Here is a 240000-nt window from a genome sequence, read left to right as displayed (position 1 = left end):
CCCCCACCACCCAGACCATGCTCTCTTCTCACTGCTGCCATCAGGAAGGAGATTCAGGAGCCTCAGGAGTCACATCACCAGGTTCAGGAATAGTTATTACCCCTCAACACATCAGGCTCCTGAACCAGTGTGGATAACTTCACTCACCCCAACACTGAACTGATTCCACACATCAGGCTCCTGAACCAGTGTGGATAACTTCACTCACCCCAACTCTGAACTGATTCCACACATCAGGCTCCTGAACCAGTGTGGATAACTTCACTCACCTCAACTCTGAACTGATTCCACACATCAGGCTCCTGAACCAGTGTGGATAACTTCACTCACCTCAACTCTGAACTGATTCCACACATCAGGCTCCTGAACCAGTGTGGATAACTTCACTCACCCCGACACTGAACTGATTCCACACATCAGACTCCTGAACCAGTGAGGATAACTTCACTCACCCCAACACTGAACCGATTCTACACATCAGGCTCCTGAACCAGTGTGGATAACTTCACTCACCTCAACACTGAACTGATTCCACACATCAGGCTCCTGAACCAGTGTGGATAACTTCACTCACCCCAACTCTGAACTGATTCCACACATCAGGCTCCTGAACCAGTGTGGGTAACTTCACTCATCCCAACACTGAACTGATTCCACAACCTATGGACTCACTTTCAAGGACTCTACAACTCATGTTCTCAGAATTATTTCATACTTATTTTAATTTATTATTTGTACAATTTGTCTTTTGCACATTGGCTGGTTGTCAGACTATTATTTATAGTTTTTCATACGTTCTGTGACTTGAAGTGACTTTATTTCTTACATCCTTCACATACATGAGGAGTAAAAATCTTTACGTTTCATCTCCGTCTAAATGTGAAATCATAGTAATTTATAATAAATAGAACAGTCAATGTAATATGGAGTACACTCAAGTCAGTGTGAGTTCATCAGTCTGGTGGCCTGGTGGAAGAAGCCTGTTTATCCTGGCTTTTATGCTGCAGTACCGTTTCCCAGATGGTAGCAGCTGGAATAGATTGTGGCTTGGATGGCTCGGATCCCCAATGATCCTGTGGGCCTTTTTTACACACTTGTCCTTGTAAATGTCCTGAATCATGGGAAGTTCACATCTACAGATGCGCTGGGCTGTCCGCACCACTCTGTGCAGAGTCCTGCGATTGAGGGAGGTACGGTTCCCATACCAGGCAGTGATGCAGCCAGTCCCTGTAGAAAGGGAGCAATTGTGCCCCTGTAGAAAGTTCTTAGGATTTTTGGGGGGGGGGGGGGTAGGGGTATACCAAACTTCCTCAACTGTCTGAGGTGAAAGTGGTGCTGTTGTGCCTTTTTCACCCCACAGCCGGTGTGTACAGACCACGTGAGGTCCTCGGTGATGTGGATGCTGAGGAACTTGAAGCTGTTCACCCTCTCAACCCCAGATCCATTGATGTCAATAGCGGTTAGCCCGTCTCCATTCCTCCTCCACAACCAGCTCCTTTGTTTTTGCGACATTGAGGGAGAGGTTGTTTTCTTGACACCACTGGGTCAGAGAGATGACTTCTTCCCTGTAGGCCACCTCGTTATTGTTTGAGATAAGGCCTATCGTGTGTGTACTTTGATAATAACTTTGCTTTACAGTTTAAACCTTGCACTCTCCCGCCTGACTCCCTCCTTGACAATCACCTCCCTGGAGTGTAATCCCCGGCAAACCAGCCCAGACCACACTCACACCAGGTTAGTCAGCAAGCTTTCTGCGATGGCTCCACCGGGATTCCCCCCTCGTCCTGCTGCTGGGATTTCTCCGGCAGGGTGCTTACGGAATTCAGAGACCTGCTGACCAGGAAGTTCCGGCAACTTCCCTGCGGTGCTCAACAAGTGAAGGCCACAGTCCTGCGGAGATGTGTCGGGATCTCCCACTATTTACGTGGGTGTCCGCCTCGGATCTTGCTCCCATTCGGTCGGAAGTACAGAATAAATAAAGGCAACTGCAATTTTATAACTATTTACGTTTGCTCCAATTAATTGTTTAGTGTAAGCCTTAATGTCTTAAATAGTTTATTTGATTGTTAATAGTTTTTAAATAATTTTGAAAAGCAGAGATATCGTTGATCCTTTACAGCTTTGACAGACTGACAAGCTGAGGAAGAGGTGGCTCTTGGTCCACGAGACCATAAGATATAGGAGCAGAATTAGGCCATTCTGCCCATCGAGTCTGTTCCACCATTTCATCATGGCTGATCCATTTCCCCCTGCCTTTTCTCCTTAACCCTTCACAGCCTGACTAAAAAAGAACCTATCAACCCCCCACCTTGAATATACCCCATGTCTTGGCCCCCACAGTCGTCTGCAGCAATGAATCCAACAGAATCACCACCCTCTGGTTAAAGAAGTTCCTCTCACCTCCGTTCCAAAAGGGCACCCCTCTATTCTGCGGCTGTGCCCCTGCCAGGGAGTACAGGCCCAGAGCCACCTAGCCAATGCACAAATCCAATCTCCAAATTGCCCCCTCAGTTCAGGGGCGACTCTGGGCAAACACAGAGACCAGCATTGCCATTGACGTCTACTTGCTCTGTGTCAAACTGGTCGATGCACTCTTCCCCGTCTCGCATCAGCCGTTCGAGACGTTATGCCCCCGAGGATCGTGAAAGATGCAGTGGTGGATCACAGGTGATGCGTGTCTCTGGAGGGTCCATGGCCTCGTTAGGAGCCAGCTAAGGGAGGGTCGATGAAAATACAAGTCCGGCTTTAACATGCAAGGAACTATTAAAATGTTTCCTTCCCTGGGTTCACTGTGGAGGATCTGGGAAAGGAGCCAATTGTTCTGGCAATAATCCACTCAGCGATTCTGATGATTATTGCTCCTGAGAACCATCGACAGCTATTTATATCTGATGTTTATACTGTAAGTTCCTCTGCTGGTTCATCTGGCTCAGTGGCGTCTCCTGCTGGCACGATGCATCCGAAAAGGATGGCCAGCCCGAGCCCGACTTCCGCCCATTTTGAGTCCTGGGTCAGGATGGTAAGGAGCCCAGAGCTAAAGTATTCGAGGCCAGAATCGAGACGCGACTTCGAGACTGAGGTGAGAACGGGGTTCTTGACTAGATGCTGGACGAGAACCTGACGAGACTAGATGAGGATCCAAACGAGTCAGAAACCCTAAACGCAATCGCAGACAGAACCAAAGTTGGTCCGACAATTGAGCCCCGAACCTGAGTTCAGGTGCTCTTGGTTTCAATAACCAAACCTTGGTGACAAAACGGGGCCGCCAATTAGCGGAGTGGCCGAAATCGCGGCAGCTTTCCATCCTCCAGAGAATCGGAGCATCTAAACCCCAGAGGCTGGCATGGTCGGGTGTGTACTGTAACACACACAAAGTGCCGGAGGAACTCAGCAGGCCAGGCAGCATCTACGGAGAAGAGTCCAGTTGACGTTTCAGGCCGAGACCCTTCATCAGGACTATGTAACATATTAACGGAGATTATCCCAACCGTAGTGAGGGTGTATCCCAAATTATAAACAGCATCTGCGTACACATTCCATACATTACAGCAGAGGCTTTATTGTATGTGACTAGATATACAGTCGTAAGCACATATACGTAACTCGGGTGCGTAAGTCTTTTGCACAGGACTGTTGTCAACGTGGAGCGGAGAGCGGGTTTGTAAATCTGGTGGGAGCAAAGGGTGTTGGGAACGGTGAGGTTGGAGCACTGTGGGAGGGGTGTGGGACAGGTGGCAGAGGAGGAGTGTCAGGGAGGGTGCAGACACACCCAGCCCTGAGACACCAGGCAAGGTCACTTGATTCCAAACAATCGGTTTATTGATCGTTACAGAATGTCTCTCTGGTGCTTCCCGCTCCCTCCCCTCTCCCTTCCCCTTTCCCCCAACCATGATTCCCCTCTCCCTGCCTCCTTCCCACTCTCAGTCCACAACAGAGACCCAGATCAGAATCAGGTTTATCATCACTCACATCTGTCATGAAATTTGTTATTTTTGTGGCAGCAGTACAGTGCAATACATAAAATTACTACAGTACCGTGCAAAATGTCAGACACTATGGCTATATGCACGTGCCTAAAAATTTTGCACAGGACTGTGTGTTGAAGGTGAGAGGGAAGCGATTGGCTAGGGAGCGTAGGAGAATGACAGGGTGACGCTACCGATGGGTTCCTTCTTTTCAAGGGTGGCAGGGTTAGCGTAGCACCTCACAGTGCCAGCGACCCGGGCCGGATTCCCACCTGTCTGTCCGGGGTTTGCACGTTCTCCCCGTGACCGCGTGGGTTTCCTCCCACAGCCCAGAGACGTAGCGGGTAGTAAGTTAATGGGGCGGTGGGCCCAAAGGGCCTGTAACCTGCAGGACCTCTCCATAAGTACATATCACAAACTAGTGGGTATAGGGTGACGGTGAGAGGAGAGGCTCCTGGAGGAACCTGAGGGTGGTCAGTATAGTTGGTGCCAGAGATTTAGACAGGTAGATCAACATCGTTCAAAAGGCTACCTGGAGAAGACGGGTTTACAGGGATAAAGGCCAAACCTGTCAAATGGGAGCGGCGTAGATAAGACCGTGTGACTAAAAGACGTAGAGCAGAATTAGGCCATTTGGCCCATCAAGTCTCCTCTGCTATTCCATCACAGCTGATTTATTTTCCCTCTCAACCCCGTTCTCCTGTCGTCTCCCTGTAACCTTCGACACCCTGACTCATCAGGAAGCTATCAGCCTCCGCTTTAATGACTTGGGTCTGGAATCCCACCGCTTCACCCCACCCCTGGCTGAAGAAGTTCCTCCTCATTGCTGCTCTAAAGGAACGTCCTCCTAAAATGCTATCGACGCGGAGCTGCTGGGCCGAATGGCCTGTTTCCATGCACCGTGCCTCTGTGACTCAGGAACAGATATTGACCTGGGTTTAAAATTTGCAATCGAGCATTTCATACTCTCAAAGACCATCCAGGGTGGGGTGGAGATACGTCTCTACCAAAGGAGGTATGTGTCACTCCTTCCCTCCGCTAGCCTGCAGGTCACCCTTGGGCAAGGTGTAGCACCTGCTCAGCCCCCGATCAGGGTCATGTGAAGCCATGGGAGCAGGTGGTGGATGGTCGTATGAGCAGCCGGTGCCGATCACAAGTCCTGGTTATGTGACCGCTGACGCCAGACAGACAATCTCTGAAGAGTATTGATAATGGCTGGGGGTCACTCGTCTTGTAAAGACACTGCCCAGAAGACAATGGCAAACCACTTGTGTAGAAAAAATTTGCCAAGAACAATCATGGTCATGAGATGGTGATTGAAAGCTATGCAAGGTCTCGTCTTGCCGAAGACTCCCTAGACGAGGAGTTGAATCCACGGGGTGAGAGTGAGACTCAGTTTATTATCACTAGCATGTGTCGTGAAGCTTGTTGACTTTGGGGCAGTAGTACAATGCAATACATGATAATAGAGAAAAATCATAAATTACAGTAAGTATGTGTGTATTAAATCATTAATTTAAATAAGTAGTGCACAAATAGACACTAAAAATGCAGTGAGACAGTGTTCATGGGTTCATCGGATAGCAGAGGGGAAGAAGCTGTTCCTGAATCGCTGAGTGTGTGTCTTCAGGCTCCTGTACCTCCTCCCTGACGGTAGCAACGAGAAGAGGGCATGTGCTGGGTGATGGGGTCCTTAATGATGGATGCCGCCTTTTTGAGGCATCGCTCCTTGAAGATGTCTTGGATGCTGGGCAGGCTGGAGCCGACTGAGTTTACAACTTTCTACAACCTACTTTGATCCTATGCATTAGCCCCACCCCACCCCATCCCGACGGTGATGCAGCCAGCTGGAACGCTCTCCACGGTACATCTGTAGAAATTTGCGCGTGTCTTTGCTGACAAACCAAATCTCCCCAAACTCAAATGAGACGTAGCCGCTGTCACACCTTCTTTGTAGCTGCATCAGTGAAGCTCGTCTAGTCAGAGTCACGCTTACATCAGTCTATGAAAAACTGGCTTCAGTGGCAGCACAGATGGCAGCAGATAAGCAGCGTGCACAAGAAAGTCATTAATTAAATGTAAACTACGCCCAATCCCTTTGCAAGGAAGTACATAAATACAGAGTCCATTTTAGTGCAGAGTGATCAAAGTGATCATGGTGTTGCTGTTAGGGCGGCTCGGTCGCGTAGTGGTTAGCACGACGCTCTACAGTACCAGCGACCCGGGTTCAATTCCCGCCGCTGCCTGTAAGGAGTTTGTACGTGGGTTTCCTCCGGGTGCTCCGGTTTCCTCCCACAGACCATAGACGCACTGGTTGGTAGGTTAATTGGTCGTTGTAAATTGTCTGTGATTAGGCTTGGATTAAATCAGGAGTTGCAGGGCCCATTCCAAATATCGGAATAGATGAACGAGCCCTAGTGATCAGGGTTTGTGCTGGTTGGTTCAGGAACCGTGTGGTCGAAGGGAAGTTCCTGAACCTGTTCCTGTGGGGCTTCAGCGCGGAGGAGGTGGCATGGCCGCGGTGGTGAGGCTATTGAAATACGGATGAGGGTGCTACCAGTGGTGGGGAGGGTTGTGCCCATGATATACTGAGTCGGCTGCTGTCTCGAGCTTCCTGTGTTCCTGCACAATCCCGCACAGACAGCGCCAGACTGGGCCTACGGAGCTGTAAAATCAGGGCAGCTTCACCAGTAGATCCCCAGCTCCAGGTCCTTCACCTTTCTGCCTGCAAACCCGACCAGCTCCTTGAATGGACAGCCAGTAAGATCCATCGCTCCAGGCTGGGGGTGGGAGGGGGGGCGGGGGGTATCTGAGAGTGTGAATTAGAGGGCAGATTTGCCAAGCTCAGAGGGTGTACATCATCTCTTGTTGCTTGGCAACAGGACAGTAAAGTGGATTCACACTGCAGGATAGAGTTGCTCAGTCCCGGTCAATCCTTCGGCAGAAAACTGCTGTTCAAATGTCTGCAGTAACTGGGTAATAAAATGTCAATTACAATTATATTTCCATCTGCACGGTAGACTCTCCCAGATTGACAAAATCCTTTTCAGCAAGTTAGCATCAGCAAGCCTGAGGGAGATTTAGTTTAGACCATTAGGGTATGGGAGCAGAATTAGGCCATTTGGCCCATCAATCTGCTCCCCAATCCATCACGGCTGATTTATTATCCCTCCCAACCCCACTCTCCTGCCTTCTCCCCCTGACCTTTGATGTCCTGACTAATCAAGAACCTATCAACCTCTGCTTTGAATAGAGTCACAGAGAAGTACAGCACAGAAACAGGCCATTCAGCCCATCTAGTCCATGTCGAACCCATTTACACCTACACCGGGAGTCCTCCATACCACTCCCACCCATGTACCTATCCAAACTTCCCTTAAACATTGAAATTGAGCTCACATGCACTGCTTGTACTGGCAGCTCGTTCCACACTCTCACAACTCTCAAGAAGTTTCCCCTTTAACATCTCACATTTCACCCTTAACCCATGACCTCTGTTTGTGGTCCCAGCCCAATCTCAGTGGAAAAAAATAACTTGGCCTTAACAGCCATCTGGAGAAATTAATTCCACAGATTTACCACCATCCGGCTAAAGGAATCCCTCATCTCTTTTCTGTGAAGTGACGTCCTTCTAGTCCCAGACTCTCCTACTAATAAAAACATCCTCTTTACATCCACTCTGTCTAGGTCTTTCAATATTCATCACATTTTAATGAGATCCCCCCCCCCTCCTCGTTCTTCTAAACTCCAGCCAGTACAGGCCCTGAGCCATCGAATGCTCCTCACACGTTAACCCTTTCATTCCTGGAATCATTCTGGACCCTCTCCAATGCCAGACATCCGTCCTTAGATACGGGGCCCAAAACTGCTCGCAGTCCTCCCAAGAGCGGCCTGCCCAGTGCCTTATCAGCATTCCATCCTCGCTAGTCCCCTCGAACTGAATGCTAACCTTGCATCTGCCGTTCCCAAAAGCTTCTGAAAGCACTTGATGAGTTGAACAGAAGTTTCTCCGCCGCCACAGTAGGTGCAGAGTTCAGCCCTTCCAGTCAAGGCTGGGACCGATCCAGCTCGCAGAAGATGCTGCTGGCTACAGGAGCCTCTTCTTCCTGTCAGTGCAGAGATTCTTCGTGAGCTGAATACGCAAGCAGTTCCTCCTGGCAAATGGCTACTGATAGAGTTTTAATTGTGTGTCAGTGTCGTTGGCATCTGTTTGCAAGTGGGCATTTGCTCTGGAAGGCAGGCAGGCTCATTCACACACTCTCTCACACACACACACTCATGCACACACTCACTCACATTCACACTCAGACACTCACTCTCACACTCAGACACAAACTCTCACACACACACACACTCAGATACACACACTCACACACACACTCAGATACACACACTCACACTCACACTCTCACACACACACTCACACACACACTCACACTCAGACACTCACTCTCACACTCACACTCAGACACACACACATACACACTCACTCACACTCAGACACACACTCACACTCAGATACACACTCACACTCAGACACACACACACTCACACTCACTTACACACATTCACACTAACACACACTCACACTCACTCACACACACTCACACTCACTCTCTCACACACTCAGCAGCAAAGCAACGACCCTTCCCCTCCCCACTTAGTTCAGCAAAGTAAAGTGCTGGAGATGTCCAGCCATCTCTCTGTCGATCTATCTCTTCTCCCTTCTCTCTCACTCTCTTCTTTTCTCTTTCCCTCTGTCTTCTCCCCTCCCTTTCTCTCTCGCTCTCCTCTCTCTCTCTATTTCTTCTTTCCCACTCTCACTCTCTCCTCTTCTCTCTCTTCATTTTCCTGTCTCTGCCCTCCTGACTGTCTGACTGTCTCGGGTTGTATCAAAAGGCCTCCCTCCCTCCCTCACCCACCCCCCACTTCCCCACTCCTGCAGCTTCCCCATCCAGAGATGTGGACGAGTGTATCTGCTGGATCTGCCTCTGCAGCCAAAGTCACAGGCCACCAACAACAACAACATCATACTCGTTTCCTTCCCCTCCCTCTCCACCACTCTTTCATTTACCTCACTGCCTGCCTCCTTGACTACTCCTCGCTCATTTCCCTACCCCCACGTCATGTACCCTCCCCATGCATCATCTGCCTCTGTTGCTCACCCCCTCAGCTACCCCATGCCCCTTTCCCCTCCCCACCCTGGTTACCAAATCCCCCGGTTATTAAAGTCATGTCTAATTGGATTCTAACCCTCTTCCCATTTTACCCCCCCGGATTGGGAACCTGGAGCTGTGGGGGTTTCAGAACCATTGCAGGGTAAGGGTCGCATCTCCAGGCCAGGAAGAGGAGGTTTATCTGGGATGAGACAGATCGATTGGGCAGAAGAGTCTCTTTTATGATTCTACGTTCGTTGATCAAGGGCCGGAGATGTCCAGCCATCGAGCGTTCTGACTGGTCGCAGAGTCATCTGGTCTGGAGGCTCTGATATACGGGATCAGAAAAACCTGCAGAGGGTTTCAAACCTCAGCCAGCTCCAGCACAGGCAAACACCCTCCCCCCCCACCACCATCAAGGACGTCTACCAAAAGTGATACCTCAGGTAGACAGCATCCGTCATTAAGGACCCCCATCACCCAGGGCATGTTCTCTTCTCATTACTACCAGCAGGGAGGAGGTACAGAAACCCAAAGACCCACACTCAACATCTCAGGAACAATTTTTTCCCTCCTGGGGGCAGAGTAATGACACATCTCTACCAAAGGAGGTGTAAGGTACTCCTTTCCCCCACTAGCCTGCGGGTCACCCTTGGGCAAGGTGTAGCACCTACTTAGCCCCCGATCAGGGTCACATGAAGCCATGGGAGCAGGTGGTGGATGGTCGAATGAGCAGCCGGTGCAGATCACAAGTCCTGGTTATGTGACCACTGACGCCAGGCAGACAATCTCTGAAGAGTATTGATAATGGCTGGAGTCACCCATCTTGTAAAGACACTGCCCAGAAGAAGGCAATGGCAAACCACTTCTGTTGAAAACTTGGCCAAGGACAGTCACGGTCATGGATACCATGATCACCCACATCAAACGTGCAGCATGGCACATCAGAAACGAATGAACTACAGGGAAGCTTTATTTGCCTTTGAATACGTATGTTGTGGATTCACTAAATTAGTTCTTGGAATGAGGAAGCTGAACAGAACATTGCTAGAATTTAAAGGTAACTCACACAAAATGCTGGAGGAACTCAGCTGGCCAGGCAGTGTCTATGGAAAAGTGTCAACAGTCAACTTTTCAGGTTGAGACCCTCCATCAGGACAAAACCTACACAGCCCAGGATGATGTTTTCCAACAAACTATAAAAATATAAAGTTCCGATGAAGGGTCTTGGCTCGAAACATCGACTGTTTACTCTTCTCCATAGATGCTGAGTTCCTATTATTTTTGTGTGTGTTTGCTCGAATTTCCAGCTTCTGGTGATTCTATCCTGTTTATAATTTTAAGGTAATGGAGGAACATCAGAGATAGTTTTTTTTACACAGACTAGTGGTGTGTGAACACGCTGCCAACTGATACATTAGAGACATCTAACAGACGCATAACAAGGTATGGTGGCGGCACTCTCGGGCTCAGTGGCTCAACCAGACGTGATACTGTCTTTTATAAATATAGTTTTTACGATCACAAGATCCAGCAGGCCATTAGGGACTGCGGTTCTACCCCATTAGCAAAGTTGCACTTTGGCAGACAATCTGAAGGAGCTGGACTTGGTGTGGAGCGCGTAGCTGCCTGCGACGGAGGGACACGGGTACACGAAAGCGGTGTGCACCCTAGCTGCAAGCGATCGTCCAAGCCGCTTTTCTTGTGATCGCAAGACCCTGTTAAGGGGCATCCGTCATTAAGGATGCTGAGCACCAGGGTCAGGCCCTCTTCTCGTTGCTACCGTCGGCAACCTGAAGGCACACACTCAACAATTTCTGTGTCGTGTCAAACACGGTCTATCCGTGACCTTAACTGTTCTTGGCAAATTTTTCTACAGAAGATCAAGGGGCTAAGCAGGTGCTACACCTTGTCCAAGGGTGACCTGCAGGCTAGCGGAGGGAAGAGGCATTAATCCACCTCACCACCTGACAGTGCTAATGATTCTGATTCTAAAAATCAGAGGCGACTCAAGGAATGTTAGATTTTTGGATTGATCTTCTGGGCCAACAGAGAACGTTGAAATCACTCGGGAGGTCAGGCAGCATCTGAGGAGAGAGAAACGGAGTTAATGTTGCACAGTGAAGTCACTGCAGCCTGAGGAAGGGTCTGGGGCCTGAAACATTAGATCTGTTTCTCCCTCCACGGATGCCGACTGTTTCCAACCTTCTCTACTTTTATTTTCAACTTCCGGTTTTTCTCTGAGGGATCTGGGAAATAGAAAAGGCAACGGGAGAAGCCACTATCTTGCAGAGTGAGCCACCCAATGAGGAGTTACCAGGCGGGGGCAGTAACATCACTTAAGAGGGGGTATCTAGACACGGACTTGATTGAGCAAGGCAGGTGGATTAATGCGGGCAGGTGGGATTAGTATAACGGTCAGCGTAGATAAGATGGGCCAAAGAGGCTGCTTTTGTGCTGTGCCATTGGGGCTGTGAACACGAGGACAAGTTCCAGGTTGAAAGCAAATTTTATTATCTACGTATGTCTATGTCACCATATGCAATCCTGAGATTCATTGTCTTGTGGGCATACTCAACAATCCTACAGAATAATAACCATGAAAGACCACTCCAACTGGAGCGTTCAACCAGAGTGCTGGAGACCACAAACTGTGCAAAGACAAAAAGAAAAAAATAATAAATAAATAAGCAAGAAACATCGAGAACCTGAGATGAAGATTCCTGAAAGTGAATCCATTGATTGTGGGAACATTTCAATGATGGGGCGAGTGAAGTTGAGTGAGTTAACCCCTCTGGTTCAAGAGCCTGATGGTTGAGGGGTAGTAACTGTTCCTGAAGCTGGTGGTGGGGGTCCGGAGGCTCTTTTACCTTGGTAGCAGCAGGAAGAGAGCACGGCCTGGGTGGTGGGGGCCCCTGATGATGGACGCTGCTTTCCTCCGACAGCGTTTCATATAGACGTGCTCAGTGGTGGGGAGGGCTTTACCCGAGATGTACTGGACTGAATTCCATTACCTTTCGGGGGATTCTCCGCTCAAGGTCGTCGGTGTTTCCGCACCAGGCTGTGGTACAAGTGAGGAGACGGGGCGAAATGTCAGCTCTTAATATCGTTTTTATTCTTTTCTTGGCGAATTATATAATTGTTGGTTTGTTGTGAGATACAAACCATCAAACCTGTGCTGCAGTCATCATCAAATATCCAAATATGGGCCCAAAGTGGAAACATACTGAATATTCCTTCTGGATGACTTCAGAGTGTTATTCCCAACTAGTTTTAAGCTGACACTGACCCAATTAAACCCAACAGACCCTCCCGTCTTCCCAGCACAACACAGCAGGGACAAGAGGCAGAAAGTGGACCCTGGAAGACCGATGCCCGTTAAAGGCAGTGGTCGTGTGTCAAAGAGGAACAGGGGTCAGGAACAGGAAGTGTCGCGGGTTTGACCTGTAGGAGTTCTCTCTCGTGAACGGGTAATGTGACGGTTCCCACTTTGAAGGGAGCCAGTTGACATGTTTGTCATTTCAGACGCACCTTTAATGAAAGAGTAACAGAGACAGAAAGAGAGAGAGATGGTGAGAGAGGGAATGAGAGTGAGAGAGAGGGAGAGAAAGAGAGAGTGAGAAACAGACAGAGGGATGTGGGGTGTATCAGACTGTTATATTCAAGGGTGTGAGATGTATCAGTGCTATATTGATGAGCATGGGGTATATCAGACTATTCTGCTGATGAGTGCAGGGTGTGTCAGACTGTTGTGATGATGAGTGTGGGTTGTGTCTGACTGTTGTATTGATGAGTGTGTGGTGAGTCAGACTGTTGTATTGATGAGTGTGGGGTGTGTCTGACTGTTGTATTGATGAGTGTGGGGTGTGTCAGACTGTTGTATTGATGAGTGTGGGGTGTGTCTGACTGTTGTATTGATGAGTGTGTGGTGAGTCAGACTGTTGTATTGATGAGTGTGGGGTGTGTCTGACTGTTGTATTGATGAGTGTGGGGTGTGTCAGACTGTTGTATTGATGAGTGTGGGGTGTGTCTGGCTGTTGTATTGATGAGTGTGGGGTGAGTCAGACTGTTGTATTGATGTGTGTGGGGTGTATCACACTGTTGTATTGATGAGTGTGAGGTGAGTCAGACTGTTGTATTGATGAGTGTGGGGTGTGTCTGACTGTTGTATTGATGAGTGTGTGGTGAGTCAGACTGTTGTATTGATGTGTGTGGGGTGTATCACACTGTTGTATTGATGAGTGTGGGGTGTGTCAGACTGTTGTATTGATGAGTGTGGGGTGTGTCTGACTGTTGTATTGATGAGTGTGTGGTGAGTCAGACTGTGGTATTGATGAGTGTGTGGTGTGTCAGACTGTTGTATTGATGTGTGTGGGGTGTATCACACTGTTGTATTGATGAGTGTGGGGTGTGTCAGACTGTTGTATTGATGAGTGTGGGGTGTGTCTGACTGTTGTATTGATGAGTGTGTGGTGAGTCAGACTGTTGTATTGATGAGTGTGCAGTGAGTCAGACTGTTGTAGTGATGAGTGTGGAGTGTGTCTGACTGTTGTATTGATGAGTGTGTGGTGAGTCAGACTGTTGTATTGATGAGTGTGGGGTGTGTCAGACTGTTGTATTGATGAGTGTGGGGTGTGTCTGACTGTTGTATTGATGAGTGTGGGGTGTGTCTGACTGTTGTATTGATGAGTGTGCAGTGAGTCAGACTGTTGTAGTGATGAGTGTGGAGTATATCAAACTATTGTACTAAAGGGTTTGGGATGTATCAGAGTGTGTAATTCCTGTGAACTGAACATTCCCTCAGTTTACGTTTCCTGTTGCCTCTCTGTCGTGATGGTATTGATCTTTCCTGTCTGTAGCCTGGGCCTGTCCCCCAGGATCCATCCAATTAACTTGTGGCCGTACAAATGGACGTGGCTTGTTTGATCTAATGCATTTTCTGACAAATTAATATTATTGATCTTAACAGTTGTTAGCAACTGGCTCCTGCATCTGCGGCAGACCTTGGACACGACTCGCTGTTGTCGCTGTTTCCGTCCTATCCCCCACAGCGAGCTCCACCAGACACGATGCAGCAGATTTACTTGGATTCAGCACAGATAAAGCCCTCCCCGCCATTGAGCACATCTACACAGAGTACTGCCACTGGAAAGTTGTGCTCATCGTCGGGGAGCCCCTCCACCCAAGCTTACTCTCTTCTCGCTGCTGCCATCAGGACGGAGGTACGGGAGCCTCAGGACCCCCACCGCCCAGGCCGTGCAGGAAAGAGCTACGTGAGCCTTTGATCTCATATCACCAGGTTCAGGAACAGTTATCACCCCTCAACCCGCAGGCTCCTGAACCAGTGTGCAGAACTTCACTCAACTCTGAACTGATCCCACAAACTACAGACACACTTTCAAGGACTCTGCAGCTCCTGCTTTCAATAGTATATATCTCTTATTTATATATAATTATTATTGACTTTTCTTTTTGTGTTTTCACAATTTCTTGTCTATTGCATGTTGGTTATTTGTCCCTTTGTACGTAGTTTTTCAGTGTTTCTATTGTTTTTTGTTCTACGCGAGGAGTGACTCTCGGGGTGGTAGATGGTGACTTTGATAATAATTTACATTGAACTAAAACCTTAAGACAAGGGGGCAGAACTAGGCCATTTGGCCCATCGAGAGCACTCTACAGTTTGATCATGGCTGATTTATTTTCCCTCTCTCCTGCTTTCCTCCCATAACCTTTAACACTCTTGCAGTGCGTCGGGATCGGAGGTGAGAGCAGATTTCGCTCACTCTCCATTATGGTCACTTCTCTCTCCATGCTACTGAGGCTAAGAAGTCGGCCCTGGCGGCTGTGCTCCACGCTTGCCAATATGATGAACTGATGAGTGAGGCTTTGGGCCTGCTCCGGGCTGCTCCAGGGATCAGCTCTGGGGAGTCCGTTTTGGTGCACGGTGCTGTTATTCGTTTCAACTGTTGGAAACAATTGTTGGGTGTTGGTCTTTTATTGTTATTTTTATTCTTTTTTTTCTTTAACTGGCTTCTCTCGGGTTCCTTGCTTTGTGGCTACCTGTCATCAAGCAAATCTCAAGGTTGTATAATTTACAGATACTTTGATAATAAATCAATCTTGAGGGTTGAATCTTGAATCTTAATCAAGAATCCACCTGTCCATTTCTGTTTTAAATGTCCCCAGTGACTTGCCCTTATGTACGTACAGTGGACATGTGAAGTTAATGAGGTTACAGGAGCTCGATCGTCTGTACGGGTGCCCGTAAGCAGGGCATTTGTAAACGCCATTGTTAAATCTTTCTCGTGTAACACCGGGAAACCCACAGGGTGGGGGGGGGGGGGGTGGCATGAGAGAGTGTGAGAAGGAGAGAAAGAGAGAGAGGGAGAGAGAGGAGGAGGGAGGGGGGAAGAGAGAGAGAGAGGACGGAGTTATAGTTTCAGATCTTTTGTCACAAGTTGGAATTGGGAAAAATATCAAGGGATATATCCTAGTAAATTTGATCTGGAATCAGCTATGTTAGCTGCTTGTGGATCTTGGAGACAGGCAGACATGTTACCTGTCTGTGGTTCTTGGAGACAGGCAGACAAGTTACCAGTCTGTGGTTCTTGGAGACAGGCAGACAAGTTACCTGTCTGTGGGTTTGGAGACGGGCAGACAAGTTACCTGTCTGTGGCTCTTGGAGACAGGCAGACAAGTTACCTGTCTGTGGTTCTTGGAGACAGGCAGACAAGTTACCTGTCCGTGGGTTTGGAGACAGGCAGACAAGTTTCCTGTCTGTGGGTTTGGAGACAGGCAGACAAGTTACCTGTCTGTGGGTTTGGAGACAGGCAGACAAGTTACCTGTCCATGGGTTTGGAGACAGGCAGACAAGTTACCTGTCTGTGGCTCTTGGAGACAGGCAGACAAGTTTCCTGTCTGTGTGTTTGGAGACAGGCAGACAAGTTACCTGTCCGTGGGTTTGGAGACAGGCAGACAAGTTACCTGTCTGTGGTTCTTGGAGACAGGCAGACAAATTACCTGTCTGTGGGTTTGGAGGCAGGCAGACAAGTTTCCTGTCTGTGTGTTTGGAGACAGGCAGACAAGTTACCTGTCCGTGGGTTTGGAGACAGGCAGACAAGTTACCTGTCTGTGGGTTTGGAGACAGGCAGACAAGTTACCTGTCCGTGGGTTTGGAGACAGGCAGACAAGTTTCCTGTCTGTGGGTTTGGAGACAGGCAGACAAGTTACCTGTCCGTGGGTTTGGAGACAGGCAGACAAGTTTCCTGTCTGTGTGTTTGGAGACAGGCAGACAAGTTACCTGTCTGTGGGTTTGGAGACAGGCAGACAAGTTACCTGTCCGTGGGTTTGGAGACAGGCAGACAAGTTTCCTGTCTGTGTGTTTGGAGACAGGCAGACAAGTTACCTGTCTGTGGGTTTGGAGACAGGCAGACAGGTTTCCTGTCTGTGGGCTTGGAGACAGGCAGACAAGTTTCCTGTCTGTAGTTCACAGTGGCAATCCTCTGCCACTCACCAGCTCCCACACAGGAGGGATTCACACACCGTACAAGCAGGGTTATCGATAAAATCCATCTGGATGCCCTGCAAGATGGGTGTCCTGGTGTCTCTCTGCGCTCTGCCTCAATATCAGACACAGCAGGGACAGGCTCCACCTGGGCTGGCCGCATGGCAATTTTCCGGGGCTATGTCCATGCCCGAATAGCCCTGATAATGGGGCGTCGCTGGTATGTGTGGAGGTGTTCCAGGAGTGTGGGACACCACAGGGAACAAATGGCTTCCTACGATGATGGGAATATTTTAATTCATTTCATGTTAATTATTGTCATGGTTGGCGTCTTTATTCTGACTGTAGTCATGGAATAAACAGTTGTAAGTAGATGTTAGTGATTAGTTTTCTCATTTCAGATTCTGTTGAGGGGTTATCACCATAAACTCTGCTGCCTGACCACCCTGAAGTTACAGAGTCGGACAACGGGCCCTTCGGCCCACTGATTCCGTGCCAGCCATCAGCCCACTCCCACTTTACTCTCCCTGTGTTCCCACCTGCCACTCACTGATGCTCCGGAGACCACTTACAGCAGAGTGTTCCTGACCTGAACGTGTTTGGGACCTGGGAAAAACCTGGAGCAACCGGAGGAGAAGAACACATCGCAGGGAGAGCATGCAAACTCCGCACAGACAGTATCGGAGGCCACACTTGAGCCTGGATCTCTGGGACGATGAGGTGGCAGCTCTACCAGCTGAGCCTCTCTTATCCTATCTCTTGGATATCTGCAGAATATTCTGTTTATATTCCAGACATAATCTACTTCTATTTTGTAGGGTGCCCCGGTAGCGTAGCGCTTGGCACGACGCTGTTGCGTCTTGGGACGTTCCAGGGTTCAGAGTTCAATCGCAGCACTGACTGTGAGGAGTTTGGACGTTCTCCCCGTAAACGTATGGGTGTCCCCCCACAGTCCAAAGCCGTACTGGTTAGTAAGTTAATTGGTCACTGTGAATCATCCTGTGATCTGGTTCGTGTTGAAGAGACGGGCCGCTGGGTAACGTGACTCGTCGGGCCAGAAGGGCCCATCCCACTCTGCATCCCTAAACAGAGAATACATTATTCCAGTATCTAATGTTTTTTAGCTTTCAAGTTTTCTTCTCAAGTTGTCATTCTGCCGAGATATGATTAACGGTGGGGCGTCGCTATCTGTGTGATCGTTGTGTAACATCACAGAACCTCAGTCCTTTGGCCGCTGTCCACAATACAACTCTGATGGGAATCTGAGACAAATGGTGTATTACAGAGAGCCGGCCATGTAGAAAGGTCATCTGCTCAGGAACTGATCGGACGGGCTGGGCAGGTTTTAGTGTCCCTCTGTTTTCTTCTGTGGGTGTTTGCGTCAGTGGTATTGGACATCCTCTCTATTCCCCTGAGAAGGGGCTGCTGGGTCAGGAGTCCACAGCCTAAGCCATCGACTCAGAGACAATGAGAGGGATCGGAAACAGGGTAGTAGAGTGGTGTGGAGGGCAGAGCCATTCCCTCAGTGTGACAGAGATCTGAAATCAAACCTGACCTTCGGCTTACAGTCACTGATAAAAATCAGGCGTAACAACTTTGTATGTAATTTCAACAAAGAGTATAAATAGTCCAAGACAGGATCTATGAGGTTGTGTTCAAGAGTTCACGGTCTGTCCAGAAATCTGACGACAGCGGGGAAGAACATAAACACAGGCGATTCTCCAGACGCTGGAAATCCAGAGTAACACACACACACACACAAAATACTCAAAATACTGGAGGAACTCAGCAGGTCAGTTAGTATCTATGAAAAATGAATAAAGACAAGAGATTCTGCAGATGCTGGAAATCTCACACACACACACACACACACACACACACACACACACACACACACACACACACACACACACACACACACACACACACACACACACACACACACACACACACACACACACACACACCATTTACAAAACAGTCAATGTTTTGGGCTGACACCCTTCATCAGGATGACGAGTCTCAACTTGAAATGTCGATTGTTTATTCCTCTCCATAGATGCTGCCTGACCTGTTGAGTTCCTCCAGCATTTTGTGTGCAAGTTGAAAAGAGTGTGGGTCTTCAGGCTCCTGTACCCCCTCCCTGATGGTAGTCATGAGAAGAGGGGTCTTCAGGCTCCTGTACCCCCTCCCTGATGGTAGTAATGAGAAGAGGGGTCTTCAGGCTCCTGTACCCCCTCCCTGATGGTAGTCATGAGAAGAGGGGTCTTCAGGCTCCTGTACCCCCTCCCTGATGGTAGTAATGAGAAGAGGGGTCTTCAGGCTCCTGTACCCCCTCCCTGATGGTAGTAATGAGAAGAGGGGTCTTCAGGCTCCTGCAGCTCCTCCCTGATGGTAGTCATGAGAAGACAGGTCTTCATGTTCGTGTACCTTGTCCCTGATGGTAGCAATGAGAAGAGGGCATGTCCTGGGTAATGGGGGTTCCTAATGATGGGTGTTGCCTTCTCTGAGGGATCGCTCCTTGAAGATGTCCTGGATGCTGGGGAGGCTGGTGCCCTTGATGGAGCTGGTTGTTTACAAGTTTCCGCAGCTTATTTTGCTCCTGTGCAGTACCCCCCATACCAGACAGTGATGCAGCCTATCAGAACACTCGACATCTGTACATATTTACAAGTGTTGTTGGTGACGTACTAAATTTCCTCAAATTCCTAATGAAATATAGCTGTCGGTGTGCCTTTGTTGTAGCTGAATCGATAATGTGGGTCCAGGTTAGACCCTCAGAGGATTAATGTAAATAGATTCTGTTGTTTCCTCTGACGCCCCGAGGGGTGTCGGTCAGCAGGTAAAGAGATCTCCTGTACAGTGAGTGCTAGAATCGGCGAGTGTGGGGGAGTCGCGATGGCGTAGTGGTCAACACAATGCTTTATAATATGGGTTCAATCCCCACTGCTGCCTGTGAGGAGTTTGTACGTTCTCCCCTTGACCGCCTGGGTTTCCTCCCACAGTCCAGCAACGTCCCGGCTGGCGGGTTAGGTGGTCATTGTAAATTGTGCTGTGATTAGGCGAGGGTTAAATCGGGGAATCGCTGTAAGGGCTGGAAAGGCCCATTCCGCATGGCATCTCAATAAATAAAGAAATATGAGGGGGGAGGTGAGGATCATGTGGAGGGAATATTGTTGTAGCATGAAGAAGGTTCCCAGAGAGACCCTGAAGCTAGTGGACATGAAATACTTTATTCTAGCAAAATGTGTGAACAGGAATCATATCGAGACACTCTTGGAACCACAGGCCTGCTTGACTCAATATACTGACGTAGCTCCCTGGTAGGCCTCAGGCTCACTCAGCTTGCTTCCGTCTAGGGTGAGCAGCCTTTGGCCTCGCCAAACTGGGTAATCAGCTTGTGTAGACGCTGTGTGATGTCCCCACCCCGCCAAATAACAGACAGTACACCATATGCGATTAAATGATTACACTTTATAGAGATTACTAAAACTAAGTGATTAATAACTATCCAGTATATATGAAGGAAAAGAAAATAAAGAACAGGCGCCAAACTTATCAAAGTCCAAACCACTTCACGCACAACCGTTGGAGCTCAATTAACCAAGTCTTCTGGCCACCATTCGATCCCGTCCGTCCTCCTCGACTCGCAGCTCAGGACCACCCGAAGTGATCAACCAAGCACCCGCGGCACGTCCGTCTTCGTCTCCTCTCCTCGCCGAAAATCCTGGCCTCGGACCCCCGCTCGGGGTCCGTTCCGTCGCCCAGCTTACAGCATCGCGTCCTCTCTCTCTCTCACCCCCTTGCGCCGACTCCCCAAATGCCCGCCAACAATAGCTTACAGACCCAGAAGAAAGAGAATAACATTAATCCCAATTGGATAACAAATGAATACAATCCTCGTTATCAGCAACTCTAAACCCAAACAAACTGCGAGAGAAAGCGCTTATCACAACAAAGAAGCATTCCTACTTTTAACAAAACAAAGAAACCATTTTTGATTAACATATGCAGTAACAAAGAAAAAGAAGAAACCCCCTTTACACCAATAAGAAACCCCCTGACATACATGATATTTTTATTTGCTAAAGATCAATGATAACAGTTGGACAATTCCACAGTTACAATGCACCTACGGTGCTTCCTTTGAATTACATACAGTTTTCAAAGGCCAGACACTCCAGACACCCAAAGTGAACGTTAATCCCCACTGACTCTAGGCTGCATTCATGCAAAGGCAGGCATCTGGGATCTCAGTGGAGGGTTTCTTTGTTTGCAATTGACCCCACCCTGCAGCTCCAGGAAGGCCATTGTTCTGAGCAGCGTTTTAAATTCCTTCTGCAATCCGCATTCAAATCTGAAGAACGGCTGCTGGTGAATAAAATATTTGCCATATACCCTAACTCCAGATTGTGCCTTCACAAATATATTGGCATTACTGCAGGATTGGTGTAAATGGGTTTTGGCAGTCAGCATGCGCTCGATGGGCCGAATGGCCTTTTCCACGCTGTATCTCTCCGTGATTCCAGGAGGAAGGTGGGAGTTGGAGAGAGTCAGGAGTGGACAGACAGAAGATAGAAGGGGGAGAGAGAGGGGGTGGAAGAGGAGAGAGATGGAAGAGAGAAAGCGGTGAGTGAGGCTGGGAGAGAGGAGGGCAGAGGTGGGGATTGGTGAGGGGTGAGGAGAGGAAGAAAAGTGGGGTTGGTGGAGAGGGGAGGGATCAGACGTCAGAGGGACAGGGGAGAATGAGGGCATGGGAGGGTAGGGGAGGAGGAGGCAGTGTGATGAGGAGAGGTGAACTGAGGCACCATGAAGAAATGGGGGGCAAAGCCATAAGACCATAAGGCATAGGAGAAGAATTAGGCCATTTGACCCATCGAGACTGTTCCACCATTATCCCTCTCAACCCCATTCTCTTGCCTTCTCCCCATAATGTTTGACATCCTAATCCAGAATATATCAACCTCCGCTTTAAATATACCCAATGACTTGGCCTTCACAGCCGTCTCTGGCAACGAATTCCACAGATTCACCAACCTACTGGTTCAAGAAATTCCTCCTTACTCTGTTCTCGTTCGACGTCTCTCCACACTCTGAGGTTGTGCCCTCTGGTCATACTCTTCCCCACTATAGGAAACATCTTCTCCATGTCCACTCTGTCTAGGTCTTTTGGCAGGCAGGAGACAGGAGAGACCTGTCTGGGGAGACATGGGAGCTTTGCCCAAACATTTGGTCCTCTCAGTGAGGAGAGTGGCACTACAAGCATCTTCAGGGAGCTAGCAGAGCTCCGATGGACAGAAAGGCCTGTGAGAAGAGAAAATGTAAATGACACTCAATAGTTTTTGTATTAAGCACAGCTTGCTTGCAGAAAGAAAGAATAAAGGGAAAGAGATGAAAGTGAGACACTTTGGAAAGTACGCTGTGTTACCTGCATACCCAAGGTATCTGAGTCACAGCATTTCCAGGTGAGGTCTGAGGCCTCGGCGTTCATTGGCTGCCACATCACAAGCCCTTCCTCACCGTCTCCTTGCTCCGTTACCTCGGCTGGTTCAAGAGCAAAGAGCAGGGGAGGGGGGAGGAGGGGGAAGGAGGAAGAGTTGAGGAGAAGAAGGAGGAAGAGTTGAGGAGGGGAAGGAGGAAGAGTTGAGGAGAGGAAGGAGGAAGTGTTGAAGAGAGGAAGGAGGAAGTGTTGAGGAGAGGAAGGAGGAAGTGTTGAGGAGGGGAAGGAGGAAAAGTTGAGGAGGGAAAGGAGGAAGTTGAGGAGAGGAAGGAGGAAGAGTTGAGGAGAGGAAGGAGGAAGTGTTGAGGAAAGGAAGGAGGACAGTGTTGAGAGGAAGGAGGAAGAATTGAAGAGAAGAAGGAGGAAGTGTTGAGGAAAGGCATTGGACTTGGCATCTTCTTCTCTCATTTTCCCACATCTCTTAGAGTAAGGAGCATAACACTTCAGCCATCCCCTCCTCTGTCTTCCCGCCCCTTCGTTTCCCTACCTTTACTCTCTCTCTCTTTCCTATTCTCTGACCCTCCCATATTCTGTCTTCACTTATTTATATTGCTGACAATGTTACACTCCTATTCTCAGTCTCTCTTCCTCTTGTCCTATCTAGCTACTCCTTGCTTAATATCTCACTCCCATTCCACCCCTTCTCTCTCAATCCCATTCTCTCTCTCTCTCTTCCTTTCTCTCTCCTCTCTCTCTCTCTCTTTTGCTTTCTCTGTCTCTCTTCCTTTCTCTCTCTCTTTCTGTGTGTGGGTCTCTCTCTCTCCATCTACCTCTCTCAGTCCATCTCATCTAATCTCTATCCAGCTTTCTCTCTGTCCCTCATATCTCTCCTTTTCTCTTGCTCCCTCTCCTACCCTCTCATTCTCTCTCAATCCCACTCTCTCTCCCTGTCTCTCTTCTCCCTTCTTTCTGTCTCTCTTCCTTTCTCTTTCTCTCTCTCCATCTACCTTGCTCACTCTATCTCTCTCTGTCTCTCTCTCCCTGTCTCCTCCCTTTTTTCTGTCTCTCTTCCTTTCTCTCTCTCTCTCCATCTACCTCGCTCACTCTATCTCTCTGTCTGTCTCTCTCTCTGTCTTTCTTCTCCCTTCTTTCTGTCTCTCTCTCTCTATCTACCTCACTCACTCTATCTCTCTCTCTGTCTCTCCATCTACCTCCCTCACTATCTCATCCATTCTCCATCTATCTATGGTGAAGTGACTGTGCAAAAGGTTGGCAAATGATGTGGGAAAATGTGCCATTGTTCAACTTGGAAGGAGGAATAAGTGAACAGAGTGTTATTGAAATGGGGAATAATTGCCAAGTATAGAGAGACCTTGGGCATTGGGATTTAGGGAATAGAGAAAGCCAGGCCAACAATAGAACAGGTAATAGGCAAGGATAATGGAGTGTTGGCTCTTACTTCGAGAAGTATAAAAGTACGGAAGTCGTACTGCAATTCTCCAAGGCCCAGTTTTATTAGAAATACAACAAGAAGCAGTCTTTTTCGTGCAGTGGCCACTTTATTAGGTACACCAGTGCTCCTGCTTATCATTGCAAATATCTAATCAGCCAATCAGGTGGCAGCAACTCAATGCATAAAAGCATGCAGACATGGTCAAGAGGTTCAGTTGTTATTCTGAGCAGACATCAGAATGGGGAAGAAACGTGATCTGAGTGACTTTGACTGTGGAATGATTGTTGGTGCCAGATGGGGTGGTCTGAGTATCTCAGAAACTGCTGATCTCCTGGCACAACAGTCTCTAGAGTTTATAGAGAATGGTGCAAAAAAAATAGCCAGTGTGTGGCAGTTCTGGTGAAACTCCTTGTTAATGAGAGAGGTCAGAGGAGAACGGCCAGACTGGCTCAAGCTGACAGGAAGGTGACAGTAACTCAAATAACCACACGTTTGCAGAAAAGCATCTCTGAACGCACAACATATCGAACTTTGAAGTGACAGGCAGAAGAAGACCATGGACGTACACCCAATGGCTGCTTTATTAGACACAGGAGGTACTGTAAAGTGGCTACTGAGTGTAACATCACAGTTATAGAGCATCTGCCGTGTAAGTAGACCAATGAAATGCAAGGTTGCTCGAGAGATCAGAGTTCAAGTATCTCATTCCATCTCACCGAACTCCATCTACCTCTCTCCCTCTCCCACCCTCTCATTCTCTCTCATTCCCTCTCTCTCTCTCTCCCACTCTCTCTCTCTCTCTCTCTCATTCCCTCTCTCTCTCTCTCTCCCACTCTCTCTCTCTCTCTCTCTCTCTCTCTCTCTCTCTCTCCTCTCTCTCTCTCTCTCTCTCCTCTCTCTCTCTCTCTCTCTCTCTCTCTCTCTTTCCATCTACCTCCCTCACCCATTCGCCATCTATATATGGTCTCACACCATCAGGTTCAGGAATAGTTGTTGCTCTACAACCATCAGGCCCCTGAACCAGAGAGGACAAAAATGATCTAGTGCTTTCCTGGCATATATGATGAATAAACTCTTCCAACGGGTACAGGTATCAATTTTAACTGACGTTTCAATGGCAAATTCTGCCATCTTCATCTGGACATGCCTAATCTGGTGGTATTTATACCCCCGTCGTCCATCCCTCCTGATTGGTTAGTCCTCATCCAATCAGGTTTCTGCTGTCCCACCTTGTTTACAATCGAATTCCAGTTCTTACTTAGAGTGAGACCTTCGTCTTTATTAAAATTCTTTTCCTCCTGGCTTAGTTAAATGGCTTCCTTCACCAGGCGGTGCAGAACATTAGTTTTGTGCTGTTAAAGTCAATCTATGGCTATTGCGAGTGCAGTGTTCTCCGGGTAACCCAAACGACACACCTCCTGTGCTCCTTGATGCGGGTTTCCACCGTCAGGCCAATGTACGCTGCTCTGCATTCACAGGGAATCCTTTAAACACCAGCCCTTCGAGTCCCAGGTCATCTTTGACCCACACAAGCTGTGATTTGAGCTCCTTACGGGTTTGCGGATGGTGTTAATCTGGTATTTCTTCAGGATCTTGGTGATCCTTCCAGAAACCATGGAAATGTAGGGAAAACAGGCAGTAGCCTCCTCGTTGTTAGGCTTCCTGGTTTTTCCGTCGGCCCTTGTAAGGGCCCAATTGATTTCCTTCACCTTGCAGTAATTTATAGGAATGTCGTGTGTGATTGTCTTATTCCTCAGGGGGACTCTCTGGGTCCAAAATAGTTCTCACACGATCAATCAAAGTAGAACGAACCGCTCTGCATTGGGAGGCATAATGGTGGCTGTTATTGTTGAGGTACAAGTCCATGTGAGTGAGTTCCAGTAGACGCCATGTCCGAGGCTACCGTCAGGTTTCCATCGTATTAGAATGTCCAGGAACAGGCGGAAACCATTCTCTCTCTCCTTTGATGCTGTTGGACGATGGTGCTGGAGTTCTGGGTCTTGTGCATTCAACTCACAAGGGAGATGGAGAAGAATTATAAATCCTCCTCTCTGGAGGACCTGCGTTATAAGGAAAGATTGAATAGGTTAGGACTTTATGCCTTGGAACATAGAAGATTGAGAGGAGATCTGATAGGGGTATACACAATTATGAGGGGTATAGATAGGGCTCTTTCCACTAAGGTTGGGTGAGACTACAACCAGAGGTCATGGGTTAAGGGTGAAAGGTGAAAAGTTGAAGGGGAAATGTGACCTGAGTGACTTTGTCTGTGGAATGATTGTTGGTGCCAGATGGGGTGGTTTGAGTATCTCAGAAACTGCAGATCTCCTGGGATTTTCACGCACAGCAGTCTCTACAGTTGACATCGAACGGTATATAAAAAAAAACTTCCAGTGAGTGTCAGTTCTGTGGCGAAAATGCTTGTTAATGAGAGAGATCAGAGGAGAATGGCCAGACTGGTTCTCTAACACCCAAGTTACCACACGTTACAACAGTGGTATGCAGGGAGCATCTCTGAATGCACAACACATCGACCCTTGAATTGGACGATCTATAGCAGCAGAAGACCAGGAGCATACACTCCATGACCACTTCGTTAGGTGTACCTAATAAAGTGGCCACAGGGTACCTAGGAGGCAAAAATGATCGCGGATCGAGATCCCTCATTGTGAGCACTCACGAGGCCTCTCCACGCCGCACATTTCTGCCAAACATAATTTCTCAACACACGTCTGTGCCGGCTGCTGACATGCAGATTATCGGGAACAGTGCGGACAGATTACACAAGAAGAAACTGGGTGTTGTCACTGACTGGCCAATGAATGGAGGATGGGGAAGTACGAGATACAAAGAGAATGAGAAGGGAGAAGAGAAGCTGTGATCTTCAGAATGAGGATGTTATTCAGGTTTATTATCACTGATATATGCCAAGAAGTTTGCTGCATATTTGCATATGTGCACTTTTCTTATTGTAATTTATGATTTCTTGTGTGTTACGCTGTACTGTTACTGCAAAGCAACAAGCAGTTGTTACAGTCCTGTGAAAAAGTCTCAGCCACGTACATATAGCCAGGGTGCCTAAAACTGTTTGCACAGTCCTGTAGTAATTTTATGTATTGCACTGTACTGCTGCCACAAAAATAAACAAATTTCATGACAGATGTGAGTGATGATAAACCTGATTCTGATCTGGGTCTCTGTTGTGGACCGAGAGTGGGAAGGGGGCAGGGAGAGGGGAATCATGGTTGGGAAGAGGGGAAGGGAGAGGAAAGCACCAGAGAGACATTCTGTAATGATCAGTAAACCAATTGTTTGGAATCAAATGACCTTGCCTGGCGTCTCAGGGTTGGCTGCGTCTGCACCTGTGCCACCAACTGCCCCTGACACTCCTTCTCTGCCACCTGTCCCACATCCCTCCCGCGGCGCTCCACCCTCGCCATTCCCAACATCCTTTGCTCCCGCCAGGTTTACAAACTCACTCTCTGCTCCACATTGGCAAATACAGTACTGTCGAAAAGTCTTAGACACCCTAGATGTGTAAGTGCCTAAGACTTTAGCACAGGCCTGTGTGTGTGTGTGTGTGTGTGTGTGTGTGTGTGTGTGTGTGTGTGTGTGTGTGTGTGTGTGTGTGTGTGTGTGTGTGTGTGTGGTGTGTGTGTGTGTGTGTGTGTGTGTGTGTGTGTGTGTGTGTGTGTGTGTGTGTGTATATGTATATTTGGGTGTTTATGTATACATATATATGTATATCTATATATGTGTGTTTACTGGCTGTTCTCCGTCACAGTGGGAAGTCGTGGAACAGCAGCCTCCATTAACTGAGACGATTTCCGCAGCCAAGAGTTCCCACCGTGCCAGAGGAGAAGTGGAGAGGCACTTTGCTCTTAGCCGGCACTTTCCAGCTCTCGAGCTGTTCAATCTTCTCATCTGCCTGGCAGGAGTGTGCTTTGACAAGAATCAGAGGCAGAAGATGACCACAGACTTCAAGATCAGATGATAATGCAGTAAACTGGATCAGCAGATTTGTAGGTGACACCAAGATCGGGGTTGCAACGCACTGCGAGGAAGACTATCTGATGCACCATCAATAACTCACTCTGAGATGTAAGTATCCAGACAGGTATATGTAGTTCACCACACTATCAGAGCTCGCAGCTGGGTGTACACCAGCTGGAAAACAGCATCTAAAGCAGACAAGTAGCAGATGGAATTTAATGCAGGCAAGAGTGAGGTGGGACTTACACAGTAAATGACAGGGCTCCGAAGCCTGCAGTGGAACAGAGGGATCTGGGAATACAGGTACATCATTCCTTAAAAGTGCCATCACGCGTAGATAGGGCGGTAAAGAGAGCTTTTGGCCTTCATGAATCAGGGTTTTGAGTACAGGAGATGGGATGTTAGAAGACATTGGTGAGGCCTAATTTGGAGCATTGTGCGAAGTTCTGGTCACCTACCTGCAGGAAAGATGTGAATAAAGTTGAAAGAGTGCAGAGAAAATTGACAAGGACGTTGCCAGATCTTGGGGAGCTGAATTATAGGGAAAGGTTGAATTGGTTACTATTCTGTTCCCTGGAGCGCAGGAGAATGAGGAAAGGTTTGATAGAAGTACACAATATTATGAGGGGTATAGATTGCTCCCACTACCTATTAAATTCTCCCAACGGCATGAGTGTCAAACAGTCTCTGACAACCAAATCCAGCTCCTGGCCTTCACGTGTGGCCTAGCTACTAAGCCCGGCAGAACCATCTCTACTGACAAGAGAAGAGGCAAAGTTGGGCCACTGGCACCTTAAAACCAGTGGCTTTGGCAGATGGGGCTCATCAGCCGTGGCTGGCAGCTCATCTAGGAGAAGGAGTACTCTGATCTCACACCCCCGCTGCCTTGTGGCTACACCCACTCATGGAGGAAGGCTCGGGAGTGAACCCCGAGGGGGAAAATCCGGAGCTGGAGTCCCTGAGGCAGTCCCACGTTGAGTTCCACACTGACTGGCAACTCAGCGGCACCGCTGACACCAAACTGTATCGGTCTCTGCCGTTCCTTTGGGTTCTTCAGCTGCGTGGAGAGGTGGAGCTCGCTACACAGGTATACTGCCCGGGCTTGTGTATCTAGACAGCTGGGACGCAACATCCACTGCCAACTCTGACCGATGGAGGCCCCAGATGGGGCAAATGCAAGCGGGCTTTTTCCGCTGAGGTGGGGTGAGAATAGATCTAGAGATCATAGGGTAAGGGTGAAAAGTGGAATATTTATGAGGGGGAGTTTCTTCACTCAGAGTGCAGAACCAGCTGCCAGTGCAAGTGCTGGATGTGGGTTCAATTGTAACACTTAGGGGAAGTTTGGCGGGGTACCTGAACGGGAGGGGTATGGAGGGTGTCGAGGGCTGTGGTGCATGGAACCAGACAGTTCTGCATGGACTAGATGGGCTGAAGGGCCTATTTCTGTGCTGTAATGCTCTATAACTCTGAACTTCAAGTTGTTACCCAAGCAAAACCAAGCCAGAGGAGCAGAATGCTCCAATGTTTCACTAAGCATGGACCATAGAAACCTACAGCACATCACAGGCCCTTCGGCCCACAATATTGTGCCGACCATGTAACCTTCTCTAGAAACTGCCTAGAATTTCCCTACCACATAACCCTCCATTTTTCTAAGCTCCATCTACCTATAAAAGAGTCTCTTAAAAGACCCTATTGTATCTGCCTCCACCACCTTCACTGGCAGTGCATTTCATACACCCACCACTCCCTGTGTGAAAAACTTACCCCTGACATCCCCTCGGTATCTATTTCCAAGCACTTTAAAACTGTGCCCCCTCATGTTAGCCATTTCAGCCCTGGGAAAAAGCCTCTGGCTATCCACACGATCATCTCATCATCTTACACACCTCTATCGCTCACCTCTCATCCCCCGTCTCTCCAAGGAGAAAAGGCCAAGTTCACTCAACCTATCCTCATAAGGCATGCTCCCCAATCCAGGCAGAATCCTTGTAAATCTCCTCTGCACTCTCTCTACAGTATTCACATCCTTCCTGTAGTGAGGTGACCAGAACTGAACACAGTACTCCAAGTGAGGTCTGGCCAAGATCTTGTATATCTGTAACATTACCTCACGGCTCTTGAACTCAATCCCACGGCTGATGGATGCCAACACACCATATGCCTTCTTAACAACACCGTCAACCTGCGCAGCAACTTTGAGTGTCCTATGGACACGGACCTCAAGATCTCTCAGATCCCCCACACTGTCAAGAGTCTAGCCATTTATATTTTAAAGCTAATATATATCTATTTTTAAATTAGATTTCTATTCTGAACAGTTCTCTGCCATTAAGAATCACACGGTTTCACAGTCTAGGAATCTCCATAATAAATGCCACCTTGTCCAAGATTGAATGCAAGGCGTTCTTCAAACTTTTCCAGACACCTTCAATGGATACAATAGGGTCTGTTAAGAGACTCTTAGATTGGTACGTGGAGCTTAGAAAACTAGAGGGCTATATGGTAGGGAAATTCTAGTCAGTTTCTAGAGTAGGTTACATGGTCAGCACAACATTGTGGGCCGAAGGGCCTGTGATGTGCTGTAGATTTCTATGTTCTATGTTCATTCTTCTAAACTCAAGCGAGTGTTGGCCCGGTTGAACAGCTTATTGATTTAGTTATCTGCACAGTTTGTCTTCTTCTGCACATTAGCCATTTGTGTGTAGACTTCCATTAATTCTGTTGTCTTTCATTGTCCTACTGTGAATGCCCGCAAGGAAATGGATCTCAGGTTGGTATATGGTGACATTCACTCATTGGCCACTTTATTAGGATAAATCAAATATCTAACCAGCCAATCACATGGCAGCAACTCGATGCATAAAAGCATGCAGACATGGTCAAGAGGTTCAGTTGTTTCTCAGACCTTAGTGTTGATCTAAGTGACTTTGACTGTGGAATGATTGTTGGTGCCAGACGGGGTGGTTCCGATACCTCAGAAACTGCTGATCTCCTGGGATTTTCACACACACAACAATCTCTAGAGTTTACAGAGAATGGTGTGAAAAACAAACAAAAAAAAATCCAATGAGTGGCAATTCTGTGGGCAATAACACCTTGTTTACGAGAGAGGTCGGAGGAGAATGGCCAGACTGGTTCAAGCTGACAGGAAGACGACAGTAACTCAGATGACCACGCGTTACAACAGTGGCGTGCAGGAGAGCATCTCTGAACGCACAACACGTCGAACCTTGAAGTGACAAACAGGAGAAACTCTGCAGCTGCGGGAAATCCGAGCAGCACACACAAAATGCTGGAGGAACTCAGCAGGCCAGGCAGGCATCTGTGGGGAAAAAAAAGCGCAGTCGACGTTTCCGGCCGAGACTTTTCGGCAACCTTGAAGTGGATGTGCTACAGGCCGCAGAAAACCACAAAGGTACATTCAGTGGCCACTTTATTAGGTACAGGAGGTACCGGTTTTTTCTGGGGGCTTGGCACTACTTATTTCAACGTCACTAATTATGTTTAATGGACATATAGATACTTACTGTAGTTCAGTTTTTTCCTCTAAATTTATTTAATATGTATTTCATCAGGCTGCTGCTAATGAATTTCACCACATATGCCTGATTCTAATAAAGTTGCCGCGGTGTAAATTCCTTTCTCACTAAGCTGTGGGGGTGAGAGATCCGCGCCACCGTTTCAGCTGATGATTCACTCCAGATTGCTTCTTAATGAAGAGCGAGCCCGGTATTTCCAGCCCTGCGCTCCCTGAGTCAACACGGTGAGAGATAAGGAGCAATTTCCGCAGCTCTCGCTGTCGAGCCGTGCCCAGTGGTGTGTGCCAGTGTCGGCGAGCAAGGGCGCAGGGACTTGGCATCTCACCATCCCGACTGCCCTCTCCTCCCCGTCACCGTCTGCTCTCCTCCCGCTGTCAAGAGCGGCTGCCAGCGCTCTGGGACCATGCCTGGGCAGTCGAGATTAGCTTCAAATGAGCTACACTGAGGCATGTGTGTACTGTGAACTGCCTCTGACCTGTCCAATTTATCACTTTGGGAAAAACAGGCGAACGTTTAACTAAGACAAGGGCAGCAAGTTACATGGTAAAAATTCCAGGAATACATCCAGTGGAAGAGGGGGGACCTGTAGCCAGCTGGCTCCCACTCCCAAAGCACACAGATCTGTTAGGAGAGAAACTACACACAACAAGCTCTTCATCTCACTCTCAGTGCTGAGCATCCACCGCCCACTTACTCTAACCCAACTTCAGTCCCATATTTTTTATCAAAATTCCCACCCAGTTCTGTCATTTTTGGTGGCTAATTAGCATTCTAAATGGGACTGGCTTTGATGGCCTGAAGGGCTCAACTGACCTTGTGACACGTCTTTGGGAGACGTGAAGAAACCTGAGCACTGAACGTGCAAACTCCACACAGAGAGCAGCCAAGGCCAGGGTCCAACCAGGGTCTCTGGGGCAGAGGAGGTGCTTCCTCGAGCTATCCCACTACGGGATCCAGTGTTTCGTACCGAAACCCTGAACTGTTTTCCACTTGTCTGGACTAATCTTACACAAATCCCATCTCTGCACACTCCCAACAGCACCGCCCCACCAGGTCCCACCCCTCACCTACGCGCGAGAGGCGATTCACGGCGGCGAGTTTACCCTCCAATCCGCAAGAGTTCACGGTGCGGGAGGGAAACCAGGTGCCCAGAAGATACCCACGCGGTGGCAGAGGGAGCGCGCTAACTCCACACAGGCAGCGTGGACTGTAGAGGCTGTGAGATGGCAGCCTCCCCTGTCCTGCAGGCAGCAGTCACCAAGTCCGGATGAGGAGGGGCAGAGTAAGGCGGATTTGGGAGGGGCACGGAGGGGGTGGTGGGAGGGGAGCATCCTTACAATATCTCCCTCGCTGACGATCAACACTGGCGCACCTCAGGGGTGTGTGCTTAGCCCACTCCTCTACTCTCTGTATACCCATGACTGTGTGGCTAGGCAAAGCTCAAATACCATCTACAAATATGCTGACGATACAGCCATTGTTGGTAGAATCTCAGACGATGACGAGAGGGTGTACAGAAGTGAGATATGCCAACTAGTGGAGTGGTGCCACAGCAATAACCTGGCACTCAACATCAGCAAGACAAAAGAGCTGACTGTGGACTTCAGGAAGAGTAAGATGAAGGAACACATACCAGTCCTCATAGTGGGGTCAGAAATGGAGAGAGTGAGCAGTTTCAAGTTCCTGGGTGTCAAGATCTCTAAGGATCTAACCTGGTCCCAACATCTCGATGCAGTTATAAAGAAGGCAAGACAGCGGCTATACTTCATTAGGAGTTTGAAAAAATTTGGCATGACAACAAATACACTCAAAACTTCTATAGAAGAACCGTGGAGAGCATTCTGACAGGCTGCATCACTGTCTGGTGTGGAGGGGCTACTGCATAGGACCGAAAGAAGCTGCAGAAGGTTGTAATTCTAGTCAGCTCCATCTTGGGTACTAGCCTACAAAGTTCCCAGGACACCTTCAGGGAGTGGTGTCTCAGAAAGGCAGCATCCATTATTAAGGACCTCCAGCACCCAGGGCGTGCCCTTTTCTCACTGTTACCATCAGGGAGGAGGTACAGAAGCCTGAAGGCACACACTCAGCGATTCAGGAACAGCTTCTTCCCCTCTGCCATCCAATTCCTAAATGGACAGTGAATCTTTGGACACTTCCTCACTTTTTAATATGCAGTATTTCTGTTTTTTGCATGTTTTTTAATCTATTCGATACACGTTTACTGTAATTCGTTTACTTATTTATTATTATTTTAATTTTATTTATTTTTCCCTTCTATGTTATGTATTGCATTGAACTGCTGCTGCTAAGTTAACAAATTTCATGTCACATGACAGTGATAATAAACCTGATTCTGATTACAATTACAGTACTGTACAAAAGTCTTACATATATATATATATACAGAGAGAGAGAGAGAGAGAGAGAGAGAGAGAGAGAGAGAGAGAGAGAGAGAGAGAGAGAGAGAAGGTGCCTAAGACTTTTGTACAGTACTGTAGTAATTTTATGTATTGCACTGTATTGCTGACACAAAAAAAAAACAAATTTCATGACATGTGTGAGTGATGATAAGCCTGATTCTGATCTGGGTCTCTATTGTGGACTGAGAGTGGGAAAGGGGCAGGGAGAGGGGAATCATGGTTGGGAAAAGGGGAAGGAAGAGGGGAAGGAGCAGGAGCAGGAAGCATCAGAGAGACTTTCGGTAATGATTAATAAACCAATTGTTTGGAATCAAATGACCTTGCCTGGTGCCTCAGAGATGGGTATGTCTGCAGCTGCATCATCCCCACCCTGGCATTCCTTCTCTGCCCCCTGTCCCACACCCCTCACCATTCCCAACATCCTTTGCTCCCGCCAGAATTATAAACTTGCTCTCCGCTGCACATTGACAAACACAAAACTGTGTCAAACTCGTAGACACCCTAACTATGGTGCCTTCAAACAGCATTCACTCCCTTGGGAGTTTTCATGTTTTATTGTTTTACAACATTGAATCACAGTGGATTTAATTTGGTTTTTTTGACACCGATCAACAGAAAAGAACTCTTTCATGTCAGAGTGAAAACAGATCTCCAAAGTGATCTAAATTAATTGCATCCTACTTAATTGCATCTACTAAGTACTGACTTGAAGGGGAGAGTACTTATGCAATCAATTATTTTGCGTTTTATATGTGTAATTAATTTAGATCACTTTGTAGAGATGTGTTTTCACTTTGAGGTTTTTCTGTTGATCGGTGTCAAAAAAAGCCAAATTAAATCCACTGTGATTCAATGTTGTAGAACAATAAAACATGAAAACGTCCAAGGGAGGGGATGGATACTTTTTATAGGCGCTGTATATACACATACCTAAGACTTTTGCCAGTAATTTAAGTCCAGCTACCTCAGGGAACTGGTGGGATGGCAGTATCCTGACAGTCAAGTCCAGTTACCTGGCAGCCAATAAAACATGTTATCACACGCAGGACGTTTAGAGCATCTGAAAATCTCTTCCCCAAAGTCATAGAGCGTAGTTCAAGTTCAATTATCATTCAACGTGTACAGCTAAATGAAACAGCATTTCTCTGGGGCCAAGGTGCAAAGCACACTACATAGAGTCACACACAGTTACACATTGTGAAGCCACGTTTCTGCAACCGCAAGCACGCAGCGCTGGTGCAGCTGCAGGCTGTCGCAATCCAGCTTGACTTCCACCGAGCGAACTCTGGAGGGCAGCACCGGTGGGAGGAGACAGCCCCCGACCCAGCACTCCGCTCTCCCCCCCGGGTGGCTGCAACAATGGATGCCGCAGCATGAAGGCCTGGTCCGTGCGTCAACCGAGGCCACGCATCTTCCTCGCCGTCAGTCTCACCACCCAACCAAAGAACAGGACTTGAAGTATTCTACATTACCAGTATCCAATAGGGTCTCACGATCTTAAAAAAAAATCCAAGACAATCATTTGCACAACTTGTTGGACCGCGCACCACCTCCGATACTTTCTCCGCAGTCTGGCTGCAGCGGACAACGACACGGTCAGCAACAAGTCCATGCTGCGCAGTTCCACCACGATCAGAAATTTGCTGACAGGGTAGACCTGCGGTACTTGAGATTCTTAATGTCTTGCGGTCATCAGAAAGGCGTAAAGGATGAATAATTAGATCACTAGTTGGACCCAAAATGGCTGCCACCAAGAATGCCGCCATCTTACCTCCTACATCTAATAGAGCGGCCACTGAGTGGATCCACCCACTTCAAAGTTCAGAGCACTGTGTGTTCAGAGATGCTCTTCTGCACACCACTGATGTAGCCCGTGGTTATTTGAGTTTCTGCCACCTTCCTGTCAGCTTGAAACAGTCTGGCCATTCTCCTCCGACCTCTCTCATTAGCAAGGTGTTGTCACCCACAGAAATGCCACTCACTGGATGTTTATTGCTTTTTTTCACCATTCTCTGTAAACTCGAGAGACTGTTGTGGGTGAGAATCCCAAGAGACGAGCAATTTCTGAGATACTCAGACCACCCCATCTGGCACCAACCATCATTCCACAGTCAAAGTCACTCAGATCACGTTTCTTCCCCATTCTGATGTTTGGTTTGAATGACAACTGAACCTCTTGACCACGTCGGCATGCTTTTACGCATTGAGTTGTTGCCACGTGATTGGCTCATTTGATATTTGCATTAACGAGCAGGTGTACAGGTGTACCATTGAGTATAGATAGAAATAATCATTCAATTTTTTTGTCTGCCAGCCATTTCCAAATGTCTGCTGGTAATTTCCTTCACTTTAATGCAAAGGACGTTTTCCAACGTCATAGTGTGACTGTTCTGAGAAACCAGGCATGAATTTAAATCCAACCACAGGGGAATTTAAATTCAGCTAATTAAATAAATGAAAATAATTAATAGTTACAGTGCCTATAAAAATGCTCACCTCCCCAGAAGTTTTCATGTTTTATTGTTTTACAAAACTGAATCGCAGTGAATTTAATTTGGCTTTTTTGACATTGACCAACAGAAAAATACTCCTTCGTGTCAAAGTGAAAACAGATCTCTACAAAGTGATCTAACTTAATTACAAATATAAAACAAAAAATAATTTGTTTGCAAAAGTATTCACCCCCTTTAATATGACACACCAAATCATTACCTCTGCAGCCAGTTGGTTTTAAAAGTCATGTAATTAGTTGAAATGGAGATCACCTGTGTGCTGTCAAGGAGTTTCAATTGATTCTAGGAAAGATACACCTGTATCTGGAAGGTCCAACTGCTGGTGAGTCAGTATCCTTGTATAATGCTCTGGTTAAGATTTTTACCGCTATGCTCCAGGTATTTCATTTCAGCGGGTTTGTAAAAGCAGTCCGCTCTGCTTTCATTGTGTTTGGGTTTGAGCAAAGGATAGGGGGTTGTGATGTTCCTGCTTAGGAATGTAGTGTCATCCAATCAGGATGGTGGAATTGGCCAAAGGTTCTAGAGAAGCCTGGGCGGAGAGGTTTTGTGATGGACACTGGCGTAGATCGAGGTGTTTTTTTTTGGGAGCGGGAAGAAGGCAGGAGGTAAGATGACTGGTATGCCACCTCTATTGCCCAAGGTGCTTTGAGCAGGAGAATGGCTTCAAGGGGGAAGGACCAATACTTCCATAGGGGAGCCCATTGTTCGATATGGATTTCAAGCGAGAATCGGAAGGCGGTGTGTGCTTTCACGCAGACTGTGGGTCCATCGCACGAGTTAAAGACAACTTCAAGCTGAACTCCAACGTATGTGCACATTTGGACTGTGTTAACTATAACGGACCCTTTCTATTTTTTTTCTTTATCTTTTCCTACTGTTTGATAAAGCTGGCATTTGTAAATATACTTTCTTTATAATTGTATGCAGTGTATGATCTGTTATTTCACGCCAACGTGGGCAGCATTTACACAGTATTCACTCAGATTGGGGTGTGAGTGGTCGAAATATCCCAGCTCTCCTGGTCTGGTGGGACCCAAGTCATAGCAACCCTAGACGTATAGAGTTTGAGAAAAGTGGTGAGTCCATCAGCTTGTTAGCCAGGGGCCAAGTAGTCGTGGTCCTAAAATGCCCGGTGAAAAAGGTTATTGAAAACCATGTCAGGAGAGGGATACAAGAAAATTTCCAGGTCATTGAATATCCCTCGGAGTACAGTTAAGTCAATCGTCGAGAAATGGAAAGAATATGGCACAGCTGTAAATCTGCCTCGAGCAGGCCGTCCTCAAAAACTGAGTGACCGTGCAAGAAGGGGAGTAGTGAGGGAGGCCACCAAGAGACCTGTGACAACTCTGGAGGAGTTACAAGCTTTGGTGGCTGAGATGGGAGAGACTGTGCATACAACAACTGTTGCCCGGGGGCTTCACCAGTCACAGCTTTACGAGAGCGAGGCAAAGAGAAAGCCACTGTTGAAAAATGCTCTCTGAAATCTCAGCTAGAGTTTGCCAGAAGGCAACGTGGGAGATTCTGAAGTCAGCTGGGAGAAGGTTCTATGGTCTGATGAAACCAAAATTAAGCTTTTTTGGCCATCAGCCTAAATGCTATGTTTGGCACAAGCCAAATACCGCACATCATCAAAAGCACACCATCCCTACCGTGAAGCATGGTGGTGTCTGCATCATGCTGTGGGGATGCTTCACTGGAGCAGGCCCTGGAAGGCTTGTGCTGATAGAGGGTAAAATTAATGCAGCAAAATACAGGGAAATCCTGGAGGAAAACCTGATGCAGTCTGCAAGAGAACTGTGGCTTGGGAGAAGAATTTTTTTCCAGAAAGACAATTACCCTCCCCCCCCAAGCGTAAAGCCAAAACCACACAGGAATGGCTTAAAAACAATAAAGTTAATGTCCTGGAGCGGCCAAGTCAGAGTCCAGACCGCAATCCAATTGAGAATTTGTGGCTGGACTTGAAAAGGGCTGTTCACTCACGATCCCAGGATTTCTTTCGCCAAACCATCAAACTAATTAATCCATGCCGAAACAATTGTATTTCTATGTTATTGTCCCGTTGTACATACTATTTATTACAAATTACTATAAATTGCACATTGCACATTTGGACGGAGACATAACGTAAAGATTTTTACTCTTCATGTAGATGAAGGATGTAAGAATTAAAGTCAATTCAATTCAGTATACTTAACTGTTTACTTCAAAGTCATGTGCCTACCTGAATCCCTCAAATGCCAATGTTGCATCTGCTTCCACCCTTCACAGTGCATTCCAGGCACCTAGGACCCTCTTTGTTTTATAAAACAAAAACTTGCCCCAAACATCTCCCTTAAACTTTCCCCCCTCTCCTTAAAGCTATGCCCAGTGGCCTCCCATTTCAATCCAACTCTCCATTCGCATCCTGACATGTTGGTCCACGGCCTCCTCTACTTCCAGACTCCGGTTATATAACCATATAACCATATAACAATCACAGCACAGAAACAGGCCATCTCGGCCCTCCTAGTCCGTGCCGAACTCTTAATCTCACCTAGTCCCACCTACCCGCACTCAGCCCATAACCCTCCACTCCTTTCCTGTCCATATACCTATCCAATTTTACCTTAAATGACACAACTGAACTGGCCTCTACTACTTCTACAGGAAGCTCATTCCACACAGCTATCACTCTCTGAGTAAAGAAATACCCCCTCGTGTTTCCCTTAAACTTTTGCCCCCTAACTCTCAAATCATGTCCTCTCGTTTGAATCTCCCCTACTCTCAATGGAAACAGCCTATTCACGTCAATTCTATCTATCCCTCTCAAAATTTTAAATACCTCGATCAAATCCCCCCTCAACCTTCTACGCTCCAATGAATAGAGACCTAACTTGTTCAACCTTTCTCTGTAACTTAAGTGCTGAAACCCAGGTAACATCCTAGTAAATCGTCTCTGCACTCTCTCTAATTTATTGATATCTTTCCTATAATTTGGTGACCAGAACTGTACACAATATTCCAAATTTGGCCTTACCAATGCCTTGTACAATTTTAACATTACATCTCAACTTCTGTACTCAATGCTCTGATTTATAAAGGCCAGCGTTCCAAAAGCCTTGTTCACCACCCTATCCACATGAGACTCCACCTTCAGGGAACTATGCACTGTTATTCCTAGATCTCTCTGTTCCACTGCATTCCTCAATGCCCTACCATTTACCCTGTATGTTCTATTTGGATTATTCCTGCCAAAATGTAGAACCTCACACTTCTCAGCATTAAACTCCATCTGCCAACGTTCAGCCCATTCTTCTAACCGGCATAAATCTCCCTGCAAGCTTTGAAAACCCACCTCATTATCCACAACACCTCCTACCTTAGTATCATCGGCATATGTACTAATCCAATTTACCACCCCATCATCCAGATCATTTATGTATATTACAAACAACATTGGGCCCAAAACAGATCCTTGAGGCACCCCGCTAGTCACCGGCCTCCATCCCGATAAACAATTATCCACCACTACTCTCTGGCATCTCCCATCTAGCCACTGTTGAATCCATTTTATTACTCCAGCATTAATACCTAACGACTGAACCTTCTTAACTAACCTTCCATGTGGAACTTCCGGTTGGAGGAGCATCACCTTGTATTCAGTTCGGGTAGCCTCCAACCGGATGGCATGAGCATCGATTTCTCTTCTTCCATTCCCCATTTTGGTTACGCTCTCATGCTTCCTTTTCTCCTCACCTGCCCAGTTGCCTCCCCCGGGTCGACTCTTTGTTTCCTTTCCCCAATGGTCCTCTCTCCTTTCCTGTCAGATTCCTGATGCTTCGGCCCTTTACCTCTCCCACCTGTCACCGCCCAGCTTCTCACTTCATCCCACCTTCCCCCTTAGCTGCCAGCTTGCCCTCCTTCCCCTCCCCACCTTATTCTGACTTCTTCCTTCTTCCTTTCCAGTCCTGATGAAGGGTCTCGGCCCAAAACATCGACTGTTTATTCCTGTCCGGCTGAGTTCCTCCAGCATTGTCTGTGTCTGTGTCTCTGGCCGCTAGTGTTTGACGTTCCTACCTTGGGGAAGAAAGAATCTGGCTGTCTACACTATCAATGACTCTCATACTTTTATATATTCCTATCAGGTTTCCCCTCAGCCACCACTGCTCAAGTAAAACCCACTCAGTTTTGTCATTATGACACCAAGGGAGGCCATCCAGCCTATTGGGTCCATACTAGCCCATCCCCTTCCCTTTCTCCTTATTTCCCTATACTCACTCTCACACCTGCCCAACAATTGTCCTTTGATTCTTTATGTTACTTAACGACACTAAGAGTTCAAAGTAAATGTTATTATCAAAGTACATACATGTCACCATATACAACCCTGAGATTCATTTTCTTGTGGGCATACTCCATAAATCTATGGAATAAATAACCATGACAGAATCAATGAAAGGGCGTTCAACCAGAGTGCAGGAGACACAAAACTGTGCAAATACAAAAAGAAAGAAAGAATAATAATAAATAAATAAGTATCGAGAGAGTGAGATGAAGAGTTCTCGAAAGAGAGTCATTTGGTTGTGGGAACATTTCAGTGGTGGGGGCGAGTGAAGTTATCCTCTCTGGTTCAAGAGCCTGATGGTTGAGGGGTAATAACTGTTCCTACACTTGGTGTTGTGGGTCCTGAGGCCTCTGTACCTTCCTGATGGCCGCAGTGAGAAGAGAGCATGTCCTGGGCGGCAGGTATCCCTGATGAGGTTACTCGCAATAACTAGTTAACCTACTAGCACAGTTATGCCGTTCCACACTAACTTTCCCAGTGACCTGTTCTCTCCGCGTACCCACCCACTCCCACACTCCCCCTGACTCTACCACTCCCCAACACACTGGTGGTAGTTTACAGCAGCCAATCAGCCCATGAAATTGCACACCTTTGGGATGTGGGACAACGCCGATACGGTCTCAAGGAGAACGTACAACCTTCACACGGAGAATATGGGAATGCCGGGATCGAACCGGTCTTCCTGGGAGCTGCCAGGTTGCTCAGTACTACTCAAGATGCTTGAGTCCAACTGCTCGTGACTTTGTGTGAATCAGCACATTTAACAAGACCGTAAATTTCCAAAGTAAACATAGCACGCTCTAATGATCAAGAGATTCTGCAGATGCTGGGAATCCAGAGCAACACTCACAAAGTGCTGGAGGAACTGAGAGGCCAGGCAGCATCTAGGGGAAAAAACTAAGCAGTCAATGTTTCGGGCTGAGACCCTTCATCAGGACACATCCTTTAGGTCCTGATAAAGGGTGTCGGCCTGAAGAGTGTGTGAGTGTGTGTGTGTGACGGTACTTCATAACATCTTTTAACATAACATTGTAATTTTTATGCCTTGCACTGCACTGCCGCCGCAGATTTCCTGACAAACGTCAGTGATAATAAACCTGATTCTGGTGCTGCCCAATTCAGTCAGCTCCATCATGGGCACCAGCCTCCCCAGTAGCCAGGACATCTTCAAGGAGCAATGCCTCAAAAAGGACCCCCATCACCCAGGACATGCCCTCTTTTCATTGTTGCCATCAGGGAGGAGGTACAGGAGCTTGAAGACACACACTCAATGATTCAGGAACAGCTTCTTCCCCTCCGCCACCCAATTTCTAAATGGACATTGAACCCTTGAACACTACCTCACTACTTTTTGGACTACTTATTTAGGTTTTTAATATAATTATATATACTTCTTACTGGAATTGATAGTTTCGGTATTGCAATGTACTGCTGCTGCATAACAAGAGATGCTGGTGATATTAAACCTGATTCTGATTGATTTATCCCGAGTGAGTGAGTGAGAAGCCAGAATAAGAAGGTGGGGGAGGGTGAGGAGCACAAACTGGGAGGTGATAGGTAAAACCAGGTGAGGGTGGGCTGGGGGAGAAGGGGTGAATTAAGAAGCTGGGAGGTGATAGGTGGAAAACACAGAGGGCTGATGAAGAAGAAATCTGATAGGTGAGCAGAGTGGGCCGTGCGAGAAACGGAAGGAGGATGAGGGGAACCAGAGGGAGATGATGCGCAGGTGCGGAGAGGGGGCAAGAGGGTAACCAACATAGGGAATGGAAAAAGAGAGAAGGGGGAGGGGAAATTACCAGAAGTTGGAGAAATCGATGCTCGTGACATTAATTTTGCCAGGTGATGCATCCAGCAGTCTGCTTTAGCTCTGGGTTCCAGGAACTGCAGTTTCTTGTGTTTCCACCTATACGGACTTGATCGATAGCAAGGTCATATTCTTCTCTCTCCAGGATACAGATCAAACCCCCCCCCCCCCCCCGTCCAACTAGGTTTTGGGTCACCAATCCTCAAGTGTCCTTCAGTAGTTGTTCAGCATCAGACTTGATGCTGGGAACACTGATTTTCCTTGGCAGACTGGGGAGGGGGAGATATTTAAATTTAATGATGGAATGGGGCAGGGAGGATCTCATTGAAACCTATCAATTGTTGAAAGAGTGTATACGGAGAGGATGTTTCCTGTGGAGGAGGGGGGAGTCTAGGACCAGAGGGCATCGGCTCAGAATAGAAGGGACCTCCATTTAGAATGGAGATGAGGAGGCATTTCCTTTGCCAGAGATTGGCAACTCTGTGGAATTCACTAAATGAAATGAGATGATGAAATGGAACAACAGATAGACTGTCCGCCCCACAGCCAAAGCGTGCCTGGTTCGATCCCAGCCTCCGGCACTGTTTGTATGGAGACTTCACGGTCTCCACGCGACCGTGTGGATTTTCTCCAATTTCCCGAATTCGGCTGCTTGTCTGAGTGGAGTTTGCATGCTGTCCCTGTGACCGTGAGGGGTATCTTCTGGGTAGCCTGGTTTCCTCCGATATCCCAAAGACGTGCAAGGTGGCCGTGATAAATTTCCCTGAGTGTGTAGGTGTGTGATAGAACCTGGGGGTGGGGAGAGTGCGATGATGGGAATGTGTGGAGAATGAAATGTGATTAGTGTAAATAGGCGGTTGATGATCAGTACAAACTCGATGGGCCAAAGAGCCTCTCTAGAACTTTATCCAACTTTGACTGCTTTTTCTCACACTCGCCTAAACCACAAATAACTTGCAGCGTCCAGTTAACTTCACAGCAGAAAACCTTAGTAACGTAAGAGGAAATCCACATAGTCTCGTTAAAGAAATGTGAATTTCACAAAGACTGGGGTTGGGGATCGAACCGTTGGATCTGTAAAGGGGGTCAGCTTTTTCAAAGGGCTGGCACAGGATAGATGGACAAATAAAATCTACAGGAGAGGTTCCCTGTACCCTAACATTAACATGCATCCTGTCAAGGGCTCCATTTAATATCAGAGAATGTATACAGTGTACAACCTGAAATTCTTACTCTTCACAGACATCCACGAAACAGAGAGAGAAGAAAAATAAAGAATGACAGAGAAATGTTAGAAACCCAGAAACCCTTTCCCCCTCCTACACACAAGCACCAGCAAAAGCACCAACCCCCCAACCCCCCCCATCACCACCACCAACATGCAAGTGTAACATGCTGTAAGGTTTCACTGTAGCAGAGGGTTATGATTAGAGATAACGGGGTTTGGAATGCGGGGGCTATCGAATAAGAGAACTGTTGTCCTTTCTTGTGAGTCTGGAGGAGAGATTTTCACGGTCTTTTGCCGGGGAGAGATGAGGAGAGAAGACGTGAATGGAGAGAGTTGGTAGACCGCCGGACGGAGTGGATTTGGAGCGAGGGTCTGAGGGTCAGCGACGATCGGAGGAGGTCGATGGTGGACAACCGACTTATCAGGGAGCTCCAACATTGCGCATCAGACTGTTTCATGAGAATGGGCCCTTTTTCCTTTTTGTTGTTTACTAACCATATAGTCAAAGTAAGAATTATAAAGCTCGGTCGTTTAATCGCATATTGTGTACTGTTTGTTATTTTGGGGTACTGATATGTAACAGGGGACACATCGCACTGCATCCACCCTAACGAGGTTTCTTAAGTCTAAGCTGCTAGCCGAAGTGAGAGTTACACAAGCAATAAAAAGCCCCCAAAAAGACTTTGACCTAGCGTCCGTCCAAAACTACAGCCCGTCACCCAGCGCTTCAGATCTCAGACAGGTTCTCTCTCACCAGCGAGGAAGAAAGAGGTGACGCCTGCAACAACGAGTGCGGGAGACCACCGCTTCGATGTTACAATCTGCCGCTTCACGTCCCCGAGTCCCCCAGGTTCGCAGGTTTTCTCTCGCGTCGCAAAGACATGCAAATCAGCAGGTCAATGGTCTGCTCTAAGTAGCTCCAGGTGTGTAGGTGAGTGGGGTAGTCTGAGATCTGACGAGAATGTGGAGAGAATTACTGATGTAGGATTGGGATAAATGGGTGGTAGGTGACCAGCATGGGCTAGATGGGCAGAAAGGCCTGTTTCCCTGCTTCTTTCTATATTCTATCCCAATGGATAACCCTGATTAACACAGTGTTTTGCATTATAGTAAATGCTTGCCTTTGGGCCCCCGAGTCTCTGCAGCATGAACTTTTATTTAAGTAATACCTTCGAGGACTCTAAATGAAAACCAAGAGGCTCAAGGTAAATGCAAGCAGGCTTTTCCCACTGAGGTTGGCTGGAGTGAGAAGTGGAGGTCACGGGTTAAGGGTGAAAGGTGAGATGTTTAAGGGGAACATGGTGGGGGTACTTCTTCACTCAGAGGGCGAGAATGTGGAACGAGCTGCCTGGGTTCGATCTGGAGGTTTATGAGAAGTTTGGATAAGTATGTGGTCAGGAGGGGGGTGCAGGTACAGGTCAATAGGACGAGGCACAGACTGTTTCTGTGCAATGAATCCTGGGCAAGGAGTAATGTCACTTCAAGGCAGCCCAATAAAGTCGGTAAATACTGCCCCTGTCTCAGTGTGCCCTGCCCCTGACAGACGATGGAACCCGTGTGAGGAGGAACGGCAGGCTCCCGTGTTGCGATAGAAATGAGACTTTTTTCATAGCGATTCCGACAGTACATTGGTGGCTCGGTCAAGCGACACTGCGAGGCAAATCGTTCTCAAGGCACAAACAAGGACCCCGCTATCACCGCTAATTGGGAGTCCACTTTCAGTAAGTGCGCCAGGCTGAAAACCCATGCCAGTCAAAATAAACCTGGCAGGTTTAATAACGCGAGGTAAGACATTTACAAATACAGGTGCGCAGGCCCTCTGTACCCTCCTTGTGTAGAGTTAATGAGAACCTCCATCCTTTATTCCCTTCATCCTCCTGAACCCAACGACCTCCCATCACCCTCTCCCCCCGACCCTTTCCATCTGCCCCACTTCCCCATCCCCCTCCCTTGCTCCACCTTTCCCTCCTGTCAGGTTCAGCCATTTGTTAATTCACCTCGCACCAACCAACCTCTGTCGCTATTTCCAATCTTCCCCTCCTTCTTCTGCCTATCACCCCCCCCACCTCACCTGGATCCACCCATCCATCACCTGCCAGCTCTTTCTCCACCCCTTCCCCCTGCCATCTCCCTTCCACCTTCCCATCCAGCTGAAGCCTCCTGACAGTCAAAATGTTGATTGCCCGCTTCCCTCCGCAGATGCTGCCCGGCCCACTGTGTTCCTGCAGTGCAGGTCTTGTTCCCTTTTACTTTGCCCAATCTCTACAAAACTCGATCCTTTGGCCTTTGCCCATATTTGGAGTGTTAAAACAAAGCTGAGCGGAGGGAAGGTATTGATTCGGGGTCTCCACCTCTGATTACGTTTGGGAGATGGTTGTACACAGCCCCGCACGTTTGACTTTGCATTGAGCTGCTCTGGTGTTGTAGTCAGCAGAACAAGACAAGACATGTCACCGTATGCTCAGGCTGTGAATGAGCCCAGTTCTCCCTGGCCCTCTGCTGCCTAGCAACCGAGGATTCCCACACCACAGCTCCGACACAACCTCCATCATTGTTCGCTGCGAGCCTTTGCTTCGCCTGCTGACGGCCGTCACAGTGTGGAGCGCACTGTCCTCGTCAGCTGGCTGGGGGGAGCTCGGGTCACTCGCTGAGTGAGAAAACCGGGGCTGCTCCCAGTATCGAGTCTGTGAGGTGTGAACGGGCAGGCTGGCAATGTGAAACTCATTCACACGCTCTGCACAGCGCTGTGTTTCCAAGGCTTGTGCAAGAGAATAGTCCAAGTGAGAATGTGTGTGTGTGTGTGTGTGTGTGTGTGTGTGTGTGTGTGTGTGTGTGTGTGTGTGTGTGTGTGTGTGTGTGTGTGTGTGTGTGTGTGTGTGTGTGTGTGACCATTTCTGTATTCCTTTGTGCTGTGGTGCAAATGTGTGTGTGTTATGTATGTGAAAATCTAGATACAGAGTGAATCTCCCTCTACACTGTTCCATCACACACTCCCAGGACAGGGACAGCACGGGTTAGATACAGAGTGAAGCTCCCTCTACACTGTCCCATCACACACTCCCAGGACAGGGACAGCACGGGTTAGATACAGAGTGAATCTCCCTCTACACTGTCCCATCACACACTCCCAGGACAGGGTCAGCACGGGTTAGATACAGAGTGAAGCTCCCTCTACACTGTCCCATCACACACTCCCAGGACAGAGTCAGCACGGGTTAGATACAGAGTGAAGCTCCCTCTACACCGTCCCATCACACACTCCCAGGACAGGGACAGCACGGGTTAGATACAGAGTGAAGCTCCCTCTACACCGTCCCATCACACACTCCCAGGACAGGGACAGCACGGGTTAGATACAGAGTGAATCTCCCTCTACACTGTCCCATCACACACTCCCAGGACAGGGACAGCACGGGTTAGATACAGAGTGAATCTCCCTCTACACCGTCCCATCACACACTCCCAGGACAGGGACAGCACGGGTTAGATACAGAGTGAATCTCCCTCTACACTGTCCCATCACACACTCCCAGGACAGGGACAGCACGGGTTAGATACAGAGTGAAACTCCCTCTACACTGTCCCATCACACACTCCCAGGACAGGGACAGCACGGGTTAGATACAGAGTGAAGCTCCCTTGACATGGCATCATTCCATCATCAGAAAAATGCCTCCTATTGCAATGGATGAAAATCTTGTTTCTCAGATAATCGATTCGTGGCACCCCTGGAGGAGCTGTACATCGGAGAGAGTACAGGTGTGGGGCTTCAGTGCTCAACTGTGAGACCCTGAACAGTGATGTCTACCCTCTCCTTCCAAGGCAGCCTAGGAGGGAGTGTACCACTGTTATTGCCTTAGAGTGCCAAGCCAATTAACCCCGAGTATTTAAACTGCTCTCTTCAAAGAGACTGCACGGCTGTAATGGAGAAACATTAATCGAAATGAAAAATACTCCCAAGTCTTCAGGTACATAAACAGGTCTAAAATTAGCTCCGTCCTGCCAAGGGTGTAACCTGATAAGCTTGTCTCCTTGACTTTCATCTGCAATATATTTCCAATTAGCCCGGTGCGCTGTCGCTGGGCTGTGTGAAGCGTCTGCTTATATCATCAGGTAATAGCAGTGGAAAATAAGTTGGCTATCGTTAAGTGTCCATTAAAGATGAAATCTAGTTAAAAACCCCACGTGGCTGAAGAATTGATGGATATATGAGTGGTGTTGCGGGTTGCAGATACTGTGTAAAGAGAAAAGCCCCCCACCCCTCAGTGTGCTCACTGTGGAGATCCACGTCCCCCCTCTACACTCCCCTGATGGGCAGAGCTGACACCGACTGATAATCTGAGAGCAACACACACAAAATGCTGGAGGAACTCGGCAGGTCAGGCAGCATCTATGGAGGGGAGTAAACAGTCAACACTTCCCCTTAACCTCCAAGAGGACCACAACTTTGTTGTAGGGTTTGGAGGCTTGTGTGCCTCAGTGACCCAGAGGGAGATGCTGGCTAGAGTCAGGGCTTTATGCCGAACAGGTCAAAGGTTAGAGGTCAGACTAAGAGTGGCCCACCAGTTCCCCAGGTTCAGGGGTTTAGCTTAGGGTCAACAACCCTGACTGGTCAAAAATACAATTGTTATGGAAACAGCGATAAAGATTCCTTCTATATTGGAGGACTATCATGGATGCCCCAAATGCCAGTGTTGCAACGGGCAGTAACTAAGTGTCCCTAAACGAGGCCCTTTACCTTTTCCACCTGTCAGCTCCTAGCTTTTCACTTCTTCCAACCTCCCCCTCCCACACACCGTTCCCCCCCCACCCCCGCCACCTATGTACTGCCAGCTTGTACTCCGTCCCCTCCCCTGATAATCTCATTCTGGCTTCTACTCCCTTCCTCTCCAGTTCTGATGAAGGGTCTTGGCCCAGGACATCAACTGTTTACTCCCCATCCCTGGACGCTGCCTGACCTGCTGAGTTTCTCCAGCATTTTGAGTGTGTTGCTGTGGACTTCCAGCATCTGCCGAATCTCTTGTGATTTTGATCATCTGAGAGGCAAGACCTGTGTCTATCATAGAGAGTGGGGCAAAAAGGGGCTTTCTTCAGAGTCTGGATTGATGCTACCTAGAGGGAGCTTCACCCTGGATCTAACCCGTGCTGTCTCTGTCCTGGGAGTGTGTGATGGGACAGTGTAGAGGGAGCTTCACTCTGTATCTAACCCGTGCTGTCCCTGTCCTGGGAGTGTGTGATGGGACAGTGTAGAGGGAGCTTCACTCTGTATCTAACCCGTGCTGTCCCTGTCCTGGGAGTGTGTGATGGGACAGTGTAGAGGGAGCTTCACTCTGTATCTAACCCGTGCTGTCCCTGTCCTGGGAGTGTGTGATGGGACAGTGTAGAGGGAGATTCACTCTGTATCTAACCCGTGCTGTCCCTGTCCTGGGAGTGTGTGATGGGACAGTGTAGAGGGAGCTTCACTCTGTATCTAACCCGTGCTGACCCTGTCCTGGGAGTGTGTGATGGGACAGTGTGGAGGGAGCTTCACCCTGGATCTAACCCGTGCTGTCTCTGTCCTGGGAGTGTGTGATGGGACAGTGTAGAGGGAGCTTCACTCTGTATCTAACCCGTGCTGTCCCTGTCCTGGGAGTGTGTGATGGGACAGTGTAGAGGGAGCTTCACTCTGTATCTAACCCGTGCTGTCCCTGTCCTGGGAGTGTGTGATGGGACAGTGTAGAGGGAGCTTCACTCTGTATCTAACCCGTGCTGTCCCTGTCCTGGGAGTGTGTGATGGGACAGTGTGGAGGGAGCTTCACCCTGGATCTAACCCGTGCTGACCCTGTCCTGGGAGTGTGTGATGGGACAGTGTGGAGGGAGCTTCACCCTGGATCTAACCCGTGCTGACCCTGTCCTGGGAGTGTGTGATGGGACAGTGTCAAGGGAGCTTCACTCTGTATCTAACCCGTGCTGTCCCTGTCCTGGGAGTGTGTGATGGGACAGTGTAGAGGGAGCTTCACTCTGTATCTAACCCGTGCTGTCCCTGTCCTGGGAGTGTGTGATGGGACAGTGTAGAGGTAGCTTCACTCTGTATCTAACCCGTGCTGTCCCTGTCCTGGGAGTGTGTGATGGGACAGTGTCGAGGGAGCTTCACTCTATATCTAACCCGTGCTGTCCCTGTCCTGGGAGTGTGTGATGGGACAGTGTAGAGGGAGCTTCACTCTGTATCTAATCCATGCTGTCCCTGTCCTGGGAGTGTGTGATGGGACAGTGTAGAGGGAGCTTCACTCTGTATCTGACCCATGCTGTCCCTGTCCTGGGAGTGTGTGATGGGACAGTGTAGAGGGAGCTTCACTCTGTATCTAACCCGTGCTGTCCCTGTCCTGGGAGTGTGTGATGGGACAGTGTAGAGGGAGCTTCACTCTGTATCTAACCCGTGCTGTCCCTGTCCTGGGAGTGTGTGATGGGACAGTGTAGAGGGAGCTTCACTCTGTATCTAACCCGTGCTGTCCCTGTCCTGGGAGTGTGTGATGGGACAGTGTAGAGGGAGCTTCACTCTGTATCTAACCCGTGCTGTCCCTGTCCTGGGAGTGTGTGATGGGACAGTGTCGAGGGAGCTTCACTCTGTATCTAACCCGTGCTGTCCCTGTCCTGGGAGTGTGTGATGGGACAGTGTAGAGGGAGCTTCACTCTGTATCTAACCCGTACTGTCCCTGTCCTGGGAGTGTGTGATGGGACAGTGTAGAGGGAGCTTCACTCTGTATCTAACCCGTACTGTCTCTGTCCTGGGAGTGTGTGATGGGACAGTGTAGAGGGAGCTTCACTCTGTATCTAACCCGTGCTGTCCCTGTCCTGGGAGTGTGTGATGGGACAGTGTAGAGGGAGCTTCACTCTGTATCTAACCCGTGCTGTCCCTGTCCTGGGAGTGTGTGATGGGACAGTGTAGAGGGAGCTTCACTCTGTATCTAACCCGTGCTGTCCCTGTCCTGGGAGTGTGTGATGGGACAGTGTAGAGGGAGCTTCACTCTGTATCTAACCCGTGCTGTCCCTGTCCTGGGAGTGTGTGATGGGACGGTGTAGAGGGAGCTTCACTCTGTATCTAACCCGTGCTGTCCCTGTCCTGGGAGTGTGTGATGGGACAGGGTAGAGGGAGCTTCACTCTGTATCTAACCCGTGCTGTCCCTGTCCTGGGAGTGTGTGATGGGACAGGGTAGAGGGAGCTTCACTCTGTATCTAACCCGTGCTGTCCCTGTCCTGGGAGTGTGTGATGGGACAGTGTAGAGGGAGATTTCACTCTGTATCTAACCCGTGCTGTCCCTGTCCTGGGAGTGTGTGATGGGACAGTGTAGAGGGAGCTTCACTCTGTATCTAACCCGTGCTGTCCCTGTCCTGGGAGTGTGTGATGGGACAGTGTAGAGGGAGCTTCACTCTGTATCTAATCCATGCTGTCCCTGTCCTGGGAGTGTGTGATGGGACAGTGTAGAGGGAGCTTCACTCTGTATCTAACCCGTGCTGTCCCTGTCCTGGGAGTGTGTGATGGGACAGTGTAGAGGGAGATTCACTCTGTATCTAACCCGTGCTGTCCCTGTCCTGGGAGTGTGTGATGGGACAGTGTAGAGGGAGCTTCACTCTGTATCTAACCCGTGCTGTCCCTGTCCTGGGAGTGTGTGATGGGACAGTGTAGAGGGAGCTTCACTCTGTGTCTGACCCGTGCTGTCCCTGTCCTGGGAGTGTGTGATGGGACAGTGTCGAGGGAGCTTCACTCTGTGTCTGACCCGTGCTGTCCCTGTCCTGGGAGTGTGTGATGGGACAGGGTAGAGGGAGCTTCACTCTGTATCTAACCCGTGCTGTCCCTGTCCTGGGAGTGTGTGATGGGACAGTGTAGAGGGAGATTTCACTCTGTATCTAACCCGTGCTGTCCCTGTCCTGGGAGTGTGTGATGGGACAGTGTAGAGGGAGCTTCACTCTGTATCTAACCCGTGCTGTCCCTGTCCTGGGAGTGTGTGATGGGACAGTGTAGAGGGAGCTTCACTCTGTATCTAATCCATGCTGTCCCTGTCCTGGGAGTGTGTGATGGGACAGTGTAGAGGGAGCTTCACTCTGTATCTAACCCGTGCTGTCCCTGTCCTGGGAGTGTGTGATGGGACAGTGTAGAGGGAGCTTCACTCTGTATCTAACCCGTGCTGTCCCTGTCCTGGGAGTGTGTGATGGGACAGTGTAGAGGGAGCTTCACTCTCTGCACATGTTGGCCATCTCTGACAAGGTGAGTAGAAGGAACAGTATGGAGCAATTTTCACTTTGTTTTGTTAGTTTGGGAGAGGTTGAATCTGCCAGTGTGACAGAGTGGAAGAACAACTTCTCGTAAACATTGAAAATAGACCAGTACTGCACAGGAACAGACAGGCCTTTGACCTACAATGTTGTGCCAAACCAATTAAATTAGTCATCACACTGCCATCTAAACTAATCCCTTCTGCCTACACAACGTCCATATCTATTCCTTCTTCCTTCCCCTCACATTATTCATGTAAAAAAATTGTCAGCAGTGACCAGACTGAACATTTTCCAAAGATGAAGTGAAGAAATCACCAAAGCATTGAGGGAGATGGTTCAGCCATGATGAAATGTTGGGCCAAATGCCTACTCCTGTTCCTATGTCTTATGATCTTGTCAAACCTTGGCTGAAATGCAACGTTAGCATTCATTTCAAAATGTTTAGAATACAGGAGCAGGGATGTGATGCTGAGGCTCTGTAAGGCACTGGTGAGGCCTCACCTTGAGGATCGTCAACAGTTTCGGGCTCCTCATCTAAGAAAAGATGTGCTGGCATTGGAGGGGGCCCAGAGGAGGTTCACAAGGATGATTCCAGGAATGGAAGGGTTATCGTATGAGGGTCTCTGGATTTGTACTCACTGGAACTTAGAAGGATGAAGGGGGATCTCATTGAAACCTTTCAAATGTTGAAAGGCCTAGATGGATATGGAAAGAATGTTTGCCAAGCTCGGGGAGTCTAGGACAAGAGGGCACGGCCTCAGGATAAAGGAGTGTTCATTTACAACAGAGATGCAGAGAAATTTCTTTTGCCAAAAGGTGGTGAATTTGAGGAATTTGTTACCACAGGCAGCTGTGGAGGCCGGGCCGTTGGGTGTATTTCAGACAGAGATCGATTAGGTTCTTGATTGGACTTGGCATCAAAGGTTACAGGGAGAAGGCCAGTGAGTGGGATTGAAGAGGGGGAAAAATGGATCAGCCATGATTGAATTGTGGAGCAGATTTGATGGGCCAAATGGCCTAATTCTGCTCCTAGTCCTATAGCCTTACGGTCTAAGATGCATCTCGTGAACTAGGATGTGACTCTGGGACAGAGAAGGTCCAAGCAACATTTTGAAAGAACTGCAGCCTCTTAACAAGCCCGAGTTTAAAGACATGCCATCGGGAAAAAGATTGTTTTTTATTACAAGCACAATCACCATGGTAACAGCTTAGCTGAGGGAAAATAGGCATCGTGTGCCCATTAACTGAGAGCCTGCCGAGGAGAGATGGCAAGGGAAAAGGTGGCAACCATGGTAAGTCTTAATGCCTTTGTCTGCAGCTTAGAACGCAAGAGGTTAAGAACTTGTCTAACTAACGGAAGAAGGGCAGGGAACTATTTCTTTTAGAATAAGAACCAGAATCAGGTGATTATTGACATTATTTATTTATTTTACTAAATACAGTGTGGACAGTCCCTTCCAGCCCTCCGAGCTGCATCGCCCAACAATCCCCCCGACTTAACCCGAGCCTAATCAGGGGACAATTTACAATGACCAGTCTAGAACATCTTGGACAGTGGGAGGAAACTGGAGCACCCAGAGGAAACCCGCGCAGTTACGGGGGAGAACGTACCAACTCCTTACAGACAGCGGTGGGAAATATGACATGAAATTTGTTGTTTAGTGGTAGTGACACAGTTCAAGACCTAAAAATTAATTGACAGCACCATGCAAAAGTCTCAGGCACATATACACAGTACATAGCAAAGGTGCCTAAGATATCTGCACAGTACTGTATTTGTCAACGTGGAGCGGAGAGTGAGTTTGTAAATCTGGTGGGAGCCAAGGGTATTGGGAACGGTGAGGGTGGAGCGCTGTGGGAGGGGTGTGGGACAGGTGGCAGAGAAGGACTGCCAGGAGCAGGGGGTGGTTCGGCTGCTGACACACCCAGCCCTGAGTCTCAAGACAAGGTCATTTGATTCCAATTAGTTTCCTGATTATCGCAGAATGTCTGTCTGGTGCTTCCCTCTCCCTTCCCCTTTTCCCAACCATGATTCCCCTCTCCCTGCCCCTTCCCACTCTCAGTCCACAATAGAGACACAGATCAGAATTAGTCTGGTGGAGGGGTGGAGATACATCTCTTCCAGAGGAGGGGTAAGGTGCTCCTTATTTCTGCTCACCTGCAGGTCACCCTTGGGCAAGGTGTATCACCTACTTAGCCCCCGATCAGGGTCATGTGAAGCCATGGGAGCAGGTGGTGGATGGTCGTATGAGCAGCCGGTGCCAATCGCAAGTCCTGGCTATGTGACCACTGACACCTGGTAGACAATCTCTGAAGAGTATTGATAATGGCTGGAGTCACCTGCCTTGTAAAGACACTGCCCAGAAGAAGGCAATGGCAAACCACTTCTATAGAAAAATTTATCAAGAACAATCATGATCATGAGACCATGATCACGCATGTCATACAACACTGCACATAATCATGATATACAATGTTGGGAAATGTATGATAATGCATTTTGATTAAAGGAACAATACTGTGGACTGTTATCTGAATGGGGAAAAGGTTCAAACATCAGAGGTGCAGAGGGACTTAGGAGTCCTCGTGCAAGACTCCCAAAAGGTTAATTTACAGGTTGAGTCTGTGGTAAAGAAGGCAAACATAATGTTGGCATTTATTTCAAAGGAAATAGGATATAAAAGCAAGAAGATGATGCTGAGGTTTTATCAGACACCAGTCAGGCCTCACTCGGAGAACTGTCAACAGTTTCGGGCCCCGTATCTCAGGAAGGATGTGTTGTCATTGGAGAGAGTCCAGTAGGAGGTTCATGAGGATGATTCCAGAAATGAAGGGGTTAACACATGAAGAGCATTTTGGCAGCTTTGGGCCTGTACTGACTGGAATTTAGAAGAACGTGTGGGGATCTCATTGAAACCCACCAAATGTCGAAGGGACTAGATAGGGTGGATGTGGAGAGGATGTTCCCTGTGGTGGGGCTATCCAGAACTGGAGGGCACAGCCTCAAACTTAAGGGCTGACCTTTTGGAACAGAGGTAAGGAGGAATTTGTTTAGCCAGAGAGTAGTGAGTCTGTGGAATGCTCTGCCTCAGACTGCAGTGGAGGCCAAGTCCGTGGGTATATTTAAGGCAGAATTTGAAAGTTTCCTGATCAGTCAGGGCATCAAAGGATGTGGCAAGAAGGCAGGTGTATGGAGTTGAGTGGGATCCGGGACTTGCCCTGATGGAATGGCAGAGCAGACTCGATGGGCTGAATGGCCTAATTCTGCTCCTATGTCTTATGGTCAGAATCGAGTTTACCATCACTCACATTTGTCATGAAATTCGTTTGTTTTGCAGCTGCAGCAGTACAGTGCAATACATAAAATTACTACAGGACTGTGCAAAAGTCGTAGGCACCACAGCTATGTATTTGTGCCTAAGACTTTAGCGGATACTGTAGGTTGAATAAATAAATAAATTGTGTGAAAAAGGACAAGCAAGTTAGTGTTGATGGACTCGTGGACTTTCCAGAAATCTGAAAGGGAAGAACCTGTTCCTAAAACGTTGTGTTGGCCTTCCTCCCTGTTGGTAGTATTGAGAAGAGGCCACCGCTGGATGATGAGAGTCCTTGATCACGTTCTCGAGGCATCTCCTTTTGAAGACGTCCTCCATGTTGTGGAGGTTTATGCCCATGTTGGAGATGGCTCAGACGACAACCCTCTGAAGCCTCTTCCGGTCCTGCACGTTGGAGCCTCCGCACCGGACGGTGATGCAGTCCTGTCCATGGTGCATCTGCAGAAACTCGCCGAAGTCTTTGGTGACATACCAGATCTCTTCGAGCTCCTGATTCTGCATCAATGTGTTGGGTACAGGATAGACCCTCTGAGATGTTGATACCCCAGAATTTGAAGCTGTTCACCCTTTCCACTGTTTACCCCTCAGTGAGGACTGATGCCTCCTGATTTCCTGTTCCTGAAGTCCACAATTAATTCTCTGGACTTGCAGATGTAAAGAGAAAGGCAGTTGTTGCAACACCACTCAACCGGCTGATCTATCTCACTCCTGTGAGACGCCTTGTCACCATTTAAGATTCTGCCAACAATACTAACATCAGCAGCAGATTTATTAACATCTTTGTGGCTACGCCTGGTTGCACAGTTATGAGTAGAGAGGAAAGGGCAGAAGGCTCTGCACAAATCCTTATGCGCACCTGAGCTGATTGTCATTGAGGAGGAGATGTTAATACCGACGTAACTTCAAAGCTAGAGCCAGCCAGGCTGTGTGTTTATTTTCTGAACACAAAGGTGTTTCAAATCGGCGATTTGCTCTCCAGTGAGTTCCCGGGGCTGCCGATCCACCGGAAATTTCCAAACGGAGATTCCTTTCACTATTACGAACGGAAAGATGTGATGCTCTCTCTTGTCGATGGATTCCTGACCTGACAATGTACCTGATTATGATCTTGCACCTTGTTGTCTACATACACCACACTTTCTCTGTAGCTGTCACACTCTATCCTATATTTTGTTATTGTTTTACGTTGTTCTACCTCAATGCACTGTCTAATGATTTCGTCTTTGTGAACTATGTACGAGACAAGCTGCCACTCTATCTTGGCACGTATGATAATAATGCACGTCAAGGACTGTGCCGAAGTCTTAGGCACATGCATATAGCTCGGGTTCCTAAGACTTTTGCACAGTCCTGTATTTGTCAATGTGGAGCGGGAGCAAAGGATGTTGGGAATGGTGAGGGTGGAGCGCCATGGGGGGGTGGGGACAGGTGGCAGAGAAGGAGTGCCAAGGGTGGGGGTTGACGTAGGTGCAGACACACCCAGCCCAGAGACACCAGGCAAGGTCATTTGATTCCAAACAATTGGTTTATTGATCATTACAGAATTTCTCTCTGGTGCTTCCCGCTCCCTCCCTTCACCCTTCCCCTTTTCCCAAACAAGATCCCCCTCTCCCTGCCCCCTTCCCACTCTCAGTCCACAATAGAGACCCAGATCAGAATCAGGTTTATCATCACTCACAGCTGTCATGAAATTTGTTTTTTTTGTGGCAGCGGTACAGTGTAATACATAAAATTACTACAGTACTGTGCAAAAGTACAGCACGTAGGGCTGTACAACAGGGTAACACCATTACAGTGACCAGGATCACTTCCCACTGCTGTCTGTGAGGAGTTTGTATGTTCTCCCCGTGACCCCGTGGGTATTCTCCCACAGACCAGAGACCATGGCTCAGGGTTAGGAGCTTATTTGGTCACATGGGCTCCTTGGGCCAAAGGGCCTACTGCCACGCTGTAATTCTCTAAATAAATGCCGCAGCATCGCGGTAGCCTCACGTTAAAACGCTATTACAGCTCGAGTTCAGAGTTCAGTTCCAACACCCTCTGTACCTTCTCCCCGTGACCCTGTAGCGTTTCGTCCAGGTGCTCCGGTTTCCTCCCACAGTCTGAAGGCGTACCGGGTAGGTTAACTGGCCATTGGAAATTGTCTCGTGTTTAGGCTAGGACTTAATCAGGAGTAAATTGGGAGTTGCTTGTTGCTGTGGTTCAAACCTATTCTGCACAGTGTCTCTAAATAAATATATATATAAATAGCTAGATAGACAGATAGATAGATAGATATAGATAGGGAGACATTGATGGACAGATATATTGATTGATACATACAAACATAGAAACATAGAAAACCTACAGCACAATACAGGCCCTTCGGCCCACAAAGTTGTGCCGAACATGTCCCTACCTTAGAAATTACTAGGCTTACCTATAGCCCTCTATTTTACTAAGCTCCATGTACCTATCCAGGAGTCTCTTAAAAGACCCTATCGTATCCACCTCCACCACTGTTGCCAGCAGCCCATTCCACACACTCACCACTCTCTGCGTGAAAAACTTACCCCTGACATCTCCTCTGTAACTACTCCCCAGCACCTTAAACCTGTGTCCTCTTGTGGCAACCACTTCAGCCCTGGGAAAAAGCCTCTGACTATCCACACGATCGATGCATCAATAGGTACTTAGATAGACAGATACATAGATAATTTGATGGATAGATAAATAGATACGTAGAGAGAGCACAATAGAGAGGTAAATAGACAGATAGATAAATTAATAGACAGATAAAGAAAGAAAGGTTGCATCATGGCCTGGTATGGTAATTCCAAGATACAAGAAGGAAAGAGGCTTCAGAGAATAGTTAGGATGGCTTGGTATGTCATGGGCACAGCCCTCCCTACCATTGGAAGAGCCCTCATGAGGTGTCACCTCAAGAAAGCGGCATCTGCCACCTTCTGGGCCATGCCCTCTTCTCGGTGCTACCGTCGGGCAGGAGGTACGTCCCACACCACCAGGTCAGATACAGTCACCTTCCTACAAACCTGTTTGCACGTCCTCCCCGTGGAACGCCTGGGTTCTCCGCAAGTGCTCCGGTTTCCTCCCACAGTCCAAAGACCGTGTTAGATGGTTAGTAGGTTAATTGGCCATTGTAAATTGTCCTGTGATTAGGCTAAGTTTAAATCAGGAGATTGATGGACGGTGAGGCTTGAAGGACTGGGAGGAACTTTTGTGCCACTGGTCCAACATGAAGTTTTTAGGATGAGAGGTGAGGACGTCACATATAACATAGGTCTTCGTGCGAAGCCCTCTTCCACTTTTCTCCTTGAAAGAGACCATTTTACCCATTAAACCTGTTCCTGCGCACAGAGCAACTCCATCCGCCAACCGTTTTTCCCTGTGATCTACTCTCTCCGCAATCCCATCCAGTTTCTATCACCTACCCGCACTTCAGCAGTGGGGGCTGGTTTCTGAAACACCTTCGCTCTGTCTGGTGTGAGAGGCAAGGTCTCCCGGTGGACGTCCGTTTCAATTCGACTTCCAATTCCCATGCTGACCTATCTGTCCATGACCTCCTCCACTGCCACGATGAGGCCACACTCAGGTTGGAGGAGCAACACCTCATATTCCGTCTGGGTAGTCTCCAACCCAATGGCATGAACTTCAATTTCTCACCCCTCCCTTCTTGCTCCTTCCTCTCTCCCCCCCCCCCAACTTATTCTGGCTGCTGCCCCCTTCCTTTCCAGTCCTGACAAAGGGTCACAGCCCGAAATGTTGACTGTCTACTCCCCTCCACTGAAGCGGCCTGACTTGCTGAGATCTGTGTGTGTGTTTCAAATCGGAGGCAAGACCGTGGTAGTGTATGAGGTGGTCCGTAGTGTTCCGATGCTGAGGTGGGGTGACGGTTGTGCAGGTCAGTTCAAGGACTTGATGGTTGTAGGAGAAAGGGACGGTTCCTGGATCCGTTGATGAGGGACGTCAAGCTTCTGCACCTCCTGCTCCGAGAAGAGGCCGTGGCCCAGAAGGTGGCAGGTGGCACCTCCCTGAGGCAACACCTCATGTAGGTGCCTCAATGGTAGGGTAGGCTGCGCCTGTGATGTGCCAAGCTGTGCCTACTACTCTTACATTGGCATTGCTATTCCAGGGCATGACGTGACCCATCTGAAGACCTTGTGCGGTGCATCTGTCGGGGTTGATTACGGTATTCACGGCGTGGCGAGGCATTGCGATCGCCCTGGGCGAAGTAGACGGTACATTTCTCACTCCAAGACAACCACCACCACTTTGTGTATCTCGCCAAGCCTCACCGTGGGTCTGCATCAGTGGAGTCGCTGTGCATCTGGAGTCAGCAGGGAAGAAGCAGGGAAATGATCCAAACCCTTCCGAGATCAAATGAAGCTCCCAGAAAATTTTTCCATTCGTGGGAAAAAAAATAGTGTATGTGGCCCATAAATATGAAATAGTCACTAATAAGTAACAAAGGTCAAAGGGCTGCAGTAGCAGAGTGGTTGAGTAACTTGGTTGACGTCCAGAAACTTCGACCTATTGCTCCAGGGACATGGGACTAAGTTCTGTCAATGTTAAGAAAAATAGAATTGGGTTGAAATGCAGGAAGCAGTATTGATGTCTGGATGCCGTGGATGAAATGAGTTTCACGCATGTCCTTCAGGGAATAAAACAGAGTTAAGGAATCATACAACACAGAGACAAGACCTTCATGGGTGGGACAATGATGGAACCATTTTGTCCTCTCCTTCAGGAGAATGAGGTTGAAAGGGATAATAAATCAGCCAAGGGCTCACTTGATGGGCCGAATGGCCTAATTCTGCTCCTATGTCTTATGGTCTTCACTCCCATCGTCTTCACTGGATCCTACTCCTCGCCAGTACCTCTACTTCCCCAGGAGGCTAACGAAATTCAGCACGTCTCTGTCAACCCAGTGCACCGGAGAAGGCATCCTGAACGGATGCATCACGGCCCGGCACGGTAACCACGCCACCCGTGGCCGTGTGGAACCACAGAGAGTTATGGACACAGCTCAGAGCAACATGGATGCCCGCCTCCCCTCAGTGGACTCTGCCTATAATCCTTGGTGCCTCAGGAAAACAGTCAACATAATCACAGTTCCTACACACCCTGGGCATTTTCTCCTCACACCCACCCACCCCACCCCATCGGACAGATGATACAAAAGCCTGAAAGTACAGACCAACGACTTGAAAGACTGTCGGCCATGATGGAATGGTGGAGCAGACTCGATGGGCCAAATGGCCTAATTCTGCTCCCTACACAATATCTTACCACCCCAGAGCTGAGCCACTGACTGTTTCACGGGTGCAGCTTGAAGCGCTGAATATTTCCACCCAAAGGGAAACCACAGAAGTCAGAGAGAAGCTCGGAAGGACGATGTACATCTCACAAAACTACTTTGAAGAACAGGGCCATCATTTCTGACAACTGGCCAATATTTGCCACTCGGTCTTGACGGTCAAGCCAGCAACAAACGATCTGCTGGTGAGGTGCAAGTTCAGGACTGTGACACCATCAGGCTTGGCAGGGAAAGCTGCTGATGGAACAGGCTCGGTACGTCAGCGAATCTCTCATCCACAGCCTCGACCCTGACAGTGACCCAACCCTGCGATTCCGTCTCACCAGCAGATCATTTGTATCTCCAAATTCCAGCATCTGACACCTCTAACGTCTTCAAAGTAAATTACTACTGAAGAATGTATCTGTCATCATACAGTACCCTGTGCTTCATTCTTTGCTCTCTCAGTAGAACAAAGAGGTACAACAGAATCAGTGAAAAACTAGGCACAAACAACAGATGTGGAAAAGAAGACAAAATGCACAAATACAAAAATAAATAAATGTGAAAAATAATATAATAAATAATAAGACAAAAAGAACATATAACATAGGAGCAGAATTAGACCATTCACCCTTCCATCATGGCTGATTTATTATCCCTCTCAACCCCGTTCTCCCTCCTCCCCGTAACCTTAGACGCTCTGGCTGATCAAGAACCTACCAACCTCCGTTTTAAAAATACTCAACGACGATCTGGCGCTTTTGCTGTCTTTGAGGGAAGGTCGCTGAGAGCGAGGCCCAGTGGCGGAGATCGAACCCGCGACCGGCTCCAGTTCTCCACCAACCCGCCGATTAAAGCGTCGAGCAAGGTTGAAATCGACGGGGGCGTGCGGGTGTTCATCGCCGTCCGTCTGCCTGTGTTTGACTGGTCTCCTGCTCCCTCCTGATCTCCGCTGCTGGAGCAAGCTCCCAGAATCTTAAGTCTTGGGCAGGGTTTGATCAGCGCGGTTTGTAGATTGGATTCATTTTTAGATGACTCTGCAGTTCCTGTTATATGTGTTTCTGCTTTCTCCTTTCTTTATCGCTATTTTGTGCAATTTTGATCGGGGGGGGAGTGCGGACTGCTCTGTGGCCTATAGTCGACACATGACATGGCGCTCAGTTGAAAGATCATTACTAATATCTCCACAATCTTTTCAGCTACTCTTTCAGAAGCCTGGGGTGTAGACCACCTGGTCCAGGTGACTTGCCCACCTTCAGACCTTTCAGCTTCCCAGGCACCTTCTCCTTGGTAATAGCAACTGCACCCCCTTCTCCCCCCCCACTCCCCAACACTCTCAAATTTCTGGCAGTCTGCACAGAATGAAGATCTTCCACAGTGAAGAGTGATGCAAAGTAGTGATGAAATTCATCCATTATTTCTTTGTCCCCAATTACTACCTCACCAGTCATTTTCCGATATCCACTCTTGCCCTTCTTTTACTCTTTATATAGCTGAAAGAACTTTTAACCATATAACCATATAACAATTACAGCACGGAAACAGGCATCTCGGCCCTTCTAGTCCGTGCCGAATGCTTACTCTCACCTAGTCCCACCGACCTGCACTCAGCCCATAACCCTCCACTCCTTCCCTGTCCATATACCTATCCAATATTTGTTTGGTAGTATCCTCTCTGATATTATTGGCTAACTTACCTTCATATTTCATCTTTTTTTCTTTTTATTGTTTTTTTCAGTTGCCTGTTGTTAAAAGTATCCGAAGCCTCTACCTTCCCACTAAATTTTGCTCCGTTGTAAGCCCTCTCTTTTGCTTTTATGCTGTCTTTGACTTCCCTTGTCGGCCAAGCTTGCCTCACAAACACGAGAGGTTCCGCAGATGCTGGAAGTCCACACAAAATGCTGGAGGAACTCAGCATCTGTGGAAGTGAGTAAACAGCCGATGTTCTGGACCTGAGATCCTTCATCAGGACTCAGCCCGAAACGTCGACAGGTTACTCCTGACCTGCCGAGATTGCCTCATCCCCCCCTTTAGCAGATGTCTTTGGGATGAACCATCCTGGCGCATTCTAAATTACTCCTAGAAACTCAAATTGCAGCTCTGCCATCAGGTTCAAAGCCGGGCAGCGACTTCATAACACAAAGAGCCGGGAAATGGGAGAGCGGGCGGCGGTGCGATTTATATTTTTGCCGGTAAAGTACAGAAGCTCAGAAATCCTGGTTATCCAAAGGACTATCGTCAGAGCTAGTACCAGGATGATGGGCCAAACTGCCCCCTTCTTCACCGCTTCATTCTGTGATCCCGCGTACCGCGCTTCTTGAAGTCTCTCGGTCTGATTACGAAACGGGGACTTGGAGTCAGGGATACGCACAGGAATCCGGGAGGTTTGTAAACATCGGAGTTTGCCGGGATATTGCAGCAAGTTGTGTCAAACAAAGACAAGACGGATGGCTTCTCAGTGCAGTCACCGACTTCCTGAAGAGGATGATCACTGCAGTGAGACAGTGATCATCACGGCAGCAGAGGCGAATACAAAATAACAAAAGGCGAATAATACGGAAAATCTGGCAGTTGCTGTCGTCACTTCATCCAGTTATCAGACGCTCTCTGTGGCACTCGAAGCACAAATGCCTAAAACATCCCCCGTCGCTGTGCTCTGAGATTAGGCTGTTGCCCTATTTCAAAGCATCGATTCCATTTATTATCAAAGTATGTGTACATTATACAGCCTCTAGGTTTGTCTCCTCACAGGCAGCTACGAAACAAAGACACCTCAAAGGACCACATTTAAAAAAGACTGTACAAACAGCCGATGCACAGAGAGAGAGAGGGGGAAAGAAACACAAATCATGCAAACAATAGGAGTTAGCAAATAACATTTGGAATGAAAGACACTACAGACGTGAAGCCTGGCGTCACTGCAGATGGGGCAGCCCACAGCCTCAGGTCAGTGCAGAGCCAGCAAACGCTGCGAGACCACAGGTGTGAAGCCTGGCATCACTGCAGACGGGGCATCACTGCAGACGGGGCATCACTGCAGATGGGGCATCACTGCAGATGGGGCATCACTGCAGACGGAGCATCACTGCAGACGGGGCATCACTGCAGACGGGGCATCACTGCAGACGGGGCATCACTGCAGACGGGGCATCACTGCAGATGGGGCATTACTGCAGACGGGGCATTACTGCAGACGGGGCATCACTGCAGACGGAGCATCACTGCAGACGGGGCATCACTGCAGACGGGGCATTACTGCAGATGGGGCATCACTGCAGATGGGGCATCACTGCAGGCGGGGCATCACTGCAGACGGGGCATCACTGCAGATGGGGCATCACTGCAGACGGGGCATCACTGCAGACGGGGCATCACTGCAGACGGGGCATTACTGCAGACGGAGCATCACTGCAGACGGGGCATTACTGCAGACGGGGCATCACTGCAGACGGGGCATCACTGCAGACGGGGCATCACTGCAGACGGAGCAGCCCACAGCCTCAGTTCAGTGCAGAGATGAGTAGCCACCCAGAAACATTAGATCTACATTAGTCCCATTTTTTTTATTCTTGTCATATTTCATTTTATATTATATTTCATTTGGAGTTTGAGGAAATATTGTATGCTACCAAAAACACTCGCAAATATCTAGAGCTGTACAGTGGAGAGCATTCTAACTGGCTGTATCAGCGTCTGGCGTGGTGTGGGGGAGGAGGGCTGCACGGGATTGAAATAAAATGCAGAGAGTTGTAAACTCAGTCGGCTCCGTCACGGGCTCCAGCCTCCCCAGCATCCCAGGCATCTTCAAGGAGCGATCCCTCAGAAAGGTGGCATCCATCATTAAGGACCCCATCACCCAGGACATGCCCTCCTCTCATTGATAGCATCAGGGAGGAGGTACAGAAGCCTGAAGACACACACTCAATGATTCGGGAACAGCTTCTTACCCTCTGCCATCTGATTTCTGAATGGACGTCGAACCCATGAACACTACCTCACTACTTTTTTATTTCTATTTTTGCACTACTTATTTAACTATTTAATATGCATTAAAATACATATATATGGGTGTGTATATATGTATGTATATGTATATTATATTTCAGACTTCATTCTGAGACTAGTTCTAATTTAGTTCAGTTCCAGTTCAGTCTGAGATTAGTTCTAAATACCAGCCATGATAAAATCACCCCCGGATCTGTAGTGTAAGCATTTTCCATATTCTTCTAAACACAAGAGATTCCAAATTCCAATCGGCTTTAGCTTTCCCCAAATAACAGAGCTGACAAATCAGAAATCTGTTAGTGAGTGAGTTTCACTGCACGCTCTCCATCACATGTAGGGCCACGTAATCCTATTACACCACCAGCGACGAGGTGTAATCCTATTACAACACCAGCGACAAGGCGTAATGCTATTACAACACCAGCGATGAGGCGTAATGCTATTACACCACCAGCGACAAGGCGTAATCCTATTACACCACCAGCGACAAGGCATAATGCTATTACACCACCAGCGACGAGGTGTAATCCTATTACACCACCAGCGACGAGGCGTAATGCTATTACACCACCAGCGATGAGGTGTAATCCTATTACAACACCAGTGACAAGGGTTCAATTGCGCCGCTGCCTGTGAGGAGTTTGTATGTTCTCCCCATGACTACATGGGTTTCCTCCGAGTGCTCTGGTTTCCTCCCACAGTCTGAAGACGTACGGGTTGCTGGGTTAGTTGGTCACGCGGGTGTAATTAGGCGGCTCAGGCTTGTTTGGTGGAAGTGCCTGTTACTTTGCTGCATCACTAAATGGGTGACAGGGTGGAGATACGTCTCTACCAAAGGAGGTGTGAGGCCCTCCTTCCCTCCACTGGCCTACAGGTCACCCTTGGGCAAGGTGTAGCACCTGATTAGCCCCCGATCAGGGTCATGTGAACCCATGGGAGTAGGTGGTAGACGGTCGTATGAGCAGCTGGTGCAGATCACAAGTCCTGGTTATGGGACCACTGACGCCAGGCAGACAATCTCTGAAGAGTATTGATAATGGCTGGGGGTCACCCGTCTTGTAAAGACACTGTCCAGAAGGTGGCAATGGCAAACCACTTCTGTAGAAATATTTGGAAAGAACAACCATGGTCATGGAAATATCATGATCACCCACGTCATAATGAACAAACAATCTCTAAATAAAATTAATAATAGCTACAAACAATGTTACAAGGCTATCATCAGGGAAGAGGTACAGGAGCCTGAAGGCACATACTCAGCGATTCAGGAACAGCTTCTTCCCCTTTGCCATCTGATCTCTGAATGGACATCAAACCCTCAACACTTCCTCTCTTTTGGCACTGCTTATTTAATTTAACTTTTTAAATGCATACTCTTACAGTAACTCACAGTTTTTTATCGTTATGTATTGCACTGTGCTGCTGCCGCAAAGACAAGTTTCACAACATATGCCGGAGATGTTCATTCTGACTCTGATAGAGTATCGGAGCAAGAAATTTCGACACGTCTCAAACCCTCTGGCACATTAGTGTTGGTAATTGGTTTAATGTTGTCACGTGCACCGAGGAATGGTGAAAAGCTGTGCTGTGTTCCACCCAGACAGATATTGCCAAACATAATCACATCGTGGCAGCGCAAAGAAGAACAGTGGCGTACAGAAGATTGTGGTAGCGGGAGAGAAGCTGGCTTCCGAGTTACTGACACAGCACAAAGAACGTCGGACAGTACCGCGCAAGAACGGGCCCTTCGCCCCGTAATTGAACCGAGAATGCCTGGAGATAGTCCACACTGCTGCATTCTTTGCGTACTCAAGGTTCAAGGTTATTTAGTGTCTTGGTGACGGGGTGGAGATGCGCCTCCATCGGAAGGATTCACTGTCAGTGAGCCGTCAGTTTCCCCAGCGGGCTCACAGAGATTCGCAGATTCAGGGCTCCCACCATCTGGACTTGACGGAATGCATCTTGATTCTCCAAAGACTCTGCGATGCCACCACTCTCTCCGTTGGCTCCTCCTTCAAAACCCTGGGGTGAAGTCCATCTGATCCTAGGGGCTTATCATCTTTCAGCCCCATTGATCGCTCTCATACTAATTTCATTCTAATGGCAATTTCTCTTTCGCAGTACCCCTGTGTTGATCCACTAATATCTGATTCCGCTCCCTGTAAACAGCCAAAAAATATTTAGTTAATGTCTTCTTTCTCCACAATATAATTTCTCCTGCCTCAGTTTGTAAGAGGCCCAAGTAAATACCTTTCAATGTACACATCTAGAGAAGCTTTTGCAAAATATTATATTAGTTTTTTAAATTTATTTAGAGCTCCAGCACGGAGTAGGCCCGTTTAGCCCAACGAGCTCCACTGCTCAGCATCTCTCGACTTAACCCCAGCTGAATCACAGGACAATTTACAATGACCAATTAACTGGCAGGTCTTTGGAATGTGCTGTGAACCTGGAGCACCAGGAGGAAACCCGTGCACTCGTGGGAAGGACGTACAAACTTCTTACCGACGGTGTTGAAATTGAACTCTCACCTCCAGATTGGCCTGAACCATTTTAGCATCATGCTAACTATTGCGTTACCATGACGCCCCAAATTGTCCTAGTCAACTCTTCCCAGTGCCTTCCTCTGACACAAATGACTTCCAGCGTTCATTTGGGCTAATAACGACAGACAATAATCTTTTTCAAAAGTGTTGCTTCCTCAGAATTTTTTTTTTGTCTATGATAGATCATTTGAAGCCGGAAATTTAATTTCAGACTGCTTGTATCAGGTAAGAACTCGGAGAAACAAGAAATGAACTTTTATTGAATTTAATGCATTTAATTGCATAATGGCGCTGACGCTTTGCAATAGTCCAACTAAGACAAAAATGCTTCGTTGCTGATTTTTATTTGTACTCAGTGTCTGAGGCTTCTCGCTGAAGTGTCCGACAATAATCAGCCAGCGTTGATGGATTCCAGTTGCCCTGATTCCGTTTCTCCATGACCGCAATGTCCTGGTGAAACCTTTCACCATACTCGTCACTAACAGCACCAAGATTTGCAGTAAAAAAGCATAAATGGGAATGCAGAAAATGAATCTTTAGTGACATCAATTTTCAGGAATTGATAGATTCTGGCATTGTACCGGATGACCGGAAAATTGCACATGTTAATCCGCTATTTAAGAAGGGCAGGAGTCAGCAGAAAGGAAACTATAGACCTGTTAGCCTGACATCAGTGGTTGGGAAGCTGTTGGAATTGATTGTCAGGGATGAGATTATGGAGTACCTGGAGGCACATGACAGGATAGGCCAAAGCCAGCGTGGTTTCCTGAAGGGAAAATCCTGCCTGACAAACCTACTGCAATTTTTTGAGGAAATTGCAAGCAGGGTAGACAAAGGAGATGCAGTAGATGTGATGTACTTGGATTTTCAGAAGGCCTTTGACAAGGTGCCGCACATGAGGCTGCTTAGCAAGATAAGGAAAGTTACTAGCGTGGGTGAAGCATTGGCTGGTCAGCAGAAAACAGTGTGTGGGAATAAAGGGATCCCGTTCTGACTGGCTGCCGGTCACTAGCGGAGTTCCACAGAGGTTAGTGTTGGGACCACTGCTTTTTACAATGTATATCAATGATTTGGACTATGGGATTAATATGGCTAAATTTGCCAATGATACAAAGATAGGAGCAGGAGTGGGTAGTGTTTAGGAAACAGATAGTTTAGGGGACTGGGCAAAGAAGTGGCAAATGAAATACGATGTTGGAAAGTGTATGGTCATGGAAGAAATAAACGTGTAGACTATTATTTAGATGGAGAGAGAATTCAAAATGCAGAGATGTAAAAGGACTTGGGAGTCCTTGTGCAGGATACCCCAAAGGTTAACCTCCAGGTTGAGTCAGTTGTGAAGAAGGCAAATGCAATGTTGGCATTCGTTTCTAAAGGTATAGAGTATATAAGCAGGGATGTGATGTTGAGGCCCTAAAAGGCACTTTTGTGAGACCACGCGGAGTATTGTGTGCAGTTTTGGGCTCCTTATTTTAGAAAGGATATACTGACATTGGAGAGGGTTCAGAGAAGATTCACAAGAATGATTCCAGGAATGAAAGGGTTACCATATGAGGAACATCTGGCAGCTCTTGGGCTGTATTCCCTGGAGTTCGGGAGAATGAGGGGGGATCTCATGGAAACATTCTGAATGTTAAAAGGCCTGAACAGATTAGATATGGCAAAGTTATTTCCCATGGTAGAGGAGTCTAGGACAAGAGGGCACTGTGGTAAATCTGTGGAATTTGTTAACACGACCAGCTGTGGAGGCCAAGTCATTGGGTGTATTTAAGGCAGAGATAGATAGGTTCTTGATTAGCCAGGGCATCAAAGGCTATGGGGTGAAAGCAGGGGAGTGGGGATGACTGGAAGAATTGGATCAGCCCATGATTGAATGGTGGAGTAGACCCGATGGGCCGAATGGCCTACTTCTGAGTGGACATGTTGCATTTCATGGTTTTGTATGCTTGAACCATGTTGTCAACCAGTTGCAAGTAGTTTAGTGCTCTGTAGCTGCCAAGAAAATTTTCAACATTCTTGAATGCCTTCCGTGTGATTTTCTCCGGTCCCACTAAAAGTTCTTCGAATTGCCTGTCATTGATGACCTATCTGATCTGTGGACCAATAAAAAATGCCTTCTTTAATCCTGGCATTAGTTATTCTGACTTGGATTAAGGCTCCATTTCTTGACAAGAGGTCATTGGAAGGGGCTACATTCCTTTCACTCTTCGTCATATCTTTGCCTCACCATTGACCATAAGACTCTAAGGCATAGGAGTAGGTTTAGGCTATTCAGCCCATCAAATCTATACCACCATTCAAACATGGCTGAATTATTTTCCCTCTCAACCCCATTCTCCTGACTTCTCCCCATAACTTTTGCCCAGATGAATCAAGAACCTATCAACCTCGGCTTTAAATATCCTCAGTGACTTAGTCTCCACCGCCATGTAGCAGTCACGCACTGGCTCAAGAAATTTCTCCTCATCTCTGTTCTTTAGGGACATCTGTCTCTTCTGAGGCTCTGGCCTCTGGTTCCTATATTCCCCCACTATTGGAAACATCCTTTTCATGTCCACTCTATCTAGGCCAGGGGTTCCCAACCCTTTTTTATGCCATGGACCAATACAATTAAGCAAGGGGTCCATGGACCCCAGATTGGGAACCCTTAATCTAGGCATTTCAATATTTGGTAGTTTTAATGAGATCCCCCTCATTTTTCTAAACTCCAGTGAGAGCAGGACCAGAGCCATCTATATTCCTTCTATGTTTACCTTTTCATTCCTGGGATCAGTCTCATAAATCTCTTCTGGACCCTCTCCAATGCCAGTACATCCTTTCTTAGATACAGGGCCCAAAATTACTCACAATACGCCAGATGTGATCTGACGAGTGCCTTATAAGGCCTCAGCATTACATACTTCCTTTTCTGTTCTAGTCCTCTTGAATTGCTGTCCTTACTGCCAACAGAATCAGAATCAGCTTTAATATCACTGGCATATGTTGTGAAATTCGTTAAATAAATAAGCATAGAGATAAAAATCTGAGTTACATTAAGTATCTATGTCTATTAAGTAGTTCATTTAAAATAGGTAGTGCAAAAAAAACAGAAAAAAAGTATTGAGGTAGTGTTCATGGGTTCAATGTCCATTTAGAAATTGGGTGGCAGAGGGGAAGAAGCTGTTCCTGAGTCATTGAGTGTGTGTCTTCAGGCTCCTGTACCTCCTCCCTGATGGTAACAGTGTGAAGATGGCATGTCCTGGGTGGTGGAGATCCTTAATGATGGTCACTGCCTTCCTAAGGCACCGCTCCTTGAAGATGTCTTGGGTATTACGGAGGCTGGTGCCCAGGGTGGAGCTGACTAATTTTCAAGTTTCTGCAACTTACTTCAATCTTCTGTAGAAGTACCCCGCCCCCCCCCCCCCCCCCCATACCAGACGGTGATGCAACCAGTCAGAATGTTCTCCGTGGTCCATCTGCAGAAGTTTTTGAGTGTTTTAGGTGACAAACCAAATCTCCTCAAACTCCTGATGAAATGTAGCTGCTGTCTTGCCTTGTTTATAGCTACAGCGATATGGTGCACCCAGGTTAGATTCTCAGAGATATTGACTCCCTGGAAACAGCTCATGCTCTGATCCCTCTATGAGGATCGGTGTGCATTCCCTCGTCTTACCCTTCCTGAAGCCCACAGTCAGCTCTTTGGTCTTACTGACGTTGAGTGCAAGGTTTTTGCTGCAACACCACTCCACTACTTGGCATATCTCACGTCTGTACACCCTCTTGTCTCCATCTGAGATTCTGCCAACAATGGTTGTATCATCACCAAATTTATTGATGACATTTGAACTATGCCTAGCCTCACAGTCATGGGTGTAGATAGAGTAGAGCAGTGGGCTAACTCAACCTGTAATTTAACCTTGAGGGAATTATGCACTAGGACTCCCCTCCTCCTTCCCTTTCCCCTATGGTCCACTTTCCTCTCCTATCAGATTCCTTCCTCTCCTGCCCTTCACCTTTCCCACCCATCTCCTTCTAGCTATTCTCCTTCCCCTCCCACCCACCTTTTTTATTCTGGTGTCTTCCCCCTACCCTTCCAGTCCTGAGAAAGAGTCTCGGCCTGAAACGTCAGCTGTTTATTCATTTCCATAGATGCTGCCTGACCTGCTGAGTTCCTCCAGCATTTTCTGCGCATTCCTCTGGATTTCCAGCATCTGCAGAATCTCACGTGTTTAAGAAAAGTGATTATATTTTTCTCTCACACCCAGCACCGCGGATTATCGTCAGATCAGGTTCCCCAACGGTAGTTTGCGAGTTGCTGCCTGTTTCTCTGCTATCGTTTAGGGCAGCAATAAAGGCCCTCCATCTCCATCTGTCCTTGGCCATCTTCTCTATTGTGCCCCAGGGTCCTTATCTCCGACTCTACGGTCGGTCTTGCGGGTGTTCATGGGCGTCCTTCGTCGTGCCAGTAGCTTCCTCTTGGTTTTCACAACTGTCAGTCCTGCAAGTCTTCCGCACGCCACTGTTGCAATGTGTGATTATCTCAGTTACTGTCACCTTCCTGTCATTGGGTGTGGCAGGGCTTGCTACTTTCTAGATTACTATAGTGGGGGGGTGTCAGAGGTTACGGGGAGAAGGCAGGAGAATGGACTTGAGAGGGATAATAGGTTATGGAACGGCGGTGCAGACGATCGACTGAATGCTCCAATTCTTCGTTTTAAGATCTTATCGTCTAAGGCCCTTCATTTGGACTGGGCTCCACCCAAAGCACTGACTGTCTATTTCCTCCACAGATGTTGCCTGACCTTCTAAAGTTCCTCTAACAGCTTCTTTATTACCTCTGAAGCGTGGCCTCTATTTTAACATACACTCAGTGGCCATTTTATTAGGTACCCCTGTACACCTGCTCGTTAATGCAAATACCTAATCAGCCAATCACGTGGCAGCAACTCAATGCCTAAAAGCTTGCAGACATGGTCAAGAGGTTCAGCTGTTGTTCAGGCCAAATATCAGAATGGGGAAGAAATGTGACCTCAGTGACTTTGACCGTGGAATGACTGTTGGTGCCAGATGGGGTGGTTTGAGTATCTCAGAAACTGCTGATCTCCCGGCATTTTCACGCACAGCAGTCTCGAGAGTTTGCAGAGAATGGTGTGAGAAACGAGAAACAAAACATCCGGTGAGTCACAGTTCTGTGGGCAAAAAAAAAACCTTGTCAATGAGGGAGGTCCGAGGAAATGGCCAGACTGGCTCAAGCTGACAGTAACTCAAATAACCTCGCATTGCAACAGTGGTGTGCAGAAGAGCATCTCTGAATGCACAACACGTTGAACTTTAAAGTGTGTGGACCACAGCAGCAGAAGACCATGAACATACACTCAGTGGTTGTTTTGTAAGGTACAGGTAGATAAGGGGGCCAGAAAATGATTTGCAGGTGGATCGGTGAGAAATATTGGCATCAAGGGAATGGAAGAGACCTCCCAGACCTTCTAATTGCAGAACCATCCCTTGGTCCCAGGGTAAGTTGACACCGCAGTTTACAGTTTCGACCTGAGGTCGGCACTTCTGACTACAGTGCAGCCCTTGTGTCGGGGTGTCGACCCACATTCTGGAGGAGGAAGGACACTCAACGTTTCGGGTTGAGACCTGTCATCTGGATTGAGTGACGGAGGGGAGCTAGTCTGTATAAAGGGTCGGCAGGAAGGTGCGGAGCAAGAGATGGTAGATGGAGCAAACAGAAGCAGATTGTCAAAGGAAATTTATTAGCAAGGTAAATATTCTGTATCTCACCTTGAGATTCAGTTATTGCAGGTATTTACAGGAAAATAAGATACAGTAGAATTTATTAAAAAAATATATACATAAACAAGGATTGACAAACAACCAATGAGCAAGAGAAGAAAAAGTGTGCAGATAAATAAATAAATAATACTGAGAAAACACGAGGAAATCTGCAGATGCTGGAAATTCAAACAACAACACACACAAAATGCTGGTGGAACACAGCAGGCCAGGCAGCATCTATAGGGAGAAGCACTGTCGACGTTTCAGGCCAAGACCCTTCGTCAGGACTAACCAAAAGGAAAGATGGTAAGAGATTTAAAGTAGTGGGGGGAGGGGGAAATGCGAAATGATAGGAGAAGACCGGAGGGGGTGGGATGAAGCTGAGAGCCGGAAAGGTGATTGGCGAAAGTGATACAGAGCTGGAGAAGGGAAAGGATCATGGGACAGGAGGCCTAGGGAGAAAGAAAGGGGGAGGGGGGAAGCACCAGAGGGAGATGGAGAACAGGCAGAGTGATGGGCAGAGAGAGAAAAAAACAAACAACTAAATATGTCAGGGATGGGGTAAGAAGGGGAGGAGGGGCATTAATGGAAGTTAGAGAAGTCAATGTCCATGCCATCAGGTTGGAGGCTACCCAGCCGGTATATAATGAGAACATGAGTTGTAGAGTCCTTGAACGTGAGTGCATAGGTTATGGAATCAGTTCAGTGTCGGGGTGAGTGAAGTTATTCACACTGGTTCAGGAGCCTGATGTGTGGAATCAGTTCAGTGTTGAGGTGAGTGAAGTTATCCACACTGGTTCAGGAGCCTGATGTGTGGAATCAGTTCAGTGTTGGGGTGAGTGAAGTTATCCGCACTGGTTCAGGAGCCTGATGTGTGGAATCAGTTCAGAGTTGGGGTGAGTGAAGTTATCCACACTGGTTCAGGAGCCTGATGTGTGAAATTAGTTCAGTGTTGGGGTGAGTGAAGTTATCCACACTGGTTCAGGAGCCTGATGTGTGGAATCAGTTCAGTGTTGGGGTGAGTGAAGTTATCCACACTAGTTCAGGAGCCTGATGTGTGGAATCAGTTCAGTGTTGGGGTGAGTGAAGTTATCCACACTGGTTCAGGAGCCTGATGGTTGAAGGATAATAACTGTTTCTGAACCTGGTGGTGTGGAACCTAAGGCTCCTGGACCTGCTGGAGGAATTCAGCAGGTTGGGCAGCAACTGTGGAGAGAAACATCTAGTCAACGTTTCAAGTTGAGACCCTTCACCTTGAGTGGATCCTGAACCAATGACCTTCTGCAAAAAGGCAGTTGGCATGCTCCTTCAATGCCCATGTCTGGCTAACCATCCTTTAACCCAGTCTAACATAGGCTTCGCCCTCTGCCTGCCGTGCCTCTTGACTGGCGGTCCGCTGGGCTCAGGGCAAATCTACTCCAAATTAACCTGTCCCCAGGCGGACAGACAGAGCCTCAGTAAAGGCAGCTGCCTTCTGCACAAGAGGGAAGGATGAGATTAGTTGGAAAGGGAACCTGGCTGAAATGGTGAAGTTGCATGCCAGCTGAGCACAGGATGTTGACAGCAGAACAAATAGGTTCCCACACAGAGAGGAAGTTGTGTGTTTCAGATCAGCTTTGGTGGGCACTCTCAGTTATTTTTAGAGTAAGAGGACCGTGTGTGCTGGCGAGTTGCCGGCAGCTTTGTCAAGTAAACGAAGCAGGTTATTGAGGATGACATTGATAGAGTCTGAGGCCCCACAACCCCAGGGCCCCAAGGTCAACACCACACCAGCATGTTGTGTTCAACTCCACCCCAGGGGCCCCAGGGTCAGCTCCGCACTCGGACCCGTGTTCAGTTCCGTGTGAAGGCTGAAGCTCAGCTCCATCCCAGAACCCCAAGTCAGGTCCACACAAGGACACAGTTGTCAACTGCACACTGAGGGTCTGTGGTCAATTCCATCCAAGGGCCCAAGGTCAGCTCCGCACTAGGGCCCTGTGGTTAGCTCCAGACCACAGCCTTGTGGTCAACTCCATATCAGGGCCCAAGGTCAGCTCCGCACTGGGGCCCTGTGGTTAGCTCCAGACCACAGCCTTGTGGTCAACTCCATATCAGGGCCCAAGGTGAGCTTCATCCTGGGGCCCAAGGTTGGCTCTGCACCAGAGCCCAGAGCTCAACTCCCCACCCCCCAGAAGTCTAAGTTTGGTTCCGCACTCAGGCCCTGTGTTCAGCTCCATGTCAGGCCTCAAGCTCACCCTCATCCCATTCAAGGTTGTTGTGGCCAGCCCCATCCCAGGGACTCAAAGACAAATCCACACAAATTTGCCCATCCCATCCCAAGGCCACAAAGTCATGTCCCCACAAGGACACTACGGTCAGCTCCACACCAGGTCCAGGAAGGCCTGTGGTCAGCTCCACCCCAGGGGCCCAATGTCAGCCTCCTCACTCGGGTCAACTCCACATCAGAACCTTATGGTCAGCTCCATGCCAAAGCTCGAGGTCAGCTCCAGGACAGTGCCCTGCAGTCAGTACCCCTGGGCTCCATTTCCACCCCAGGGTTCAAAGGTCACCTCCGCAACAGGACCCTTAGGTCAGTTCAACCCAGGGGTCAATCAAGGTCAGCTCCATGTGATGGCCTCGTGGACAACTCCACACCAGGGACAAAGTGTGGAGCTGGGACTGTGCCCGTCACACGGAGCTGACCTTGACACAAGGTGAGCTGCACGCAAGGGCCTGGAGATCCAAAAGTACTTCCAATTTTGTTCAGTGTAGAGGGAGCTTTTCTCCCTCCCTAACCCATGGTGTCTCTGACCCGGGCATGTTTCTTGTCCTGAGGAGGATAAGAGGTATTTTTGAAGTTTTTACTCTAAGTTTTCGCACGCGTACTCCCAGTACCTTCATCTGACCTTGAATCTAAATATTGAGGTGTTTTGCAGGGAATAATTCAAATGTGTCCTTTTAGAGGACCTCCGAGTTCTGATTTCTGTTTAGTTACTTGTCACAGGCCGTTGTCTCCGTTATTTATCGCCCCAGTCCCTTTGACCTCACTCATTTCTAAAGCTCCGATGCTTCTCCAGAACTTTGCCGGCAGTGACTTCACCGGGCAAGTCCCAAAGATGTCAAACAGGTTTGTGCTCCTTTTTCACTTTCGCTGACAGGAATCGCAGTCAGAATCAGGTTTAATATCGCCGACGTGTGCCGTGAAACTTGTCGGCTTTGCGTCTGCAGTACGGTGATAGATGGGGGGGGGAACAAACTGAATTACCTGAAGTATATATGTGTGTATTTTAAGTAGCTCAGTTAAATAAGTAATGCAAAAAGAAATCAGAAATACAAAAAAAAGTAGTGAGTTAGTTGTCATGGGTTTAATGTCCATTCAGCAATCTAATAGCAGAGGGGAAGAAGCTGTTCCTGAATCATTGAGTGTGTGCCTTCAGGCTCCTGTACCTCCTTCCCAATGGTAACAGTGTGAAGAGGGCATGACCTGGGTGATGGGGGTCCTTAATGTTGGACGCTGCCTTTCTGAGGCATCACTCCTTGAAGATGTCCTGGATACTATGGAAGTAGTGCCCATGATGGAGTTGACTAATTTTACAAGTTTCTGCAACTTACTTTGATCTTGTGCAGTAGCCCCCCCCCCCCCCGCCCCCCCCAAACCAGACAGTGACTCAGCCTGTTAGAATGCTCTCCTCGGTACATCTACAGAAGCTTTTGAGTGTTTTAGGTGACACCCCAAATCTCTTCAAAATCTGAATGAAATGCAGCTGCTGTCTTGCCTTCTTTGTAACTGCATCGATATGTTGGGACCGGGTTAGATCTTCAGCGATCTTGACACCCAGGAACTTGAAGCTGCTCACTCTCTCCACTCTGATTCCTCTATGAGGATTTGTTCCTGTTCCCTCATCTTCACCTTCCTAAAGTCTGCAATCAGCTCTTTGGTCTTGCAGAAGCTGAGTGCCAGGTTGTTGCTGCGACACCACTCCACTAGCTGGTACATCTCGCCTGAAAACCACACACTCAACAGCTTCCTCCCTTCCAACGTCATATTTCTGAACAGACCATGATCACTACCTGACTTTCTCCTCTCTTTCTACACTATGTCTTTACTTTTTTCATGTTTCTTACTGTAACTCCTCTGTAGAAGGTTTGAATCATTCTAACACTGCAGCTGAAGAAGGAATGTTTCGCTGCTTTGCCCACGGAGTCATCCTGAGCTCCTCTGCTGGCTGTGTGGAACATAGGCCATTCGGCCCGCAATGTTGGCTGAACTCCAAGATCAGTCTAACCCCTCCCTCCCACATTGTCCTTTCATCCACATTCCTACCTAAGAGTTTCAAACTGTCCTGAACGTACCTGCTACTACCATCACACTAGGCAGTACATTCCACACACCCACCACTCTCTGTGTAAAAACCTACCTCTGACATCCCCCCCACCCCCCCCCCCCCCAAAACACACTCCTCCAATCACTTTAAAGTTGTGAGCTCTCGTATTAGCCGTCTCGTCCCTGGGGAAAAGGCCCACTCTATCATCATGTGTACCTCTGCCAAGTCACCTCTCATCCTCCTTCGCTCCAACGAGAAAATCCCTCGCTTGCTCAACCTCACTGAAGAGTTTCCACATTCTCCCTGTGACTGTGTGTGGATACCCCCTCCGGGTGCTGCGGTGTCCTCTCATTCCCATAGACGTGCGGGATGGGAGGTTAATTAGCCCCTGATGTGGGGTGAGTGGTAGACTCTGGGGGTGGGGGGAGTTGTTGTGTATGTATGGAGAAGGAAGTGACCTTAAACTAGGATTAGTATAAATGGGTGGCAGATAGTCAGCATTGACTCAATGGGCCGAAAGGCCTGCTCCGTGCCGTACCTAGACACAATGAACAGGAGTTATGTCTCTACCAAAGGAGGTGTAAGACGTTCCTTCCCTCCGCCAGCCTGCAGGTCACCCTTGGACAAGGTGTATCACCTGCTTAGCCCCCGATCAGGGTCACGTGAAGCCATGGGGGCAGGTGGTGGATGGTCGTACGAGCAGCCGGTGCAGATCACAAGTCCTGGTTATGTGACCACTGACGCCAGACAGACAATCTCTGGAGGGTATTGATAATGGCTGGGGTCACCCGTCTTGTAAAGACAATGCCCAGGAGAAGGCAATGGCAAACCACTTCTGTAGAAAAAATTTGCCAAAGACACTCATGGTCGTCAGAACAACACGCACAAACACACTGGAGGAACTCAGCAGGTCGGGCAGCATCCGTGGAAACGAGCAGTCAACCTTTCGGGCCGAGACCCTTCGTCAGGAGACCATGAACGCCCACGTCATACCACACGGCACATAATGAGGATGAGCTGGCCCAGAGGGACCGACAGGCAATGGTATACTCAGGGACGGATGAAAGGGAATCAAGTCCCCAGGAAGGAACATTTATTCATTTCCATAGCTGCTGAGCTCCTTCAGCATCTTGTGTGTGTGTGTGCGCGGCTCTCTAGATTTCCAGCATCTGCAGACTTCCTCGTGTCAAATCAAACACCCATGCTCTGGGGCAGCACGGGAGCCTAGTAGTTAACACCACGCTTGCCAGTGCCAGCGACCCGGGTTCAATTCCCACCACTGCCTGTAAGGAGTTTGTACGTTCTCCCCGTGGTTTCCTCCGGGTGCTCCCGTTCCCTTCCACACTCCAAAGATGCAGGGACGGGTTAACGAGGTTAATTGGTCGCACAGGTTTCACTGGGCAGCTGTAGGCTCCTCAGACCTATTGCCGTGCTGTATCTCCGGACAGACAGAGGAGATTTAAAACAGCCAGTGCAATTAACGTCAGAATAACAAACATTCTGCCTGCCGCTTGCTTTTTATTTCCTTGGTTGTGCTCGGCTCTGAATGTGCTCCCGTGACGTTGGCGTGATGCTGCATCAGGCGATGCTTTGTACTTCAACAAAGTGGACCTGGGCGGTGGGTGACGGAGCAGATTTTTAACCCCGTCCCTTCGCTGTTTTATGAAGGCCTCCAGGGCAGGGTGCTGTGTGCACAGGGCCCTTCGCATTGTCAGTGATCCCGCCCATCGTCCCAGAATGTCTATAGCTCCCTACCATCTGGCACGAGGTACCGTAGCATTAGCACAAGGACTGTTGAAATGGGAAAGAGGTTCTTCTCCCAGACCGTGAGACTCCTGAACTTCCTGCCACCACCCAGGCCTCATCATATATGAAAAGCCAACAGCGTTATACTGTTCACTTTTTAACTTGCGTCGGAAATGCTCCTTATGCTAAATGTCAATCTTCTGCAATATATTTTATTATTGGCTAACTTCTTTGTGGTAATATTACTCTACGTGTGGTGTGTGAGTTATACGTGCTGTGTCGTGTCCCTTGGTCCGAAGGAACGCTGTCTCGTTTGGCGGTATATATGTGTGCGTTTGAATGACAATAAACCTGAACTTCAACTTGAAGTTCAATTTCAGATGGGCCTATTCCTGATGTAGGTGTCAGAGAAGCCACAACAAAGTTCGAAGTAAATTTATTAGCAAAAGTACATATACATCACCGTATACAGCCCTGAGATTCACTTCCTTGTGGGCAAGCTCGATAAATTCAAGAAACATAATAGAATCAAGAAAGACTAGCAGGGCAGAGAAACAATCAATATGCAAAAGACAACAAACTGTGCAAATACAGAGAAGAGAAAAATAGATAAATAAGCATTGAATATCGAGACACAAACAAGAAATAACTGCAGAGGCTAGAAATCAAAGTAACAGACACAAATGCTGGAGGAACTCAAAAGGCCAGGCAGCATCTATGGAAAAGAGTAAACAGTCGACGTTTTGGGCCAAGACTATTGAGAACATGAGATGAAGAGTCCTTGAAAGTGAGTCCATAAGTTTTGGGATCAGTTCAGTGAAGTTGAACGAAGTTGTCCCCTCTGGTTCAGGAGCCTGATGGTTGAAAGGTAATAACTGTTCCTGAACCTGGTGGTGTGAGTTTCAAGTCAGCAGACAGAAGAGAGCATGGCCTGGGTGGTGGGGGTCCCTGATGATGGGTGCTGCTTTCCTGTGACCACGCTTCATGTAGATGTGCTCAATGGTGGGGAGGGCTTTACTAGTGATGGACTGGGCCATATCCACTACTTTTTGTAGGACTTTCCGTTCAAGAGCATTGGTGTTTCCATACCAGGCTGTGATGCAGCCAGTCAATACACTCTCCACTACACTACACATCTGTAGAAATTTATCAATACTTTCGATGTCAGGCCAAATCTTCACAAACTCCTCAGGAAGTAGAGACGTTGCCATGCTTTCATCGAAATGGCACTTTTGTGCTGGGCCCAGGACCTAACCTCTGAGATGATAACAGCAAGGAATTTAAAGTTGCTGACCGACTGACAGGGCAAACCCTGGCAAATGTATGGCTGAATGACATCGCTCTGCCTGGAATCTGTGTAGAATTCCTTTTAATGGAGACATCACACAGGATCCATTAGACCATTTGAACTTGTGATAGCTAACTAGTTCCACCGTTTCACATCACACGTATACAGGTTTATCATCAAAACTTCTACAGATGTACCATGGAGAGCATTCTGACAGGCTGCATCACTGTCTGGTATGGGGTGGGGGGGTGGGGGGTTACTACACGGAATCAAAATAGGCTGCAGAGAGTTGTAAACTCAGTCAGCTCCATCACGGACACCAGCCTCCGTAGTATCCAGGACATCTTCAAGGAGTGGTGCATCAAAAAGGCAGCGTCCGTCATTAACGACCCCCAGCACCCAGGGCATGCCCTCTTCTCATTTTACCATCAGGGAGGAGGTACAGGAGCCTGAAGACACACAGTCAGCGATTCAGGAACAGCTTCTTCCCCTCTGCCATCCGATTCCTGAATGGACATTGAACCCATGAACACCATCTCACTACTTTTTTTATTCCTAGTTTTGCACTACTTATTTAATTTAACTATTTAAAATGCATATATATACTTACTGTAATTCAGTTTTTTCTATATTTATTATGTATTGCAATGTACTGCCACCACAAAGTTAACAAATTTCACAACGTATGCCAATGATACTCAACCTGATTCTAATTCTGAACAATAGCACACCACGGAAACAGGCCATTCGGCCCACAACATTTGTGCTAAACCTGATGCCGAATTAAACCAAATCACATCTAACTGTACAAAATGCAAGTCTCTCCATCCCCTGTGGGTCCATGTGTCTGTTTAAGTCAACGTGGAGAGGATGTTTTCAATAGTGGGGAGTCTGGGACCAGAGGACACAGTTAGAGTGGATGTGGAGAGGGTCTAAGACCAGAGGACACAGATAGAGTGGATGTGGAGAGGATGTTTCCTATAGTGGGTGAGTCTAGGACCAGAGGACACAGTTAGAGTGGATGTGGAGAGGATGTTTCCTATAGTGGGGGAGTCTAGGACCAGAGGACACAGATAGAGTGGATGTGGAGAGGATGTTTCCTATGGTGGGAGAGTCTAGGACCAGAGGAAGCAGATAGAGTGGATGTGGAGAGGATGTTTCCTATAGTGGGGGAGTCTAGGACCAGAGGGCACAGAGAGAGTGGAAGTGGAGAGGATGTTTCCTATAGTGGGGGAGTCTAGGACCAGAGGACACAGATAGAGTGGATGTGGAGAGGATGTTTCCTATAGTGGGGGAGTCTAGGACCAGAGGGCACAGAGAGAGTGGATGTGGAGAGGATGTTTCCTATAGTGGGGGAGTCTAGGACCAGAGGACACAGATAGAGTGGATGTGGAGAGGATGTTTCCTATGGTGGGGGAGTCTAGGACCAGAGGGCACAGCCTCAGAATACAAGTACAGAGATGAGGAGGACATTCTTGAGCCAGAGGATGGTAACCCTGTGCACTTCAGATGGCGGAGGAGGCCAGCTCACAGGGTATTTATTTAAAGTGGGGGTTGATAAGCTCCTAATTAGTCACGGTGTCAAAGGCTATGTTGTGTCTGCTCCCACCCTGACAGCCCATTCTAGGTACCGACCACACTCTGTGTCTAAAACATCTTGCCTCAGATATTCCCTGCATACAATGTGTTAGGTGGAGGGGGTAGGTAGATAGATAGATAGATAGATACTTTATTGATCGCAAAGGAAATTACAGTGTCACAGTAGCATTACGAGTGCACAGATATACAAATATTGGAAGAGAAGTAAGAAAGAATTAAAAAACAAGTCACCTCAAACAGTCTAACACCACCACATGGGGGGGAGTGGGAGCTTTGGGGTTCTGATGTCTTTCTATCGTTCATTCTTTGGGGTTTTTTCTGTTTCGTGGATCTCTGTGAAGAGTAAGAATTTCAGGTTGTATCATGTATACATTCTCTGATGTTCAACTGAATCCCCTAAACCTTCTCTCTCTCACCTCAAATGCATGTCCTCTAATGCCTGACATTTCTGTTCTGGGTACCATAGTGCTAGCGTAACACTTGACAAAGCTCCTTACGGTCTTGTGTTTTAACGTCCAAACACAGTAGAATCTGAGGGTAAAGCCTGGTGGAGGTACAGTGGACCTTTAACCTGCTCTCACCAAGACCCACGTGCTTTGGACTAAGCATGGTTGGTCCTTGAAGTATGGGGGTGGGGGGGTGCAGAGCTGTGACACTGTGGCTCACAGAATACAAGAGTAAAGAAGTCATGTTGTGGCTGTACAAGACCATTATTATGTGCAAGTCTGGTGGCCCCATTACAGAACGATGTTGAGGCTTTGCAGAGGGGACAGAAGAGGTTTATCAGCATGCGGCCTGGACTAGAGAGTATGAGTTGAAGTTCAAAGTAAATTTTATTAACCAAGTACATATTTGTCACCATATCCAACGCTGAGATTCATTTTCCTGTGGGCATACTCAGCAAATCTATAGAATAATAACTATAACCGAATCAATGAAAGATCGCCAACTAGAGCATTCAACCGGAGTGCAGAAAGAGAGAAATAATAATATTAACTAAATAGTAATAAATATTGAGAACATGAGATGAAGAGTCATTGAAAGTGACCCCATTGGTTGTGGGAACATTTCAGTGCTGGGGCGAGTGAAGTTGTCCCCTCTGGTCCAAGAGCCTGATGGTTGAGGACACGTTTGGGTTGTTTTCTAGGGAGTGTTAGAAGCTGAGGGGAGACTTGATTGAAACTTATGAAATTATGAGATGTTAAATAGAGCAGATAGCCGGGGACTTATCCCCAGGGGGTAGAAACGTCAAACACTAGAGGACATGTGATAGGGTGAAAGTTTGAGGAGTGTGTGTGGGGCAGGTTTTCTTAAGCAGAGAGTGGAGAGTACCTGGAACAGGCTGCCAGGGTTGGTGGCAGATGTGACAATGGCAACGGAACGTGTAGAGAATGGAGGGAGATGAAACGAACAGGAAAGATAGATTTTGTTTAATGTGACGTCATGTTCAGCGCAGACACTATGGGCTGAAGGGCCTGTTCCTGTTCTACACTGCCATATATTTCTCTGCATATATATGTATATATATGTATACATATATACACTGCACCGTGATGGGGCTCAAAGGAGAGGGAGTGGTCCATTGCCTCTCTGCTGCCTCTGGGATCAGATTAGGGGCTTTAATGGAGGTATACACATTTTTTAAAAACTTGTCCCCTTCCTACAGTGCCCAGACAGAACCTCCAAACGTAGGGGACAGCAGATCTCCCTCCTCATTCATCACTTTGGGCCGCCACAGTAGTGAGTCAGGCAGCGTAGTGCTGTAAAGCCTCTTTGTGGCGACCAAGTCATTGGGTGTATTTAAAGTGGGTTGATACGTTCTTGATTAGTCAGGGCATCTGAGGTGACAGGAAGAAGGCTGGAGAATAGCAGAGCAGACTCGATGGGCCAAATGGCCTAATTCTGCCTCTGTAAAGCTCCAGCATCCGGAGTTCAATTCCCACCGATGTCTGTAAGAAGTCCGTGTGCTCTCCCCGCGCCTGCGTGGGTTTCCTCCGGGTGCTCCAGTTTCCCCCCACAGTCCTCGGACGTGCAGCTTAGTGGATTAATTGGTCACGTGGGAGAAATTGGGTGGAGTGGGCTTCTTGGGTCCTGTTACCGTGCTGTATCGCTAAATAAAAAAAGTAATAAAAAGTTAGAACAACGTGATTCCCACCCCAGTCCCCCCATCTCTCTGCCTCTACACGGTCCACTGCCCCTCCCACCTTAACAGGATATGATCATTAGGATCAGGATCAGGTTTAATATCATTGGTACCTGTCATGAAATTTGTTGACTTTGCAGCAGCAGTACTATGCAATACATAACGCTGAGAAAAAGCTGAATTACTGGCTCAATATATACTTATTAAATTGTTAAATTAAATAAGTAGTGCAAAAATAGAAATTTAAAAGTAGTGAGGTAGTGCTCATGGCTTCAATGTCTATTGAGAAATGGGATGATGGCAGAGGGAGAGAAGCTGTTCCTGAATCAGCTTCCTATGATTTGATTTTAAAATGGTTATCTGGGAGGTTTCATGCTGTTAGAGGCTGTGTATAACTGGGGGCTCTTGTGCTGTAGCCACTGCCAATTCAGACCACTGCAGCAGAGCTATGAGTGTGTCAAGCACAGCCTGGGACATGAGGTGCAACGTTTGGGACACTGTCGGGGCAGCAGAAACGGTCAGTGGCTGCAGTCTACCGTTACGTCCGTATCCAGGACAAAGAAGCGGGCAGGGACATACATTGTGGACACAACCCACCCTGAAAACTGCCTTTCACAAAATCCCCCTTCTGGAAAGCACCATGGGCCTACTAAAACGAAAAACTTCTCACCATCTTAAAAGTTTCTTCCCCGGGCAGTTAATCTGATCAACCACTCTAGCTTACACCCCACCCTCCTCTATCTGTTCCCACAGTCTCTGCACTGTAAACACTTTAAACCGCTGTTTATAAAGCTGTTTACGTCGTAAGTACAAGCTGGTATTTATGTATTTATGCACATTTTATTTCATATCTGTACTTCTAAGTTGATTTTAGATAATTCTTGATTTTTCTAAATTGTTAAATGCTGTGTTTGCTGCATGTTGTGGCAATATGCCACAGTAAACACCCAATATAAAAACTTCCAGGAAACTCTCATTCCCCATTCTAGCTATCCCCTCAGTCATTCTGTTCCCCTTGGCTGCCTGTCCCAGCCCTTCCTTCTTCCCTTTCTCCCGCGGTCCACTCTCCTCTCCCATCTTCTTCTTCAGCTCTTCCCTCTTCCACCCATCACCTCCCTCTTTCTCTTCACCCCACTCCCCCCTCAGCTGGCTCCGCCTATCACCTTCTTTGCATTCCCCCCACCCTCTTATTCAGGCTTCCTCCCTCTTCCTCCCCAGCCTTGACGAAGAGTCTGGTCACCAAACGTCAACTGTTTATCCCTCTCCGTAGATGCTGCCTGACCTGTTGAGTTCCTCCAGCGTTTTGCCACCGTTACAATCTCCACTCAGTGGCTATTTTATTATGTAACGTTGCCTTCTGCTGCTGCAGCCCCTCCACTTCGAGGTTCGATGTGTCGCATGTGACGCCCTTCGGCACACCACGAGTGGTTATTTGAGTTACTGTCGCCTTCCCGTCAGCTTGAACCAGTCTGGCCACTCTCCTCCGACCCCTCCCATTAACAAGGCGTTTTCGCCCACAGAACTGCCGCTCACTGAATTGTTTTTTTTTTCCACACCATTCCCTGCAAACTCTAGAGACTGGTGTGTCTGAAAATCCCAGGAGATCAGCCGATTCTGAGATACTCAAACCGCCCCATCTGGCACCAACAATCATTCCACGGTCAATGATCACATTTCTTCCCCATTCTGATGTTTGGTCTGAACAACAACTGAACCTCTTGACCATGTCTGCGTGCTTTAATGCATCGCGTTGCTGCCGCGTGATTGGCTGAGTAGATGTTTGCATTAACGAACAGGTGTACCTATCAATCTGAGCGTAGATGGTGAATACAGTTGATTCCAGAAGAGGCATTTAACCAAGAATCCCCCTCCCACTGCAAGAGGACGCAAAAATAAAATAATTTTATCTTTGAACAACCAATTTGTTTCTGATTGACACATCGCCTTGGTGAGGAGGCTTGCAACTACAGAAACATTAAACCGAGATCTCTGCGGATGCCACAGATCCCGCGGCACCATCTCGGTGTCCAAGGCGGGGGCCGGGGGTGGGGTGAATTTCACAAACCCGGTGTCTCTAAGATGGATCGAGTGAGCTGGGACTTTGGAGCGAAGGGGGACTGGAGGTGTGCGCTCCGAGGCACAGTCCGCGGGGGACAGCCGGAGACTTGTTTCCCGGGGCGGAAATGAGTAATGCCAGGCAGCAGAAACTTTAAAGCAACACGCACAAGATGCTGGGGGACCTCGGCAGATCAGGCAGCATCTATGGAAGGGCAGTAAAGAGTCGACGTTCCGGGCCGAGAGCTGAAGAGGGGTTTCGGCCCGAGGCGTCACTTCCATGGGCGCTGCCTGACCTGCTGGGTTCCTCCAGCATCTTGCCGTGTTTATGGGGCATCACCTTAAAGTATTGGGGTGGGGTGTCCGAGGTAAGGAGCGGTGGGTGCGTGGCACGACCAGCTGGGGGGGGGGGCGGTTGAGGGGGATACATCAGGGGCACTGGAGACAGAACACGTCCCGTGGATGTTAGAAAAACGGAGGGGTGTGCAGGATTGCAAACACCAGCGAGTCTGCAGGTGCTGGAAATGCAAAGCAAGTCACACATAAACGCTGGGGGGAAACTCGGCAGGTCGGGCAGCGTCTACGGAAATGAATAAACAGTCTACGTTTTGGGGTCGAGACCCTTCTGTAGGAGGGAAAGGTCAGATCTTAGAGGAGGTTATAGGGTCGGCACAACGTTGGAGGGCCGAAGGGTCTGTGGCGCGCAGCGCCACTCAGATGTTCCCAGAGTGTATTTGTCTGGGACGCGCTCCCGGGAAGGAAAGAGTTAACGATTTCGGCCCCCGAACTGATGAATCTCAGAGACTTTAAGAAAAAGCTTACCGCACGCCTGGAGCTCCCTTTGAACCACTTCCTGTTTCTCCGCGTCCATTGAAAGAAGTTGTCAGTGCGCTTTGAAAGGCTGCACAACAGATTGGGCACAGCGTCCTGTCTCGCTGCCTGCGATTGTCTCGATCGCCTTCAAGGCAAAGCGCAGAGGGAAGAGAGAGTGAAAGTATGACAGGGAAATCTCGGCTGACTCAGTCCGGGCTCCACGGTCGCGTTTGCAGAGTTCCGAAAGTTAAGTGACCTGCGTTCACGGATTCACATTAAGCTGAATTAGATCACGCAACGTGGTTGGATCGACGCATAATTACTTCGATGGAAATGTTCCCAGCCTGATTCAGGACATCAGGATTTGTTTTTAGCAAAAGAAACAGTTTTGTAGTTTTATTCTAACTCGGACTGCCGGGGAGCTGGTCATTTGAACCGGATAGGTTGGCGCACTCCGTGGGTGATCGGACACCGGGAGTTCTGAAATCCGGGAAGACTTCCTCGGATCGGATCCGTAACGTTATCGATCGGGCTGGACCCTCCGCTGATTCCGACCAGCATCCTGCCGCGAAGGTTTTCATTTTCTCTTTAATACCCAGGGGCTGCACGGGAAGGATGGGGAGTGGGGAGCCGAGAGGGCAAGGACGCTCAGGGAATTGACCAAGTTATTTGAAATGTGAGGTTTGTTACTGGAAGTTGAACGCATTTGCGCTTAGGTGTAATCGATTTCAGTTAGTTAGGTATCTCCGTGTCCCAGTCTCTCTCTCTCTCCCTCCCACTCCCTCTCTCCTCTCTTCCCCTCTCTCTTTCTGTCCTCTCTCTCTCTTTCTTTCTCTCTCTCTCCCTCTCTCTCCATCTCTCCATCTCTCTCTCCCTCTCTCTCCCACTCCCTCTCTCCTCCCCTCTCTCTTTTTCTATCTCTCCCTCTCTCTTTCTCTCCCTCTCCACCTCTCCACTCTGTCTGCTCTCTCTCCCTCTCTCCTTCCAACCTGTCTCTCCCTGTCCCTCTCCCTCTCTCCTATGCTAAATGTCAATGCTCTGGAATATATTTTAATATCTGTAGATTTATTTGTGGCGATGTTAGTATTGTGTTGTGTTGTGCACCTTGGTCCAGAGGAACGCTGTTTTCTTTGGCAGTATACGATTAAATGACAATGAACTTCAACTGTCCTCTCCTTCTGTACATTTCTCTCTCTCTCTCTCTCTCTCTCTCTCTCTCTCCCCTCTCTCTCTCTCTCTCTCTCTCTCTCTCTCTCTTTTCATCCAGCTCTGCGTCTCTGCCTGGTCTTGAAATGCATCACAATTAAGCACCAGGGCCCTCTCCTTGTACGAGGAGACCGTGTCTTCATCGATACAGGTACCCCGGACTTGAGTTCTCTCCCACCTCCGCCTCACCCAAAGCTCCATTCCCTGACCAAGGCTTTCACCGCAGCCCCCTCTGCCAATGCTTTTGGACCTCCCCACGCCAGGACAGCTTTGGCATTGGTAGGGAAGTGCAAGGATTGGCCATCAGTTGAACCCAACCTCACGCATTTAGTTCCAGTGAAGTGATAGAGTCACAAGGCCAGGAACAGGCCATTCAGTCCGCTACATCCATGCTGACCAGCAAGTACGTACAGCCCATTCCCAAAGTGATGAATGTACCCTACCTACCACGGCAGCCACTTTATTAGGTAAACTTGTACACCTGCTCCTTAACGCAAATCAGCCAATCATACGGCAGCAATTCAATGCATAGAAGCACACAGACATGGTCAAGAGGTTCAGTTGTTGTTCAGAATGGGGAAGAAATGAGATCTAAGTGACTTTGACACTGGAATGTTTTCTGGTGCCAGATGGGGTGGTCTGAGTATCTCAGAAACTGATGATCTCCTGGGATTTTCGTGCAGAACAGTCTCTAGAGTTTACAGAGAATGGGGTGAAAAACAGAAAAAATCTAGTGAGTGGTAGTTCTGTGGATGAAAACGCCCTGTTAATGCTCGTGGTCGGACGAGAATGGCCAGACTGATTCAAGCTGACAGGAAGGTGACAGCAATTCAGATAACCACATGTTACAACAGTGGTGTGCTGTGGAACGTCTCTGAAGGCACAACATGTGGACAGGCTACAGCAGCCGAAGACCAGGAACATACACTCAGTGGCCACTTTATTAGGTAAAGGATGTGAGTGGCGGGGTGGAGATCTGTCTGTACCAAAGGGGGTGTAAGACACTCCTTCCCTCCATTAACCTGCAGGTCACCCTTGGGGAAGGTATGGCACCTGCTTAGCCCCCGATCAGGGTCACGTGAAGCCACGGGAGCAGGTGGTGGATGGTCGTATGAGCAGCCGGTGCAAATCACAAGTCCTGGTTAAGCGACCACTGACGCCAGGCAGACAATCTCTGAAGAGTATTGATAATGGCTGGGGGGGGTCACCCATCTTGTAAAGACACTGCCCAGAAGAAGGCAATGGCAAACCACTTCTGTAGAAAAATTTGCCAAGAACAATCATGGTCATGGAAAGACCACGCTCTCCCATGTCAATTGGCATGGCACATAGTGATGATGTCGTCATATGGCACGGCATGTAATGATGATGTTATATGGCACGGCATGTAATGATGATGTTATATGGCATGGCACATGATGATGATCACTGAGTATATGAATGAGTTACCATAATATTACTAAATTTGAGAGCCCTCAAAGTCATACATTAATCCCTACAAACAGCAGAGCTGGTTTCCTTTCTCTCTCCACTTTAATACACGTTGTTTTTGTCAGATTTATGTGCGTTTGATGTCATTTATTATAATACTGTGGAGGTGTGGTTACCATATCGAGTGATATTTTCTGTGCATTAGACTCTGTAGTTCATGTTATAGATATATAATTGTCGATAAGTTTCTGGTTTCCTGGTTGCACCTTTTTTATCACTATTTTGTGCGATTTTGATCGGGGCGGACGGGGTCTGCGGGCCGGCAGTCAACAAACGACGGTAAATTCAACTGAACTGAACTAAGCTGAGCATTTCCAGGCTGTTTTGATGACTCTGTGGTGTGATGTTTTATATTCTGTGTTTTTCATTCATTCGTCTTTGCCATTTGCTCAATTCGTTCTTTATTTTTGGGCACTGGGTGTTTGAAGTCTTTCTTTGAGCGGGTTCCGTGGTGCTGCTTCATTTCGTGGCTGTCCGTGGCAAGATGAATATCAGGGTTGTATACTGCATACATACTTTGATAGTAAACGCACTTTGAATCTTTGAACTTATGTACAAAGAAAAGAATTGTTGGCGTTGGAGGGAGTTCAGGGGAGATTCACGAGAAGCATCCAGGGAATGAGAGGGTTAACCTATCGGGAACACGTGATGGCCTGGGCCTTTCCACACTGGAAACAGAAGAATAAAATGGGATTAAAACCTATCAAGTATTGAAATTTCTGGATGGAGCAGATGGAGCACTGTAGTAATTTTATGTTTTGCACTGTACACTAAAAAAAAATTCATGACCTATGTGAGTGATGATAAACCTGATTCTGATCTGGGTCTCTATTGTGGAGTGAGAGTGGGAAGGGGGCAGGGAGAGGGGAATCATGGTTGTGAAAAGGGGAAGGGAGAGGGGAGGGAGCGGGAAGCACCAGACAGACATTCTGTAATGATCAATAAACCAATTGTTTGGAATCAAATGACCTTGCCTGGTGTCTCAGGACAGGGTGTGTCTGCACCCTCCCTGACACTCCTCCTCTGCCACCTGTCCCACACCCTCCCGCATCACTCCACCCTCGTCATTCCCAACATCCTTTCCTCCCACCAGATCTACAAGCTCACTCTCCGCTCCACATTGACAAGTACAGTCCTGTGCAAAAGTCTTAGGCACCCGAGCGATATACATGAGCCTAAGACTTTTGCACAGGACTATACCCCCACCATTTCTCGGGTTCTGGATTCGAACCACTATCTAGGTGTAAAGAATCCTACCCTTAAAAACCTATTACCTCTTCATCTAACCCTCTGCCTTCTAGTTTTAAATACTTTTGCCAAGAGGCAGAGTTTCCTACGACTGACCCTATCGATGTCCATAGTTCTTCATACCTCCATCCCCAAGGGATGTGGGGAAGTGACTCTGGAGCAGGGCATTAGATTGATACTGAGAAATCTTAAGGGTGCACTGTGCTTATTCCTGCCCCCTACTTAATTTCCTTCGGCCTCCCACCTGCACCTCTGGGTGCTCAGAACGCAGAGCCGCAGGGATGCCTGGCTCTGTGCCTGTGGACTCACTGTGGTGAACCTCAGATGTGAATGTTATTTGCTTACTTTTATTGTTTGCATGACTTGCTCTTTTTTTTGCACACACTGGGTGTTTGTTGGTCCTTTTTTCAGTGGGTTTCAGTGGCTGCCTGTAAGGAGATGAATTTCAAGGCTATATATTGTATACATGCTTTGATAATAAACGCTCTTTGATTTTGAATGCCCTATAAATGTGAACTGATATTAAGACAAGAGACCGTAAGATACAGGAGCAGGATTAGACCATTCGGCCCATCGAGACTGCTTCGGCATGCCATCATGGCTGACTTACTTTTCCCTCTCAACCCCATTCCGCGCGGTGGCGTCAGCACCGGACCAGGAGGCGAGTGGTCCCAGGTTCGAATCCGGCCCCTTGCACGCTTTCCATCCGCGCCGGGTTACGCGTCAAGCCAGCAACGTGATCTCATAAAAAAAACTGTAAAAATGCTAAAGAAACGGCAACGTTGCTGCCCACTGCGGCACGAGACACGGAGAGGGTTAACATGACACCAATCCTGCCCTCCTGCCTTTCCCCCGAACACCCCACAGTGTCACTCTCACTGACCAAGAACCCATAACCTCCGCTTTAATCATACCCAGTAACTCGGCCTCTGCAAAACTCCACACAGCTTCTGGGTCTTAAACAGTCCGCCAGGATTTCCATTGCCAGTGTTTGTTGTTGGAGTATCCGGGAGGCCCTGCCTTTCAGGTGCAAGTGTCCAGCAGGTAGGTGAGGCCGTTTGGGTAAATAAACAGTGTGGAAGTTACCAGGGTGACTGACGCCCAGCAGAGTGTGGCGGAGAATTTGACTTTGTGCCCAGCTGATTGGCATCCGCGCCTATTACCGGCACAGGCTGCTGCCTGGAATTCAGCAGATCAGTCACAGGGATCTCACCTTGGGTAATAGGGCCGTTACAGAAGAAAGACCCCAAGGAATGAATGTTAGAAAAACGTTAGAACCCCCCAAAGACCCCCCCACGCACTTGCTCAAGCAAAAACATCAACCCCATTCCCACCCTCCATGCCCCCACAGACCATGATCTAGGGTCCATCAAATACTACTGTCTGTCCAACAGTTCTACATATAACAATTACAGCACGGAAACAGGCCATCTCGGCCCTTCTAGTCCGTGCCGAACGCTTACTCCCACCTAGTCCCACCGACCTGCACTCAGCCCATAACCCTCCATTCCTTTCCTGTCCATATACCTATCCAATTTTACTTTAAATGACAATATTGAACCTGCCTCTACCACTTCTACTGGAAGTTCGTTCCACACAGCTACCACTCTCTGAGCAAAGAAATTTCCCCTTGTGTTACCCCTAAACTTTTGCCCCTTAACTCTCAACTCATGTCCTCTTGTTTGAATCTCCCCTACTCTCAATGGAAAAAGCCTATCCACGTCAACTCTATCTATCCCCCTCATAATTTTAAATACCTCTATCAAGTCCCCACTCAACCTTCTATGCTCCAAAGAATAAAGACCTAACTTGTTCAACCTTTCCCTGTAACTTAGGTGCTGAAACCCAGGTAACATTCTAGTAAATCTCCTCTGTACTCTCTCTATTTTGTTGACATCTTTCCTATAATTCAGTGACCAGAACTGTACACAATATCAGGCATCTCTCTCCCTCTCCCTCTCTCCCCCCTCTCTCTCCCTCTCCCCCCCCCTCCCTCCTCTCTCCCTTTCCTCTCTTTCCCTCCCTCCCTCTCCCTCTCCCTCTCTCTCTCTCCCTCTCCCCCTCTCCCCCTCTCCCCTCTCTCTCTCCCTCTCCCCCTCTCTCCCTCCTCTCTCCCTTTCCTCTCTTTCCCTCCCTCCCTCTCCCTCTCTCCCCCCTCTCTCTCTCTCCCTCTCCCCCTCTCTCCCTCCTCTCTCCCTTTCCTCTCTTTCCCTCCCTCCCTCTCCCTCTCCCTCTCCCCTCTCTCTCTCTCCCTCTCCCCCTCACTCCCTCCTCTCTCTCTCTCCTCTCTCTCTCTTTCTCTCTCCCTCTCCCCCTCTCTCCCTCCCTCCCCCCTCTCTCTCTCTCCCTCTCCCTCCCCCTCTCTCTCTCACATATTAAAGAGCCTGTCTGGGTTGTCGAGGTGTTGGGATGGACAGTAGTTTTTGATGGACTCTAGATCATGGTCTCTGGGGGCTTCACTATTTTGCAGGGGGTAGGGATTTGATGCTTTTTCTGGAGCAGGTTGGGGGGAGGGATAATGCCTTTAGCTGTGGCTTGTATATGGGATTGGGATTGGGGAGGCTTTGAGGTTCTAACATTCTTCCTTCGGGGTGTTTTGAATCCTGGATGTCTGTGGAGTAAGAATTTCAGGTTGTACATTGTATACATTCTCTGATATTAAATTGATATAAGATCTCCCTTTATTCTCTGTACCCCAGGGAATTAAGTCCTAACGTATTCAACCTGCCCCTGTGACTCAAGTCCCCAGCTGGAGTCACTGGTAACTTCCTGCTGGTGTCTAGCTGCCCTTGAGAAGGTGGTGAGGAGCTGCCAGTTTAAACCACTGCAGTCCTTCTTCCGATCAAAGTCAAGCATTACACGTATGCACAGGTGCAATGAAAAACTTGCTTACAGCAGCGTGAGAGGTCCACAACATCAGATCCACAATATCCCCAAGAAAAGAAATTAATCACAGTCATTTTTACTAGAAAGAACACAATCAGAACCAAAACTCCACTGTTGTGCAACGTGCTCACGGATTTACACTAGGGTAGTGATCAGGGAAATGCCGGTTGGTTCAAGAACCAAACAAATGGAGGGAAGTAGCTCTTCTTATTTATTTGTTGGGATACAGCGTGGAATAGGCGCTTCTAGCGACACCACCCGGCGATCCCCCGATTTAACCCCGGCCTATTCACAGGACAGTTTACAGTGACCAATTAAACTACCAACTGGTGTATCTTTGGACTGTGGGAGGAGACCCACGCGGTCACGGGGGAGAACGTACAAACTCCTCACAGGCAACAGCGGGGTTGAACCTGGGTTGCCCGTCCTGTAAAGTGTCGTGCTCAACACTATACCTGTCTGACAGCGGTGGCATAGAAGCTGTTCCTGAGCCTGGTGGTACTTGCTTTCTGTCTTTCAGCCTTATGGAGCTGACTGGATTTCTCTGAGAACAGCATTGGTTCAATGGGCTGAGTGGCCTCTTATTTTTTTTTTGAAAAAGAGGAGTGAAATGTGAATTGCTAACGTTATAGGATTTTGCTGTGCGAGGAACTGGGCGTTGTGAATTGGGTTATTAATCGCCACGTGCACTGAGATGCATTTTCAACCTTTTGTTCGCCTGTCACCCAGACAGATCATTACATAATTACATTGAAACAAGCAGAGTGCAGAATGAAGAGTTAGACTCACAGAGAAAGAGCAGTGCAGGCAGACAATAAGGTGCCAGGGCCACGACGAGGTTGAGGAGTTCATACGAGAGGACTCTGTCCTTGAGTCTGTGCTCACGGTACCTTCTCCCCGTGGGAGGGGGACCAGGATGGAAGGGGACCTCGATGGTGTTGGCTGATTACCCGAAGCAAAGTTCAATGTTCAAAGTAAATTTATTATCAAAGTACATATATGCCACCCAGTGCTTCCCGGACCTTTATTTCCTTGCTGGCATTCACAGTAGAACAAAGAAATAGACTAGAGTCAGTAAGGAACTACACGCCAACAAATACTGACCAGCAACCAAGGTGCTGAAGAAGCCGAACTGTGCAAACACTAACATAATAAAGTAATCAATCAACTAATCAATTGGTTGATTAATTAACTAGTAAGAATGTAGATAAATAGATAGAAAAATGAATAAATAAGCAATACTGAGAATGTGAGTTGTCCAGTCTTTGAAAGTGAGTCCATAGTTTGTTGAATCAGTTCAGAGTTGGGGTGAGTGAAGTTATCCTCGCTGGTTCAGGAGCCTGATGTGTGGAATCAGTTCAGTGTTGGGGTGAGTGAAGTTATCCACACTGGTTCAGGAGCCTGATGTGTGGAATCAGTTCAGTGTTGGGGTGAGTGAAGTTATCCACACTGGTTCAGGAGCCTGATGTGTGGAATCAGTTCAGTGTTGGGGTGAGTGAAGTTATCCACACTGGTTCAGGAGCCTGATGTGTGGAATCAGTTCAGAGTTGGGGTGAGTGAAGTTATCCACACTGGTTCAGGAGCCTGATGTGTTGAATCAGTTCAGTGTTGGGGTGAGTGAAGTTATCCACACTGGTTCAGGAGCCTGATGTGTTGAATCAGTTCAGTGTTGGGGTGAGTGAAGTTATCCACACTGGTTCAGGAGCCTGATGTGTTGAATCAGTTCAGTGTTGGGGTGAGTGAAGTTATCCACACTGGTTCAGAAGCCTGATGTGTTGAATCAGTTCAGTGTTGGGGTGAGTGAAGTTATCCACACTGGTTCAGGAGCCTGATGTGTGGAATCAGTTCAGTGTTGGGGTGAGTGAAGTTATCCACACTGGTTCAGGAGCCTGATGTGTTGAATCAGTTCAGTGTTGGGGTGAGTGAAGTTATCCACAGTGGTTCAGGAGCCTGTTGTGTGGAATCAGTTCAGTGTTGGGGTGAGTGAAGTTATCCACACTGGTTCAGGAGCCTGATGTGTGGAATCAGTTCAGAGTTGGGGTGAGTGAAGTTATCCACACTGGTTCAGGAGCCTGATGTGTTGAATCAGTTCAGTGTTGGGTTGAGTGAAGTTATCCACACTGGTTCAGGAGCCTGATGTGTGGAATCAGTTCAGTGTTGGGGTGAGTGAAGTTATCCACACTGGTTCAGGAGCCTGATGTGTGGAATCAGTTCAGTGTTGGGGTGAGTGAAGTTATCCACACTGGTTCAGGAGCCTGATGTGTTGAATCAGTTCAGTGTTGGGGTGGGTGAAGTTATCCACACTGGTTCAGGAGCCTGATGTGTTGAATCAGTTCAGTGTTGGGGTGAGTGAAGTTATCCACACTGGTTCAGGAGCCTGATGTGTGGAATCAGTTCAGTGTTGGGGTGAGTGAAGTTATCCACACTGGTTCAGGAGCCTGATGTGTGGAATCAGTTCAGTGTTGGGGTGAGTGAAGTTATCCACACTGGTTCAGGAGCCTGATGTGTGGAATCAGTTCAGAGTTGAGGTGAGTGAAGTTATCCACACTGGTTCAGGAGCCTGACGTGTTGACGGGTAATAACTGTTCCTGAATCTGGTGGTGTGGGACCTAAGGCTCCTGTACCACCTCCTTGACAGCAGCCCGAGAAGGGGGCATGGCCTGGATGGCGGGGTCTGTGATGATGGACGCTCTGTGTAGACGTGCTCAACGGTGAGACTGGACTCAGCCAAAGGAGGGGAGGGTGGTTTGTGTGATGTTCTGGGAGACGTTGGCAACTCTGTTGAGTTTCCTGTGGCTTTGGGCAGAGTAGTAACCAAACCCAGCTAACGTGTATCCAGGTAGGGTTCACCCTGTGGTGTGGGTTGATGGTTCCCTGGAGAATGAGGGCCAATGGGGATGTGCTGAAACTCCTTCGCCTCCTGAGGAAGCAGAGGTGCGGGTGCGTGCTTGATTGGCTGTGGCGTCCATTTAGACGGACCAGCGTTGTTCCTGCTGTCCCGACACAGACCTGACATTGCCAAGTCCCATTCTGACCGTAAAGTGCTTTGCGATGACCCGAGGGCAAGCAGAAAGCTCTAGAGAAATGTCGCTGCCCCCTCCTCTGCGTGCCAGTGTCATCCTTGTCCCTACAACCCAGCCCGGAATTGCACCTGACACCTCGAAGGCAAAAAGAGATGTAAAAATAACTCGGTAACATAACCTGCTAACAAAACGCTGGTTCCATTCCCAGGGTGGCAAGGTGATCGGGTCAGAGCAGTCTGTTGTGAGGGCACGTGACTTCGCTGCTGGTTACGCTGAGATGTACTCAAACACTGGGCAGGACGAAACACTGCACCCCGGTTTAACGCAGGGTAAAAGCTGAGGAAGGTGATGCACGTTCTTACACCGTGGCGTTTGGAGCCACAGTGACGGTCCTCCATCCCTGTCTGTATGGAAGGATTCTCCATTGCTGATTCCATAACAGTTTTGTTTGACCAGTGGGGGTTATTAGCCCTGAGCTGAACCCCCCAAACCTGGAGGACTAGTGGACCATTTTTAGTCTTGATAGGGTCACCCATGACTTGTTTGGCCCTATCAAGAGCCAAAAGACAAGGACGAGACTCCAGTCATTTCATTTAACTTTAAAAAAATTCATATCTACTGTATGGATATCGACTTACTGTGGCATGGTGGAGATACGTCTTTACCATAGGAGGTGTAAGGCGCTCCTTCCCTCCGCTAGCCTGCAGGTCACCCTTGGGCAAGGTGTAGCACCTGCTTAGCCCCCGATCAGGGTCATGTGAAACCATGGGGGCAGGTGGTGGATGGTCGTATGAGCAGCCGGTGCAGATCACAAGTCCTGGTTATGTGACCACTGACACCAGGCAGACAATCTCTGAAGAGTATTGATAATGGCTGGGGTCACCCGTCTTGTAAAGACACTGCCCAGAAGAAGGCAATGGCAGACCACTTCTGTAGAAAAGTTTGCCAAGAACAATCGTGGTAATGGAAAGACCATGGTCGCCCATTTCATACAACATGGCGCATAATGATGATGTCATACGACATGACACATAACGAACGACTACTTACTGTAATTTACATTTTTATTATGAATTGAATTGTACTGCTGCCGCATAACAACAAATATCATTATGTATGCAGTGATATTAAACGTGATTCCAATTCTGATTCAGCAATTGTAAATTCAGGAAAGTTACATTAAACTTTAGTAAAGAACTGATTGGTTTCAGCTAAGCCACCCACACAGAACGCTGGTAGATCTCAGCAGGCCAGTCAGCATCTATAGAGAGAAATGGACAGAAAACCAGTCCAGATGGAGGGTCCCAACAGGGAGCAGCAACACGCCATTTCCCTCCCACCCGCCCCCCGTAGATACCAGCTGCAAAAGGAATTCAGCAGGTCAGGCAGCATCGATGGAAAGGAATGAAGAGTCGCCATTTTGGGCAGAGACCCTTCTTCAGGACTCTCCATAGGTGCCACATGCTGAGCTGCCCCAGTGTTTTGTGTGTGCTGCTCACACACAGAGGAGATTCCCCAGGGTGCTGCCTGGATTAGAGAGGGTGCAGAGGAGATTCCCCAGGATGCTGCCTGGATTAGAGAGGGTGCAGAGGAGATTCCCCAGGGTGCTGCCTGGATTAGAGAGGGTGCAGAGGAGATTCACCAGGATGCTGCCTGGATTAGAGAGGGTGCAGAGGAGATTTACCAGGATGCTGCCTGGATTAGAGAGGGTGCAGAGGAGATTTACCAGGATGCTGCCTGGATTAGAGAGGGTGCAGAGGAGATTCACCAGGATGCTGCCTGGATTAGAGAGGGTGCAGAGGAGATTCACCAGGATGCTGCCTGGATTAGAGAGGGTGCAGAGGAGATTTACCAGGATGCTGCCTGGATTAGAGAGGGTGCAGAGGAGATTTACCAGGATGCTGCCTGGATTAGAGAGGGTGCAGAGGAGATTCACCAGGATGCTGCCTGGATTAGAGAGGGTGCAGAGGAGATTTACCAGGATGCTGCCTGGATTAGAGAGGGTGCAGAGGAGATTCACCAGGATGCTGCCTGGATTAGAGAGGGTGCAGAGGAGATTCACCAGGATGCTGCCTGGATTAGAGAGGGTGCAGAGGAGATTTACCAGGATGCTGCCTGGATTAGAGAGGGTGCAGAGGAGATTCACCAGGATGCTGCCTGGATTAGAGAGGGTGCAGAGGAGATTCACCAGGATGCTGCCTGGATTGGAGAGAGTGCAGAGGAGATTCACCAGGATGCTGCCTGGATTAGAGAGGGTGCAGAGGAGATTCACCAGGGTGCTGCCTGGATTAGAGAACATGTTTTAGGAGAATAGGTTGAGTGACCTAGGGCTTTGATCTTTGGAGAGAAGGAGGATGAGAGTTGACTTGATAGAGATTTGCAAGATGATAATTGGCATAGAGAGAGTGGACAGCCCAAGATTTTTTCCCAGAGCAGAAAGTAAAGTGGGGGGTGGGGAATGTCAGAGGTAAGTTTCACACAGGGTGGTGGGGGGGGTGGATGATGGAATGAACGGCCAGGGATGGTGGTAGAGCCAATTACACTCAGTGCCAACTTTGCACAGGGACACTATTGAGGCCACCCCTGGAGCTCCAATGGGGTCCTGCAGAAGGGTCTTGGCCCAAAACATCCCTCCATAGATGTTGCCTGACCGCCTGAGTTCCTCCAGCACTTTGTGTGTGTTGATCCAGGGTTAAATTGATCTTAAAGTAAGTCATGACAGCATTGTGGGCCAAAGAAGCTGCACTGTGCTGCTATGTCCTATGCAAAACCAAATCTTTTGTTCCACAGTATAATCACAGTGTGCTGGTATTCAGACACTCAGGGGGCACTCTCGGTGTACAGAGCGCACGCACTCAGGAACGGCATCGGAGAAAGTGACCAGTCATAAACAAGCCAACAGCGCGACCATTTTCTGTCCATTCGGACAAGGTCATTTAAAAGTCGGTGCTTCTAAAGAGAAGTACTAATTTTAATCCTGCCTCTTGGATTAAGTCTCTTGTTTACGGCTAAAGTGTTGGCATGGACAGAGCTGAAAAGTAAGAATTTCTAGCCTGCTGTGTTTATTCTGAAACGGAGAGTTCAAACTATTGGTGATTAGTGCAGACCGTATGTATAAACTTTAAATCCTTGTTCCCATAAACTTTCTGCTGCCCACAGTTTGCCAATAACAGCAGCTCCCCCGCACAGTTTCAGATGGTCAGTCATTTAATGTTAGTGTCTATCCACCACGAAGTATACAGTCAGTGTCCACTTTATTAGGTACCTCCTGCACCTCCTGTACCTAATAAAATGGACACTGAGTGTATGTTCATGGTCTTCTGCTGCTGTAGCCCATTTACTTCAGGATTCCACGTGTCATGCACACAAAGATGCTCTTCTGCACACCACTGTTGTAACGAGTGGTTATTTGAGTTACTGTCATCTTCCTGTCAGCCTGAACCAGTCTGGCCATTCTCCTCTGACCTCTGTCATTAACAAGGTGTTTTTGCCCACAGAACTGCTGCTTGCTGGGTGCTTTTTGTTTCTCACACCATTCTCTGCAAACCCTAGAGACTGTTATGCATAAAAATCACACGAGATCAGCAGTTTCTGAGATACTCAAATCACCCCATCTGGCACCAACAATCATTCCACAGTCTAAGTCACTTAGGTCACACTTCTTCCCCATTCTGATGTTTGGTCTGAACAACAACTGAACCTCTTGACCATGTCTGCATGCTTTTCTGCTTAACTGGAACTAGGGGACATAGCCTCAAGGTTCAGGGGAGTAGATTTAGGATGGAGATGATGAGGAATTGCTTTTCCCAGAGAGCGGTGAATCTGTGGAATTCTCTGCCCGATGAAGCAGTGGAGGCTACCTCAGTAAATATATTTAAGACACGGTTGGATAGATTTTTGCATAGTAGGGGAATTAAGGGTTATGGGGAAAAGGCAGGGAAGAGGAGATGAGTCCATGGCCAGATCAGCCTTGATCTTATTGAATGGCGGAGCAGACTCGATGGGCCGGATGGCCTACTCCTGCTCCTATTTCTTATGTTCTGCATTGATTCGCTGCCGCATGATTGACTGATTAGATATTTGCACTAATGAGCGGGTGTACCTAATGAAGTGGCCATGGAGTGTACTGCTGTTTACAACAGAGCTTAGCGTTAACGTGAGTGCAGCACCTCACCTTAATCTGAGCACAGAGTATCCCCTGTGTCTCAATGTTGAAACTATCAGATAACCTGCGTTCCTGTTCATGACAGAACTGGGCAGCCCTGCTGCAAGGTCACTCAAGGTTGCTTAGTTCCACCTCCACAGATTTCAGATTTATAATCAGAGAGCATACACGTCACCACGTACAACCCTGAGACTCGTTTTCTGCGGGCATACTCAGCAAATCTATAGAACAGTAACTGAAAGCAGGATCTGTAAACTGTAAATGTCAGGAACTGAAATCCGTAAACAAACTGTGCAAATGCAGAAATAAATAAATAGTGATAAATAACGAGCATGAAATAACAATATAACAGAGTCCTTAAATGAGTGTAGTTATCCCCTTTTCCTCAAGAGCCTGATGGTGGGGGTGGGGGTAGTAACTATTCCTGAACCTGGTGGTGGGGGTCCTGAGGCTCCTGTACCTTCTCCCTGATGGTTGAGGGGTAATAACTATTCCTGAACCTGGTGGTGTGAGTCCTGAGGCTCCTGTACCTTCTACCTGATGGTTGAGGGGTAGTAACTATTCCTGAACCTGGTGGTGTGAGTCCTGAGGCTCCTGTACCTTCTACCTGATGGTTGAGGGGTCGTAACTATTCCTGAACCTGGTGGTGTGAGTCCTGAGGCTCCTGTACCTTCTACCTGATGGTTGAGGGGTAGTAACTATTCCTGAACCTGGTGGTGTGAGTCCTGAGGCTCCTGTACCTTCTACCTGATGGTTGAGGGGTAGTAACTATTCCTGAACCTGGTGGTGTGAGTCCTGAGGCTCCTGTACCTTCTACCTGATGGCTGAGGGGTAGTAACTATTCCTGAACCTGGTGGTGTGAGTCCTGAGGCTCCTGTACCTTCTACCTGATGGCTGAGGGGTCGTAACTATTCCTGAACCTGGTGGTGTGAGTCCTGAGGCTCCTGTACCTCCTTCCTGATGGCAGCAGTGAGGAAAGAGCGTGGCCCGGGTGGTGAGAATCTTTGATGATGGATGCTGCTTTTCTACGGCCATCTTTCATGTAGATGTGCTCAATGGTTGGGAGGGTGTTACCCGAGATGTACTGGGCTGAATCCACGACGTTTTGTAGGATTTTCCGCTCAAAGGCATCGGTGCTCCCATACCAGGCCGTAATGCTAATTTGTTGATATTCATAAGGCTGATATGATTTGTTGGTTATTTCCAGCAGTCTCTTTGGTCTCAGAATTTCTCTCCCTTCCCATTTCTTTTTATTTCTCTCCCTCCCTCACTCATCATATAATCAGTTGCCCCCCCCCCCCGAAAAGGCACTGGGATCATCAGGATAACCCTGCCCTCCACCTTATCACAGACACGCTCCCTACTTCCCCGATTCTGAGGGAGGGTCACCAGCGTTCCTACACAGATTTAATTCTCTTTACAGGTGCTGAGACTCGATAGGCACCCAATGGCAGGGTCTGCTCCGTTTGACAACAGGGAGGGAAATACGCCGTGTGCGTTAAGGGTTGCGCTGGGGGCAGCCCGCGGAGGTGTTGCCACACTTCTGGTGCCGAGAGAGCATGCCCACAACTCTCTCACCGTGCATGTTTGGAACGTGGAGCACTCAGGGTATTGAACCGTCCGTCAGTAATCCTTGTCACTGTGGTGCGATGTGACAGTAACTACACTACTGAGCTGCCACCACCCTTTTTTATTAGTGCCGAGGCTTCGGTTCGCCCGCCTTTGGAGTCACCGTGGTTCCTTCAGGTCGTCGTAGCCTGGGGGAAGTGAGGCGGGAATCGAACCCGGGTTGCTGGCGCTGCGAAGGTGTCAGGCTACCGGCCCGAAGCCGTGCAGGTTCACAGATAAAACGGTCGCTGTGGGGGAACTGAAGGGAGTTCACGGGCGTATGCCAGAAGACCCAGGGAACAGAGTGAGATTGCTCTGAGAGTTAGTATAGGCTCGATGGGCCCAACGTCCTCCGACTACATTGTCAGAGTAGGGAAGAAGGCGTTTGACGTGCCGGCATGGATTTTAAATCCCACTTAAAGAAAGTGAGCACAGCACGTTAGAAACTTTGCAGAAGTATGTAAATTTCTGTCACGTAATGTTGGTGGAAAAACTAGTGCACTTCTTTATATTGGATAGACTAAATAACAATAATTCATTTTTTATTGGCCTTCCAAAGCCATCTATTGACAAACTTTCAACTCATTCAGAACACTGTTGTTCGGACTTTTAACTAAAGCCAGGATGAGGAAATATATCATTCCTGTCCTGGCTACTCTGCACTGGCTTCCTGTGTTTTTTAGAAATTCATTTTAAAAGTTCTCTTACTTGTTTTTAAAGCTCTTAATGGTCTGGGACTGGAATACATCACAGAATCATTTTTGTTTCATAATCCTGCTTGAGCTCTCTTCCACCACTCTCTTAAAATTAAACAATCCCTCAAAAGATAATTGGCAGGTCATCTTTTTGAACTGCGCTCTTAAACTGTGGAATTCAATACCTAAAACTTTAGGGGATGCAGGCTCAGCTGCCACTTTTAAACACCAGCTCAAAACTTGTTTATTTAACCTTGCTTTTAAACTAATATCTCTTTGTCTTTTATTTTCACATTTATTTATATTTTTACTTTTCATTTTATTTTCATGTTTGCACTTTACCCATCGAAAAGCACTTTGATCTACATCGTCTGTATGAGAAGTGCTCGACAAGTATTTGTTATTGTTATTAATATTATCATCAGTCAGGGTGCTGAGTGTCGTAGTTGTGGTGTCATGTTGCTGTTGTGTAAGACGTTAGTGAGGCCACGTTTGAAGTCCTACTGAGCGGTCTCGGCATGAAATGTCAATCGTCCGCTTCCCTCCACAGATGCTGCCTGACCTGCCCAGTTCGTGCAGTGTTTGTGCGTGTGCTGATCCAGGTCTCTGGCATCTGCTGAGTTTCTTGTGTTTGTGTACATGGAGCACTGTGGACCGTCATAGAAAACATATCTTTTAAGTTGGAAAGAGTGCAGAAAAAGACTTACGAGAATGTTGGCAGGACTCGGGGATGGCTTGAGATATTAGGAGAGGTAAAGATGCCTGGTGTGGTGTAATTGGTATCTCAGTAATATTTGAGCAAATTGTAAATATATTGCTTGAGTAAGCACTCTTTCTTGTTGAAGTAATTCATTACAGGTTATTATGTAGAAGTATGTGAACGTCATACACCATTACGTCACTACGTCATCACGCCACTAAAAGTAAAAGCAAAATTAAGCGCATGCATCTCCCAGCTCCATGTCCTCTTTCAATAGTTTTTATGTTTTGGAGTTACAAAACGTAACAGCTAGAACTTTATTCTTTGCAACATACAATACTGTGCAAACCTCTTGGGCACATATCTACAGAATGGGTGCCTAAGACTTTTGCACAGTACTGTAGTAACTTTATGTATTGCACCGTATTGCTGCCACACAAAAAGACAAATTTCATGACCTATGTGAGTGATGATACACCTGATTCTGATCTGGGTCTCCATTGGGAACTGAGTGGGAAGGGGGCAGGGAGAGGTTGGGGGAAAGGGGAAGGGAGAGGGGAGGGAGCGGGACGCACCAGAGAGACATTCTGTAATGATCAATAAACCAATTGTTGGAATCAAATGACCTTGCCTGGTGTCTCAGGGCTGGGTACCTCTGCACCCTGCCCTGGCACTCCTTCTCTGCCATCTGTCCCATACCCCTCCTGCTGTACCACTGCCACCACTCCCAACATTCGTTGCTCCCGCCAGATTCACAAACTTGCTGTCCGCTCCACGTTGACAAATGAGGTACTGCGCAAAAGTCTTAGGCACCTGAGCTATGGATGTGCGTCGGAGACTTTTGCACAGGACTGCAGGAGAGACTGAGGTGTATAACATCACTAGGGGTGCTGGTCATGTGAATGGTCACGGACTTTTCCCCAAAGGGAATCAGCACTGTGAGGGCAGGGGTTTAGGGTGAGAGGAGGCTGAAGACCATCTACTTCACCCAGAGGGTGGTGCAGAGGCAGAAGAAGCCGCCAGAAGAAGTGGCGGAGGCAGGAAAAATAACAGAACTTAAAAGACACTTGGACACTTGAACTGAGGCTGAGGTGTGGGCCTCGTCTGCATCTGGGTTCCACCACATTTACTCCACTATCTGCGGAACTGGGCCTCGTCTGGGTTCCACGACATTTACTCCACTATCTGCGGAACTGGGCCTCGTCTGGGTTCCACGACATTTACTCCACTATCTGCGGAACTGGGCCTCGTCTGCGTCTGGGTTCCACCATATTTACTCCACTATCTGCGGAACTGGGCCTCGTCTGCGTCTGGGTTCCACCACATTTACTCCACTGTCTGCGGAACTGGGCCTCGTCTGCGTCTGGGTTCCACGACATTTACTCCACTATCTGCGGAACTGGGCCTCGTCTGCGTCTGGGTTCCACGACATTTACTCCACTAACTGCGGAACTGGGCCTCATCTGCGTCTGGGTTCCACGACATTTACTCCACTATCTGCGGAACTGGGCCTCGTCTGCGTCTGGGTTCCACCACATTTACTCCACTAACTGCGGAACTGGGCCTCGTCTGCGTCTGGGTTCCACGACATTTACTCCACTATCTGCAGAACTGGGCCTCGTCTGGGTTCCACCACATTTACTCCACTGTCTGCGGAACTGAGGCTGAGGTGTGGGCCTCGTCTGGGTTCCACGACATTTACTCCACTATCTGCAGAACTGGGCCTCGTCTGCGTCTGGGTTCCACCACATTTACTCCACTATCTGCGGAACTGGGCCTCGTCTGGGTTCCACCACATTTACTCCACTGTCTGCGGAACTGGGCCTCGTCTGCGTCTGGGTTCCACGACATTTACTCCACTATCTGCGGAACTGGGCCTCGTCTGCGTCTGGGTTCCACCACATTTACTCCACTATCTGCGGAACTGGGCCTCGTCTGCGTCTGGGTTCCACCACATTTACTCCACTATCTGCGGAACTGGGCCTCGTCTGGGTTCCACCACATTTACTCCACTGTCTGCGGAACTGGGCCTCGTCTGCGTCTGGGTTCCACCACATTTACTCCACTATCTGCGGAACTGGGCCTCGTCTGCGTCTGGGTTCCACGACATTTACTCCACTATCTGCGGAACTGGGCCTCGTCTGCGTCTGGGTTCCACCACATTTACTCCACTATCTGCGGAACTGGGCCTCGTCTGGGTTCCACCACATTTACTCCACTGTCTGCGGAACTGGGCCTCGTCTGCGTCTGGGTTCCACGACATTTACTCCACTATCTGCGGAACTGGGCCTCGTCTGCGTCTGGGTTCCACGACATTTACTCCACTATCTGCGGAACTGGGCCTCGTCTGCGTCTGGGTTCCACCACATTTACTCCACTATCTGCGGAACTGGGCCTCGTCTGCGTCTGGGTTCCACCACATTTACTCCACTATCTGCGGAACTGGGCCTCGTCTGGGTTCCACCACATTTACTCCACTGTCTGCGGAACTGGGCCTCGTCTGCGTCTGGGTTCCACCACATTTACTCCACTATCTGCGGAACTGGGCCTCGTCTGCGTCTGGGTTCCACGACATTTACTCCACTATCTGCGGAACTGGGCCTCGTCTGCGTCTGGGTTCCACCACATTTACTCCACTATCTGCGGAACTGGGCCTCGTCTGGGTTCCACCACATTTACTCCACTGTCTGCGGAACTGGGCCTCGTCTGCGTCTGGGTTCCACGACATTTACTCCACTATCTGCGGAACTGGGCCTCGTCTGCGTCTGGGTTCCACGACATTTACTCCACTATCTGCGGAACTGGGCCTCGTCTGCGTCTGGGTTCCACCACATTTACTCCACTATCTGCGGAACTGGGCCTCGTCTGGGTTCCACCACATTTACTCCACTGTCTGCGGAACTGGGCCTCGTCTGCGTCTGGGTTCCACGACATTTACTCCACTATCTGCAGAACTGGGCCTCGTCTGCGTCTGGGTTCCACCACATTTACTCCACTATCTGCGGAACTGGGCCTCGTCTGCGTCTGGGTTCCACGACATTTACTCCACTATCTGCGGAACTGGGCCTCGTCTGGGTTCCAAGACATTTACTCCACTATCTGCGGAACTGGGCCTCGTCTGCGTCTGGGTTCCACCACATTTACTGCACTATCTGCGGAACTGGGCCTCGTCTGGGTTCCAAGACATTTACTCCACTATCTGCGGAACTGGGCCTCGTCTGCGTCTGGGTTCCACCACATTTACTGCACTATCTGCGGAACTGGGCCTCGTCTGGGTTCCACGACATTTACTCCACTATCTGCGGAACTGGGCCTCGTCTGCGTCTGGGTTCCACCACATTTACTGCAATATCTGCGGAACTGGGCCTCGTCTGGGTTCCAAGACATTTACTCCACTATCTGCGGAACTGGGCCTCGTCTGCGTCTGGGTTCCACGACATTTACTCCACTGTCTGCGGAACTGGGCCTCGTCTGGGTTCCATGACATTTACACCGCTATGTGTGGAACTGAGGCTGAGGCCTGCTCCAGGCTCCGTGTCTGGGGACTCTCATTCTAAATGTTATTTGCTTGCTTTGATTTGTATTTTTTCTCTGTCTCACACACACACACATTCATGGCCCTTTTTTTAATGGGTCCTTTGGGATTTTTTTGTTCTGTAAGGAGTCGAACCTCAGGGATGTGTACTGCACACATACTTCAATGAGAATCAACAATCCCAAAAGCTCCAGACACATTTCCACACATGGAACTGAGCCGACCATGAATATCGAAACTCAACATCTAGAAATAGGCAATAAAATATTTTTGTACTTCCAGCGCTGAATAATGGACTTCCTCTTTTTGGGAGACATGCAATTGTCTCTTCTCCTGCATTACCAGCCCTTTTGTTCTCCTGCCTTGCGTGGTGCTCCACCCACCCACAGCCGTCCTGTGCTACCCTCCTCACCCCACCTCGTAGCGTCATAGAAACAGGCTGTTCTGCCTGTCTAGTTCGACCTGGTCTTCTGCCTATGCCCATCGACCTCTACCCAGATCGTATCCCTCCCATCCATATACCTATCCATATTTCTCTTCAGTGTTAAAACTGAACTTCAAATTTGAAAATTAAATTAAATTTATTATCAAAGTCCATGTACTGTATGCCACCATATGCATTTTCTTGCGGGCATACTCAATACATCCAATGACCATAATGGAATCAATAAAAGTCATCCATTGGGACTTTTTCTCTGGTTGTCCATCGGAATCCGATGACGACGTCCACTCCTTTAACGGTGAGATCTTTGGTGACTGTACAGTAGTGGCATCAGCGGTGGGCTTCGGGGCGAGAGGTCCCGAGCTCGAATCCAGCCGGCTCCCTTGCACGCTCTCCGTCCGTGCTTAAAAAAAAAACTCACCCGGCAGAAGGCAATGGCAAACCACTTGCCTCGTATTGCCAATATGTCAGAGAGGCGTGCAAGGAAATCGCCCGTTAACTGGAAAATTCCAGATGCGACATAACTTTCCATTGATACTACACTTCTATTGACACTCACACTACTCTCTGATGTGAAGAAGTTGCCCCTCACCTCTCCCCTTACATATGTCACCTTTCACCCTCTCCCCTTACATATGTCACCTTTCACCCTCTCCCCTTACATATGTCACCTTTCACTCTCTCCCCTTAAATATGTCACCTTTCACCCTGATTGATTTTCATTCCCTCCAGGGAGGAACCTGCAATTATTCACCCCTCATAACTTTGTATACCTCTGTCAAATTCTCCTGCACTCCAGGGAATAAATCCCAACAGATTCAACCTTTCCCTATAACTCAGGTCCTCAAGTCCTTGTAAATTTTCTGTGTGCTCTTTCAGGCTCATTGATATCTTTTCTGTAGGTAGGCGAGCAGAACTGCACACTGCACTCTAAATTCAACCTCGGCAGCATCTTGTACAACCTCACCGTAACTCACACAAAATGCTGGAGGAACTCAGCAAGTCCGGCAGTTTCCGGTTACCTTCTTACCCCTCTTACCCCTTCTCTTCTCCTCAACTGGCCATCTCCCCTCAGGTGCCTCTGCTCCACCCAGTCACCCACGGTCCCACTCTCCCCGCCTCTCAGATACCGTCCTCTCCAGCCCCTTACCGTTCCCACCTGTCACCTCCCAGCTTCTCATTTCACCCACTCACCCGTCACCAGCCAGCTTGCACTCCTGCCCCTCCCCTCCCCTCCCCTCCTTACTCTGCTCCCTGCCCCCTTCCTTTCCGGTCCCGACGAAGGGTCGACTGACCTGCTGAGTTCGTCCAGCATTTTGTGTGTGTTCCTCTTCGTCTTAGGTCTGTGGGAGGAGACCAGGGGAAGTGGAGGAGACCCATGCAGTTCACGAGACCAACATATGGTACAGAGAATCCTTACAGAATGGCAAGGGGACGCCCTGGTCTGTAAGAGCATCGTGCAAACGACTGCAATACTCTGGAGCCTCATAAACTTGTAATAAACCGGTTTCGGTAAAAAAAAACAGTGGGGACAGAAGGTGTTAGGACGTGGAGTCAACCTTCCGCAGCACTGTCCTGTCAAACTCTCCCAGAGCAGGGGACACAAAGAATTGACCGAAACACACACCACGCTGGAGGAGCTCGGAGGCATCTACAGAGATCAATAAACAATCGATGTTTCAGGCCGAGACCCTTCTTGAGGACTGAGAAGGGAGGAGGAAGATTGCAGAGTAAAAAGTTGAGGGGGCGAGAGGGGAAGGAGGCTAGCTGGGAGGTTGATGCACCATCAATAACTCACTCTGAGACGTAAGAAGCGAGATATCGGCTTTTATTGACTGGAAGAATGAACAACACTACATCCTGGGGAATGAGGCCGGGCTCAGGCCTCAATCGCCTTTATACAGGGGTCTGTGGGAGGAGCCACAGGAGCAGTCCAGACAGGTTTATGTAGTTCACCACAGAGGTGAAAGGTGAAGCCTGGTGGGTGGAAAAGGCTGGAGAAGAAGGAATCTGATAGGAGCAGGGAGTGGAAGGAGGAGGAGACCTGGAGGAAGTGATAGACAGAGAGAAGGTCCGAGTGGGGTATAGAGAAACGGGGGTAGAATTTGTTTACCAGAAGCAGAAATCGATGTTCATGCCATCGGGTTGGAGGCTACCCAGACAGAATATGAGGTGTTGCTCCTCCATCCTGAGGGAAGGCCTTCTGTTGACCCAAGAGTAGGCCGTGTACCAACATGCTGGAATGGGAATGGGAATCGTAACTAAAGTGTTTGGCCACCCAGAGGTGCCGCTCGTGGTGGACGGAGCCGAGGCGCTCGACGAAGCTGTTCCCCCAATTTGCAATGGGAATCGGAATTAAAGCGTTTGGCCACCGAGCATTCAGCGACGGTATCCGAAACGATTCAGGAACCGGTCACAGGCGTGACAGTGTTTAACCGAATGCTGCAGTGGAATTGCAAACGGCTTACCTGCACTCACACGAGTCAAGCGGTTATTTGCTAAGCCGACATATTAAAAAAAAAACAAGCAAGTTATTTGCCACGAGCTTGCTGTGAGCAGAATCTGGATAGCAGTGGAAATGATATCAGCAGGGGAAGCCTTTTGGGACCGAGATGAGGAGGAATTTCTTCACACAGAGAGTGGTGAATCCGTGAAATTCTCTGCCACAGGAAACAGTTGAGGCCGGTTCATTGACTCTATTTAAGAGGAAGTTAGATATGGCCCTTGTGGCTAAAGGGATCGGGGGGTATGGAGAGAAAGCAGGTACAGGGTTCTGAGTTGGATGATCAGCCATGATCATACTGAATGGCGGTGCAGGCTCGAAGGGCCGAATGGCCTACTCCTGCACCTGTTTTCTATGTTTGTATGATCGCTGCAATAGGTGCTATCACCTCCAGCTTCGGGTTGGGGTCAGTCCGGCGCGGTGTTGGTGTCGGCAGTGGCTCTGTGAGTCCGAGAATTGCCCCCTGGCGCTGCTCACTGCGGATCCAAGCCACGCCTCGGCACTGCCGGTCCAGCCTAGAGCGGAGGCACAGAGCTTACACCCAACCTGCAGAGTAACTCACTTGACAGGTTTGTGGCTGACACCAAGATTGGGGGTGTAGTGGACTGTGAGGAAGTCTATCAGAGCTTACCAGCTGGAGAAAATGGGCTGCAAAATGGCCGGAGGAATTTAATGCAGACAAGTGTGAGGTTTTGCACTTCGGTAGGACCAGCCAGGGTAGGTCTGACTCAGTGAACGGGAGGGCGCTGAGGAGTGCGGTAGAACAAAGAGATATGGGAATACAGGTCCATAGTTCATTGAAAGTGGTGTCACAGGTAGATCGGGTTGAAATGAGAGCTTTTGGCACATTGGTCTTCATAAATCAAAGTATTGAGTACAGGAGATGGGATTTTAGGTGAGGCTTGTGGTGAGGCCTAACTTGGAGTACTGAGTGCAGCTTTGGTCACCTACCTGCAGGAAAGATGTAAACAAGGTTGTAAGAGTACGGAGAAAGTTTACAAGGATGTTGCTGGGTCTGGAGGACCTGAGTTATAAGGAAAGATTGGAAAGGTTAGGAAGATTGAGGAGAGATTCGATAGAGGTACACAACATTATGAGGGGCATAGACAGGGTAAATGCAAGCAGGCTTTTTCCACTGAGGTTGGGTGGTAGTTACAACCAGGGGTCATGGGTTAAGAGTGAAAGGTGAAAAGTTTAAGGGGAACATGAGGAGAAACTTCTTCACTCAGAAAGTCATGAGAGTGTGGAACGAGCTGCCAGCACAAGTGATGCATGCAAGCTAGATTTCAAAGTTTAAGAGAAGTTTGGATAGGTATGTGGATGGGAGGGGTATGGAGGGATGTGGTCCTGGTGCAGGTCGATGGGAGTAGGCAGTTTTAATGGTTTTGGCATGGACTAGATGGGGCGAAGGGCCTGTTTCTGTGCTGTACTTTTCTTTGACTCTGTGGTCGCCATATAGCCCATCCAGGGCTCACTCACAGCGGAGCTGTGCAGGGGATTGTTTTAAGATTCACGGTTCAAATCCACATCGGAACATCCACCATCCAACCGCAAGTGTCCCCTCGGGGTGCCACAGTCGTGTAGCGACTAGCACAACGCTTCGTTGTACAGGCGACCCAGGGCTCCGGTTTCCTCCCACAGTCCAAAGACGTGTCAGTTAGTACGTTAGCTGGTCATTGTAAATTCTCCAGGATTAAATCGGGGGACTGCTGATTGGTGTGGTCGAAGGCCGGGAAGGCCTACCCCCAGCTTTTTCTCAGTAAATAAATACCCACATGCTAGCATTCGAACATAGAGCACAGTCCTAGACTCTAACCAGTCCTCTAACTGCCCCACATCCCTGTCCCAAAACCCTAACCTAATGCCTAACTCTCCTCTCTGTTCGCAAAATATATCCTGACAAGTCTAAAAGAAAATTCAAATCTGAGCCGCGACCTCAGTGGAGGCCACAGCCCAGCCCCGTCTTCTCCAACCGAACCATCTTTCTGTACGGATTGTCTCACTTGGCACTGCAAGGGTTAAGGTGATTGTCTTTGGAAAAATTCCTAGACCTTTATCTTAGATCCTTTTGTCAATCTATTATATACTCTGCTCCTCCTGACTAGGCTGCACCTCAAAACAATATCCCGAGTTTCCCAGGAGAGCAGTCAAAACGTCATTGCTTTGTGATTTGCAGGAACTGGATCTGAGAGCGGAGGGACGCAGATACAATCAGAGCGTCAGGACAGGATGGACGAGGTTGGCTCACCGCCTCCCTCTCGTCATGGGAACAGAGGCACAGAGCGGAGATGCTCAGCCGTGATGAGATTGCACAGGGCGAATCGGATCAGGGCCGGTGTGCTCTGAAATCCGTTGTCACGCGGTGGTCATTGTGGAGCGGAGAGCGAGCGCCGCGGGAGGGGCGTGGCACAGGTGGCAGAGACAGAGGGGGGGTGACGCGGGTGCAGGCATACCCCTGCCCTGAGACACCGGTCCAGGTCATTTGATTCCAAACAGTTGGTTTATTGATCATTACAGAATGTCTCTCTCTGGTGCTTCCCGCTCCCTCCCCTCTCCCTTCCCCTTTCCCAACCATGATTCCCCTCTCCCTGCCCCCTTTCCACTCTCAGTCCACAACAGAGGCTCAGATCAGAATCAGGTTTATCATCACTCACACGTCATGAAATTTGTTTTTTTTGCGGCAGCAGTACAGCGCAATACGTAAAATTACTACAGTTCTGTGCAAGAGTCTTAGGCACACTAGCTATAGATATGTGTGCTAAGACTATATATACATAGCTTATAATCGAATGTCTATAAAGTGACATTAGGCTGTACGTATGGTGACTGACAGGAAATGATGAAGTCGTGGTGGGTGGGGGAGGTTGGCAGCAGAATTGCTGTGGTGCGACTGGTGATCGATCATACAAATAAGGATTTGAAATTCCACACGGTTACCAGTTGGTCAATATCTGCATCCAAGTCGTGAATTTCTGTACAGAAATAACAGTTCCTCGTCTGGACACTGGAGACAGGGGCCACACTGGTCTTTGTGCACAAATAGAGGAAGTGTGAGTGAGGAACGAATGTGAGTTCTCAGAGCCCGGTTAATCGGGGACAACGAGGGAAACTGGGGAAGTTCTTACCCCTCTCTGCATCTGTTTCCTCCACCGGTCTGAGGGGACAGCTGTGTAACTTCCCACCACCACCCCCCGGTCATCTTTCAGTTCCATGTGCTTCAACTAAATTAAGCTCACTCCCCTGGCTTCCTGTGAACTCAATGATGTCCTATTTTGTTCATTAAAATCTCCGAGTCCAAGATGAACTTGGCAGAAAGAGCAGGGCATCTGTGACCACATCGGCGCTGAAGAGTCAATGTGTGTGGCCACGGGATTGGAAGGAAGAGAGTTCAAATCCCATCGCTGATTTGAACACAACGATCCAGGGTGGCATGCCAACAGATTGTGGTGCTTTATTCTGGGCAAACTCTCCTTAGCTCCCTGAATTAGACATAAAAGATTCCCCTTGCACTCTTTCAAAGGAGTTAAGGCACAGTGTCCTCGTCATTACGTACAGCTTGATCAGAATTACTAACAAATCAAACTACTGCTTGTGCCTGCAAGCTGTTCTATCAACTTAGTTTTGCATTTTACAATTTAAACTCACTGTTGAGAAGAATGTGGGCGGAGATCCAGTTGAAACCTACCAAAAGGTCTACCTAGAGAGAGTGGATGTGGAGAGGCTGTTTCCTATAGTGCGGGAATCTAGGACCAGAGGACACAGATAGAGTGGATGTGGAGAGGATGTTTCCTATAGTGGGGGAGTCTAGGACCAGAGGACACAGATAGAGTGGATGTGGAGAGGATGTTTCCTATAGTGGGGGAGTCTAGGACCAGAGGACACAGATAGAGTGGATGTGGAGAGGATGTTTCCTATAGTGGGGGAGTCTAGGACCAGAGGACACAGAGAGAGTGGATGTGGAGAGGATATTTCCTATAGTGGGGGAGTCTAGGACCAGAGGACACAGAGAGAGTGGATGTGGAGAGGATGTTTCCTAAAGTGGGGGAGTCTAGGACCAGAGGGGACAGATAGAGTGGATGTGGAGAGGATGTTTCCTGTAGTGGGTGAGTCTAGGACCAGAGGGCACAGCGAGAGTGGATGTGGAGAGGATGTTTCCTATAGTGCGGGAGTCTAGGACCAGAGGACACAGATAGAGTGGATGTGGAGAGGCTGTTTCCTATAGTGCGGGAGTCTAGGACCAGAGGACACAGATAGAGTGGATGTGGAGAGGATGTTTCTTATAGTGGGGGAGTCTAGGACCAGAGGACACAGATAGAGTGGGTGGAGAGGATGTTTCCTATAGTGGAGGAGTCTAGGACCAGAGGACACAGATAGAGTGGATGTGGAGAGGATGTTTCCTATAGTGGGGGAGTCTAGGACCAGAGGACACAGATAGAGTGGATGTGGAGAGGATGTTTCTTATAGTGGGGGAGTCTAGGACCAGAGGACACAGATAGAGTCAATGTGGAGAGGATGTTTCCTATAGTGGGGGAGTCTAGGACCAGAGGACACAGATAGAGTGGATGTGGAGAGGGTGTTTCCTATAGTGGGGGAGTCTAGGACCAGAGGACACAGATAGAGTGGATGTGGAGAGGGTGTTTCCTATAGTGGGTGAGTCTAGGACCAGAGGACACAGATAGAGTGGATGTGGAGAGGATGGTTCTTATAGTGGGGGAGTCTAGGACCAGAGGACACAGATAGAGTCAATGTGGAGAGGATGTTTCCTATAGTGGGGGAGTCTAGGACCAGAGGACACAGATAGAGTGGATGTGGAGAGGGTGTTTCCTATAGTGGGGGAGTCTAGGACCAGAGGACACAGAGAGAGTGGATGTGGAGAGGATGTTTCTTATAGTGGGGGAGTCTAGGACCGGAGGACACAGATAGAGTGGATGTGGAGAGGATGTTTCCTATAGTGCGGGAGTCTAGGACCAGAGGACTCAGATAGAGTGGATGTGGAGAGGATGTTTCCTATAGTGCGGGAGTCTAGGACCAGAGGACACAGATAGAGTGGATGTGGAGAGGATGTTTCCTATAGTGGGTGAGTCTAGGACCAGAGGACACAGAGAGAGTGGATGTGGAGAGGATGTTTCCTATAGTGGGTGAGTCTAGGACCAGAGGACACAGATAGAGTCAATGTGGAGAGGATGTTTCCTATAGTGGGGGAGTCTACGACCAGAGGACACAGATAGAGTGGATGTGGAGAGGGTGTTTCCTATAGTGCGGGAGTCTACAACCAGAGGACACAGAGAGAGTGGATGTGGAGAGGATGTTTCCTATAGTGGGGGAGTCTAGGACCAGAGGACACAGAGAGAGTGGATGTGGAGAGGATGTTTCTTATAGTGGGGGAGTCTAGGACCGGAGGACACAGAGAGAGTGGATGTGGAGTGGATGTTTCTTATAGTGCGGGAGTCTAGGACCAGAGGACTCAGATAGAGTGGATGTGGAGAGGATGTTTCCTATAGTGCGGGTGCCTAGGACCAGAGGACACAGATAGAGTGGATGTGGAGAGGATGTTTCCTATAGTGCGGGAGTCTAGGACCAGAGGACACAAATAGAGTGGATGTGGAGAGGATGTTTCCTATAGTGGGGGAGTCTAGGACCAGAGGGCACAGCCTCCGAGTAGAGGGACGTCCATTTAGAACGGAGATGAGGAGGGATTTCTTTAGCCAGAGGGTGATGAATCTGTGGAATTCATCGCCAGGACTGCTGTGGGAGCCAAGTCATTGGGTATGTTTAAAGCACAGGTTGTGGTTCTTGAATAGTTAGGGTGTGAAAGTTTACAGGGAGAATGCAGGAGAGTGGGGTTGAGAGGGATAATAAATCACCCAAGGTTAAATGATGGAGCAGACACGATAACCCGAGCGGCCTAATTCTGGTCCTTCATTTTAGGGTCTAATCTGACAATATTATAAAATTTAGCAAAATTTGCAAAATACACAAATTAGTTACCTTCAAAAAGTAATTCTTAGGTCAGAAGTGCTTTGCAACGGGAAATATTCCCAGGAAGCACAAATCTTACTTTGCATACAACACAAAACAATGAAGCTCAGTACAGGCCCTTTGGCCCACAATGTTGTGCTGACCTTTTTACACAACCTAAGATCAATCTAACCCTTCCCCCCTGCTCAGCTCTCTGTCCATGTGCCTCTTAGACGTCCCTAATGTTTACCCCACTGCCCCGAGAGGCCGTTCCACACACTTACCAGTCTCTGGGTTAAAAAACACTTTCTTTTCTTCCTTTAATCTCCACACACGACAAAAACCTGTTCTATGGTTCAATAAAACCAAGGCTAATATTTGCTTTCATAAAGTCAAGACGGACTCAAAGAGCCAAATTCCTCCCTTAACCTCACGCACAGTATGCTGGAGGGACTCAGTCAAGTCAAGTCGCTTTTATTGTAATTTTGACCGTAAACTGCTGGTACAGTCCACAGTAAAAATGAAACAACGTTCCTCCAGGACCCTGGCGCTACATGAAACAACACAAAACTACACTAGACTATGTGAGACAGCACAAGGCTACACTAGACTATGTAAAACAACATTAAAAACATTAAAAACAGGACTACATTAAGTGCATAAAACAGTGCAGGGCAGTACAATAATTAATAAACAAGACTATAGGCACAGTAGAGGACAAATTACAATATAATAATAAATGATGTAGATATCCGGGTATTGAAGAGTCTGATGTCTTGGGGGAAGAAACTGTTATATAGTCTGGTTGTGAGAGCCCGAATGCTTCGGAGCCTTTTCCCAGAAGGCAGGAGGGAGAGGACCTGTCAGCAGGTCAGGCAGCATCCGTGGAGAGGAATACGCACAAAATGCTGGAGGAATTCAGCAGGTCAGGCAGCATCCGTGGAGAGGAATACACACAAAATGCTGGAGGAACTCAGCAGGTCAGGCAGCATCCGTGGAGAGGAATGGACAGTCGATGTTTCAGGCTGAGACCCTTCTTCAGGACTGGAGAGGAAGGGGGAAGACACCAGAATAAAAGGTGGGGGAGAGGGGAAGGTGGAGAGTGGAAGGTGATGCGTGGAGCCAGGTGGGTGGGAAAGGTAAAGGGCTGGTGAGGAGAGAATTTTTAATTTTTCTGGGTTAAATTAAATAAGTAGTGCAAAAAGAGAAAGAAGTAGTGAGGTAGTGTTCATGGGTTCAACGTCCATTCAGGAATCGGATGGCAGAGGGGAAGAAGCTGTACCTGAATCATTAAATGTGTATCTTCAGGCTCCTGCACCTCCTCCCTGACAGTAGCAATGAGAAGAGGCAAATCCTGGGTGGTGGGGGACCTTAATGATGGACGCCGCCTTTTTGAGGCATCGCTCCTTGACGATGTCCTGGATACTACAGAGGCCGGTGCCCATGATGGAGCTGACTGAGTTTACAACTCTCTGCAGCTTATACCCCCTGCCCCTGTACCAGATGGTGATTACAGCCAGTTAGAAGGCTCTCTAGGGTACATCTGTCAAAATTTGCGAGTGTTTTTGGTGACGTACCAAATCTCCTCAAACTCCGAATCAATTATAGCCGCTGTCGTGTCTTCCTTGTAGCTGCATCAATGTGTTGGGCACTGGATAGTCTTCAGAGATCTTGACACCCAGGAACTTGAAGTTGCTCACTTTCTCCACCACTGATCCCTCGATGAGGACTGGTGCGTGCAGGTAGACAAGTAAAGTTCAAGGGTCATTGCAAGGTAGACTGGGAGATCAAGAATTCATCTTTACATTACAACAGGTCTTATGTCTTAGTCTTATTCATAGTCATATGGATGCTGTCCTTGAGCCTGGTGGGATGTGCTCTCAAGCTTTTGAACCTTCAGAAGGGAGATGAAAGAACTATTGTGGTGAGAGGAGTCATTGATTGTGATAGCCCGCTTTCCTGAGGCAGTGAGAGGTGCAGACGGAGTCGATGGAGGGGGTTTCATGATTTGCTGAGTTGCTTTCGTATCACTACACTCTCAGACAGAGCAGTTACTGTGCCAAGCTGTGAAGTGTCTGGGTAGGATCCTGGGCCCAATGTAACCTATCTGCACATCACTCGCATCTCCTGGCGTCTTCACCCTTGCCGTTCAGATCTGATGAAGGGTCTCGGCCCAAATAATTTATTCATTTCCACGGATGCTGCCTGACCTGCTGAGCCCCTCCAGCGACTTGTGTACGAAACTTCCATTTCCCACTCTGTCTCATTATGTCTTGTGTTGTTCAATGACCAACATGGATCCTAGTATCGATAGTTTTTAAATGGGGAAGAGGAAGTTAATATTGACCAAGGAAGACTAAGGAATTGATTGTGGACTTCATGAAGGGGAAGTCAAGGGAACCAAGGGAAAGGGTGAGCAGTATCATGTCCGTGTGTGTCAAAATCTCTAAAGATCTACCCTGGACCAACATGTTGATGCAATTATGAAGAAGACACGCCACTGGCTGCATTTCATTAGGAGTTTGAGGAGATTTGGTATGTCAACAAAGACTCTGGCAAATTTCTACAGATGGACCTTGGAGAGAGCATTCTAACTGGTATGGAGGGGCCAACACACAGAACCAGAAAAAAAAGCTGCAGAGGTTTGCAGACTCAATCAGCTCCATCATGGGCACTAGCCTCCCCGGCATCAATCACATCTTCAACAGCCAATGCCTCAAAAAGATGGCGTCTATCGTTAAGGACCCCCACCACCAGGACATGCCTCTTCTTGCTGCTACCATCAGGGAGGAGGTGCTGGAGCCTGAAGACACACACTCAATGTTTTAGGAACAACTTCTTCCCATCCGCCATCTGATTTCTGAATGGATAATGAACCCACCCAGGAACACAACCCCACTGTTTTTGCTCTCTTTTCCCACTGCTTACTTAATTTATTATAATTTATAGTATTTTTACGTACTGCTGCCTCTAACAACTAATTTCACATCAGATGTCAGCGGTATTCAACCGGATTCTGATTCTTTTGAACAACGGCTTTGCTCGAGAAACTTGATTAAGTGAGATAGACCCTGAAGCAAATGGACTTTGCATTTTGTCCCATGTACGTGCTCTTAAAACTTCTGCCAGATGTTGTTTCACTTGTGCCAAAGCTGACAAGTAGGCCCCGCCTAAGCTGCAGAGTTCAGATGCGAAGCATTGAGTTAGGGCCGGTTTGTGGATCGGGCGCTGTCGTTCACGTTGTCATATATTTCTAGTTTCTGGTCGCTCCTTTTGCTTTTTGTTGCTGCTTCGGGCGACTGATCGGGCCGGCGACATGCAGGTAATGAATGACACCGAGCTAGACTGAAACGAACTGAGCTGAACTAACTATGCCTGGACTCTTTCAATTTTGTGCGTTATCTCCTGTGGTCTTTACTCTTCTCTTCTTTTTTGCCGTTTGCGCCATTTGTTTTTTTTTTTCACGTGTGAGGGCGAGCTGATGATTTTTTTCTTTGAACGGGTTCCAGGGTTTTCTTTGTTTCGTGGCTGGCTGTGAGGAGGACGAATCTCGGGGTTGTGTACTGCGTACACACTTTGATAATAAATGTACTTTGAGCTTGAACTTGAAGACAGGTTGCACGAATAACTTTAGCAAGAAGGGTTTTATCAACAGGGACAATGAACATTGGGGGGGAGGGCGGTAATCTTCAACCAAAGCTGTAAATCAAGTGAACTGCGCAGACGCTGGAAGTCTGAAATAAAAGACAAAATACTGGAAACACTCAGCAGGTCGGACCACATCTGGAGAAGAGAAACTCGAGTTAACACTTTCAGGTCGAACCTCCTTTGTTAGTACTCATATTTGATGAAGGGTGTCTGGCCTGAAAAATTAGCTCCGATTCTTTTCCACGGATGCGGCCTGACGCGTTGGGAGTTATTTATTTTACGAATCAGCGTTGAGTAGGCCCAATCAGCCCTTTGAGTGGCACCACCCCAGCAAACCGCCAACAACCCCGTTTTAACCCTAACCTAATCATGGGGCAATTTACAATGACCAATTACCCCACCAATTGGTACGTCTTTGGGCTGGGGGAGCAGATCGGAGCACCCAGGGGAAACCCATGCAGGAAGGACGGAGGACGCCGGAATTGAACTCTGAACTCTGACGCCCCGAGCCGTAACAGCATCACGTAACCTCTATGCGACCGCGGTGCCCAGTTTCCAGTGTTTTACGAGTTGGACCATGCCTGATCAGGATATCAGCTCTTGATAATCAGTCAAAAAACAACCTGTTGCTCTTCTAACCTTTGGGGGCAGGGAGTTTCATATCCCAATGGCTGAAGAATCTAAGATGTGCTAAAGGGGCAGATTTATGTTTATGGGCTGACGTCATCCTACACAGTCCTGTGAAAAGCTCTTAGATGCAAATATATAGCGAGGGGGCCCGAGACTCTTGTACAGTTCGGTATTTGTCAATGTGGAGTGGAGAGAGAGTTTGTAAATCTGGTGGGAGCAAAGGATGTTGGGAATGGTGAGGGTGGAGTGCCGCGGTAGGGGTGTGGGACAGGTGGCAGAGAAGGCGTGCCAGGGGTGGGGGGGGGGGTGGTGTGGGTGCAGACACACCCAGGCCCGAGACGCCAGGCAAGGTTATTTGATTCCAAACAGATGGTTTACTGATCATTACAGAATGTCTCTCTGGTGCTTCCCTCTCCCTTCCCCTTTCCCAACCATGATTCCCCTCTCCCTGCCCCCTTCCCACTCTCAGTCCACAACAGAGACCCAGATCAGAATCAGGTTTATCATCACTCACATATGTCATGAAATTTGTTTTCATTTTGTGGCGGCAGTACAGTACAAAACATAAAATTACTACAGGACTGTGCAAAGGTCTTAGGCACCCTGGCTGTATATATGTGCCTGAGACTTTTGCACAGGACTGTATTTGCCCAGCGGAGGGTGTCGATATTTTCTTCTCCATCGTCTGAAGTCTGATGATTCTAGCACTGCCCTCTCTCTCTCAGGCCATAAATGATCTCCCAGTCAGGGGTCTACGGACCCTCGGTTAATGGTAACGCTCCATGGTATAGAAAAGGCCATGAACCCTTGTTCTGAGGCATTGCAAGCACAAGATAGTCTGCAGATGCTGGTAATCCAAAGCAAGTCGTGCTGCTGGAACTCAGCAGGTCCTCCTCTTGTGCCAAGATGAGGCCACCTTCGAGGTGGAGAAACGCCACCTTATCTTCCATCTGGGTGTATGAATTTCGATTTCCAAATGTTCCCACCCACCCTTCCTCTATTCACCACTCTGACCTTTTATTTCTTTTCACTGCCTATCACCTCCCCCTGGGTTCCCTCCTCCTTCCCTTTCTCCTACAGCCCACTCTCCTACCCTATCAGATTCCTTCCTCCCCGACCCTTGACCTTTCCCACCCACTTGGCTTCGCCTTTCGCCTTCTGGCCAGCCTCTTTCCCCTGCCCCTTTCTTTCAATTCTCCCCCACTTCCCTCCCAGTCTTGAAGAAGGGTCTCGGCCCGAAACGTCAACCGTTTAAGGCTTTGCGTCTTCTTTCATTTCACCAATCTTCCCGCCCCTCCCAACCCGCACTCATCAACTGCCAGATAAAGCCTGGAAAACAGAAGATTCTAGAAATATTCAGCAGGTCAGGCAGTGCCAATGAAAACATAGGACACAGAAACCTACAGCACATCACAGGCCCTTCGGCCCACAATGTTGTGCCGACCATGTAACCTACTCTAGAAACTGCCTAGAATTTCCCTAGTTAATAGCCCTCATTTTGCTAAGCTCCACGTACTTATCTAAGAGTCTCTTAAAAGACCCTATTGTTCCCGCCTCTACCACCGTCACCGGTAGTACATTCCATGCACCCACCGCTCTCTGTGTGGAAAACCTTACCTTTCTCCCATGGTCCACTCTCCTCCCCTATCAGAGTCCTTCCTCTCCGACCCTTGACCTTTCCCACCCACTTGGCTTCACCTTTCACCTTCTAGCGAGCCTCTTTCCCCTGCCCCTTTCTTTCAATTCAGCCATCTCTCCCCCACTTCCCTCTCAGTCTTGAAGAAGGGTCTCGGCCCGAAACTTACCTCTGACATCCCCCTTGTACCTACTCCCAAACACCTTAAAACTATGTCCCTCGTGTTAGCCATTTCAGGCCTGGGAAAAAGCCTCCGGCTATCCAAAAAAAAGAGAGAGCTAGTATTACAATCAAAGATCTTTTATCATCAGAATCTTGTAATGCCGAACCTGTCATAGCCATTCCTCGAGGTCATTGTGATGCTAGTTATCACATGCCTCTTCAATCCACCTATCCCCTTCCGGCTCTTGCTGCACCCGGCCCCTCCACCTCTTTATATGGACCACCTCCCCTCTACCTTTCATTCCAGGCGATGGTCTCAACCCAAAATGTCGATTGTCCATTTCCCTCCACAATGGCTGCCCGACCCATTCTGTGGCTCCAATGCCGCATGTTTTCTTCCCGGTTTGAAAACTGCCAGTACCAGGACCGCTGATGGACATTAGACGGAGGATGACATGAGGGAATGAAGTGCGATTGATGTGCAGATAGGTTACGTCCTATCCAGATACCTCTCAGCTCGGTATAGCAACTGCTCTGCCTGAGATTGCAAGAAATCGCAGTCTTTTGTGTCTCCATCGCGATCCTGGCTTCTGAGCCAGCTTCTGTACATTGAAAAGGCTGGGTAAAATGCGTGCTTGTTATTTTGAGTACAGCCTGGTTGTTATCCTGGCTGTTATAAAGACATTTAGACCAAAGACTCGGAGCTGGTACAGGAAAAATTCAGGGCCTTAATATTCATAAATCAAGGAGTTATTGGACTATAATAAGACCATGAGATTTAGCAGCAGAATGAGGCCATTTGGCCCATCAGGTCTGCTGCACCATTCAGTCAAGGCTGATTTATTTTCTCTCCCAACCCTTTTCTCCTGTTTTCTCTCTGTAACCTTCGACAGTCGAAGTCCACTTTAAATGCACCAATTGAATAGGCCTCCACAGCCGACTGTGGCAACGCAGTCCGAAGATTCAACACCCTCTGGCTGAAGAAACTCTTCTTCATCTCTGTTGTAAATGGAAGACCTTCTGTTCTAAGGCTGTGCCCTCTACCCCTTGACTCTCCTTTTGGAAACATTCTCTCGACATCCGCTCTATCTAGGCCTTTTAATATTCGGTAGGTTTCAATGAGATCCCCCCTGATTCTCCTCAACTCCAGCACGTACACGCCCAGAGACCCTTTCATTCTCCAGATCATTCAGGATTCTCTCCAATGTCAACACATCCTTACTCGGATATGAGGTCCAAAATAGCTCAGGATACTCCAAATGTTACAGCTATATAAGACCTTAGTTAGACTCTGCTTGGGAGCACTGTGTTCAGTTCTGGTCACCTCGCTACAGGAACAATGTGGATGCTATAGAGAAAGTGCAGAAGAGGAGATTTACAAGGATGTTGCTTGGATTGGGGAGCATGCCTTATGAGAATAGGTTGAGTGAACTTGGCCTTTTCTCCTCGGAGCGACGGAGGATGAGAGGTGACCTGACAGAGGTGTACGAGATGATGAGGCGCATTGATCATGTGGATAGCCAGAGAGTTTTCCCAGGCCTGAAATGACTAACACGAGGGGCATAGTTTTAAGGTGCTTGGGAGTAGGTACAGGGGGGATGTCAGTGATGCACCATCAAAAACTCTCGGAGACGGGAGGCGAACGATAGGCTTATATTAGCTGCAAGAGGCCACCACACAACATCCTGGAGACTGAGGGAGGAGCAGTGCCTCCAATCGTCTTTATACCGGGGTCTGTGGGAGGAGCCGCAGGAGCGGTCAGCGGGCGGGGCGTGTCCAGACAGGTATATGTAGTTCACCACAGTCAGTTTTTCACACAGAGAGTGGTGAGTGCGTGGAATGCACTGCCAGCAACGGTGGTAGAGGTGGATACAAAAGAGACTTTTAAGAGATTCTTAGATAGATACACGGAGCTTAGAAAAATAGAGGGCTGTGCAGTAGGGAAATTCTGGGCAGCTTCTAGAGTAGGTTACATGTTTGGCACAACATTGTGGGCCGAAGGGCCTGTAATGTGCTGTAGTTTTCTATGTGATCTTACCAATACCCTGTAAACCCTTAACATTACATTCTAGTCCTCTTGAAGTGAATCCTAACATTGCACTTAACCTCCTCACCACTGAATTAACCTGCCAGTTAACATTAGGGAATCCTGCACTAGGGCTCTCTTTTTCCAAAGCTGAGATGGATTCAAACCAAGTACCCGTTCAACAAGACTGCAGCCATCACCCAAACCACGCGTCAACACGGGCAGGTTTCTAGTCGGCAGACATTCCTGTGTTATGCTGATGGTGGTTGTCCATCTTGTCTGCTGATAACAGGAGGGGTTTAAAGTGGAAAAGCCCCTGCACTGGGGCAGTTCCACCATCTGGGCCTCAGGAGTCCGGGTCCAGTGGTACAAACAAGCATCACAAACTGGGGTCTTCCTTGGTTGCCGTGGGTGACCGTGATATTGTCTGTGTCCTGTCACGCCCTTTGCTCTCCACGCTGCGTTGCAGAAGCGCCTTCCTGGCCGCTGGGTCTCACCGTAGATCCAACGTGAGTGAGCTGCCCAGGAGGGACATAATAAGCCCCTTCACCAGAGTTGCTACGCCCTCCCTGGGCACCCCAGACACCCCAGATTAGCTGATATTCTATAGGGAATCATACAGACATCATTGTGCACTTGGATCTGAAGCAAGATGTTATCTGATGTTATTATCTTAAGAGACATCAGTTACACGCTCTTTTTAAATATCACCAGGCAATCATTGAACGTTTGCTGCCTCCACAACTGAAGCCAACCCAGCTGAGTCACCAGCGTTCTCTTTATCGAGTTTCTCATCAGTTAGCTAGTTTTGTTTAGAGCCATGATTCTGATCACCAACGTTGCATCTCCACTTGTGAAGGGTGGTTAAGAAAGAGTTGGCCCTTCCTAGTCAAGGGGTTGGTTTTCAGGAGCCACGAGGTAACATCAGAATCTGGTTTAACATCACCGGCATATATCGTGAAATTTGTTGACTTTGCAACAGCAGAGAAAAAAATGTGAATTACTTCGACCCTGTGCAGTAGCCCCCCCCCCCCCCCACCCACCATACCAGACGGTGATGCAGCCAGTTACAATGCTCTCCATGGTACATCTGAGGACATTTCTGAGTGTTTGTGGTCACATATCAAATGCTGCAGTTCTATCAAACCCTGGTTATACCAGACTTGAAGTATTGTGTTCAATTCTGGTCACCTCATTATAGGAAGGATGTGGAAGCTTTAGAGAAGGCGCAGAGGAGATTCACCAGGATGCTGCCTGGATTAGAGAGGGCGCAGAGGAGATTCACCAGGATGCTGTCTGGATTAGAGAGGGTGCAGAGGAGATTTACCAGGATGCTGCCTGGATTAGAGAGGGTGCAGAGGAGATTGACCAGGGTGCTGCCTGGATTAGAGAGGGTGCAGAGGAGATTCACCAGGATGCTGCCTGGATTAGAGAGGGTGCAGAGGGGATTTACCAGGATGCTGCCTGGATTAGAGAGGGTGCAGAGGAGATTCACCAGGATGCTGCCTGGATCAGAGAGGGTGCAGAGGAGATTCACCAGGATGCTGCCTGGATTAGAGAGGGTGCAGAGGAGATTCACCAGGATGCTGCCTGGATTAGAGAGGGTGCAGAGGAGATTCACCAGGATGCTGCCTGGATTAGAGAGGGCGCAGAGGAGATTCACCAGGATGCTGCCTGGATTAGAGAGGGTGCAGAGGAGATTCACCAGGATGCTGCCTGGATTAGAGAGGGTGCAGAGGAGATTCACCAGGATGCTGCCTGGATTAGAGAGGGCGCAGAGGAGATTCACCAGGATGCTGCCTGGATTAGAGAGGGTGCAGAGGAGATTTACCAGGATGCTGCCTGGATTAGAGAGGGTGCAGAGGAGATTCACCAGGGTGCTGCCTGGATTGGAGAGGGTGCAGAGGAGATTCACCAGGGTGCTGCCTGGATTGGAGAGGGTGCAGAGGAGATTCACCAGGGTGCTGCCTGGATTGGAGAGGGTGCAGAGGAGATTCACCAGGGTGCTGCCTGGATTGGAGAGGGTGCAGAGGAGATTCACCAGGATGCTGCCTGGATTAGAGAGGGTGCAGAGGAGATTCACCAGTATGCTGCCTGGATTGGAGAGGGTGCAGAGGAGATTCCCCAGTATGCTGCCTGGATTGGAGAGGGTGCAGAGGAGATTCACCAGGATGCTGTCTGGATTAGAGAGGGTGCAGAGAAGATTCACCAGGATGCTGCCTGGATTAGAGAGTGTGCAGAGGAGATTCCCCAGGATGCTGCCTGGATTGGAGAGGGTGCAGAGGAGATTCACCAGGGTGCTGCCTGGATTAGAGAGGGTGCAGAGGAGATTCACCGGGATGCTGCCTGGATTAGAGAGGGTGCAGAGGAGATTCCCCAGGATGCTGCCTGGATTGGAGAGGGTGCAGAGGAGATTCACCAGGGTGCTGCCTGGATTGGAGAGGGTGTAGAGGAGATTCACCAGGGTGCTGCCTGGATTGGAGAGGGTGCAGAGGAGATTCACCAGGGTGCTGCCTGGATTGGAGAGGGTGCAGAGGAGATTCACCAGGATGCTGCCTGGATTAGAGAGGGTGCAGAGGAGATTCACCAGTATGCTGCCTGGATTGGAGAGGGTGCAGAGGAGATTCCCCAGTATGCTGCCTGGATTGGAGAGGGTGCAGAGGAGATTCCCCAGGGTGCTGCCTGGATTAGAGAGGGTGCAGAGGAGATTCACCAGGATGCTGCCTGGATTAGAGAGGGTGCAGAGGAGATTCCCCAGGATGCTGCCTGGATTAGAGAGGGTGCCGAGGAGATTCACCAGGATGCTGCCTGGATTAGAGAGGGTGCAGAGGAGATTCACCAGGATGCTGCCTGGATTAGAGAGGATGCAGAGGAGATTCACCAGGGTGCTGCCTGGATTAGAGAGGGTGCAGAGGAGATTCACCAGGATGCTGCCTGGATTAGAGAGGGTGCAGAGGAGATTCACCAGGATGCTGCCTGGATTAGAGAGGGTGCAGAGGAGATTCCCCAGGGTGCTGCCTGGATTGGAGAGCACATCCTATGATGATAGGTGAAACAAGCTGGGGCTTTTATCTTTGCAGTGAAGGAGGACGAGAGATGACTTGATAAAGGTGTACAAGATGATGAGGCATTTTGTCAGAGATTCTCCCCGGGAAGGCAGTGGATAATACGAGGGTCATAATTTTAAGGTGATTGTGGAAAGTATAGAGGGGTAGGTTTTTTTACGTGGAGAGTGGTGGGTTTGTGGGACATGCTGCTGGGGTGTTTGTAGAGAGAGGTACATTAGGGACTTTTAAGAGACTCTTAGATAGAAACATAGAAAACCTACAGCACAATACAGGCCTTCAGCCCACAAAGTTGTGCCGAACATGTCCCTACCTTAGAAATGACTAGACTTACCCATAGCCCTCTATTTTTCTAAGCTCCAGGTGCCTATCCAAAAGTCTTTTAAAAGACCCTATCGTATCCACCTCGACCATAGTCACCAGCAGCCCATTCCACACGCTCACCACTCTCTGCGTAAAAAACTTACCCCTGATATCTCCTCTGTACCTACTCCCCAGCACCTTAAACCTGCGTCCTCTTGTGGCAACCATTTCAGCCCTGGGAAAAAGCCTCTGACTATCCACACAATCAATGCCTCTCATCATCATGTTTCCATTGAGAGTAGGGAAGATTCAAACAAGAGGACATGAGTTGAGAGTTAAGGGGCAAAAGTTTAGAGGTAACACAAGGGGGAACTTCTTTACTCAGAGAGTGGTAGCTGTGTGGAACGAGCTTCCAGTAGAAGTGGTAGAGGCAGGTTCGGTATTGTCATTTAAAGTAAAATCGGATAGGTATGTGGACAGGAAAGGAATGGAGGGTTATGGGCTGAGTGCAGGTCGGTGGGACTAGGTGAGAGTAAGCGTTCGGCATGGACTAGAAGGGCTGAGATGGCCTGTTTCCCTGCTGTAATTGTTATATGGTGATATCTCTGACAATCCACACGATCAGTGGCTCTCATCATCATCAGATGTATAGAAAATGTGGGCTGTGGGGTGGGAGGTTGGCACTTGATCTGAGGTGGACTAAAAGGTCAGCATAACACCACCGGTCTGGAATGTGCTCTACTTTCCATAAGAGACGGTGTCAGCTGGTTATCGGTGAATCATCATCGTGCCAGTGCTTACAGCTTTTACCACGAAGGAAGGAAGCTGGAGGACTGTGTGGGAGGGAAGAGTTGGGTTGACCTTGGAGTATGGCCAAGGTCAGCACAACATTGTGGGCTGAAGGGCCTGTCGTGTTCCATATTCTATGCTCAACTTGCCTTCCTCCTTCGGGCCACTGGGGCGCACCACACAGCCAGCATGAATAAACGGGGCTCTTCACTCGCTCCAAAGCTTGGACCTGTGTCCTCTGCGTGACGGGGAATGAGCTGAAGGAGGGTCGCGGCCCGAAACATCAACTGCTTACTCTTCTCTACGGACGCTGCCCGGCCTGCTGGGTTCCTCCAGGATTTTGTGGGCGTTGCGTAATGCTTCAGTTCAGTAGTCGTGAGGGGATCTGGAACTACGTGAATGGGGTACACGACTGTCCAAGAATTAGGATCAGAATCAGAATCGGATTTAATATCGCCGGCGAGCATTGCGAGATTTGTTGTTATGCGGCAGCAGTACATTGCGATTCAGAACAAAAACTGTAAATCACAGTAAGAAGCGTCACATAAAGTTAAACTAAATTAGTTGTGCAAAAAGAGAAGAAAAAGAAGCAGGGTCCAGTGAACGCTAGGAGACAGCCAAGATTCTGCTGATGAGGGAAATCTGGCTTAACGCACACAAAGTGCTGGCGGAGCTCAGCATGGTCAGGCAGCGTCCGTGGAGAGAAACGTTTCGGGACTGGAAAGGAAGGGGGAAGAAGCCAGATTGAAACGGCAGTGGGAGGGGGAGGAGGACAAGATGGTGGGTGATGGGCGGATCCAGGTGGAGGGGGGCAGGGGGGATAGAAGGAAATGATGTGAGAAGCTGGGAGGTGATTGGTGGAAGAGGCAAAGGGCTGTAGATGAAGGGATCTGATAGGACAGGAGAGTGGACCTTGGGAGAAAGGGAAGAAAGTGGGGAACCAGGGGGAAGAAGGTGAAGGCGATGGGCAGGTTGTGAGGGTGGAGAGGGATAAAGACAAGGTGGAACAGGCCACATGGAGCGGGGAAATGGGGGAGAGGAACAGAGGGGTGTAGTTACCAGAAGTTAAAGAAATCGATGTAGATGTTGTCATATTGCTCCAAATTTCCACCATTTTAAGTCTCTCTCCATTTTTATGAAAAATACAAATCTCTCATCATAGGGTGGCATGTACACCCCATGTAAACACCTTCTGAACCCAGTGATATCCTTTCTTAACTGAGGTCATCTTGCTTTGCATGTCTGAATCATAAACTCCCTACTTTTAAATTTCCCTAGATGGAAACAGTAACACACCCATAACTTTCCTGATTAGTTACTGTTCATGCATACCAGCCTTCAACATCTCAGTTAGCAAGGCACCAATCCCCCTGTGCCACCGACTTCTTCAGCCTCTCACCATTAAAATCATATCCTTTTGCTTCACACTTTCATTTATGTATTAAAGTCTGAGGCACATATATATCGCTCGGGTGCCTAAGACTTTTGCACAGATCTGTATTTATCCACTTGGAGCGGAGAGTGAGTTTGTAAATCGGGAAGGAGCAAAAGATGTTGGGAATGGCGAGGGTGGAGCGCCGCGGGAGGGGTGTGGGACAGATGGCAGAGAAGGAGTGTCGAGGGTGGGGAGTGGCACAGGAGCAGACACAACCAGCCCCGAGACACCAGACAAGGTAAATTCATTCCAAACAATTGGTTTATTGGTCATTACAGAATGTCTCTCTGATGCTTCCCACTCCCTCCCCTCTCCCCCTTTTCCCAACCATGATTCCCCTCTCCCTGCCCCCTTCCCACTCTCAGTCCACAATAGAGACCCAGATCAGAATCAGGTTTATCATCACTCACATCTGTCATGAAATTTGGTTTTTTTTGCGGCAGCGGTACAGCGCAATACATAAAATTACCACAGTGCTGTGTAAAAGTCTTAGGCACACTAGATGTGTGTGTGTGTGTGTGTGTGTGTGTGTGTGTGTGTGTGTGTGTGTGTGTGTGTGAGTGTGTGTGTGTGTGTGTGTGTGTGTGTGTGTGTGTGTGTGAGTGTGTGTGTCTGTGTGTGTGTGTGTGTGTGAGTGTGTGTGTGTGTGTGTGAGTGTGTGTGTGAGTGTGTGTGTGTGTGTGTGTGAGTGTGTGTGTCTGTGTGTGTGTGAGTGTGTGTGTGTGAGTGTGTGTGTGTGTGTGTGAGTGTGTGTGTGTGTGTGAGTGTGTGTGTGTGTGTGTGTGTGTGAGTGTGTGTGTGTGTGTGTGAGTGTGTGTGTGTGTGTGTGTGAGTGTGTGTGTGTGTGTGAGTGTGTGTGTGTGTGTGTGTGTGTGTGAGTGTGTGTGTGTGTGTGTGAGTGTGTGTGTGTGTGTGAGTGTGTGTGTGTGTGTGTGTGTGTGTGAGTGTGTGTGTGTGTGTGTGAGTGTGTGTGTGTGTGTGTGTGTGTGTGTGAGTGTGTGTGTGTGAGTGTGTGTGAGTGTGTGTGTGTGTGAGTGTGTGTGTGTGTGTGTGTGTGTGTGAGTGTGTGTGTGTGTGTGTGTGTGTGTGTGTGTGAGTGTGTGTGAGTGTGTGTGTGTGTGTGTGTGTGTGTGAGTGTGTGTGTGTGAGTGTGTGTGAGTGTGTGTGTGTGTGTGTGTGTGTGTGAGTGTGTGTGTGTGAGTGTGTGTGTGTGTGTGTGTGTGTGAGTGTGTGTGTGTGTGTGTGTGTGTGTGAGTGTGTGTGTGTGTGTGAGTGTGTGTGTGTGTGTGTGTGCGTGTGTGTGTGTGTGTGTGTGTGCGCGTGTGTGTGTGTGTGTGTGTGTGTGTGTGTGTGTGTGTGCGCGCGCGCGCGAGTTTTGCACACTACAGTATCTCAGCTGAGTCTTTACCCTAAGAAGCCTTCTTTAGTAAGTAGTAATTTTGGGAGCAGGTGAATTAGCAGGCCCCGTTGTCCCTCAGTGGGTACTGATACACGGGCAGCCACCACACAATCCTCGACAGGTCGGAGGTCGGCGTCCAGTGGCATGGAATGCTGGGCAACTGCGGACCCTTCAGTTCCGTTGTGATGAGTCGTCATCTTCCTCCAGCTCCGTCGTTGAGATCTTTGTCTGGAGCCTCTGCCTTGACCTTTCCGCCATGGGCGACCCCCCCCCCCAACCAGGAGCTGAGCCCAACCCGCTTCGCCCTCGCGATCCCGGGAGCTCATAAGCCTCTCCCCGCCACGATGCAAAGAGCAGTGCAGTACGAGCATAGGACATTCGGCCCATCAAGCCCATGCCAGCCACAGCACCCACCCCGTCCACTACCAATTCCCCGCGTTCATCCCGCGTCCCTCTCCGGCCCTGCCCCTCCGCGTACCCGCCCAAGCGGATCTTAAATGATTCAGTTGTATCTGCCTCAGCCACTTTCTCTGTCAGCTCATTTCGTACCCATCATCCCGTGCATGAGTCAGCTGAGTAAGGTATTGAATACTTATCTCTACAGGGCCGACCACATTTGCGGAGATAATCAGTGCATACACTTCATACTTAACTCCCCTAATCTGAAGTATCAGTAAAACCTTCTAACCCTTTTCCCCGTCGCTATGCTTATTTAAAAATATGTGGACAAGTTTTAGAAATTTCAGCCTCCTTTTCTCATCTCTCTCTAGCCTCATCCAACACCATCCTCCAGTTCTGGCCCGTTGACTACCCCACCATGGCAGACGTAGCAAGATCCTCCCACTCCCTCCACCTCTCCCCCTCCCCCTAAGCCACTCTTCAAAACATAACGTCTTCACTCCCTCCACCTCTCCCCCTCCCCTAAGCCACTCTTCAAAACACTTCTTCACTCCCTCCACCTCTCCCTCCTCCCCCTAAGCCACTCTTCAAAACATAACGTCTTCACTCCCTCCACCTCTCCCCCTCCCCTAAGCCACTCTTCAAAACATAACGTCTTCACTCCCTCCACCTCTCCCCCTCCCCTAAGCCACTCTTCAAAACATAACTTCTTCACTCCCTCCACCTCTCCCTCCTCCCCCTAAGCCACTCTTCAAAACATAACGTCTTCACTCCCTCCACCTCTCCCTCCTCCCCCTAAGCCACTCTTCAAAACATGTCTTCACTCCCTCCACCTCTCCCCCTCCCCTTAAGCCACTCTTCAAAACATAACTTCTTCACTCACTCCTCCTCTCCCTCCTCCCCCTAAGCCACTCTTCAAAACATAACGTCTTCACTCCCTCCACCTCTCCCCCTCCCCTAAGCCACTCTTCAAAACATAACGTCTTCACTCCCTCCACCTCTCCCCCTCCCCTAAGCCACTCTTCAAAACACTTCTTCACTCCCTCCACCTCTCCCTCCTCCCCCTAAGCCACTCTTCAAAACATAACGTCTTCACTCCCTCCACCTCTCCCCCTCCCCTAAGCCACTCTTCAGAACATAACGTCTTCACTCCCTCCACCTCTCCCCCTCCCCTAAGCCACTCTTCAAAACATAACTTCTTCACTCCCTCCACCTCTCCCTCCTCCCCCTAAGCCACTCTTCAAAACATAACGTCTTCACTCCCTCCACCTCTCCCTCCTCCCCCTAAGCCACTCTTCAAAACATGTCTTCACTCCCTCCACCTCTCCCCCTCCCCTTAAGCCACTCTTCAAAACATAACTTCTTCACTCACTCCACCTCTCCCCCTCCCCCTAAGCCACTCTTCAAAACATAACTTCTTCACTCACTCCTCCTCTCCCCCTCCCCCTAAGCCACTCTTCAAAACATAACTTCTTCACTCCCTCCACCTCTCCCTCCTCCCCTAAGCCACTCTTCAAAACATAATGTCTTCACTCCCTCCACCTCTCCCTCCTCCCCTTAAGACCCTCTTCAAAACATAACTTCTTCAATCCTTCCACCTCTCCCTCCTCCCCTTAAGACCCTCTTCAAAACATAACGTCTTCACTCAAAGGGTGGTGAGAGTGTGGAACGAGCTGCCAGCAGAAGTGGTACATGTGAGCTCGATTTCAGCGTTTAAGAGAAGTTTGGACGGGTACATGGACGGTAGGGGTACAGAGGGCTGTGGTCCCGGTGCAGGTTGATGGGAGTAGGCAGTTTAAATGGTTTTGGCACGGACTAGATGGGCCAAAGGGCCTGTTTCTGCGCTGTACTTTTCCGTGATGCTATGACTCTTTAGCCCTGGTATCTAGAACGCAGAACAGAACATTTAAGTGCTTCAGTCCATGGTGCTGTACTGGCATTTCAACCTACTCGAAGATTCAAAGAAAATTTATTATCAAAGTATGTATGCAGTATACACCCTGAGATTCATCTTCCCACGGACAGCTACAAAACAAAGAAACACGGAGCCAAACCTTTCAAAAGGAAAACATCAAGCCTCAAATACAACGCCCCGCCAAGCGCAAAAAAAACATGCAAATGGCAACAAGCAATGATCGGAAACCCAGAAAATAAAACACAAAATCAAAAGATGCATTTCACTACGGTGTGGCTCTCTCTGCATGCCACCCTGGTTCTAATCTTGCCTTTGATCAATCCAACCCGGTATTTCCCAACAGTTATTTAGCCCAACACCCTCCACCCCCAAAGCACTTTCAAACTTGCCAATGCCCCTCTTAGGCATAATGTACTTCCCAGCGCCCCCCTAGTGTAAAAACTGTAGATACTATTTGTCACAAATTACTGTAATTTGCACGTTGCACATTTAGACGGAGATGTAACGTAAAGATTTTTACTCCTCATGTCTGTGAAGGATGTAAGAAATAATGTCAATTCAAATCAATTCAGAACATGACTACTATATGTTAACATAGAAAGATTATTCTGCTTTAAATTTTTATGTCTTTAACCTAGTTTACACAGTCTCCATACACTGTACATCAGCCTCGCTATCAGCGTGATCCTCGAGCTTGATGGTTTTTAGCAAGAGTTGAAATATCTGATTCAAGTTGTGATAGCAAAAAACCCCAAGTCCCCACGCGTAAAAATGTCCAAGCAGTTTCTGTTTTTAGTGAGGATGTGGCTCACTGCATTGAAGCCTCTTCCAACAAGATAGGACAATGGAAATGCAATCAGGAGCAGTTTGGCTCGTCACCAAACTTTGTATGACAGTGTAGCCACATACCACGAAAGCCGACATTTTTGAGAAGCATCTTTGCTTCTTCATCATTCTGAATTTAGGTGATTTCTTCTTGCAAACTCTCTTCCTGTTCCTTCCACCTTGCAAAGAAATGGGTCAATTACCCAGTCCTTGAATCGATTCTGAAATTCCTTCTTCAGTGACTGCAGGCGTAAGCAGTACCCTTGGAAATCACTGTCTGTGAAAGATCTTTCATTCAGGGAACAGATTCTTCTCCAAATGTTTTGCTTATTTACTTCTAATTTAAAAGTGGAGGCTGCACTTTTTGCCTGAATCAAATTGAAATTCTCGCCCTGCGGTTTCATATTTAGAACATTCATCTTATCATTCAAATCGGCTAGGTATCCCACATCTCCATGTAGAAGTTCAATCTTGTTTTCAAGCTCTTCTTGACTTTGAGGAAGAATTCGACCAGTGTCAGAAAGATCGAAGGAATGCTTTAAGCAGCAGCCTTACGACAGCCAACGCACTCCAGCGTGAAGAAGCAAGCATTCAAAATCTTCATCACTATCTTGGGATAACCGGCAAAATATTCTGCTATTTAATGGATGAGCTTTAGTTTTGAAAGCAGCTATTACAAGAGTCATGTTTGAAAAGAATCGCTGGCTGAGGGTTTTGGCTGTGAGATGTTGACAATGAATTACACAATGGATTGCAAACAGACTTGGAATTTGTTTTTTCATAAAAGCCACTAAACCAGCATGGTAACCTGTCATATATGGTGCTCCACCAGTTGCACAAGAAATCATGTTCCTAATATACATTTTGAGCTCATCGTAGATTGATTCTCTGTTTATATTTGTTTTTAACTTTCTATGTAAGAGAATCTCTTCATAAACGTTTTTTGATAATCTGCACATTTGCCATTAGCAATGCCTCATTTTCTCACACAGTTGACACGTCCAGTTGTTTCCCAAATTCTGTTCTTTGTAGCTCTGTTGCATAGTAGATACTCAATGTTTTCACTCATTTCATTAGTGTGACGAGCTACAGAGATATTTCTCAGAGGAAATGACTTTAAAATACTGGTATCCATTTTGAGAACCGTGGTGAGCACTTATTAATGTTCATCAATCATGTGAGATTTGCTATCACTTAGGAAATGTTATAAGAAGCACTGAGATCACTATCAAGGTCATTTTTAGCTTTCTTGCCAAATCACGAGTGTGCAACACTTTTCAAATGCTTCTTTCATCCTCTGCAACTGAGTAATACCGTAAGTAGCCTTTTTTTCAGTGTGCCTTTTGCAGAAGTGTTCCTGCAACCTTAGTGGTTTTCTGGCTTCTTTAGACAGTGCAGTATTACAAATTAGACACATGGGGTGTCGCTGATCTGACGGGAACGGAATAAAACCGTACTCCAGATCTGTAACACTGTATTGACGCACTCTCTGTAGTTTCTGTTTCTTAGTAGGATTAGAATTCAAGGCTTCATCGCCTTCGGACTAACAGAGATCGCGCTGTACGTATTTATCCATCGTTAACAGGGCTAGATTCAAGTAAAAACTTTACACAAACTGGGAATGGCTACTGGATGTTGACAATGGCGGCAAGTTGACACGGTTGGTCAGGTCTCCTGATGCAAGTTAGGGTACCACTTACCCCCTCCCCTCCCAAGGATCTTGAACGCTCCCTGATGACTTCTATTTCCCCTAACTCCCCCCCTTAAGACATATAACAGCCCACTGATCTAACCCTTTCATCCTACATAGTCCTCCATTTTTCTATCATCCATGTGCCTATCTAAGAGTGTTGTTAAAAACCCATGATGTATCTGCCTCTACCACTATCCCTGGCAAGGCATTCCACGCACTCACCACGCTCTGTGTAAAACAAGACCTACCTCTGATATTCTTCCCGTATTTAAAGTTGTGGCCGCTGGTATTAGTCATTTCCACCCTGGGAAAAGGTCTCTGCCTGTCCACTTGATCTATGTCTCTTATCATCTTGTACGTCTCCATCAAGTCACCTCTCATCCCCCTTCACTCCAGAGAGAAAAGCCCCAGCTCGCTCAACCTATCCTCGAAAGACAAGCCCTCCAGTCCAGGCAACATCCTGGCGAGGCCTAGGAAACGTGCGTCTCCTGGAAACCGATTGTTTTCTGCCAATGGTTACTCATTTGAACTACCAGTTGTTACATGAAAGACTTGATATAGACTATTCATAGACTACTGCAGCACAGAAGCGGACCCTTGGTCTCTGCTAACCTGGTCTTCTACTTCCATCGACCTGCACCCCTCCATAGCCTCCACACTCCTCCCATCCACATGCCTATCCAAGCTTCTCTTCAATGTTACATTCAACACCCACCCACCACTTCCACTGGCAGCTCGTCTCTCACCCGCTCTACCCACTTGAGTGAAGAAGTTTCCCCGACACATTCCCCTGAAATATTTTACCTTTCGCCCAGGACTCCACGTAAATCTATCAGTGACACAAAGAGACAGAGAAAGAATCAGAGAATTGTATGAGCACTGGGGAGAGGTGGATTAAAAAAGTTGTGGGAGTGGTACTGACTTGGAACTAGCATAAACTTCTTGGAGAGAGTACCACAACAATTCCATAATTCCTCCTTGCAATTCTGAGTAGCCACCGAATAAGGGTGTTAAATCTTCTCCACAATGCCCACAAAAGAAAAGAAAAGCAATACTCAGGAACAAAACAGCCACCAAATTACTATTTTTATTTATTAATTTACCAGATAAGCATCGCCAGCTAAGCCAGCATTTATTGCCCATCCCTAGTCGCCCTTGAGAAATGTTGTTAGAGAGGGAATTCCATGATTTGGACCCAGCGGCAATGAAGGAATGGTGATGAAGTGTCTCAGCCCGAATCGTTGGCTACTCTTTTCTCACGGATGCTGCCTGACCTGCTGAGTTCTTCCAGCGTTGTGTTCGTATTCTTTGATCCACAGCATCTGCAGTTGTATTTTTGTGTTTTGAAGGAACGGCGATATGTTTCCAAGTCAGGATGGTGAGTGACTGGGAGGGGGATTTCCAAGTGGTGGTGTTCCCAGGTGTCTGCTGTTCTCGTCCTTCTAGATGGTGCTGGTCATGGGTCTGGAAGTTGCTGCCTTGGGAACTTTGGTGTGTTGTAGATAGTACACACTGCTGCAACTGTCCGTCGATGGTGGAGGGACTGGATGCTTGTGGAAGGGGTACCGACCAAGTGGGCTGCCTTGTGCTGGATGGTGTCAAGCTTCTTGAGTGTTGATGGAGCTTCACTCATCCAGACAAGTTACACCATTACACTCCTGACCTGAGCCTCGTAGATGGTAGACAGGCTTTTGGGGAGTCAGGAGGTGAGTTACACGCTGCAGGATTCCTAGCCTTTGGCCTGCTCTGATAGCCACGGTGTTTATATGGCTAGACCAGTTCAGTTTCCTGTCAATGGTAGCCCCCAGGATGTTGATAGTAGGGGGTTCAGTGATGGCGATGCCACTGAATGTCAAGGGACGATGGCTAGAGCCTTTCTTGTTGGAGATGGTCATTGAGTCATTGACCATTGAGATGGTCATTGGTCATCGAGCACTTGCGTGGCTCGAATGTCACTTGCCACTTGTCAGCCCGAGCTTGGAGATTGTCCAGGTCCTGCTGCATTTGGGTATGAACTGCTTCACTATCTGAGGAGTCGCAAATGGTGCAGAACATTGTGCAACAGTGGTGGATACCTCTCAGTCCATCACAGGCAAAGCCCTCCCTACCACTGGGCACACTTACGTGGACTGCGGCCACAGGAAGACACCATCCACCATCGAAGACCCTCGCCACCCAAGCCAAGATACCTTCTCGCTGCTGCTATCAGGCAGGAGGTATAGAGGCCTAAAGTCGCTCACCACCAGGTTCAGGAACAGTTATTACCCTTCAACCATCAGACAGGATATCTTCACTCACCTCAACTCTGAACTGATTCCACAACCCACAGACTCATTTACAAGAACTCTACAACTTGTCAAGTCAAGTCAACTCAAGTCACTTTTTATTGACATTTCGACCATAACTGCTGGTACAGTACACGGTCAGAACGAGTCAACGTTTTTCAGGACCATGGTGCTACATGAAACAGTACAAAAACTAGACTGAACTACGTAAAAAGCAACACAGAGAAAACTACACTAGACTACAGACCTACCCAGGACTGCATAAAGTGCACAAAACAGTGCAGGCATTACAATAAATCATAAACAAGACAATAGGGCAGTAAGATGTCAGTCCAGGCTTCGGGTATTGAGGAGTCTGATGGCTTGGGGGAAGAAGCTGTTACATAGTCTGGTTGTGAGAGCCCGAATGCTTCGGTGCCTTTTCCCAGACGGCAGGAGAGAGAAGAGTTTGTATGAGGGGTGCGTGGGGTCCTTCATAATGCTGTTTGCTTTGCGGATGCAGCGTGTAGTGTAAATGTCCGTAATGGTGGGAAGAGAGACCCTGATGATCTTCTCAGCTGACCTCACTATCTGCTGCAGGGTCTTGCGATGAGACGGTGCAATTTCCGAACCAGGCAGTGATGCAGCTGCTCAGGATGCTCTCAACACAACCCCTGTAGAATGTGATCTCAGTATTATAGAAACATAGAAAACCTACAGCACAATACAGGCTCTTTGGCCCACAAAACTGTGCCAAACATGTCTTTACCTTAGAAAGTACCAAGGGTTACCCATAACCCTCTATTTTTCAAGCTCCATGTACCTATCCAGGAGTCTCTTAAAAGACCCTATCGTATCCACCTCCACCACTCTCAACGGCAGCCCATTCCAACACTCACCACTCTCTGAGTAAAAAAACTTACCCCTGATACCTACTCCCCAGCACCTTAAAACTGTGCCCTCTCATGCTAGCCATTTCATCCCTGGGAAAAAGCCTCTGACTATCCACACGATCAATGCCTCTCATCATCTTGTACACCTCTATCAGGTCACCTCTCATCCTCCGTCACTCCGAGGAGAAAAGGCCGGGTGCACTCAACCTATCCTTTTATTTGCATAAATTGTCTCCTTTTGCTCGTTGGCTGTTTGTCAGTCTTTGTTTATGTGTAATTTTTCATGAATTCTATTGTCTTTCTTTGATTTTCCTTCAGGCAGGAAGCCGAGTGGACTTGGAGTCAAATAGGTCACAGGGAAGGCACTGCAGTAGCATCAGTAACCTGTCAGCAGGCAAGCAGCAGAGATCAAAGTAATTTGGGTGTGTGGGGTGAGACTGGTATTCTAAAGTCAGAGTGAATTTTATTATCAAAGCATGCAAAAGTTTGGGCACCCCGGTCAAAATTTCTGTTACTGTGAATAGCTAAGCGAGTAAAAGATGACCTGATTTCCAAAAGGCATAAAGTTAAAGATGACACATTTCTTTAATATTTTAAGCAAGATCACTTTTTTATTTCCATCTTTTACAGTTTCAAAATAACAAAAAAAGGTAAAGGGCCCGAAGCAAAAATTTGGGCACCCTGCGTGGTCATTACTTAGTAACAGCCCCTTTGACAAGTATCACAGCTTGTAAACGCTTTCTGCAGCCAGCTAAGAGTCTTTCAATTCTTGTTTGGGGGATTTTCGCCCATTCTTCCTTGCAAAAGGCTTCTAGTTCTGTGAGATTCTTGGGCCGTCTTGCATGCACTGCTCTTTTGAGATCTATCCACAGATTTTCGATGATGTTTAGGTCGGGGGACTGTGAGGGCCATGGCAAAACCTTCAGCTTGCGTCTCTTGAGGTAGTCCATTGTGGATTTTGAGGTGTGTTTAGGATCATTATCCTGTTGTAGAAGCCATCCTCTTTTCATCTTCAGCTTTTTTTACAGATGGTGTGATGTTTGCTTCCAGAATTTGCTGGTATTTAATTGAATTCATTCTTCCCTCTACCAGTGAAATGTTCCCCGTGCCACTGGCTGCAACACAAGCCCAAAGCATGATCGATCCACCCCTGTGCTTAACAGTTGGAGAGGTGTTCTTTTCATGAAATTCTGCACCTTTTTTCTCCAAACATACCTTTGCTCATTGCGGCCAATAAGTTCTATTTTAACTTCATCAGTCCACGGGACTTGTTTCCAAAATGCATCAGGCTTGTTTGAATGTTCCTTTGCAAACTTCTGATGCTGAATTTTGTGGTGAGGACACAGGAATGGTTTTCTTCTGATGACTCTTCCATGAAGGTCATATTTGTTCAGGTGTCACTGCGCAGTAGAACAGTGCACCATCACTCCAGAGTTTGCTAAATCTTCCTGAAGGTCTTTTGCAGTCAAACGGGGGGTTTTGATTTGCCTTTCTAACAATCCTATGAGCAGTTCTCTCGGAAAGTTTTCTTGGTCTTCCAGACCTCAACTTGACCTCCACCATTCCTGTTAACTGCCATTTCTTAAATACATTACGAACTGAGGAAACGTCTACCTGAAAACGCTTTGCTGTCTTCTTATAACCTTCTCCTGCTTTGTGGGCATCATTTATTTTAATTTTCAGAGTGCTAGGCAGCTGCTTAGAGGAGCCCATGGCTGCTGATTGTTGGGACTGTGCTGCCCTGTGTTGGCACCAGAAACGTGGCAACTCTTGTGGGCTGTCCCCAGCCCAATCCTTGGACTGTGTTGGTCATCTTCGCAAAAGAACGCATTTCGCTGTATGTTTTGACGTGTGTGTGTCAAATACAACTTATCTAATCTTATCTTAGAATCTCAGAGAGAAAATGAGACTAGTTTGGGGTTGGTAATCGAATGATCTCAGAATTTCCACACGAGCGTCTGAAAACACATGAAGCCAAAGTTGCCTGTGCCCAATGCAATGTGAGATTATTCATTTAGCAATCAACAAAACTGTTACCAAGGCTAAAGGCAGGAGTTATAGAGAAGTTGGCAAGGCTGGGTCTTTATTCCTTGGGATGGAGAAGAACGAGGAGCAATGTGATAGAAGTGTTCAAATTAAATCAAATAGCTACTTGCTTACGTCCATTATGCCACTGGTATTTAGGGCAGCAATGAAGATCCTTCATCTCTGGCGGTGTTCAGGGCTTCCTTCATCGTGTCAGTAGCTTCCTCTCGGTTTTCACTCCTGTCAGTCACACAAGTCCCGGGCGGAGACTCAGGAATACCGTCACACTCAGACGTAGAAGGATTCCTCATTGCTGTTTCCGTAACGGTTCAGATTTGGAAAGTCCTTCGCTCGGGCGGGTGTGTGTGTGTGTGTGTGTGTGTGTGTGTGTGTGTGTGTGTGTGTGTGTGTGTGTGTGTGTGTGTGTGTGTGTGTGTGTGTGTGTGTGTGTGTGTGTGTGTGTGTGTGTGTGTGTGTGTGTGTGTGTGTGTGTGTGTGTGTGTGTGTGTTTTTCCCTCTTTCTCTGAGCAGTGGCTTTTGTTTTTTTTAATTGTGTCATTTGCATTTCTTGCTTTGTGGCTGCCTGTGAGCAGACGAATCTCAAGGTGTATCTCTTACACATTCCTTGATTATAGATGTGCTTTGAATCTTGGAATCTGAACAGTTCTGTTTGTTTGACCAGTCGGGGTTGTTGGCCCTGAGCTGAACCCCTGAACCCGGAGGACCAGTTGGCCACTCTTAATCTGACCTCTAACCTTTGACCTGTTTGGCATGGGTGACCTGACCAAAGCATAAAGCCCTGACTCCAGCCAACATTGCTCTCCGGATCATTAGTTTGGGTCTCTGGTTCAAACAAAACTGTTAAGATTCAAAGACTAAAGTACATTTATTATCAAAGAATGTGTAAATTATACACCTTCAGATATGTCTGCTTTTGGGCAGCCACAAAACAAGAAACACAAAGACCCAAAAAATAGGTGCACAGAGAAAGTGGAGGTAAAAAACACACATTGTGCAAACCATTGAAGCCACTAAACCCAATGACAAGGTTGTGGTCCCCTTGGAGGAAATCAAAACAAGTGGTTCACTTTAATAACAGAGAGTGTATACAGTGTGCATTCTGAAATTCTTACTCTTCACAGACATCCACGAAACAAGAATGAATGACAGTAGCACCTGAACCCCCAATCCCCCTCCCCCTCCCACGCACAATCAGCAGCAGAAGTATCAACCCTCTCCCCCTCCCCCTCACCCCTCCTGCACCAACAGAAGCACCGGTACCTTCCCCCACCACATAAGCAACAGCAAAAGCCCCCAAAGGGTCTTTGATCTAGGGCCCATCAAAAGCCACAGTCCATAACCCAACACTTCAGTACCTCAGGCAGGTCCTCTCTCACTAGCGAGGAAGAGCGGGATCGCTCCTGCAACGAGAGCGGGAGGCCAGCCGCTCACTGTTCCGATGTTACAGTCTCCCGTGGCGCTTCTCCAGAATAAAGAACGGCGTACGTAAGGTGGATGGTAACAGTCTTTTTTTTAAAAAAGGATAAGTTGTCCAAGATTAAGGGGTGTATGTTTAGGGTGAGAGGAGAAAGATTTAGAAGAGATCTGATGGGCAACGTTTTCACACAGAAGGTGTTGACTCCCGTCACCCAGGTCATGTCTTGTTCTCATTGATACCATCAGGGAGGAGGTACAGGAGCCTGAAGACACACACTCAACAATTCAGAAACAGCTTCTTCCCCTCTGCTATCTGATTTCTGAATGGACATTGAATCTATGAACACTACCTCAGTACTTTCTAATTTCTATTTTTGCACTACTTATTTAACTATTATATGTGTGTGTGTGTGTGTGTGTGTGTGTGTGTGTGTGTGTGTGTGTGTGTGTGTGTGTGTGTGTGTGTGTGTGTGTGTGTGTGTGTACGTGTATATATTTATTATAATTCACATTTTCTTCTCTATTATTTTGTATTGCATTGTACTGCTGCTGCAAAGACAACAAATTTCACGACATTTGCCGGTGATATTAAACCTGATTCTGATTCAGAATCTATGGAAGGAGCTGCCTGAGGCAGGTACAAGAGGATTCTTTGAGAAGCACCTGGATTGGTACAAGGAGGGGCAGGGCTCAGAGCAGATGCTCCCAAACTTGGTTCATGACAGGGGTCCACAGGAACCCCTGGCTTAGAGGGCCGTGTGGGAAATTGGGAACGACTGTGCGGGCACTGTGGTTGGCATGAGCACTTTGGACGGAAGTGCCCGTATCTGTGCTGCATTAGTCGTGTAATCACGCAAGTCGAATATGACGATAGCATTCATTTCGAGAGGAGTAGAATATAAAAGCAAGGATGTAATGTTGAGACTTTATAAAGCACTGGTGAGGCCTCACTTGGAGTATTGTGAGCAGGTTTGGGCTCCTTATCTGAGAAAGGGTGGGCTGAAACTGGAGAGGGTTCAAAGGAGGTTCATGAAAGTGATTCCTGAATTGGACAGCTCTGGGCCTGTTTTCACTAGAATTCAGAAGAATGCGGGGTGATCTCATTGAAACCTATCGAATGTTGAAAGGCCCTGATAGAGTAGATGTGGAGAGGACGGAGTCTAAGACCAGAAGACACAGCCTCAGAATAGAGGGGCGTCCTTTTAGTACAGAGATGAGGAGGAATTTCTTTCACCAGGGAATGGGGAAATCTGTGGAATTCTTTGCCACAAGCAGTTGTGGAGGCCGAGGCTTTATGTATATTTAAGGCAGAGGTTGACAGGTTCTTGATTGCTCAGGGCATTAAGGGACACTGAGAGGAGATTGGAGCTGAGAGGAAAATTGGATCAGCCATGATGAAATGGCAGAGCAGACTCGATGGGCCAAATGGCCTAATTCTGTTCCCATATCTTATACTGTATCTTCTGCATGCTGTTTTGCTCTATGACTTCAATCATGGTCATCTCTCCAGGATTGTAGCTTTGCATAGATTGTCCTGAGAAGATGCAAATTATGTATGAATCCCCAGAATTAAATGTGGAAGCAGTTCTGAAAGGCGAATGGATTGAGGAGGAGAGAAGACAAGTGTGGGGTCATTCCCTTGATGATTTTTCAATCCCTTAAACACCAACATCTTCAAACATCTCCTGTTAAGGTAGTTCACTTGTCCTGGTGAATGATAGTCACAATCTTCTTGTAACTGGAACCATTTGGGATATTTCTTCCAAAATTTCACACTCGTCTCTTCCCGTTGCGACATCAGGCCGTCTTCCAACCAAGTTCAGAGTCTCACCCAACCACTTCGAGCTCCCGCCGCAATTGTTCATCTTGGGAAACGCCTGGGATTTCCACCTTTTGACACTATGACCCCTCTTTCCTCTTCAAACCGTCTCTCCAGTTTTGGCCAAATCCACCTTCTATGCTTGAATTCTGACGACTCGGCAATAGTGTGTACGATTCAAAGGCATATCCATCCCTTAAATGCAGAGATGGTCCGTTCTGAGTAAGCCACAGAGAGAGGAGGTATGCAGACGCTGGGGATCTAGAGCAATACGCACAATGTGCCAGAGAAGCTCCGCGGGTCCAAATCAGAATCAGCTTTAATATCACCGGCATACTGTATGCCGTGAAATTTGCTGACTTTCCAGCAAAGCCAACGATGTATAAAATAATTAAATTAAATAAGTAGTGCAAAAACAGAGATTAAAAAAAAGCTAGTGAGGTATTGTTCATGGGTTCAGTGTCCATTCAGAAATCGGATGGCAGAGGGGAAGAAGCTGTTCCTGAATCGTTGAGAGTGTGTATTCAGGCTCCTGTACCTCCTTCCTGATGGTAGCAATGAGAAGAGGGCATGTCCTGGGTGATGGGGGTCCTTAATGATGAATTTTTGAGGCATCACTCTTTGAAGATGTCTTGGATACTACAGAGGCTAGAGCCCATGATGGAGCTGACTGAGTTTACAACTCTCTGCAGCCTATTTCGATCCTATGCAGGTGCCCCCTCACCCCTTACCCGACGGTGATGCAGCCGGTTAGAATGTTCTCCATGGTACATCTGTAGAAATTTGCAAGTACTTTTGGTGACATACAAAATCTCCTCAAACTCCTAATGAAGTATAGCCGCTGTCATGCTTTCTTTGTTGCTGCATCGATGTGTGGGGTCCAGGTTAGATCTTCAGAGATATTGACACCCAGAAACTTTGGTGACATATCAAATCTCCTCAAACTCTTAATGAAATATATTCACCTTTGTGCCTTCTTTGTAGCTGTATCGGTGTGTTAGGTCCCCAGAAATGTTGACACCCAGAAACTTGAAATTGCTCACTCTGGCCCAGTCCTCCACCCAGCGCTGATGAAGGGTCTTGGCCCAAAATGTTGACTGTCTGTAGTTGCTGCCTGACCTGCTGAGCTCCTCCAGCACATCGTGTGTCCCGTTCTGAGTAAAGATTTGACCAACAATGATAGGGTTTCACAGAAATAAAGGAAGAGGGACAAGATTCTTTCATCCTTCTTAACTTCAGGCTATCCCAAAGCACTCCACTGCTAGGTACTTTTGGAATGTAGCAGACAACTTGGCGAGTTCCAGTTGTAGCCACGGAACCTGTTTCTACTCAAAGACCAAGCCGAGTTTCTTGTCATCCACACGAGTCCACGTGTGTACAAGTACAATTGTAAACTTACTTGCAGCAACACCACAGACACACAGCATCATGTAAGTAGTGTTCACAGGTAAAATAACTCACAATCTTTTTTTTACAATAATGGGAAAGTACTTAATTGTGGGAGAGTGAATTATGATGCTATTAGGCAGGGACATGGGAGTGTAAATTGGGAACAGATATACCCAGGGAAATGCACGACAGAAATGTGGAGGATGTTGAGGGAACACTAGAAAGGGGTTTAGGATGGAATCGTCCTATTGAGGCAGGGAAATGGAGGAACCATAGTAGACAAGAGATGTGGAACATCTAGTCAAGAGGAAGAAGAAAGCTTACTTATGGTTTGGGAAGTGAGGATCAGACATGGCTGTAGGGGTTCTGGATGGATTTTTCCCATCGAGTCATGGAGATGATGGAAGGGTGAAAGAACTATGGTTGACAAGAGATGTAGAACATCCAGTCAAGACGAAGAAAGAAGCTTACTTAAGGTTTAGGGAGCGAGGAGGAGACAGGGTCTAGAGAGTTACAAAGCAGCCAGAAGGAGCTGAAGGATAGACTTAGGAGCTCCAGAAGGGAGCTGAGAAGGCCTTGGTGAGCAGGATTATGGAAAACCACAAGGTGTTCGACATGTACATGAAAATCAGATGTAAAACTACAGTGAGGGTAAACTCATCAGGGATAAAAGAGGAACATGTATCTGGAGTCAGAGGATGTGAGAATAAATCCTTTGCTTCAGCATTTACCAGTGAGAGGGACCTTGGCGAATATGAGGTCAATGTACCCTTCTTGAACCCTTTGTTCAAGAAGGGTAATCTGGAAAACACCGGGAATTATAGACCGATTAATCTCACTTTAGTTGTGGACAGGCTATCGGAGGGAATTGTGAGAGACAGGATTCCCAAGCATTTGGAGAAGCATTCTCTGATTGGGGGTAATCTCAATGGCTTTGTGAGAAGCAGGTTGTGCCTCACGAGCCTGACTGAATTCTTTGTGGATGTAACAAAATATATCGATGAGGGTAGATGAGTGAGTGTGGTGCATATGGATTTTAGTGAGGCGATCCATAAGGTTCCTCATGCTAGGCTCATTCGGAACGTCAAAGGTCGGCATTGATTCAGAATGGGCTTACCCACAGAAGGCAGAGGGAGATGGTAGATGAAGCGTGTTCTGTCTGGAGGCTGGTGACCCAGTGGCGTTCTGCAGGGATCTGTTTGTGGACCCCAGCTCTTTGTGATTTGTATAAATGACTTGGAAGTGGAGGGGTGGGTTAGTAAGTTTGCAAGTGTCTGTAAGGTTGGTGGTGTCGTGGATGGTGTAGGTCATTGTAGATTACAAGGAGACATTGATGACATGTAGAGCTGGGCAGAGAAGTGGCAGATTCAGTTCAAGTGTGAAGCGATTCACTTTGGAAGGTTGAATTTGAAAGCAGAATACAGGGTCAAAGGCAGGGTGCTTAGCAGTGTGGAGGAGCAGAGGGGTCTTGGAGTTCACGTCCATAGATTGCTCAATGTTGTCACACAAGTTGATATGGGGGTTAAGAAGGTGTATGGTGTATTGGCCTACAGTAGTTGGGGAGCTGAGTTTAAGAGCCACAGGGTAATGTTACTGCTCTATAAATCTCTGATTAGACCAGACTGGGAATTTTCTGTACAGTTCTGAAGGATATGGAAGGTTTAGAGAAGATCCAGGGCTGCTTAGATTAGAGAGCGTACCTTATGAGGACTGGTTGATCGTGCGAGGGCTTCTCTCTTTGGAGTGAAGGAGATGAGAAGTGACTTGATAGAGGTGTACAAGATGATGAGAGGCACAGATCGAGTGAACAGCCAGAGACTCTTTCCCAGGGTGGAAATGGCTAACACAAGGGACATATTTTAAGGTGATTGGAGGGAAGTAAGGGGGCAATGTCAGAGTAAGTTTTTACACAGAGAGTGATGGGTGCATAGAACATCTTGCCAGGGGTGGTGGTAAAGGCAGACAAACATAGAAGAGTACAACACAGGAACAGGCCATTCAGCCCACAATAGTATGCTGAACCAGCTTAAAAGCAAATCAAAAACACCCAAACACTAATCCCTCCTACCCACACCATGTCCATATTCCTCCATCTTCCTCACATCCAGCTGCCTATCCAAACGTCTCTTAAAAGCCTCAAATTAACTTGCCTCTATCATCGTACCAGGCAGCACATTCCAGGTATTTGTGGATGCCTGGATGCCCTCAAATCGCCCCTTGAACCCACCCCCTCTGTCCTTCAATGCTTGCCCTCTGGTATTAGACATTTCAACCCTGGCAAACAGATACTCCCTGTCTACTCTGTCTATGCCTCTCATAATCTTATAAACCTCGATCAGATCTCCCGTCAGCCTCCATCGTTCCAGAGAAAACAAACAAGTTTATCCAGCCTCTCCTTACAGCACATGCCCTGCAAACCAGGCAGCATCCTGGTGAACCTCTTCTGCACCCTCTCCAAAGCCTCAACATCCTTCCTTTCGTGGGGCGATCAGAACTGTACACAATACTCTAGATGTGGCCTCACCAGAGTTCGATAAATCTGCAACTTAACCTCTTGGCCTTTGAGCTCAGTGCCTCGACTAATAAAAGCAAGCATTCCATAAGCCTTCTTAACCACTTTATCGACCAGTGTAGCCACTTTCAAGGAGCCATGAACCTGGATCTCAAGATCTCCCTGTTCAGGATCTTGCCCTTAGCAGTGTACTGACCCATTGCATTTGCCCTACCGAGGTGCAACACCTCACATTTATCTGGGTTAAACTCCATCTGCCATTTCTCAGCCCATATTTTTCATATGCAATGAATTGTCTTTTTCTTTTTGCTGCAGCAGTACAGTGCAATGCATAAAATGACTGTGCAAATGTCTTGGGGCACGCTATATGTGGCTAAGACTTTCACGTAGTACTGTATATATACCCAATGATAAATTGCGTAAACTTACAATGAATTAACATAACATAATGTATACATGACAAAATTAACATAAATTATAGATTAACACAAATATATCCAATGATAAATGACATAAACATACAGTAAATTATCATAATTATACATACATGACAAAATAGCAATAATAACATTAATGAAAGTTGAAGGAAATCCTGTCCTCTCTCTCTCTATTTAAACAATATTCTTTTCTGCATAAGAGATCCTCAAAGGGACTCCAAATCTTTTAACAAGGATTAGCCAGTCTCTTTGAAAGGCCTTCAAGTTGGCATACTCCACTGTTAATAAGGATTTTCTTAGCGAGCTCCGCTCCCATGGCGGAAATTTCCAGAATCGGCTGTCATCAGCAAGCAATGCCCTTATTTTAGTTTCAAGAGCAATGAAGTCCTCTATTTGTCTTTTGTCACTCGTTGAAACAATTTTCCAAAACAATGAGCCGATCTGACTCAGATTATCGGAAGTTTCAATCACGGTGTAGCCAAGGGAAAAGAGTTCTGTGGGCGCTGGACGTAGAATGCGGGACAGGAGGACGGGTGTCAGGAGAACTAGTTGCCAGCTTAGTCAAGAGATAGCTAGTTCAAATCCCGCCTCAGCCAAAAGTTTGGAACAATAATTCTTCAGGAGGTTTCTGCTTTCAAGATTTCTTTCAGGATTTTTGGTAAGTCAACTTTAGTTTACATCAATTTCAAACTTAACTTAAATGTCAGTCTGACAACCAGCGATGTCCTGTGGCCACTGTTAGGGAAGTATAATCGAAGTATATTCACTGGGCACCATGCCTTCTTCTCCAAGGACGCCCAGGCATGTTCATTGCCTCAGGAGAAGGGTGGGTGATGAGATGCATGGACAGATTTGATCCTGAAGACAATCTGACTTGGAGGTGCCAAGAACAGCCCACCCCTGACTCCCTACTGGGCAAGTAGGATGAGGTGAAGCCAAAACCCCTTCAAAACTCTCTTGTGTCTCGGATGCAGGACAACCACCTACACAACATTTCTCTATGTTGGCCCTGAATTAATCTCCACGTAGCCACCACATCGATAATTCTGGTTGAAAGTCAAGAGGGAACCCTAACTTCCGTAGAGATTTGTTCTGAGTGAGCATTCCTGACGTTAGAAAGCAATGATGCAGAATATTCATCTAACCCATAGACCATAACACCCTGAGCTCCTCTCTTGCTTCGCAGCCTCATGTGTGACAGCTTGTCAAAGGCCTACTGAAAATCCAAGTACACAACATCATCCGATTCTCCTTTGTCTATCCTGCTTGTTACTTCTTCAAATAATTCTAACAGATTTGTTGGGTAAGATTTTCCATGTTGACGATGACCTATTTTATCATGTGCCTCCCAGTGCCCAAAACCACCTCCTTAACAATTGATCCGAACATCTTCCCAGCCACTGAGGCCAGACTAACAGGCCTATAATTTCCTTTCATTTGCCTCCCTCCCTTCTTGAAGAGTGGAGTGACATTTGTAATTTTCCAGTCCCTCAGAACCATGCAAGAATCTATTGATTCTAGAAAGATCATTGCCAATGGCTCCACAATTTCTTTAGCCACCTCTTTCAAACACTCTGGTGTAGTCCATCTTGTCTAGGTGACTTACTTACCTTCAGACCTTTCAGTTTCCCAAGTACCATTGCCCTAGTAATGGTAACTTCACACACTTCTGTCCCCTGACTCTTTCGAACTTTCACCGTACTGCTAGAGTCTTTCCACAGTGAAGACTGATTCAAAATACTGACTCAGTTCATTCGCCATTTCCTTGTCCCCCATTGTCACCTCTCCAGCATCAATTTCCAGCATCTACTAACTTTTGACCCACTGAACCTCCAAGACATTCCCATCGCAGCACCAGTTTCATTATTTACTAACAATGTGTGACGAGAGACCCAGGTGAGGATGGTAAGGACCCAAGTGCTGGAGTATCGAGACTAGAATCGAGACACGATTTTGAGACTGAGATGAGGATTCTCGATATGTATTAGCATTATCATTAGCATAATGATATAGCATTAGATGCTAGATGAGAACCTGACGAGACTAGATGAGAATCCAAACGAGACAGAAAGTTGAGCTGACGATTGAGCCCTGAACCAGAGTTCAGGTGCTCTTTAAGTATCCAAATCTTGGCGGCAAAACGTGGCCGCCAATTAGCGGAGTGGGCCAGAATCTTCAAGGGGACGGTCCCGGATTTCCATACTCCTGAGATTCGGAGCATCTAAACCCCGTGGAGGTTGGCATGTCAGGTGTACTGCAACCCAATTCCACGGTTAGAGCAAGAATAGAATGCTGAATGCCTAACAGTATATTGATATTTCTTGAGAAGGAGAAGGGGGCCGTTCAGTCCATTGAACCTGTGTGGGTTCACTTTGCAATCCCCATCATATTCCCTCACTAACTTTCGCAAAGAACCATAATCCCCATCAGCTCCCCCAAGAATCACCCACTAGGGGTAACTTCAAGAGCTCAGTTAATCTACCTACCTGCAGAGGTAGTGAGTGTATTGGGAGCTGCCCTTCAACTCGTCTCTGGAGGTGAGTACAAATGTCATTCGACCCACTGAAACGTTGAGGCAAACCATTCAGAAATCCGACGGTGGACGAGAAGAAGCCTGTCCCTAAAGTGTTGGGTGTGGGTCGACTGATGGCAGTATTTCCCAGCTGGTGAGGGTCTTTAACGATGGTTGCTGCCATCCTGAGGTGCCACTTTTGGAGGAAGTTCTACATGGTGGGGAGAGTTGTGCCCGCGGTGGAACTGGCTGAATCTACAACCTCTTGCAATCCTGTGCACAGAGCTGCCACACCAGGCGGTGATGCTGTCAGAGTGATTTTGGGTTTAGGGCTTACGCGTTTAGCAATTGACTTGGGCTACCAGTCCTCACACCTGGATATGCATTGTGCATTTAATTTGGAGTGCAGCTCTGAACAATCGGTTCCCAGAAGCTGTGGACCCCAGTCCAGACAACGCTGATGAAAACTCATTTGGATGTCTGCAGTGTGGATGTGAATCAGGAGGTGTGAAGCTTGTATGTAGTTCCAAAGAAAGCATTGTCCATACGTTGTAAATATGGATGCACGCACGAATTTCCAGCATCTGCGGATTACCTCGTGTTTGCTTTTAAATTCTGCGAAGCCTCTGCCAGTGATGCCTACACTGAAGAAGTTTAAATCTTCTCTTCGACGGGAGTTCAGTGAAACCCTCTCTCGCTGCTCCCCATCTATAATATCTTCAGCCCTTCAACTTTTCAATCCCTTTTGCCAATCACCTTTCCGACTCTCAGCTTCGCCCCAACCCCTCCGGTCTTCTCCTATCATTTTGCATTTTCCCCTCCCCCTCCTACTTTCAAATCTCTTACTATCTTTCCTTTCAGTTAGTCCTGACGAAGGGTCTCGGCCCGAAATGTCGACAGTGCTTCTTCCTATAGATGCTGCCTGGCCTGCTGTGTTCCACCAGCATTTTGTGTGTGTTGATTATAAATATGGAGTTGTTTGATGTTTGGCTCATAAAATATCGAGCCCGACGTTGGGCCAGCGAGACCTTATGACTGAAAGCGCCTGCTGTACCTCGTTTTGTTGAAGAAAGAAGCTGTTTTGTATCTACCAGTACTTTTCGCTGGTGACTACATTCACACAACAATAATGCATCCAGTCCGAATGTTCTCCACACTACGTCTACACAAATTTACAAGAGTTCTTGATGATATAACCTCAAACTCCAAGTGAAATAGAACTTCTGAAGTATGCGTTCTTCATGTTGACATCAATGGGTTGGACCCAAGCGAGATCTTCTGATACATTGAGATTGTTTGTCAGAAACAGTGCAATGTTGGAGATGTTGCAGAAGTATTGAGGCCATGATCACCCAGCGTCAGCTGCAGTGGCTGGGGCACGTGATAAGGATGCCCCCCATGTCGGCTACCCCGCAGAGTGTTATACAGCCAGCTACATCATGGTCGGCGCTCAGCCGGAGGCCCGAAGAATCACTATAAGGATCAGATGAAGAATGCTTTAAGGAAGTGCAAGATCAGACCTGAGGACCTGGAGGATGTTGCTGCTGACTGTATCACTTGGCGACAGCTATGTAGGGACAGGGTTCGTATTCTGGAGATGGAAAGAACAACCAGAAGACAGCAGAAGAGAGCCAGGAGAAATGCAGCCATGGTTGCCATCATGACCACCACTACCACATATACATGTCCCACCTGCAATAGAGCTTGTGGGTCCAGGATAGGACTGTACAGTCATCAAAGATCTCACTGTGAAAGGAGTGGACATCATCATCGGATTCCAACGGACAACCGAAGAAGAAGAGGAATATTGCAGATAGGCTTGTCTGGTAACTTTCTGGAGCAAGTGTTCCTTGCCACGGCTGACATTGTCTTGGTCTTACTTCGTACAGGAGTGCACAGCATTGTTCACAAAGTAGTTGCAGATGGAACTGGAAATTGTTCAGCCATCAGCAAATACCCCCAATTCTGACCTTATGGTAGAAGAAGGCCTTTGGCGGAGCAGCTGAAGACGGTAGGGCCACAGCTGCTGCAGACACAGCGCCAACCATCAGGGTAACCAGCCTCCCCTCCGTGGACGCTGCCTACAATCCCACCGCCTCCGCAAAGCAGCCAGCACAATCAAAGACCCCGCCCACCCCAAACGTTCTCTCTTCTCCCCAATTCCGTCAGGCAGAAGATACAAAAGTCTGAAAGCACGCCCACTAGGATCAAGTACAGCTTCTATCCCACTGTAGTTAGCTCCTTGAACGGACCTCTTGTGCGATCGGATGAACCCTTCACCTCACAATCTGCCACGTTATGATCTTTCACTTTAACTGCTCTGCACTCCCTTGGCAGTCTTGACAAACTTTTCACTGTATCTCAGTGCATGGGACAATAATGACAATAATGTACTGGGCTTGTACACGCTGGAATTAAGGAGATTGAGAGGGGATCTGATTGAAACATATAAGATTATTAAGGGATTGGACAAGATAGAGGCAGGAAATATGTTCCAGATGCTGGGAGAGTCCAGTACCAGAGGGCATGGTTTGAGAATAAGGGGTAGGTCATTTAGGACAGAGTTAAGGAAAAACTTCTTCTCCCAGAGAGTTGTGGGGGTCTGGAATGCACTGCCTCGGAAGGTAGTGGAGGCCAATTCTCTGGATGCTTTCAAGAAGGAGCTAGATAGGTATCTTATGGATAGGGGAATCAAGGGATATGGGGACAAGGCAGGAACCGGGTATTGATAAGGAATTGATCAGGCATGATCTCAAAATGGCGGTGCAGGCTCGAAGGGCTGAATGGTCTACTTCTGCACCTATTGTCTATTGTCTATTGTCTATTGTCAATTCCAGTGCCAGGACAGAGCCATGAGGATCTCCTGCAGTAACGTCCCGGGGCTGGTATCATTAACTTTCCAATCATCCTCCACCCTGTGAGCTAGAATCCAGGCAATGGACCAAAGGTCTCACTGAGCCCACTGAACAGTTCCAAGGTAGCTCCACACCAGTGTTCTGCTGCCTCAGCAGCAAAGGCAGGTATTCTCACATCGGTTCGTCGGTCCATGATAGAGACCTGAGCCAGTGATGACGTAGAGCATACAGTCCTGTGCAAAAGTCTTAGGCACGTATATCTACCTAGCGTGCTTAAGACTTTTCTATAATACCGGATCTTCTCCAGGTCCAACATAGCTTTCCTTAGATATAGAGCCTAAAATTGTTTACAATATTCTAAATGTGCTCTGAACAAAATTCTATGCAGTATTGTGCAAAAGTTTTAGGCTCTCTCTCCCTCCCTCACTCCCACTCTCTCTCTCTCTCTCTCTATATATATACCTAAGACCTTTCTACAGTACTGTAGTAATTTTATGTATTGCACTGTACTGCTGCCACAAAAAAACACAAATTTCATGACATATGTGAGTGATGATAAACCTGATTCTGATATGGTCACTGAATTACAGGAAGGATATTAATAAGGTTGAAAGAGTGCAGAGAAGGTTTACAAGGATGTTGCCGGGACTTGAGAAACTGAGTTACAGAGAAAGGTTGAATAGGTTAGGACTTTATTCCCTGGAGCGTAGAAGAACGAGGGGAGATCTGATAGAGGTATATAAAATTATGATGGGTATAGATAGAGTGAGTGCAAGCAGGCTTTTTCCACTGGGGCTAGGGGAGAATAAAACCAAAGGACATGGGTTAAGGGTGAAGGGGGAAAAGTTTAAAGGGAACATTGGGGGGGGCTTCTTCACACAGAGAGTGGTGGGAGTGTGGAATGAGCTGCTGGATGAAGTGGTAAATGCAGACTCACTTTTAACATTTAAGAAAAACTTGGACAGGTACATGGATGAGAGGTGTACGGAGGGATATGGTCCAGGTGCAGGTCCGTGGGACTAGGCAGAAAAACGGTTCGGCATAGCCAAGAAGGGCCAAAAGGCCTGTTTCTGTGCTGTAATGTTCTATGGTTCTACGGGTCTCTATTGTGGACTGAAAGTGGGAAAAGGGACAGGGAGAGGGGAATCAAGGTTGGGAAAAGGGGAAGGGAGAGGGAGGGAGCAGGAAACACCAGAGAGACATTCTGTAATGATCCATAAATCAATTGTTTGGAATCAAATGACCTTGTCTGGTGTCCCAGGACTGGGTGTGTCTACACCCCCACCATTCTCCCTCCAACCTCTGGAACTTCTCTGCCAACTGTCCCACACCCCTCCATTCCCAACATCCTTTGCTCCCGCCGGATTTTCAAGCTCGCTGTCCACTCCACGTTGACAAACACAGTACTCTGCAAAAGTCTTCGGCACCCTAGCTATATACATGTGTCTGAGAGCTTTGCATAGTACAGAGATCATAGATAGACAGTATGGCACAAGAACAAGCCCTGAATACAATGCCAGATTAAAACAATGTCTTCTGTCTGTACAAGGCCCACATGCCTCCATTCCCTGAATATTTTGCATGTTAAAATTCCACGAATATACTCTCAGTGGCCACTTTATTAGGTACACCTGTACACCTGCTCATTGATGCAAATATCTAATCAGCCAATCATGTGGCAGCAACTCAGTGCATAAAAGCATGCGGACACGGTCAAGAGGTTCAGTTGCTGGTCACACCAAACATCAGAATGGGATCTAAGTGGCTTTGACTGTGGAATGATTGTTGGTGCCAGATGGGGTGATTTGAGTATCTCAGAAACTGCTGATCTCCCGGGATTTTCACACACCACAGTCTCTAGAGTTTACAGAGAACGGTGCGAAAAACAAACAAAATAACCCAGCGAGCAGCAGTTCTGTGGGCGAAAATGCCTTGTTAATGAGAAAGAGCAGAGGAGAATGGCCAGACTGGTTCAAGCTGACAGGAAGGCGACAGTAACTCAAATAGCCACGGGTTACAATAGTGGTGTGCGGAAGAGCATCTCTGAGCGTACGACATGTTTAACCTTCAAGTGGACGGGCTCCAGCAGCAGAAGACAATCCTGAACGTATTAGAGTGAACACAGAGAGTATGCCCTCATGTTCTTGATTCCACGTCCCTGGGAAACAGACTGATAGCTTTTACCCTGTCTCTGCCCCTCACAGTGTCACACAAGATGTTGATTGGGTTATAAGAATGTAGTTGTGATGATGTGATTGTAGGGACCATGGTGGAAGGAATTACTAACTGGGAGTTTTGGAATGAAGTCAATGTGTCTTGATTCCTCTTCATTGCGTATCTAGAAGAATGGGGGAGAACCTCAGTGAAACCTATCAAATATTGAATGACTTAGATGGAGTGGACGTGCAGAGGGTGTTTCCTATGGTGGGGGAGTCTAGGAGCAGAGGGCACAGATAGAGTGGATGTGGAGAGGATGTTTCCTATAGTGGGGGAGTCTAGGACCAGAGGACACAGAGAGAGTGGATGTGGAGAGGATGTTTCCTGTAGTGCGGGAGTCTAGGACCAGAGGACACAGATAGAGTGGATGTGGAGAGGATGTTTCCTATAGTGGGGGAGTCTAGGAGCAGAGGACACAGATAGAGTGGATGTGGAGAGGATGTTTCCTATAGTGGGGGAGTCTAGGACCAGAGGGCACAGATAGAGTGGATGTGGAGAGGATGTTTCCTATAGTGGGGGAGTCTAGGACCAGAGGACACAGATAGAGTGGATGTGGAGAGGATGTTTCCTATAGTGGGGGAGTCTAGGAGCAGAGGGCACAAGCCTCAGAATAGAAGGACATCCCTTTAGAACAGAGATGAGGAGGAATTTCTTTAGCCAGAGGGTGATGAATTGGTGGAATTCGTTGCCACAGATGGCTGTGAAAGCCAGGTCATTGGGTATATTCATTCATTTCGAGAGGAATAGAATATAAAAACAATGATGTAATGCTGAAGCTTAATAGGGCATTGGTCTTCATTAGAGAGGGCAGCAAAGGTTACAGGGAGAAGGCAGGAAAACGGTGCTGAGAGGGTTAAAAATGAATTGAATGAATGAATGGATTGACTTTATTTCTTATATCCTCCACATGAGGAGTAAAAATCTATGTTATGTCTCCGTCTGAATGTGCAATGTGCAATCATCATGATTTATAATAATTTATAATAAATAGAACAGTCAATGTAACATAGAAATACACTCAAATCAGTCTGATGGCCTGGTGGAAGAAGCTGTCCCGGAGCCTGTTGGTCCTGGCTTTTATGCTGCGGAACCGTTTCCCAGATGGTAGCAGCTGGAACAGTTTGTGATTGGGGTGACACGGGTCCCCAATGATCCTTCGGGCCCTTTTACACACCTGTCTCTGTAAATGTCCTGAATCATGGGAAGTTCACAACTACAGATGCACTGGGCTGTCCGCACCACTCTCTGCAGAGTCCTGCGATTGAGGGAGGCACATTTCCCAGACCAGGCAGTGATGCAGCCAGTCAGGATGCTCTCAATTGTGCCCCTGTAGAAAGTTCTTAGGATTTGGGGGCCCACACCAAACTTCCTCAAGGGTCTGAGGTGAAAGAGGCGCTGTTGTGCCTTTTTCACCACACAGCCGGTGTGTACAGACCACGTGAGGTCCTCAGTGATGTGGAGACCGTGATGGAATGGCAGTGCAGACACGATGGGCTAAATGGCCTAATTTTGCTCCTACATTCTTATGGTCTTATCTCCTTGGGAACAAAGTGGAATCAGCTTGTTCCACTGACAGTTTGACTGGAATGATATTTTTTACTCTCCAGAGATAGTTGTCCTCAGTCAGCCTGACACAACCAGTTTCACCTTGTGTTTCTCCGGTGCCGTTGTTCAAAGGAAGCTCTCTATGCTGCCCTGCTATATAAAGTTTCACTTACTTTGCAAAGACTGTAATATGATACATTTCAATTATCTGCTATTTAATCAAGTGCGCAGTGAGAGATAGAGAGAGTTTATACTGGGGGCTCGGCTGGACTGCAGTGTGAGAGCCCAGGCTGACTCCTGGAGCGGGCACACTCTACATTCCCACGGTTTGCAGTTTGCAACCAGCCTTCATTTGTTCAACCTGTTTGGGAACAGACCAGCACACGGCAATTTGTCAGGCATGGGCAACAGCGGGGATGTTCAGGTGAGTGATAATCCCACACTACCCATGGATCTCTGGCTCTCTGTAACACACGCACACACATACACCATAATCCCACAGTACCCTTAGATCTCTGATTCTCTGTAACACACGCACACTTGCACACACACATACACACTCACACTTACACACACACCATAATCCCCACACTACCCATGGATCTCTGGCCCTCTCCTCTCTCTGTAACACACAAATCCCACACTATTCATGGAATTCTGTCTCTCTGTAACACACTCATACTCACACACACATTCGCACACACACTGATAGATGCACACCATTCACACTTGCACACTCACATTCACACACACTCACAGAGACATTCACACACATTCGCGCATTCACATACATTCACGCACATTTACACTCTCACACACATTTGCATACATTCACATACACTTACGCTCACACACATACACACATTCACACTCCCACGCACACTCGCATACATTCACATTGACACACTCACACCAACACCACACCATTCACACACAAACACAAGATGAAGGGTCTCGGCCCAAAACACAACTGTTCGTTCTTTTCCGTAGATGCTGCCTGACCTGCTGAGTTCCTCCAGCATTTTTGTGTGGGTGCCTAGACACGTTCCAACCACACTGAGACACACACACACACACACACACACACACACACACACACACACACACCTCTTTTCCTCCGCACTGCCCCATCTGCACTTCGGTCCCAATCCCTACCAATCAGTGATATCTGCCTCAGTGAGACACACACACACACACACACACACACACACACACACACACACACACACACACACACACACACACACACACACACACACACACACACACACACACACACACACACACACCTCTTTTCCTCCGCACTGCCCCATCTGCACTTCGGTCCCAATCCCTACCAATCAGTGATATCTGCCTCAGTGAGACACACACACACACACACACACACACACACACACACACACACACACACACACACACACACACACACACACACACACACACACACACACACACACACACACACACACACACACACACCTCTTTTCCTCCGCACTGCCCCATCTGCACTTCGGTCCCAATCCCTACCAATCAGTGAGCCTCGACTTCTGCTCTGTCCGTCAGCCCCCCAATCCTGCTCTTTGTGGACAGCTGCCTGGAAGCACAAGGCGGAGAAGGGATTCGGCAGACTCTCTCAGGCAAACCAGCCGGTGAGAGGCCAGCCTGGGAGACGGTAGAGTGGGTAACTCAGGTGATCATAAGGCCAGGGTTGAAGGTTCCAGCTGGGATAAAGTTACAGAGTTGGAGGGAGCCCGGGACGAGGTTGAAAACTCATCTCAGTCGGCAGCTCAGAGAATTTCCTGGGCGGTGACAGAATGTCGAAGGAGCAAAGTTTGCGGCTCTGACTGTGTCCACACAGAGTGGCCTCGTGGATTTCCGTCAGATGAGCCCTGCGGCCGACTGCTGCTGGGGGATCAGAGCTGTGTGTCTCGAGCTGATGGCGCCAAACGTGGCGTGAAGTTACAGAGAGTGATGATGAGCAAAGAAAGGCTCTCCTGGGACAGCAAGCCGGGAGCGAGAGAGGAAAGGGCCCAAGGACAATAGTGAACTTCCCGAACACAGCACGGTAACAGGCCGTTCCGGGAACATCGAAGCTCCACCACACCCGTGTGACCAACTGACCTGCTAACTCCTACGGCTTTGGAATGTCAGAGGGAACTGAAACACACACAGTCCTGGGGAGGAGGCGTAAACTTCCGACAGACAGCACAGGAACTGAGGCTGCGTCGCTGGTGCTGTAGTAGTGTTACACTGGCTGTGGTGTGTCAGGTCACACTCAGCAGCTAGCGGTGTGCTAGCGGTGTGCTACCCACCCACCCACTGGTTACTGGAATGCAGGTCCCATGGCAACTGTCTCTTCCTGGGAAACCACAAGACATGGGAGCATGGTTTGCCCATTCGGCCCATCGAATCTGCTCTATCACTTCACCTTTGCTGATCCATTTACCTCACAACCCCACTCTCCTGCCTTCTGCCCATTTCCTGGGCTCTTCTCTTGTTTCGCAGCCTCGTGTGTGGCACCTTGTCAAAGTTACGGCTCCCATGGGAACTCTCTCTTCCTGGGATACGGTTCCCATGGGAACCGACTCTTCCTGGGATACAGTTCCCGTGGGAACTGTCTCTCCCTGTGATGCAGGTCCCACAGTATCTGCCCCTTCCTGTGGGTCAGGTCCCAAAGGGATATGCTTCTTCCTGGGATATAGGTTCCATGGGGATTATCTATTCCTAGGAGGCAGGTTCTCTTCCTGGGATGTTAGTCCATTGGGTACCAAGTCCTCCTGGGAAACGGGTTCGGAAGGGGAGATTCAGTGTCACGTTATAGGACCACATCCTTGACATGGTTTGGAGATTTGCATACCTCAGTGACCCGGAGAGCAATGTTGGCTGGAGTCAGGGTTTACGCTTTGGCTCTTGGTAGGGTCACCCATGCCAAACAGGTCAAAGGATAGAGGTCAGACTAAGAGGGGTCCACCAGTCCTCCAGGTTCAGGGGTTCAGCTCAGGGCCGACAACCCTGACTGGTCAAACAAAACTGTTACAGAAACAGCAATGAAGAATCCTTCTACATCTGAGTGTAACGGTATTCCTGAGTCCCCACCCGGGACTTGTGTGACTGACAGTAGTGAAAACCGAGAGGAAGTTACTGACATGATGCAGGAAGCCCTGAACACCGCCAAGTCCAAGACCAAAACTGGTTTTGATGGCCAAGGACAGACAGATATGGAGGACCGTCACAGCTGCCCTGAACGCCTGCGATGTAACGGGCAGTGGAAAAAAAGCTGCACGCTCTGAGAAGAGATCAGTGCTGCAGTGGTCAGTAGTGCAGCCTGGATCCTTGGAAGAGCCTCTGTAATAACGTCCATTGCAGCGCTTCATCCAGTCCAACGCTCAGGGTGATATCAGCCAGGACCTGGGGTTAAAATACTGCTTCAAGCCCCAGGCTGCTGGGTCACAGCTAACAATAGCTGAGCGAAGCACTGCTCTCTCTTTCTTGTCTTGTCTCTAGTTAAAGTGCACAGCGGTAAACGCCCCCTTTAAGGCCAGCCACGCTGTGTTGACTAATGGACCGAATCGTGCACAAGCTGTTAAACTGGAGCCTTAATAATCGAGCGTTGGCTGCAACCACCTGGGTCAGGAGGATGGCGCAGGATGTGGTGAGGCAGCTTCTGGTCGGCTGATAGACTGCTCTGAGAGAAACGGCTGAAGGAAGAAAGACGATTTGTGTCAACCCACTTCACTCAGGACGAATCACAGTGCAGGCTACACAGCCCTGGCTTCCGTGGGAGTTAGCTAGTTATGACATCGGATTGTGACACCGCACAGGGCTCCTGTAAGTATCAAAATGTGCTCCATCTCGAACGCTCCAATCAAATACGTGAGCATTTAATCGGTTCCCCTTCCATCTTATTGAAGGCAATTGAAATCTACTCACTATAGAGGATGTTTCTGCTTGTCTGGGTAAATCACCAGGTTATTCAAAGAAGCTCCAGCATTCTTAGACTCATCCCCCACAGAAACAGGCCCTTCGGCCCAAATGCATCATGCTCTTCCAAGATGCCTGACTAAGCCTGGCCCATTTGCCTCTATTCATCCCTTACCTCTTGAACTTTTTTCAAGCCATGGACCAATACCATTAAGAAAGGGGTTCATGGACCCCCAGATGGGAACCCCTGCTCTAAACCTTTCCTACCCAAGTACCTGTCTGAGTGATGTTAATGTACCTGCCTCAACCACTTCCTCTGGCAGCTCGTTCAACATGAGGATCACGCTCTGGGTGAAAACATTGCCCCATTCCTGCCTTCTAAATGTTACTTTCCAGACCCCCTACCACTTCCTCTCTCCGTCATTGCTGCCAAATCCTTCCCACGGGAAGAATCTGGGAGGCCCGTGTCTTCATAGCTTTCGGAGAGGAAAGGTTATCAGGACCTCCTCGACGAGACTTGAAGCTTAGGGAGTGCGACTAGCTCGGTGAATGTTCTGTCTGCAAATAAATCATTAGCCACCAAGACGTGACGTTTGTAAATGGGCTGAAGGGCCCCAAGGATGATTTTTATTTTGTGACAATGCTGGAGGAACTCAGCAGGTCAGACAGCGTCTAAGGAGGGGAGTAAACAGTCATCGGGGACTGGGAAGGAAAGAGAAACAAGGTAGGGGGGAGGGAAAGGAGTTAAAACTGGCTGGTGATATGCGAAACCAGGTGAGAGCCCTTTCCTTTCCAGTCCTGATGAAGGATCTCGGTCTGAAACATTAATTATCTATCGTTCTGACCTGCTGAGTTCCTCCAGCATTTATCTGTCTATCTGTCTAACTAACTGTGTATCTATCTATCTGTCTGTGTGTTGGCGCGTGGCCAAGTGGTTAAGGCGTTCGGCTAGTGATCTGAAGGTCGTTAGTTCGAGCCTTGGCTGAGGCTTGTGTGTGTGTACCTAACCACACATTGCTCTGCGATGACTCTGGTGCCAAGGTGTATGGGTCCTAATGCCCTTCCCTTGGACGACATCGGTGGCATGGAGAGGGGAGACTTGGGCAACTGCCGGTCTTCCATTAAAAAAAAGCTTGCCCAGGCTTGCGCCCTGGAAACTTTCCAAGGTGTATCATGGTCTCCATGGTCTATCGAGACTAACAGAGGCCTAACCTATCTGTCTGTCTGTCCACCTGTCCATCTATCTACCTACATGCCTGCCTACTGACCTATCTGCGTAAGACCATGATTAGGATACGGGGAGAACATACAAACTCCTCACAGGCTGTGATGGGAATTGAACCGGGGTCACTGGTACTACAAAGCGTGGTGCTAACCACTACACTACCATGCCGTCCCACAGCATGTGTATGCAGATTAGGTATATGACTCCAGATTTCCAACATCTGCAGATTCTCTTGTGTTTAGCCCATATAACCATATAACAATTACAGCACGGAAACAGGCCATCTCGGCCCTTCTAGTCTGTGCCAAATGCTTACTCTCACCTAGTCCCACCGACCCGCACTCAGCCCATAACCCTCCATTCCTTTCCTGTCCATATACCTATCCAATTTTACTTTAAATGACAATACCGAACCTGCCTCTACCACTTCTACTGGAAGTTCGTTCCACACAGCTACCACTCTCTGAGTAAAGAAATTCCCCCTCGTGTTACCCTTAAACTTTTGCCCCCTAACTCTCAAATCATGTTCTCTTGTTTGAATCTCCCTACTCTCAATGGAAAAAGCCTATCCACGTCAATTCTATCTATCCCCCTCATAATTTTAAATACCTCTATCAAGTCCCCCCTCCACCTTCTACGCTCCAAAGAATAAAGACCTAACTTGTTCAACCTGTCTCTGTAACTTAGGTGCTGAAACCCAGGTAACGTTCTAGTAAATCTTCTCTGTACTCTCTCTATTTTGTTGACATCTTTCCTATAATTCGGTGACCAGAACTGTACACAATACTCCAAATTTGGTCTTACCAATGCCTTGTACAATTTTAACATTACATCCCAACTCCTATACTCAATGGAGTTTAGTATTGTATATTTTATAAGCTCCCGCGCCCTATTAAATGCTCCCAATGGCGTGCATCTCAAATGGCTTCTGACAACGGAGTCCAGCTCCTGGCCTTCACGTGTGGCTTGGCTGCTAAGCCCGGCGAAACCGTTGCTGCTGACGGGAGAAGGGGCAAAGCCAGGTTACTGCCTGCATTTGCAGAATCTCTAGCGTTGATTTGTATTTTGTAATCTGAAGGCAGGGGAATTAAATGTAAATAGAATTCAGACTATTCCGTGATCTCAAACATGAGAAAGTCTGCAGATGCCGGAAATCCAAAGCAACACACACAAAACGCTGGAGGGACTCAGCAGGTCAGGCAGCGTCCGTGGAAATTAATAAACAGTCAATGTTTTGGACCGGGACCCACCCTAAGGGGGGAGATGCCTGAACAAAAAGGTGGGGGGAGGGGAAGGAGGCTAGGTAGAAGGTGATAGGTGAAGCCAGTGGGCAGGAAAGGTAGGAGAGGAGAGTGGACCATAGGAGAAAGGGAAGGAGGAAGGAACCCAGAGGGAGGTGATAGGCAGGTGAGGTGAAAGGTCAGAATGGGAAATAGAGATGGGGGTGGGGAAATTTGTTCACTAGAATCGATATTCATACCATCAGGTTTGGCGGCTGCCCAGACAGAACTTAAGGTGTTACTCCGTCATGATTTGTTATCAGGAATATATCCATGGTATTCCACGGTCTGTAGGGAAAGATAAAACAACCATGGGAAAATGATGGTCCTGAGGAATGGTCTTGGCCTGAAATGTTGACTCCATAGATGTCCCCTCCAGAGACGCTGCCTAACCCGGTGAGTTCCTCCAGCATTTTGTGCCCTGCATGTGAAAAGATAGATGATTAGCTACTGAAAAATTGAAGGGAATTGAACGCAGCCCAGTTCATCCCAGGCAAACCATTCAGCACAGCATCCATCATCAAGGACCCCCACCATCCAGGCCAAGCCCTCCTCTAGAGAATACCGCCCCGCAACAGGTACAGAAGCCTCGGGTGCCACACCACCAGGTTCAGGAACAGTTATTACCCCTCAAGCATCAGGCTCCTGAACCAGTGTGGATAACTTCACTCACCCCAACACTGAACTGATTCCACACATCAGGCTCCTGAACCAATGTGGATAACTTCACTCACCCCAACACTGAACTGATTCAACACATCAGGCTCCTGAACCAGTGTGGATAACTTCACTCACCCCAACACTGAACTGATTCCACACATCAGGCTCCTGAACCAGTGTGGATAACTTCACTCACCCCAACACTGAACTGATTCCACACATCAGGCTCCTGAACCAGTGTGGATAACTTCACTCACCTCAACACTGAACTGGTTCAATACATCAGGCTCCTGAACCAGTGTGGATAACTTCACTCACCCCAACACTGAACTGATTCCACACATCAGGCTCCTGAACCAGTGTGGATAACTTCACTCACCTCAACTCTGAATTGATTCCACAACCTAAAGACCTATTTCTATGCCATACAAACCTTTGACTGAGTCACTCGATGAATGTTGCCAGAATGATGGGTAGAATTGCCAGGTTAAAGGGCTATCCAGGTTTTTGATGCAGAGGGCCCAATGATGGAATAAATGGGGTCCTTCCTCATGTGTGCAAGAATGGTTCAAGGCTTGTCCTTCAGGGATAGAATCAGAATCGGAATGTATTTGCAGGGAAAATCCTACAAAACGTAGTGGATTCAGCCCAGGTAATCACGGGCAAGGCCCTCTCCACCACTGGGCAAATCTACATGAAACACTGTTGTCCTCAAAGATCCTCACCACCCAGGACATGGTTTCTTCTCACTGCTGCTATCAGGCAGAAGGTACAGGAGCCTCAGGACTCGCACCACCAGGTTCAGGAACAGTTACTACCCCTGAACCATCAGGCTCTTGATCCAAAGGGGAAACTACACTCACTTGCCCCGTCATTGAGATGTTCCCACAGCCAATGATCTCACCTTAAGGACTCTTCATCTCATGTTCTCCTTTATTTATTTACATTTGCATTTGCACAGTTTGTTGTCTTCTGCACTCTGGTTGATCTTTCACTGATCCCGTTACAGTTACAATTCTATAGATTTGCTGAGTATGCCCGCAGGAAAATGAGTCTCAGGGTTGTATGTGGTGACATAATGTGCTTTGGTAATATGACTTTGAACTTTGAGAATCAGGTTTAATATCACCAGCATATGTCGCAAAATTTGTTCTCTTTGTAGCAGCAGTAGGTATACGTAATAATAATATACACATATAAAAGAGTTAAATTAAATAAGTGGTGCAAAAAGAGAGGAAAAAATGAGTGAGATAGTGTTCATGGGTTCAATGTCCATTCAGAAATCTGATGGCAGAGGGGATAAGGCTGTTCCTGAATCGTTGAGTGTGTGTCTTCAGGCCCCTGTACCTCCTCTCTGATGCTATCAATGAGAAGAGGTCATGTCCTGGGTGGTGGTGGTCCTTAATGATGGATGTTACTTTTTGAGGCATCATTCCTTGAAGATGTCCAAGATGTTAGTGCCCATGACGGAGTTTACAGCTCTCTGCAGCTTCTGCTTAGTTAAAGAAGCATCTAACCTGCTTTAAGAATGGATTTCTTCAGAAGTCTGCCACTCATGAGTTGATTCAAGGAATTGTTATCAGTTGGTAGGTTGAAGGGGTAGGTGAATTTGCACTGCAAATCTTCATAATGATTTTGATGGCAGCATTACAGTTTGAGAGGGAGAAGCTAAAGTCAGATGTATCCGTATTACGGTGCGGTAAAGGGAACTACAGAGGCATGAGAGAGGAGCTGGCCGAAGTTGATTTGAAGGGGACTCTAGCAGGGATGATGGCAGAGCAGCAGTTGGAGTCTGTAGGAGTAATTCAGAAGGCTCGGGGTCGGTTCATCCCAAAGAAGTTTTCTAAAGGCAGGATGACACAATTGTGGCTGACCAACGGAAGTCAAGGACAGCGTAAAAGGGTGCATACAATAAAGCAAAAAAATAGTGGGAAGTTAGGGAATTGGGACGCTTTTACAAACCAAAAGTAGGCAACATAAAGAGAGAAAAGATGAAATATGATGGGAACTAGGCAATAATATTGAAGAGGATACAAGAAGTTTCTTCAGATGTAAAAAGAATAAAAAAGAGGTAAAAGTGGAGATCAGGCCAATGGAAAGTAAGGCTGGAGAGGTAGCAATGGGTGATGGTAAAATGGCAGATGAACTCTGTAGGTATTTTGTGTAAGACACTTAGCAGCCTTCCAGAAAGGTGAGACAATCTGGGGCAGAAGTGAGTATAGTTGCTATTACCAGGGAGAAAGGTCTTGGGAAGCTGAAAGATTTGAAGGTAGACAAGTCTTCCGGACCTGATTCTGAAAGAGGTGGCTGAAGAGATTGTGGCGACATTAGCAATGATCTTTCAAGAATCAATGGATTCTGGAACAGTTCTGTAGGACGACAAAATTGCAAAGGAAAGGAGGGAGGTAAAATGCGGGAAATGAAGTGGTTGGGGAGATGTTGGAGTCCATTATTAAGGATGAGGCTTCAGAGTACTTGGAGGCTCACGATAAAACAGGCCAGGGTCAGCATGGTTTCCTCAAGGGGAAATCCTGCTGGACAACTCTGTTGGAACTCTGTGAGAGAATAACAAGACAGGATAGACGAAGGATGGTGTTGATTTGCCAAGGTGCCACACGTGAGGCTGCTTAACAAGATAAGAGCCCGTGGTATTACAGGAAAGATACGAGCATGGATAGAAGATTGGCTGACTGACAGTGGGCAAAGAGTGGGAATAAAGGGGGCCCTTACTGGTCGGTGAGTAGTGGATCCTGAGTTGGGACTGCCTCTTTTCACATTATACGTCAGTGATTTGGGTGACGGAGTCTGTGGCTTTGTGGCCAAGTTTGTGGATGATACAAACGTGGGTGGAGGGGCAGGTAGTGTTGAGGAAGCAGGGAGCCTGCAAAAGGACTTGGGCAGATTAGAGAATGACTGATGGAACACGGGTGAAGGGGACTATATGGTCACGCACTTTGGTTGAAGGGATAAAGACACAGACTGTTTTCTGAACAGGGATCAAATTCGGAAAACCAGAGTTACAAAGGTCCTTGTGCTGGATTCCCTAAAGGCGAACTTCCAGGTTGAGCCAGTAGTGAGGAAGCAAATGCAATGTTAGGATTCATTTTGACAGGAGTAGAATATAAAAGCAAGGACATAATTTTGAGGTTTTATAAGGCATTGGTGACACGGCCGCTGATGTACTGTGAGCAGCTGTGGGCCCCCTAGCTCAGGAAGGATGTGGAGAGGGTCCATGAGAATGATCCTGGGAATGAAAGGGTTAACGTATGAGGAGCGTTGGATGGCTCTGGGGCTGTACTCACTGGGGTTCAGGAGAATGAAGGGGGAAGATCATTGAAGCTTTTAGAATTTTGAAAGTCCTAGATAGAATGTATGTGGAGAGGATGTTTCCTATAGTGGGGGTGTCTAGGACCAGTGGGCAGAACCTCTGAATAAAGGGGCATTCATTTCCAATAGAGATGAGAGGAATATCTTCGGACAGAGGATGATGAATCCGTGGGATTCATTACCACAAATGGATGTGGAGGCCAATGGGTACGTTTAAGGCGGAGCTTGACAGGTTCTTCATTAATCAGGGCATCAAAGGTTACGAAGAGAAGACAGGAGATTGGGGTTGAGAGGGATAATAAATCAGCCATGATGAGGGGGTGGAGGTGATCGATGGGCTGAATGGCCTAATTTTGCTGCTGTATCTATCAATCTCTGTGGGAGGGGAAGATGGGAATATGGGAAGGATTGTGATGGGGTTCCTGTGGGATTCAGGTCTTACAGCCGTAAGACCGGCTTTGATCTTACCAGTTGTTGAAACAGACAGAACAGAGGATGAACACCATGCATCCTCTGTTCTGTGTGTTTCAACAACTCGTAAGATCAAAGCCGGTGCAAATATTTGGACAGGATGGAAAAGGTCCAGAGCAGAGGTTCCCAGCCATTTTCATGCCATGAGCACTTACCATTAACCGAGGGGTCTGTAGATCCCTGGTTGGGAACCCTTGCTCTGCAAAGGAGCTAGCATGGAGTCGATGGACACAATGGCCCCTATCTGTACCACAGCATTCTACGTCTCCTTAATGCATTGTTGCTGACAACCGTTTTGTGCTTCCTGCAGCAACCACTTCCCATTTTGAAATGTTGTGATCGTCTATCATCTGCTAAATTGCATCTGGGTTGTCTGCTGCGTTCTGTCAGGCATCAGCGATGGCCGGCAACGGCAATTGTCAGCTCAGCTGAAAGAAAGGTTTCAGTGCCACCTGCAGCAATCCTCAAGACTACTCTTACGTGTAATTCTTAGACAGTATCCATTTTCCTGAACCTTTCATTGGAATTTCTCAGCTGTCTAAACCTTGCAGGCACTATAATTCCGGCCTTTAACCGAGGGGTCTGAGGAACCCAGGTTGGGGGCCTTCGTTCTACAGCGACGTATTTGCAATCCGACCTCTCTCGTTGCACGAACCACTGTCACAAACACTGTGTTCCACTGCAGGCCGGTGACGCAACCAGTCAGAATGGGCGGACAGGCGTAGTGGTTAGCACAACGCCTTACAGTGCCAGCGACCCGGGTTCAATTCCCACCGCTGTCTGTGAGGAGTCTGCACGTTCTCCCTGTGTCGGCAGATTTTTGGATACCGAGGGAATTGAGAGAAACAGGGGAGCCGAGAGATTCTGCAGATACCGGAAATCTGAAGCACACGCAAAATCACACAAATCCCACACTATTCGTGGAATTCTGTCTCTCTGTAACACACTCATACTCACACACACATTTACACACACACTGATAGATGCACACCATTCACACTTGCACACTCACATTCACACACACTCACAGAGACATTCACACACATTCGCGCATTCACATACATTCATGCATATTTACACTCTCACACATATTTGCATATATTCACACACACTTACGCTCACACACACACACATTCACACTCCCACACACACTCACACTCCCACACACACTCATGCATTCACAACGCACTCACGGACATTCACATTGACACACTCGCACCAACACCACACCACTCACACACAAACACAAGATGAAGGGTCTCGGCCCAAAACACAACTGTTCGTTCTTTTCCGTAGATGCTGCCTGACCTGCTGAGTTCCTCCAGCATTTTGTGTGGGTGCCTAGACACGTTCCAACCACACTGAGACACACACACACACACACACACACACACACACACACACACACACACACACACACACACACACACACACACACACACACACACACACACACACACACACACACACACACACACACACACACACACACACACAAAGAACCCTCAGAGAAACTTCCTTCTTTACCGGAAATAAACCCAGAGGGAAAAACCCAGAGCTGGCGTCCCAAAGGCGGTCCGACGTTGAGTTCAACGGTGACCGGCAACTCCTGCGATGTCGCTGGACCCAGACTGTATCAGTCTCTGCCAACCATTCCTTTGGATTCAACAGACAGGGGGAGCCACAGCTTGCTCTCCATATCATACTGCCCTGGCTTGTGTATCGAGACAGCTGGAAGACAACATCCATAGCTGACCCTGACCCACGAGGGGCCTTATTAACATATGCAGACGCATGCAGTTGGTATTTTATTGGAGACGCTTTTGAAGCAGGAGTTTCAAACAGCAAATGGAGACACAATGCAAAAACCTGAGGCACAAAGGGACTTGGGTGGGAGTCCTTGCGCAGGATTCCCTAAACGTTACTTTGCAGGTGATCGTCTACTTTACTTTATTCTCACCAAACGATTGATACTAGAGTGTACAATCATCACAGTGATATTTGGTTCTGCGCTTCGCACTCCCTGAAGTACAAATCAAAGTAAATATAATTTGAAAATTTGAATTATAATCATATTAGAAAATAGACAAGCTTCATAGCAATTGATGTTAGAGCCACAGGTCGGTAGTCATTCAGGCATGCCACCTTGCTTTTCTTCAGCACCGGGATTATCGTTGCCTTCTTAAAACACGAGGGGATCTTAGACTGAAGCAGGGAGCAGTTGAAGATGTCAGCAAACACTCCAGCTAGCTCGCTTGCACAGGCCCGGAGAACCCGTCCCGGGACGCCATCTGGGCCCGTCGCCTTCCTTGGATTTATCTTCAGGAAGGTTCTTCTAATGTCTTCCTTGGTGACGATGAATCTCGATGCCACCAGGCCCGGTTCATCCAGAGGGGGCGGGACGATCCTCTTCTGTTTGAATCTTGCGTAGAATACGTTAAGTTCGTCAGGAAGAGAAGCGCTACAGTTACTGATATTCCCAGCCTTTTCTTTGTGCCCAGTGATCTCATTTAGGTGGTGAGGAAGGCAAATGCGATGTTGGCATTCGTTTCAAGAGGACTAGAATATAAAAGCAAGGATGTAATGTTGAGACTTTATAAAGCACTGGTGAGGCCTCACTTGGAGTAGGGTGAGCAGTTCTGAAAAAGGACGTGTTGAAGCTGGAGAGGGTTCAAAGGAGGTTCACAAAAATATTTCCATGATTGAATGGCTTGTCGTATGAAGAGCGTCTGATGGCTCTGGGCCTGTATTCTCCGGAATTCAGAAGAACAAGGGGTGACCTCACTGAAACCTATCGAGTGCTGAAAGGCCACGATCGAGTGGATGTGGAGAGGATGTTTCCTCCGGTGGGAGAGTCTAGGACCAGAGGACACAGCCTCAGAATAGAGGGGCACCCTTTTGGAACAGAGACGAGGAAATCTTACAATCTAAATGTATACGGAAAGAGACAAAGAAATTTATTTATTTGGCTGATTCATGTACCACTTTAAGGCCTATTAAGGACATAGTATTGTCATGATTAGGTCTAAACACCAGCTAATACGTACACACACACACACATTAACTTCCCACAAGCAGCCTTCTGGTTAAGGAAGTTGACTCAGTATCACGCTTGAAGCCAGAATTCCAGGATAACACCCCAGCAATTCCTCAGCTAGGCTGCAATATGCAAAATCACAGCATGTTGCAAAGAGTTATGGACGCCGTCCAGTCCATTGTGCAAACCAGACTCCTCTCCTCTGATTCTGGCAGTACTTCCCACTGCTTCAGTAAGGAAGGAAACACCCCCCCCCCCTCCCGCCACCCCAGTTATTCCTGCTCCTCTTCCCTCCTTCGGGCAGAAGATACAAATGCCTGAGAGTTCGAGGGGCACCTTCTGTTATCAGATTCTCATACGCGATCCGACGAACCCTTGATCTCCCAATCTTATACACAAGAGGATTCTAGCAGATGCTGGAAACCTCGAGCAACAGGAGCAAAAATGCTGGAGGAACTCAGCAGGTCAGGCAGCTTCCATGGAGGGGAGTAAACGGTCGGCGTTTCTGGCTGAGACCCTTCATCAGGACTGGAAAGGAAACATTTTTCTCCAGCACATTATGTATGTTGATCTCCCAACCTACCTTGTTGGAGCCCTTGTACGTTATCTGTTGACATGGGCTGCACTTTCTCAACATCTCTAATATTATATTCTGCATTTTGTTTTCTTCTGCTCTGTCTCGATGTACTTACATAGGGCAAGATTTGCCTGGGTGCCACGCAGAACCAGAGCTGTATCTCAGTACGCTCTCAGCGGCCACTCCTATTCGCTACAATTCAACTATCTATCAGCCTATCAGGTGGCAGCAACTCAGTGCAGAAAAGCACGCTGGCACGGTCAAGAGGTTCAGCTGTTGTCCAGGCCAAAGATCATAATGGGCGAAGAAATGCGACCTAAGCCGTGGAATGGTTGCTGGTGCCAGATGGGGTGGTTTGAGTAGCCACTCAGCAGCCACTTTATTCGGTACAGGAGGTACGCACTGAGTGTGTGTGAAAATAATACAGAACGAAGCCAACAGCCAGAGAGAAGTAAAGGCCCAGACAAACCGCAGTCACTGATAGTGCGGCACGAGGTCTCTCCCTCAGGCAGCGAGTGCCCGCGGTCAGCGCCGTGGGCAGGGTGTAGTCGGCGCGACCAGCGGAGTGGACTCTGCGGTTCACGTTACGATGTGTCTCTGCCCCTTTCTGTGTCGCAACGTTGTGCGATTTTGATCGGAGCAGCGAACGACACCACGCTCGACAGAACTGAACTGAATGCGCCCGGGCCCTTTTGACTTCGGTGTTTTATATTCTGCGTTTCTCGCTCAGCTCTTTTTCTCGCTTTCGGGATTTGGGTTTTATTTTTGCGCGTTTGGGGCTTGGTGCTTTTCTTTGAACGGTTTCCATGGTGTTTGTTTTGTGTCTGTCTGGTGGGAAGACAAATCTCAGGGCTGTATACAGCCTGCATAACTTGATAATTTGATAATTAATGTTCTTTGAATCACCTCAAGTACTCCAGTGGGAGATTCAGCGCTGATTTTACCTCTTCTGACCTTCTGACATTCGAGTACTGCCAACTAAGCCCTGACTGACACATGGAACAAGCCTGAACCATAATAAAGATAAGGATCTTAGTGCCTGCTTCCTACATTTATACCTGTTTGAGCCTGTTAAACGCTGCTATCAGTTTGCTTATGACTGATATTTTCCCACAACCTGTTACAGCTCTTGGCTAAATCTGTGTCAATCGTCAAGAAATAAATCACCAGCCAAGTGTAGGAAGGTGAGAATCATGAACAGGACAAGTGCGAGGGAGAAAATTCTGCCCATTTTGTCCAGTCCGTCCTAGTTCGTTACTGCCTGCGAAGCTGCGGGCGCTTAGGGCAGCAGTGAAGGTCCTCGATCTCTGCCCCGGGTGTGGCTCAGGGTCCTCACTTCTGCCTCTACGGTACAGCGACAGGTTCTCTTCCGTCTCCCGTGTCCCTCCCACAGGGAAGAGCTTCCTCGGTGATGGAGTCGGCCTCTCTTCTCATCACGTGCCCGATCCGCCTCCAGCTCTTCCTCGTGGCGATTGAGGCCGCGCCCCCTCGGTGACACTGCGGGAGCAGGGCGCGGTGGGAGATCTTCCCTGGCCAGAGAGTACGAATCTTCCGGAGGCTCACGGTGTGGAAAGACGGCAGCTTGGCGAGGACGTTCGCGCCCGAATTCTGGCCCATACGAGAGCGTGGGCGAAGCACAGCTCTGGTACAACCTCACCTTGGTGCAGATGCAGTACGTTATATTCCCTGAAATACCCCCAGCCCTGAAAATTATTACCCCTCATCCCCACCCCCAGCGATTCAGTTTCCTTCTTTCCAGAGCATGAATACCCTCCCTCTTAAAATGTCTCTTTTCCTTTGGCACTTGATTCCAAAATTTTGAGCCTGTGTCCCATCGGCTAATCCTTGGCCAGAGAGTGGTAAATCTGTGGAATTCATTGCCACAGGCAGCTGTGGAGGCCAAATCATTGGATATTTAAGGCTGAGGCTGATAGATTCTTGATTGGTCGGGGCATGAAGGGATACGGGGAGAAGGCAGGAGATTGGGGCTGAGATGGTAAATGTATCAGCTGTGATGAAATGGCAGAGCAGACTCGATGGGCCAAATGGCCTAATTCTGCTCCTGTAATTTATGGTCTTACGATCTAAAGCAGAGGTTCCCAACCTGGGGTCCACAGATCCCTTGCTAATGGCATTAAAATGGTTTTGAACCCCTGTGCTAAAGGGAACAGCGTCCCTCCTGTGATCATCTCCAAACCCGTCATGATCATCTGTACCTCTCTCGCGCTCGCTATTCCCGAGGGGAGGTGCCTGCATTCGAATGGTCTCCCTCTCTCTCGATGTTGTTGAAGATGTTATCGAAGTTTCCGCAATTCATGGATTGGACTGTGGACTGTAGTTCAAATCGGTCTCTCTCTGTTTTGTTTTTTTTTATAACCTGTGTTTTCATCCAGTCTTCTTGCTCTTTGGCACGAATTCTTAGGAACACATATATAACTAGGGTGCCTAAGACTTTTACACAGTACTGTAGTAATTTTATGTACTGCTGTCACAAAGAAACAAATTTCATGACAGGTGTGAGTGATGATAAACCCGATTCTGATCTGGGTCTCTATTGTGGAGTGAGAGTGGGAAGGGGGCAGGGAGAGGGGGATCATGGTTGGGAAAGGGGGAAGGGAGAGGGGAGGGAGCGGGAAGCACCAGAGAGAGAGATTCTGTAATGATCAATAAACCAATTGTTTGGAATCACATGACCTTCCCTGGTGCCTCAGGGCTGGGTGTGTCTGCACCCGAGACACCCCCCCCCCCAAGAGCCCCGGCTCTTCTTCTCTGCCCCCGTCCCTCACCCCTTCCGCGGCACTCCTCCCTCGCCATTCCCAACACCCTTTGCTCCCGCCAGATTTACAAGCTCGCTCTCCGCTCCACATCGACAAATACTGAACTGTGCAGAAGCCTTAGGCACCCGAGCTGTATGAGTCTAAGAGTTTTGCACAGTACCGTATAGGATGAGGTTATCAGCATAACCGTAAACCTGCCCCTTTCAGCAAGAGATTCTCAGCTCATTGGGAGTATGAAACTCCCTGCCCCACCAGGTTGTTTTTTGACTGATTATCAAGAGCTGATATCCTGATCAGGCATGGTCTAACTCGTAAAACACTGGAAACTGGGCACTGCGGTCACATAGCGGTTAGCCATTGCCGCTTGGGGCATCACACAATACCTGTATATGTGCCTATATCTTTTGCGCAGTACTGTACACCGAGGAAGTTCCTGCTGAAACCTATAAGGATGAGTCCTTAGGAAAGGTTCCAGTCTGAAATGTTTCCATAGATGCTGCCCGGCCTGCTGAGCGCCTCCAGCATTTTGTGTGTGTTGTTCCGGATTTCCGGCATCTGCAGAATCTCTCGTGTCTATCAGGACAAAGGCCAGTTTCACAGTAAGAGTCAGAGAGTTGGGACATGGAACGAGCTGCCAGAGGAGGTTGTCGAGGCAGGTACATTAACAATATCTGAAAGGTGCTTGGGCAGATGCACAGACAGGAAAGGCTTTGATATATATGGGCAAATTGGACTAGCTTGGATGGGGTTCTGGGTCAGCATGGGCCAACTGGGTTGAAGGGCCTGTTTCGATTCTATAACTCTATGCCAGCTCTTTAGAATCTCCCTTGTCTACAAGGCGCTTTAGGTGATGTAAAAATGATTTCGTGACCTCCAAAGTCTAGCCTTCAAAATCCCTTTAAGATTATCAACATTGCCCTTAAGGCTCCAATTAGGAGACTGTGCTTTGGCGCCATTTTGCCAAACGCCTGGATAGTTTTGATGTATGTTTTTCCATCACTGTCTGCTTGATCAGCTCGCTTCCTTCAGCCGGGGTCACTGTGAGTTCACATCTCATCGTCGTCATTATGAGCCACCTCGTATGGTCTGGTGTTCATGGACTTTGACCACGAGCATGATTGTTCTTGGCAAAATTTTCCACAGAAGTGGTTTGCCATTGCCTTCTTCTGGGCAGTGTCTTTACAAGATGGGTGACCCCAGCCATTATCAATACTCTTCAGAGATTGTCTGCCTGACGTCAGTGGTCACATTACCAGGACTTGTGATCTGCACCGGCTGCTCATACGACCATCCACCACCTGCTCCCGTGGTTTCACGTGACCCTGATCGGGGGCTAAGCAGGTGCTACACCTTGCCCAAGGGTGACCTGAGTGAGATCAGTTGAGAAGATGGAGAGCTACAGAAAAGAGGCTTCGGAGGTGACGTGTAGTCCTGGTGGTTTTGTAGATGGCAATTTGATGCACAGGTGACTGCTGGGGTGGGTGTGATCAGCAGTAATCTTTCCAGCTCTTTTCTTCACTCTGGAGGTGAGCAGGTCTCTTAACGTCAGTAGCTGACAGCCAGTGATCTTCTCCGCTGAGTGGACTACCCTCTGCAACCTGGACTTGGAGAGGGAGGAGATGGCGGGAAGCCAAACAGTGACAGAGGTGGTCACAACACTCTCAATGATGGCGGAGAAAAAAATTCATCAGGATACGGCCCGAGATGTTAAGTGTCCTAAGCTGGTTTTGGAAGAACAATCTCTGCCGGGCTTTCCTAATGATGAGTGTAACACACTTGACCCATTTCCATCTGGGACAGTCCTATTTACCTGCCTTTGGCCATAACCACCATAACCTGTCCTGTCCGTGTACCTGTCCAGGTGTGTTTCAAATGTTGAGACTGTGCCTGCCACGACACTTCCTCGTACAGCTCGTTCCATATTCTCTGAGTGAAGAAGTTGCCCTACGGGTCCGTTTAAAATCTCCCCTCTAGCCTTCTACGTCTTCAGAGGTGTTGACTTGAACGCACTCACCCTTTCACTGCCGACAGCTGGACGAGGACTGGTGTGTGCTCTCCCTCATTTCTCCTTCCCTTTCAAGGTCTCGGCCCGATACCTCGACTGCTTATTCCCCTCCATTGACGCTGCCCAACCTGCTGAGTTCCGTCAACACTTTGCGCGCATTGCTCTGGATTTCCAGCATCTGCAGAACCTCTTGTGGGAGTGGGAGTGATGGGGGGCTGCAGACAAGAGAGTTTCAAACACAGAAGTCAAGCAAACACCAGTTATTTTACCCCATTTGAGCCCTGGCCCTGTGAGATGCCGTGTTAATTTACCCAGGAATCCTCTGTTGGCAAGAGAGGGAAGGGGAACTGGAAAAGCACGGTCACCATGGCTGATAAGTGCATCGAGATTATTTACTTACTGGAATTAAACTTCATTCCGCCTCACAATTTACCTTGTTAACAGGGTTGGCTGGACAATCTTATCAGTCATGAGTGTTTTATGCAACAAGAAAAGGAAAGATTAACCCACAGGCAGGAATGATTCAAACCATCGAATAAGCAGGAGAAGCCTGGGACACTGGCTGACGGTAGCGAACTGGACGAGGTGTACAAAACCCATACAACCTTAAACATTCCTAATAATTCCTATTAAGGCCATTCGGCCCATCGAGTCCCTTCTGCCATTTCATTGTGGCTGATCACCCTCCCACCCCACCTTTAGAATCTCGTGGACATGATCCGATTTGTTCCTGAGCCTGGCGCCTGGGGGGGCAGTGTAGCATTTGGGCCTCTCAGAGTCCGTGGACGCAATAGAAAATTGGAATCTGATCCTTTATCACATCTACGGGCTCTGGAATCTCCTGTCACCACTGCCTTCGCTCTCTGCCCCCTTCCCTTCTGAGCCACAGTACCAGAGGCCCGCAGCTCCCCTCCCGCTAGCAGTGTCCGAAACAGGGAATGGCCACTGGGGTACTCTGTACCAGCTGCCCCTTTCCCTTCCCTCTCCTGACTGTCACCCATTCTCCTGCCTCCTGCAACCCAGGAGTGATGGCTTCCCTGCAGCTCCTGCCTATCGCCTCCTCAGTCTCTGACATCAGCCGGAGGCCACCCAGCTGCAACCCCAGTTCCTTAACACGCGCTCTCCGAGGAGCAGCAGCCCGGTGCAGATGAGGTTAGGACTTGCACTTAGGTCTCTCAACCATAGCAACCTCCGTCGACAAGGCGGATGTGAGGTAGATATTCCCTCGCGGGGGAACTAGCGGCATGGTTTCCGAATAGAACATTCAGTCTATCAGAACCAGAATCTGAGTACATTTCCAAATCAAAATCCAAATGGGTTCCGTTCGCGACGTTCACTGCGCTCTTTGCTGCACCGAGGCTGAGGTTGTGGGCCTGCTCCCGGCTTCGTGCCTGCAAACTCTGAGATGATTCGCCCGGCTGTGTGATTAACTGAGCCTGAGGCTCTGGGCCTACTCCGGCTGCCCTGGGCTTTGTGTCTATGGACTCACTTTCATTCTGAACGCTGTTGATGTGTGTGTGTGTGCGCGTGTGTGTGCGCGCGTGTGTGTGTGTGTGTTGCTTCAGATTTCCGGTATCTGCAGAATCTCTCGGGTCCCCTGTTTCTCTCGATTCCCTCGGTATCCAAAAATCTGCCGACACAGGGAGAACGTGCAGACTCCTCACAGACAGCGGCGGCAATTGAACCCGGGTCGCTGGCACTGTAAGGCGTTGTGCTAACCACTACGCCTCTGTCCGCCCATTCTGACTAGTTGCGTCACCGGCCTGCAGTGGAACACCGTGTTTGTGACAGTGGTTCGTGCAACGAGAGAGGTCGGATTGCAAATACGTCGCTGTAGAACGACGTAGAATTTGTGTGTGTGAGTGTGTTTTTTCTTTCTGCGCACTGGGTGTTTGTTGGTCTTTGTTTATGGATTCTATCAGGTTTCTTTGTTTTGGGCTGCCTGTAAGGAGACAAATCTCAAGGTTCTATATAGCATACATACTTTGATAATAAACTTACTTTGAACATGAACTTCTGAGTACAGGATCAGGTTGATTGTCACTGACATGTTGTGGAATTTGTTGTTTTGTGGTGCAATAGTCACTGTGGGGTTGAGCTCGTGGCTTCATGGACCATTCAGAACTCTGATCACAGAGAACAGAACAGTATACAGATCCTTTAGGCCACAATGTAGGACCTTCTCCATCAGTCTAACGCTTCCCTTCTGCTAAACCCTCCGTTTTTCCATGTGCCTATCTAAGAGTCTCTTAAATGTTCCTGATGTGTCTGCCTCTTCCACGGCCCCGGCAGGACATTCCACACACACATCCTCAAAAGCTACCTCTGACATCCCCCCTGTACTTTCCTCCAATCACCTTAAAATGATGCCCTCTTGCATTAGCCACTGCCTCCCCAGGAAAAAGGTGTTGGCTGCATCATCAGTATATCTTGGACAACTTTAACAAAACTCCTGTCATCCTCCTTCACTCCAGAGAGAAAAGCCCTAGTTAACTCCACCTATCCTCATAAGACACCCTCTCTAATCCAGGCAGCACCCTGGTGAATCTCCTCTGCACCCTCTCTAATCCAGGCAGCATCCTGGTGCATCTCCTCTGCACCCTCTCTAATCCAGGCAACATCCTGGTGAATCTCCTCTGCACCCTCTCTAATCCAGGCAGCATCCTGGTAAATCTCCTCTGCACCCACTCTAATCCAGGCAGCACCCTGGTGAATCTCCTCTGCACCCTCTCTAATCCAGGCAGCATCCTGGTGAATCTCCTCTGCACCCTCTCTAATCCAGGCAGCATCCTGGTGAATCTCCTCTGCATCCTCTCTAATCCAGACAGCATCCTGGTGAATCTCCTCTGCACCCTCTCTAATCCAGGCAGCATCCTGGTGAATCTCCTCTGCACCCTCTCTAATCCAGGCAACATCCTGGTGAATCTCCTCTGCACCCTCTCTAATCCAGGCAGCATCCTGGTAAATCTCCTCTGCACCCTCTCTAATCCAGGCAGCATCCTGGTGAATCTCCTCTGCACCCTCTCTAATCCAGGCAGCATCCTGGTGAATCTCCTCTGCATCCTCTCTAATCCAGACAGCATCCTGGTGAATCTCCTCTGCACCCTCTCTAATCCAGGCAGTGTCCTGGTGAATCTCCTCTGCACCCACTCTAATCCAGGCAGTGTCCTGGTGAATCTCCTCTGCACCCTCTCTAATCCAGGCAGCATCCTGGTGAATCTCCTCTGCACCCTCTCTAATCCAGGCAGCATCCTGGTAAATCTCCTCTGCACCCTCTCTAATCCAGGCAGCATCCTGGTGAATCTCCTCTGCACCCTCTCTAATCCAGACAGCATCCCGGTGAATCTCCTCTGCACCCTCTCTAATCCAGGCAGCATCCTGGTGAATCTCCTCTGCACCCTCTCTAATCCAGATAGCATCCTGGTGAATCTCCTCTGCACCCTCTCTAATCCAGGCAGCATCCTGGTAAATCTCCTCTGCACCCTCTCTAATCCAGGCAGCATCCTGGTGAATCTCCTCTGCACCCTCTCTAATCCAGGCAGCATCCTGGTAAATCTCCTCTGCACCCTCTCTAATCCAAGCAGCATCCTGGGTAAATCTCCTCTGCACCCTCTCTAATCCAGGCAGCATCCTGGGGAATCTCCTCTGCACCCTCTCTAATCCAGGCAGTGTCCTAGTGAATCTCCTCTGCACCCTCTCTAATCCAGGCAGCTTCCTGGTGAATCTCCTCTGCACCCTCTCTAATCCAGGCAGCATCCTGGTAAATCTCCTCTGCGCCCTCTTTAATCCAGGCAGCATCCTGGTGAATCTCCTCAGCACCCTCTCTAATCCAGGCAGCATCCCGGTGAATCTCCTCTGCACACTCTGTAATCCAGGCAGCATCCTGGTAAATCTCCTCTGCACCCTCTCTAATCCAGGCAGCATCCTGGTGAATCTCCTCTGCACCCTCTCTAATCCAGGCAGCATCCTGGTCAATCTCCTCTGCACCCTCTCTAATCCAGGCAGCATCCTGGTAAATCTCCTCTGCACCCTCTCTAATCCAGGCAGCATCCTGGTGAATCTCCTCTGCACCCTCTCTAATCCAGACAGCATCCCGGTGAATCTCCCCTGCACCCTCTCTAATCCAGGCAGCATCCTGGTGAATCTCCTCTGCACCCTCTCTAATCCAGATAGCATCCCGGTGAATCTCCTCTGCACCCTCTCTAATCCAGGCAGCATCCTGGTGAATCTCCTCTGCACCCTCTCTAATCCGGGCAGCATCCTGGTAAATCTCCTCTGCACCCTCTCTAATCCAGATAGCATCCCGGTGAATCTCCTCTGCACCCTCTCTAATCCAGGCAGCATCCTGGTAAATCTCCTCTGCACCCTCTCTAATCCAGGCAGCATCCTGGTGAATCTCCTCTGCACCCTCTCTAATCCAGGCAGCATCCTGGTGAATCTCCTCTGCACCCTCTCTAATCCAGGCAGCATCCTGGTGAATCTCCTCTGCACCCTCTCTAATCCAGGCAGCATCCTGGTGAATCTCCTCTGCACCCTCTCTAATCCAGGCAGCATCCTGGTGAATCTCCTCTGCACCCTCTCTAATCCAGGCAGCATCCTGGTGAATCTCCTCTGCACCCTCTCTAATCCAGGCAGCATCCCGGTAAATCTCCTCTGCACCCTCTCTAATCCAGGCAGCATCCTGGTGAATCTCCTCTGCGCCCTCTCTAATCCAGGCAGCATCCTGGTAAATCTCCTCTGCACCCTCTCTAATCCAGGCAGCACCCTGGGGAATCTCCTCTGCACCCTCTCTAAAACTTCCACACCCTTCTAGAATGAGGTGACTAGACCTGACACAGTGCTCCAAGTGTGGTCCAACCAGAGTTTTATTGAGCTGCAACATTACCTCAAGGCTCTTGAACTCAGTCCATTGTCTAATGAAGACCAACACACCCTCTCAACTTTGATGGAATCAAAGGCCACATCTGCAGTACTGCATACAGTTCTGGTCGCCCAGGTTGCTGCCTGGTTTAGAGGGCATGTGCTTTCATGAAGGGCTGGATAACCTTGAGTTTATTTTCTTCGGAGGGTGAGGGGGAGATCTGTTAGATTATGAGAGGCATAGACGGAGTAGGCAGAGAGTATCTGTCTCCCAGGGTTGAAGTGTCTAATACCAGAGGGTATGCATTGAAAGTGAGAGGGGGGTAGGTTCAAGGGGGATGTGAGGGGTAAACTTTTTGACTCAGAGAGTGGTGGATGTCTGGTATGGTGGTAGAGGCAAATACATTAGAGGGTTTTAAAAAACGTTTGAATAGGGACATGGATGTGAGGAAGATGGAGGGATATGGACACGGTGTAGGCAGGAGGGATTAGTGTTTGGGAGTTTTTGATTTGCTTTTTAGCTGGTTCAGCACAACACTGTGGGCCGAATGGCCTGTTCCTGCGCTGTTCTATGTTTTATGGACACGGTCCCCACCATCACTCCGATCCTCCACACTGCTCAGAATCCTGCCGCTAACCCTGGGCCCTGCCTTCGAGTCAGACCGTCCACACCGCACCCTATCACACTTCTCTGACCTGGACTTTGGAAAAGTAGGGGTCCGATCATTGAAGAGGGAAGTTCTCTGCTTCTAGGCTGGTGAATATGTGGCGCTCTCTGATTTTTAGAGCTGTGGGGGTGGATGAAATCCAGGCTGAAATAGCTCACTGTTTGTGCTCTAATCATTACGGTGAGCAGCCTGAGGTCAACAGACACAAACCAGGGCAGGAACTCAGCAGGTCAGGCAGCATCTACGGAGGGAATAAAGTTGACATTTTGGGCTGAGACCCCTCACCGGGACTGGAAAGGAAGGGAGCAGAAGCCAGGGTGAAAAGGTGAGGGGAGAGGACCAGTGGGCAGGGGATAGGTGAGACCGGGTGAGGGGAGAGGAAGGTGGGTGAGGAGGGAGGGATGAAGTAAGAAGCTGGGAGGTGATAGGAGGAAGAGGTAAAGGGCTGAAGAAGAAGGAATCTGATAGGAGAGGACAGTGGACCATGGGAGAAAGGGAAGGAGGAGGGGACCAGAGTGAAGTGATCGACAGGGGAGGAGAAGAGAAGGGGTGAGAGGGGAGCCAGGGGTGCAGAATGGAAAAGGAGAGAAGGGAGAGGAGGGGGAGAAATTACTGGAAAGGAAGGGGCAGGAAGGCAGAATAAGAAGGTGGAGGAAGGGAAGGGGAGGAGTTCACACTGAGAGGTGACGGGTGAGACCAGGTGAGGGAGGGTACTGAACCCGAGGTCAGTGCCTGATCCGACCGGCTGCACGGAATGCTGGAGTTGGTCAAAGTGGGCATCGCCCCCTCTTATTTTTCACGTCCTCTACTGCGGGACCGAAGCACTCGGCCAGAGAGAAAAGGATCAAAGGGGGGTATCGAAGGGTGCGAGACTGGGAATCGGCAAGGATTATGGTCAGGAATCCAGATCACAGCTGCTGAAGACCACACACGCTCTTCGTCAGGATCACTTGTATTCCCCGTGGTTGCTTTCTCTTTCCCAACGGGTCAAATAAGTTTAATTCCTCTACCTTCAAGCTACAAAATATGAATAAGCTCTACAGGTTCTGAAAATGCAGGCAGTAACCTGTCTTTGCCCCTTCTCCCGTCAGTAGAAACAGTTCCGTCAGGCTTGGAGGCTAAGCCACATGTGAGGCCAGGAGCTGGGCCTGGTTGTCAGAGGCTATTTGAGACGCACGCCATTGGGAGCTTGTAAGATAGTGGGAGCTTATAAAATATAAAATACTAAACACAAGAGATTCTGACTGCACAGATTTGTTCCGGGTGCTGTGGTTTCCTCCCACAGTCCAGAGACATACCGGTTGGTAGGTTAATCGGTCATTGTAAATTGTCCCGTGATTAGGCTCGGGTTAAATCAAGGGATTGCTGGGTGACATGGTTCGAAGGGCCGGGAAGGGCCTATTCCATGCTGTACCTCAATTAATTAATTAATTTTAAAATGCTGGAGGAACTCAGCAGGTCAGGCAGCATCTACAGAGGGCAATAAACAGTCAACATTTCAGACTGAGATCCTTCGTCAGGACTGGAAAGGAAGGGGGGGTCTCACCTGGTTTCACCTATCACCTGCCAGGTATTCCTTCCCCTCCCCTCCCGGCTTGTTCCTCTTTCCTTTCCAGTCCTGATGAAGGGTCTCAGCCGGCTGCACGGAATGCTGGAGCTGGTCAAAATGGGCATCTTATTTTTCACGTCCTCTACTGCGGGACCGAAGCTGAGCCCGACCGGTCTGGGCGAAGGCTCGGCCAGAGAGAAAAGGATCAAAGGGGGTATCTCAGAGAGCGAGACTGAGAACTGGCGAGGTTTATGAACGGAAACCTGGAGCGCAGCCGCTAAAGACCACACACGCTTAAACTCTGGGGCCACTGACGGGACAGAGAGTGGGAGAGGGGGGGAGGCGGTGGAGAAAGATCCTCGCAATCTCGGGGAGTGACTCTTAGCGGTAGTTGCCACTCCAGGGAGCGCGGCGACTCAGAAAAGCTGCTGGCCCGCGCACAGCAAGATCCCAAGGGGGCGGGGGGGGGGGGGGGAACGATGGCCTGATTTTAGATGTTGGTTCCAGGAGATTTTTCTCTAAATATAATACCAGGAAGCCCAGAGAAATTTCCCAAAAGAGATGTTTATCAGAGGAAGCCAGTAAGAAAAGCAGTACTGTCACCATAAATGTCGAGAATTGAAAAATAATTCTGGTTGCATTAACCTTCCACTGGAAGTTGCTCATTCATGGCTCAAACATCCACAACCTTTCAGCTATTGTCTCTGCCATTACAATGCCCCATACTCAGGGAGTGAGTCAGATCATTAATGACGTCACGTCCACTAATAATATTTTGGCTTTGATATAAGTTCTGACAGGACTTATGAAACTGCCGATTGGCACATAACATGTGTAACTTTTTATGAGAAAGCAGTCTTTCCAAGTAAAACACACTGAGTTTTTTTTTGTAAGAGCACTGTTGCATTTTCAGATCAGACACAGGAGAGCTACGGGACAGTTCAACAAACGCAGGTACTTTCTTTTCTTAAGACTTAGCAATTAGCGCAAGGATTCCCAACCTTTTTCATGCCATGGAAGTCGGGGAACCCCCGGGTTCGATCCAGATCTCTCTCTGCGGAGTCTGCGGGTTCTCCCTGTGACCGCATGGGTCGCCTCTCACCCCCCCCCCCCCACCTCAGGGTGCTCTGAACCCCTCCCATGTCCCAAAGACGGGTGGGCTAGAAGGTTAATTATCCACAGTCAATTGCCCCCCAGTGTTGGAGGGCGGCAGGAAAATCGGAAAGGGGTTGCAAGAGAAAGAATTGGGTCAGGTGTGAATGGGTGCTTGGCAGTTGATGGGCCGAAAGGCCTGCTTTCATGATCAGAGTCAGAATCTGAAACAGGTTTATTATTATTTGGCGTATGTCACAAAATTAATTGTAGATAGCAATACATTTTTAAACACTGTAGGGTACAATAAGGAATATAAAATGATTTTTAAAAAGAATGCAAAATAGTTCAGAAATCAGATGGCGGAGGGGAAGAAGTTGTTCCTAAAGCATTAGTGTATGTCTTGAGGCTCCCGTACCTTCTCCCTGATGGTACTAATGAGAAGAGGGCATGTCCTGGGTAGTGAGCTTCCTTAATGACAGATGCCAACTTCTTGAGGCCTATCGAAGGTGTCCTCGATGCAGGGGAGGCTGGTGCCCATGATGAGTCTGGCTGAGTTTACATCTCTCTGCAGCTTGCTCAATCCAGTGCATTGGCACCCTCATACCAGTGAGAATCTTCTCCACAGTACACCTGTAGAAATTTGCTACGGACTTTGGTGACACGGTAACTCAGTTATTAATATCGATGGGGACTATAGTGTACTCAATAGTTCAGTAATATCTGAATAATGTTGTAAATGCTTTGTTTGATTGAGCATTCTTTGTTTACATAATTCGTTACGGGTTACTCTTTGTTTACATAATCCGTTACGGGTTACTCTTTGTTTACATAATTCGTTACGGGTTAGAGGGAAGGAGTACATGAATGGCGTGCGTTATTGCGCCACCACGTCATACAGTGCTGTGCAAAAGTTTTAGATACTCGAATATATACTGTAACTAGGGTGCCTAAGACCTTTGCACAGTCCTGTAGTAATTTTATGTATTGCACTGTACTGCTGCCACAAAAAATCTAATTTCATAACAGATGTGAGTGATGATAAACCTGATTCTGATCTGGGTCTCTGTTATGGACTGAGAGTGGGAAGGGGGCAGGGAGAGGGGAATCATGGTTGGGGAAAGGGGAAGAGAGAGGGGAGGGAATGGGAAGCACCAGAGGGACATTCTGTAATGTAAAACCACTCCTGATGAAGGGTTTCGGCCCAAAATGTCGTCACTACCTCCTCCCATAGATGCTGTCTGGCCTGCTGAGTTCTGCCAGCATTTTGTGTTTTTATGTAAAACTATTTGTCTGGAATCAAATGGCCTCACCTGGTGCCTCAGGTCTGGTTGTGTCTGTACCCACACCACCTCCTCCCACCCCGGGCACTGCTTCTCTGCCACCAGTCCCACACCCCTCGCCATTCCCAACGTCCTTTACAAACGCACTCTCTGCTCCGCGTTGGCAAATACAGTACCATGCAGAAGTCTTAGGCACCCTAGCTATCTATGTGCCCCCGTGTTTTTTGTTTCAATTAGTTTCTGGATTTGCAAAACATAACAGGTATCTCAGTCAGTATGAACGCGATGAGTTGAAGATCCCACTGTTGTTCTGTAAAGCTGTGTGACAACGAAATGCACGAAGTTAAAATACAACTGAATTTTAATTGACGTACATTATAGGTCAATGATTTGGATGGTGGAATTGATGGCTTTGTTGACAAGTTTTCAGGCAATATGCAGATAGGCGGAGGGGCAGGTAGTTCTGAGGAAGTAGAGAGGCTACAGAAGGACTTAGACAGATTAGGAGAATGGGAAAGAGGTGGCAGATGGAATTCAGTGTCGGAAGTGCATGGTCATGCACTTTGGTGGAGAAATAAAAGTGTGGTCTATTTTCTAAATGGAGAGAAGATTTGAGATGCCAAGGGACCTGGGAGTCCTCATGCAGGATTCCCTAGAAGTTAATTTTCGGGTTTTGTCAGTGGTGAGGAAGGCAAATGCATTCATTTTGAGAGGACTATTGTGAGCAGTTTTGGGCCCCTTATCTCAGAAAGGATGCGCTGATATTAGAGCCGGTTTAAAGCAGGTTCACATAAATGATTCCGGGATTGAATGGCTTGTCGTATGAAGAGCGTTTGATGGTTCTGGGCCTGTACTCACTGGAATTCAGAAGAATGAAGGGTGACCTTATTGAAACCTATCGAACGTTGCAATGCCTCTATAGACTGGATGTGGAGAGGATGTTTCCTATGGCGGGAGAATCTAAGACCAGAGGACACAGATAGACTGGATGTGGAGAGGATGTTTCCTATGGCGGGAGAATCTAAGACCAGAGGACACAGCCTCAGAATAGAAAGGCGTCCTTTTAGAATGGAGATGAAGAGGAATTTCTTCAGCCAGAGAGTGGTGAATCTGTGGAATTTGTTGCCACGGTGGCTGTGGAGCCAGGCCTTTAGCAGAGGTTGATAGTTAGTCAGGATCTCAAAGCTTACAGGAGAATGGAGTTGAGAGGTTAATGGATCAGCCATGATGAAACGGTGGAGCAGACTCGATGGGCCAAATGGCCTAATTCTGCTCCTATCTCTAATGGTCTAAATTGTAACAATATATGCACATTGCAAAGTCATATTTCGTATAAAGATGTTATCAATGTCTATCTGAGTAATAAGGAGACAGAGACAAACAAGGTTAGTCACTGAAAGTCACCTCCAGCATTTCAGTACAAAAATGAATAAAATTCCTGATCTCACAGGACTGAGGTTTCTTGCTGGCACTGAATCCACTAATGAAAATAAAAATAAATTTTCCTCCTTGGTCTTCAAGGGTACTTATATTACTTTTATTTATTGAGATACAGCACGAAATAGGCCGTTCTGGGCCTTCGAGCCCTGCCACCGCAACAACCCCAGATTTAACCCGAGCCTAATCACAGGACAATTTACAATGACCAATTAACCTACCAACCGGTGTGTCTTTGGACTGTGGGAGGAAACGCACGCGGTCACGGGGGGAAGGTACAAACTCCTTACAGGCAGCGGTGGGAATTGAACCCGGGTCGCTGGTACTGCAAAGCGTTGTGCTACCGTAGCTGTAAACAGACGGCCAAGCCTTGTTAATGAGGCAGAGGAATCCCAGGATGCCTCGGCAGCTTGGCGGTAAGTATGACGCTGTTACAGCTCGGGGTGTCAGAGTTCAGAGTTCAATTCTGGCTACCCCCTGTAAGGAGCCTCTGTCCTCCCTGTGAAATGCGGGGGGTTTTCCCCGGGTGCCCCTGTTTCCTCACTCAGTCCAAAGGCGTATCGAGTAGGTTCATTACTCATTGTAAGTTGACCGGTGATAAACGGGGATAAACCGAGGGTGTCGGGGGTTGATGGGATGGCACAGCTCAAGAGGACCAGAAGGGCCTGCACTATGCTGGACCTTCAAAAAGATAAATCATAACACAAACCGATGGGGTTTGGACTGGAGTGCCGATCAGGGAAACAAATGTTCAAGACAGCAATTTCTACAATGGGCTCCTAGGGTTGGCACTGGAAACGGACACGATAGTGGTGTTTAAGAGACATTTGGAAAGACACAGGAACATGCAAGGTGTGTAAGAATATTGAAGCATTTGCAAGCAGATTGATTTGCTTGAGGACAGCCGAGAAGATCATAGGGGTCTCCCTACCACCCATCGGGGACATTTATCAGAAGCATGTGTACACAGGGGGCTTAGTATTATCAACGATCCCACCCGTCCATCCAGCATCCTCTTTGACTTTCTACCATCAGGCAGGAGACTCCGATGCATAAAGACAAGAACGGTCAGGATGGGAAACAGTTTCTTCCCCCAGGCCATCAGGCTTCTGAACTCCCTGCCAGATCACATTCAAAGTGTCATCATTTAATCTGTTCTGTACCTGACAATATTTACTTTATGCACTTTACTTTGTTTACTTATGCATAATTCATCTGTAGATTGTATCTTTACTTTCCCAAGTTATTGGGTGTTGTGCGTACGACTGTGCTTTACACCTGATCTGGAGAAACGTTGTCTTGTTTGACGGTATGCACGTATATAGTTAAATAACAATAAACTTGATTTGCCATCAGGGTAGATATTGTGACCCAAAGGGGCTGTTCATGTGCTGTATTGCTCTATGTTCTCTGTGACACTAAAGAATTGCTAAGTGGTGATAAAGACATTTGGGGGGCCAGCCTACATACACTGGGATATAGACTATAAGAGCATTGAGCTCCTGGTACAATATTAGTCGGACCACAGCTGAATACTGTGTGTGCACATCCAGTGACCATTCTGTTAGGTGTCTTCTGTATCTAGTAAAGTGGCCACTGAGTGTGCATTCCTGGTCTTCTGCTGCTGTAGCCCATCCACGTCAACGTATTGTGTCCTCAGAGATGTTCCACTGCACACCAAGGTTGTAACATGGTTATTCAGCTTGAACCAGTCTGGCCATTCTCCTCCGGTTTCCCCCCTTGACGAGGCGTTGCACCCACAGAACTGACGCTGCCTGGATGTTTTTTTTTTGTTTTTCACTCCATTCTTTGTAAACTCCAGAGACTGTTGTGCATGAAAATCCCAGGAGATCAGACAGTTTCTGAGGTACTCAAGCCACCCCATCTGGCACCGACAATTTTCCACGATCAAAGTCACTTAGATCATATTTGTTCCCCATTCTAATGTTTGGTCTGATGTTTGGTTTGGGAGGACAGGGTTGGAGATATGTCTCCACCAAAGGAGGTGTAGGGCACTCCTTCACTCCACTAGCCTGCGGGTCCCTCACCTCCGCCCTCCAATCAGGGTCACGTGAGGCCATGGGGGCAGGTGGTGGATGGTCATATGAGCAGCCGGTGCAGATCACAAGTCCTGGTTATGCGACCACTGACGCCAGGCAGACCCTCTCTGAAAAGTATGGATAATGGCTGGAGTCACCCGTCTTGTAAAGACACTGCCCAGAAGAAGGCAATGGCAAACCACTTCTGTAGAAAAAGTTGCCAAGAACCATCATGGTCGTGGAAAGACCGTGGGGATGGAAGGTTGTGGTCCAGGTGTGGATCAACGAGACCAGGGAGAATAACAGTTTACCGTGGGTGCATGTGTGTGTAAGTATTGGTAGGCAGAAGCTGATAAGTGACAGTCAACATGATTGGCGGAAATAGAAGAGGTGGTTTTAACGTTTAAAAGAATTTGTTTAAGTACATGGATGGGAGGGGCATAGAGGTCTATGGTCCAGGTGTGGGTCAATGGGACCGGGCTGAACAGCAGTTCAGCATGGACTAGAGGGGCCAAAGGGCCTGTTTCTGTGCTGCACACTATAACTGTGTTTATCCATCTTCCTCTGAGAAGGAATTTCTATAATTTCCCTGTTTCCTAATTCTTGTGATGGGTTACGCAGTCCTCAGAGTAAGGGGCACTCTGGACATCCCATGCACTCCGCCGGAGGCCTGGGGATCTGGTAGGCTCCAGGGACTGCCAGTTTGGCACAGTTCACTTCTAGCATGGGAAGACCTTTCAAGCCAAAAGAAAGCCGATCCCCCCGGGAACCGTGGAATCCACACGCCTCGGGACCCCGGGATAGCAACATCACGGTTTGATTTCCGAGCCCAGCCGCAGACCTCAGGGGAGGGCTGGGAATCTGGTATTACCGAGTGGGGTTTGAGTTGAGCCAGTAGTTAATTCCTCAAACATATTGACTAGCTTAGTGGTTACAAATTTCAGGCTTTCCATCCACAGAAGGAGCTGGAGTGACTTCAAAGAACTCCCTTGGAGACTAAGAGACCTAATGTGCCAGGAAATATTTTTTTCAGAGATACAACATGTTTATAGGCTATTCCAGGCCACCCATGTGACCAATTAACCTACTAATCCGATGTTTCTGGACTGTGGGAGGAAATTGGAGCACCCGGAGGAAACGCAGGTGGTCACAGGGAGAGCATGCAAACTCCTCACAGACAGCGGCGGGAATTGAACCCGAGTTGCTGGTACTGTAAAGCGTTGTGCTAACCACTACGCTACCATGCCCCCTCATAAGGAATCTTTACAGAGTATGGTATAGAGATACATCCTTACAGAAGGCAGACACTCAGCAATTCAGCAACAGCTTCTTCCCCTCTACCATCTGATTTCTGAATGGACATCGAACCCATGAACGCCACCTCACTACTTTTTTATTTCTGTTTTTTTTTTGCGCTACTTATTAAATTTAACTATTTAATAGGCAAATATATACTTAATGTAACTCGCAGTTTTTTTCTCTATTGCATTGTACTGCTGCAACAAAGTTAACAAATTTCACAATGTCTGCCGGTGATACTAAACCTAATTCTGATTCAGATCTCGTTGCTGATATTGTGACCGACTGAAACGGGGCCACACGGTAACTGGGAAATGTAAACGTCTTTATTCACTCAGTAAAACTCCAGGAGAGAGAGAGAGTTCGGGAGAATCTCACTTCCCAGCCACGATGTTTTAAATCTCTTCAACTCAAAGATCATAAAAAAAACATTAATTACAGTTCTATGTTCTATTGGGTGATTAGTCTTTGAGGGGTTTGATTTACTTTCTAGATGGCTCATCACAACCTTGTGGGCCTCAGGGCCTGTCCCTGTGCTCTACTCTTCTGTTTCTATTTGCATAATCACCTAACTAACTTTAACACTTGGAATAGATTCAAATACATTTTCAGAATGACATATTCACAATGGTAGCATATCCCAAACAGCGAAACCATTTCAATATTCAACACTGGTTTCTATTCCAAAAACCTCTGAGAACAAACTACAATCATTTTGTTCCTGTGCTGAGGGATGACTCCATAACATCTGAAACTTTGACAAATTTCTATGAAATTGTGGTGGAGAGTGCGTTGACTGGCTTCATCATGGCCTGGTGTGGAAACACCAATAACCTTGAATAGAAAATCCTACAAAAATTAGTGGATTCGAACCAGTGCATCATGGGCAAAGCTCTCCCAAACTTTGAGCACATCTACATGAAACATTGTCCTAGGAAAGCAGGTCTGTCATCAGGGACCCCCACCACCCAGGCCATGCTCCTTTCTTTCTGCTTCATCAGGTAGAAGGTACAAGAGCCTCAGGACTCACACCACCAGGTTCAAAAACAGTGACTACCCCTCAGCCATCAGGCTCTTGAACAAAAGGGGATAATTACACTCACTTGCCCATCCATTGAGATGTTCCCACAGCCAATGATCTCACTTTAAGGACTTTTTATCTCATGTTCTCGTAATTTATTGCTATTTATTTATTTATATTTGCAATTGTTTGTTGTCTTCTGCACTCTGGTTTATCTTTCATTAACCCTGTTACAGTTACTATTCTATAGATTTACCGAGTATGACTGCAGTACTGTGCATACGTCTTAGACATCTATATAGCTAAGATAGACAATAGACAATAGACAATAGACAGTAGGTGCAGGAGTAGGCCATTCGGCCCTTCTAGCCAGCACCTCCATTCACTGTGATCATGGCTGATCATACACAATCAGTACCCCATTCCTGCCCTCTCTCCATATCCCTTGACCCCGCTATCTATAAGAGCTCTATCTAACTCTCTCTTGAATGCATCCAGAGACTTGGCCTCCACTGCCTTCTGGGGCAGAGTATTCCACATATCCACCACTCTCTGGGTGAAAAAGTTTTTCCGCATCTCTGTTCTAAATGGCCTACCCCTTATTCTTAAACTGTGGCCTCTAGTTCTGGACTCACCCATCAGCGGGAACATGCTTCCTGCCTCCAGTGTGTCCAATCCCTTAATAATCTTATATGTTTCAATCAGATCCCCTCTCATCCTTCTAAATTCCAGTGTATACAAGCCCAGTCGCTCCAATCTTTCAACATATGACAGTCCCGCCATTCCGGGAATTAACCTTGTGAACCTACGCTGCACTCCCTCAATAGCAAGATTGTCCTTCCTCAAATTTGGAGACGAAACTGCACACAATACTCCAGGTGGGGTCTCACCAGGGCCCTGTACAGCTGCAGAAGGAGCTCTTTACTCCTATACTCAATTCCTCTTGTTATAAAAGCCAGCATGCCATTAGCTTTCTTCACTGCCTGCTGTACCTGCATGCTTGCTTTCATTGACTTATGTACAAGAACACCTAGATCTTGTTGTACTTCCCCTTTTCCTAACTTGACTCCATTTAGATAGTAATCTGCCTTCCTGTTCTTGCCACCAAAGTGGATAACCTCACATTTATCCACATTAAACTGCATCTGCCATATATTTGCCCACTCACCCAACCTGTCCAAGTCACCCTGCATTCTCATAACATCCTCCTGACATTTCACACTGCCACCCAGCATTGTGTCATCGGCAAATTTGCTAATGTTACTTTTAATCCCTTCATCTAAATCATTAATGTATATTGTAAACAGCTGCGGTCCCAGCACCAAACCTTGCGGTACCCCACTGGTCACAGCCTGCCATTCCAAAATGGACCCGTTAATCACTACTCTTTCTTTCCTGTCAGCCAGCCAATTTTCAATCCATGTCAGTACTCTGCCCCCAATACCATGTGCCCTAATTTTGTCCACTAATCTCCTATGTGGGACTTTATCAAAAGCTTTCTGGAAGTCCAGGTACACTACATCCACTGGCTCTCCCTTGTCCATTTTCATAATTACATCCTCAAAAAACTCCAGAAGATTAGTCAAGCATGATTTTCCCTTCATAAATCCATGCTGACTCGGACTGATCCTTCTACTGCTATCCAAATGTGTCATAATTTCCTCTTTTATAATTGACTCCAGCATCTTTCCCACCACTGATGTCAGGCTAACCGGTCTATAATTCCCTGTTTTCTCTCTCCCTCCTTTCTTGAAAAGTGGGACAACATTAACCACCCTCCAATCAGGAGGAACTGTTCCTGAATCTATAGTACATTGGAAAATGATTACCAATGCGTCCACAATTTCTAGAGCCACCTCTTTAAGTACCCTGGGATGCAGACCATCAGTTCCCGGGGACCTATCAGCCTTCAGACTCAACAGTCTATCCAACACCGTTTCTTGCCTAATATAAATTTCCTAAGACTTTTGCACAGTTCTGTAGTCATACAACACAGAAACAGGCCCTTCACCCCTTCTAGTCCATGCCAATCTACCACTCCAGCTGGCCCCATACCCCTGTCATCCATGCAGAGTAATTGAACAAACTTCTCCGAAATGTTGAAATCAAGCCTGCATGCACCACTTCTGCTGGCAGGGCCGTTCCACACTCTCAACACTCTCCGAGCGAAGACGTTCCCCTTGGGGTTCCCAATTAGCATTTCAGAAGCCACAAAGTCTCAGCTGAAAGTTAAATTATATACAGGATATGTAAGTTCTTATTTAGTTAATCCATAATAATGCGTTCCATAATTTCATAGCCCAATATCCCTCGCAATGCCAATCGATGCTAATCGCATTTACCAACACTTTGTCCTTGGCTTTCTGTATTTGTCAGATGTGGTGCTTGTCCAGACACTGCTTCCTCCCGCACCTTCTCAGGGGGGTCATTCCAGAGTCTGAATGTTAAACTTCTTCAGATTATCTGTAGCTCCTCCGAGAGTCAGGATGCGAATCCTCATTTCCCTCTGTAGATGCTGCCTGACCTACTGAGATCCTCCAATAGTTTGATTTTCTTTAAAAACTTCAGCTCTCTGATCTCCAGTATGGGGAAATATATTTTGTTTATTAATTGAGATACAGGCCCTTCAAGCCGTGCAGCCCAGCGATCCCCTAATTTAATCCCAGCCGAATCACGGGACAATTTTACAATGGCCAGTTAACCTACCAACCGGTACGACTTTGGACTGTGGGAGGAAACCGGAGCACTCCGGATGAAACACATGCAGTCACGGGGAGAGAACGTACAAACTCGTTACAGGCAGAGGCGGGAATTTAACCCAGGTCGCTGGTGCTGGAAAGCGTCGTGCTAACCGCTAAGCTACCGCGTGACCGTGCCCGCTCCCCCACCTGGCCCGATCTGCCCCCCGCCCCCCGTGGGAATGTTTCCTGAAATCCACCCTTTCTACTGCTTGGCCCTCATAAATTTGTCAGACCTCTTCTCTCGGCCTCCTGTGTTCTACGAAAGCCAAGCCCAGCCTAACGGGAACGTTCCATCCCAGGCAATGTGGAGCTACCAGGGCTGTAGATGATGGAATCTGGAGCCACAGTCTACCACAGCAACAGGGGGTCGAGAGGCATCGGTGGGAGAGAAAGGAATGGTCAATGTCTTGGATCAAAGCCCAGCATCAGAGTGAATTTGAGAGGTTATGAGGGCATAGAACATAGGAGCAGGCGTAGGCCATTCAGCCCACTGAGTCTGCTCTGCTATTTCATCATGGCTGATTCATTCCTCTGCCTTCTCTCCGTCCCCTTGATACACTTACTAATCATCCTCAATAACTTGGCCTCCACAGCTGTCTCTAGCAATGAATTTCACAGATTCATCATCCTCATCTCTGTTCCCTGTATTCTGAGGCTGGGCCTCCAGTCTAAGACCCTTCCACCATTGGAAACACCCTCTCCACATCCACTCTGCCCAGGCCTTTCAACACGTGTGAGACGGTCTTGCAGAGGACAGGAGAGTGGATGAGTCGTGCGGCTGAGGGAATAGATGGAATGCAGACAGAAAAAAGGGAAGAGGGAACCAGGAAGGGTAGGGGAAACTACTTTTCATGCTCCACCTCTGTATATCCATCTCTCGTTCACTTGCTGCATCCCTGGCCCTCCCCAACCAGGCTCAACCTCCCCGCCATGGGGGCAAGTTGCCAAGGGGAACAACAAGCAGGGGAAAACAGCAGCAAACTGTCAGGTCAGCAGTAAAGGTCATTGGCTACAGTCTACCAGGACTTGTATGTGCCCGGGACAAAGAAGTGGGCGGGAACAGGGTGGGAACCACCTACCCTGCAAAATGTCTTTTCCAAAAGCTCCCTTCTGAAAAGTGACATCATCATTATGTGCCATGTCAAATGACGTGGGCGATCATTGTCTCATGACCATGATTGTTCTTGGCAAATTTTTCTACAGAAGTGGTTTGCCATTGCCTTCTTCTGGGCAGTGTCTTTACAAGATGGGTGACCCCAGCCATTATCAATACTCTTCAGAGATTGTCTGCCTGGTGTCAGTGGTCACGTCACCAGGACTTGTGATCTTCACCGGCTGCTCATATGACCATCCACCACGTGCTCCCATGGCTTCACGTGACCCTGATCGGGGGCTAAGCAGGTGCTACACCTTGTCCAAGGGTGACCTGCAGGGTAGCGGAGGGAAGGAGCACCTTACACCTCCTTCAGTAGAGACGTATCTCCACCCCACCACCCACCCACCCTGGAATGCGCCACAGGGCTATTAAAACAAAAAAAAATTCACACCACCTTAAAGTTTCCTCCCCCAGTCAGTTAATCTGATCGACCATTCTAGTTAGCCTCCCCCACCCCCTCTATCTGTTACCCTCAGTCACTGCACTGTAAACACTTTAAAACCATTTTATAACGCTGTTTACACTGTAAATATTTGCTGGTATTTTGGTATTTATTCCAGATTTTATCCATATTCTTTCTTCTAACTTTATTTTATATAATTCTTTATACTTTATAATTGATGTCATGAATATCGATTTCCCCTTTCAGTAAACAAATTTACCCCCACCTTGACCTTTTACCTATTCTCACCTATCTATCACCTCCCCCCAGATTCCCTCCTCTTTCCCTTTCTCCTACTCTCCTATCAGATCCCTTCCTCTCCAGCCCTTTACCTTTCCCACCCTCCTGGCTTCACCCATCACCTTCTACCCATCCTCCTTCCCCTCCCACCTTTTTATTCTTTCATTTTCCCCTTCCTTTTCGGTTCTGAACAAGGTCTCGGCCCAAAACGTCGGCTGTTTATTCATTCCCATGGATGCTGCCTGGCCTGCTGTGTGCGTTGTTCTGGATTTCCAGCATCTGCAGACTTTCTCAAGTATAGAATTGTTGAATGTTGTTGTTTTTTGTTGCATGTCACGCCAACACATCACAGCAAATTCCTAACACACGTATATGGCGAATAAAGTCAATCCTTGGTCCTGAAAGCCTGATAGAGTGGATGTGGAGAGGATGTTTCCCGTGTTGAGGGAGTCTCGGACCAGAACAGGTCTAAAACAGAGAGGTGTCCTCCAAGGACAAAGATGAGGAGGAATTTCTTTAGCCAGAGGGTGGTGAATCTGTGGAATTAATTGCCACAGATGGCTGTGGAAACCAAGTTATTGAGCATATTTAAGGCAGAGGTTAATAGATGCTTGATTGGTCAGGACATGAAGGGATACGGGGGTGGGGGGAGGGCAGGAGAATGGATCATCCATGATGAAATGGTGGAACAGACTCGATGGGCCAAATGGCCTAATTCTGCTCCTGTGTCTTATGGCCTTGAGGGCTTCCTGGGCAGAGACAAAGAAGAAGAGCATTGAGAAGGAGTGGGATGGAGCTGCTAGCATGGGGAATGCGGGCTGAATGGCTTGTCTCACTGAGGTGCATTCCATGGCATTGGGAATTTAAACCCTCATCAATTGTAACAGGCGTCATACATTTACTGTCCAGTACCGGGGAGCTTCACGTCTATGTGACAGCAGAGAGTAGACATCGGTACAGAATTAGGCTATCCGGCCCCTTGAGCCTGCTGTGCCATTTCATCCTGGCTGATTTATCATCCCTCCCCACCCCACTCTCCTGCCTTCTCCCCGTAACCTTTGATGATCTGACTAATCAAGAACCTCTGTTTTAATTATACTCAGTTAAATTGTCCTCCACAGATTCACCACCCACTGGCTAAAGAAATTCTGGCTCATCTCTGTCCTAAAGGGACCCCCTTCTAATCCGAGGCTGTGCCCTCTGGTCCGATGCTCTTCCATTAATGGGAACATCCTCTCCACATCCCTTATATTCGAGACTTCCCCCTCATTTTTCCAAACGCCAGCAATTACGGTCCCAGAGCCATCAAACGCTCCTCGTAGGTAGAGCAAGATCCCACAGCTGGGCAGGCCCCCCCCCCTCCCCACTGCGCGAGAGCACATCGACCTTCAGGGTGGAGGTCTCTGAGCTCACGGTGCCCGGGCGCAGTGAGGAAGTGCCACCCATACCAGCAGCTAGATCAGACTGGTGACATTCCCTGCGGATGACACAGGCCGAGTGTGTGTGTGCGCGCGAGAGACGAGCCAGCACCTCGACACGGCCAATTAGAGGCCAGGAATGCGGAGCCCGCTCAGTTGTGGAGGGGGGAGGGCTGGAGTCCACAGCGATGGGAAACACTCTAGGATGGGGGCCTGTGTGGAGACAACAGTGACTTAATGTTCAGTCAACATCAGGGCCAGTCTGCATCAAGATGTGGGTGTCTCCAGTGTTTGATTTTTAGATATTTACAGAGTTAAACGATCGTGGGATCAGGTGGGAAAATGAACAGGGTTGTCTCGAGTAGGAATATGAAGACAGGTGGAGGGGCAGGTAGTTTTGAGGAAGTAGAGAGATTGCGGAAGTACTTAGACAGATTTGGAGAATAGGCAAAGAAATGGCACAGGTGAAATACAGTGTCGGGAGGAGTATGGTCATGCAGTTTGGTAGAAGAAATAAAACGGTAGACTATTTTCTAAATGGGGATAAAATGGGAGTCCTTGTGCAGGATGCCCTAAAGGTTAATTTGCAGGTTGAGTCTGTGGTGAGGAAGGCAAATGCAATGTTAGCATCCATTCTGAGAGGACTAGAGTGTAAAAGCAAGGATGGATGTTGAGGCTTTATGAGGCACTGGTGAGGCCTCACTTGGAGTATTGTGAGCAGCTTTGGGCCCCTGATCTCAGAAGGGATGTGCCGAAACTAGAGAGGTTTCAAAGGTGGTTCACGAAAATGATTCCAGGATTGAAAGGCCTTTCATATGAAGAGTGTTTGATGGCTGTGGGCCTGTACTCACTAGAATTCAGAAGGACGGTGGGGGCGGAATTCTCAGTGAAACCTATCAAATGTTGAAAGGCCGTGACAGAGTAGACGTGGAGAGGATGCTTCCTGTGGTGGGGGATTCTACGACCAGAGGGAGATGAGGAGGAATTTCTTTAGCCAGAGAGTGCTGAATCTGTGGAATTCATTGCCACAGGTGGCTGTGGAGGCCAAGTCTTTATGTATATTCAAGGCAGAGGTTGACAGATTCTTGATTGGTCAGGGCATGAAGGGATACGGGGAGAAGTCAGGAGATTGGGGCCGAGAGGGAAATGGATCAGCCATGATGAGCAGAACCCATTAAAAATAGATCGACAGACACCCAATGTGCAGAGGGGGAGAAATAAACAAATCATGCGAACAGCAGAAGCGTTCAGAACGTAAGTGAGTCCGCAGACACGAAGCCCGGAGCAGCCGGAGCAGGCCACAGCCTCGGCCTCAGTCCATCACGCAGCAGAGCAAATCATTGCAGAGCTTACAGTCCGGAGCAGCCGGAGCAGGCCACAGCCTCGGCCTCAGTCCATCACGCAGCAGAGCAAATCATTGCAGAGCTTACAGTCCGGAGCAGCCGGAGCAGGCCACAGCCTCGGCCTCAGTTCATCACGCAGCAGAACAAAACATGGCGGAGTCTGCAGACACGGAGCCCAGAGCCGGCCCACAGCCTCAGCGCCGCTGCAGGGGGCCTGTACCTCTAAATATAAAACAAATCCCTCTGTGCTGCACAAACAATATCAACCCGCAATTTGCTCCACCTCACAGGTGTGGGATTTGAACCCACAACCTCCGTGTAAAGCCAGCATAGAGTCATGGAATTCTGCAGCTCCAGAGTGGGCTCTTCCGCCCATCACCAACCCTGGGCACCCACTTACAGCAGGGTAATTGGTCGCATGGGTGTAATTAGGCTGTGTGGGCTTGTTAGGCCAAAAGGGGCCTTTATCGTGGTGTATCTCGAAGTAAAAACATACAGTATTGTTGAAAATTATCCAGCACATATATATAGCTGGGGTGTCTAAGGCTTTTGCGCAGTACCGTAGTAATTTTATGTTTTGCACTGTACTGCTGCCACACAAAAAAACAAATTTCATGTCACAGGTGAGTGATGATAAACCTGATTCTGATCTGGGTCTGTGTTGTGGACTGAGAGTGGGAAGGGGGCAGGGAGAGGGGAATCGTGGTTGGGAAAAGGGGAAGGGAGAGGGAAGCACCAGAGAGACATTCTGTAATGATCAATAAACCAATTGGTTGGAATCAAATGATCTTGCCTGGTGTCTCAGGGCCGGGTGTGTCTGCACCCGCACGTTCCCCCCCCCCCCCACCCCCCAGCAATCCTTCCCATGGCATTCCACCCTCACCATTTCCAACATCCTTCTCTCCCACCAGATTTACGATCTCGCTTTCCATTCCATGTTGCCTTCCACTGTGCAGGAGTCTTCGGCACCCTAGCTATAAATATAAAAATAGAGCAGGTTTGAGAAACCAATCAGAACCTCCTCAAATGATACAGGTGGAGTGCGCAAATCCAGTAAAATCCAGGTCCTACCACAGTCGGAAAGTCCTGCCTGGCTGCAAGAAGGGATGTTTACAAATGATTATCTGCAACCAGCAGGCCTCAAAAGCTTCATGGGTGAAATGAAGCCCTGTTAATTTCATAACCCATCCGTTGAAGCATTACAAAAGTTACGTAATAAACATGAGAGATTCAGCAGATCCTGAAAATCCTGAGCAACATTAACACTGAACGCTGGAGGAACTCAGCAGGTCAGGCAGCATCTATGGGGCGGAATAAACCGTCGATGTTGCGGACCGAGGCCCTTCGTCAGGACAGGAGAGGAAGGGGGAAGAAGCCCGAATGAGAAAGTGGGGAAGGGAAGAAGGACAAGCTGGCAGGTGACAGGTGAGACCAAGTGAGGGGGGAAGGCGGGTATGTGGGGCATGGGTGATGAAGTAAGAAGCTGAGAGGTGATGGGTGGAAAAGGTAAAGGGTTGAAGAAGAAGGAATCTGATTGGAGAGGGTAGTGGACCGAGGAAAAAAGGGAAAAAGGAGGGGAACCAGAGGGAGATGATAGGCAGGTGAGGCAAAGAGAAAGGGTGAGAGAGGAACCAGAATGGGAAATGGAAGAAGAGAGAATGGGAAGGGGAGAGAGATTACTAGAAGTTAAAGAAATCGATGTTCATGACATCAGATTGGAGTTTACTAAAGTGGAATATAAGGTGTTGCTTCTTCAACCTGAGTGTGGCAGTAGAGATGGCCATGGACTAGCTTACCAGAATGGGAATGGGAAGTTCGTGGCCACCAGGAAATCGTTTGCCATGGACGGAGTGATGGTGCTCCCCAAAGCGGTTCTCCCAGTCCACATCGGGTCTCACCAATGTGGAAGAAGGTGTACCCGGGAGCACCAGAGATACGATAGATGAGGCCAACCGGCTGGCAGGTGAAGCGTACAGGATGGGCGGGAAGAGACCGACCAGCCTTGAATCCACGTGGTACAAAAAAAAAAGTAAGAAATGCTCTTTTGTTTTCCCAGGGGTGACCAAGTCCAAGTCCAAGTGACCGGCCGGCGGAACGCAGGTGCCCCGCCAACCAACCTGCCAGAGACCAGGAAGACGACGCATCAGAGAGGGAGTCGGCTGTGGGTGCAGTGAGAAACTACGAGTTCAATGTTCAATGGAATATCTGGCTGAGCTCTCTGCTCACCAGTGCCAGCTCCTGACTGCTCACGAGCTCCGGGCGATGGGCTTCTCTCTCTTGGGAGACTCAGAAATTGGGGCGATTGAGCAGAGCAGGTAAAATGGGTAATATTAGTGAAGACAGCTGCCAGGTGGACTCCAGGCTTGATAGCCTCTTTCCGCCCACGCTGTATATCTTTGTCATCGTCATTGGCCTTCCAACGAACTGCCTGGCACTGTGGGCCGCGTACCTCCAGATTAAGCAGAAGAACGAACTGGGAGTCTACCTTCTCAACCTGTCCATCTCCGACCTCCTCTACATTGCCACCCTTCCCCCTTGGATAAATTATTTCTTGCACCAGGACAACTGGATCCTGGGGCAGGAGTCCTGCAAGCTCTTCGGCTTCATCCTCTACACCAACATTTACATCAGCATCGCCTTCCTCAGCTGCATCTCCGTCGACCGCTACCTGGCCGTGGCTCACCCGCTGAGGTTCGCCAAGATCCGCAGGGTGAAGACGGCGGTGGTCACCAGCGTGGTGGTGTGGACCATCGAGATCGGCGCCAACTCCGCGCCGCTCTTCCACAACGAACTCTTCGAGGACCGCTTCAACCACACCTTCTGCTTCGAGAAGTACCCCATGGAGAAGTGGGTGGCCCAGATGAACCTGTACAGGGTCTTCATCGGATTCCTCTTCCCGTGGGTGCTCATGCTCTTCTCCTACCAGGGCATCCTCAAGGCCATTAAGGGGAACTTGTCCACGGAGAAGGGGGAGAAGGTGAAGATCAAGAGGCTGGCCCTCAGCCTCATCGTCATCCTCCTCCTTTGCTTCGCCCCCTACCACCTCATCTTACTGCTGCGTAGCATGATGTACTTAAGCAGTCCGCAGGGCTGCAGCTTCGAGGAGAACATCTTCATGGCCTACCATGTCTCGCTGGCCCTCACCAGCCTCAACTGCGTGGCCGACCCCATCCTCTACTGCCTGGTGAACGAGGGTGCCCGCAACGATGTGACCAGGGGGCTGGCTCCACTCCTCAAGTTCTTCACCAGCTCCAAGTCAACCGACATCGCCCGGTCGGTCACCCTAGACACACCGCTAGCCTCTAAAAAATCCCAGTACTTAAACATCGAGCTGGTGGTATTGAGGGAGGACTGCATACAGATGAAAACTTTGAGTGTATGAAAGCAAAAGATTGTGAGACTACATTTATAAATGTATTTTTATAACATGTGCGTTAACATTAAGAAGAAACTTATTTAATTCACCTTGGCACCTGTAAAGTGTTTGAACCAGCCACCCGTGCGGTCCCTATTCTGTCAAGTGTGTTCACTTTCACTGGCGGCCATATTTTCACCCGTGGGTGACCCTCACCTGACCTCTGACCATCTCCTGCTATTGGCCACCTACCTTGGCAAAGCAGAGCCCCTCTGCACCAATTGGACGACTGCAGGGCTCCTGGGTGCTCAATCATCACTTGCAGATCAGTCAAGCCCCACCCCTAAGGCCCCCCATCATCTCCAAAGGTGTAGGCCCCTGAGGCAACAGCAGAGACCCCTCGAGGAGAGAGGTGGCCTGTGCCCTGTGGGCACCACATTCCTGAACTCAGGTCAGTCATCATGATGAACTGTCCGGTAGCATTCCAGATTGGGATGCTTTCTCCTTGCATACTGTATCTGTTACCCTGCTTGGCATGGCTTGACAGATGTATTAGAGTGGGAAAGAGAAAATCCTACAATATCCATCCACTTCCCTTGCAGGTGAAGCCAGCTCTGAGCAAGAACGGGGTTTGGAAGGAACCTCCCCCACAGGTATCACTGACTCCCAGCTGAGGGGAGGACATAATAGGGACTGGGACTACCAGTGACCTTGACCACATGTACACCCTGGGGTGAAAACTGATATTGTTACAGAGTGGGGTCATTCTACCTCCCACCCTTGTTCAATGTCAATCCCAAGGGTAAGGTTGTAGGCCGATCCCCACCCACTCCCGGCCCCAGACTGGCATTAGGTATCAGGGACAAACAAGAGAGAATCTGCAGATGCTGGAAGTCCAAGCAACACACACAAAATGCTGGAGGAACTCAGCAGTCCAGGCAGCATCTACGGAAAAGAGTAAACAGTTGGCGTTTTGGGCTGAGATGTTGACTGTTTACTCTTCTCCATAGATGCTGCCTGGCCTGCTGAGTTCCTCCAGGATTTTAGGCATTGGGGCTCATTGGACTCTTAGGGTGCCAGAGCCAACAGGACAATAGACCAAAATGGGATTGATTTTAGTATCTCGTGTGGGATAGGATGGATATGACGGGCCACGTGGCCTCAAATGTACCGTGGATGTCTCTATTTTATTTATTCACTGACTGAATGTGGGAAGGGCCACTATTTATTGCTAACTGGGTGGCTTGCCTCCATTTATTGCTTGTCGAAACATTCCTCGTCTTGAATTGTACATTGGCCAGTTTGTCAGTTTCCTTCCCTCTCTGACAGATGGGTCTTCTAACGAAGGTGAGATCATCAGTACTGATAATAAGCTTTTATTTAATTAATCAGGTTATAATTACCAAGTCAACATGAAGGGATATTGAACTATCAGATTGTTAACTCTGGACCATAAAGGATTTGAACTATCAGGTCAGTGGCTCTGGAGTTCTAATCCAGGAACCCATATACAAAGCCAGCGCTTCCTCCCTCTCCGTTGGTCTGTACTGTCCCAGCTCTGAGCTCCACACAGCTTTAAACTCGGGATCTTTCTGGTCTGTTTTGCATTTGATCACTCGATCAGCTCTCGCTTCTACTCAGTTATGTATTTTTCTGTTTGTTTTCTAGCTGGGGTTGGCGGGGAGTGGGGGGGAGTCTCCTCTCTCCCCTTGTCCTCTTTTCCTGCCTCTCTCCCACTGTGTGGCCAGCGTTCTGTCAGTCCAGCTGGCCCTCCTCCATCTAACTCCCTGCGCTGGATATGTCACTGAAATCTCACTCAGGCCTGGCGCTTAGTCGCCGCGACGCATCGCCCCACCACCCCCACTCACGTTTCCCTCTCCCAGCCTCGTAGCGTTGAGGACCGCGTCCAGCTGTTTCGTCGCACAGCAATTGCCAGTCTGAGCTGGATGGTCCAATCTCAAGACGATGAACCCAAGTCCCATTTTGCATCACTGGTCAGCACACTCCAGCTCCATAACAAACCCTTCAGCCCATCTAGTCTGTGCTGAACTGCCTGGTCCCATAGAGTCACACACGAACCAATGTCCTTCATACCCTCCCAACTATTCGAACTTCTCTTGAGTGTCATAATCCATGTCCGTCACGCAGCTGTGGAGGATGTCATTGGGTGCACTTAAAGCAGAGGTTGATGGGTTCTTGATTAGTCAGGGCGTCAAAGGTTACGGGAAGAAGGAAGGAGAATGGGATGAGAGGGATAAGAAATCAGTCATGGTGGGATGGTGGTTCGGACCCAAATTGAACTCCACACTCAAATCACCCTCTGAGTGAAGACATTCCCCCTCAAAAATTTCAGCTTTCACCCTTAACCCATGACCTCTCGTTCAAGTCTCAGCCAACCTCATTGGAAAAAGCATAAAAAATTTATCTCTTCCCTCATGCTTTTGTACACCTCTGTCACGTCCCCCCTCATTCTCCTACACTCCAGGGGAATAAAGCCCTAACCTACTCAACCTTTCCCAGTAACTCAAGTCCTCGAGTCCTGGCATTGGAACATAGGATGGTATAGCACAAGAACAGGTTTTTCGGCTCAACGTCTCTGTTGGACACGATGCCAAAACAGGTCAAAGGTTAATTTTATTGTCCAAGTATGCACGTGCAATACACATCTGATATTTGTCTTCTCGAGAGAGCCGTGCCAAATCAAACTAAATATCTCCTGCCTGCACAAGACCCACATTCCTCCATTCTTGGGTGTATCTAACATCCGCGCAAGAGGTACTATTGCCTGCATTCCTGGTGGTTCATTCCCAGAGCCCACTGCACTCTGCCCACACACCTCCTTTAAACCTTCTCCCTCTGATCTTGAATAGATGTTCTGTTGTGCTTAACATTTCTATCCTGAGGAAAGGATTCTGTCTGTGTCCTCTAACACAATCTCTCAGAGTTTTATCAGCTCCTTCCCTCCGAGGTCTCCCCTTCAGCCTCCAAACCTCCAAGGGAAACAGCACCTAGCATTCCCAACCTCTGCTGAGCATTGCGGGAACACTGTGTTGACGCCGGTGGGTCCCCCAGCAAACTCCCAGCTGTGCCGGTTCTTAACGCAATGAACGCGCAATACAGAATCTTGAATCTTAATCTCCCCTCGCACCCTCTAATCCAGGCAGTGTCCTGCACCCTCCCCAAAGACTCCCGAACTGAACTGCACTCTCTCGGTTCTCCCAATGCCCTCCCCAAGAACGGGCGACACAGGGACAGGAGTGGAACTGGCAGCAAACAAAATAGCAGAGGAGCTCAGTGGGTCGGGCAGCGCCTGAGGAAAGGACCCTTCACCTGGACCGAAAGGTAGAGGGGAGGTAACCAGGTGAGGGGGAGGGGCAAGAGGACGAAGGTGGGTGCAGATAGATGGATGGAAGAGGGGAGATTGGGACTAGCAACCGAGGCTGGGAGGTGGTAGGTGGACCCTGGTGAGGAGGGGTGATAGGCAGACGGAGGAGGGACGGATGAAGACGGGATGGGAGGTGGAGACAGCAAAAAGGCAGTAAATGGAATTAGACAGGAGGGGAAATTGGAGCGTGAAACACAGTGTGGGAGGTGGGGGGAGTGCAGATGCGAACAGGTGTGGGAAGGGACCCAGTGGGAGGGGTGTGTGGGTGATTGACAGATGGAGGGGGTGGGGGATAAGACACAGTGGGAGGGGTGTGTGGGTGATTGACAGATGGAGGGGGTGGGGGAGGGTGCCCAGTAGGAGGAGTGTGTGGGTGATTGACAGATGGAGAGGGTGGGGGATAAGACCCAGTGAGAGTGTGTGGATGACAGGCAGATGGAGGGGGTGGGAGAGGGAGCCCAGTGGGTGGAGTGTCTCCAGGGACAATCCTTCCAGCGTCTGCAGGATCTGGTGTCTCGAGGAGCAGGCTGTCTCTGTTTCATCCTCTGTCTTTTCCTGGACGATCCTGCATCAATCTCCATCTCAATCATCGTTCTCAGTGCCTGTGCCCCTTTGGTACAGAGGTTTCTGAATGAATGAAATTCTTCTCGTTTCTGTTCAGAGAAACTTCGCCATCGGTGTGATCTTCTGAGGTCATTCTGGTGTAAGTTTGCCAAGATGCACCGGAGAAAATCTTCCTTTAATTGTTCTCACTTCTGCATCATCTTGGCTGTGCTTGTGCCAGCCACCAAAGCCAGATACCCCCGCCCCAAAACCTGCAATGGAGCAGAAGTTCCCACGGTAACACTCTTCAGAGAGAAAGCACTGCTTTCCTGCATTAACTGAAGATACCGCAGTTTGCTCAAGAAACCGTATCATCCTTTTCTTTTCTTTTCAAATCTTTTTATTTTTTCTTTTCAAATCTTTTTACCGTATCATCCTTTTGTGTTGAGAATGCGCTCGCTGGCCTTTTTAAAACATTTTTCTGCCTTCTCTCTTGAAGTTCCTGATGGCTTTCTTTCTTCGAGACCCCAGTAGTTTTCCAGGTACTTTTGGCCCCTGACGACAACTACTTGCCCACTCTTTCCAACAGGGACAGGAGGTTTAAGGATCAAACTGGATCTTTATTTTTCTTACTTTATTTAGAGCAGGGGTCCCCAACCAGGGGCCCACGGGCCCCCTTGATTAATGGCATTGGTCCAGGTTGGGAACCCCTGCTTTATAGAAACGGCGTGCTTTCAGGCCCCTCTGGTCCAGCAAACACACGCTGCCCGGTTTCACCCAATGAACATTGGAATGCAGGAGGAAACTAGAACAGGAGGGATGGAGAGGAAACGGGCGATAGGTGAATGTAAGAGCAAGAGAAAATCATACTGGAGCCTGTCCATTCAGAGATGTTACTCCAGGAACTGGAGGTCTAGAGATGTCCCAATAGGGGCTATCAATTCAGGAATCTGTGACTATACAGAACTTTGGAAATATTACTCCAAGTGCCGTTACTCCAGCAAGAGATGTTCTATATATCATTACTCCATGACTGTTACTCCAAACACTGTTTGTCCAGAAATTGTTACTCTAATCACTGTTTGCTCGATATTGTTGCTCCCATCACTGTTTGTGTCGAGATTGTTACTCCAATCACCGTCCAGAGATTGCTACTCCAATCATTGTTTGTCCAGAGATTGTTACTCCAATCACTGTTTGTCCAGAGATTGTTACTCCAAACACTGTTTGTCCAGAAATTGTTACTCTAATCACTGTTTGCTCGATATTGTTGCTCCCATCACTGTTTGTGTCGAGATTGTTACTCCAATCACCGTCCAGAGATTGCTACTCCAATCATTGTTTGTCCAGAGATTGTTACTCCAATCACTGTTTGTCCAGAGATTGTTAGTCCAATCAATGTTTGCCGAGAGAGTGTTAGTCCAATCACTGTCTAGAGATTGTTATTCTACTGTTTGTCCAGAGATTGTTACTCCAAACACTGTTACTCCAACCACTAACACCTCAAAGCACTTTTACCACGTGGTACTATTATTCATGGTTACTCCGAAGTCTGTCACCCCAGGTCCCCTTTTTCCGATAATTCAGCCGATAATTCCGTCAGTGTTACTCCAGCCATTCTCCAAGCGGAGATTGCTATTTCAAATATTGTTACTCAAGGCTGAATTACAACAGCGACTGTTACTTCAGGGACTATTACTCCAACACTGTTACTCTAGGGACTTTTATTCCAAACAGCCACGCTAGGCACAGATACAGGGGGCAGACAACCCAACCCCTCACCAACCTGCAATTATAAAGTTGTCAGCTATTGGACCTTTCCCTCCCCCCCCCCCCCATTGCCGAACTGGGAATGTCCTCGTGATCTGACCCGACCCGACCGTTTAACCCACCATGGGCACGGTGTTGCTTCCCCTCATTGGTTGACCTCAGCACTCTGTGTTAAAACGGGCACCACAAGACTCAACATTTGCAGTAGTCACGGCCGGAGTGAAAGAACATTAAAGAACGAGGTGGATAATGAGGTCCATGTGCCTTCTCTGGGGCAATCAGGCCAGTCGGACACTTCAGCATCGCCCCTCTCCCCTCCAGTGCCTAAAATCATTGCCATGTTGTTCAGACACACTGTCCTGAATTTCCTGAAAGCCAACAGGATCAAGCAGGAAAGTTGCCTGTAGGACTGAATCGAAGTAAGAACCTATTGTCTACCCATGATAGAGGTATATACAATTATGAGGGGTTTAGAGAGGGTAAGCGCGAGCAGGCGTTTTCCACTGAGGTTGGGTGGGACTACAACCAGAGGTCATGGGTTACGGGTGAAAGGTGAAGGGGAACATGACAGTAAACTTCTTCACTCAGAAGGTCGTGAGAGTGTGGAATGAGCTGCCAGTGTAAATGGTGCATGCGAGCTTGATTTCAGCATTTAAGAGAGGTTTGAGTAGGTACATGGATGGGAGGGGTATGGAGGGCTGTGGTCCTGGGCAGGTCGGTGGGAGTAGGCAGGTTAAACAGTTTGGGCATGGACTAGATGGGCTGAAGGGCCTGTTTCTGTGCTGTAATTTTTCTCTGACTTTAATGTGAAGGGGTGGAAGACTTAAATTTCTGTGGCACCTCCCACCACCTCAGTGACACCCCCACCCTTCCAAATTAAAAGGCTTTAAAGCCAGTGAAGATTCCTTTGTGTCTGTGGCTTTGCTTTGTCACGGCAGGCAGGAAGGTTAAAGTGGTCGGATCATCAGGTGGAAGGTGGGATATCCCTGTGCCACGCATCAACTGCGTGCACCCCCGAGTCCACAAGGGTAAGATAGCAATCAGTCATTCGCAAAATGATACTTCAGCTTACTGCAATGAATTCCTCATTCAGAGTGCACATGCATTCCTGGTAAAGAAATCTCTCCTTCGTTGGATTCTTCATTGCCTTCTTCTGGGCAGTGTCTTTACAAGACGGGTGACCCGAGCCATTATCAATACTCTTCAGAGATTGTCTGCCTGGCGTCAGTGGTCACATAACCAGGACTTGTAATCTGCACCGGCTGCTCATACGACCATCCACCACCTGCCCCCATGGCTTCACATGACCCTGATCGGGGGCTAAGCAGGTGATACACCTTGTCCAAGGGTGACCTGCAGGTTAGCGGAGGGAAGGAGCGTCTTACACCTCCTTTGGTAGAGACGTAACTCCACCCCACCACCTAACAAGAGTATATCTCCACCTAATTAATCATAGACATGTTATTCCAGAAGTCCATCAGATGAGTACCTGCTACATTCCTGCCCAAGTATATCGTTCCTGAGGTAGGGATACCAGACCTGTGCAGAATATTGCACCAGGGCACTCTTAAAGATAGCGGAGTCAAGGGATATGGGGAGAAGGCAGGAACGGGATACCAGGCAGACAATCTCTGAAGAATATTGATAATGGCTGGGGTCACCCCTGTAAGCAGAACTAGGCCATTCGGCCCATTGGCTCTGCTCTGCCACTCAGTTACGTCTGATTTATCATTTTTCTCAACCCCTCTCTCCTGCATTCTGCCCGTAACCTTTGACATCCTTACTAATCAAGAATTATTCCCCACAGGCAGATTAAAGACAGGTGGAACCCCGTGATCGCCCATGTCACACGGCACAGTACAGAATGATGATGGTGGCCCAAATATTAATTCACATCCCTGGGGGTACCAACGCCTTTCGATCCCTCAGTGTTTAAAATGTGCCCCACCTTTCTCCATGGTCTACAAGGGCGGACGATGTCACGGTTTTACTTGTTATATTCCACCTGCCTGTTCACCTAACCTATCCGAATCCACACTGCGTTCCTCACAGCTCGGCCCATAGCCCAGCCTTCTCTCCCACGCACCCTTGGATCTATTACGCTTGACTCTACATTCAGCCAGGGCCCCACGCTGATCACTACAGCGCCCCACAGATAGGCTCCCCACCCAAAGCTGCTCCCTGCTCTCTGCCCGCTACCCATTTGCCCGTTCAAAATCCGCACCGAGACCTTACACTCAATACCATATTAAAACAGAAGGCCGTCAGATGCCCAGCGTGCAGGAAAAAGGGATCGTGCAAACAATAAAAGTAAGCAAATGACATTCAGAACTGAAGTTCACGAGGGTGAGTCCGCAGCCACGAAGAAGGCCATCACTGCAGCCGGTAAGTTGTAGGCCACGGCCTCCGGTCAGCGCAGAGACCCGTAAACCTTGCGGACAGCGAGCTGACCAGGCCCGTCCCTCACCTCCTGACCTTTCCACTCTGCCCCTTTCACTTCTCCCCACCCCCCACCTTGCCCTTTGACCTTGTTTTGCCTTAGAGGCACATTTATGTATTGCTTGAAAGAACAATATATTAATTCTTCAAATGTCAAATAATTTTCCAATCTGCTGCAGGCAGCTGAAGTTTCAAACCTTCCCAATACTTTCTATTCAGGTTTAACGCCCTGCTTTCAGGCGGATCTGAATTTTGATTTCTGTATAAAGTAGCCACCGTTCACTAATTAACTATCAGCTCATCCTTCCCCGTTACACAGCACTGGATCTAAAATAGAAATCGAAAACACTGTAAATATTCCACAGGAGGGCACCGTTCTGGTGAAAGGTCTTTGACCTGAAAGACTAACTCTGTCTCACAGACGCTGCCTGACCCTCTGAGTATTGTATTGAACGATTTATTTATTTAGAGATGCCGGACGGAATAGGCCCTCCCGACCCAGAGAGCTCACTGCCCAGAAACCCCCCCTCTCTAACCCCGGCAGGGGCTCCCACCCCCACTACATACACAGTCCACACAATCTTTATCTCGGCACCTCACCCCCCAGCTGTGCCCCCAAGTGGCACCCTTTCCCCCTTTGCAAATGTTGGATGGGGGGGGCAGTATTGTTACTTTTCTTGGGGTTGAACTTTGCCGAGCTTCCTTGTATTTTTATAAAAATCACCCAGACCAGGGGTTCCCGATCTTTATGATGCCACAGGCCAATGCCGCTAAACGAGGAGTCCGTGGGCCTCAGGCTGGGGATCCCTGCATGACTGGACAGTTTACAATGACCTACTAACCGGTACGCCTTTGAGCTGTGGGAGGAAACCAGAGCATCTGGGAATAAAAACCCGCACAGTCATGGGGAGAACTTCCAGAGAATCCTTACAGAGGGCGTCAGAATTGAACTCCAAACTCTGGAAATCCCTGAGCAGTAACAATGTCATGTGAGCCACTACATTACCACAGCAACCTCTTTCCAACTATTCCCAGGGGGTATTTCCAGCATTTTTGATTTTATTTTAGATTTCCAGCATCTGCAGATTTTCATCACTTGGATCTAACACGGCCCACTCTTTAATAGTTCCTCCACATACTGACCTACAGAAAAACGTTCTAATACGCTCCATAGACACAGCTTGTTTGATTCAACTCGTCTGTAAGCAATTCCCCATCATTTCTCTCTACTCCCCCGCACTTCTGGTTTCCCAAGTTTTACTGAATCTTCATGACGATGTAGAGATCATAAACTATCTCCCACCAATGACCTTTGGCCTCTAGCTGCCTCCTATTACCCAATCCTTTTCTTGGCTTTCCGAGCTAATATCTTTCCCCTTTGCTGCCTTCTGTTCCTCCACATCAGGATAATTCCACTTCCATTTCCATTCCATCCATCTTTTCAAATAAGCACCCCCAGTTTTCTTCTGGTTAGAAAGCCAACCTACAATCTACTGATCTAATGCACGTCTCAGTAAGTCCATGAGATATAGGAGCAGAAGTAGGCCATTCAGCCCATCGAGTCTGCTCCACCATTCAATCATGGGCTGATCCAATTCTTCCAGTCATCTCCACTCCCCTGCCTTCACCCCATAGCCTTTGATGCCCCGGCTAATCAAGAACCTATCTATCTCTGCCTTAAATACACCCAATGACTTGGCCTCCACAGCCTCTTGTGGCAACAAATTCCACAGATTTACCACCTCCTAACTAAAGTAATTTCTCCGCATCTCAGTTCTAAATGGACGTCCTTCAATCCTGCAGTCATGCCCTCTTGTCCTAGACTCCCCCACCAAGGGAAATAACTTTGCCATATCTAATCTGTTCAGGCCTTTTAACATTCGGAATGTTTCCATGCGATCCCCCCTCATTCTCCTGAACTCCAGGGAATACAACCCAAGAGCTGCCAGACGTTCCTCATACAGTAACCCTTTTATTCCTGGAATCATTCTCGTGAATCTTCTCTGAACCCTCTCCAATGTCAGTATATCCTTTCTAAAATAAGGAGCCCAAAACTGCACACAATACTCCATGTGGTCTCACGAGTGCCTTATAGAGCCTCAGCATCACATCCCTGCTCTCATATTCTATACCTCTAGAAATGAATGCCAACATTGCATTTGCCTTCTTCACAACCGACTCAACCTAGATGGTCCAGCTGGTTATTTCAACCAGTAATGGTCCAGTTGGTTATTTCAAGACGTTTCTTTACAAGATGGGTGACCCAGGCCATTATCAATACTCTTCAGAGATTGTCTGTCTGGTGTCAGTGGTCACATAACCAGGACATGTGATCTGCACCGGCTGCTCATACGACCATCCACCACCTGCCCCCATGGCTTCACGTGACCCTGATCGGGGGACTAAGCAGCTGCTACACCTTGCCCAAGGGTGACCCGCAGGCTTGCAGAAGAAAGAAGCACCTCACACCTCCTTTGGTAGAATCATATCTCCACCCCAGCACCCTAAATAATCATAGATGTTGTTAAAAGAAACAGGGATATTGAAACAGTCTCAACATCTTTGCACCCTGCGTACGCAGAACACAAATTCTCCCACTTTAGGCCCTGGAGTCCCACTGACAAGAAACATCCAATCACAGCAGCGTTGACAACCAATAGTCCAACAGTCCAATCCCAAACTAGGATGGGATCATGGGGGGGAGATGGGATAAGTGGCAATTGTGAATTCTCAGAGTCAGTAAAAAATAAGTGATGTGAACCTCGTGGATGATTGTTAAGAATGAAGTTGGTGTTATGTAAAAACCCTTAAGGTCTATTTAAGTAGGTGGACACCAAACTTTTCCCATCTTATTAACAGGGCAGATACTCAAACTGAAGCTAACATTGATCTGATAGCAGTCTCTCCTGCTTTAACAATCTCCCTATATTATTTACGGCAAAGATGGCCTTCCGCTCCGATCACTTGCAATGTCCGTGACAACCACCAGGCTCTGTTCCCCTACCCATCTCCTCTGTCTCCCTGCAAAGCAGCTCCTGTTCCGTCGGAAACTCCCTCTCTGCATCCATTCTATCGAGGCCCTTCAACACTCAATGAGGTTACCCCTCGCTCTTCCGAACTCCAGCGAGTACAGGCCCAGCGCCGTCAAACGCTCCTCACGTGACAGGCCTTTCTGTCCCGGAATCATTTCTGTGAACCTCCTTTGAACCTTCCTCAATGTCAACACATCCTTTCTGAGCATCGTGGCCAAAAGTGCTCACCATACCCCAAGAGAGGTCCTTCTGTTCGTGTCCAGCATCTCGCTTCACAGAAAATCCTCAGTCCCACCACGACCCGTCCCAGGACGGACACTCCCACATCCTCACCCTGACTAAGACAAAGGAGTCCGTCCTGAGTGTTCCTACCAGGTTCATTAACTCCCCAGAATTAACCCTCAGCCAATGAAGTCAAGGGAAGAGACGATTTCATTTGTTTGTACAGAAGTTTGAAGGGAGTGTGGAAACTCCAGCACTGAGTAAGTCCTGGCACATCCAGTCGATGTGGAGGACCCATTCACTGTCTGATTGTATGTAGCACTGTGATGATATCCTCTGACGCAGCCTATGAGACTGACTTGAATCCAGATCACTGAATGCAGATTATACCTTGAAAGCCTCTTTTGAATTGTATCGATACTGATGAGTTTGGTACGCTTGGTTAATAAAGACTTTATACATAAGCTTGGTCCGGTGCTGATGTGTGCTTTTTGTTATTATTGTTTGTTCAGCCACAAGAAGCGGACAATCCCGGTCTTCGTCTTCTAAAGCCCCCTCATCCCCACTGGGGCACAGGCCACGACCACAGCTCGCCAGAGTCCTCTGTCCTGGGCCAGTGGTTCAAGCGCAGCCCAGCTTTTCAGATCCTTCCTCTCCCAGACATGAGCTCGTTGGATCTTCCGTTGGTGTGTCAGTAGCTCTGGGAAAGGGGCTTCTCGCCCCATGGCCAACCCTCCCCCTTTCACAGCCAATTGTGGGACTGTCCCCGGTGGAAATGACTATTCATCACTTATCCCGAGCGAGCGATGGCTCAGGAGACACATACAGACCAAGCCCTTCCATCCAAACATCGGTGAGCTGAACACGTCCGTATGTAAGCTCAGTGGCCACTTTAGGCACACCATTGATCAGGGTCCAGCGTGGATTTTGCGTCCTAGCTGTGTACAGGATACGCGAGCCAGGGCGGTACGATACGGGGAGCAAGATGTCGCCCACGCAACAGGCTCACCCTCCCCTTGCAGCCGATGAGCCCAAAGGAACGGCAGAGAGCGATACGGTTTTGCACCGACGGTGTCACAGGAGTTGCCGGTCAGCGTAGGACGGCCTTAAGGACTCCAGCTCTGGGTGTTTTACTTGGGGTTTACTACCGAAGCCTTCCCCGTGAGTGGGTACAGCAGCGGAGGTTTGAGATCGGAGATTTCCTTCTCCTAGATGAGCTGCCGACCACGGCTGACGAGCCCTGGCTGCCCGAAGCGACTGGTTTTTAGGTGCCAGTAACCCGCCTTTGCCTCTTCTTCCATCAGTGGAAACGGTTCCAATAGGCTGAGTAGCTAAGCCACACATGAAGGCCGGGAGCTGGACTTGATTGCCAGAGGCTACTTGAGGGAGCACTTAACAGGTAGTGGGAGCTTGTCCCCATTACCACCTCCCCCACCTATTACAACCTTAAGGAGACAAATGCACCTGTGCACCTGTTCGTTTATGCAAATATCTAATTAACCAATCAGATTACAGCAGCTCAATGCATAAAAGCATGCAGACATGGTCAAGAGGCTCAGCACTTAAATAATAAACGGGGATCTTATCTGAAGATTTTCACTGATGGCTCAGTGGACCCAGAGAGCAGTAAGGCAGGATTTGGGATGTACGTGCCTCAACTTGGAGTTGAGCTCGGTCACCGGGTTTCAGATGGTGTTTCTGTCTTTGCAACAGGATTATTAGCAATCCTCTGGGCCTTATGGTGGATAGAAGACTCTCGACCATGCAGGGTTATCATCTGTTCAGATTCTGCTGCTGCCTTAGAGGCTATAAAAGGGAATAAATCATCCTGACATAGTTATTGAGGTTCTCTTAGTTTTGTTTAGAGTAGGGAGGTTGGGTTGTGAAGTCAGATTTACATGGATACCTGGGCATGCTGGGGTGGAGGGAAATGAAATTGTGGCTGGCATTGCAAAGTCTTCCTTACAGAGCGGGCAAGTAGGAACTAGAACACCCCTCGGCAGAGCAGAACTGAGCAGTAGGATTTTAAAAAACGGTATAGAGAAGAAATGGCAGGAGGATTGGAAAAATGAATTAAAGGGAAGGCGTTTCTTTTCTAGTCACCCTCTACTTAAAAGGTCTCAGACTGTTACTCTTTAAATCATAGAGATATGGTGAAATTATCAAGATTTAGGTTGGGGCATTGTAGGCTGAACAATTACTTAAAGATAACAGGAAAACATCCAACTGGATTATGTGACTGTGGTAGTCCAGAGACAGTTCAGCATGTTTTGCTGAGTTGTAATCGATATAAAATTGAAAGAAGAATATTGTTCAAGAGGCTGTCTGACTTAAATGTATTTTGTCTTTCTATTTAATCTTTGTTTGGCCACCAAGAGAACCGCCATCTGATTGAAAAGTTTATCATTCTGTTTCTACGTACGACTACTTTACATTTGAGAATTTGAGCTTCTGGAAATTCTGTAATTAATGGTACATCCTGCAGAGGACAGTAGTACGCCGAGATGCGTCTAAACAGCCGGAAATAGAAGAGGAAGATGAAGGAGCGGTTCGGTTGCTGTTCAGAATGTGATCTCAGTGACTTTGACCGTGGAATGATTGTGGCTGCCAGGTTTGGCAGTTTGAGAATGTCAGAAAGTGCTGATATCCTGGGATTTTCATGCACAACAGTCTCTAGGATTTACAGAGAATGGTGTGAAAAAAACTAAAAAAATACATCCAGTGAGCGGCAGACCTCGTTAATGAGAGAGGTCGGAGGAGAACGGCCAGACTGGTTCAGGCTGACAGGAAGGCGACAGTAACTCAGATAACCAGGCGTAACAACAGCGGCGTGCAGAAGAGCTTCTCTGAATTTACCTGTCGAACCTCGAAGTGGATGGGCTACAGCGGCCGAGACCCACAGACTTACACACAGAGTAGGGAAAGTGGTCACTGAGTGAACATTCTAATCGTTCCACCGTTACCGTCACTGAGACTGTTTTGTTCTTAGAATCGAAATATATAATGATTTGAGTTCCCTAGCTGCTGTCGGGGATGACGGGGTTTGAACTCATGTCTCTGCTTTGATGGACCTGAATTCTACTCACTAACCCAGTGACTCCCGGCAGATTTACAAACTCGCTCTCCGCTCCATGTTGACTGATGCGGTACTGTTGGAAAGTCTCAGGCACCCGAGCCATATACACATGCCTAAGACTTTTCCACAGTACTCTACGGGCTGGGGGTCGTGAGTTGTGGGCACACTACGTTGGTGCCAGAAATATGCCAACACTTGCGGGCTGTTCACACACACTCAGACTCACACACACACACTCACACACACACACACACTCACACTCACAGACACACTCACACTCACAGACACACACACACAGATACACACACTCACACACACACTCACACACACACACAGACACACACACACAGACACACACACACTCACACTCACACAGACACACACACAGATACACACACACACACACACTCACACACACACACACAGACACACACACACACACACACACACACTCACACACACACACACACACACTCTCACACACACAGACACACACACACTCACACTCACACAGACACACACACAGATACACTCACACACACACACACACACACACTCACACACACACACACACACTCACACACACACACACTCACACACACACACACACACTCTCACACACACAGACACACACACACTCACACTCACACAGACACACACACAGATACACTCACACACACACACACACACACACTCACACACACACACACACACTCACACACAGACACACACACACACACACACTCACACTCACACAGACACACACACAGATACACTCACACACACACACACACACACACTCACACACACACACACACACTCACACACACACACACACACACACACACACTCACACACAGACACACACACACACACACACTCACACACACACACACACACACACACTGGGCCCTCCCGACCCAGAGAGCTCACTGCCCAGAAACCCCCCCTCTCTAACCCCGGCAGGGGCTCCCACCCCCACTACATACACAGGCCACACAATCTTTCTCTCGGCACCTCACCCCCCAGCTGTGCCCCCAAGTGGCACCCTTTCCCCCCTTTGCAAATGTTGGATGGGGGGGCAGTATTGTTACTTTTCTTGGGGTTGAACTTTGCCGAGCTTCCTTGTATTTTTATAAAAATCACCCAGACCAGGGGTTCCCAATCTTTATGATGCCACAGGCCAATGCCGCTAAACGAGGGGTCCGTGGGCCTCAGGCTGGTGATCCCTGCATGACTGGACAGTTTACAATGACCTACTAACCGGTACGCCTTTGAGCTGTGGGAGGAAACCAGAGCATCTGGGAATAAAAACCCGCACAGTCATGGGGAGAACTTCCAGAGAATCCTTACAGAGGGCGTCAGAATTGAACTCCGAACTCCGGAAATCCCTGAGCAGTAACAATGTCATGTGAGCCACTACATTACCACAGCAACCTCTTTCCAACTATTCCCAGGGAGTATTTCCAGCATTTTTGATTTTATTTTAGGTTTCCAGCATCTGCAGATTTTCATCACTTGGATCTAACACGGCCCACTCTTTAATAGTTCCTCCACATACTGACCTACAGAAAAACGTTCTAATACGCTCCATAGACACAGCTTGTTTGATTCAACTCGTCTGTAAGCAATTCCCCATCATTTCTCTCTACTCCCCCGCACTTCTGGTTTCCCAAGTTTTACTGAGTCTTCATGACGATGTAGAGATCATAAACTATCTCCCACCAATGACCTTTGGCCTCTAGCTGCCTCCTATTACCCAATCCTTTTCTTGGCTTTCCGAGCTAATATCTTTCCCCTTTGCTGCCTTCTGTTCCTCCACATCAGGATAATTCCACTTCCATTTCCATTCCATCCATCTTTTCAAATAAGCACCCCCAGTTTTCTTCTGGTTAGAAAGCCAACCTACAATCTACTGATCTAATGCACGTCTCAGTAAGTCCATGAGATATAGGAGCAGAAGTAGGCCATTCAGCCCATCGAGTCTGCTCCACCATTCAATCATGGGCTGATCCAATTCTTCCAGTCATCTCCACTCCCCTGCCTTCACCCCATAGCCTTTGATGCCCCGGCTAATCAAGAACCTATCTATCTCTGCCTTAAATACACCCAATGACTTGGCCTCCACAGCCTCTTGTGGCAACAAATTCCACAGATTTACCACCTTCTAACTAAAGTAATTTCTCTGCATCTCAGTTCTAAATGGACGTCCTTCAATCCTGCAGCCATGCCCTCTTTTCCTAGACTCCCCCACCATGGGAAATAACTTTGCCATATCTAATCTGTTCAGGCCTTTTAACATTCGGAATGTTTCCATGCGATCCCCCCTCATTCTCCAGAACTCCAGGGAATACAACCCAAGAGCTGCCAGATGTTCCTCATATGGTAACCCTTTTATTCCTGGAATCATTCTCGTGAATCTTCTCTGAACCCTCTCCAATGTCAGTATATCCTTTCTAAAATAAGGAGCCCAAAACTGCACACAATACTCCATGTGGTCTCATGAGTGCCTTATAGAGCCTCAGCATCACATCCCTGCTCTCATATTCTATACCTCTAGAAATGAATGCCAACATTGCATTTGCCTTCTTCACAACCGACTCAACCTAGATGGTCCAGCTGGTTATTTCAACCAGTAATGGTCCAGTTGGTTATTTCAAGACGTTTCTTTACAAGATGGGTGACCCAGGCCATTATCAATACTCTTCAGAGATTGTCTGTCTGGTGTCAGTGGTCACATAACCAGGACATGTGATCTGCACCGGCTGCTCATACGACCATCCACCACCTGCTCCCATGGCTTCACGTGACTCTGATTGGGGGTTAAGCAGGTGCTACACCTTGCCCAAGGGTGACCCGCAGGCTTGCAGAAGAAAGAAGCACCTCACACCTCCTTTGGTAGAATCATATCTCCACCCCAGCACCCTAAATAATCATAGATGTTGTTAAAAGAAACAGGGATATTGAAACAGTCTCAACATCTTTGCACCCTGCGTACGCAGAACACAAATTCTCCCACTTTAGGCCACTGGAGTCCCACTGACGAGAAACATCCAATCACAGCAGCGTTGACAACCAATAGTCCAACAGTCCAATCCCAAACTAGGATGGGATCGTGGGGGGGAGATGGGATAAGTGGCAATTGTGAATTCTCAGAGTCAGTAAAAAATAAGTGATGTGAACCTCGTGGATGATTGTTAAGAATGAAGTTGGTGTTATGTAAAAACCCTTAAGGTCTATTTAAGTAGGTGGACACCAAACTTTTCCCATCTTATTAACAGGGCAGATACTCAAACTGAAGCTAACATTGATCTGATAGCAGTCTCTCCTGCTTTAACAATCTCCCTATATTATTTACGGCAAAGATGGCCTTCCGCTCCGATCACTTGCAATGTCCGTGACAACCACCAGGCTCTGTTCCCCTACCCATCTCCTCTGTCTCCCTGCAAAGCAGCTCCTGTTCCGTCGGAAACTCCCTCTCTGCATCCATTCTATCGAGGCCTTTCAACACTCAATGAGGTTACCCCTCGCTCTTCTGAACTCCAGCGAGTACAGGCCCAGCGCCGTCAAACGCTCCTCACGTGACAGGCCTTTCTGTCCCGGAATCATTTCTGTGAACCTCCTTTGAACCTTCCTCAATGTCAACACATCCTTTCTGAGCATCGTGGCCAAAAGTGCTCACCATACCCCAAGAGAGGTCCTTCTGTTCGTGTCCAGCATCTCGCTTCACAGAAAATCCTCAGTCCCACCACGACCCGTCCCAGGACGGACACTCCCACATCCTCACCCTGACTAAGACAAAGGAGTCCGTCCTGAGTGTTCTTACCAGGTTCATTAACTCCCCAGAATTAACCCTCAGCCAATGAAGTCAAGGGAAGAGACGATTTCATTTGTTTGTACAGAAGTTTGAAGGGAGTGTGGAAACTCCAGCACTGAGTAAGTCCTGGCACATCCAGTCGATGTGGAGGACCCATTCACTGTCTGATTGTATGTAGCACTGTGATGATATCCTCTGACGCAGCCTATGAGACTGACTTGAATCCAGATCACTGAATGCAGATTATACCTTGAAAGCCTCTTTTGAATTGTATCGATACTGATGAGTTTGGTACGCTTGGTTAATAAAGACTTTATACATAAACTTGGTCCGGTGCTGATGTGTGCTTTTTGTTATTATTGTTTGTTCAGCCACAAGAAGCGGACAATCCCGGTCTTCGTCTTCTAAAGCCCCCTCATCCCCACTGGGGCACAGGCCACGACCACAGCTCGCCAGAGTCCTCTGTCCTGGGCCAGTGGGTCAAGCGCAGCCCAGCTTTTCAGATCCTTCCTCTCCCAGACATGAGCTTGTTGGATCTTCCGTTGGTGTGTCAGTAGCTCTGGGAAAGGGGTTTCTCGCCCCATGGCCATGAATTTGGGATGTACGTGCCTCAACTTGGAGTTGAGCTCGGTCACCGGGTTTCAGATGGTGTTTCTGACTTCGTAACAGGATTATTAGCAATCCTCTGGGCCTTATGGTGGATAGAAGACTCTCGACCATGCAGGGTTATCATCTGTTCAGATTCTGCTGCTGCCTTAGAGGCTATAAAAGGGAATAAATCGTCCTGACATAGTTATTGAGGTTCTCTTAGTTTTGTTTAGAGTAGGGAGGATGGGTTGTGAAGTCAGATTTACATGGATACCTGGGCATGCTGGGGTGGAGGGAAATGAAATGAAATTGTGGCTGGCATTGCAAAGTCTTCCTTACAGAGCGGGCAAGTAGGAATTAGAATACCCCTCAGCAGGGCAGAATTGAGAAGTAGGATTTTTTAAAAACAGTTTAGAGAAGAAATGGCAGGAGGATTGGAAAAATGAATTAAAGGGAAGGCGTTTCTTTTCTAGTCACCCTCTAGTTAAAAGGTCTCAGACTGTTACTCTTTAAATCATCGAGATATGGTGAAATTATCAAGATTTAGGTTGGGGCATTGTAGGCTGAACAATTACTTAAAGATAACAGGAAAACATCCAACTGGATTATGTGACTGTGGTAGTCCAGAGACAGTTCAGCATGTTTTGCTGAGTTGTAATCGATATAAAATTGAAAGAAGAATATTGTTCAAGAGGCTGTCTGACTTAAATGTATTTTGTTTTTCTATTTAATCTTTGTTTGGCCACCAAGAGAACCGCCATCTGATTGAAAAGTTTATCATTCTGTTTCTACGTACGACTAGTTTATATTTGAGAATTTGAGCTTCTGGAAATTCTGTAATTAATGGTACATCCTGCAGAGGGCAGTAGTACGCCGAGATGCGTCTAAACTGCCGGAAATAGAAGAGGAAGATGAAGGAGCGGTTCGGTTGCTGTTCAGAATGTGATCTCAGTGACATTGACCGTGGAATGATTGTGGCTGCCAGGTGGGGCGGTTTGAGAATGTCAGAAGTGCTGATATCCTGGGATTTTCATGCACAACAGTCTCTAGGATTTACAGAGAATGGTGTGAAAAAAACTAAAAAAATACATCCAGTGAACGGCAGACCTCGTTAATAGAGAGAGGTCGGAGGAGAACGGCCAGACTGGTTCAGGCTGACAGGAAGGCGACAGTAACTCAGATAACCAGGCGTTACATCAGCGGCGTGCAGAAGAGCTTCTCTGAATTTACCTGTCGAACCTCGAAGTGGATGGGCTACAGCGGCCGAGACCCATAGGACTTACACATAGAGTAGGGAAAGTAGCCACTGAGTGAACATTCTAATCGTTCCACGGTTACTGTCACTGAGACTGTTTTGTTCTTAGAATCGAAATATATAATGATTTGAGTTCCCAAGCTGTTGTCGGGGACGGCGGGGTTTGAACTCATGTCTCTGCTTTGATGGACCTGAACTCTACTCACTAAACCAGTGACTCCCGGCAGATTTACAAACTCGCTCTCCGCTCCATGTTGACTGATGCGGTACTGTTGGAAAGTCTCAGGCACCCGAGCCATATACACATGCCTAAGACTTTTCCACAGTACTCTACGGGCTGGGGGTCGTGAGTTGTGGGGCACACTACGTTGGTGCCAGAAATATGCCGACACTTGCGGGCTGTCCACGCACCCACACGCACACTCACACACACACACAGACACACTCACACTCACACACACACACACACACACACTCTCACACACACTCACACCAGATGCACACACTCACACACACACACTCACACTCACACACACACACAGACACACACACACACACACTCACACACACACGCACACACACACACACAGACACACTCACACACACGCACACACACACTCACACGCACACAGACACACTCACACGCACACGCACACGCACATGCACGCGCACACACGCACACGCACGTGCACGCATGCACACGCACGCACACACACACACACACACACACACAGCTGTTTATTGACACAGATAACGCGTTTCAATGTATCTGTGGACAGATAAAGCTGATCTGTCTCAGACTGGTTTCCTTGGAGTGGGGGGAGATTGAAGGGAGATTTAACTGAGGCAACACAAAAAGAGCCTCTAACTGCCCTCTGGCTGTGGCAGGAGCGGTGCCCGTCTCTGCCTTGTTAGTGAGAGAGAGCCCATGGGAGATGTCGAAGTGTTGGGATGGTCTCTGGGGGTTTTGCTCGTACTTGCTGGGTGGTGGGGGGGGCTGATGCTTTTTGCTGCTGTTTGTGTGAGCGTGGGTGGTGGGGGGGCTGATGCTTTTTGCTGCTGTTTGTGTGAGCGTGGGTGGTGGGGGGGCTGATGCATTTTGCTGCTGTTTGTGTGAGCGTGGGTGGTGGGTTTGGGGTTCTACCATTTCTCTGTCATTCATTCTTTGTGTTTTTTTTCTCTCTCCTGTTTCGTGGATGTCTGTGAAGAGTAAGAACTTCAGGTGGAATACTGCACACATTCTCTGATATTATATAGAACCACTGAACTTACGGCTCCAATTACCCGGGTTCAACCCTGACTGCCGGCGCTGTTGGTGTCGGGAGTTTGCACCTTCTCCCTGTGATCGACTGGGTTCGTCCCGGTGCTCCAGTCTCCCCCACATTCCAAAGATGAGTGGGCCAGGATGTTAGTAAACCTCTGTAAATTGTTGTCGTTTGTGGGTGAGTGGGAGGGAATGATGGGAATGAGAGGAACTATTAACCAACTGTTAACCAAAGTTAAACTACGGGTGGCCCCCGTTTTTCAAACGTTCACTCTACGACAACTCGTTGTTACGAAAGAACTACATTAGTACCTGTTTTCGCTAACCAAAGAGCATTTTCACTTTTACGAGAAAAAGACACCCGCTTTATATGCGTGGTTACCTCGAGAAAGACTACCATGACCATGAAGCCCTGTGCAGGGCAATTGTGTGCGTACACGTGTACGTGCGTAGGCGTGTACGTGGGCAATTTTCTTTTCTCCAAATCGATTTTGGCTCGCTGTCTTCCAAATTCTGATGTGAAAACTATGCCATACGTACAATATTTCTACTTTATATAGGGTGTATATTTATCGTATCATTCCTGCTTTTACTATATGTTAGTGTTATTTTAGTTTATGTGTTATTTGGTTTGATTTGGTAGGTTATTTTTGGGTCTGGGAACGCACAAAAATTTTTCCCATATAAATTATGGTAATTGCTTCTTCGCTTCACGAATTTCGGATTACAAACGGTTTCATAGGAACGCTCTACCTTCGGATAGCGGGGGAAACCTGTATTAACTTATTCCGTTATTAACAGGGGAATAAGTAGAAAAACATGGATGGGAAAGTTTTGAGATTCACTATGGACTCACCAGCGTGAGGTCTCTTCCTGTATCACCCTGGAACTTAAAGCTGTAGACTATTCTCTAAACGGCGAGCTGATTCAAAAAATCTGAGGTGCAAAGGGACTCGGGAGTCCTTGGGCAGGATTCCCTCGAGGTTGATTTGCAGGCTGAGTCTGTGGTGAGGCAGTTGGCATTCATTTCGAGAGGGACTAGACTATAAAAGCAAGGATGTAATGTTGAGGCTTTATAAGCTCTGGTAAGACCATGTTTGGAGTATTGTGAGCAGTTTTGGGTCTCATATCTAAGAAGGGCTATGCTAGTGTTGGAGAGGACCCATAGGACGTTTATGGGAATGACCCCAGGAATTAGAAGGTTAACGTACGAGGAATGTTTGATGGCTCTGGGGCCTGTACTCACTGGAGTTTAGAAGAATGAAGGGGGATCTCATTTAAAAGTACCAAATTTTGGAAGGTCTGGATAGTGGACGTGAAAAGGATACTTCCATTAGTGGGAGAGTCTAGGATCAGAGGACGCAGCCTCAGAAAAGAACATCCCTTTACAAAAGAGGTGAGGAGAAATTTCTTTAGCAAGAGGGTTCAATGGTCCCATTTAATTCCAGAGAATGTGTATACAGTATGCAGCCTGAAATTCTTACTCCACAAAACAGAAGAGAGCCCCAGAGAATGAATACATTGGAACCCCAAAGCCCCCCCTTGCCCTCCCACGACAAAGCAACGGCCCCCCTATTTCAGCAGGGGGCATCGGCCCCCGCCACCCACCAAACAAACACAGCAAAACCCCCAAAGAGAGGCCACAGTCTGCAGTCCACAAAAAAACTGTGGTTCAACCATCAACTCAACACTCCACAGGGAAGAGAGACGTCACCCTTTCCAACGTGAGGGGAGACTGATAAAACAAGGTGGTGAATCTGTGGAATTCATTCTGGAGGCCGTGTCGTCTTGGGTGCAGGTAGGTAAGGGCATCAAAGGTTATGAGGAGGAAGGCAGGAGAATGGGATTGAGGGGGAAAGTAAATCAGTCATGGTCAACTCGATGGGCCAAATGGCCTATGCTCCTACTCCTTATGGCCTAACTTGAAGAACATCAAGCTTCATGCAGATTGAACTGCAAACCTCCCTCCAGTAACGGAGGTTCCAGAAACAAGGGGACGTAGAGTTTAATTAATGAGAGATTAGAGAGGAGATTCAAATGGTTTGAATGTGTTTGTTATCAGAGAGTGTATACAGTATTCAACCTGAAACACTTGTCTTCACAGACATCCACCGAAAAAACAGAAAAACTCCAGCAGAATGAACGACAGAAAGACATTAAAACCCCAAAACCCCCTCCTCCTCCCTCACACAATCAGCATCAATTCCCTTCTCCCTCCCCGCCGCCCGGTTCAACAAAAAACATCAGCTCCCACCACCCACCAAACAGCAAAGCACCCAAAGAGAGACGGCGATCTGCAGTCCACAAAAACTATTGTCTACCCGGCAGTTCGACATGCCGCAGGCTCTCGCTCTCTCTCACTAACAAGGGCACCCATTTCACAGCGAAAGGTCGCTGTACGACGTTACGGTCTGCAGCATCGGTTTTTAGTCTCGGTTCTCCGACTCGATAATCGGCAGCGACACTCTCCCACCATCCAAAGAGAGAGAGAGAGAGCAAGAGGGTGGTCGTTCGACTACAGAGACCTCCATCCGTACATCTGCCGCGGCGAGATCCCCGACATTCCTTTTCCCGCTGCGCCTCGTCGGCAACACCGGCCCGGAATCGGTCGTCCGGAGGATCCGCGCTCCGGAGGAGCCATCTTCCCAGCCGCGACTGAGAATGTCGGGAGACGGTCGGCCAACGACCTCCAGGAACGGGAACTACTCATCCGCTGTAATCTTCTTTAAGAAACGCAGTCTGAGCGCCGTTTGCAAATCAGGACCTCGGTAGAAACCCCAACCAGCTTGAAAAGGAAAGGAAGAGGCATTGAAGAGAGGAATTCAGGCTGCTTCCACAAATGAGGTAGCTACTTGGAGGAGACCGATGGGGGTCGACAGCCCCGTGCTTGTGAGGAAGATGAAGGCAGAACCCCTCCCCACTTTTCAACCATATTTGGATATGGACCTGAAGAGCCTACGGAGCTGGGAAGCAGCATTAAACAGAAAGCAAGACGGGATGGGCCAAATTCTGAAAAACTCCGACAATTCTACAAGAACCCAGCACTTCACACTCGATATGATGGAATTCAGTTGGATCAGACTCCACAGTTGACTGAGGCAAACGTTTTTCCCAATCTCCAGTATTTTCACAGCCTATAAACAAAACTGTTCAAGTAGAATAACATTAAACAGAACTATTTATTCAAGTTGTCTATGGGTTTTAGCTCAGAATGTGACCATCAGTTAGTAAAACCAAAGCAAACCCCACACTTCAGTTCATGAAAATCTGAAACTAAAAAATACTCAGGAGGTCGGGGCGGCATTGAGGGTGAGGGGGTAGGTTCGAGGAGATGTAAGAGGTAAGTTTTTGTACTCAGGGAGTGGTGGATGCCTGAAATGCCCCTACCTGATACAGTGGTAGAGGCAAACACATTAGAGACTGTGGTGAACTACATCTACCTGTCTGGACACGCCCCCCCCCGCTGACGGCTCCTGTGGCTCCTCCCACAGACCGTGGCTCCTCCCACTGACCCCGGTATAAAGGCGATTGGAGACACTGCCCCCGGCCTCAGTCTCCAGGATGTAGTGTGGTGGTCACTTGCTGCTTGTTCTTTCTTCCAGCCAATAAAAGCCTACCTTAACCCACGTCTCAGAGTTATTGATGGTGCATCAGAGACTTTTGAGAGACCTTTAGACAGGCTCAGGAAGTCAGAAGGTTGGAACTCTTGTTAGGTCACAAGTGGAGCATTGCATATGGTCGCCCCACGATAGGAAGGACGTTGAGGCTTTGGAGAGGGAGCAGAAGAGGTTTAGCAGGACGCGTGCTGTCATGGGAGGCTGGTTGTTTTCTCTGGAGCGATGGAGGCTGAGGGGAGATCTGATAGAGGTTTACAAGATTATGAGAGGCATAGGTAGACAGGGAGTATCCGTTTCCCCAGGGTTGAAATATCAGAGGGTATGCATTGAAGGTGAGAGGGGGTGGGTGCAAGGGGAATAAGAGGGGTAAGTTTTTTACTCAGAGAGTGGCGGATGCCTGGTATGGTGATAGAGACAATACATTAGAGGCTTTTGGGAGATGTTTGGTAGGGCACGTGGATGTGAGGAGGATGGAGGGATATGGACATGGAGTAGGGAGGACCAGTTAGGGTTTGGAGGTTTTCGATTTACTTCCTAGCTGGGTCGACCCAACACTGTGGGTCAAAGAGCCCTGTTCCTGTTCCTGGGCTGTTCTACGTTCTGTCTGTGGTTGGAGAGAGCATTAATATTTCAGGATGATGACCTCTCAACTTATCTCCCTATAAACTGAGTCCTGATGAAGGTTCTCGGCCTGAAATACCGTTTACCCCCATCCACAGATGCTCGCTGACTTGCATTCTGTGTGTGTTGCTCTGGGTTTCCAGCAGCTGCAGAATCCCTGGCCCTTAAATTGGTAAATTAGATCATTACTGCCACAACAATAAACCAGATTATAAACAGGAGGAAGCCTGGCAAATAAAGATAATTTTAATCTTACGTTGTTGAAAATATAAATGTTGCTGGGAAATACTCAGGATATCAGGCAGCATCTGTGGAGAGAGTCTTAATTCAAAGGTTCAAAGATCAAATGTTCATTTAGTGTGTATCCAACTCTGAGATTCGACTTGTCCAGACAGCCACAGAATAAAGAAAACCATGGAAGTCGTTCAAAGAGAAAACGTCAAACCTCCCTCCACAACACGCTCAGAAACAAATCTCACAAACACCATCAACCACCTCCCACACACGAAAAAAATACACAAACTGCAACATCAAAACCCCTTCCCCCCCCATGCAGAAAAAAACAGACTGTTCACATGGCATGAACATCAAACCCTCAGCCTAACCCCCTCCCCGTACGAGAGAACTAACAAAACCACACCAAACGGCGTCAGGAAAGACCAGGTGAAAACACGTAGAACGCAAAAAAACTGAAAGAGCCCCATCGGAACTACAGTCCAATCCATACATCGCAGAACTCGGCAATATCTTCCAATGGCATCAAAGGAGGGAGTGAGAGTGAGAGAGAGAGGGAGAGAGAGAGGGAGGGGGAGAGAGGGAGAGGAGGAGAGGAGGGAGAGAGAGGGGGGAGGAGAGAGGGGGGAGGGGGGGGAGAGAGGGGGGGAGGGAGGGGGGAGAGAGAGGGGGAGAGAGAGGGGGGAGGGAGAGAGGGGGGAGAGAGAGAGGGAGAGAGAGGGGGGAGAGAGGGGGGAGAGAGAGGGGGGAGAGAGAGAGGGAGAGAGAGGGGGGAGAGAGGGGAGAGGGGGGAGAGAGGGAGAGGGAGAGAGAGGGGGAGAGAGAGGGGGAGAGAGAGGGGGAGAGAGGAGAGGGAAGAGTGAGGGAGAGGGGAAGAGAGAGAGGAGAGGGGGGAGAGAGAGAGGGGGTAGGGGAGAGAGGGGGAAGAGAGAGAGGGGAGGGGAGAGAGAGTGAGAGAGAGAAAGAGACCATTCGCTCGCAGGCACCTTCCTGCAGGAGCAGCAGGCAAGCAGAGGAGAGAGAGAGGGAGAGAGAGAGAGAGAGAGAGAGAGAGAGAGAGAGAGGAGAGAGTGAGAGGAGGAGGAGAGAGAGAGAGAGGAGAGAGAGAGGAGATGAGAGAGAGAGAGAGAGAGAGAGAGAGAGAGAGAGAGAGAGAGAGAGAGAGAGATCAGGCACCTTCCTGCAGGAGCAGCCGGCAAGCAGAGGAGAGCCAGACTGATCACCACGCGGGGTTGACAGTGCTGGACACCCACCTTCCACTCTCGTCCCCGTTGATTTCAGTTTTCCTTGACGGTTTAGTCAGCAGGATCGATGCGAAATAGAACGGATCGTGGTAACCCGTCTCCAGACTTCTTGGCCTATCGGCCGAGCTCCCTTGCAGACAGCAGAGCGCCAGCGCGCTCAATCGGCCGGAAATGCAGAATAATGTGTTCCAGTTACAGCGAAAGTGCAAATGCAGGCAGCCAGCAGGCAGCGGGGACCATGACGAGATAGATTTTGAGGTCAAGAGTCTACCTTATCATACCGAAGGGTGATGCACCATCAATAACTCTCGGAGACGGGAGGCGAACGATAGGCTTTTATTAACTGCAAGAGACCACCACACAACATCCTGGAGACTGAGGGGGGAGCAGTGCCTCCAACCGCCTTTATAACCGGGGTCCGTGGGAGGAGCCACAGGAGCAGTCAGCACGGGGGGGGGACGTGTCCAGACAGGTATATGTAGTTCACCACAAAGGGCCGCAGAGTCGTCTTGCAACAGTGCGATAAGAAGTAGTCCTCGAGCCTGGGGGTACGTTTTCTTTGGCTTTCGCACCTTCTGAGCAGGGTGGGTGGGCTCGTCGATGATGCTGGCTGCTCTCCTGAGGCAGGAAGATGGAGGTCTACCGCAGGGGAGGCTGGTTTCCATGATGTGCTGAGCTGCGTCCACAACCCTCCGCAGTTTTCTTGCACCGACGGGCCGAACAGCTTCCACAGCACGCCGTGATGCCCCCAGATCCGATGCTTTCTGACGTGCATCAATCAAACTTGGTGAGGATCTACAGGGACATTCGGAATCCGTTAGCCTCCTGTGAAGTTGGCGAGCGTTCTTGCCCACGGTCTCCACATGGTTGGACCAGGACGAGCTATTGGTGACGTTCCTGCCCAGGAACTTGAAGCCCTCGGCCATCATGGACTGTTTTCTAAATGGAGAGAAAATTCAAAGATCAGGGTTGCAGAGGGACTTGGGAGTCCTTGTGCAGGATTCCCTGAAGTTTAATCTGCAGGCTGAGTCTGTGGTGAGGAGGGCAAATGTGACGTTAGCATTGATTTCAAGAAGACTAGCAAGGATGTGATGTTGAGACTTTACAAAGCACTGGTGAGGCCTCACTTGGAGTACTGAGAGCAGTTTTGGGCCCCTTATCTTAGGAAGGTATGCTGGCACTGGAGACGGCTCAAAGGAGGTTCTCGAAAATGACTTTGGGATTGAAAGGCTTGTCATGTGAAAAGCGTTTGATGACTCCAGGCCTCTACTCACTGAAATTCGGAAAAATGAGGGGGGGCGTCATTGAAACCTGTCAAACGTTGAAAGGCCTCGATTGAGTGGATATGGAGAGAACATTTCCTACGGTAGGGGAGTCTAAGATATGAGGACACGGTGTCCTTTCTTTAGCCAGAGGGTGGTGAATCTAAGGAATTCATTGCCACAGGCGGCTGTGGAGGCCAGATCATTGGGAATATTTAAGGCAGAGGTCAGTAGATTCTCCATCGGTCAGGGCATGAAGGGATACAGGGAGAAGGCAGGAGACTGGGGCTGAGAGGGAAATGGATCGGCCATGATGAGATGGTGGAGCAGACTGAATGGGCAAAATGGCCTCATTCTGCTCCTATATCTTATGGTCATCATACGTTGGGTAGGGAGTGGGAGGGTTCAATGCTTGTGTGAAGGGAGGTGGGGGGCTTGGGGGCTTCGATATTTTTATCGTTCTATAGGGTTTCTTTACTTCGTGGACTTCTGTGAAGAGGATGAATTTCAGGTTGTTTCCTGTCTACGTTCTCTGATATTAAATACACTTTGAAACCTTTGATTTAGCTTGAGAATGGTGACACTCACTAAAAGTATTCCACTGTAAACTATGCCGACTCTGCATTGTAAACAGTGTCTCATCGGAATGATAGCACTTATAGAGCAACCAACGTCGCTACACACCGCAATGTGATAATGATAATCTGTTGGTTGGCGGGTAAGCCAAGAGACTGCAGAGACACTAACGCCTTGAGATCCACCCTGCGACAGGGCACAGATTTATAACTAAATCTGGATCCTTCCCAGTCGCTGTGATGTACTTCACGAGGAGATCGGACAGACAGTTTGCAATCCCATCCTCACCAAGAATAAAGGATGCTCCATTGTTGTTTCTGTAACAAACTTGTTCGACCAATCAGGTCGTTAGCCCTGAGCTGAACCCCCAAACCACTCTTAGTCTGGCCTTTACCCTTTGACCTGTTTGCCATGGGTGACTCTCCCAAGAGTCAAAAGCACAAGGGCCTGACTCCAGCCAACAGTGCTCTCCGGGTCATTGAGGCCCACAGGCCTCCAAATCTTGACAAGGTCGTGGTCCTCTTGGACGTTGTGGGATCTTACTCTGTATAAACTCACCCACCCATTGGCCACGGCACAAGGGTGCCCGCGCCTCTAAGGCACTTGGGTTGCGAATCATTTCAAGATATGAAAGGCATCATAAAAATGCAAGTTCTTATATCCACAGGCTTTAAAAAGGTTAAATACTCTGAGCTGTGAGTATTTAATCCAAATTATGGAAGGATCTAAGTGCTAATGAATTATATTTTTTCAAAGGAAGGGATTAGTACCAGGTTGACATTTCGCCTGTAGAACTTAATGTTATGTTTATGCAGATTCCCACAAACATGTCAGATGTAATTTTAAAACAGACGACAGCTCTTTCATTCAATGCCTGCAGGCTCAAAACCACACCAAGCAGTTTAAAAACTCAAGTGTAGTTATCCACTGAGCTCAGTGTAAGGCTAACACATTCCTCCACAGAGAGGGTGTAATTTCTTTCGGAGTATTGTGTGCAGTTTTGGTCACCTACCTACAGGAAAGATGGAAACAAGGTTGAAAGAGTACAGAGAAAACTTACAAGGATGTTGCCGAGACTTGAGGACGAGTTATAAGGATAGATTGAATAGGTTAGGACTTTATTTATTAGGAGATTTGATAGAGGTATACAGAATTATGAGGGGTACAAACAGGGTAAATGCAAGCAGGTTTTTTCCACTGAGGATGGGTGGAACGACAACCAGAGGTCATGGGTTAAGGGTGAAAGGTGAAAAGTTTAATGGGAACATGAGGGGAAACTTCTTCACTCAGAGGGTGGTGAGAGCAGGGGGATGGGCTGGCAGCTTGATTTCAATGTGTAAGAGAAGTTTGGACAGATAAATAGATGGTAAGGGTTTGGAGAGCTGTGGTCCTGATGCAGGTCGGCGGGAGCAGGCAGATTAAGTGGTTCAGCATGGACTAGATGGGCCAAAGGTCCTGTTTCTGTGCTGTAGTTTTCTATTTGTCTTTCTAAGACTCTTTCTATTTTCTATTTGACTCTTTCTAAGCCCTCGACTTTTCAGGAATTCGAGATTAACTTTTGGGATCCAGCAAACTGAGCGAAGGAAATTTAAAATTGGACAGTTTATTTATTTCTTTGTTTAGTTGTTGAGATACAGTGCAGGAAAGGATGTTCCAGCCCAACGAGCCACAGCTTCCAACAACCCATCTATTTAACCCTAGCCTAATCACAGGACAATTTACAATGACCTCCTAACCAGTACACCTTCGGACCCTGGGAGGAAACCAGAGCACCTGGAGGAAACCCACGTGGTCATGGGTTACTGACAGCACTGGAATTGAACTCTGCAACACCCTGAGCTCTAATAGTGTCACAGTAACCGTTACGCTAGTGTGGTTACAGGATTGTAATACTGCTTCAGAGGACGATGCCTGCTGTGTTTTCTTGTTTATCAGTGAGGCCTCAGGAGACTCAACCATTAAACCTTCCCTCCATAACATAGTTTTATGTACAAAATAGAACTCTGATATTCTGGCATTCTGGACTATCAGATGATATTTATATGACTACCGCAACCTGGGGGGGGGGAGGGAGGGAGGGTTCCCAGCCTGAGATCCACAGACCCCCTCAGTTAATGGGAAGGATCCATGGCATACAAAAGATTGGTCTTCAACACATTTTTTATATCTTACATGATGATGTAGCTTTTTGTTCATGCAAACCCAGGAAATTTGAAGGAAGGGTTGTGCATTTAATATTTGAGTAATATTGTTTGATAAAGAATTCTTTGCTTGTTTAAATAATTCATTATGGGTAATATGTAAAAGTACGTGAATGGCATGCGTTATTATGACACTGCGTCATAAGTGAGTGCCTTGCTTAAAGTGAAAACGAATCTCAGATACATTCTCCAGGCTCCTGTCTTTCTCTTTCAATTAGTTGTTATGTTTTGGAGTTACAGAATATAACAGGGAGCATGGGGAACCTAGAGTCCCTTTAGTCAAACTGGCCCTTGCCAACCAAGATTCCCATCCAAGCTGGTTTCGTTTGCCCTCCAAAGTTCAGAGTGCAAACACTTCCAGTCCATGTACGTGTCCAAGCACCTTTTGAAAGTTGTTACTGAGCCATTAGCCCTGGCAGCCCGTTCCAAGCACTGACCAAAAGTCCTCGTCACCACCCTGTCTACCTGCGGCACCACTTTCAGGGAACCACACACTCGTACCTCGATTCCTCCCTTCTACAGCACGGCTCAGAGGCCTGCCATTCGAAAATTCAAGGTACACTCGTCATCAGGTGGGTATACCTTACCCAACCTTGAGATTCGTCTCTTAACAGAACAACGACACCCAAAATATATATACACACACATACACTGTACACTTAAAGAAGACTATCTAACTCAGAGAGTAAAAACTATACCATGCCCACACAAAAGAACCCATATAAAAAAGACCATCAGACAAGAAAAATATCACACAACTAAACAGCGTTCTGACCTGGTCCGAACAGGAGTCCCATAATTCAGCATAGCTCAGTGCAGAGGCGAGTAAAATCACAGAGCAGCGACCTGAACCAGCCCGCACCTCGCCTTGAGCCCCGACGCCCCGACCTTTCCAATCCGGCCCACACTTCAACCTCCTTTCACTTTCAGCTCGATGAAGCCACAGGATGCAGGATCAGGTGAGGTTCAGGGAAGGCAAAGAAATATCTAGAAGCACGGTGGGTGGGTAGGAAGTGTGGCATATATCACCCAACGAGACAAAGGCTGAGCCATCAGTATGTCCAAGTACCTGGATCACAGATTGCCAGAGTTTTGCAGTGTTAGTGAGGTGGCGGCTGGAGATACGTCCTCTACCCTGCAGGTCACCCTTGGACAAGGTGTGGCACCTGCTTAGCTCCCGATCAGGGTAATATGAACCCATGGGGGCAGGTGGTGGATGGTCGTACGAGCAGCTGGTGCATATCACAAGTCCTGGTGATGCGACCACTGACGCCAGACAGACAATCTCTGAAGAGTATTGATAATGGCTGGGGTCACCCGTCTTGTAAAGACACTGCCCAGAAGAAGGCAATGGCAAACCACTTGTGTAGAAAAATTTGCCAAGAACAGTCATTGTCATGAGAAGACCATGATCACCTACATCGTACGACACAGCACGTAATGATATGTAATAATGATACATAGGCCATAAAACCATAAGACATTGGAGCCCAGAATTCGGCCATTCAGCCCATCGAGTCTGCTCTGCAATTTCATCATGGCTGACCCATTCTCTCTCTCAGCCTCAATCTCCAGCCCGCACTCCTTCATGCCCTGACCAATCTATCATCCTCTGCCTTAAATATTTAAAGTCTTGGCCTCCACAGCTCCCTGTGGCAAAGAATTCCACAGATTCACCACTCTCTGGGAAAAACATTTTCTCCTCATCTCCGTCCTAAATCTTATCCCCTGACTCTTGAGGCAATGTCCCGTAGTTCTAGTCTCACCTACCAATGGAAGCAACTTTCCCTACTTCTATCGTATAGAATACAAATACAATACAAATACTTTATTGTCACCAAACAATTGATACTAGAGCGTAAATCATCACAGTGATATTTGTTTCTGTATCTATCCCTTTCAAAATTTTGTATGTTTCTATAAGATCCCCTCTCATTCTTCTGAACGCCAGAGTATAGTCCCAGGCGACTCAATCTCGCCTCATGGGTTAACCCCTTCATCCCTGGAATCAACCTGGTGAACCTCCTCTGCCCTGCCTCCAAAGCCAGTATATCTTTCCTCAAGTATGGAGACCAGAACTGCACATAGTACTCCAGGTGCGGCCTCACCAGTATCCTGAATAGTTGCAGCTTGACCTCCCTGCACTTGAATTCAATCCCTCTAGCAATGAAGGCCAATGTTCCGTTTGCCTTCTTGATAACCTGTTGTACCTGCAAGCCAACTTTTTGTGATTCATGAACAAGCATTACCAAGTCCCTCTGCACAACAGCATGCTGCAATCTTTCACCATTTAAAAAATAATAATCTGCTCTTCTATTATTCCTTCCAAAGTGCATGATCTCGCATTTACCAACGTTGTATTCCATCTGCCAGACCTTGGCCCACTCACTTAACCTATCTATATCCCACTGCAGACTCTCCACATCCTCCGTACAATTTGCTTTTCCACTCAGTTTAGTGTCATCGGCAAATTTTGCTACGATACACTCAGTCCGCTCTTCCAAATCATCAATGTAAATGGTAAACAGCTGCGGGTCCAGCACCGACCCCTGCGGCACCCTACTCACCACAGACTGCCAACCGGAGAAAAACCCATTTATACCAACTCTCTGCCTTCTATCAGTTAACCGATCCGCTATCCATGCCAACACACTTCCTCTGACTCCATCCATCCGTATCTTATTTATAAGTCTCTTGTGCGGCACTTTATCGAACGCCTTCTGAAAATCCAAGTATACAAAATCCACCTGTTCCCTCTACCCACTGCACGCATTATATCCTCAAAGAACTCCAGTAAGTCTGTCAAACAGGACCTGCCCTTTCTGAAACTATTCTGCGTCTGTCTAATGGAACCACTCCTTTCTAAATGTTTCGCTATTTTTTTCCTTAATGACAGTTTCAAGGATTTTCACGACTACAGACATTAAACTAACTGGCCTATCGATGCCCGTCTTTTGCCTACATCCTCTGTTAAAAAGTGGCGTGACATTTGCTGTCTTCCAGTCCGCCGGGACCTGCCCAAATCTAGAGACTCTTCTTTTCTTTTAACATTGTATATCTGTGAACTTGTAATGCTGCAGTGACAAGTCACCCCTCATGCTTCTGAATTCCAGTTAATTCTGGCCCAAAGCCATCGAACGTTCTTCATACGACAAGCCATCCATCCCAGAATCATTTTCATGAAACTCCTTTGAACCCTCTCCAGTTTCAGCACATCCTTTCTAAGATAAGGGGCCCAAAACTGCTCACAATACTCCAAGTGAGGCCTCACCAGTGCCTTATAAAGCCTCACCAGTGCCTTATAAAGCCTCAACATTACATCCTTGTTTTTATATTCTAGTCCTCTTGAAATAAGTGCTTGCATTTGCCTTTCTCACCACAGACTCAACTGCAATTTAAGAACATAGAACATATAGTACAGCACATTACAGGCCCTTCAGCCCACAATGTTGTGCTGACCCTCAAACCCTGCCTCCCATATAACCCCCCACCTTAAATTCCTCCATATACCTGTCTAGTAGTCTCTTAAACTTCACTAGTGTATCTGCCTCCACCACTGACTCAGGCAGTGCATTCCACGCACCAACCACTCTCTGAGTGAAAAACCTTCCTCTAATATCCCCCTTGAACTTCCCTCCCCTTACCTTAAAGCCATGTCCTCTTGTACTGAGCAGTGATGCCCTGGGGAAGAGGCGCTGGCTGTCCACTCTACCTATTCCTCTTCATATCTTGTACACCTCTATCATGTCTCCTCTCATCCTCCTTCTCTCCAAAGAGTAAAGCCCTAGCTCCCTTAATCTCTGATCATAATCCATACTCTCTAAACCAGGCAGCATCCTGGTAAATCTCCTCTGTACCCTTTCCAATGCTTCCACATCCTTCCTATACTGAGGCGACCAGAACTGGACACAGTACTCCAAGTGTGGCCTAACTCGAGTTTTATAGAGCTGCATCATTACTTCGTGTCTCTTAAACTCTATCCCTCAACTTATGAAAGCTAACACTCCATAAGCTTTTTTAACTACCCTATCTACCTGTGAGGCAACTTTCAGGGATCTGTGGACATGTACCCCCAGATCCCTCTGCTCCTCCACACTACCAAGTATCCTGCCATTTACTTTGTACTCTGCCTTGGAGTTTGTCCTTCCAAAGTGTACCACCTCACACTTGTCCAGGTTGAACTCCATCTGCCACTTCTCAGTCCACTTCTGCATCCTATCAATGTCTCTCTGCAATCTTCGACAATCCTCTACACTATCTACAACACCACCAACCTTTGAGTCGTCTGCAAACTTGCCAACCCACCCTTCTACCCCCACATCCAGGTCTTTAATAAAAGTCACAAAAAGTAGAGGTCCCAGAACAGATCCTTGTGGGACACCACTAGTCACAACCTTCCAATCTGAATGTACTCTGCCTTCTGCCTTCTGCAGGCAAGCCAATTTTGAATCCACCTGGCCAAACTTCCCTGGATCCCATGCCTTCTGACTTTCTGAATAAGCCTACCGTGTGGAACCTTGTCAAATGCCTTACTAAAATCCATGTAGATCACATCCACGGCATCACCCTCATCTATATGCCTGGTCACCTCCTCAAAGAACTCTATCAGGCTTGTTAGGCACGATCTGCCCTTCACAAAGCCATGCTGACTGTCCCTGATCAGACCATGATTCTCTAAATGTCCATAGATCCTATCTCTGTATCTTTTCCAACAGCCTTCCCACCACAGACGTAAGGCTCACTGGTCTATAATTACCTGGTCTATGAATTAACCTTTAGGGAATCCTGCACAAGGACTCCCAAGTCCCTTTCTGCCTCAGTTTTTTGCATTTTCTCTCCTTTTAGAAAATAATAAACCCTTTCACTTCTTCTATCAAAGTGCATGACTGTACACTTCCCAACATAGTATTCCACCTGCTGTTTCTTTGCCCATTCTCCGAATCTGTCTGTCCTTCTGTAGCCTCCCAACTTTTCAAAACTATCCACCTATCTACTTCCTCAAAACTATCCACCTATCTACTTCCTCAAAACTATCCACCTATCTACTTCCTCAAAACTATCCACCTATCTACTTCCTCAAAACTATCCACCTATCCACCTATCTTCATACCATCTACAAACTTTGCAACAAAGCCATCAATTCCATCATCCAAATCATTGACATACAAATTAAACAGAATCAGTCCCGACACTGGTCACCGGCAGCCAACCAGGAAAAGCTCCCTTTATTCCCACTCTTTGCCTCCTGCCAATCAGCCACTGTTTTACCCTGTAAATCCATGGGCTTGTAGCTTGTTCAGCAACCTCAGGTGTGGCACCTTGTCAAAGGCCTTCTGAAAATCCAAGTACACAACATCTACTGATTCTCGTTTGTCTATTTTGAATGTTATTTCTTCAAAGAATTCCAACAGATTTGTCGGGCAGGATTTTCCCTTGAAACCATGCTGACTACGGCCTATTTTATCATGTGCCTCCAAAGTAACCTGAAACCACATCCTTAATCATCAACTCCAACATCTTCCCAACCACTGAAGTCAGACTAACTGGCCTATAGTTTCCTTTCTTCTGCCTCTCTCCCTGCTTGAAGACTGGAGTGACATTTGCAATTTTCCAGTCTTCCGGAACCATTCCAGAATCTAGTGTGATTCCTGAAAGATCATTACTAATGCCTCCGCAATCTCTTCAGCCACCTCTTTCAGAGCCCTGGGGTGTCCACCTTCAGTCCTTTCAGTTTCCCCAAGAACCTTCCGGCTGGTTCTGGTAACTTCACACACTTCATGGCCCCTGACCCCTGGGACTTCCACCACACTGCTAGTGTCTTCCACTGTGAAAACTGACAGAAAATACTTATTC

At 48.1% G+C, this 240000-nt stretch overlaps 1 protein-coding gene across 2 annotated transcripts; it reads left to right on the top strand.

Moving 5' to 3' along the window:
* Positions 1-86931: 86931 nt before the first annotated feature.
* LOC140716545 (G-protein coupled receptor 4-like) lies at positions 86932-206609 on the top strand. Of its 2 annotated transcripts, none has more exons than XM_073029359.1 (2): positions 86932-87061; positions 201703-206598. In XM_073029359.1, exon 2 carries the CDS (start codon positions 201967-201969, stop codon positions 203026-203028), a length of 1062 nt encoding a protein of 353 aa, XP_072885460.1. In that variant the 5' UTR covers positions 86932-87061; positions 201703-201966; the 3' UTR covers positions 203029-206598. The 2 variants fall into 2 exon arrangements, with proteins under 2 accessions (XP_072885460.1, XP_072885461.1); XM_073029360.1 differs by lacking the exon at positions 86932-87061 and adding an exon at positions 161490-161606 and having other exon boundaries at positions 201703-206609.
* The last annotated feature ends 33391 nt before the right edge of the window (positions 206610-240000 follow it).

Source organism: Hemitrygon akajei, chromosome 25, assembly GCF_048418815.1.
Source record: "Hemitrygon akajei chromosome 25, sHemAka1.3, whole genome shotgun sequence".
Classification (NCBI taxonomy): Eukaryota; Metazoa; Chordata; class Chondrichthyes; order Myliobatiformes; family Dasyatidae; genus Hemitrygon; species Hemitrygon akajei.
The sequence above is the reverse complement of the archived record's forward strand: the minus strand, read 5'-3'. Positions and strand labels throughout refer to the sequence as shown.

What these genes read in the sequence shown, in the direction of transcription:
- LOC140716545 (XM_073029360.1), top strand. Translation starts at nt 201,967, where the DNA reads ATGGGTAATATTAGTGAAGACAGCTGCCAGGTGGACTCCAGGCTTGAT.